Genomic DNA, 252,824 nt, shown 5'->3' with positions numbered 1-252,824 from the left:
GAGCTTGGTTCTACTTTAAATATTAAGATTTTTAGTACTGCGGATATTATAGGAATGGATGTTTGAAGTTAGTGTATCCCCCGACTGATAATTCATGGCCTTATCGGAGGTTTCCGAATAGCAGATGTTTTCAGCTGCAAAAAAAGCACTTTAAGGTGCTATTTATATCATTTCTAACGTTGCTGACGTGACAGGCTCTTCGTGACCGAATCAACTTCAGGGTGAGTCATTCAAGGTGTAACAACTATTAGGCCTATAATTCCGATAGTTTCCCGATAGCCTCGCGCCCACCTGACATGCCTGAAAAGCCAGGCTATTGCCGAGTTTGATTTAAAGCACATATATGGGGGCGTTGGAATGGAGGAAAGGTCGGCAGAGGGCTCTGAGGCAGGTACGAGCAAAAGGCATACTAGTGTATAGGGGTGCACACCTGTAAATAGGCCAAAAATCCGTCCGCCGAGCTCATGAATAAAAGTTATACCCTCAAAATATTCTATATTAGAGAGTTTTCAGAGCCATAAAATTGGGGAATTGAAGAGATATGGTAATGAACCTCTGGCCCGGACTTGGGGCTTCCAATTCTGAGCATTTTGGATGTTATTGGGCTCGAAAGTGGCGCTATTTTGCCATGTTGTGGAGGGATCGTTTTTCAAGGTGGCTACTTTTCCGCTTTGGGGAAAATAGGGGTCATCTTCTTTGGGTGAGAATATCTCGAAAAGTCAATGGTCAACCCACCCAAAAATGAAAAGAAAATGAAAGATGACACATTGATCATCATTTTTCTGTGCAGCTTGAATACCTGTGAGAGATCTGAGTATTTTAAAAGAATTTTGAAGTATGCGCATTTAGCACTAGTGTCTATGGGATTTTTTTTGCAGGGTTGCACCCATAGTGTAACAAGTAGCGCGGTAGTAGTTTTGTGATGTACATTATTACCAACAGAGGGCGCCGTTTAAACACAAGCAACATGGCGCTGTACATGAGAACGTGCGCTCTTTCTCTTTCTACATTCATATTGCGGCGAACATTGAGACCAAATCAGGCCAATATTTTATTTTCTGTGATTGGAGTCGCCATCCGAGGTAGGCAGTTGTATTTGTTGTCATTGTTTTTTTACTTTTCAATTAGGTAGTGTATATTTTGCCGGAGGTAATGACGGCAAACTAACGTTTACTAAAGGGGGAAAAGTTCCATACTCGGATGTCAATTTATCTGCTGCCAAACATATTTATTGTCACCTCACCTTGTCATTTGAACCAAAAGAAATCCAGGAAGCTGTGTAAAGGTGAAAAAAATGTACTCAAAATGTGTTTTTAGAGCACATTTTGGATGCATACGTCGTGCAGAACTAACTTGAAGCAGCCGGTCAAAACTGATTGTAGTGGCTGAAAAGACAGCGGTACGTTATACACGTGACATCAACAACCATGACGTCGCATGAGCCTGCCAATGATAGTTCAATACGTCTTATGAATATTTATTTTCTCATGAATATTTAGTTTATTTCAACGGATACTTCAAATACGTCCAAAGATTGATGATTGCAACAGCGATCGTGCGCGGCCTAGCGGCTAAGAGTCTCGTGTATCAAGCAAGCGTCAGAGGTTCGAATCCCGATGAAGTAACTGACTGATTAATAAATAGAAATTAAGGAAAGGAGAGGGTGAGAGTAGAGGAGGGAAAGTGGAGGAATAACCATAAAAGATGTAACTTTTGGCGCTAGAAAATTAATTGAAAAAAGTGACATCCGAGTATGGAATTTTTTCCCATTCCTATTAAAAGTTGTGTAGCACGTTTGGTGTAGTCAGGTAGTGGTTAAGCAAAGGCTCTAGTAAGCGGATGACTCGGGTTCGATTCCGACCGCAGCACAATTAAAGTTTTTTTGTTCTTATCCCAAAATAAATAAGAATATTCTTCTTTTATTATTTTAAAATGTCTCAAACATTTTTTTGCAGAGTATTACATTTTCTTTTTCAGATTTGTGGCTCTGGAGGATTTTTTTAAAAGGGAAATAAAGTCTGAAATTATAAAATGGTCTGAATCCCATCTTGTGAATACGAGGTTACAACGATAATATTGGCATGGAGCCAGACTAAAATTTGTCACCGGAAAATGTTTAAGTACAAAAAAACAGTAACTGCGCATGTTCAGTGCATATCCAGCAAACTAACATTTACTAAAGGTTTGCCGTCTCCGGCAAAATATCCACTGCCAAAAAATTATGGGAATCTTTCCCACAACCATGACAACAAGTTTAATTCCAGGAACACAGTGATCCTCTTTTTTTCATAAATGTAAAGTGATAAAACTAAAAGTAAATGATATTTATTGTTTCCAACTTGTACCTTCATGCATCAACTTTGTACCTTTATGCATCAGTTACTGGTGAATCTCACCATGTCATATGAGCCCTAGTCATGCTGGAAATTTCAAGCTAGCTTTTGAGTAATTTAAAGGAAATTTTGGGAATTGTTTTCCTCCGGAAATTTCTTTAACTACATTGTATAACTGTTAGCAAGTATTTGATTAGCCTTTAGTCAAGGTGCACGTGTCTACCCGGATGCATGGCGCCCCAGATTCTGGCACGAAAACCCCCCCAAACAAACAGTGTGAGTGGCGAAGCCACAAGCACTTTTACCATCTTGTGGAGGTAATCATTATTCATTTTTTCAAGTAATATGAATCATGCATGTATGCCAATATATATGAAGCAATCACCACGAACAAGCCATTTTCAAGGTGATGACACGAGGTGATGCGCTCGAGGGCACACGTTCTTAAAAACAAGACGTGCATGCATTCACAACATGTAAGCACTCTCCACGAGATGGTAAAGGCCCTTGGGCTTTGCCACTCGTGCTAGTCATTTTGCATCCGGGCAGTACTACGTTTGCGGGTAAGCCTGTGGGACTTGACTAAAGGCTAGTATTTGATCAGTTGCACCAGTTGACTTCAAAACCGTGGCATTCTGCATATTGGTCCATGTTATGTTAGTAGACATGTGTCAAAAGCAAATCGGCCCTGACTGAAGTTGAAATACACATGTATCTATTTCACACGGAAAATGATGACGAAAAAATTCAAAAGAAACTACTTTTCAATAATACAATAACAGGACAGAGAACGTTGCTAACCGATGCCTACAAAGGAACCAGTGCCTGGAGAACCAGAAAGATATTAGCTGTCAATATGGGTAAGTTCACCTAAGAATTGTCTTACCCATCTGCTGTCTGAACTGTCACAGACAGTCCAAAAATCAATCCTCTTCCCTGCTATGCCTTTACACAGGCTAGTCACCAACAGCTAGATCATATTTCAAGCAAGTGCTGTGGCTAGTCAAATTCAGTCAACCAACAAAAGCAGGCAAGTGGTAGGCACAGCTGGCTTATCAATCACCTACAGTCAAAGCATACATGTAGCTGTAAATGTAATCTAATTTTTTTTGTAATCTAAAATTAACATGACCTTTTTTTCCTGTTGAATTTTTTTGGTTAACTTGCTGGTGTCATGCACATTTCATGTCATGTTGTCCAGATGAACTGAAGATCAGCCTGGATGCAGATTTCTTTGACTTCAAGAAACCTGTGGCCTCTGTGGATCTCCATAAGGTGAGTCCGGGTGCCAGACCAACCGTCTGGTCTGCAGTGGGAATTATATAATGACAGGTTGGTCTGTAGTGGTGTGCATCTGCAGTTAATACGGGAACTGGGTCCCCAATCGAAGTAACACACAGGAACCCCGGAACCTGTAAAACAAACCCACCGCAAAATTCAAATCCCGGAAGTTGTCTGAAAGGCTTGATAGCTTTACAGTGTAAACTGCAACTTTTGCGAGTGTCATCTGTCACGCATAAAATGCACATAAACGTGAAATCTGTTTCTCCCTACTGTCATTTACTAAGTACTGGACCAAGTCCGCCAAAATCCATCAATCACACTGCTTCCAATCCATGCTTTGTTTTAGGCCTTCAGGACCAAGTCCATCATACTCCATCGATAATTAGTCAAACTAGGCCTGCATCAGGACCAAGTCCCCCCAAATCCACCACAATGGGGGGATGGATTTTGATGGAGTTGGGGAGGTTAGGGTGAATGTTCAATGTAACCTGGTTTTCATTTTGAAAACTCCCCACAAATGGCATTCAAAACCTTTCTTTTTCATTGTCTGGAAAGTTAACTAAGTAGTTTGTAAAGTTGGTTCTGGGTACCCGATCCCATAATCTGGAACCAGTTCCTGGAAGAAGGGTCGGTTCCGATTGCACACCCTAGTTTAACTTGTGAGCAATGTTAGTGATGATAAAACAAATTGTAATATAATTTACCAAGTCATATATGTACATGTACCCCGGTAGTCTGTTTATTATGATGTACATTGTATTTGTACAGCAGAGAGCTTGATGTTTCAAACCTGCTAGCAGAATCTTCCTCAAAGAATTACTGTTTACTTATAAATCCCGCAGAAATTATTTTTTTTATTGCAAGGACAATAGTTTTTTGCCTCACATCCTTGACAAGCTCTATAAAGGAGTGTGACAATTATTTCTTAAAAAAAAATTGCTAGTGTTTAACCAGTTCGCGCCGGGATTAATTTGACATTGACCGGACTCAGGCTCGGGATTGTTTTTCACGAACCTCGATGCCAGACGGGTTCAGGCCGTCATCTTCGGGTAGCACACCCTGATATTTCTGGCCTCGCTCCCTGCGAGCGGGTCGCTGACACATTTTTCCGGCCTCGCTCGTTGCGTGTTTTTCCGTCATCCATTCCGAATACCGCAAAACCTTTGCGTGAATACCATCGTCCGACGCAAACTGGTGAAAGAGTACTGTCTGTGCTCTTCATCAAGTTCCCGCATATTCAACTTGTATGTTTTAGTTTTTTATTTTGGCTCCTAAAAAAGACTTCCGATTTGAGTTGATTTTGCACACAGACAGATCCACCAAACAAATAGACTGGTTTGCGGTCCCTACATTATCCATTGTGATAGGGGTAGGAACCAGTCTACCCTCTTGGGCAGAATTATTGTTGGGTCGCAAATAATTCAGAATTTGTAAAGAAATTATAAAATTGCTTAACACGAACTGATTTTTTTGGGCACAATTTCTTATGCAAAAGTGAATAATGCTAGAAAAATATTTATTTCGAAAATAAATCTCGTTTTAATACGGGGTTGAACTAAAAAATAGCTGGGCCAGTACATCTTTAAAGAAAATCATAGTCCTATACTTCTTTATTGAGAAATGAACTTTTAACATCATTGGATTCTAGGGATGTAGATCTGGACACCACGGCTCCGTCAAGCCTATGCAAAAATTGCTTTTGGTGCCCAGTTATACTCATCTCCTTCATCCCAAATCCTAATATCCACTCATCCTCGAAGTCAGGAACCCTGCGAGACAGGAATCACTTCCAAGAACCAAGATTAACCGAGATCTTCAATTTTCTTCATTGGACCAGCTGTAAGATGGCCACGGGTGCCACTGTCGTCACCATTTTGGCCCTGCTAGCTACTCTAGACAGGACAGTGCTTTCAGAAGCAACCAACCATGGAACTCATCCCATTGTTAACCCATGGTCCTACTGTCATGGTGTATTGTCACGCATCATGCCACTCAGGTTTGTGACGCCAAACCTACCTCGCTCACAGTGGGAAACTTGGAACCAGGAACTGAAAACACAACTTGGCCCTCTCCATTTCGACCTATCGTCGGGTCATATAACTCCGTCACAAGCAGGTGAGGTGTTCACAGAGTCATTATTCAACTTTGTCAAAGGAAAACCGGAACTAGTTGAATCAGATAAGCACACGGGGTATGTTTCTCATGACCCCCGAGTACTCACCAATGCCAAAAAGGAAATGAACAAATTGAGGAAAAGAGCGTTTGGAAAAAACAGTACACATGAAAACCGCAAGAGATTCAACGAAGCGAACAGACACTATAGTGCTCTCAAAAAAGTCTTCAAGAAAACCAAAGATCTGAAAAATGTTGAACACGAAGAGAAACTATTTCACAGCAATTTCTACGAATTTGCAAAGCGCCTTACCAAAGGCGAACTGTACAAAGACGTTACCAAGCCATCCTTCACAAAATGTTGTGCAAATGAGTATTATACAAAGAAATACTCCTCCTCAGCCCACTTCATCCACAACGATCTCAACTGGTTCCCTTACATCCGAGTACCCGATGACGGCACGGACTTTGACCTCACACCGGTTCGGCCGAGGGACATCAAATCAGTTCTACAGCACAAGTCATCAAATAAATCCCCTGGCCCGGACAATATCACCTACGGAATTCTGAAAAAGCTACCAGCCACTCATCATTTCCTGGCCACCCTCTTCTCCCGGATCATGCAAGTTGGATCACCGCCAAGATCATGGTCGTGCTGCAAAGTCAGCCTCATCCACAAGAAAGGAGAAGCATCTCTGCCTGAGAACTTCCGTATGATCGCCCTCAACAGCTGCGTAGCCAAAATCTATCACCAGTTACTGTCGCAACGTTTTAATAGGTACCTCATAGACAATGAACTTATCGACACTACTATGCAAAAAGCTTTCATACAAGGTATCAACGGATGCATCGAGCACACACAAACCATGCATGAGCTCATATCTCATGCCAAAGCCAATCAAAAAACACTGCATGTTACATGGTTTGATCTTGCTGATGCATTTGGAAGTGTTCAACACGATCTTATTTATCATGAACTCGAAAGAAACAAGTTCCCTCCCATCATCCAGGCCTATATCAAGAACCTATACAGCAATCTGACAGGCTATGTTAGGGGACCTGGCTGGAATAGTGAAATCTTTCAATTCAAAAGGGAGTTTTCCAAGGAGATCCCCTGTCACCCATTATCTTTGTAATAGCATTTAACCCCCTGGTACAATACATCAAATCAGAGTTACGTTTTGGGTATACCATAGATGACACTAAATTCATCTGTACCCCATTTGCCGACGACTTTAATCTCATAACCACCAATGTTAAATCGCACCAACGTATAATCAACAACATTGTGTCTCGAGCTCAATCAATGAATCTTATTCTCAAACCCAGCAAGTGCAAATCCTTGTCTCTCTGCAGCGGCAAGCCTACAGAAAAAATCTTCAAAATCAACAATTTTCTGATCCCAACAATTAAAGATGAACCGCACTCATTTTTCGGGTCGATAATAACATTCAGTGGGAAAGCACGCGACACAATGTTCCACATTAAGCAGAAAATTATTTCGTATCTTAACAGAATAGATGAATCTAAAATCCGTGATGAGTACAAACTAAAGGTGTATTGTAACTACCTACTCTCTTCACTACGATTCTGCCTGACTGTTCACGACATAACTAAAACTGATCTAAACACACTCGATCAAAACATCGATAAGTACCTGAAAAAATGGGGAGGACTGCCCAAAAGTGCTACCAATTCCCTCCTCCATTCCAACTCTGGATTAGGGATCAAATCACTCACGTTCTTGTACAGAGAATGTCATGCCCTAGCTCATGCCTCCACAAGAATCAAAGGAGACAATATGGTTAACAAATGTCTAGACTCCAAACTACACCGCGAATCATCCTGGTCTAGAAAATGTTCCGTTACTGCCTATTCAGAAAACGTTCTCCAAAAAGCTCTGAAGGAAATACCGGCCAAAGACAATAGCCCGGGAAAACATTTGCACAAACTCAAAACAGTCATCAAGTCATCCGTAGCAAAGGACATTGCTAATACATGGGATCAAAAAATCAAATCCCTTGCTAAACAAGGCCGTCTCCTAGAACTTATGGAAACGGAAAAATCCAACATCACTTGGAAATCAATAATGTATAATTTACCTCGGAAAATTCTTCGCTTTGGACTCAATGCAATCATAGATACTCTACCAGTCAATACCAATCTCTGCCTCTGGGGTAAGTCAGTTGACCCCAAGTGCACACTTTGCACATCCAAGGAAACATTGTTACATGTCCTCAATTACTGCCCAGTAATGCTCAATCAAGGCCGCTACACCTATCGCCACAACAATGTTTTACTGGAAATCTGTAAATCCCTAGACAAAATGTACAACAGCTGCTCTAACCGCAAACTCTTTGCCGATCTCGATGGTAAACACGCTCCTGGCGGCAATACCATCCCGCCATCCATACTACCAACCACACTTAAGCCAGACATTGTCATAACAGACGAACATAACAAAGACATCACCATAGTTGAATTAACGGTACCATTCGAAACTAACATAACTAAAAGCCATGACTACAAAATGCAAAAATATGCCAACCTAACACGAGATTTGCATGAGATAGGCTTCAACTCCAAACTCATCGCCTTGGAAATAGGAAGTAGAGGCTTCATAGACGAAAACAATAAAACACAAATCCGCTCCCTATTCAATCTGATGACAAAAACCGAAATACGGCAACTCACCACTCACCTGTCAAAAAACAGCACTGGTCTCATCCTTCGTAATCTTCTACTCAAAATACAGCCCCGTTTGGATTGATTCTCAAGATTAAGGTATTCTTTCACATCGCCCATCCCACTCATCAATATTCCCTTGACCTAGCCAAGCAATCGTTATTCCCTGGTTTATGCTTTTCTTGTTATGCTTTTCTTGTTATGCTAAATTGTTAATTATTTAATTTGTCAATTTGTCTCTTACTTCTACATTAATTTCTAGTTCCTTGCTTCATTGACATTTAGACTGTTTCTTTTGATTCGTCTTTCATGTTCATGATGTTCTAGGTTTCCTCCACGTCTTTTGGTTGTTGTTGTTGATTTATGATTAATGAATAAAAGACATGAATTAATAAAATATGTTTGACATTTTCTTGTTTCTTTAATGCAGTTCATTGATAATATTTCTGATGAACATGACTTGAAGTCAGCTGAACAGTATCTATTTTGGTAAGTACTTGTAAATGTTGAGGAGATTTTGTGTTTTATCCGGTTCGTAAGTGAGTTTGTCGTTCACGCGCACGTACCACTGAGCACAAGCACCCATTGGCTAAACACTAAAGTTGTGTTAACTTCCGGTTCCATTGGTGCAATGCTACGCCTTGTGCAGTACGCGTGGTTAAGTTGAGATGATGTCAAACTTACGAACCAGATCGTTATCATTTTAAATATGTAGAATGAGCTGTTAGTATTCATTTACCCCTCATCAATGAGAATTGACTCGTGAAACATCAGTTTTCTGATGTTGTGGGCATATAAGGCCTGAATTAAACCTAACTCTTAGAGTGATTTACTAGGAACCTTCCTCAATCAGGCATATATTGAGTATAAACTCTACACCCAAACTGTTGGACTCTAATTATGGTGGTATGCCTGACCCCAGGTAAAGCAGAATCAGTTTACTAGTGCAGTACTCACTCCAACAGATTCCAACAAACCCTGGTGTTGGTCTTTGAGAAGATGGAGATTGTTGGGGTTAATCATCCTACGTATTACCTCTGCCAAGGAGGTTATTTTTTTCTTCGGATTTGATTAGTTTGTTGGTTGGTTTGTCTGTTAACAAGATAACTCCAAAAGTTGTGGACGGATTTGCATGAATTTTTTTTGAGGGGGTGGTCCTTGATATCGATTAGATTTGGGAAGTGATCCGGATCTGGGTCTGGATCCAGGATTTTTTTAAGGATTCTTCAAAATTAATGCGAGTATTTCTTTCCGGTGTACTGCCAATATGGCGGGGATTGTTTGGCCTTGGCAGAGGTTTGCGCTCTCTCAGTGCTTTTTAATTTTACCATGCAGTTATTGAGATCACAAGACAGTAAAATTGAGTCACTTTGTCAGGAATATGTTTGTTCAAGAAAGGATCATATTTGCACATTCATGTGTGCATTTTAGCTGACTTATCTTGGAATTGATGTCAAAAAGTACCTGCCGAAAATTGAATTATCATTTAGCTTGCAAGACCTTAATAGCATTTCATGATGATTGTTTTTTTTTTCACTGCCAGTGTTATTGTTGACTCAGAGGTCAGAAAGAAGCAATTCATACAAAAAGGAAGAGCTATGCTGAGTGACACCAGACCTGTGATCTCATCTTCGCCGGGATTTCAAGCTTAAATTACAAAGACTTTATCTTTTTTAAAGTCCTTTTTCACCTCGTCCACCTTGTCAGTCAGAGTATGATTCATTCATTGTATTATGCTTGTTTGTTTGCAGTCATCGTCATTCCCCTGTGGCCCATCATCTAAGAGCTTCCACCGCGCACTGTTTCATCAGAGCCTGCCTCGATCTAGGACAAGCCAACACAGCATTCAAAGTCCTTCAAGATAAGGTCAGTCACCCACAGATCCGTGCAATCTAACCCTCCTGCTGTTTAAACAGTCACAGACAGTCAAATTGTCCATCCACTTCGGCTATACTTTTAACACAGGCCAGTCACCAGCAGTCAGATCATAATGTTAAGCAAGCACCGTGACTAGTCAAACTGAGTCAACAGACCATGAACAGACAAAGCAGGCAAGTTGTGGGCACAGCTGGCTTATCAATTACCCACAGTCAAAGCAAAGCTGTATCAAGTTGCATAAACAGTCAAAGACAGTCAATCCTGCTTTATGTAGGCTGGGAATTCCTAACTGTTGAAAACAGTCACTTGATTGATTTTGACTGCAAGGAAAACCACGCAGAAAGTGTATATTTGCAAAGGAGGGTTAATAAAAGATATTGCAAAGCTTTTGAAACTATAGCCCCATACCTCTAGGGATTTTGTCATTTTGAACTTTCTCAAATCCGTTGAACTCACATGTATGCTGTGCATTAACTCAATGCGCATTGATTGTTCTTCAGACAAAATAAATTTGGATGTGACCCTGCAATACCTGATTTGCAATACCTCTTGTTGGATTTTAGAAGATCTTAGATATAATTAGTGTAATAAATATCAAATATCTTTGCTGGAACTAAGAAAGTATTGACTGGTTTCTTATTCTTCTGTCTAATATGTGGGCAAAATCTTCTCAGACAAAAGTTTGTTTTCATTTTGGAACTAAAAATAATCATCATTAACTTGAGAATCCCCTCTCCCACACGATGTTGCTTTTGACGCTGAAGCAATTCTGCAAGTATTTAGCGTACATTGCCGGGCATCAAACTTGGAACTCTCATCTGGGAGGGGGGAGTGGCGATGGGTAAGAACTCAAGGAGTTATCAATCATGTCCATGGTATCCACCCAATGCAGTACTCCCTTGTTTTGACAGACAAATTACGGGCTATTTCCCGATAACTTCACCTTCAACTTAGTCCTGGATGATTACCTAGAGAAGAGAAACATCAAGGGTGCGGCCATGGTTGCTATGGAGATGATGACACTGGAGGTATTGACCAATCAGGAGCCTCTATCCCAGCTGTTGGCCCTGTATGCTTGCCATCAATACTTGAAATCGGGGGACAGCACGGAGGTAAGAATGTTTGAGACTGTATGTTCTCCCTTGAGTCATTCCGGTATCTTCCGATGAATTAGTATTTTGAATTTATAATGCTTTTATAAATACATATTCTATACATCATAACTGAATAAATGGTACTTAGCACTTGACAAGTGGGCTAGTAAGGACAGGTGTGAATTTGTTGGGCTACTTTGCAGATAAGATTACTTTCTTGCCTCGCTAAAATCAGCTGAAACTGAAGGGAACCTGAAATAACGAAATAATTTTAACAGCATCGTGTGCTATGGAGTGGCAGCACAAAAATAAACAAACAAACAAGCAAGCCAGCAAGCGAGCAAGTCGGCAAGCCAGCAAGCAAGTACCCCAATAATCCTAACAAACACACAAACAAACAACATGAAACAAAAAAGCTACATTGCAAGTGGAATTTGATAGAAACATTGATGTTCTTGTATTGAACAGGAAGAAATGCATAACCTAGGCATGACCTTTGCTGATGCCACCAGGAGTCAGACTAGTCTTCTTTCCAGCAGTTACCATGCCCTGGGTCTTGTAATGGCAGGCAGGTTAAAGCAGGCCATTAGTTTCTTGCAAGCAACAACAGACTTGACAGGAGACAATGAGCCTTGTGTGGCCCAACAAGCGGTAAGTGAGCTGTGCCCAATATACCGAATATTCAAAACCTGGATCCTCGAACGGATATCCAAAAAATATTTTATTGGGATTCAAATATGTTATGGGGATTGTACGTATATAAACACCGCAAAAAAAAGAAGAAAAAAAGAAAGTCCTCATTCATTGGAGGGGTCACAATTTTGCATCTGATCGTCTTATGATATCGTCATATATATAGACCTTTGGGGAATGTTGTTAGCTACATTTTGATACCCCATTTGCTACCAAAGACTGTAAATCGTCCAAGATTGACAACAGTTTGTGAAAAATGATGTAGTTTGAAAAGTTGCCAATTCAAAGAGTACGTGAGTCATGCAGAAATTGCTGCATGACATGTTACTCTGCCCGAAACGAACAGCAGGGAATATGGATCGCACAATGCTTGCTTGCATGGGAGCACGTGAAATTGAATAACCCTTGCTCTGTTCAGGCACTGTGCAGTCGATAGTGTGTTTGCGCTTGGCAATTTTTAAATTTGCAACTTTTCACACTGCGTCATTTTTCATAAACCGTTGTCAATCTTGGACGATTTACAGTCTTTGGTAGCAAACGGGGTATCAAAATGTAGCTAACAACATTCCCCAAAGGTCTATATAAATGACATCATCATAAGATCGATCATATTCAAAATGATGACCCCTCCAATAAGTGTGAACTTTCTATTTTTTGCCGTGTTTAGTTATGAGGATTGTATGTATATATGTGCCGGTTTCGTGAAATAACCGCACCAAATGATGATATAGGCAGGTATGGTTTGTTTCCCAGCTGCATACCTATCCTGTGCGCGTACCATTTCTAATGGTGTCTATTATCATTGGTGCATTACAGGTTGAACAAATACAGACTGCGCTGGAAAGCCGATCAGATGTAAAGGAGGAACTCAGAAGCAAATTGCAGGTAAGTTAATTTGACAATTCAGTCAGTTGCAAACAAATAAAGACATTCAACATATTTCTTTGGCAAGTTTCAATAATAGGGACCTATGATGAACTATTGGCAGTTTGAAAAGCCCCCATAAGTGTCCAGTCTCTCCCCCCCCCCTTTGATTTTGTAGTGGCTGTAAACCGGAAAAAAAATCCTAGCTACCTTCTAGCATGGAGTGCCGTGGGCCTCGTGGTCTGGGGCATTGAATTCATGGTCTGCAGGTTGTGGGTTCGAGTCCAGCCTGGGGTTGTGGTGCGTGTGCCCTTTGGCAAGGCACTTTGTCACTCACTGCTTCGAGCATCGAGCTGTACACTCCCCAGGGAGCTGAGATGGTACTTGGAATGTTTCCTTGGCCCAATGATCAGGGGTAAAAATAATGTAAAGCGCTTTGATCTTAGTTAAAAGCGCCATATAAACTCGTTATTATTATTATTATTATTATAGCATGAAGTGGTCTGTCGGGAAATTGGCCGTCACAACTGGTCTTGACAAAATTGGTCTTGTGAGCCCGTAGTGTTGACTCATTTTCTTTTTCAATGACAGCTCCCTACGAACTTGATCGCAATTCCAGCGTTATGAAGGACGTGTAATGTCCATGACGGAGCCAATTAACCACGATATCTAATGAATGATTCAGAGAAATGATTCAAAACTCCTAGTCTGTAATCTCCTTGACCATTACTAGATGATGGACGTATAAGATTTGAAGAATATATTTTCAGGTTTATTCACTGAGCTCTCAACAGCTCTGTCACGGACATTGCATAATGCAGGAATTGCCCATATGAGCAGGATATTTTCTCTTTTCTGTCACCAGGAATGTTTGTCCAAGCTGCAAGCTGACAGCAAAATATCTGCGGAATCGTTGGACAGTCTAGTGGCAGCAGAAACCCTCCCAAAGGTCCAGGAGTTGCAACAGAACCACACCCATTCAGAGAAGTATCCAGAGATGCTGGCTGAGTGGCACCTGGAGCATGTGGAGGCTGTACGACGACAGATCAGGGCAGCTCAGGAGTATGAGACATCACTGAAGAGAACAAAGCTAGAGAAACTACTGGAGGCCACGGGAGGGCTCAAGTACTGGCTGGAGAAGGAGGAGAGACGGAAAAGGGAGAGAGAAGCTGAGACAGGGAGAGACAAGTCAGGGGAGACGGGAGAGGAACAAGACGTCAAACAGACTGCTTAAAGGGACAGGGACACCAGCAAGACTGACCCAGTATCTGGACGCAGTCAGAACCTCATCAGCATGGTCCACAAGTGTTGACAGGAGAATTACTCAAAGATGTGGCAACTAATCATTTTCCGCCCAGAGGATGACAAAGGTGTGCATCCTTTAATATTTTGAAAAGTTGAACAAAGAAATGGACTGGAGCGGGTTTGAGCCTGCGACCTCCGGAACTGTTCCAGTGCTGAACCGACTGAGCAATTCAGCCCTATGTTGGCGGTGCTCCAATTTGTCAATAGCTTTGTTCAAGGGGCGCTAGTCAGAAGCCATAAACCAGTATTCCATACAGCCAGGGATCACGCCCAAAGTCACGATACAGACCTGGGAAATAGCAAACGGGCATCACTCGGAGAGGTATATCAGTGTTTCTCAGTGTTTGGCTAACTACTGATAGGCACATGTGTGATGACAGTGATTGTTACTTTATCGTATGCAGACCTGTGCCCGTGTGCTAGCATGTTAGTGCCCACACATGGCTTGGTATCTGGCTACACTGCACTCAGCAGTTAGTTGCACGGAGCAGATACATAGCTGGCCACTTTGATGCAACACTGTGGCATCTGTAACCACTTGAGATCTCTACAGTGTGTGCTACATGTACTTTATCTGGTATATTGTTGTAAGTGGATGCAGTAAAAATACACACCGAGAGTTCCAAGCAACTTTATTCTTTGATAGTCAAGTTTAGCGTGCCATTTGTACTGTGTGTGGTCCAAGTGGTCTTTGCAATCAACATGTGAAGAACACATCAGGAACTTCTGCACATGTATGACATGTTATGCGATACGCCAAATTGGTACAGTTTTAAAGTTGTTTTCTAAATGAATGAATTTCAGTAAAATATGGAGCAGCCTTGAAAGAACTTTATGATGATAAGGAAGTGACATTTGAAGCGGCTCTAAAAACATTTCTTACAAAATGATTATACTTAGAGAGATTTATAGAAAAGGAGAATAAAATGTTTACACAGCTATACATTGAAAATCTTGCAGTTTCTTTGGATGATCACGTTGTGAGTGTGGGGTGCACAATGTTGGTCATCAATAATACAATTGTCAGAGCACTAACTTTGTCATTCACGTCACGTTTCTTGCTTCAAATGGATATGCACTATAAAGATAGCCGTGTGTTTTACGTCTGGAATTAGCATGGGACCTGATATTAAAAAAAAAAAAGTCTTCTGTTTCTGGTATGGAGCTTGCCCCATAATTGGTGTGGCGACGCAGCTTTTTTTCTGTTCTTTTTTTTCCTTTTTCTTCAAATGTCAGCTGATGACTGCATATGGTGCCCGACTAAATTTAGTGCAAAATATATGGGAGCCAAGAGAGGCCACATAAAGCTTATCCTCGATCGTAACCCCATCTGAAAACACGTTAAAATTGTGCAGCAGCAGGATTCCAGTCAAACCAGTGAGTTTGGCGGTTTTGAGACATCATCTTTCATTCAAAAAAAAATCTTTTTAATAAGGCTCTAGTGTGAAAAGGCCTAAGGGGTTTATTGCTTAATTATCAGTGAATAAATGCAATGTAATATGTGACCCGCTCTGCAAAAATGAGTCTGATGTCGCATAATTTGAATTTAAGCTTTTGCCATTTTGAAATGGAAACAGTAAAAATTTGCTCAAAATTTGGATTTTTTGTTTTATTTTGGTTGTTTGATGGTTTTAGTTCAAATATCTTACACAAAAATGTAAATATTGTAAGAAAAAGAAAAAAAATTATGAATCTTTGGTGCATTTCTTGGTTAGTTACAGTGTATTCGTCATTTTTCAAAGCCCTTTTTCTCCATTGAGACACTTCTAGCTTTGCAAAAACTTTACAGAATGAAACAAGCACAACAATGCAACCAAATGTCCTAGAGAGGTCCATGATATACCAAATGAAAGCTTATTTCATTCCCATTTTATTAATGTAGTTAACTCAAAATGTCAGTTTTGCCACAACAGACTCATTTTTGCGGAGCGGGTCACATATAATGTCATAGAGGTGCTAATGAACTAATTTGAAAACGGTTTGATGGGGCTTCAACTTGAAACAGTTTTGGAAGTGGGTTGAGTGTATTATTGGCTTATCTCAATGCCATTTTCCAACAGTCATTGCAACAAGTTTTTTTCATACTTATGAACAATTATTCACCCAATACACCCAACTCTATCAAATTTCAATGCCCGAGCTTTAGGACCATACATCGCTCAACTACCATGACTACATGTACTTTCCTTCAAGGGCGGATCAAGAACACAATTTTGGGGGGGGCCCAAAAAAATTTTGGTCCCCCCAAAAAGTGGGTCTAAAAACTTACGGCGTGGGGTTCGGGGCCCGCTAGGGCCCCAAAATTTTTTTTGATTCGAGATGCTCTGTGGTGCGATCTGAGGCAATTTCTGACCACTTTAACCAATTTTTTTTGAGGAAAAGATGGTGGTATACTCATTGCCTGCCTTTATTGCGATGTCACATTAAAAAAAAAAAAAATTGGTTTCGTTTTTTTTTTGGGGGGGGGGGCCATGGCCCCCTTTGGCCCCCCCCCCCCGGATCCGCCCTTGCTTTCCTCAAGGCTTGATGTCCTAGTTTCATAACGTGGTGAAACTCTAGCTGCCATGAGTTTCAACACTGAGATGGGTTTGGGTGGTGTCTCAGACTGAGGTTCCAACATCAAAACCAATGAGCTAGTAAGGTTGGTTCACATTTTTGAAAGATTTGTTGAGTAATTCAGTCCAAATTGGTAATTGTTGCAATTCATGAAAACAAAAGCAAAACACCAACATTTCAAAGTGGAACTACTGCGTATGCCGGATGTGCTTTATTCATGCATCTGGGTAAGATATATTCATATTCAACAAAATAACATAACTTTTCCCTTTTTACTACAATAGGCAGAGCAGAACGTAAGTTGTTAGAACTGTCTTATTTAATCACTTATCTTCAAACAAACTTGAATCCTTGATCCTGACTGGTCAATCCATGGCAACAACAGTGGATTTTATCCCTTATAACACCTCACCCACAGATTCTGTATCTTGATTGGCTGAGAACGATTCACATGGCGTATGCTATTTTCACTATCTTGATGTGCACGGCCAAAAAGAATATACATTTGTACAACGGCTGAAAAAAGTACTATACAACATGTACGTGTACGCATAGCAAGCAACGTATAAACTGGTATGCATGCATGCAAATGCATATGGGTGTTAGTGTTGTGTGTATGTTCCGAAGCGCTAGTACTACAGAGTTGGGTTCAAACATTCAAACATCATGAAGATTCGTGGAAATATTTGAAAAAGTGCAAGTAAATTTTCAACTAATTTCATATTGAAATACCGGTTCAAGTCTGTTTTAATTGGATGTACGCTAAATTAATCAGTCATCTCTTAAAATCAAGCAGAATCTGTGGGCGAGGGGTTGTAAAACAAATATTGACTGCTTTACCTCTTGGTGTAGTAAAGCTAGCCTCCCTCGGTGATCCATGGAGCATTCCACTCCAGGGGCTACCCCTTGGGAAACAGAATGCTCCATGGATCACCGAGGGAGGCTAGTTTTACTACACCACTCCAAGCAGTCGACATTTGTATACTATACATATAGCATGGTGCACTCTGCATTTCTTGTTATTCTAAGATGCACCCACTATTCTTGCTGGACGCATGTGTAACAATAGGTGAAAAGTTCCTATATTGGAACTATATTGGCTCCATCCAGCTCGGATTCAGGATTAATCTTGAAACAAGACCAGCATTTGTATTAGGACCCCAAAATACAATTGAAGAAAATTGAATTTTTGTGTGAATAAAATGGTTCAAAATATACAAATTAAGTTATTGATTTTTCTTGCTTTTTAAAAATGTAATATGCTTCCTATGTACATACTAAACTGAAAGATGGAAAAAGTCCAAAGTTTGTTGAATGTAGAACTTGTACATGTAATTAAAAAAACCAAACCTTTTCTAACTAACCATGTTGAAGGTTCTTGATCCTCAAGTAATTATATCATCAAACCATACTTATAATTTTTATTTATATCAGGCTTCCAGTGGTAAAAATAAATTGGCATATTTTATGCCGTCGTAAAAAATACCCGGATGACTGCAATATTAAGTCAATAAAGTACCTGAATTACTGCAGTAATATTGATAATGCAGACATCTGGGCATTTGGTTCCCTCACAATCTAGAGTGTAGAAAGTCACAGTCAACCAGTCAACAGAGCGTAGTGAGTGGGTCTACGCACACTGTTGTCAACAGCCACAATGGTAGCTTCGAGCGGCGCGATAATTCGACAAAATTTGAGACATAAAGGCAGCATCCTGAAATGTGTTTCTTGCGGATCAAGCTAGTCAGCCTAATATAAATAATAATGTTGGATGTTTTTTTTTCGGGGGATACAAGAATATATTGCACTCATATATTCTTCTTGTATCCACCCCAAAGCCATCCAATATTATATCATTTAAGACATTCCCACAGAGTTGTAACGAGTCACTGATTTTTGTGACTCGAGTCGAGTCGAGTCATTTTCAAGAAGTGACTCGAGTCGAGTCGAGTCATTTTCAAGAAGTGACTCGAGTCGGGTCATTAGGTCAAAAGGTCGAGTCAAGTCGAGTTGAGTCAAATATTTAGCTCGAGTCAATTCGAGTCACGAATATTTGAACACTATATACCAAAATTGATAAAAGGAGGCCATAAGTTTAGCCAGCGTTCGAATCCAAGAGCTTTATAAGAAATCGCCCAAAGCCAATGATGAAACAGCGAATTAGAAAATGTGTTTAACAATCTGGTTCCTGGATAGTATTCGCATGTACATTACAATCCTTCTTTTTCCCTAATGCAATAATATTTTTTACGGAATTTATTTTGGGGGGGCTAGACAAAATTTTGGGGGGGCTACAGCCCCCACCAGCCCCACCGTAGAACCGCGCCTGCATGAGGTGGGAGTCTGTGACACGTTGTATATTTATACATGACTGCTATTCGCAAAGCGAAGTGAGCATAACTTTGCACCGTAAGTCATTGCAAATACTTTTCACAAAGTTGTGCCTTTATTTTTTGGGACTCGAGTCTTATTAGATTTCGCTCGAGTCGAGTCGAGTCTTCTGATGAGGGACTCGAGTCGAGTCGAGTCATTTGCTCGCAGTGACTCGAGTCGAGTCGAGTCATTTACCCTTAGGGACTCGAGTCGAGTCACCAAAAATTGTGACTCGAGTCGGACTCGAGTCGAGTCATTGACTCGAGTCATTACAACTCTGCATTCCCATAGGTTTGTGCAAACAAACAAATTCAACTTTCATGATCCCTAATCCTTTTACCTTTGAATATCCAACCCAACAAATTTGGGTTTTTGTTTTGAACCCCGAGCAATCGATCTAGCCTATTTGCGACGGTAAAATGTTGCCTCTAAGTAGGAGTTGTGATGTTAGGGAGACATTGAACCTAATGTCCGGTGTCTCCCTAAGGCATAACTTCTGACGACAAAATGTCTTTCGGGTAATTTACAGGAATTGTTTACATTCTAAGCGAATAAAACAAATAATTTTAATACACAAACTTGTTGAAAGTTGATTATGTGTTACAAAAAACAATGCTATAATACGTCATGCATCTGTTATATACAAAATGTAAGAAAATACCATGAAATAATGGCATGGGTGGTGAACATGCTGGGGTGAGATAATGAACAATCTATTTAACGTTTAGCACATTGTTTCTTATCGTGATTATAAGCGAGCTTAACTATTAATGCAAGAAAGCGCACCCAATGGCCACACCTGTGCAAGGCTTGTGCTAAAAAGGTAAGATTTCCAAACGATTTTATTTTAAAAACAATCCTAAAATCAGAAAAAAAAAAAATCCCACCCCTGTTTTAAATGTATCAAACTTTTTCTTGATATCACAAATTTAAAAAAAAAGTACGTCAGATTCTCGGTCTACTTTGTGGTGTGGAAAACACTTCCCATAAAAGCGAAAAACTTTCAACGTCTGTTTTCATTCATTTTTTCTTATTCAGCCTCGAACACCATAAACACGCAGCTTAACTAACAATGCAAGAAAGCTCACCCAACGGCCACACCTGTGCAAGGCTTGTGCTAAAAAGGTAAGATTTCCAAACAATTTTATTTTAAAAACAATCCTAAAATCAGGAGGAAAAAAACAGGAAAAATCCCACACCTGTTTCAAATGTATCAAACTTTTCTTGATATCACAAATTTTAAAATAAAGTACATCAGATTCTCGGTCTACTGTGTGGTGTGGAAAACACTTCCCATAAAAGCGAAAAACATTCAACGTCTGTTTTCATTCATTTTTTTCTTATTCAGCCTCGAACACCATAAACACGCAAACACCACAACACAAACAATGTTGTTTTTCTATATATACACATGCAAAAATCATGGAGTCCTATGAGTGATTAGGAGTGTGCATTTACAGGTAGTACATGAACCCGCTACCCAATTATTAAAGAAAAACACGGGTACCCATCCCATCGGTGCGTCAGTACAGCTAGATACAAGTGTGCTGTGAGCTCTATAGCTTTATGGTGTAACTGCAACTTTCACGACTGTCATAAATGTGAATCTGTTTGTTTTCCCATGCAGCCTGGTTTTTTTTTTAAATTCCCCACAAATGCCATTCACAATCTTTCTGAGAAAGTTACTACACTAATTTGTAAAGGTGGTTACGGGTACCGATTCCGTAATCTGGAACCAATTTACCATATTTATTCAGTCTACTTTTTTTTGCAATTGGTTACATGTCTGTGAATGGGTGCAAGCCTGCTAGACTGGTTCCCTGACCCTACAATTTTCTGAGAAGTACATCAAATGCGAATGCTGTATTCCCTTCAAACTACATCAATTTAAAATATATTTAATCTTGGCAAAACTGCTTCTGTATATATACATGTAGGCCTACATGGCAATTACTTTACAAAAGCTGACACAAGAGCAGATCTGTTGGTGTTGCATGGTAAGCCTGGTAGCAACCTCGTCCCCAGTGCTTACTTTATTTCCAACTGCGTTTCCAATAGTAAGCCCTGGATAGGAAACTTTCTTCCTATATCCTGATTGGATAACGCAATTGGCTAGTAATGGATTTTTATCGTGTACTTGGTGCTATTATTCACAACATGCAGTACGTGTTTTCGCGATCATTCGTTCACGCCTTCTCAAAAATACTAAAATCCTTTCCAATTTGCTCATATTAATATGAAATATGATACTGCATGTTGTCTCGATAAGATCGTAACAGTTTGATTTCAAAAATCGTGTTTTCGTAACTCACGCCGTGCTCGCGCTGCTACGAATTGACTCTGTTTTTACCCCAGACACCGCATACAAAAACAATCGCTAATGTGTAATGCATATCCAGGCACCAGACTGTTCCTCATTTGCATACGTGTTCAAAAATCTTGCACATGCAAATGATCCAATACCAGGGTGAGAGAGCAGGTAGTGGTGGGCGCGTACTGCTCGACACCCTGGGGACGAGGTTGGCCTGGTAGCTGCTTTACAATACAAGCATGCCTACTTCTTAATTAAAGTCCGGTACACTGCTAAAACAACATCCTGACAATTTTTTCAAAAACAGCAATTGGAAAGGCGGTTCTTCATTGCTGGTAGATTGCATTTTTGTCCTGCTTCTACCACAACTGATCTGCCCTTGGATTTAATTTAATTATATATTATATGTACATTTATATCAAGTTACTTTCAGGTATTTTAATCACATAATAGATGTAAAAATTTCAGCTGTCGCGTGTCATAACTGGACATAAAATATAGTATCTCCCCCAGGAAAGGAAAAGAGAGAGATTGATGGCCATGCATGAAAGACATAGCAAAATCCAATCAAAAGTAGACCCCCCCCCCCCAAAAAAAATGAAACTATAGGTCTATGTCTGTATGATGGACAGAAAGAACATAGGGCTTTTCAGCATTTTACGTTTTTCAAAAGTTTATGCTTTGTTTGTCCATGAGCATTGATTCATGTTACCCCTTTTGTTTTGAAGGTTGTAGTTGATCGGATATAAGACACTGCCGAAATTGGCAATAAAAAAAAATGAAAACTTTAAAAATTGATTAAAATTAAGATCAATGAAAAAATACACTGTGACGTCACCATAACGTCAGTGTCATTTTCATTAATAACACATATGTGACTATGTATTTAGAAAGTTCCAACCAAGTTGTCACTCTAGAGCTATAGATATAGAAATTAAATTACACGTATTCACCTTTAACATGACGTCGCATGACCCATGATGACGTTATCATGATGGAACTTGTTAAGGACCAACTTGACCTTTATAGGGTCTTAGTCTGTGACTAGTTTAAGGTCAATCTGATTGCATTTCCTGTCAAAATTTAAAAATTAATAAGAAATCGGTTGATGATGTCATCATGACATCATTTCAGATTTGAATGTTATTCAATATCTACCTACCCACCAAGTTTCATAACGATTTAACATTCCCATATGTTTAAAAAAAAAAATCATATTTTTATGACTTAATGATGACGTCACACATTTTCCGAAATTTTGTGCATATATCTATGAAATAACAAACCTAACCCCAAAAGAATTTTGAATATAGAATGTTTTGTTTGTGAGATATAAAGATGAGGTGAAAAAAATTGAAAATAAATCAAAGGATGAAGTCATCATGACGTCGTCTCAATTTTATAATGTAAATATACAAAGTTTCAACCCAATCTGCTATGTTGTTCTCTAGACATAGGCTGTTGAAAAATACAACTGTACTGTCACATGACATGCGATGACGTCATCATGACGTCACTTGTCGATGAATGACTTTATTATGGGGTCTTAATGTATACCAACTTGCATCCAGATTGAAGTCTGTTATTGTCAACACTGACCCCTAAAATGAAACATGTACAAAGTCTATGGGATATATTTAGAAGAAAAAGGGAGAAGAAAAAGAAGAAGAAAAGAAAAAGAAGAAAAGAAAAAAAAATCAGTGCAAAAACAATGGCTTTTCCGCTGATGGCAGAAAAGCCAATTAATGAAAAATAAGAAAAACATGACTCTGTATAGGCATGCCATTACATTTGCATGTTGAATTATTCCATACTTCAATGTAGGATCCATCACGTAAATAAAAATTGACTAAATATTCTACAATCATCTTGATTGTATTAACTCCAGTTAAATCTAAAAAGCTCTTCAAATACAACTTGCCATACATCCTTTGATATAATGTACATGTAATCAGTAAAGATTCTGTGTAGTATGAAATCATAATACGCATTGTGCACAACTCTATTTCCTTTAGCAAAGAGCATTCTTGTTAAAAGTGAGGTTGTCATCTTCCTGATTCCATGGGAGTATTTCTCTTACTGCAAATAAACTAAGCTCACTCTTCGGTGGACAGGTTTTTCCCCTTTAAAACAAAAAGAATGTTAAAGTTTTTATTAAAAAGGATCAATATAAACTCCATTCGGTGAAAAAAGAATATAAAAAAGGACTGATTTTGAGATATTAGCACTGAGTTTCGTAGCTCAGCTGGTTGCCAGATTGAAGATCCGAACCTAATAGGACCTGATCTGACAGGGAATGTCCTCAAAGGTGTGGAGATTGCGTTGATTGCTGTGTGCTGTGATATGTCTCCATTATACTCTGACTCAAATTGAAGGACATGGGAAACAAATCATTGTGTTTATGCCACAGCCACAGACTGAAGAGTGTTTTATGCAGCCATTTGACTTTTTTCCCATTCAAATCAATGTAACCAAAGTGAGGCTGGAAGGACGAATAGTCTGGTTCATTTTTGCACAAAAAACATTATCATTCAGTACTGTTACTGGATACAGGGAACATGACTGGAATGGTGGCAGCATGATAAAGGTCTATTGCAGAGGTTAACCCTTTAGTACTGTAGTGACTGAAACCACCTGAGCACTCTATGGTTTTAGTGATTTTTCAGTGAATAAATACAGTGTAATACAATGACGCCCAGGTGCTGGGTTAAAAGCTCAAATCTCCAATCAGTCCATTTGACCTAGTCATCAGTTTCCTCTCATTGCCTTTTCGACAAATGGAACATACTGACAGATGTTAAAACACCATTCCTAAATTGGGTCGGTGTGTTGTTCAAGTGGACAATTATGGACATTATGAGCAACGGTGCTCATCATCCAGGCACAATTTTCGACGGACACATGATTTTTGCTGACAGGATGGTTTTGCCGACAAAATGTTTTCACCAGTTCGCGCTGTTTTTTTTTTACATCGATCGGACCCAGCACGATATTGTTTTTCACGAACGTTGATGCCAGACGGGTCCATGCTGTCATCTGCGGGTAGACCCCCTGATATTTCTGGCCTCGTTGTGAGCAGGTCGCTGACAGATATTTCTGGCCTCGCTCCTTTCGTGTTTATCCGTCATCTAGCTGTTCCGAATACCACAAAACCTTTGCGTGTATACACGGCATCCGACGTGAACTAGTTAATGGGGTGTCACCCCCTCCCCCTTCAAGCAATGCCTGTGCCGGGTGATTGAGAACCACTGATGCATCTCAATTTTCAAAGAATGAGATGTAGGAGCAAACCACATGAGTGACGTGCACCACAGATTAACATGGATTCAAATTGTTGAACAAAACATCATTGACACTTTGTCAATTTTTTTAAAGAATTTTTTTGAATTTGGCTCTGGCCATTATCGGAGACCAGGCCCTTAATCGGTTTTAAGTCAGATGTTTAAAACTGCTCTACCACTCTACCATTGCCTTATCTATATTTTTCTGAGCAAAAAGGCATGCTGAAGCCCACAGCAAGTGGTACATTCTACCTCCTGCTTAGTTTACCGTTTATTAACTGACCTTCAAGGACACTGTTCGTTGCAGTAAGCAGCATCAGAATTGTTCTCCAAACACTTTGCACTCTGTTTAAAGAACCAAAAACATGTAACATTAATTATTCCTTGTTCAAAAACAAACCAGCACATCCACATAAAGGCAGTGGCTCCAGCTTTTGATGTCGGGGGTGTGGGGTGGGGGGGGGGGGGGGGGGGTGTTATTTGCACTCGCACCGAAATGTAGACATGTTTTTTTTCCTCTGGACACTTGGCCTCCGTAAAATCAAAACGCAGGGGGGGGGGGGGGGGGCTCTTTAAAACTGACCACATTATTATGCATACTGCAAAATATATGCTGATTTTCACGGTGCATTGTAATGGTTTTGGTTTTCTTTTTTTTTCCAGGTAAGAACTCTCTAACCATTCATGGTTAGGTGCAAGGTACCCCCCCCCCCCCTCTGGATACGCCACTGCATAACAGGAACACATACACGTACTGATTTTGAAAATGTTATTTAATGCTTAGGACATACGTAAGTACATGTACCTGTAGAATTCCCTAAATATACTTTTCAAACAAATAAAAACATTAAAATATACCAAAATATGGGAATAAATGTATTACACAGCGGCTATTATGATATATGCAAATAGCCACCCTTCCCAAAAGAATTTCAGGTGCCACCCCTTCTAAACATCTTCTCTAGGGCCATAGGAATCTATTTGCCAAGTTGGGTGCTTTGGGCCAGTCGGTCATGATCTCATCAAAAATTGGATCCAAGCCACTTGACTACGAGTGGCTCGGTCAGTCAGTAAGATAGGTACATGTATATAATGGCACACTAGGCCGGCCTTCTTGGAACAGCAAAAAGTGCTGAATACTCTACAGTTATTGGAAACTCTCCAAGTTCCAAACTTTTTTATATGCAATGTAAATGGCCTACCCATTGCTGTTTCCAGTTGTTCAGTTCAAACTTGTAGACAATGATTTTCTTGTCATACTTGGTAACTTCTTGAACACACGGGTCCTCTGTAGAAAGATGAATATTTGAAACAGTTTTATTTCCATCATTACTGTCAAGAACAGATTATTTGCTTATTAGCTGTGCACACAAGACCACCAGAAGCAGTTCTAGGTGCATGTTATGGGGACTTTCTATTGTCCCCATAGCACCTTTGGTCCCAATAATAACTCATGGGGTGTGCAGTCCACACAATTACAGTACAAGATTGGGTGTTTTACACAAGTATTCAGAATTCATGTAAACAAGCTTACAATAGTTTCCAGTGCCATGACATCTCTGAATGTTGTGTAACAGTGATTCTTGCTGGAATGCACAGGTAATATTTCCATTCAAGAAATGACTTGACTTCTCATTAATAATAATTAACTTATAATAATAACCGTTAATGGGTAATTAGGGAGACTTTCCCATAGACTTGTGCACACATTTTTTTCCAACTTAAATGTGCCCTAACCCAATATTCCCTTGTCCTTTTTCCATGAATTTCGGTATTTTTTACTAATTAGACCACGAGCAACAAATATAACCTAATTGCGACTGTAAAATTCTGCCCCTAAAGGGGGGAGGGGGGGGGGGGGGGCTGTGCCATTAGGGAGACAGTTATGTGTCTCCCTAGAAGCCGGTGTCTCCCTATTATAAAATAAAATACGATAAGGTGTCTCCCTAATGGTACATTTAGTAATACAGTGTATAAGTGTAATCCCAAATGGTACCCTTAGGGTGACTTCCCATAGACTTGTGCACATAAAGTTTCTGACTTTCCTGACCCCTAACCCAAATTTTCCCTTATCCTACCCCGACAAATTTTGGTATTTGTACTAACTGGACCACGATCAATTGATCCTATTTGTGATGGTAAAATTTGACTCTAAATAGCAGCTGAGGCATTAGGGAGACATTGAAATGTCTCCCTAATTCCACATGTCTCTGAAAGGTATAACTTCTGTCACTAAGGTGTCTCCCAAATAGTACTATTTACTATAGTAAAATTAACAGGTAAATATGTAGCGCTTTACATTATTATTACCCCTGGGCCGAGGAAACATTCCAAATACCATCTCAGCTCCCTGGGGAGTATACATACATGTACAGCTCAATGTTGCCAGTTTGGCACAAGGCAGCTTCAATCAATCACAATAACCATCTCTGCCCTCACAGGTACCCATTTACTCCTGGGTGGGGAGAAGCAATGAGTGACAAAGTGCCTTACCAAAGGGCACACGCACCATTACCCCAGGCTGGACTCGAACCCACAACCTGCAGAATTACCCGCAGACCACAAGTTCAATGCTCCAGACCACGAGGCCACGGTACTCCACATTTCAGCTATTCATTGGTTGTTTTCAATGTCACCATATGCAGTATTTGTAATGACGCGTTCGAGTATGACACAGAGTAAGCAGTATTCCTTACGGTGTGTTCGAGTATGACACAGAGTAAGCAGTATTCCTAACGGTGTGTTCGAGTATGACACAGAGTAAGCAGTATTTATAACGATGTGTTGGAGTATGACACTGAGTAAGCAGTATTCCTAACGGTGTGTTCGAGTATGACACAGAGTAAGCAGTATTCATAACGATGTGTTCGAGTATGACACAGAGTAAGCAGTATTCCTAACGGTGTGTTCGAGTATGACACAGAGTAAGCAGTATTCATAACGATGTGTAAGAGTATGACACTGAGTAAGCAGTATTCCTAACGGTGTGTTCAAGTATGACACAGAGTAAGCAGTATTTATAACGATGTGTTGGAGTATGACACTGAGTAAGCAGTATTCCTAACGGTGTGTTCGAGTATGACACAGAGTAAGCAGTAATCCTAACGGTGTGTTCGAGTATGAAACAGAGTAAGCAGTATTCATAACGATGTGTTGGAGTATGACACAGAGTAAGCAGTATTCATAACGATGTGTTGGAGTATGACACTGAGTAAGCAGTATTCCTAACGGTGTGTTCGAGTATGACTCAGAGTAAGCAGTATTTATAACGATGTGTTGGAGTATGACACAGAGTAAGCAGTATTCATAATGATGTGTTGGAGTATGACACTGAGTAAGCAGTATTCCTAAAGGTGTGTTCGAGTATGACTCAGAGTAAGCAGTATTCGTAACGACGTGTTCGAGTATGACACAGAGTAAGCAGTATTCATAACGATGTGTTGGAGTATGACACAGAGTAAGCAGTATTCCTAACGGTGTGTTCGCGTATGACACAGAGTAAGCAGTATTCCTAACGGTGTGTTCGAGCATGACACAGAGTAAGCAGTATTCCTAACGGTGTGTTCGCGTATGACACAGAGTAAGCAGTATTCCTAACGGTGTGTTCGAGTATGACTCAGAGTAAGCAGTATTCATAACGATGTGTTGGAGTATGACACTGAGTAAGCAGTATTCCTAACGGTATGTTCGAATATGACACAGAGTAAGCAGTATTTATAACGATGTGTTGGAGTATGACACTGAGTAAGCAGTATTCCTAACGGTGTGTTCGAGTATGACACAGAGTAAGCAGTATTTATAACGGTGTGTTCGAGTATGACACAGAGTAAGCAGTAATCCTAACGGTGTGTTCGAGTATGAAACAGAGTAAGCAGTATTCATAACGATGTGTTGGAGTATGACACAGAGTAAGCAGTATTCATAACGATGTGTTGGAGTATGACACTGAGTCAGCAGTATTCCTAAAGGTGTGTTCGAGTATGACTCAGAGTAAGCAGTATTCGTAACGATGTGTTCGAGTATGACACAGAGTAAGCAGTATTGCTAACCGTGTGTTCGAGTATGACACAGAGTAAGCAGTATTTATAACGATGTGTTCGAGTATGACACAGAGTAAGCAGTATTCCTAACGGTGTGTTCGAGTATGACACAGAGTAAGCAGTATTCATAATGGTGTGTTCGAGTATGACACAGAGTAAGCAGTATTCATAACGATGTGTTGGAGTATGACACAGAGTAAGCAGTATTCATAACGATGTGTTGGAGTATGACACTGAGTAAGCAGTATTCCTAAAGGTGTGTTCGAGTATGACTCAGAGTAAGCAGTATTCGTAACGACGTGTTCGAGTATGACACAGAGTAAGCAGTATTTATAACGATGTGTTGGAGTATGACACAGAGTAAGCAGTATTCATAACGATGTGTTGGAGTATGACACTGAGTAAGCAGTATTCCTAAAGGTGTGTTCGAGTATGACTCAGAGTAAGCAGTATTCGTAACGACGTGTTCGAGTATGACACAGAGTAAGCAGTATTTATAACGATGTGTTGGAGTATGACACAGAGTAAGCAGTATTCATAACGATGTGTTGGAGTATGACACAGAGTAAGCAGTATTCCTAACGGTGTGTTCGAGTATGACACAGAGTAAGCAGTATTCCTAACGGTGTGTTCGAGTATGACTCAGAGTAAGCAGTATTCGTAACGACGTGTTCGAGTATGACACAGAGTAAGCAGTATTTATAACGATGTGTTGGAGTATGACACAGAGTAAGCAGTATTCATAACGATGTGTTGGAGTATGACACTGAGTAAGCAGTATTCCTAAAGGTGTGTTCGAGTATGACTCAGAGTAAGCAGTATTCGTAACGACGTGTTTGAGTATGACACAGAGTAAGCAGTATTCATAACGATGTGTTGGAGTATGACACAGAGTAAGCAGTATTCCTAACGGTGTGTTCGCGTATGACACTGAGTAAGCAGTATTCCTAACGGTGTGTTCGAGTATGACACAGAGTAAGCAGTATTCCTAACGGTGGTTGGAGTATGACACAGAGTAAGCAGTATTCCTAACGGTGTGTTCGCGTATGACACAGAGTAAGCAGTATTCCTAACGGTGTGTTCGAGCATGACACAGAGTAAGCAGTATTTATAACGATGTGTTCGAGTATGACACAGAGTAAGCAGTATTTATAACGATGTGTTGGAGTATGACACAGAGTAAGCAGTATTCCTAACGGTGTGTTCGAGTATGACACAGAGTAAGCAGTATTTATAACGATGTGTTGGAGTATGACACTGAGTAAGCAGTATTCCTAACGGTGTGTTCGAGTATGACACAGAGTAAGCAGTATTTATAACGGTGTGTTCGAGTATGACACTGAGTAAGCAGTAATCCTAACGGTGTGTTCGAGTATGAAACAGAGTAAGCAGTATTCATAACGATGTGTTCGAGTATGAAACAGAGTAAGCAGTATTCCTAACGGTGTGTTCGAGTATGACACAGAGTTAGCAGTATTTATAACGGTGTGTTCGAGTATGACACAGAGTAAGCAGTATTTATAACGATGTGTTCGAGTATGACACAGAGTAAGCAGTATTCCTAACCGTGTGTTCGAGTATGACACAGAGTAAGCAGTATTCATAACGGTGTGTTCGAGTATGACACGAGTAAGCAGTATTCATAACGGTGTGTTCGAGTATGACACAGAGTAAGCAGTATTCCTAACGGTGTGTTCAAGTAACTTTTCCCGAGTCAACTCGGTAAAGGTAGAAGGGCTGGCCATGATGATCTGGAACAGTGCCCCCATTTCTTCAAGTGAGTGAATGTTAAAGGTCGCCAGTCTTCCTATTGTGGGATATGCCCATGCAGTTTCTGGTTTTGACATTGAAAAGCTACAGGCACAGTGGAAACTGTAGTCATAGATAGCAACACCTGTAGTCACTGTGAGATCAAGAAATAACGATATTTATAGACCCAAGGTAAGCTATATATTGACATTTCTGAATATATGCACCAGTACATTGCTGCACTAGCAGGGTCTGTGGTGGACTGTGGCCGTCTAGGGCGAGTCATGAGCTTGTAGAACTGTACAATGCTTAACTGAGTTAACTGTTTGAATCCACCCTAAATGAGTTTGCATTGAGAATGCCATTCTCTATTCTATGATCAGTTCAAGCAACTGTGCAGTTTCACTATTCGGTTTTGTAGTGTGCAGCTTCAATAGTGGGTTTTGTAAATATTGAATTAACATCACCTGAAGCGAATTTCATCTTGTGAATAAATATGCCATTTATACTGAACATGGCTAATGAGCAAATAATGCTTACCAACAATCAAATCCCCACCATCAAAGACTATCTTTATAGTTGCCAACTTCTCATCCCCGTTGGTGGTGAAGTTCACGTTGCAGCTGCACTCGGATGTTACGTTACTGATGACTGCATTGACTGTCACATATTCCATCCCACTGCAGACACTTTTGGTGACTGTTGTCTCCATTGGAGATTCCTCTTTTCCACACTGTGCAGACTGCTCACCCGTGCAGACCACCTCACTCTCTTTCAGTCCGGCACCTTCCGAGGCACGTGCAGCAAAGTTCAAGTTGGCTGGCTTGCCTCTATGCACCGAGTCAACATTGTTAGGAGGCTCATCAGGCCTCACTTTGGTGATGCCAGGGGGTGGGGGTGGATCTGTCCATAAATCATGAGAAATTCATGTTAACTGGCGAATCAAGCTCTTGGAAAATTTTAGTATGAAACTTAAAAGGCAATACAGTGGCATAAACAGCGTAATGTTAATGTCAGAGTCCAATATAGTGGTAAAAAAAAATGAAACCAAAATGTCGGGACCATTGTTTTAGTGAAGTTCTGCATGTAGCACTTTCAAAATCTAGGATATGAAAGCCCAATTCATAAGCCTTCTTTTAGTACAGGAATCAGTCAAATCACTCATGTCATTTGAAAGTTACGGAATTGTGAACACAACCATTGTTTTAAAGTTCTGTCCCAGGATCACAAAAAGGTAAGTGTTCTTTCAGCAAACAAAAACAAATCACATAGGGATGTGTGTGAATTGTTTTCATTTGCTGAAAGAATGCACATTTTTTTTGGTGATCCGTGGACAGAACTTTTTAACAGTGGTTGTGTTTAAAATTCCGTAATTTGAAAAGTACAAGAGTGATTTGAATGATTCTTGTACTAAAAGAAAGCTTTTGAATTGGGCTTTCATACCCTAGATTTTGAAAGTGCTACATGCAGAACTTCACTAAAACAAGAATCACAAAAAAGGAAACCCAAAAGTTCTGCATGTAACACGTTCAAGATCTAGGATGTAAAAGCCCAATTAATAAGCTTTGTTTTAGAAAAAGAATCATTCATATTGCTCATGTAATTTTCACGTTATGGACATAACACAAGGACAGTTTTTATAATTTTGTCCACGGATCATAACAAAAGTAAGTTATATTTCAGCAAAACAAAAACAATTCACATATCAGAACACTCTCATAACCATAATAACTGGCACTTATCATAACCTTTATTTAAACACCTTCTGCTCCAAATGTTCAAACATCATGCTGTATAATGTCCAGAGTTTATAATCTTGCCCTGCCTTCTACTTGGCTACCCCAGAGACTTATGGGATTATTCTGATATTGTTTTCATGATACGACATGGTTTCATTTTACTGAAATATCACGTACCTTTAATGTGATCCGTGGACAAAACTGTGTTTTTGTTCAAAATTACATCATTGAAAAGTCCATGAGTGATTTGAATGATTATTGTACTAAAAAAAGCTTATTAATTTAATTGGGCTTTAACATCCTAGATCTTGAACGCGCTACATGCAGAACTTCTTTACAAAATAGGGGGTGCCATTTGGGTTTCCTTCTTTTTTTTGGCTCACCCTGTATAGCATGCAGACAGCGAAACTGTGCTATGTAAATAATGAACAATCCAATTCTCTTTGAGAGAGTTCTTAAAGCAACCTAGCTACAGGTGATTGTTATTTTTCATTGCCATACTAATATTCCAAAGATGTGGCTGTAAAGATTGTTAGATGACTTTGTACTATGGCCTTAAATGTAGGGGTGTGCATTTAAAGGTAGTACAGGAACCAGGTATCCGATTGAAAAAAACACCGGGTACCCAGGTACCCGTGAAAGAAACCCAACCCGAAATTCAAATCTCGGAAGTTGCTGTTTTGATTGTTCATAATAGTCCGCACGATAATACTGCCACATCGGTGCGGCAATACAGCAAGATACAAGTGTGAACAGTGAGCTTTACAGCTTTACGGTGTAACTTGCAACTTTCATGAGCGTCATAAATGTGAAATATGTTTTGTTTCCCAAGTAGCCTGGTGTTCATTTGTGAAATCCTCAATACCTTTCTTTTTTGTTGTCTGAGAAGTACTTAGTCAGTGGCGTAGCCACTGGGGGGGCGGGGGGGGGGGGGGGGGGGGGGGGGTGGGGGGGGGGGGGGGGGGGGGGGGGGGGGCGGGGGGGGGGGGGGGGCGACCGCCCCCCCATGAAACCTTCTTGCCCCCCCCAGTCGCCCCCCCCCACTGAGATTTTGAGTTTCTAAAAAAATTATCATTGATCTAAATCTAAATAGTCGCGAATGATCCACATGATGACCACTGAGAAACGACCCTTCGACCGCGGACCAGTAAGCTGACAACCGGCGTGACATAGCACATAATGATAATCTAAAATGCGTATTAACACCCACTGCACTGCTCGCTCACACCACGGAACACGTTTTATAGACAGGTGGTCCGTGAGTCACACAGTTTCAGTCAGCGATATCACGCGAATCGGCCACGCACAAACTTTTTCCTCCATTCATATAAGCTAAATAATAATAATAGACCAATTAAAATTCCTTGAAATCAGTGGCGTAGCCACGACGGGGCGTGGGGGGGGGGGGGCAACAGCCCCCCCCCCCATTGTCGCCCCCCCCATTGTTGCCCCCCCCCCCAATGAGATTTTGAGTTTCTAAAAAAATTATCATTGATCTACATGACGCCATGGGCGTCAATCCTGGGGGGACAGGGGGACTGGTCCCCCCCCCACACTTTTTGAAGGGTGGGGGACACGATATCAAATGTCCCCCCCCCCCAGATTTTTGAACTCGTGTCTCATTTACAGGGCCCTATTATGTACTACAATATATCTTTTGCTTAGAAAATATTGGTTAAAGTGGTCAGAAATTGCCTCGGATAGCACCACAGAGCATTTAGAATCCAAAATTTTTCGGGGCCCTTAAGTGGGCCCCGAACCCCATGCCTATAGCTCAGAATTCTGGTAGCTGATTCAATGACTCCAACCTCGAAAACAATGTTCAAATAATTATCTTTTGCTAAGAAAATATTAGTTAAAGCATGGAGGAAAGTGGTAAGAAATTGCTTCAGATCACACCACAGAACATCTAGAATCCAATTTTTTTCGGGGCCCTTAAGCGGGCCCCGAACCCCCACGCCGTAAGGGCTTCGTGTTTCGCGCTCGCATCACTTCTGATCAAGGTATGTCCCCCCCCCCCCACTTTTGAGAAGCGATTGACGCCCCTACATGACGCCCCCCCATGAAATGTTCCAGCCCCCCCAGCGCCCCTCCCCCCACTGAAAATTTCCTGGCTACGACACTGTACTTAGTAATTTGTAAAGTTGGTTACGGGTACCCGATTCCCTAATCTGGAACCGGTTCCTGACATAACTCGTAAAAAAAGTATGGTATAAGAATGCAAAACAGGTGCGGTATAAGAATGCAAAACAGGTGTGGTATAAGAATGCAAAACAGGTGCGGTATAAGAATCCAAAACAGGTGTGGTATAAGAATGCAAAATAGGTGTGGTATATGAATGCAAAACAGGTGTGGTATAAGAATGCAAGACAGGTGTGGTATAAGAATGCAAGACAGGTGTGGTATAAGAATGCAAAACAGGTGTGGTATAAGAATGCAAGACAGGTGTGGTATATGAATGCAAGACAGGTGCGGTATAAGAATGCAAAACAGGCATGGTATAAGAATGCAAGACAGGTGTGGTACAGTGTATATGAATGCGAAACAGGTGCGGTATAAGAATGCAAAATAGGTATGGTATAAGAATGCAAAACAGGTGTGGTATAAGAATGCAAAACAGGTGTGGTATAAGAATTCTGTAATTAATCCATGAAATTGGATTGTATGAGTAAACGATGGTCCAATACTAACGCCGTGAGAATAGAAGGTGATGATGATATCAACGGGATGAAAACAAATTTCATTCTCATTTCCAGGAATGACTGCTTTTCTTCCTTTGCCAACTTGTGTTTAAGGAGTTTAATGGTGCCAGGACACTTTCTTACCAGAAAGAATTTGTTATATTTTAAGATTGAAGAAAAACAGAAAATATGACCAAGAACGATTGTTGCCTTCCTTTGATGTACATACGTGTATGTTAACCTTTGGTATAAGTGTGTTTTGTGGAATTCTACTGCAGAATAGCAGAATGTCATGCTATTAAATGTAGTCAATAGCCTTAACTCCTTAGGGGATGTGCAATATTATATTGAAATTGGAGGATTCAGGACTGTTAGGGTTAAACACAAGCTTGTCATTGGCTGCGTTGCAGATAAATCCAGAATTCTAGTGTTGGCAAATAGGAGATAGCAATTCAATAAAGAGATTTGTTTAATGTGATAATATCCATGAATGAGTTTTAATGCAGTAAATCATACTTTGTGACAAAATGGCACACCATTATCATAGACATTTATAAGCAAATTCTGGAACCAACCTGGTACACAGTTGCACGTCCCTGGTGAGCCCACTCTGCAAAAGAAAACAATTTCAATGGGCAGTTGTTTAATCAAAATGCTATCTTTTTTTGGGGGGGGGAAATAGTTCAAAATCACAGCACTGCTCTTCTCAAACAGAATTCAAGTTCGGAGGTAAAAGAATTTTGTATACCTACTTTTAACAACTAAATTCCTTGTCTATGTCGAATATATATGTCTTATTCTATTCCAGTTTTTGAGTGAAGTCTCTGAAATGGTTTCCATGACAACACTGGAAAATCATGTGTAAAAAAGTGCTTGAATTAACGATACAAACTTTTTTTCCCAGTTGATGAGGCCAATGAAGTTACAACATGAGTGAAGAATATTCATTTTCCATTGGCCGAGGGCCAGATTTGCATATTATGCAAATCAGAGTTTGCAGTTTGGGTATGTGCACATTGCTTGATTTATGTTATAGATATATTCAATATATTTTTGTGTAGAAGTTTTCTTTCAGAGCATGAAGGGTATTGAAGATGAGTGCGTCTGGCATTCAAGATGCAGCAGTCAAGACAAAGAGCAGGACTAGAGATCAGTAGGGCGCAGGAACGGGCAAGTTACATAATTTTGACATCATTGGCAAGTTCACTCGATTTCGCTCGTGCTGGAAATTGCTGTTTGCGCGGCGCAGCACAAATAAAGCTGGGCGCCACCTAGAGTGTGCAGATCTCAGTGCTTGTGAAGAACGGTGCTCCTCAAGGTCAGTGTGTTTTGTTATATACGCTACGGCGCGAGTCAACTCGAAAATTTTTTTGTTGAGCGCTCGCAGGAATTAGAAAATGATTCTTGAAAATCACTCTGTGGGATCAGAAGCTAGGAATGTTAATAACATGAAAAGAAGTGTCTCTGGATAGGATAGAGATGATGAGATACGGATTCCAGTAATAGTAACATGTAAACAATGACATAGCATGCACACTCACTCATTTGTCCTTGCAATACAATTACCGTCATCACAGACACAGTAAGGGTCCTCTTCACATTCGCAGGCTGTTTTGTTTGAACAGGAGCGCGATGGCAGCATGTACCGGTACATACAGTTACCATTGCTGATGAATGGCTGGCTGTTGTCCCCTTTCACCATGTTCGTGATGGGAAGCTAGAAACAGTGGAAACAATATACTGTACATGTACATGTATGTCCCTTGTCTCAGACAACGTAATCAAGTCAAAAACAAACAAATCCCTGGTCAATTCACAAGACAGGTCCCATGGGAGATGAACAATGACATTGGAATGCATTTGTCACTAGAGAACTGCATGACCAAGAGAATAAAGCATTTGATTTTGAGGGCAAAATTGACAAGCCTTGCAACTTGAAATAAAGAGGCACGTTTAGTGCTGTAGCCGAACCACTGAACCAATTTAAAAATAGCCAAACATGGCCTCCGAACCAAACTGAACCGAACCGAAATGGTCGGTTCGGAGGTTAGGCAAGTTTTTTTGATAGTGCTAGAAATGGCTGTTTCTGCATCACCTCAGCCTGCCATTTTGAAAATTATTTCGTCCGACTTTCTTCGGAATTGTTGGGCAACTCTAAAAATTAGTTGCGAGTGTCTTGTATCGACCATGTTGTGCAATAACAGGCTCCACGACAGTCCCGATTTGATGGTAAAATACAATGTATGTTATTTTCAGTCGCTACGCCACAACTTATGCCACCTAAAATAATTGCGCAAGTTACGCCATAATTTATTGTGCAAGTCATGGACTTTTAATTTACAGCTAATGTAACTTTAAGATTTATGCACTATCCGACTTTTGTGAAATGTGACATAATTGAAATGTTGCCCAGCGTGAAATGTTGCGCAACTTATGCAATAAATTTTGGCGCAAGTAGAGTTGTGCCATTGAGTAAGGTTTCATGAAATCAGCTGCAGGGCGAGTAACCCGAGTACTCACGAGTACTGTTTGCTACTCGCTGTTCTACTCTCAGTTTTTATCTACTCGTGCACTCGTCCTGGCGTGAGTAGAAGTAGCTACTCACCGGCAGCAATTGATATTTTGGTTATAAAAGGAATTTGTATCTTCATGTTTTTATCTTCAACACTGTGATCAGAAAGTCTACTGTTTTTGAAGACAGCAAGAAGCCTCGAGTGAAATTCTATCTTTGATTCATTTGCAAAATTAAGGGTTGGTTGACGCTTAGTAATGTTTTTGCCATTTTGTTCCTGTTTTAATTAGTAAAGTACTTGTGAGTACTCGTCCACTCGCGTGTAATTTCTGTTAGTACTCGGGTAGGAAAATCCACTACTCGCCCAGGCCTAGTCATTTCTCTTAGCTGTTTACCTCCATGTTAAACTCTACCTCCTCAACCAGAAAAGCTCCAGAGTCATTAACATAGGCCTTGATGACTGTCCCACGCTCTGTCAACATCAACAGAAAGATTATTACCAATCGTAGGTTGGAGCTCATAAATAGGACTTGGCTACATGGTCAACCAATCTCATCATCCCATTTTGATACACGTGCAACTCTTTGAGGACAGTATTAAACTAAAGTACTACAGTAATTTTTGCAAATTAGCAATATTCCAAACATGCCGAACATTGTAAATTTGTACATGTAGGGATGTTTTTTGGATTGATTTGGATATTGAATAAAATATGGACATTCATTGTGCAAGCCTATGTGCATATCCAATGTCCAATATCCAAACAGCAACATAGACATTGCCTGTACTAACGAATGTGAATGTCCAATATCCAATATCAAACTAACTTTATTGTCATCCTACTCCTACATCTTGAGATCTGTCCAGCTGTTTGGCCTAAAACGTTACATATCTAGAGACAGTCCATACTTGTATTTATTTCTACAGTAATGTGATGATAAATTACGTATTACCTGGTAATGACATCATGAATATTTAATAGAAGCAATTTTGTGGCCATGAATATCTCCACAATGGATAAGGTATGATTCCAGTTTTTGCACACTGCATTCTATTGGCCTGAACAAATGTCTCCTGTAATGTCAAGTTCACGTGACCCTGTTAATTTTAGACTCCATTTATCATATCTCACTAATTATCAATCCCATGGGGTTGATAGTTACAGTTTCTGGACTAAATCATTAGATAATTTTGTACCCTCTAGTAGACAATCGAAGCATGTTAGAAATTTAAACTACACACAGTACAGCTCAACCCATCAAACCCAAACAGCATGTTTTGTTGGAATCTGCCAGGATGGGTACAGTACCCCTAAATGGACAGTCTTTTGCATTGGGGTGGCACACCTCTAGAATCAAAGTCAGAAATATGTGTGTGCAGTTTCCCATATGGTGTTGGAATTTGCCAGGATGGGTGTGGTTCATAGTAAATCATGCTAGGGAGCTAGGGTTATGAAGCAGGCCTTTTAAGAAGGAACGAAAGGAATTAGCTTCAAGGTCATGAGGCTTACCTGTACCAAGGAACATGACATCCATGTTGTTCACATTCTCATCAACAACAATCTGTGAGAAGCGTACATCATCCAGCACAAACAATGGCGCATCAGAGTCTCTCTTGTAGTCATTGGTAGATTCATCCATGTAGTTGCGTTTATTAGGGACTGGTAGGTTCATTAATGCCCAATCTTGAAGAAAAGTTACGTCAGGATCCAATAAAGGAACGAATAGTTCACTGCACTGAAAATTGATAATAATAGCAATAATAATAATCAATAAGAGATTTGAGGCAATGCCAAAGTTAGACGCCAAAATCTCATTTCGAACAGAAGTTATCATCCAGAAACCATTTACCTTTAACTCACCATGGTGACCTTGAACTTTGACCGTTTGACCTCAAAACCAATCCCAACTTGCCTCCTCCCAAGAGCAATCCCCTACCAAAGTTAGACACCAAAATCTCATTTCTAACTCGTTATCATCCGGAAACCATTTACCTTTAACTCACCAGGTTGACCTTGAACTTTGAACTTTTGACCTCAAAACCAATCCCAACTTGCCTACACCTAAGGGCAACCCCCTACCAACGTTACAATCTCAAACAACATTTCTAACTCAAGTTATCACCCGGAAACTAAGCTGCCTGGACATACGGACTTACGCCATAGGCGATGACAATACCCCTCGAACCTCTCTGTTGAGGGGTAAAAATGGGAAAAAAATGTTGCAACCTGACGACACTTCCACGATTGTGTACAAAGCAGTGTTGGAGCAAAGGCTTTGACCCTCAAGGCCAAGGCCAAGGCCAATGCTTTGACCCTCAAGGCCAAGGCCAAGGCTTTGACCCTCAAGCCTCGAGGCCAAGGCCAAGGCTTAACCCTCAAGGCCAAGGCCAAGGCCCAGGCCCTGTTTTATGAAAAGACCACTGATATAGAACTACATTTGTAATTATAGTCACATGAGTGACACATCATCACGCAAGGGCGGATCCAGAACACAATTTGGGGGGGGGGGGAAGAAATTTTGGTCCCCCCCCAAAAAAAGGGTCAAAAAATTACGGCTTGGGCTTCGGGGCCCGCTTAAGGGCCCCGAAAATTTTTTGGATTCGAAATGCTCTGTGGTGCGATTTGAGGCAATTTCTGACCATTTTAACCGATGTTTTCTGAGGAAAAGATGGTGGTGTACTCATTGCCTGCCTTTATTACGACGTCACATAAAAAAAAATGGTTTCGTTTTTTTTTGGGGGGGGGGATGGCCCCTTTTGGCCCCCCTGGATCCGCCCTAATCATCACGAATTGCTCGTTACGAAGAACAACATTTCTTTAATTGCAATCAACATGCTCGCATAGGCCTACACCGTTTTATGACTGCACTGTATCTATTAAAGTATAAGTTCAGGTCTTCAATATGGTTTAACTAAACAAAATAATGATATACTTCTACATTGACACACAATTCTCCCAAGTGTAACAAAAGGGGGATCCAAGAAACTGATTTGGGAAATTTTTATTTGCTGGCCCAACATGGTCAGAAATATCAGCATTATCTAAAACAGATACATGCAAATCTTTAGCACTTATCAGGGAGACATATACAACCAATCAGATCTATTCCATAGTTATATGCAATTAAAGTGATCATCTCATTAGCCCCACAAGTGTACGGAATATTTTTGCAGCAAATCTACTACAATGGTAACAAAATGTGATGCTACAAAAGTGAAAGTGTGCCCAACACACAAATCTACAGGGTGCTTCCCTCCTCCATGGTAATACGATTAAAATGGTAACAGCAAAATTTCGAACAGATTTATCTGGAAAATGCAAAAATCTATGGGCCTTGAGGAGCCTTGACTCAAAATTGCAAGGCCCTGAACCCTCAAAGCTAAGGCCAAGGCCAAGGCTTTTGCCCTCAAGCCTCGAGGCCAAGGCCAAGGCCCTAAAATCCAGCCTTAAGGCAGCCTTAAGGCCAAGGCCCATCATCAAGGCACTACATCACTGGTACAAAGTCTATGGAGAGTCAAGAAAATGTTTTAAGTATTTCCTAACAAAATTGGAAATGTTTCTCAGTCCCAGATTCATGTCTTATCATCATTTTTACATGACATTCATTGAGGTGATATATGAAGAAAAAAATGGTGTCAGGGTGCAACATTTCTTCCAAAAAGTGAGAGAACTATCCTATTTCCACTCAAGAACTGATACGTTTCAGAAAACTTGAATTGGAAAAATTGTCTTACATTGAATAGTTTGTCAAAGTTGGGAGATTTGTTAGCATCATCTAAAGCTGCCCACAACAATCCATTTCCTGGCTGTCCTTTGAGCTCTCCACGGTCAAAAAGCTCTTCGATCTCATCCACATTGTATACGCATACAGCTGAGCTGGCAACATCGGGCCTAAACAGAAAACAGTGCGTGCAAATATCATGACCGATCAGTTGGAATATTTCATTGGGAAAACAACTTTTTAAAATCAGCAATACTCAGATTGTCCTGTATGGGGCATGCTAGACCCACAGCATGCACTCTGGTTTGTGCTAAAAGATTCATCCAATTCAAAAACGATGTTTTGCAGTAGACAGTATGAGAGGATTACAGAAAACTCCAGAAATGACATTGGAACAATGCAAATGACAGATCTAATAACAAGGTACAGGGTATCCCAAACATGTGTAACAAAATTGACGCGTGTTTTCACGAAGTGACAAAAACCTCCAAATTGAGTTTGGCTGGCCAATTTATTGCACTTGACAAAGAGAAGAATTTGGCCGAGTTTCAAAGCAAAATATTGTTTACTTGTGTAGTTATCGTAAACAAACATTTGACAAAATGCCTGAAATTCGTATTTTTCTGTTTTCATGTAGTGACAGAAACTTACCTCGTTAGCAGGGCCAGAGGAACAATGCATTTCTCTACACACAAATTAGGATGGGATTGGACGCGCATGTCCTGAACGATGTTGATAAAGAACAGGCGCGCACGCGCTGCAGTGACGTCAGACGCGCAAATGTAACAATTTCTTAGAACGTTTTATGTTTTCACGAAGTGACGAAAAGTGTGTACAACTTTATGGGACAAAATAGTGAGGCCTCTGTGTTTTGCTGTTTTCACAAAGTGGACAAAATCTTTATTGATCTTTATTAATGAATTACAGTTTAATTGAGAGACTTCTAATAAACAACTTTGAATTAGCAAAGAACAAAGCATACGTTACTTGAAAATGCAAGAATTTCCTAAATCCATAACTAAAAACTAGTCAAAAAGGTGTTTTGAAAAAATGATTAACTTCAAAGGCGATTATCTCGGAATGACCTTTTTGCATGATGTTGAGGTTTTTGCCACTTTGAGAAAACACCGTCGAAATGGCTGAATTTTGATTTGCTTTTAATAAAGTGATTGTGCAAAAGCGTCTTCGCCACTGGAGTGCACAACAGCGCCCTCTTGTGACTGACTGTTATAATTGCCAAATCTTTGTCGAATCACGTTGTTTCCAGATAATTCTTAGTCCGTAAAATCCTTGTTAATGACTCCAAATCATCATTTGCCTTTATAATCCAATCACCAGGTTAATTATAAATACCCCCTTTGCGTGAATTACTGAAAGTGAGTATAATTTTGGTTAATCTTGATACGATATTTGGAGGGATTTCACTTCATGTTTATCATGTTTATTGTTAGATTTGGGTTGTAATGTTCATTGTACTGATTTATATTGGAATCACATGCCATGTCATACCTACACACATTTGCATGGGGTTAATTCTTCGCTGGGGATATTTAGGGACCCTTTTGTAAATCCAGTGTTAATTTATAAGTGTTTTGGCCCTTACCTCCATATATTTGGGTTTATGTAAACATGTTGTGTATATTGCTGGGCTGATTATAGTGACATACGTTTATGTTGTTAATGTTTATGATATGATTAGGATTTCCTAGGCATGTGCACGTATTTATTAGTTCCCTTTGTGTTTATTCCTCTTGAAGGACCACAGACTACACAGACCTCACATACTACACAGACCACACAGGCTTATACTAGGACCAGACCAGGCCAAGTACCCATTTAAAATAAAACCAATCTCAGCCCATCACCGGTGTGACCGCCTCCTTCTTTTCATGGTGCCGAAACCCGGGATCCTACAACCAGCGACCCTTGGATCACCATTTCAACCTCCAGAATGTCTCAACCACAAGATGACGTTCTCGGTCAACCGACCAATGGCCATACAGGTAATGTGGCTATGGCCAACAGCGAACACTCCTCCCATCGCAGCAACCGGTCTAATAGTTCCGTCGCTTCCCACCTATCTGGTCTGAGTGACAAATACACAGCAAAGATGCGGACTCTTCGAAAGAAGATTCGAGTTGAGGAGTTGCAGCACCAGTTAGTGGAAGAAGAGGCTGCAGACCAAGCACTCCATCGTATTGATGACCAAGCTCGACAAGCTCGACTCAAGGCTGAAGAAATAGAGCGTCAGGCTTTGAGAGAGCGTGAAGCCATATCTACAAATTTGTCACGTCAACGCAGATTGCGTCAGGCTCAACAGGAGCTAGTCGAAGCTGAAGCCATCAGCGCCATGATCAGTGATGATACAACGCTGACAGATGTCACCATTACTACGACAAGCCAGGGTACAATCCCCGTGTGTACTTCTGCACAACCTGTGCCCTCTACATCTCCCGTAGAGAACCGTACCGTACCAGATACATCTCTTCGAGCCATCCCAAGTCTTACAACCTTTGCAGTGTCACAGATTCCTTCGATGACAACACTAGTCAGTGGCCACCCCACACCATTTTGTGCTGATGGACATGCACCCATGACAACCAGTCACATGTCACCACACTCAGCACATCAAGCTTAACCTGTTCCCACCAGTTCCCCTCCGATGGTTCCCGGTGCAACAGCCATTGACCTCCTTGTAGCTTCGTCCTATGGAATTCCCAAGCCGGCTCTGCCAAGATTCTCCGATGGAAGAGAGAAGGAATTTGCCTTACTCCGCATGGCCTTGGACAACCTTATCAACGTCCATCCACACCTCACAGAACAATACAAGTTCCAGGTGATGCTCGACCGACTTGGTGGTAGAGCATTGAAACTTGCCAAGTACACTCGTCAGCCCTACACTGAGGCCCTAGCTGCTCTTACCGACAAGTACGGCCAACCCCGACAGCTCGTCCAGTGCGAGATCGCAGCCATAATGGCCACCCCTGCCATCAAGTATGGTGATACTGAAGCATTTGAGGAGTTCTCCCTGGATGTCCTCTCCCTTGTGGGGATGCTACAATCCCTGGAAGGTCCTGACGGCATTGAACTCCGTTGTGGCTCGCACGTCGACCGTCTTCTCAGCAAGGTTGCCCCCAGCCACAGGATGAGTTTCATGGAGCACTGCCTGAAGGAGGGCATCTTGAAGTCAAACTGTAGTCAAACCTACACCCTACCCCAGTTTGCAAGTTGGCTCCGTAGGAAATCTCAGTCACACAGCTTTGACAGTAGAGCAGTGTCCGGGCATACTTTGAGTAACCCAAGACCGCAGCGATACCAGGAGCAGCGAATATCCAGGAAGGATACCCCAACAGCAGTACTAATGACAGTACCAAAGCCGAAGTACAAACCCCAGCCTTATTGTCCCTTTTGTGATAATAAGGAACACTACCTGGGTGGATGTCCACAACTCAAGAAGCTGAACACTGATCAGATCGTCAGTTGGATCCAGGACAAGGGACGATGTTGGAAGTGCGGTCGTGCCCATAAGCCCGATGAGTGTACCCTCAAGAAGCAATGTCACACCTGCAAACAAGTACACTTAACTGTACTTCATGATGCCGCTCACAAGACTACCAGTCATGTCTTCAGAGTGCAGACATCAAGTCTGAATGTCTATGTTGACAGGCCAATCCGTCCGCATGGTGTGATGTTAAAGGTTGTGCCAGTTCTCCTTCATGGCCCCGCTGGCACCATTGAGACATATGCTATCCTGGACGACGGTTCTGAGAGAAGTATGCTAATCTAGACAGCAGCCGAGAAGTTACAGCTTAAAAGCCAGCCAGAGACGGTCCTCCTTAGAACTGTCCGTGATGACATAGTCGAATGCCAAGGTTCGGCTAGGTCTCTGCAGGTGTCACCCAAGGGAAAGCCCCACATCAAGTACACCATCAATGGAGCCTTCTCTGCCAGCAATCTGTGTCTCTCGGTGTACACATATCCAGTAAAGGCTCTCCAGCAGCGGTATAACCATCTCCGTCACCTGCCGCTACCAGTGATTAACCAGGCATCGCCGATGTTACTCCTTGGAGCTGACCAAACAGATCTTATCATCCCCCAATGCCCAATAAGATCTGGACCCCGTGGTGCAGCAGTTGCTATCTACACAAGGCTTGGCTGGACCCTCCAAGGACCCACTGGGAATCATGATCTACAGCTGGAGCAACGAGTCTTCAAGACATCCACATTCCCGGTTACAAATGACCTCCTGCAGCATGTGCAGATGTTATGGCAGGCAGATGTGCTCCCTTACGCCAATGATAAGGAAGTCACCCGATCCAAACAAGACCAGTATGCTCTTAAGATGCTGGGGTCTAAAACCACCCGTGTCAGCCTTGATGGTGTGCAACGTTATGCCACGCCCCTCCTGAGAACCAAGGATGGAGACAGATTCCAGGTAACGAAAGATGCAGTTTTTCCTACACTAAGGAGAGCAGAGAAGCGGCTACAGAAGCACCCACAACTGGCGAAAAAGCACAACGAGCTTATCACAAAGCTGGTCGACTCAGGTCATGTGCGAGTTCTAACCGATGATGAAGCCGCAATGTCTGATGAATCTTGGTTCATTCCTCACCACACTGTTCATCACAATGGGAAGTACCGACTGGTCTTCAATTGTTCTTTTCAGTACAATAACCAAGTGCTCAACGAGCATCTCCTTCCCGGACCACAACTGGGTGCTTCCCTCATCGGCGTGCTTCTACGTTTCCGGCAGCACGCCATAGCCATCTCCGGAGACATCAAAGCGATGTTCCACCAGGTGCGACTTCTACCAGAAGATAGGCACCTCTTTCGCTTTCTGTGGCGAAACCTGAAGGTGGAAGCAGAACCACAGATACACGAATGGCAGGTCCTCCCTTTCGGCTCCACATGTAGTCCGTGCTGTGCGACCTTCGCACTCAGGAAGCATGCCAGCGACCACAAGGAGCAGTATCCTGAAGTAGCAGAATCAGTCGACAAGTCCTTCTACGTCGACAACTGCTTGGACAGCTTACCCTCATCCAGAGAAGCCAAGCACCTGGTCCATCAGATGCGAAACCTACTGGCCGATGCCGGGTTCGAGATACGTCAGTGGGCCAGTAACGACCCTACGGTAGTTGAGGATCTCCCACCAGATGCTCGGTCCAATGGCTGTGAACTTTGGTTGACCTACGGTGACAATGACTCCCTTGAGGCCACCCTTGGACTGCAGTGGGATTGCAGCACAGACAACCTGCAGTACTGCCACCGAACAGTCGACTACGAGTCCCTTAACATGAGGAACATGTACAAAATATTGGCAAGCCAGTATGATCCCATCGGCTATCTCACTCCGTTCACTACCCGAGCCAGAGTGATCGTCCAAGACTTGTGGAAAACCAAGTGCAACTGGGACGACGTTCTAGAGCCTGGTGCCATCAGAGACCAATGGCAGGCCTGGGAAATGGAGCTACCAGCACTGGCCGACATCCAGTTGGATAGATGCTACACACCCCTAGCGGTAGATGTTAAGCCATCAAGCTACCAACTCCACATCTTCTGCGATGCATCAGAGAGAGCTTATGGTGCTGTAGCCTACCTTCGAGCAGAAGATAAACACCATCATATCCATGTCAGCTTCGTCATGGCCAGGTCCCGGGTTGCCCCCAAACGACAGCTATCCATGCCACGCTTGGAGCTATCGGCTGCCTTGGCTGGTGCTCAGCTGTGCCAGCTACTCAAGAGAGAGTTGAGTTTACCTGTAAAGTATGTTGTCCTTTGGAGCGACTCGACAACTGTCCTCACCTGGCTGAAGTCTGAATCCTGTCGCTATAAGGTCTTCGTCGGCACTCGAGTCGCGGAGATCCAGACCCTCACTGATGTCAAACAGTGGCGCTACGTCAATACCAAGAACAATCCGGCTGATGACCTCACCAGAGGCAAGACCCTGATGGAGCTTGCCCAAGAGTCCAGATGGCGAGACGGACCCCCATTCCTCTTGTCACCTCCTGACCAGTGGCCTGTCTACCCGGCCACACCACCAGAAGATGTTTCTGAGTACAAGAAGTCAACCTTCTGTGGTGCTGTGACTGTGGATCCTGAAGATCCTCCCGACCTTTCCAAATGTGACACGTGGGAGGACCTCATCATGGCTACCAAGGAGCATCGTGATGGGGCGGCCGACACTGGTGACCCACCTGAGTTGGGTGCTGAAGATCGAGCCAACATCGAGCTGCTACTGTACCGCCGTGCTCAGCAAGGAAGTTTTGCTGATGACTTAGCTGCTCTTAAGGCTGGAAGGGATCTTCCTCGAGATAGCAAGCTCCTCCAGTTAGCTCCAGAGTATGATGATTTCACTGGTCTCATCCATGTTGGTGGGCGTCTACGGCATGCGGAAGACATCCCCAAAGATTCCCGTCATCCCATCGTCATGGATCCAGCACATCCTATTACCAAACTTCTGATCCGAGAATATGATGAGAAACTACTTCACTACGGGCCTGAGCATGTGCTTGCAGAGATGCGACGCAAGTTTTGGGTTCTGCGAGGACGAGAGGCCATTCGCAAGCATCAGCGCAAATGCTTCGGATGTCAACGATGGCGAGCCAATCCTGATGTACCAAAGATGGGAGATTTGCCACCAGCACGCCTGCGACTGTACAAGCCGCCATTCTTTTCCACCGGCGTTGACTGTTTTGGGCCAATGACAATCAAGACAGGGAGATGCACCGAGAAGTGCTGGGGCATTATCTTTAAATGTATGACTACCAGAGCGGTGCACCTTGACCTGCTAGAAAGTCTCAGTGCTGACGCCTACCTGATGGCCTTTAGACGGTTTGTGTCCAGAAGAGGGAAGCCCTTCGAGATACTGTCCGACTGTGGTACCAACTTTAAGGGCGGAGCTTCAGAGTTACATGAGGCATTCTCTGCCATGGAACCCAGACTGAAAGAAGAGCTCTCCAAACAACAAGTCAAGTTTGTCTTCAACCCACCGAAGGCCCCACACTTTGGTGGCGTGTGGGAGAGGGAGATAAAGTCTGTCAAAGCTTGCCTGAGAGTCGTCCTCAGTCAGGCTGTACCCGAACCAGTCCTGCGCACCGTTCTGATAGAAATTGAGGGTATTCTTAATTCAAAACCGCTGGGTTATGTTTCTTCAGACATTGCCGACCTAGATCCAGCTACCCCGAACCTCCTCTTGATGGGACGACATGATGCAGCGCTGCCACAAGTTGTCTACCCAGCAAGGGACCTACTCAGCCGACGACACTGGAAACACAGCAAGGTGTTAGCAGATCACTTTTGGTCGCACTTCATCGGGCTGTACCTACCCTCTCTGCAGATACGACAGAAGTGGCAACGAGACGGTGCAGAGATGAAGCCTGATGATGTTGTCATGATCGTTGATCCTGCACTTAGCCGGGCTCAGTGGCCCATCGGACGAGTCGTCGACACCTTTCCTGGACCAGATGGTCGTGTGCGCACTGCCAGCGTGAGAGTGAGGAAGAACTACACTCGCCCTGTCGCCCGCCTGATACGACTCCCAGAAGTCACCGATGAAGGTGTCAAGGATGACCAGGAAAACGACAAAGATCCAGCCCTAATGGACTCTGAGTGAGAACTGTAGTGGCTCCGATGCTTTCTATTCCATAAATTTAGTGCCCAAATTTAGGGGCGGCTGTGCGAAAGCGTCTTCGCCACTGGAGTGCACAACAGCGCCCTCTTGTGACTGACTGTTATAATTGCCAAATCCTTGTCGAATCACGTTGTTTCCAGATAATTCTTAGTCCGTAAAATCCTTGTTAATGACTCCAAATCATCATTTGCCTTTATAATCCAATCACCAGGTTAATTATAAATACCCCCTTTGCGTGAATTACTGAAAGTGAGTATAATTTTGGTTAATCTTGATACGATATTTGGAGGGATTTCACTTCACGTTTATCATGTTTATTATTAGATTTGGGTTGTAATGTTCATTGTACTGATTTATATTGGAATCACATGCCATGTCATACCTACACACATTTGCATGGGGTTAATTCTTCGCTGGGGATATTTAGGGACCCTTTTGTAAATCCAGTGTTAATTTATAAGTGTTTTGGCCCTTACCTCCATATATTTGGGTTTATGTAAACATGTTGTGTATATTGCTGGGCTGATTATAGTGACATACGTTTATGTTGTTAATGTTTATGATATGATTAGGATTTCCTAGGCATGTGCACGTATTTATTAGTTCCCTTTGTGTTTATTCCTCTTGTAAGACCACAGACTACACAGACCTCACATACTACACAGACCACACAGGCTTATACTAGGACCAGACCAGGCCAAGTACCCATTTAAAATAAAACCAATCTCAGCCCATCACCGGTGTGACCGCCTCTTTCTTTTCAGTGATGGTTGAGATGTTCATATGTATTATTAAATTGGTCACATACTTACCTTGGTGTTGTAAACACAGCAAAAATGGTCTTGCCTGACTTGTAAGTCCCCTCTGCAAATTCAAACATTTAAAATTTGAAATTTTTAGGCAAATCTAAATGAAACCTGAAGCAAGTATCGTATTACTGTCATTTCAAACTTGACCTCTTGGTGTGTGTTTTACTTTTCGTGTATTGTTTTTTCTTCACTTTTTGTTCTCATTTCAAAGAAAACAGTAGCCATTAAGTTACACGTGTAAGTACTGCAACTGAGTACCACCCACCCTGCAAAAATGTGTCTGTTGTTGCACTTACATGTACTGATTCAAGGTTACTGGCCGTCATTAATCACTTGTTGTTTTGTTTCACATTAGTTGTTTGATTAAGTAAAAATCTGATACAAAAAAACCCAAACAATCTTTTTGGAACACTCTGATATTTGAGATTGTGGGGCTATCATTGATTTGACAAACGGTGTCATTATCAAAACAGAAAATTTGTTCTTGAATGAGAAATACCTTGAAAAGCATTTTCAATGGACAAATACCCAATGCCCAAACAAGCATAACTTTGCAGTGACAAAAGGAATCTCAGAGATGACCGTTATTTACCACATGAAAGCTATCATTCCTTGCTCATTCGTGTGTAAAGTTCAACGGTTAATTTTGCTACAAGAAACTCATAATCGCAGGATGTAGCAAGACTGCTAAAAAGACAAATCGCCCGAAACCACTCATATGCAGCTGGGCATAGTTAGACATGTTTCTGTTGATCACAGTATTCCAGGGCAACCTGCAGATTTCGTTGTAATCATGGCACTCTAGGACAACCAACAGACTTCATTGCAACACGATACTTTAGAGCAATCTACAGATGTCACTGTAATATTATTAGTGCAACGTTAACCTATGGATTTCGTAATAGCAGTAATCTAGGCATTTAACAGTACTCTAGGGCAACCTATGGAGCTTCAAATAGCGGTAATCTAGGACATTTTCCTATTGGTTTGTTCAAAGTCTTGGGCAACCTATGGAGTTTGGTGTAATAGCGGTAATCTAGGCATTTACCAATGGGTTGTTAACAGTACTCTAGGGCAACCTATGGAGTTTGGTGTAATAGCAGTAATCTAGGCATTTACCTATGGGTTGTTAACAGTACTCTAGGGTAACCTATGGAGTTTGGTGTAATAGCAGTAATCTAGGCATTTACCAATGGGTTGTTAACAGTACTCTAGGGCAACCTATGGAGTTTGGTGTAATAGCAGTAATCTAGACATTTACCAATGGGTTGTTAACAGTACTCTAGGGCAACCTATGGAGTTTGGTGTAATAGCAGTAATCTAGGCATTTACCTATGGGTTGTTAACAGTACTCTAGGGCAACCTATGGAGTTTGGTGTAATAGTGGTACTCTAGGACATTTAGCCAGCTACGGTCTTGTTCACAGTACTCTTGGGCAACCTACGTATTTCACTGTAATCACACTCCTCTATAGTGTAACCTTTGGATTTCATTGTAATCATGGTACTCTACGACCACCTAAAGACATCATTGTGATCATCGTCCTCTTAAGCAACCTCAGGATTTCGTATATAATCACAACACTCCAGCTAAAATTCCATGGATTTTGTTGTTATCACGATGCCCTGGCATGACCAATGGATTTTGATGTTATTGTGGTTTTCCAGGGCAACATACAGAGTTTGTTGTAATCACTGTACTCCAGGGCATTAACCTATGGATTTTGTTGTTATCACAATAATATAGGGCATGTAGGGCAGCCTAATGATTTTGTAGTAATCACAGTAGCCTGGGGCAACCTATGGATTTTGTTGTAATCACAGTACTACGGGACAACTGGATTTTGTTGTAATCACAGTACTCTAGAGCAACCTAAAGATTTCATTGTAATCCTAGTAGCCATGGGCAACCTATGGATTTGCTGTAATCACAGTACTCCGGGGCAACCTACATGTAAAGGTCATGGCACTCTATAGGGCTTTATAGCCTATGGATTTTGTATAAATTAAACCTATGGATTTTGTAATCAATATATTCCAGGGTAACCAACAGACAATGTAGTCATGCTACTCCAGGGCAACCTACAGATTTTATTGTAATCACAGTACCCTAGGACTTCTATGGATTTTGTTGTAATCACATTACTCCAGGAAAACCTATGGATTTTGTTGTAATCACAGTGCTCCATGGCAACACACATGCACAGATTTCATTGTAATCACGGTAGCCTAGGGCAACCTATTGATTTCTTTGCAATCACAGTACTCCAGGGGAAACCTATGGATTTTGTTGTATCACAGTGCTCCATGGCAACACACATGCACAGATTTTGTTGTGGTCACAGTATCCTAGGGCAACCAATTCATTTGGTTGCAATCACAGTACTTCAGGGGAAACCTATGGATTTTGTTGTTATCACAGACTCCATAGCAACGTATGGATTTTGTTGTAATTACAGTACTCTTGATTAACCTTTGGATTTTGTTGTAATCATAGTACTCCATTGGCAAGTTTGGCACCATATGGAAACACGATACTCTTGGTTAACCTTCAGATTTTGTTGTACTCCATATGGCAAGTTTGGCACCATTATAATCACAGTACTCTAGGGTAACCTTCACAATTTGTTGTAATTATAGTTCTCCCTATGGCAAGTTTGGCAACAAATGGAATCACAGCACTCTACGGTAACCTACGGATTTCGTTGTATTCAAACCGCAAATCGTCAGCCTGCTTCAAGGAACAATCCAACCGAGCTTTCTTGAAGGTAGTGAACTCCCCTTCCAATTGTGTAAACTGTGCCCCTCCAGTGTCATTCTGCATGGACAAGAAAATATGATGCAATGGACAGGATCTAAAGCAAGGCTAACATGTGACTAGTTGCATGTACCTTTAAATGTTATAAATATACAGTAAATTCCCATTAAAGCGATCCTCAAGGGAATGGATAAAAAAAAAGCATGATTTTGGTCAACAGTTTCACTTCATGTTTTCGAAACATCCCCCTCTAGCTACATAATGGAGTGTCCAGCTCGCCAATAAGTCTTAAACAACTCCTTTTATGGAGATTGGCGTGCACATCGCGCGTACTGTGCGATGTCGTGCAGAATGCAGCTGTGGCGGTGCATTGTGAAATACTGTCCTGCTGGAAGTATTGCGCATGTACATCAGGATTGTGAACGTTCAACCAATTAAATGGTAAAAGGCACTGGATTTCATAGAGTCCAAACTTCATGTGACACTGGAAAAGTGTTTTAAGACCAGCCAGTTGGTCTTTATCATCTGTTAAAGACCAGCCACGTGACGGGCTCTTGACCAATAGGAATGGGTAAATTGTCGTAGGCGTTTATGAATTTGGGATGAACTGCGTTTCCAGTTATCCCACTTTGACTTAACGAGAGTTTACTGTAGCAGGAAATTTCTTGGTTACAAACACAGGAAACATTTTGACTAATAAAGGGAAGGAGAGTGGTTGTGTTACTTAGCAAATAGAACTGACATTAATGGCTTAGATGTGCAGGTCTTCATTGGCATGGAAAAAATAATCCTTTTGCAGTCACTATCCTTCTAGAGCAATACTGTTTAAATAAAAATTGTTTATTATACGAAAGACTCATTTGAGTTTAGAAATTATCATTTGATTTCACATCCCGCAATAAATATGTTGATGCCTTGATTAGAATCCAAACTACTGCAACTGACCTGACAGACCCTAGCTATCCTGGAGTAAGTGATTCTTCCCGCTGCATTGATGTCTTCCGAGGAATACTCGCGATAGGTGAAATAGACGTAACCATTGTGCAAAAAGGGCTCACCAACATACTCTGCGTCTGGGAATAGAATTAGACATGGCAAACGCTCAGCATGGTTTGCAATGTAAATAGTCTGCTCCTGTCCAAAATTACATGCAAAGATAGGGTACAAATTTAGATTTTACTTGAGACATGGAGGACTGGCACGAAAGAAGACCATCTTGAAAGATGAGTACATTCTAAATTCCAGGGATGAGAATGCCAGTTAACAGAAAGGTCTGAAAATTGGATGAAAGGACTCAAAGATAATGCATCTGTGTTACTTTCTACGAGAAGTCTTACAATTTTTCTCAGATTCAAACGATCTGATTTCAGACCAAAGTCTGAAAAAATCTTTGACGTAAAAGTTGAGGGTATTTGACATAGACTCTTTTATAAAACATTGTCTGAGTCAAAGCCTATCAATTCTGTATTTGAGTCTGGTACAAGTACTGTTTTGGTCTTCTGTGAAAACTTCAGTATATACCTCGGAAAGAATGTTGCAACCTGACGCCACTATTTTCCTTCTTATGCCATCTAAATAAAGGTCAGTCATTGAAAAAATGTTGAAAAAAAACCCCATGAATCTGGGACTGAGAAACATTTCCAGTTTTGTTAGGATATACTTAGAAAATGCTCTTGACTCGCCATAGACTTTGTACACAACTGCTGAAGTTGCGTCTGGATACTACATTCTTTCCTATACCATCTGTTTTAAAGGTTGTCCAGGTTGAAGTCTGTCATGACCACACTTGGGCCTCTTTTTTTTCAATTTTGCACCAACATCAAAATGTCTACTATTTTCTTTTTGGTTCAAGAAATGCACAAGTTGCTGTTTCCACTCCTGTTTTTTTTCCTCCGAGGATAAAGACTTACTGTTCAACCAAGCCTCAGAACTGTCTGATTTAATGGGATTGTCAGAAGCTCCATTACTACAGCCATTCTGATTGGACAAACGGAAAGGAGATTCAGACTGGCCGGTCCGTCTACCAGTGGCGGTGAACAGTTTGGACTCTGAATAAAGAGACAGAAAACAAGGGAGACGATTAGTCACAGAACGAGCACATGAGGTCTCCTTGTTCATGTAAACAAAGATATTACACAAATGGCACAAATTATCACTGCATGCTCATCATGGAATGACATCACAGATGACATCTGCTGTACTGCCCAAGCACCCACCTACAAAGAGCTCAATGAACAACTCAACATGCTGAAATGCTGAGCACTTATTGTATTAAGAACTGTTGCTTGAAACAAATGTGTTTATTAAAGCCGGCCTCAGGTCGACCCATGATTTGCTTGCACCACAAAGAAACTGTGGTTTGCATTGATGGATTTTCTTGATATTTTCACCAATTATTAACAAGACCATAGGCTTTAAAATAATATAAAATTTGGTTAGCTAGTATGACCACCTTTTGAGCAAATCAGCGACTTCTTCATGCACAATGTTTATTGGGACATGCTGTAGTTTGAACTTAAAGTTTCATCCAGAGCTCTATACGTACAAACCCTCCATTAGACAGATGCTTACGATCATGGCAATTTAGATACTTTGACCAGAACAGCTTACCATCAGTCACATACATCCATGAAATATTCTGGTTGCTGTCTACGGGAGCTGCTTCACCGAAGTCAACATTGAAGTCTGAAGGAGCTTTAGACAGATTCTGGAAAAAAACCCCAAAAAGCTTTGTATAGAAATTGCATTGAGAAGTAAAGAAACACAGTAAAATTGTAGTATTACCTGTTGAATATGTTGGGTAACCACTCATTAAATATCAATCAATCCTCTGCAAAGAGTTGGGGGCGGAATCTGCCCCCCTCAACCTTTTCTGCGATACCCTTGCAAAAAAATATTTTCCCTGACCCGAGCTTTTTGACTGGTTAGCCTCGAGTCTTGCGCATCTTTTGATACCAAAAAGATAAAATGCCGACGACAGGTTGCCGCGCATCAAAAAAATTGCAGCGCTATGCACCGTGATAACTAAATTTCCCCATATACATGTATGTAGTGTACACAAAGCAAAACTACCATTGGTGCATATGAAGAACTAATTAGCCATAATTCTAAAGTCCTTTAACCTACAGTCATGAAATTTCTTGGGTATGTTCATATTAAGTTGTTCAATGCATGTACCGAATTTCATAATTTTTTGTCACTCGATGGCCGAGATCTGCAGGGGGGGGGGGGGGAAGCATTTTGGCCTCCTTTATCAACTCCCGCGCACATTATTTAGGAGAACCAACCAAGAACCAAGAACAACCATATCTAAATGATTGCTCCTTGGTCTAAAGAAAACAGTCATATAGACCCTACTCCTCGTATTTGACAATAGTCATCTTGACATGTTTTACTGAAACCTTTACAGACCTACCTCATCTGTTGTGTCAACAAAGTAGCACGCTGGCAGCGTCCCAGTTGTGCACACAAAGAGACAACTTGCATTCATTTGCTGAATAATTTTCACGTAGGGACACTGTTTAAAAACAAAGTTTGAAAAAAATCATTTTGTTGTTTATAAAATCAAAAATTTACTCGAACATTTCAAGTCACCACGCCAATGCAAATCAGTGGAGCAATACATGTAGTCATGACATTTAACCCTCCTGCTATTTAAACAGTGACAGACAGTCAAAGTTCACTTTCACTTCTCCTGCTATACTTTTAACAAAGGCTAGTCACCAGCAGTCAGATCATGTGTCAAGCAAGCAGGGTGACCAGTCAAACTGGGTCAACAGACAAAGCAGGCAAGTTGTGGTCACAGCCCTTTTATCACTTACCTGGAGTCAAAGCTTATTAGCTGTATCAAGTTACTTAAACAGTCCCAACCAGTCAATCCTGCTTTATGTAGGCTGGGAATTGTTGAACATTTAACTGTTGAAAAGAGTCACTTGTTTGATTTTGACTGAAAGGACTACTTGGCACAGAATGAACATGTACATGTATGCTTGCATAGGACGGTTAAAGTATGGTGCATTGCAATATTACAACAATCTTCATATATGCATGGAGCATTTCTTAGTACCTTTGTTATCATGGTTAACACTTAACCTCATTATTATTTCCTTAAAACTGATCTTTGGCATTACACAACATTAGAAAGTATTTCTTATCTAAAAACTGTGCAGGATAAGGTAAAATTGGGGTTAGGGGTCATTAAAGTTACGAATGTCTCCCTAATACCCCATTATTGGTAATTATTATTATTATTATTTTTTTTTGGGGGGGGGGGGGGGGTTCTGCATTAAACTATCACGTCAGATACAAGCTGATTTTGATTTTCTGAAATGGCTCTTATCCAGAAACATCAGATTCAAATGTCATCATCGGTGCAATACTATAAAGCGGAAGTGTGTATCTGTGCATATGTTCGCAGTTGATTGTACATAAAGCATGCAACAGGAGGCGAAGTCGCATTGCCTCGTTTTCTCATCTCTGAGAATTCACCATGTGACATGTTTCAACAGAAAACACAAAAATCAAATTGTGTATGAGGATTGGTTTTTCAGAAGTGTTACACTTTAGAAATCATTGTAACAATTGTTTCAATGATAATAATAAAGTACCTAATATAAAAGACATTTCTTTTTTGGCCAATTTGCCCATACAAACTTGTACATGTACAAAAACAGTGTATGTGTAAGTGCATAATAACGCTGATGGAATATAACGAAGATATGGTCTCACCGGATCATTCTCAGGTGGAGGGTTTGTACATGTACTGAAGTGAAGTTCTCTACCCTGCAATTAAAGAAAAAAATTATTAAAAGAATGTATTTCATCTTGTCCAGCAAGTCACTGTTTCGCCAACCACCTGATGTACTTGAGATGTACAGCATTTCTCTCTTTCATTTGTATGCATAGGAAATTATGTACAATATCAAAACTGGCTCAGAATCTACAAAAATGTATATCATTTGGGCAAAACATTAAAATTAGAATTCCCACAAACCACCATCTCACAGGTTTGTATCCAGAGCAACCCAGCAAGTGTTGTGCTCAAAGGACTGCTCAAAGGACCCATCCAAAGCAAGTACTGGTGTATGTATGTTAAAGCCCAAAAAAATGCCAGTTTTTGGTATGGAGCATGCCCAAAAAGTGGTGCGGCGACGCGCTTTTTTTTACCCTACTTTTTTTTCTTCAAATGTCAACTGATGTTGCAGAAGACGCTTCGATCCCCTTAAAACTCTCAACAATATATTTCAGAGTGGAGCTTGCTATGAGGTGACCTCAGTAAGGCCGTAAGGCTTGAGAAGTAGTCACGACAAAAATCAGGGAAAACAGTAACGTCAGACCATACAGCGACATCGACATCGTGCGTGTGCTGCCAGGCTGGTCATTAGTCTGCTCCCTTACATATTGCGCTATAAATTGAAAAGCGTTTAAAGGTTCCAGATACATGACCATCTGGCTGATTAAACATTGCAACACCGTGTGCAAATGGTGCCCGACTAAAATAATTTAGTACAAAATATTTGGGAGCCCAGATTAGCCACATAAAGCTTACACTCGTTCGTAACCCCCATCTAAACATGTTAAAATTTTGCAGCAGCGGGATTCCAGTCAAACCAGTGAGTTTGGTGGTTTTGAGACATCATCTTACATTGATAAACAATGTAATTTTGCCGATGCGCATGGCTACGGTGACGCTGCTCACACTACAATCCGGAGACTTATTATTGGCTTAATGGTTGAAACATTTAACTAAGACGTTTTAGAAACATTAACAAAACACAGCCATTCTGACCAATGTTACTTACCATGCTGAAGCTGGATGTGTCAACTATCTCCAAAACATTTCGGCCACCAACATAAAGCTCTGAAAAATCATCCTTGAAAACAAGTGGGGCACGGTAGGGCTGTGTTCCCGGTCCACTGCCACACATTTGGTCATCAGACGAACCTGTAAAAATGAAGACAGTGTAAATTATTGTTAGTTATTGAGTCATAAATGGAGTAAAAAGACAGATACTCAACCCACAAAGCTTGAGTAACGCCGTTGCACCATCTCCAGCTTTTGGATGTTGCTTGCTGTCAAGGGGTCCCATATTGATGCTAGAGTATTCAACTACATAATATGGCGTACTAAGGTCTTGTAGCACAGCTCCTTTGTTTTCCTAGCTCTAGGACACGTTGGAAGAAAGCCTGTTACGTTGTAATGTAAGAAATTTACTAGGAATCTTCCTTACCCAAGGTGGTATTAAACTGTACACATAAACAGTTGGACTCCACCAAACCCTTGTGCTGGAGTTCGGCTGGATGGGGATCATTAGGGTTAACAACTGTGCATACCTAACCAACTCTTTGAGGAATTTGTTTGTGTTGTACTGTTCCTTGGGTTTAGTACTGGTAGGGTTGCAGTAACGGAGGACAGATGAGTTGGCCATGCATCTGATGGGGTTTGGCATATGTGTTTGCCTAGTTCATGGCGCAGCACCATTTACCATGTTTACAGTCAGTCTTCAGGATGCCCATGGCAGCGGCCACCTCTTGCAGGTGGCATACATACATGTACATGTACTCTCTATTTTCATGAAAGTGGAGGTCTTGAAAGTAGAGGGGGCTCCTGATGTGGTTCAGCAGAAGTTTGAGACCTGTACGGTAGATCCACAGCCTTGTGTGAGTGTCCGCTGCATTTTATGGCCATTTGCTGCGGGTCAGCACTGGACAATGCCCCGCATATTGTCTTGCCATCAATTGCCTGTGTTGGCATGTCCTGTGTGTGCATGGGTGGTGTATTGCAGCGTGCAGTGTGTGTTGGCATGGACAGTCTGAACAACACTCATGTTTGTTTATGGTGTAAATCAAGGATTTTCTGTTGTTCCTCTTCCCTTTTCCCTTGTTTATACTCTGCAACAGCTCTCATTGGTTTTGTAAACATTTTCTAATCGAGGTTGTCCTCGATTTAGTTCCTGTCCTCAATTCATCGACATTGCACGTGTGTGTCCTCAATTTAGACCATAAACACGCACACAGCCTTGTTCTGTAGTTGTGTGGGCATATGTACACTCGTCGCTACGATCATTCGTGGGGACCGAAAATGCTCCCCATAACTCTAATTTACCTAACAATAAAAACTTCCCCACAATGTAGTGTAAGCCAGGGCACCCTTTCTTCTTTACAGTATAGCAGGGATATCATGCCAGTAATTAGTGAAAACGATCGACTTCTAAAAAACATGTATGTACTATGTAAACAATTTAATTGCAGTGTAACCTTTTGATAACTGCAAGCTTTGCTTTTAGACATTAGACTGAGCGGTTGTAGTTCTCAGTAGCAAGGCACGCAGGCTGACCCTACATGAACATATTATGCGCAACGCAGTGGTATGCAACACAGTGTATGTAACGCATATATGAATGAGGTAATTTATATGTTATGCAGACATATGAAGTGAACAGTTATTTTTATGGACACGTTGCTATTCTAGGCCAATAAAATCAGTATCAGTATCAAAGGCACAATTTTAGTTTCAGTCAGTACGCTTGTCCAAATTAGCCATTTTCAAGCGTGTTTTGGTGCTTTTTGGTTTTTATACTAATGCCAATTTATACTCAATTTTCAAAACTGTGGGGTCATATATTATATTAGAAAGAAACTTATTTTCTTTTCAGTTAGCAAAGTTTTGGGCTCACACTTTGAACAGAAAACCCTGAAGAATGTTGCCTTATTTATGTGACATGATGGCAACAGTGCCCTTATAATTAGTTAATTACACATGCATCAGGAAAAACTTGGAATGTGACAGCACATTATACAAAAGTTTTAAACAAAAAGGGATGTCTCATGGTTTCATGTATTTCAGAGGAATGGAATCTTGCACAAAATATGTTCCATTGTTAAATTCATGTCATGGTTCCTTTATGTTTGGGTTCATCATGGGTGTGCACTCGGCCAGTTGCCATGGTGAAGTCAATCTACATTTTTAATGTAAAAAATAAATGAATACGATTTGGCACAAGATCCGTTCCAAATTGTCTTACAATGGTGCTTTGGTTTTTGTCCATTTTTAGTGTCCCCTAAATAAGCTCTACTTTAAATTAGACCTACAGTATGGAGCTTCAAAAGTGGACATCGTATTTTCCCATTTTCTGCTGGTAGAATTTTAGGTTTTTAGAAATTGCATCACCGGTGTTTTAAAATGCTCAATTTTCTGCTAGCGGAAATTTGAATTTTATTTTGACCGGCGCCTCAAAAGTGGACAACTGAAAATCTCAAATTCTTACAAGCCAAACTTGATGCTCCGAATGTGGACAACCCCGTTTTCCCATTTCCTGCTTACACTGAGGAATTTACATTTTAGAAGTCACAACCCCCCCTTTTAAAAACGGTCAATTTCCTGCCAGCAGAAATTTGGGTTTTACTTTGACAACTTTTCTTGACGCCTCAAAAGTGGACAGCTAGAAATCCGTAATTTCTGGTCCACCTCACGGTACCCGAGTCAACTCATACCCGAGCCAACTTGAATCCAAGTAACAGTGTTGTTGACTTGAGTCGCTGACTCGGACTCGATTCAGACTCGAGTCGCTATTTTTTTGACTCGGGACTTGAGTTGACTTGGGAAAAAAATGACTTGAGACTTGACTTGAATTGAAATAATATGACTTGAGACTTGACTCGAATAAATTGACTTGCTGACATTAACACGTTTCTTAAAGTAAAAAAATCCCACAAACCTCTGGGCGTTTGTGCACACTAGTATCATTCGGTTGAAAAGAATGCAGATAAGCAGAATTAGCAACCAGCACTCGATAGTTGGGAATCCGGAGCCTGCCACACATCATGTACATGACTATCTACGTGCGTGTGTTATGGACAGCGTATCATACTCAACCTCATGCGAGGTGAAGTTTGTGCCGTGCGTAGTCTGAGTACCATCCGTTGTTATAGAGTGGTCATTTCATAGAGATCATAGGGTACACGTACACATTGAGTGGTTTACCGGTAAGCGTGATAAATGCAATTAGGTTGAAAAAAACTGGTAAAAATTGCTGCTACCCCCAATCCGCTATAAAGCAACAAGAATTTACATCATGTATTAATTAAAGGAAAACGTTCAGAATGACATTTGTCAGACGTCCTTCAAACATTCAACATGATAGAATGAGTTTGAAAATATTATTTCAAAATGCATTTTTAGACTCTTTAGATACAAATAAGGTGTTTGAGAGAGGATGTTTGAAAAGTATGATTTTTTTGTCTCCTTACATTCCCTACTCTGGCTCCATCGTCGAACACATAAACTGGTTCCTGTGAGCATGGTGAGTAGTATGTGCATCTAATATTTAAAAAAAAAATGACTCGAGACTTGACTTGACTTGAAAAAAAAATGACTTTGGACTTGACTTGACTTGTGAAAAATTGACTTGAGACTTGACTTGGAAAAAAGTGCCTTGGTTAGAACTCTGCCAAGTCAACACGCGTGCCTCGAGTACGATTTGACTTGGGTACGAGTTGACTCAAGAATGTTTACTTACAGAAATTACGGATTTTTAGTTGTCCTGTTTTGAGGTGTCAAGATAAAAAAAACCCAAAACACTAAACTTTCTGCTAGCAGAAACTTGACATTTTTAAACGAGGGTCTTGTGACTTCTAAAATCTAAATTTCTGCAAGCAGGAAATGGGAAAACTGCATTGTCCACATTTGGGGCATCATTATTTTGGTTGGTAAGAATTTGAGATTTTTAGTTGTCCACTTTTGAGGCACTGAGATAGTCATCAAAGTAAAATCCAAATTTCTGCTAGCGGGAAATTGTTTTTTTTTTAACCGGTGTTGCAATTTCTAAATACCTCAAATTCTACTAGCAGAAAATGGGAAAATACAGTGTCTACTTTTGATACTACATTACGTACCTTCAAACTTCACTGTTTCAGAGTACAGAACAGTTGGATATCTTGGAAACCTATCTTTCTCTGCTGAAGAGAAGTAGAGAGTTTGCAGGAGGAACCAGCCAATGAGGTGAGAATGAACCATGGTCATTGTGGCAGGGTTGCGATCTGCTTATCAATCCTCTGTAGTCCTTTCAATACACTAGTATTTCATGTACTAGTACATGCAGTTGCTACTCAGAAATGATCAAGTTTCCTGGAAGGAATTTCAAAAGTAAAGAAACAATTTAATCCTGCAATATCAACATGTAATCATAATTCAACCAGAAAATACAAAAACACACAGTACCTGCTTATACCATGTTACCCAGTAGACTGCCAATTGAAGAACATCGGTACAATTCTATATTCCATTAATTTTCATGCATGAGATAATATCTGCTGTCTAGGGCTGATTCACGTCGGATAATGATAACACAGAATTCTCTGTTTTTTAAACCAAAATCTCCTCTGACTGCTGTTGTTTATCATACGTTAGTGTGCACAAAGCTACATGTACATTGTACATAGATGTACATGTACAAAGGAAATAGAAATTACCTCAGTGTGTGGTGTGCAAAGTGCAATGTACATGTATAATGTATGTGCTCACACAAAGCATTTTCATTTTAAGCACTCAACCGCGGGTGTTTTAACAAAGGAAATAACATGTCGAAACGTACCATGTATACGTTGTATACCAAGTACATTTGTACACATACCCGATACATGTACCGCAAACGATTTGTTAATGCCTCATGTACCGTACATGACAAATAAAGGTCTAGTACATGAATTTCTTTGCATGGAAAAATTTCAAAAAAGGCAATGGCCCATGTACAATGTACATGTTCACTTTTACAGTGCGAGAGTTTTGGGTTGTAAACTTCATGTACACGTATACATTGTTAAAACAGGCTACAAACATGAGGGTATCTGGTATGCACACCCAGGTCTGTGATAACCTTGGGGTTGCATTAATTGAGATAAACTGAACTACATGTACATGTACATGTACTTGACATTTGAACCTCGGTGAACATGTGCATACAATGCCTGATATCATGTTTTGAGCAACGCCCAAAATGCCATAAACATGCACACCTGGATCATTACACACTATAGTATAGGATGACTGCATCACATCAGACGTTGCTTAGCAACGTCACTGCACTTGCCTTTCACTGGTTCCGATCGCATACCATTACCATGAATATTTGCATGTCAATCATTTCATCAATTTTAGGATTCAAAAATGCGACTTTTTTGGTGTCCCTGTTTAAGCACCATCGATACCAGAATTTCAATAACCGATACATTGGAAATCTAATATCAAGAATATTCGATATATGGGCAATTCTCCATGGGAGAGCAAAAAATGTCAAAAATAAATATTTACATATTAAACCTTTTTTGTACTTTTTCCAGACCTCAATTAAATGGGGAATTCAGTTCAAAAAACGAAATTGAAAAAAAATACATATTTCTGGTAAAAACAGTGATTTTTGCAATTTATGATTAAAAACGTTCAGATTTGGTAAAAAAACAAAATTTAGTGTATGTATTACTTTCTGAATTATAGGGAAAAGATTTGATTTATTTTATGATGTTACAAGTTACTAACATTACTCAGGGTCATTAAAAAAAATTCTAAAAATATAAATATATATATATATATAGTGTAGGCCTTCATTTAAAAATGTCAAAATTAGCACGTAATTCCGTTACCGAAAAAATGGCAAAAGTTACTTATTTCACAAATTTTCTTGTTTTTTTTCTTCAAATCATGTATGTTGAGAAAAGACCCTACTATAAATTTAAATTAAAAATAAAAACTTTAAAATAGTAATTTCTTGGCATTTTTCCAAGTGGTAACGGAATTACGAAACGGTAACGGAATTACGGTAACGGAATTACGCATGCACAAAGTATGCACATTTCCTCCAGATTATGTACATGACATATCATTAAATGGGAGATTTGCTTGTAACCTTGACAATAACTTTAAATACTAAATTACTTGTTAAATCATTTCCCTCTTTAATTTGCTATTATATAATTAAAAATAATCAGGTGTTCCATTGATATTTTTTACTTTTACGTTTTCTTTTTTACTATTTAAAAAATGCTAATAGTTGTTTGGATGCTTAAAGGGAATATACAACATTTTCAAACATCAGAAAATGAAACTACCAAGTTTTTACAAAATACCTTACTAGGATGTTGGTAAATGACAGTCTAAAGCATCCTGTAAAATTATGGCACCTGGTGTGAAGTAATTTTCAAGAAAATGATATTTTTGTATACATTTCCAACGGTGGTCGGCCGACCACCGTTGGAAAAACCTAACTATTTTTCAACTACTGCTCCAACTTTACACTCTTTCCAGTCCAAATTTTGTTTGCTATTTGTTACATGTTCATGAACGGGTGCAGGCCAGCTAGTCTGGTTCCCTTATCCTCCAATTTTCCGGCATCTATAAATTGATCCATTTTACCTTTAGTGGAGTCAGGGAACCAGACTACTTGAACAGTTTTGTTTTTCTTGGTTTTTCCAGCATTTTTGAACGCAAAACTTCAAACATGTCAGTGTAACAATATTTGATCTATTATACTAACCCCTCAAATAGTTCATTTCTTAAAATTACAGCAAAAGCCAATGATGTACATTCCCTTTAAATATGTGTTGCCAAAGCCGTTGTCTGGTACCCACAGAAAATATATTCCACAACAAGTATATATGAAAGTTGAGTACCAGACTGTACTTGTACTTCTACTTGGCATAACTTAACATCTTCCCTTGCTCGGAGATGCCAACCAGTGCAGTTTTATTGTATTTTCCACGATAAACTAGTGAAATACGATAATACAATTGTTTATAGTAAAATTAGATTTTCGGTAAAAAACAAATTACATATACATATTGCTTTCATTTGACCTTGACCTTTGACCTAAAAAATGAAGCCCAGACATGTTTAGGCCTACATTTACATTTTGATCTGCTAATTTTCACTTAGCTTTCCCCTTGTGGCATTTTATAAACTTCTAAAATTTGTATTGTGATGAGTTTATGTTGAATTCAATGTAAAAGTATTGCATTTACCTATTACATGTAAACCTATGGCGTAATTCCGTTACCGCCCAGGCGTAATTCCGTTACCGTGATTAAAATGCAAATTATGAAAAGAGTGATTATTTTTTCAATTTTGTTCTGCATCGTAGTTAACAACACCCCTGAACTCTACAAATAACAGGTAGTGTCCAATTTTAAAATTTCAAAACTTCAGAGAGTTTTATTAATTTATGCAAGAACTCAAATATGCTTGTCCTCCGTCCGTAATTCCGTTACCGATATTAAGCTCCGCCCCTTAAAGGGTAATCTTGTGGGATTTTTTTTTTTTAGGGGTCAATCAATTCTACTGGGTCTTGGCTCCCTTTCCATGTTTAGATTAGTTGCCTAGCATAGAACATATTTTCTTGGGAAAGAATAATCCTTGACAGAGTGACAAAATTCCGTAATTCCGTTACCAAAGAATTGCCCACATCGATTATCACCATTTGAAAGTTAAAGACAATAAAGACAACGCTTGATTTAAAAAAAAAAAAATCCTAAGACCCAATTTTCCACGGCTTTCTCATTAGCATATTGTTCAAATATTGCGCGGGGAGACTACGATCGAATTCCAGCGAATGCAAAGCACACAGCGTTGCTGCTTGGCATCTCGCAATGTTTTTATTTTCAGTCATGAGCACATGATAGCGCCGATTTAAATTTCATTACACAGCAAACGTTAAACACAAAGTAAAAGCACAAACGGGAGATTTTAGTTTGATAATAATTTGACGCATTTTCGATATAATTCCTCAATATCAAAATTGTTGATATTTCAATATGATTAAAAAATTGCTATCGGCGATATCGATATCAAAATAATATCGAATAATTGAGTAATATCGATATATCGACAGTGTTTATCCCTGTTACACTAGCTGACCTGTGTAATTTGCCATGCAAACTTGCATCACCTGAGAATTGAATTCAAACTATTTTTGTATTTGTTTACTATTGCTTTACATGATCACTCTTGCAGATAAAAGGCATTTAAAGAATGTGTTGAGAATTTGAACAAAATCTTATATCAGACGTAACAGGGACAGGGAAAAAAACCCAGACCCCAAATTAATAAAATTATATACCCAAATAACATGTATACATACCGGTACTAAAAGTACATTTTTATATTGTACATATATGTTAGGCCAACAAAAATATATATTCGGTCTCTGGTCAGACCAAAGTTCCGGAATTGACGCGGGGACGCCGCTTTTTTTTTTTTTTGCTTTTTTTTTTTCTTCAAGCTTGGATTGTACAGACAAGGTGGTTTACTATTTTGCTTTTTTGGTGTCCTCATGTACATTGGTGTCCTCCATAATTTGCCTTGGTGCTTTCGATCATTTGCCTTGGTGCAATTTCCCATTCCTTGGTGATCTTTGGTAAAAAAAATTGAGCAGGTGCGGCAATAGAGGGCGCTGTTGGAGCTACCGCGGAACATTTTGGAAAAAAAAAGATTGACGCGCATGATTAAAATCGACGCGTGCGCTGACCAGAGACCGACTTATTTTTTTTTGTTGCCTTATACAGTGTATGATAAAATTGACAATGTCACATTATAGTGCTGGACTTTTGTTGAACATATTTTAATATTTAAAGGGAAGATACAACATTTGCAAACATCAAATTATCACGAAATATCTTACTTGATTGTTAGGGAATGCAGTCTAAAGCATCCTGTAAAGTTGTGGCTCCTGGTGTGCTGACATTTTCAAGAAAAACTGTATTTGGAGAAAACTGGCTTTTTTTTCAAAAAGTGCTCCTAGGTTTTTCATATTTAGTTCGTCTGCATTTTCTTTGCAATGATTACACACCTGTGAAGACTACAAGCCTGCTAGACTGATTCTCTGATCGTACAATTTCCCAAAGTCTATAAATTGCTCCGTTTCATCTTAAGTGGGGTGTGGGAACCAGACTACAAGAATATGATTGGTTTTCTTGGTTTTTCCAGCATCTACAAACCCAAAATGTGAAACAAGTCAATGTAACAATATTTGCTATTACTAATCCTCCAAACCCATTTATTTCTGAAAATTGCAGCAAAAGCAAATGTTGTACATTCCCTTTTAAAACCCTCAAAATCTGTGTACAAATTTACAAAAAATACTACATGTACGTATATGTGAGCTGCCTTCTAATGTACAGGACTTCTTGATGTCTGTTTAATTTACAGAGCATTAGAAAAAGCACCACCTTACTGTATTTCTTGACAACAAATCCTGGGATGTTTACCTTAAAGTTAAACACTATGGCAGCGACCCTTGCAGAAGTTGTAAAGTTCTAAATTAAAAACTTTAAACATACATGTACACATAAGTATACATGTGGTTGTGTACACACATTGTGGATGTCCTATTTTCCCTCTTTTGTCTGTACTGTAACTTTTTAGGAAGACTCTCATGGATTTACACGACCCCAATCGCGGACGTATGCTGGGAATCGATATTGTTCTCTTTTGTTCTCTGGTATTTTTCGTCCACAGTTTGATGATGAATACGCCCATGCATGTATTCAATAGATGAATACGCCCATGTATGCATACAACAGTGCTTGCATGAACCTTTCAAGAAACATTTACAAAATGAAATGCAGATTTTTTGTACATTTAGGCGTATATGGTTTGATGTACATGTAGCAATTTACAGACTAAATCTGGTTAATTTTTTCATTGTGAACGTTTAATGAAAAAGGAATGTTCAAAATATTTATCTTTAAAATTTTGTTTGTGAATAAATTTATATGTAGGCCTATTTATAAGCATGATATGAAATAGAATTCTCGTGTACAGTTCTGTGCTGAAAATGTGCATAATCATGTTTGCATTCGTCATCGCCATATGTTCATTGTACTTTTGTTATAAAGGAGGAAGTATTCATAAAAAAGCTTTCGTAGACATGTACATCATTAATATGCATGACTCAGCTAAAGTGTTGCAATATTCATTCATAGCAAACAAATGTTTATAAATAAAACCTCTATCATTCTACATGTAGCCATTTTGTTCATTATCTAATAAAATTTTCATATTGTGTTTTACAATACTATATGAACCCTTTGTCTGGGATGATACGTAATTTCTGGGCTCCAAAATGTGTTTCCCGTTACAAAAATGTCAGAATTATCACTGAAAAACTTGTACAAATTTTCAGTGAGCCTGGCAGTTTTATGGGAAACACATTTTGGTTCCCTGAATGACAAAGACAGGACTCCTATAGCTTTAAGTTATAAATCCTACCAAGCTGTGGGCAATGTTGCTGCTTGTTGCACATGTACCTTACAAATGTACATATACATGTACAATTGTACATGTACCAGTACATGTACATGTATTGAATGTGTATTTCATGTACATTGCACACATTCAAGAACAGCCACATCCATGACATCTGTGAATCCCCCTAGCTGCACCTATTTCTGTTGGCACACAAAGGACGGGGTCAATAAGATAGCCCTAAATACTGGTAGCTTGCTGGGGAAAACCAAAACCACTCAACAGAACCATAAACAGAAAAATGCCAAATGTACGTGAAGGCTACTCCAGCTGTACACAATTAGAACAGTATTTTAGGCTTGGATGAAATTTCAGTATAATGCCGTTTAATACCAAAAACTGTGCACTCTCAAAATCCGGCCATACATGTAAGCTATATTTTTTTGACGCTGTACATGCATGTACAGAGTACATAATGCACCCCCTATCAGTCAGGGCTGCTTTTTGGAGAAAATCTACATGTAGATCTATCCAATTAATTTGTTTATCAACGCAGCATTTAAAATCCCTGCGCATATCGTCAACCGAAAAATTGATAGTGCTTGCATTGTACAAGTAACCCCTACAGTTGCCAATGTCACTTACATTGTCCCCTCTAATTTAAGTCACTTTCATCCCATAGGCTCAACAGGCCAGGCAGGGCCAGGTTGTTCAATATGCACACTAATGGCACTGTGCCTATTATGGGCCTTTGACAAATTTGAGGGCCTACAAAAATACCAGTGTGCAACATAACAAACACACCCACACATACTTCAGCACAAGTTACTGCGTCTCTCTGAGTTTTCGATTTTGGGAAAGCTTCAAACTATATACAATCAGTCATGTCAGTAGTACATTAATTACAGCAAACTGCGAACCTCAATATGTGTAATACATTGTACTCTGTCTTGAATACTGTATTTTCATTGGCCTAGAACTATCACGTGTTTAGTTAATAAAAAGTCGTAGCACACTCCCTATGGGATATCACGTATGTGGGATATCACTATGTGATATCCCACAGCGAGTGTGCTATGACTTTGTACATGAGGTACGTACGCGTTTCTCACGTAAACGCAGCGAAGTTCAGCTGTTTCGAGCACGCGACATGCATGTGAGTTGACGTCGTGTCATGATTGTTGTGTTTACTGCTGTTTGTTTTCGTGATTTTTACATCAAAATCTAAAAAATCCAAGACATACGTATAACAAAACAATTGTTGACTGGTGTGATATGGGATATGACGTTTTGAACACCCTTGTCAACAATTGTTTAACATTAAACGGGTGGAGAACCCAGTGATCCCAATACATCAAAAACATTGTTCAGGGTTTTAGAGCTACAGTTTGGCATGACTTGCTTAGTACAGCATACATGGCATAAAACTAGAGTAGCATCAACACTATTAAATGAAATGCAAGTCTCCAGTGCTTAGGCCTATCAGAGCTGTGATATTGGTGCCAGTGCCTAGGGTGTGGGACATAAGGGCCTACAGAACAGTAAGAAAAATCAAACGCATTTTACCAACCTTGTGTACACGGATGAAGGTAATATTGTAGTAACCACTATTCAAGGTATGATTCCGCAAAATGGTTCGACTGAGTTGTTAAATATCATGATGTTGTTTCCGCCTTCACTGCACTGGTTAGCGTATACTGGTAATGCAGGTGCGCAGTACCTCCACTGTTCAGGTTGAACGATCAATGTAACAATACGGGTGGATTTTATTATAAACAGCTACATGTAGCATACGTCATCGGTGTTTCCAGCACACTATTGTGCACTGTTGGCCACAAGTTCATGTACATGTATTGGGTGCATATGAGTGCTCATTATCTGAACAGTCTTTATTTGTAAATAAATCATGGTACCCATATGAAATGGTAGGAGCCGTGCTGGTACCCATATGAAATGATAGGAGCCGTCCTGGTACCCATGGTACCCATATGAAATGGTAGGAGCCGTGCTGGTACCCATATGAAATGATAGGAGCCGTACTGGTACCCATATGAAATGGTAGGAGCCGTCCTGGTACCCATGGTACCCATATGAAATGGTAGGAGCCGTCCTGGTACCCATGGTACCCATATGAAATGGTAGGAGCCGTCCTGGTACCCATATGAAATGATAGGAGCCGTCCTGGTACCCATATGAAATGATAGGAGCCGTCCTGGTACCCATGGTACCCATATGAAATGGTAGGAGCCGTCCTGGTACCCATGGTACCCATATGAAATGGTAGGAGCCGTGCTGGTACCCATATGAAATGATAGGAGCCGTCCTGGTACCCATGGTACCCATATGAAATGGTAGGAGCCGTGCTGGTACCCATATGAAATGATAGGAGCCGTCCTGGTACCCATGGTACCCATATGAAATGGTAGGAGCCGTCCTGGTACCCATGGTACCCATATGAAATGATAGGAGCCGTCCTGGTACCCATGGTACCCATATGAAATGGTAGGAGCCGTCCTGGTACCCATGGTACCCATATGAAATGGTAGGAGCCGTCCTGGTACCCATATGAAATGATAGGAGCCGTCCTGGTACCCATGGTACCCATATGAAATGGTAGGAGCCGTCCTGGTACCCATATGAAATGGTAGGAGCCGTGCTGGTACCCATATGAAATGATAGGAGCCGTCCTGGTACCCATGGTACCCATATGAAATGGTAGGAGCCGTGCTGGTACCCATATGAAATGATAGGAGCTGTCCTGGTACCCATGGTACCCATATGGAACATGTGGAATGGTAGGAGCCGTCCTGGTACCCATGGTACCCATATGAAATGGTAGGAGCCGTCCTGGTACCCATGGTACCCATATGAAATGGTAGGAGCCGTCCTGCATGGTACCCGTATGATTGCGTGCGGATATGTTGCAAGTGATTTTTTGCGACTCTGGAATGAGGCGTTGTTATTATCAACATCTTTCAGAAAGTGATCTTAAAATGCCACATTACTCAACTGTTGCATGTAATGTGAGGAATTTAACCAAAATACGCCATAAAAATCGCATTTAGATCTCACTTGTTTCATGCAATCAGTGGTGAAAATACTGAATCTGTGATTACGACGATCGCTGCCAAAGTGTAAACCCGTGTATTGGGAAGAATAAGACAAACTAGAGGTCAAGGCGTTTGTTGAGTTACATGTACAAACGCAATAGGCCTATAGAAAGTGCCCCCTGATTGGTCAAAATCTAGGAAGTCAAGAGGCAGGGTCTTGCCTAATTAATCAGCAACTCTATTTGCGCGTAATATTGCATAGACTACTGCTAGAGGGCGCCCTTTCAAATGATGACGTCATAATGCTGTTTTTTTTTCTTTATTCCGATCTAAACACATAATTTATTTGCTTATAAAGAGCTTCCGCTTTGGAGCTACCATATGTATTCAATTTTTATTGCACTTCCAGTAAAACTGGAAGTGAAGGTCAAGCAGTTTTGTGCCCGGGAATAACATGAATAAGAATTGTTGCCTGCGGCATCAGCACCTCACGTAAAAACGAACACAATACCCTATAGTCCTAAAGATATTGCTGAAACTATTTTCACAAATTTGGCCCTTAAATTGCTTGTAATTTGATACCAGATGACGTCGTGATGATGTCCTCGCGAGGGTATGTATGTGTGACGTGAGGTACCAAACGAGCTGAGATTTCGGTCATTCACCAACTTAGATTCCTATTACGACCATTTAGTTATTTCCTATCAGCTTAGATGTCAAGTGATTTTATTGTACATATGAGACAGACGTAAATTGAGCACGTAAGATTAATTACCAACTTTTATTTCTGTAGTAGAATTCACGATGTGCGATCGAAGGCCGCCATGTCTGTTGTGGAGCTGGCGGAGTAATTTGAGTAAATCCAGTTGGAACTGGCTGAGTTTTTCTACGGCCCGGGGCTGCGTATTTTCCAGCTTGGAGCTGGCGGAGTAAATCGAGTTACATCAGCTTGGTGCTAGCTGCGGCATTTCCAGCTAGGAGTTGATAGAGTTTAACTATTACAAGGAGCCGGAGTAATTTGAGTCATTGAGCTGACGCGTTGATTCAATAGATATTGCTGTTTCCTTCAGATGTCCCGAGGCTGAGGGAGAGAATCCTGGCAGTTTTAACAATAAATTATTTGTTCAATTTAAAGAAGAAGTGTCTTGTGTCTTTATTAGTTCTATTCTGGTACATGGGAAATAAGGCTGCCTGGTTGTATATTTCAACCAAACGAATCCGGGAAATATAAATTTATTGTGACTAATTGGCATCATTACATCAGCAAGGTGACGGCAGAAAGTCGTGGAGAGCGCCCTCTACCCCACCTCGCCCGGCCGCCGCGTTACATATGCACAAAATGCCCACCGTGTACATGTCACAAAGTATGCCAATTTCGGTGAAGCGTAGTACGGAGGGTATCGAAGTTCCAGCGCCCCACTCAGTAGAGCTAGGCTTACAACATGTACAACTTCTTAAACTTGTGCCAATGGCTTTAATGGAATGTACATCATTGGCTTTTGCTGTAATTTTCAGAAATGAACTATTTGAGGGTTTAGAAACTTAGTATAATACTTCAAATATTGTTTAACTGACATGTTTGAAGTTTTGTGTTCAAAAATGCTTGAAAAACCAAAAAACCCAAAAATGTTTAAGTAGTCTGGTTCCCTGACTCCACTAAAGATAAAATGGATCAATTTATAGCTGTCAGAAAATTGTATGAAACCTGAGTGTAAGGGAACCAGTCCAGCTGGCCTACACCTTTTGAACATGTAACCAATAGTAAAACAAATTTGGACTGAAAAAAAATTGTAAATTCGGAGCAATAGTTTAAAAATAGTTAATTTTTTTCCAACGGTGGTCGGCCGACCATCGTTGGAAATGTATACAAAAATACCATTTTCTTGAAAATGACTTGACACCAGGTGCCATAATTTTACAGGATGCTTTAGACTGTCATTTACCAACATCCTAGTAAGGTATTTCGTAAAAACTTGGTACATGTATAAGTTTTATTTTTCGATGTTTGTAAATGTTGTAAAGTCGTTTTCCTAGTTCCGGATAGCAAACATCATTCAGGCTGCTTTCAGCTCAACTACTCCACGAATTCAAGTGACATTGATTAAAAAGTTTACCTTGAGTGATGGAGAGACCATGGAGAGATTTAAGCTCTTTTTATTTTGATTTTACGACGTCAAAAGTACCGATGTCACTTTTCCTAGTTCCGGATCGGTTCAATCAGTTCCGAATTGATCAAAACTGTTCCACGTGAAAAAAAAAATCATGCGAGAAAATCTATTTTTTTCAGCCAGAACCAACCAAATCAAGCATATTTTCTGATTTTTATATTTCATTTTCCAAAAATAGTTCATTCAAAAGAATTCCAGCAAATTTCAAAAATAGGAGAACGTAAATGATTTTGAAACTTTTGTCAGCAGCGCAACGGCTCGAACTCACGCACGGACCGAAAATCTTTGCCCCAGCACAGAATACGTCACACAAAATGGATTAATGCCCGTGTAGTTGGGTCGTAAGTGCACGCGCTAAAGCATACGGTCATTCGTTGGAGAATTTTCAAAAATTAAACACTTTACAACTTATTTTGATTAAACAAGCATTCGCTGGAAGAGTTTATTTATGATAGTGGATATTTTGCCGGAGGTAATGCCGGCAAACTAACGTTTACTAAAGGTTTGCCGGCGGCAATCCATATCAACAGAGGGCGCTGTACTCTTTAAGATAGGGCTGAATTATAAGATGTATTAAATTCCCACCAAAAGTTGTGTAGCACGTTTGGTGTAATGGTTAAGCGAAAGCTCTAGTGAGCGGGATGACTCGAGTTCGAATCCGATCGCTGCCATATTTTTAATTTTTTTTGTTCCCATCCCCAAAAAATAAGAATATTCTTCTTTTATTATTTTAATATGTCTCAAACATTTTATTGCAGAGTATTACATTTTCTTTTTCAGATTTGTGGCTCTGGAGGTTTTTTTTTAAAAGGGAAATAAAGTCCGAAATTATAAAATGGTCTGAATCCCATCTTGTGAATACGAGGTTACAACGATAATATTGGCATGGAGCCAGACTAAAATTTGTCACCGGAAAATGTTTAAGTACAAAAAAACAGTAACTGCGCATGTTCAGTGCATATCCGGCAAACTAACGTTTAGGCCCCCTACTAAAGGTTTGCCGTCTCCGGCAAAATATCCACTGCCTTTATTTATATACGACTGTAGTGTATGAACAAAATGTTCAAACTCACACAGTACAAGTGATATACCGGGGGGGGGGGGGGGGGGGAATTTATCGTCGATTCGCAGCTCCTGTGATTTTCTACAAACATGTCGAAGTGCGAGTCGGAAATCTGGCCAAAATTCCTCTTTGTGTATCAAGGAGCTTACATTTTCCTTTTAAAAATGCACATCGTCAGAAAAAATTTATTGGAGACTAATCCAAAAGAGGTAGGCCTAGGTTTTTATTTGAAGCTATCCGGAACTAGGAAAAATCCGGAACTAGGAAAACGACCGTATATTCCCTTTAATACCGAAAACGTCAAAGGTCAGACCCTGGAGCTACAGAGTTGCGGGTGCCCAGACAGACATTTCAAAAACGTTGAAAACAAATAGTGGGACCGAGTGAGAGTGAGAAACATTTCCAATTTCATTATTAGGTAATACTTTGAAAATGTTCTTGACTCTCCATAGACTTTGTACACAACCGCTGAAGACTGATGTGGCGTCCGGATACATTCTTTGCGTATTAAGAATTGTTTTAATTTTATAAATTACATGACAACTTACGTTCTGCTTCTCATGCTTCATGCACCGCACCCGGAACTTACTCGCGTCAATCGCGCGCGACGCACTGCCTCGCCTAGCTACGTCTTCTACAGTTGATAGAGGGCGCTACTGCTTATATCCGTGAGGCGGGCGGGGACTGCATGGGGAAGTCCCTAGTATATATTGACTGGCAATGAGGTCACTAGTGCACGTCTATGTGCGCCCGAGGAACCCTCTTCTGGTCACTCACAGACCCGAGGGGGGCATAGAGGTGCACTAGTGACCGAATTATGCCAGTCCATATGTGTTTTATAACTCGCCTAGCTCTTGTCCAAGATATAAAATAAGAAAAGAAACCTTCCAGGGTTTTATTATTGAACTGTTTTAATTCAACAATTAACTCATAAGCAATTCAACTGTAAGCAATTCAACAATTAAAGGAGCGCTTTTAATTTCCCTAGATTAATATTTGAGTTTGAGTTTTGTCAGAGGGTGCTGTTACCAGTCAAAAATAGTGCCCGAGCAGGCACTTTACTCTGGAAATTACGCACGCGCGATGTCTCGATGCGCGTCTTGTTCATACACTAACTTTTATTAGTGAATCACACGTGACCACATTTCAGCCAACCAGGATAAAGAACAAGCAAGAGGTGTGTTATAATATACATATATAGACTGGCAATGATGCGGGCACTAGTGCACGTCGAGGGACTGTGACTGACCAGAAGAGGGTCCTATTTAGGGTCCCTCACAGGCCTGATGACAACCAGTAGCCTAATTCTCTGCCCCCCCCCCCCAAAAAATCTATACCACTGAGAATGTTTGTCTCAAAAATTATAAAAGTCTGTTATCAGAGTAAATGTACTGAAAAACATGCCTGACGAGTACAAATTGAGCCGACCATTTCATTGAAAAACTGGGAAATCGATTATGTTCTTCCACTTTCCGTAATGCTGAAAACCATTTTATTACCAGTATACATGATTTACGGCAGGAACAAACAGACAAATAAAAAAATAGTAGCTCCTTAATGCAGCCAACTGGCCCATGCCTTGATGGTCGTGGGTTCAAGTCCCAACTTAGTCAGCCTCACACTGCTGTAATAAATCACTAGAGCACTAAATCCTCATTCCCTTGCCTAGAATACTTTCTGACATGTCATGGGCGTGGTCATTATTATGTGTATGACCTTGCCTCCCACGACATAATGAAATTGAATGGAATTCCTGGAGCGAGTTCTAAATGCAAGAGCAGCCGCTGCAAAGGTGCGGTTTCATTTGAATTTTGGAACAAAAAAATCAGCTGGAAAATATATCACACGTGTGCATAGTTTGAGCAAAACGTAGTGAGATACTTCATTGTGTAAGGCAAGTTAGATCTATGGTAAGGCCAAAAACAAAAGTCTCCGGTTTCTGGTATGCGCGCGCGTCGCCGTAGCCATGCGCGTCGGCAAAATGAAAAAGTTTTTTTTTCAATACAGGATGATGTCTCAAAACCGCAAAACTCACTGGTTTGACTAGAATCCTGCTGCTGCACAATTTTAACGTGTTTTTAGATGGGGTTATGATCGAGAATAAGCTTTATGTGGCCTCTCTGGACTCCCATATATTTGCACTAAGTTTAGTTGGGCACCATTTGCAGTCATCAGCCGACATTTGAAGCCAAAAAAACAAAACAAAAAAAAACAGGTAAAAAAGAAAAGAAAAAAAGCCGCGTCGCCGCACCACTTTTGGGGCAAGCTCCATACCAGAAACCAGAGATTTTTTTTTTGGCCTAACAGAGCTTTAGCATTAAAAAGTATATCTACGTGTATGGTATGTCTTTTGACTCCAGTACAGGTACCCCTTCAACAGTTTCAAAGAGTTTTAAAAGACTCTGAGAGAGGCATTTGAACACCTTGACTGTTGCGCCTGATGCTCACGCTAATAAGACACCATGGGTTCCTGCACATTGAGAACAGTTGTGTATGTTTTGCACCATACACATAATATCCCCTGCTAACCGTCCCTTGCCCAACTGCTGCACTCATGAATAGTGACAAATAGTGTTGTCTACAGTTCATTCAAGCTCTTGGAATACACTAATTACACTTTTATTATGACATTGAGGGACATAACCCAATGTATAAAAAGAGCGGTTGGAATTGTTAAATCATTTCTTTACATTCTTGTGGAAGAACCTTGTTCAATCTTCGTTAAAAGAGTTGTTTATGATGGGAAGATGGAATGGCCTGTCTGCATGACTGTATTTTCATCAGGTAATGCAATACAGCAGTCACCACTTTGAAAAAAACATCTAGCATAATAGAAGAAAGAAAGAGCTGTGTGGATGTAAGTACAACTAATTTACCCAATTGAATAATAAACTGTTGAACTTTGACAGGTCCTTCCAGGACTTACATAACATCTAGATAAAAATAAATATGCCAAAGATAAATTTCTCTTTTTGAGAATCCTGTCACTCTGCTCATCTGAAGAAAATGGCTTTTGCAACCAACATGGTGTACTGCTCAATAAAATCCGACTGTTGAATCAAAAGTCACATTTTGCAAAGCTTCATAACTTCTTCCTTGGTCTCTCACAAATACTAATGTCTTACAGCAGAGTCTGCTTAGTTCTTGGAAGTGGATGGCTCATCTTGATGCAGTCCCATGAGGACATTTCAGTTCTTGAACCTTCCTTTGATGTCTCATCATCTCAGCACATTACTCCTGTACACTTTCTCCTTTTTTAACGTTTCCATCGCTATCCAAATACCAGTTTGAGAACGATGACGCTGGAGTTTACAAATATCAACGGCACTGCAAAGAAAGATCAGATAGAGACATAAGTTATGTGAGTACCAGCCAACAGGTTTATAACTCCGGTGTCCAAAATGTTAAAATTGTGTCCAAATTCACAATAAACCTGTAATACCTTCACATGGAAAAGTTTAAAAACTGTGTCCCCGGTCTGCAGCATTACTAATGTTGCTAGCATCGTGACTTTGGGGGTGTCAGGTTTATGGCTTTTGACTAGCACCCCTTGGACTAAGACACTGACAAAATGGGAAACCACCAACATTTGGCTGGATGGCTGAGTTGGTAGAGCACCGGAACGGCAATCTTGAGGTCAGAGTTTCAAACCCTAACCCAGTCACATTGTTTGTTCAACTTAAATTGTTATAATGCACCTGGTCAGTTTCCCTTAGCAGGTTATTACAAACCGAATATCAGGGCTGAATGATAATTTTCTTTACCAGAAAATTAGAAAGAAGCTAAGATGGAAATCAAATTGACATTTTGAAAGTGTGATTCGCACCAGTGCTGTTTCCGTGGATAACTGTTTGCAGGAAAGCTGAACTCAGCCGTTACTAGTTAAAATGCGTTGTTCACATCATGGAGCTATAGCTCCATGTTCACATACAAGTTTTATTATTGATAAAGTAAAAATGTAAAAATAAAATTTTAAAAGGAGCTGGACTCAAGTATCTGTGTCAGGCCTTTTGCACATCATTACTGCTGGGCGAGTATTCACGAGTAGTTTATTCTACTGCAGTACTCGTGATTCTAATTGTTGTTATTCATCTACTCAAGTACTCGTCCTGGCGCGAGTAGGAGCAGGTACTCGCGAGCAGCAATTTAGGGTTTAGGGTTCATGGCTTCATACGTCCCCTGCAAACAGGGAATCACCCCCTCCACCTCTCCCTAGGATTCGCTTCGTCAACAACCCCCCCCCCCCCCACCCCCCCCCCCAAAAAAAACCTAAATGACTCAAAACGTTGCACATTAAGGATAACTCAGTGCTGGGAAATGTGGTTTGACTTGCATGCTATTTGCTTGTAGTTACTTCCAGTCATACTAACGTATGTCATTTACTTGACTACTCACGAGTAATTTCTTTGTGAGTACTCGAGAAGAAAATCCACTACTCGCCCAGGCCTACACATCATATTTGCACAATTCTGGCACGTTTCAGACTGCCATTGTAAATGTTCTGAACACTCATGTTCTAGCCTGATTCCTGTTATTCCACCGAATATTTCAGCAGGCACGAAATGGATTCGAATGTTACACTGGGCATGTTCATGTATGTGATGGCTCTCACCTCTCATGACAATTCTGATGGACCTAATTAAGTTGATGAGTTGTGCCTTCATTCCTGGTTCCTCACCGAACCCACCAACACTCTGATCGCCTCCCCATCCCACTGCATGAAAAAGAAAGGAAAAATTGTGCTAAAAACATATGCAATAAACCATGCTAACCTCTGTTATTTTGTACTAGGAAGCATTCTAAATCCTGAAAATATGAAACACTGTGGGTAAATGGCATCACTCCATCACGTCAAAGAGTTCGACAAGGAAGTCTGAATTTCTCCTATGACATGTATGATGGTATGAAGCCAGGTCACACAATGAGTTGAAAACTAAAAAATATCTGCGTTAATTCGAACTTAAAGGGAATATACAACACTTGCTTTTGCTATAATTCTCAGAGATGGATGGATTTAGGAGTTCCCTGACCCTACTTCAGATGAGACAGATCAATTTATAGACATCGGGGAATTATCAGGTCAGGGAACCAGACTAGCTGGTTTGCACCCGTTCACAGATGTGTACCAGTTGCAAACAAAATGTGGACTAATTAGATTTAGTAATAAAATAGGGGGTTGTATTAGAAAAAAACCCACTTTTTCCAACAATGGTCAGCTGAGCATCGTTGGAAATTTATACAAAATTCCAATATTTAATCTTTAAAATGAAATTACACCAATGCCACGATTTCACAGGATGCTTGTGACTATTATTCACTTACAGTCAACAAAGGTATTTCATAATAATTTGATAGTTTTTTTGTTTGCAAATGATGTATATTGCCTTTAACGGAAAGAATTCCATACAAGGCCACCACTTAAATTTGACATCAAAAGGGAAAGAATTCCATATATGGACGTCACTTGACACCCTGTGTACAAACCCTATCCGGTTTGTTAGTGTGATGTCCAGCACTTTCTGCAAGTTTAAACCTGCGCGCACGCAAGTTTAAACTTGCGCGTGCATTAATTTCCTTGCTACAAATTGCGCACGCAAGTTTAAACTTGTGCACTGCATAGATTTTCCCCACGCATACAAAGCCGCTAAACTATATTTTTTTCCGGGTAAACTCATGCAGATATGTAATATTATTTTTAAAGCAGATTTTTTCTCCAATTAAAGGGAATGTACAGCATTTGCTTTTGCTGCAATTTTATGAAATAAACGGATTTGGAGGATTAGTATGTTATATAAAATATTGTTAAACTGACTTGTTTCATGTTTTGGGCTTGTAGATGCTGGAAAAACCAAGAAATCCTATCATGTTCTTGTAGTCTGGTTCCCTGACCCCACTTAAGATGAAACGAAGCAATTAATACACTTTGGGAAATGTAAGGTCAGAGAATCGGTCTAGCAGGCTTGTACCCCTTCACAGGTGTGTGATCATTTGCAAAGAAAAGTCAGAATAACTAAACATGAAAAATTAAGAACAGTTTTTGAAAAAAGCCAGTTTTATCCAACGCTGGTCGGCCGACCAACATTGGAAAAATACAGTTTTTCTTGAAAATGTCAGCACACCAGGAGCAACGATTTTAAAGGATGCTTTAGACCGTCATTCTCTAACAATTGAGTAAGCTATTTCGTGATATTTTGATCATCTCGTTTTTTGATGTTTGCAAATGTTGTAGTTTTCCTTTAATAGCATCACTGACCTTCGGGAGACAATGCTTTAATGCCTTTTTTTGAAACATTTTATAAACAGTATTATGCTAATGACGTTGACTGTGTAGAGGATCAGAGATACATGTAAGGGGTGGTAATGCGAACAGTTTATGCACTTTGCATCATGATGTGTATTATTGTTTATGGCTCATTAGGATTTTTGTTTAATAAACAACATTTTATTCATTAAGTCGAATTAATAAATTAAATTAATTAATTAAATCACTTATAAATTTATTTACTTTTTAAAATAATTACCATTTTATATGCATAGCATTTTTAAGTTAAAGCATGTTAACATTAAGTTGGGTCTGTTGTGCCCATTCTTGAAAATCACGCAATCTTAAGAATGTGCGCGCATTCTTAAGAATGAGCGCCCATTCTTAAGAACGAGCACGCGTTCTTAAGAATGAGTGCTCATTCTTAAGATTGGGTGGGAATATCACGTGCACAACTTATGAATTTTGGCCAATCTTAACAAACATTGCACGACATAATTATGTTAAATGAAATGTAGGGCCTATAGCGGTTAAAAGGGAAACAATTTATATAAAGAGGAAAGAAAATGTTCTATGCCTCTGTACTCTTATCACTACAATAATTTGAATCAAATTAAACCTGTTATTATTGCTTTTTTCTGCCCACTATGGGAAGTTTTGTAATAACGGAGGACTGGGAACTAGTCTGGGAAGTGCTTTGTTTAGGCTAGACAAGTTACAAGTCCCTGTATGTATCATATGCATGCCACGAAAAAAAAACGATGTCCAGAAGCTGCCAAAATTGCTCTTTTGACTAGATAGAATCCAGCTCTGCGACGTAATGGTGGGGTGTGAAATTGTGGCAATTTAAATGGGAAATAGCATTAGCACTATGGGATGTCGCATTATTCATTCTCATTCTTCACATTCTTCATTCTTACGTCCCCCCCCCCCCCCCCCGCTTTTATTATCCCAAAAATCAGAATTCTTTCCACTAGTATTATTATGTCTCTTATTTTTTCCCGGTTCCCCCCCCCCCCCCCATATCAATACGCCTATACTTATCATATCCACTTTACTTTTCAGCGCCTTGCGTTGCAACAGTATAATTATTGAGAATCAGTGAACGAGGATGCAGCTAGACTTGCCAAGCGTAGCCGGTGCTCGGCATCGACAAGACCGTTATCTACTCCTAGAGTCAGAAGCCCGCAAAATTGTTGTCAACACAAAACACTAATTAAGTACAAAAACGTCCATTCCAAATAAGCTATTTCCCACAGAACCGCTGCACAGTTTGCCCCTAAACTCCGTACAATACCTCATGACATACTCACGTTATGTGCACCCAACAAACATCGGTTGATTCTGTCTGTTTTTAGGCCAAAATGATGAAAAATATGCCCTTTCTGCACTGAGCCAACCTAACACTTGAAGCGAGCACGCGCGCTGATATATCGCAGTCATTTTCGGGTTCGATCGCTCGGAGCGCGCCGCGGGGGGTATGGTGTAGGAGCGGATTGATAGTATGCGCATGCGTACAAGTGCAAGTACGTACCCCCCGCGGCGCGCTCCGAGCGATCGAACCCGAAAATGACTGCGATATCAGCGCGCGTGCTCGCTTTAAGTGTTAGGTTGGCTCAGTGCGGAAAGGGCATATTTTTCATCATTTTGGCCTAAAACAGACAGAATCCACCGCTGTTTGTTGGGTGCACATAACGTGAGTATGTCATGAGGTATTGTACGGAGTTTAGGGGCAAACTGTGCAGCGGTTCTGTGGGAAATAGCTTATTTGGAATGGACGTTTTTGTACTTAATTAGTGTTTTGTGTTGACAACAATTTTGCGGGCTTCTGACTCTATGAGGCTCCACTACGTGGAGCCTCATAGTTCTAGGAGTAACCGTTATCTTGTCGCGCATTCTTAAGAATGTGCGCTCAATCTGGAAGAGTTAATTTTTTGCGAAGATTGTGCAAGGATCCAGTTGCACATTCTTAAGAATGTGCATGCACATTCTTAAGAATGCGTGATTTTCAAGAATGGGCACAACAGCTCCAAGTTACTCGGACTAGGCCATGCTGGCAATACTCGTAAAAATAGTATGACTATAGCTGGAGTTACCCAGCCCTGAGTTTTATCATTGGGTTGTCTATTAGGGCTGGAGCGCATTTTTCTCAAAACTTGTAGTATTTGCAAAAAAAATTTGAAAAATGTTCAATTTTGTCCCCATTACACACTAATTGCAACTGCAACTCACCCCAAACTTGCCTGGAATAACCATTACACAGGTCCTTGAAGTAAAAAACGATCCACGATGAAGATTCAGCCTCCAATTGCAGTGAAAACAGGAGGAATAACCGCTAACTTGACAACCTTGCTGGATTGGCCAGGACCGCTATTGGTTTGTGCACAAAAAAAATTGTGTACAATGAATGGCGGTCGATTACCATGCACGTACAGCTCGCTGGTACTAGGCGTTTTTGCGGTCGGTGCATGACGTGACGCGGAAGCGTAATACCCGATGACTGTTTCATGCATTAATAAGAGGTTCACTCGCATCACAGTGCGGTACTGGAACGGCAGTAACACTGCACTATGAATGCACGATAGCCGGCCAACTCGACGGTTGCCGTTCCAGTACCGCACTGTGATGCGAGTGAACCTCTTATTAATGCATGAAACAGTCATCGGGTATTACGCTTCCGCGTCACGTCATGCACCGACCGCAAAAACGCCTAGTACCAGCGAGCTGTACGTGCATGGTAATCGACCGCCATTCATTGTACACAATTTTTTTTGTGCACAAACCAATAGCGGTCCTGGCCAATCCAGCAAGGTTGTCAAGTTAGCGGTTATTCCTCCTGTTTTCACTGCAATTGGAGGCTGAATCTTCATCGTGGATCGTTTTTTACTTCAAGGACCTGTGTAATGGTTATTCCAGGCAAGTTTGGGGTGAGTTGCAGTTGCAATTAGTGTGTAATGGGGACAAAATTGAACATTTTTCAAATTTTTTTTGCAAATACTACAAGTTTTGAGAAAAATGCGCTCCAGCCCTAATAGACAACCCAATGATAAAACTCAGGGCTGGGTAACTCCAGCTAGTATGACTATGAGTATGACTCAATCACTCAGTACACTGCTCACCTTTGCTTAAAAACCTTTCCTCGTTAAGCACAGCTACTGCATTTATGCAAAGAAGAGCAGCTTCAATTAGGGAGTACAGTCCAAATGCCATTATAATGATTAAGAATGGTTTTGGAAAACAGCTACAAAACACCAAATACTAGTACAAATATACAAGGCCAAAAGAAAACGTACTCGTACGTACTGTACACCAGTCGAAGTATACGAGTAAAATAGTCAGATCCCTTACTTGTTTTTTTGTGTACTCATTATTTTACGTATACGAAGACTGGGTGCTTAGATTTTTTTGACGTGGCAGATTTTAACAGTAGAGGGCGCAGTATATATTGAAATACCTTTACATTGTATTGTTATTCACATCAGTGATACAATTAGAACATTAAGAAATTACATTTATTTATAAATGAAAACATCTACATTTTGTTCATTATCACACAGAAAACGTCAGACATGGACAAATTCACATATGTACATACACCAATGTAGCAGTAGTAAAAACGAAGAAGGGGGGGGGGGGGACCTAGGACTCAGGCGTAGGAAAAGGGGGAAACCCTGAACGGGCCTGGCAAGGTAAAAAGGGAAAATTCCACCATCTGGAGGGGCCGGGACAAAGCTATAAAAATGGCAATGTGGGAGGAACATGTATTACGACAGTGATTCAGGGATACATGTTCAGTGTATAGGGACCTCGAATGTGATTGTCATATTGAGTTCTTTTTTCCCCTTAAATTTAATGGTGGGCTCAAACAGCATTCGTGTGTGCCATTTTTGTCAGCAAATTATATTCTTTGATAGACTGGAGGCTCCCTAGGTTGGCTCGTATTTGAGCATCTCCGGGCAAGGTGTTGCTTGCAGTTGCAGGCAGTCGAAGGACTTTGCTGCCAAGTCATTAATGTCTTCAATTTACGAATTATGAATTTACGGTAAAGTATTGACGTCCAGGCGGACACTGTCAACAGGACTGGGAACTTTGCATTTTGTGTTTTGCAGAGCGCGGATGACATGATCTGCAGTTTGCCAAATGCTGCGGATGCTGCATGCACTGAGCTACCAATTAGCTCGTCAGCGCAGAATAAGTCGTGGGCATTATTATTGTTCTGGTTTTGGTTTACTGCTAGTCTTAATCTGCGGATAGGTTGAAGAGTTTTCCAGGCGGGTTTGTATATTTATATGAATTAAGATGCCCTCTGCAAACGCACAGATCTCATGTACTACTACTGTGAGGTAATTAAGTGTGACGAAAGGTGCACGTACGAACTCAGCCTTGTTCTTGTTCACTCCTACTAGGATAACTCTCAGAGCAGCTATCATTCATTTTTTCATGAAATTGTCTAATGCAAGTGATATGTTACTAGGCGGACATCCATATCAGAGAAGCAGACTCGCCAGAGACATTCGCGATTGCACCGTGTCGAATGTCTTGGTGAAATCGATGAACACAAATTATATGTTTTTTTTGGCATGTCTATCATGGTGCTACGGTTGCTGTTAACCCACTGTGACTCTGGTAATATTTCTTTCACCACCGAACGGTTGCACCTAAATTTCCGGCAACTTACAAAAGATAGAGAAATCCCGCACTTATGCCTGCATCCTTTTTCGTTTATAAACTGGAATGACGTATAGGCCTAGGCCTACTGTGGCATTTTTGAAATCCTGCGATATGACACTTTCTGTTACCTCCGCATTTCTGCAGGTATAAATGCCGTCATTGCCTTCAGCTTTAATACCATTGGCCAGGGTGTTTAGGTTTTTGTAAACCTATTCAGGGGTGATGTCATCCGAAGCTTAAGTTGGATTGGCCGTTACTCAGGAAGGAGTCGTTCAGGTCGGAAGTGAGGTTTGGTTCGGCAAGCCGCAACTGACCCTGCAATCTTTTTGTTTCATGATCTATGATTTTTATTTGTGAGCTTGTATCGTCTTTCCATCCTCAGCCAAGACAGGGCAGTTCTGGGAGCATGGACCGCCCATACACAGTTTTCAAGGCATGGAAAAAAGCCGAGTGTATCTCTTCGGCTTTGGCCGCCCACCTTCTATTTCTCACAATAATTGTTGAAGAAAAGTTTTAATAGTTCCGTGTGTAAAGATTCAGACTCTGGTATATTTAAGCATGCTTTTTTTCTGAATTAAAGCGTTTATCCCCATATCATTCCCCCTCCTGTAAAGTTGTCGTTGAGAAAGTCATCAGTGTCAATGACACTGATGCTTGGTTCTCCATCAGCGATCTCCTCAGGACAGACCGAGCACCACTCCTGGTCATGCATGGTCTAAACGTCACGCAGGAGAAGCACGCTTAGGTAGCTGATCCCCATGCCCAGCTTGTACTAAGAGTCGACAAGCTCCTTGCTGCATGTAAGTCATCCTGCGAAGGGTGACGATGGCAATGATGGCGGATGTGGCGGGTCGCTATTATGACGTACTGTGTGATGAGAGAGGTGAGAGAGTGTGCTTGGGGATAAATATTTACCCTTCTCTTCCCGCGCAAAACAGATATCTGCTGCACCATGACAAGCGAGAGTTCCTCCTCCTCTTCTAGCTCTGGGACGAGTTTGATTGAATTGATGACAACTCTGAGCAGCTCAGCCACATTGAGCACCCGCTCGCTGCTACGCAGACACCGATAGAGGACAATGCTGCTTCGACAAGAAACCCCCTCCCCCAGATGTGTCATAGATAAGATCACTCTGGTTCCTCCGAGGGTGGGAGTGGAAGCCGATCTTGCCCTCAAACTCCCGAGTCAGGATGTCTTTGATATATGACTTGACCCCGGATGTTGGGAAGACAACCGAGAAAGGATAGAGCTGTAGTCTCGGAGGAGGTATCTGCAGGGACCTTAGCTCATGTTCCTCAAAGATTACTTTTCCAATATAGCCAAAGAAGATGGTCTGAACCTTATAGAGAGTGACATTGAGCATGCTTGGGAGTTTGTCATCTTCACTTATTTTCTGATAGCTACACATTATGACATTTGAGGTGATGTCTGACCTCAAGCGCGTAGGGCTGATCAGCTGCAGGATCGATCAGACAGTTGATTCTGTCTCGCATGATCTGATCTTCCATGGCCACTCTGTCTCTTGAAAGCTAGCCATGCATGCATGATCGTGCGAAATCAGGATTTGCTTTGATTCTGCGTGCTTTGCTGAATCCGTCTTGCAGCACCATTAACATTTTGTTTCATGATGTATCGCCCCTAGACACAATTGCAGCAATTTGGCAACTGGAGCCGCAGCTGGGGAACAGAACTAGACAACATACATAGACGAAGACTGAGATTGGCATTCATCAACCTGTTGTTTTTCTTGTCTTTTGTTGGCCTGTTCAAGTTTCTTGGTATTTCATAAGGTCAACCTACATGCATCACATGCATCACGGACAATATTGAAATGGTCAGTTGCGTGGACATCTCCAAACTTGTCCAGACCTCTCCATTACAGGGCCTTTTTCTTGCAGGATTTTCCAACCTCTCATTTGAGGTCATGGAATCGGTGGCCTTGTCGCAAAGCCTACCACACTGGAGGACACATTGACAGTGGACATTTGTCATAAGGTACATGCAAGATATTCACATCACAAACCACCAAAACCACAGCATCATTACAGTGCGCGTACCAATCCCAGGAAACAATAACAGTAAGAAGAATCAGAGTTGTTTGTGATATAAAATATATGAAAAGAGAATAATTTGGTTCCAACATATTTATATGTAGTGATGATGATGATGATGATGACGACGATTATGATGATTGCCGTAGTCAGTGGGGACATAACCTATAGAACAAATCAGATCGTTGTGCTAAACAAGTCATACAAAATCCAGCCGATATGGCCCTTGATCCCAATAGGACCTCACTCCTTATGCTGGATGGGCCCAGGACCTTCTTAAATTGCATCAGCGCAACGATTTTGCCAAAATAATGTGTTCATTCATGATCCTAGGTGCTCCTGTTCAAAAGTTATGTTTTTGCTCTATCGAATGGCGGCCATCTTAGATTTCTGGGTCAAAATGATGTCACAGCGTCAAACTGATGCCGGAATCGGAATCCTCATTGTCGACTTACCTGCAAAAGTGTATTTTTTACATGATTCTAGGTGCTCTGGTTCAAAAGCTAATTTTTCAAGATGGCGCCGGCGGCCATCTTCGATTTGGCCCCCTAGCGAAAAATGCCGGGATTTTCGAGAGGTACCTGGGGGCTAATTTCTTTATAAATGGTCCACAGAAGTCAAATAAATCGTCAAACCATCCTAGCCAGAGAATGGTCACAGAACTTCTGTTTTGGACCTGTAAATCACATGGAGTTTTGGCTGGTAACCTGCTTTTATAAGCCAGACTATTTTTGTGCTTAGCAAATTTTTGTGCTCAGCAGCGCCGTGAAATTGGCCCCGGATTCGGCAGGGTGCGCTGTGATGATTTTCTCGATCCCGCAATGCATTGCGATCGACGCACGGGGCTCTCTGCACGCACGATCGATGCTATTAACCGACAGCTAGCATTAACGTGAAATTACTACTCTGTGAAACACGGACTCATTGGTAGTACATGTATTGCGCATTCCTATTATAATTAGACATGATGGGTGCGTTCGAGCGTGCTACTCGTGTTAACACGAGTATACTCCTGAGCGCCCGAACGGCAGGAGTACGACCCGCGGGTCAGCAAGAGTATACTCTCCATCATACCGGGAGTATACTCCTGCACCGAGAGTAATGCGCACGCAACATTTTCCTGCACTTGGGAGTAGGAAGAGTAACACGCTCGAACGTACCCGATAACTATTAGGAGAGGGAGGGATGGGTCACGTGAGAGGGTTTGACCACTAATATATAAAACACTTCAATTTCTTTTTTGAACGCATAACAGCCATTCCATGTAAGGGCCATCACCAAACTCAAAAATTGAAGTGAAAGGAATACATTTTTGTCAGTTATATTTGATAAGAGGTATATTGAAACCATCTAAATCTCAAAAGATTTTTTAAAATAAATCATTTCATTTAAAGTTTCAGCCTCCTGAACATGGATGAATTTTGTGGGCAAAACAGAGGGTCAGGGGTATAAATCACAAACTGAGGAAGTAATTGAAGCTCATTCATAAGATTGTGCTTTATCTGCATACATTTGGTAGCTATTCCAGTCTATTTGATAAAACATTGAGAATTTTTCTAAATGTCTTCAGTATTTTCCTACTATTTCATAGTGAAAACACCCTCAAAAATATGTCACGCGAGTCACAAAATAGGACTTTTTCAGATTACTTAATAACTAGAGAGGGATTCAGCTAGTGTTTGATATTTGTAAATGAAATAGTGGTGGTCTATCAATAAAAGTATGAATATTCTTATTTGCTCTACATTCCTTGTAGAAAAAACTATCTCAAGAATGTCACGCGAGTCACACATGATGTATGTCACGCGAGTCACAAGCCAGGAATGTTTCATTTACATGTAATACAAAGAAACAATGCCATATTAAATTATAGAATTGGAATTAAGTCTTCAAAAGCATTAGTTATGTAACAACAAATTGAATCAGTTTTTTACAAATGTATATACTGTATACATTCCTATACAACTGCATCATTAATTGCAGCTCTTACCTTTTAAGGAAACTGTGACTCTACATGACCAAGAAATACAACTGTTTTCCTGAAATAATCACCCGTGGATTGATGACATCACTTCGTAACTTAAATTCCGAAACATTTTTTTGTCTCCATGTCATTGTTAAAAAGGGAAAATACAACATTTGCAAACATCAAAAATAAAAATACCAAATCCTTTTGAAATACCTCGCTGGTATACTGTCAATTGCAAGAAAAGTGGTATTTTTGTATCAATTTCCAACGCTGGTCGGCCGACCAGCGTTGGAAAAAACTGGCTTTTTTCAAATGCTGGCCCCAATTGACCATCGCACTTGTTTGCAATCGATTACACACCTATGAACGGGTACAAGCCAGCTAGACTGGTTCCCTGACCTTACAATTCCCCAATGTATGTAAACTGCTCTGTTTCTTCTTATATGGAGTCAGGGAACCAGACTACAGGAAAATGATTGTTTTTCTTGGTTTTTATAGCATTTTCGAACCCAAAACCTCAAAGAAGTCAGTGTAACTATATTTGCTATATATTTCCAACCCCCCAATTCCATCCATTTCTGAAAATTACAGCAAAAGCAAATGATGTATATTCCCTTTAAGGATATTGTGTTTAAACCAGATTTCCACCCCCAACATTTGCCAAAGTAAAGGGATAAATAGCAGTTTTCACACTCTTTCATAAGGTATTCACAGGTAAATCATTTTTATTAATAAATTATGATTTGATTTGTTATACTAAAGTTACAGTTATAATGTGAAAGTGAAAAGCTACTGTGTCACGCGAGTCACGCATTTGTGTCACGCGAGTCACATTTTCTTCAAGCCATTTCTTACAACAAGGGATATTTGGCACAAAACAACTTATGCATGTATTGGGTGAGGGTTTAAGTTCTAAGTTCAGTAAGAATAATTTTTAGAACACGGGTAGATCCATAGGAAAAGCTATTTGAATCATCAAGGGATGTCAAAAATCCCTTTTTCTATCCTGTCACGCGAGTCACGTCAAAGAAACTGTGATACATGAAAAAATAGTTTTTTTAAAGTAATCATATAAAAACTAAACCATAAATTCACAATGTCCTGACTCAAATACATGCTAATTTGAGTTGAATAAATGCCAGGTTAACAACAGTAAGGCATTAAAACTTTACATTTTGTTCAAATGTCACGCGATTCACCATGGAATGGCTGATAATATTATTTATTTAAAATAATGAATGTTTACTCTGATGTCAAAAGGAGGGTATATTTATGTTAAATTCCATGTGAGTATCAAATCCTTCAATTTATTGTTTTTGGGAGTTCCTTTTAATCGAAACTGCTTTATACCGATAAAGTATTTGGACTCATAGGTTTCAAGTGTTATGTCTATACCTGCACTATTATTCTCCATTTCCGCTAGGCTAATCATTGATTCTATTTGCTATATTTCCTATTTACTAGTTGAGGAAACCTGCATTGGTGTTTATGCTTGTGATTTTCTTAAAAATTGGTTTAATTGGTCAACCTCGTCCTCGTGTTGTCGCCAGTACCCGACCACTACTACTGGCTTTGTTGCACAACGAAAGTATCGATCGGGATAACAAACGACTTGTGAAAGTTATAGAAAAGTGCAAAACAACCATCCAACCTGCACTATTACACTAAAACTGATGAAATTTGAAGCAAAATTAAAAAGAAAATGAAATCACCAAATAGATCTTCTAAATAAAAGCTTATTGCTTGTTATTACGGTGACCCTAACCATTCAGGATACTGGAGCAAGGTATCCTCCCATGCAGGCAGTGGCGCAACTGGGGGGGGGGGGGACTCGGGGCTTGAGCCTCCCAAGAGGTTGTCAATATCTTTTTGGGGGGTCAATTTTGTTTTTAGTCCCACGATTTGACCGTGGTGATATGTAGGCTATGTGGCTTATTTTCGAGTAGTATAATAGGGGTGTAAATGCTACCACCAACGTCAAAATAGTCCCCCACCCCATTTTTGTTTGCGGCCATAAATTTTGGCCAACATTTTTGGAAAAAATTCAAACTTCTAATAAGAAATTTGACAAACAAAGTGTGAGCCCTCCCCCCAGCCAAATCCTGGGTGCGCCACTGCATGCAGGGTTTACTATTGAGATCAGGTGGGTGAGACTGACCATGGGAAGGTGGGTAGATTTGGGTACGTTCCAAATGATTGATTACATATTCTGTACCTCACTTTCGGCTTCATGTTTCAGCTTTATTATTTAATGTCTACGACTCGATGTTTTCAGGCACAGAAAACATACACCACATTTTCAAGACTCAAAGGGAACTAATTAACCTACTGGAAACGTTCAGGCACACCTGTCATCTCGCCGGTACCTTCAAAAAAATCCTCACAATCTTTAAAAAAATTGCTCGTAAACCAGGTACACGTGCTTCATTGAGTTAAACGTGGATAATTATTGTTTAGCAATGATTAACCATTCGAGTGGATGGGTTACAGTTATAAATATGTCGTTGGGATTATGTGACCATTCAATCATTTAGCCACGCCCACACCTGAATTCTATAAGAACACGGCGATTTGTGCAAATTGAGCACATCGACTATCGATCTCCACAAGTCACACATTTCCTCCCGCCAATCGAGATTTAAAGATGAAGCTGCTTGCTCTCTTCACGTGTGTAGCTTTCCTGTACGGTTTCTCCGCGGAGACACCTGACTGGGATAACAGCGCTACCGACGATTCACAGGAAGAACCCGCCACGGCCATCGAATCCAATGACTTGGACATCGATGACGATGATAACTCACCTGCCATCATAGCTGTGGGTGAGTGGGACGAACAAGCCGCCCTGAACTGGGCAGGTCAGACAGACGATAACTGGGATGAGGCACACACCTTGGCTTGGTTGAGTGACGAACCGACACAAGTCAGCAATGGTAAGTGGGACCTTGAATAGGCGTTAAGGCGGAGTCGAAGGTCAATGGTTTTGTATCGCTGGCATAAGGTGTATGAACTTCTTATTGATTAAAAAAAATGGTAATTATAAAGCGCACGTATTCACTATTAATGGTGCTCAAGGCGCTACATTATCATTACCCTGCTCATTTATCCCAATGGGACATTCCAAGATACCATCTCAGCTCCCTGGGGGAGTATACATGCTGCAATTTCGGCGCAAAGCAGTTAAAATCAATCGCAATAACAATCTCTGCCCTCACAGGTACCCATTTACTCCTGGGTGAAGAGTAGCAATGAGTGACAAAGTGCCTTACCCAAGGGCACACGCACCATTACCCCAGGCTGGACTCGAACCCACAACCTGCAGAATTACCGGCAGACCAAAAACTCAATGCTCCAGACCATCAGGCCACGGCACCCCACAATATAACTGTGGCATGGCGTTTAACAGTGAAATTACACCCTTACGTATTATTTGACAAGTTCTGAAGCTTCCCAAAGCGGGGATGTTTGTCCATATTTCATACCACGGGATCGCCGCCACTGAAATTAAATCAATGGCGAGTACGATGAGTTCAAAACCACTGGAAACTCTCTCTTGCCTTGTCGGACAAAATAATGAATCTTTCTTTGTAACGGTCCAGAGCTCCGACGACTCATAGGTCCGACGCCTTGTTTGTCCGACGTCGGATTTATGAGGCGTTGGACTAATGAGGCGAAGGAGCTATGAGGCGGAATATATTCCGATGCCTCATAAATCCGACGCCTCATAATTCCGAAATTTCGGACTTAGGAAGCGTCGGAGCTATGAGGCGTCAGACTTACGATACAGTCCTCTTTAATTAGCCTAAAAGCCAACGTGGTTGCGTCTACACAAATTCATCTGGCTACTATTAGAGAATTCGCAGCTCGATTACTCTCGTAGTCGAAGGGTCCATGCGATGAATTTGTCTTAGGAACACATTTTGCGCAACTTTCTAAAACTAATTGACATTTCCTTTTGTAAACTGTATTGAAAAGTGTCTCATATGGCAACTTTTGGTGTTGAAATAGCTGTAACAATGAGGTTTCTGCCTGAAATGACATCACACATTAATGCAAGGGCCATTAAAGTATTCGTCCGCCTGAACCAGACGTCGTTGTGGTAAACCCAACTGGCACTCACCTTGTCAGGCCAAATGTTCTAAGGGCGCCAGATTGCTTGCGACCCGCATGCATTGGTTCACGAAAAGAAGCCGATTGGGGCTCCATTATTGCTGTCTGTTTCCATCACATGGTTTATTTTGCGTTTCAAAGGTTTTTTAATGGCAGGTCAGTCTCCCATATCAGCATTCTTGTTATGTAGTGGGATGTATAATATCGGCTTCATTTTCCCCGCAGCATTGGACTCAGGTGTGAATGCTGTGAAAAAGGGCTTACTCACCTGCTCTTGTTCCCGTGCCAGACGAGATTGCAGGTGCTGCTTTAGACTCAGAATCTCGAACAAAAGATTCAATGGTAATTATTCCCGCTCAATAACAGTAAACCTCGCAGTCAACAAGCTTAAGAACGTTAAAAGCCAACAAGCCTATTTGTAATTATGTTGTGCTGAGACAACTTGGCTGATCTGTCTGTGGTCCATGATCGGTTTGTGGCTTCGGTTTATTTTCTTCACATTTAATTGAACCGCTTGTTTAGAACACTACGGAAGACGGATAGTGCCACTCAATGAGTGTTAATATATTTTTTTTGGTGCGTGTGAAAATATTTTTTTTGTACAGCGTCCGCCACTTATTATCTGGCGGCCGCCAGATAATAAGTGGCAGCCGCTGTACCAAAAAATATTTTTACACGTACAAGGAAATATATTCACACTTTTTTTATGTGGCGGCCGCCACTTATTATAAGTGTGAATATTTTTTTTGTACGTGTGAAAATATTTTTTTTTGTACAGCGGCTGCCACTTATTATCTGGCGGCCGCCAGATAATAAGTAGCGGCCGCCAGATAATAAGTGGCGGCCGCTGTACAAAAAAATATTTTCACACGCACCAAAAAAGAAATATTCACACTCATTGAGTGGCACTATCCGTCTTACGTAGAACACTGCCTAACCTAGTTAAAATTATATCGGACATGCACTTAAATTGCCCTTTACTCACCAGGGCTCTCGCAACATTCATTTGGCCCAGACACAGGCCGGTAAATACCGTCATGTTTGACCTGCCTTTGAAGACGAGAAGAGAATGTATTTCGCGTTCCTACCAGTTGCTTTAAATTTAGATGTCGAATAACATTATTTTCTCCGTTGTAATCTCAGCCTGTTTGGTGGCGTATTACAGTGGTGGACACGTAGGAGTAAAGGCGACACTGAATTCCAGAACTATCATCAACAGATACTGTGCAGGTAAGAATGACACAAACCACATGGAGGTGCCAAAGCTATTTTCATTTCAGCTTTGTAACCAAAGGTTGTCACAGCTGAAATCTTTGTGACCAAATCCGTATTTTTTTTTCTGCAATCACGTACAATCAGGTACAATAGTCACTTAACTGGAAACGCACTTGTAAAACATATCACATGACTTTGGGGTAGTTTAAATTCAAAGATAAGTTTGCAAGAGCGGTTGGTTACATGCGATTTTAAAAAATTGGAGTGAGGATGACCACGCCCGATTCTTCATGAAAAGCTTTGGGGCTTTCCTTGTTAGTCTCTAGTTCCTGAAAACATGAACTTTCTATTCTTTCTAACATTGTGCTGGATGATATAGCTTTATATTGAGTTTTGCCCATCACTAAGTATACAGTGTTTTTCAAATACATCGGTGAAGGGCAAAACTTTCTACCCATTGTGTTCCAGTATAAAATTAAGTATTCAGAATTAAGTCACTCTTATATTAAATGAATCCCCGATGATCTATTTTTAGGGACATGTACGAAATTGAAGGCATGCCGACGATTCCTCGGGAAGAGGGTCTGCGTAGGTCTGACCGGCATCAGTCGCCAATCCCACGCCGTCTCTGCAAACGCCAGGTTCTGGGTGCGGGGCGTCGTTTGCATGAGGTCCCGAAGAATCACTATTCCCTTCTAGATCGACTATGTCAGGCCGCTGATGCTTTGCAACATACTACAAGAAGTAAATTAGCATGATTATAAAATGTATTAAAACAATTAAAAAGGTGTCAGAAATTTTACACGAAATTCACATGTGATTGCCACTCACTATGGTAAAGCCATGTCGCGACCTTGTTCCCAATCTTTTTTTTTTTTCTGAACGCTAGCGAAATTCCGAATGCATGGCACACATTGATTTTTTATAATACCTTGCAAAGACAAAACGCCCACCCCAAATCTTATAGGAAGTGAAATTCTGGCAAAGTGGATAAAGTCAATATCCTCTGAACAATGAAGTATGGCGTTTAATCTGACCAAGTACACACATACGAGGTCACTTTTGTGGATGGGATTTTCCAGATTTTTTTTTTATTTGCGGAGTGAACCCTTTTCTACTCAAAGAATAAAAAAATTATATTCTGAAAAAAAAATGATGTTCGATATGTCAGTTGATATGAAAATGACCTGCCGTTTATCAACAAAAAGCATTTACGTATTCTCTCAATCTCTCTTTACGTAATCTCAGTTGGTTCAAGTTAGTCAACCCTCGGTCTATTTTGTGTCGAATTTGTATCAAAATTGTTCGCAAGATTTCCGTGGCAAGTTTTATCCTGGTGATGATACAATATCCGAATGAATTGGAAGGTTTGATAGAATAAGTTTGGCATTGCAGGAAGAACGTTGGGGAAAATTAAAGTGCGCCACGATGCATGAATGAGAATATTAGACTTGGCCAGGGGCGGATCCAGGAATTTTAGCAGGGGGGGGGGGTTTCATGAGCAAAAAAATCTGAAAATGTACACAGGTTTTTTTCTCCGGACACTTGGCCTCCTTAAAATCAAAATTTGATTGTTTTTTAGTAGTATAGTCTCAATGCCGATATGTACTAGTGGATCATGTCACACAATTAGCATTTTCCAATCAGATTGTACTGAAGTAAATAATTGTGTTAGTTTTAATTTATCATCAGCGGTAATGTTAATTAAATATTGGAACATGAGTTTCATATGACAGCATTGAATAGTTTGGTGTCTTTTGTTTTGTTTATTTTGTCATTCATTTAGTTGGTCTGTATTTTAACTCTTTTGTATCAAAACGTTTAGTTTTCCAGTCGTCAATTTTAATTCTGGCTTGGCTGCATGCCGGCTGTAGTCTGGTAAAACATTTGAATAGCGCAACTAAACGGCTGAAAGCGATTTTAAGAAGCTTTGAAAAAAATGCTCAGGCAACCTTTTGGCAGTGTAGGATCACCACAGTTAGTTTATGGAACTTTTCAACTATCAAACAGTGAGAAAAAAACAACTAAATTTGAAAAATGCGAGCAAAACGTTCTACCCCTAATTTACTTTTAGCACTGCTTTATATGCTTTTTGCCTCGGATGATCGGTTAACTTTATTTTCAATTTTTGTTTTGCCATTTTCAAGGGTATTTTGGCGCCTCATGCTAATGCGATTTTCATATTCATGAGCAAAAGCGTGATGTCATTTCAGGCAAAAACCTCAATGTTACAGTAAATTCAGCACCAATAGTTGCCAGAATTTGTCATCGACTTTGCAAGGTTTGAAACGGCCGTTAAGACTGATTCATTATTCTTTTATTCCAGTTTAGAGATGTGTGCATGATGGGAAGTTTTCGGATAGCATTTGCGCACATTGTCTAACTGTGGTCTTGAACAGCTGCAGCCAGATGCAAAATACATAGGTCATAGGCCACTTCCTTCACAAGATTCTGTGAAGCTCATCAGTGTATACCAGCGTCCTGTTTGCAGGGCGGGGGGTACGAGCGAAGTGCTGGAACTCAACTAGCGCCATGGGGGCGCCCTACAGCCGGGAAGGGTGCATACAGGCTGCTCATGCATGTTCGGGCCTAATACCTACATGAGAGATGATTTTCTCCCCATTTTTTTTGGGTGGGGGATAAAAGTTAGGGATACTTCTCTTGCCGTAAAAATAGTTTAGGGAAAAATAGCAAAATCTCGGCTATATTAAAGGGTGCAGACCTGTAAATAGGCCCAAAATTGCCTACGCGGGCCAAATCAGGATTTGTATGCCCTCAATTGTTTTGCTATTAGAACTGTTGCAACTGGAAAGTTTGTAAAAAGAAGAGAGGAAGCCGTGCACTGGCCCGAGATCTCGTATTTCTGTGAAATTCGGATGAAATTAGGCCCTAAATTTGCTGTATTGGAGATTGGAGCGCAAGCATCATTTTTCAAAATGGCGATGGGCCTCAGGACTACTTTAAGGGTTGATTATCTTTGGATGGAAAATTCTCCCAAAAGTAATCCGTTACGCACTTAAAACTTGAACAGAACATGAAAGATGATGAAATAAGCTTTTATTTGATGTGTATCTCAAACATCTTGGGGAGTTGTGAGTATTTTTATATATTTTGGGAAGTGCGCGTAATTATCACTGAGGTATCTGGCAGTCTATATTGACCGGTCTTTAACCATATATAGCGCGGCTACTGTTTTTGTTAGCGGCAGACCATTGATCATCGGACACTATCGTCACGCCTTGACCAAGGCTATATTGTGAGAATGGCTCTATGGTTTCTCAAAGTGGTTGTACGGCTTTCAGCGCATCATCACTAGTACATTACATTTGTTTTACACATGTTGAGTGGAGAGGCACGCCAGATCAGTTTACATGGATCTGGGAGTAATGCTCAGCTCACATGCAGAGCAATCGCTTCGCTGCCATCGGCGTTGATCCCGGAACGGCCAACTGGGTGCTAGACTTATAGCAGGTCGGCAGCTGAGGCATGTACCTGGGTAGTGCCGGCCGGCCATGGGAGAAACGCGCCTCAGGGTCCCGTTTGGTGAGTGAAAGAAATCAGAGTCGTGGCCTTAGGTTGTGGTCACGAAGTGCAACCTTATACCTTTTTTTCATGAGCGTTTGGACGGCAATTTCAACAATGGTTAGCTTTTAAAGCCCGCTGTTTTAAAGAGGACTCTTCGTTTCGTTTTGGCAATGTCTTTTTGTCGTACTTTTGTGTATAACAACACTCATACGCGGGCTTCGCCAGACCGGTTTGTAAGGAGGAGGTAATAATAATAATAATAATAATAATAAGTATAATAATATATAGTGCTTATATAGCGCTTTATACCAAAGGTCTCAAAGCGCTTCACAATTTTTACCCCGCTTCATCAGGCCATGAGACCAGTTTCTGCAGCAGCTCAAGATCAGCGCAATCTGGTCTCTACCTTCACAGGTACCCATGATATTCTCCTGGGTGGAGAGGCAATTGTAGTAAAGTGTCTTGCCCAAGAACACAAGCACCATGCTCCCCGTCCGGGTTCGAACCCACGTACCGCGGCAAGTGAGTCGAACACCGTAACTATTGGACCACAGCGCTCCAAATTATTAGAGGGCGTTTAATATCAAAACGAAGCGCTGTCACCCGGTACCCACGGACTGCTATTACAACTTTAGCGTCTTGTGAGTTTGTGAGGTTCTGAAAATAAATGAAGAAAACTCAACGTTTGGGACAGTAGGCTATAGCTATACTCTGCCCGTCGTCAGTTTCCCTCAGTTCTTTTCAGAACTGCACAAACCCACACAAGAGATTTGGCACATGGTTCTACCGTAAACCTTTATCTTATTGCTATATGCCTTCACCATGCAAAATCTTACCTAACGTCTTGGCAATCTTGTAGTGGTCGTGTAAAGCGCGCACATGTTCTGCCGAATGTAGCCTATGCCGCGCGCATTATAACCAAACTCTTCAATTTCATCCAGTAGAATACAACATGCAGCAAGACTTTCTTTGTACAACTTCATGGTAGCTCCTTTGTCGTATGTTATATGCGTGCGACCGAAAGTTGACCGTATTCACCTTCAAAAGTAGCGCGTGCGCACTGGTTGTCCCCATTTACCACGGGGAAAATGTGCAAGTTTCTCAAGACGTTGTTGTGATAGATGCCTGTACGTGGAGGAAAGTGATCCCTTGTGATAGCGCCCCCTTGCGGCAGGTTATCGTGTATCCAATGTCTTGAGCCAAGACTAAGGGGAGGGACAAGAGGCGACAACAAATTGTGCTACAGACCTCCGTTCTTGAAGATACCCGGCTGTCGTGAAGTCAAAAGGTGGAAGGGGGGGGGGGGGTGGACTGGACACCACCGACAAATAGGGGCGCTATTCACAACAGAGTGTGGACACTATCATTGGCAATAGATGAGGATTTGGTTGCAAAGACTTTGCCGACTTGAAGATGATTTTTCGTGATGGCGAAAACAAATAAAAAAGGGCGGATGACACCCCGCCCCTGAAAAAAAAAGACAGTTTAACATCTTTGCGAGTTTTGTTTTCCAACCTAAGCTTCCCGTAGATTGTTAACCTCTGGTTAGCAAAAACCTCTGTTATTGTGACGCCGTCCAGTACCTGACGTCATGTCGTGAGTTAACAAGAAAACTAACCTAGACAAATACACAGATTTCTGAAGAAAAACAAATGAACACTGTGTCATAAACCAACTCTTAAAAACTTCCAATCGGAATTTACCCCAACGTCGAGATGTTGGCGGTGGAATTATCTTTCGAGTAATTGGATTTTCTCATATTCTACTTGAAATGTCTTTCGAATGTCTCCTATAGCCACCCCCAAACAAGTACAGTTCAGGTGTCACTGAAGGAAGAGGATACTGTGCACAACGGGTACAATTTTTAAGCCTGACATTTAAACTTGGATTTGGAAAGTGGAATACAATAAATCAGCATCTTTTGCAGAAAGTTAAAAATCTTCATCCTTTCGACGGACCCGGTTTCTTTAATTCTTTGGGCAGCACTTGACGTTTTGTACATCAAAATACTTTTCGGCGAAGGCCTGTAAGGAATACGTCACTTCAAAACTGTTCGCAAATTTTTGCGATTGTTTAAACTGGCATAGTGGACACAAAGTACAGTGTTCTCATTTTGCAACGCGGGCCGGATGAATTGGACGTCGGAAGCCGTGCCTGATGGTGCAGCGAAATCTGTCAACTGCCGGATAAAAGCCGGCAGTTGCTTTATGTGAATTTCATTTTTTTTGGGGATAGTTGATATATCAGTGTTTTGACTCTGACGAGGGATCATCCGTTCGCCATCACGCATGCGTCTATTTTCGACCAAGGAGCCTGCTGATCCGGCTAGTTCCGGCCAGATTTTGTGAAATGCGCTTGATGGTAAACATTCTTTACATCGTACTGCTTTTAGCTTACAATGACAGAAGGAAAAGATCAAGTTTTTGGACCAGAAAGAGAAGACAAGATGACCTTATGAGTCTTACAAAATAAAAGTAAAAAAACAAAAATATTCAATGCTGTCATGTGGAACTCAGGTTCCAGTATTTAATTAAACTAGCCGCTGATGATAATAATTTAAAACTAAAATAACTATGCAGTTGTCAAGATACATTTAAAGCGAATTGCTTCAATGATTGGCGATGAGATTGTATTATTAACTAATTGCATCTGTGTTTTTTTCCAATTGAGTGAGACGTTGCAAAATCTTTGACAAGGTGAACCAAGTTCGAGCGAGGATTATTTATAAAGCATATATAGCTGGACTAACTTCTTCACCCGACTGGACTTGTCTTGTCGATCCTTTTGTACCAGCAGCCTACCGAAGTTGAATGCTTATAGTGCCAATGATGAAGCGCGCATCATCATGCACAGCAAGCAGTGATCTAAGACAGACTTGATGACGTTTGGACCAGTTTTACTTTGGCCAGGCGACCTTCGCACATATTGCTATACGTGCGCATGCGTAAGCTTCGTTCTGTACAAACCACTAGTCGACCTCTGGTGTTTGATTGAACTTACTATAAACGGTTTCATTAGTGATGACGCCAATTTCACAAACCCAATGGATGCCTGCACGTTTGCGATGATGTGTGCTTTGTATACATGTAGTTCAATTATATGTTGTTTAATCCATTTTACTTTATTGATGTCTGTAAGTGATGTAAAAGTTCATCTGCAAGTATTTCAGTGAACCTATTCAAATTTGCATATTAACTAAATAAAGAATTCTGCCAAAGCCAGGAATAGAGAAAGATGGGTAACGAAGCGATCCCAAATAAAGTTCTACCACAGTTGAAACGTATCAATGCAAAACGATTTGACTTTCTGAGAGTGGATGACTGCAATCTATCAAATGAAATAAAGGAACAAAAACGTATACATCATATTATTCTAAAGCATCAGCGGCTTGGTGTTGTCGATCTAAATGCCGATAGTGATCCTTCCAATCTTCTTGCTGAAGATACCTTTCACCTCAAGTAAGCCGCGAGCGGTGACGGATCTGGAGCCCCAGGTGATGTCGGTCAGTCCCGCACAAACTTTCCTTCTCAATATTCTCTTACACGCCTTCACATGAGTACGGGACGCTGTAACGAGATAATCAAATTGATGAATAGTTAGAGAGAGTGGAAAACAAAAACTGATGTAAAGGGAGCCAGGTACACGGAGTCGAGAATGTGGAAACATTCCCCCACTATGATGACCCTCTTGGCCCGTACCCAATACGTACGCCCCCTCCAGAAAAGTTCGAAAAGGGGCCAATTTAAAGTCTCCCTCAAGATATTATCGATCACTGTTCGTCAACCTCTGGGACAGAGGTTGTCCCACTTTCTGTCCCACAATGGATTACCGGATCGTCATTGCTCTATCGTTAGTATCCATGGCAGGCGCGGATCAGTTTCCATATTATTAAATACCAAGCAGTCATATTGGTAATATTTCAACAACAGTGGTCATCTTGCCTTCATGCAGTACTCCTAAAATGGAGCGTAAAATATCTCTGGCGAAACATGAAAAACTATATGGAAAACACGCAATACCAATTTTTACACCATGCAGCAATAAGAATCTTACCGGAGACGCAGCGACTGGCAAGAGTTCTGGAATTCAACTTGGCTGCTGCGCATATCTCGCCACCTCTGTAAGACGCCACCAAACATGCTGAAGCGAAACGGGTCATAACAGAAGAAAATGTAATCAACTATAGATGTGACAGGTCTTGTTCAATAAATCATTTGCAACGCAATCTTACTGGAGGTGTGTGCATTAGTTCAACAGGGATACTCATGATAAGTGCAAAAAAAAAACACCTCCCAATAGGCCTAGATATATATTCGCTTCTGTTAATGTTTTAAAATTAGGGAGCTAATTGATTGGGAGGTGTGCATATTCTTATCTTCGAAACACGAAACAATTAAGTAGCGGATCCAGGGGATGCGGAATGGGCGTCCCCTCGGCAGTGACCGAAATGTTGTCAAATAAGTCCATTTGTTTCTTAAGAGAGCCTGTCCGCCCTGGCACAACCTCAACCCCGGCACTAACCTCTCTGGATCCGCTCTTGCAATCTACCTACGGTACATTTTATTTCCTTTATACTCACTGAAAATAGTCATATGATGTTACAAGCACCACGGATAGTAGGCGCGAGTGAACCCCTTCAACTTACGTGCATGTTAGTATCGCCCCATGCCTGTTTGTCTGACATTTTTACAACCAAAAGGCAAGAATTGTTCAATAAAGGCTGACTTGGTTCGCTTATAATAAAAGTATCATGTCTTCTCTTTCTGAATTTAAAATTCACTGCTTACATTGAAATATCAAAGAGAGGAGGAAGTGGCAGTCAATTAGGTGCTTAAGGTGACACGGACGACTGTTTGGAGGGTGGTTGCTCGTGATGCAGACAGATGATGTATATTCACTAGAATCGGGGTGACATTGACTTGAGATTGTCAACTGATAATAACATTATGAGAGGATAATTACCGTTGTATCTCTTGAAGAAGATTTTGAAACGCAAACAGCAATTGCATCGGCCACCGGAGCAACTGCAGCTGAATCTCTCGGTCTGAGCATCGCTCTCGGACTCCAAGGCTGTGGGAAAATATGAAGCCGACAATCAATCAATCCTCGGGTCAGAATTAACCCGGACTCTGGGTCATAATGATACCTTTCAGGGTCAGAAATACACTTTTCTGGGTAAAAGATGTACACCGTTGCCATGGTTTCTGGGTCAAATGACCCGGAAAATGATCCAGATAAGTGTCGTGTTGACTCACGAATGTGTCATTTTGCTCATAAGAGGTCTATTCATTTGAAGTTGCTTCAGCAAACCGCTTCCATAGAGGCAGTGTCATTTCAAGCCACAGCCTGGTAATTCAGACGCAACCTAAGAGTCTATCTTTCCTGTATATTTATCCATTACATTTTATTTGTGGATAACAGAGTCTGAAAGTTCAGCCCTAGTTGCGCACTTCTGGACCCCTTCATTAGGAAAATTAACGTGCAAAAATGAGAAGATTTGCAATTATTTTCGGTACATTCATCTGTTAAGAAAATGACCCCCCAAAAGGGCCTTTGTAAACTAGCATCTCAAATAATTGAAACTGAAAAATCGCCTGAAGTGTAAGAGAAATGTCGTGACAAAAATTGATCTTTCACTTCCGAAAGTCTAAAATACACTTGGACTCGTGGAACTCGGAGCACTCGTACACAGATGAAAATTTATGAAATAATTTTGTGGCGGTCATTGGGTGAAAACTGAAACTTAAATAGGACAATAAAATGTCTTTTAGGACATACATATTTTAAAAATAAACTGGAAGGACTAATCATTATTTACAAACAAATCTAAACGACCGTTGATAAGAACTGTGTTCAAGCAAGCCCGACTAAATCTAGAACCCATCGGATGTAGGTCGGTAAATCTTCTCGTCGTTATCATTTTCGTTCCCACGCAAGTATGCGATGTGAAAACAGACGTAACCGAACAAGGAGATTAAGGTACGAAAATGCTGGATGTAAAAAGTCGTATGTAAAATTTATTTTTATCCATTTCCAACTGATTTTTCAGAATTTTGTCTTTTGGAATGCCAAAATAAAATTCCCAACATGAGTATGTCTTGGAGTGATTACGGTTAATTCATTCTGTCCAAAATTATAGCAAGAGAAAGAGAAACCCCGTGTAAACTGCCCATGGGCGGTCCACGCGAGGGTTCCGGAATCTCAAATACAAAATGGCGCACTTTCAGGCTTTATTATCTAAATGAAGTTGACCTCATGTTAGAGTTCACGAGAGAAACGTTGAGCTTCTTGATCTTTGAGATTGTGAGAGATAGTAAAGCAGTGTTTGGACTGTAACGCAGATTGTAAATTTGAGCAATAAGAATATCTCGCAGACCAGAAGCAAACTTGACCGGAAATTATAATGATGATTGTTCATGGCCTTCATCCAACCTTTTTCAAACCAACATCATGATTTGACAAGTAAATTTGACTAAAATTCGGGTAAAAAACTTAGGGAGTTATAATTTTTGAGGTCATCGCATTATGTAGGCTAAGTAACACCCACACATTGAGGGTTTCGTTTTTACATTTCGACAGTCGAACGCTAGGGCTCGGTCGTACATTTCGAAGTATGAAGTAATCATTAATTAATAGCAAAAAAAAAACCATCGATGATGCACCGTACGAAGCCTGGCCTAGTAACAATTGTGAAACAATTAAGCCATATTTTCTGTAACAATATATAATATCAACCTCGTCCCCATTGTGTGGAGCAGTTTGCTATCAGTATCTGTTCTCTCGCCCTGATATTGGAGCAATCTGCATATTCAAAAATCTGGGCTAGTAGTTTAAGTTAGATCATAGTAAATACTGCAAATCAATGTTATGTTTTTAAATTATGATGTTTTAGTGGTGCGCTTCCGGAACCCTTAAATGGGAAAATTGAGGACTAGTGCAACTTACAGATGCATATCCCTAAATTGGTGTACATATAAACGTGAAGACCAAGAGTCTTTTAGAGGTTTTAGGACTACACCCACGAGCTGCTCAATCCATCCCACTAGATCTAGAACCCATCGGCTGTAGGTAGGTAAATCTTGGCAATGTTATACATTATCACGCAAGTACACGATATGAACACAAACGTGCACGGAGACCTAGGAACGACACTACCGGATGTGAAAGGTCGTAGGCATATATTCATTTTTACCCATCTCCAAGTGATTTTTCCTCAATTTTACTCGAGCAATACCAAGATAAAATGAATGTTTGTTGGGGTGGTGACAGTTACAAATCATTCTGTCAAAAACTTATAGCAAGAGAAAAGGCAACCCAATGTAAAATGCGCACCAGTTAATTCCAGGCTCTATCGCACTACTCCATCTACACTATCATACGCTAAGAATGATAATAAGCTCTTTTGAAAAGGGAATTGCTTTTTCAGGAGGATTGGCTACAAAATTATTACGCGTTGAAAAAACCCCAAGTATACGATATAAATCCATCACTTGTAGATCGAGTTAGAATTGGTAGTAAATCTTTCTTCACAACACCACTTTCTCTTTTCTTTGTATTTGGGTGTATGTTGTATTAAACTTAGCTAATGCAAATTCAAAATGATGCAAAGCGCTATTGTGATGTTTTGTATCACATCTCGCCAATTATACACATGATTACTTACGATAGCTGACTTGTTCTTGCGCCCCATACATCCAGGCCAACGAGTGCCCCTCGTCCCAACCTTCGTCTGTCTGGTCTTCATTCAAGGCCAAGACGGCTGTCTCGTCCCATTCGTCCGGGTCTCCTACTACCGAGAGTGCTTCAAACTCGGCATTGTTGTCGATGTCCGGTGTCTCCGAGGATACACCGTACAGGAAGGCGACACACGCCACGATAGCAAACAGCTTCATTTTCAAATCTCGATGTACGGGTGAAAATAAGCGACTTGTGGAGATTGTAAGTCGATGTGCTCGATTTCCACAAACCCCCGTGTTCTTATAGAATTCAGGTGAAGGCATGGCTAACTGAATGATCCTTACTCAACATTATTAATCGTCTTTCTTCCACTTAAAACCGGTAAATTAAAAAATGTAATTATCAAAATCTAACCGTAAAGGGAAGAATACATTGTGGGTAAAGGGGGAAAATTACTTGACGTAGGAAATTTTCCAAAGACTGTGAAGAAGTTCGTTTGACTGAGAACGTAAAGTTTCTTCAAGATACCTTGGTTAGAGCGATGGGTGTGGCTGGAAGGGGAAGGGGTGTCCCCCTTATCCCGCTAAGAAGGTCTACTGATCAAGGCAAGCTAGTAGTGACAACTCCCCTCCCCCGCTTTTAAAATTCAGAAACTGGTACTTGCGCTAAATATTGCAGGAATTGCTGAAAGTCTATTATAAGAGCATGTCATCATTAGCTTCGAGTTCCTGTTCGTGCAAAGGTAATATTCCCAACCACTCATCAGAGGTGGCAAAGTGGCTATATCCCGGAACTCACAAGTACACAATTTTAATAGAGGCTTTAGCTTTTTTTCAATTAAGACACGGACGTCACCAAACTTAAAAATGGACTCATTACCAATAAAAAAGCCAAAACTTCAAACGTTCAATCAAATATGAAACGGAAGCAGAGAATGATGCAGGTAGTTGAATCACTTATACTCGAACTTCCTAGCGTACAATGATTAGTGAGCAATGAACGCCCGTTAACATGTGAGGGATTTAGTGTTGTTCAGGGTGAGTAAACAAAATGTCCCTTTGGATAATTTGTTCTCTCCCACAAAAACGGGAAAGTTTACAAGTTTTTCTCTTCAGCCAACATTTGGTCTGGGTATTGACCACATTCAGTACAAATTTGACTGATTTTCATCCACGCATGCAAAGGATACAGGCCTTTCTTTGTAACTACCCAAAAACACTACCAACACGATGTTTCCTGATATTTGTAAAGGGATAGTTAACGTTCCTTAATTGATGGCGCAAACAAGAACCTGAACAAGAGGCCGGCGCCAAGATCTCCAATTCTGACCCCCCTTTGATTTTTCTTTTCTTTGGGGTATCTCAAGGTCTGGGTGTACCGCATGGTGCCAAACACCCTGCAGTGCAGGATTTCCGCCAGGCCCGGATTACCCAATAGGCACAGTAGGCACTGCGCCTAAGGCCTACGAAAACTTTGGGGCCTGCGAAAAATTCGGGGGCCTACGAAAATACTGCGGTGTGCCATAAAACACATATATGCCTATAATATACCAACATCGCAACCACGCGCACAAGGTTTTTAAAAAGTTCTATAGGGACTCTCTCAGAATTTTCGATTTCACCAACTGACGCTGTACAGCATGTAGACATACATTAAGTACATGCAGGCCTAATTTACGTGTAAAGGTTGTCGTTCTGAAGCATGGTGCGGTGCCAACCCTGGGCGTTGATCGGTGGGGGGCGGGGGGACATGTCATTCCCCCAACTGTTTTCGTCTCTGAATAAATAATTGCAGCCTACATTTAATTCTGTAGCTAAGAAAAGCATTTCAATGACTCCAAACTCGAAAATGATGTTTAAATGAGGATCTTTTGCTAAAGCCTTGCCAGTATAGTCATAAATTGCCTCAGATCGCACCGCAGAGCGTCTTTCGGGGCCCTTAAGCGGGCCCCGAACCTCACGCCGTTCAGGCTTCGCACTCGAATTAGTTCTCATCAGGATACACATGTTTGTAAACACCCCCACACTTTTCAGAAGCGATTGACGCCCTTGGTGCCAACAGGTTTTTATACCAGTTTGGTCTGGCTTGATTTGTACATTACTTTGTGCGCTGAATTTGGTGTCGGTGGCTATTTCCGCCAATATGACTGGTGAAATCAGACCTCAGAAGAACACGGATGGTCCGCAGAACTATTGCAGACTTGAGAACACGGGCCCAACTATGCATTGATTTGAATAACAGACAGATGGAGAATCGAGAGGCAGGACAGTGAAATGTGAACCTAATCTGTAATTCAGTTTCAAGTCAATACATCTAATTGCATTTCATTCATATCCTGCTCTGTTATTCCGTTTATTTCCTTCATTGTCCAGGGGCCGATTGTTGCTATTGTGTTCATAGCAACTAGCAAGAGGCCTATCCTGAACATGGTGTTGGTAATGTTTTGGGGGTAGTCACAAAGAAAGGCATGTATCCTTTTCATGCCTGGCTGAAAGCAGCGGCGGACAGAACGCTTTTCAAACTGGGGGGGGGGGGGGGGAGACTCAAAACTTTATCTGGAGAGGGGCACCGTAAAAATGGTAACCTTTCCCGATTTTTTGGGAGTGAACGAATTATCCAAAGGGAATTTTTTTTGTCCGAGGTCGCCAACGTTTAGTGTTTTTGAGTTTTATTTTACTTACCATATTTCAAATATGTGGGTCAGAGAAAATCAACCCGTTCGTTAACATCTGACGAGGTAACGATTTTCGGGGTGGGGGAATGTTTATACGTATTTATCCAGCAGTGAAAAAAGCCATTAATTTTTTAGCCTAAATTGTCAACCTGGCGCCGCATAAAATGCATATCAATGATTGAATATCACTTTTGACAGTGTGTGGCAGGAGGGCATTTGGAAAGCTCTAGCATTCTTTGGATTCACCAACAAAATCATACGACTTCTAGAAGCCCTCTGTATAGCAAATCACAAAGTAGCGTGAGGGTCAACGGAGAACTCACTAACTGTAAACAACCGTCAAAGCCATTAAAACCAAAAGTAGAAATGATATTATTTTGTACACATTAACTGCTAAAAAGAGGGGAAAAAAGGAGTGCGTGCGTTGAAATTACCAATCACTCATTAAAGATGGGAGAGTGTCTAGCTCCCGGAACTCACAAGTAAACAATTACAATAGAGGCTTCTCGACCGATATTTTAGCTTTTTAAAATTAATACATGAACGTCACCAAACTGACTTATTACCAATAAAAACTCAAAACATCAAATGTTCAATCAAATATGAAACGAAAGCATAGAATAATGCAGGTAGTTGAATCACTTGAACTTCCTAGCGTATAATGATTGATGAGCAATGAACGCCCGTTAACATGTCAAGGATTTGGTGTTGTATAATTGGTATTTTAAAGGTAACATAATGTGTCCGAGATCGCCAACATTCAGAACTTTGATTATTATTTTACTTAACGTATTTTAAATATCTGGGTTACAGAAAATCCACATTATGTCTCAACACCCCTCTTATCCTGAACGCTAGATTCGCCCCTGGGGAAGGGGGTGGGGGCAATGGTCATACGTATTTCCAACAATGAACAAAGCCATTCAATTTGGAGCCAAAACTGTCAACATAAGACTGGCGCTGCATACCATGCATATCAATGATTAAATATCACTGTGTGATATCAGGTCCCGCGTTAGCTTCATCTCCTTGCGCATACTCCATGCAACCCAGTTTAAAAAGCAACATATATGTGACTGGAATAACGACTAGCCCATCATTTTTGAGGAACAAGTGTGTACCCCGAAATTCATTGAGGTCCAATTATACGGAAACTGTACGTTTTCAAGGTACAGTTGTGTTAATGTTTTTTTTCTATTTTTCATCGATCGATCAAAAGTTCATCACGTAGACAAAAATGTTTTTGAGCCCGAAGGGGGCATTCCAGTAGACAGTACAGCCTTTAACAAATCGTTTAATCGTTAAAACCAAAGTAGAAACGACATTAAGCCAAACGCTTTGGCATGATTTAAATAATTATTACACAGACATGTTGCAGCAATATTGAACTAAGCTATTGGCGCCAAGCTACCAGCATTTTTTTCGCAAAAACAATTAAAACATTTTTATCGTATTCCCATCATTTTGAAATGATTGACGCATGTAATTAGTCCCGGATACGAAAGCAAATAGCAAAACATGTGGCAGCACCAGTCGTGAAAGCGAAAACGTCCAAAACCCCCACAAAAACCCAAGACATGTCAACAGACTTGTATATTCGAGTCACCAAACATCAAGTCAGAGCTCGAGTCACCTCTTCCGAGTCCAAGTCCGCGTCACAAGTCACAAAGGTCGAGTCCGAGTCCAAGTCACGATCGAGTCACGAGTCAACTTTAATACATGACTGCTAAAATCTCAAAGTGTAAATGTTTCTATTTTTCACAGCTTTTCTCTAATTTAATGAACTGGAAATACGTCATGTATTACTCACAAATAAGGCAAGGCATTAGTGTATGGAAAGGATAATCTGGTACCAAACACTATCAAGCTTGCACTTACGCAATATCAAGTGTGGACGCTGGAGTACTTGTTTTGACATTTCAATATATCGGAAACAAGCCAGCTGCAAGTGTGTATATACAGTACTTATATTAGTTGCGTTTCTTCTGCACTGCACAGACTGTATCGCTTGCTCAGTTGAGGATCGTCTTCAAACTAATGTGTAATTGAATTGTTGAAAAAAAGAAGTGATTTGTGGTAATTTTGATCGAGCCCCGAGTCATGCAGGTCGAGTCCGAGTCCAAGTCCGAGTCTTCAGGGTCGAGTCTGAGTCCGAATCCGAGTCATTTGTCATCATGACTCAAGTCCAAGTCCGGGACTCGAGTCGGACTCGGACTCAGAGTCATACAAGTCTGCATATCAACGACAAAGAAAGTTGGGCGACAGCAACGACGGTTGCTCCTTGCACGGAATCCCATTATTAGAATACAAGCAAAACATCCACCCATTCATGAAAAGTCACGTAGAAACATGTTTTATCATGAACTAGCTCTTGTTACATAAATGTATTTCCATGGTAGTCAGATTAATCACCGCAACCCCTGTTTTACAGCAGACGTGGAAGGGAACGAGGCGTAACTTATGTGAAAATAAGCCTTTCTAAATTATAAAGTCACATTCTTCCGGGGATTCTTTTGAATGTTTACTAACCATATTTCAAATGCATTGGTCGGGAGAAATTTAATCACCATCTTTTCCACTTACGGAGAATGTTTGAAGAATCTGTTTGCATCTGGAACGATATTTTTGTCCTTGCCAATTTTAGGCAGCGATTATAAACCCATCAAAGTTTGAGCTAAAATGCGTAATAGGCAAACTAGAACCGCGAATAATGCGCATAAGCTCCCACATGAAAGAACGGGTCTTGATGCAATGATTTTGAAAACAAACATTTGTGCGACTTGTTTCAAGAGTACAGCAACACGAGTGACTTGAATAAAGCCTACCCAAACACAATGGTACTTGGATCTGCCTACAGACTACTGCAATAAAAGCGGCTCGATTTTTGAGGACCACAATTTGGACACCGAAATTCATTTGCACGATATTTACACGAAAACCGCAATATTTTCAAGTTATACATGTAGTTGTTTGTATGTTTTTGGTATAGCCTTTTTATATTTTGTGGGAAACGCGTTTTATAGGGTACATTCCAGTCGAAAGTACTCCTTTAAACCCAACCCGCCACGAAAAGTGCCCTCCATAATAGTCCTGCTCATGGGCCAGGAAAACTATGCCCGATGGATCGCCATAATTTCATGACTTACGCCTGGAAATGCGTATACGTAAGCCACATATGCCTGCAGCATCAGATGTAAACAACTGCTTCCCCATCTGTTCTCAGGAACAGTTAGACATGAGGTTAGTTTTCTTTCAAGCAGACCTTTGAAATGTGATAAGTAAACAATCTAATTCGTAAACTTTTGGGAATTTCATGACGATGTCACCTTTAAAATGATGTATGATGACTTTTGTCTTAAATATACTAGTCTTGCTACTTTCGAGTTTCACTCCCGAAAGATACTTTTTTTCTAAGCTTTCCACCAATAAAAAAATTACCCACTGTGGTATGACACGTGGAATTCCAAATCACTCCCCTTTTACAAGTTTCAAATAGTCTGCAGCCCGGCAATAATTCAGGCTTTTCTTTGAATACATTAGAACCGCAAAGGCAACCCTCAATGGAAGCTTTATTTCATAATCAGGGGGTTGCAAACGCCTTATATATGATTTTTTTTCTTCATGAAATAAAAATACAATATAAAAATTCGTCATACTTGTGGGGTGATGTTCCTTTCAGAACACATCACCCCACTACTTTAACAATAGAAAAACATCACCCCAGAAGAGGACCTTTAGAAAAAGGGATACAAGGAACACAATGCTCTGGCTGGGATGTCCGCCCGGACTGTGTGGGGACTTAAATTGTCTAAACTGTCTGCGTAATTTACATCGTGTAACAATATAAATCTACCCCCCCCCACACCACCCAAACCTGCTGAATATTGCCATAACCAGTGATAAAAACGTGTCACGGACAGGAGTATGGCCTTGTAGTATGCCTTGCTGTTATGAACGAGGTCCGATCGGAAGGCATGAGACTGATCCCGGAAAAGCCTTCGTTAGTGCATGTACTTTTACCTTCAAACGCCTTCAACTTTTACTTTGTAAGGACAAATGGGAAGGGAACCATACAGTAATTGAAAGGGAGGCACCTAGACAACGGGCTTTCCTCCCCAGACACATTTGTATCTGGTTTGGTGCGGCATGTCACAATACAAACGTTAACAAAACACCTGGTTTCAAAGACCTGTTTGTGTCTCGTGGTCTCCGGTCTGGCTTTGTCAGGTTTTTTTGGTATAATTCTTCACCTATGCAACTTATTACAATCAACAATTAGTCTTGGCCTCGGACCTGGACAATTTCCAAAGTGTGCGCTCGATTGCATACATAGATTAATGGATTCTTTGTTGTCCTCGAACGTACATCGTCTGTTGAAAATGGTCCTGTAATTACGTCTATACCAGAGAGTGTAGTCACGCATACCATTTATTGTCGTGGTGTTTAGCAGTCACATGCATTTGGGTAGAAAAAACCCTTGCCTTGTGTAAGGACAGGAAACAGACGTTGGACGATGTAGAGGGCGGGGGGGGGGGGGGGGGGGGGGGGAAGGGGGAGTTTTCCTGGCCCCGGCGACATTTTGTCATTTTTTTATCGGGAACGAAAGTGCCAGCACCTCATGCCGCTACTTGTATAGTGCTCTCTCTTTTTTTATTACATAATGAATGAAACAAACATGGGACCACTTTTTCAGAAAAAAATAACCTATTTCCCCCGGCCCCAAACCTGGATACGCTGCTGATGAGCGTGTGTTAATTAAAAACGCGTGCAAATCCCAGATCGACGGTTAGCAAGGGTTTGGGGCATTGTAAACCATTGTGGTGTAGTAGATCTAATTGACTCGTCACTGATCTTTTCCCAGGGTAGTTCTTAATTACCAGCGGACTTGTGATAATATCGAGAATATTACCCTGAGCTGTTGCGTGTCCGGACGGGAAGTCTGTGTCGATGCATCATGATCCTCTCTGGCTGACCTCGTCAAGAAGGATCTAGAGTATCCATGGTACATACGAGGGTAAATCAGAGAAAAAAATTGTGGTCTGAGGTTAGGCAAAACACGTACAACAAAACACGGACAGGCAAACAAACAAACAACCCAACAATTTAACAAAAATGAAACAAAAACCAATACCATTTCCTCCACTTCAAAATAAAAGTTGTAATGCTTATATGGCGCGTTCCATCGCTATGCTTATATAGCGCTTTTCCGTCTCATCAACAATCTCAAAGTGCTTTACAATTATTATTACCCCGTTCATCAGGCCACGCGACCAGGTGGCAGCCGATATCAGGGCACATTCAGTCCTCTACCCTCACAGGTACCCATTCATATTGTGGAGAGAGTCATTGTAGTTAAGTGTCTTGTCTAAGGGATAAACACCATGTTCCTGGCAGGGTTCTACGGAAGCCCGTTAGGGCCAGGTACCTCTTTCTCTTCCACGGCGGTGCGTTTCTCTTTCACGGTGGTGCGTTTCTCTCTCATGGTAGCTGGCCTCGCTTTCATAATGTGCGACTTATCAACTCACGGCCGCGACTTCATTATGTCGCGGCCGCGAGTTATTATTTCGCGGCCGCGAATTAAGTCGCGGCCGCGAGTTAAACGTTATGAAAGCAAGGCCAGCTACCATTAAAGAGAAACGCACCGCCGTGAAAGAGAAAGAGGTACCTGGCCCTAACAGGCTTCCGTAGTGTTCAAACCCACGCACCATCGTACATGAGTCAAACACCGTAACCACTGGACCATGGCATTCACTTGCCCCCCCCCCCCCACCATGAGATGGCGGCGTGCCTGTCATGTCTTCTTTTGTTGTTTTTAAAATTGTATTGATGCTTGTAAAGTTTATTATTCAGAAAATAGTATATGTTTGAAAGGAAAGTCTTCGACGTACAAACGTTTGAACTTACAATGACTTCATTTTTCAGTAAAAGTCTAAATAAATTTTATGAAGTGAGAATCCAAAACACTCACCGAAATCGAAAATCGGGGAATGGGCGGAGGGGGGGGGGGGGGGGGGGGGAGGGGGGGGGTGTGGAGGGTGGAGATAGAGGATGGGGAATATACAGATTTGATACTTCTACGTATACATACCTACGTCTACATGGCTGCATTTAGACCCCTTTCCGGCAATTTCTATTGTTTGATAACAGTTAAATTACAGATTGACTCTTTCTTCTTTTTTTCTTTTCTTTTCCCTTTTTGGTGTGTTTCGCTGGCCCCCTCGCGAAGCCCCTGTGCCTGCCCATTGCATTACTAGGCAGTTTTAGCCCGAGGAAAAATTTCGCTTAACCGTGAGAGAAATTTGGCGAAGTGTTGGGGATTTGTGTCTCAACAATTATCTGCCTTTCCCAACTTTTCCTTTGACGGTGCATCTATCTATTTCTTAACTAACTGTTTAGCAGATGACATTTAAAACTTTATTTCACATGAAAAGTGATCATTGCGCATTCAACATCTTCTCACACAATCATAGTTTGTCCATGTTTTCAGCCACCCCTCTCTTAAAAGGAACCTGGATTCTTCCATGTTAGTGGAAATTAAAACGGAAACGCGTCAAGGTGAAGACATTTAACCAATCAGTGTTGCTCGTACGACAAGGAAACATCCGCTGCCCTTGTCGCGCGGGGTATAAAGCTAAAGCACAGGCCGGGAATCAGCGTACCTGGGCTGATGAGGTGTTTGTGTTGACCTAGGTTCTTGTGTTGAATTCATCGCATCATGAAGACACTTGCTCTCATCGCGTTGGCTGTAGTCCTGTTCACGGCTTTTGTGCAGGAGACAGCGGCTTGGGAGGATGGGGACAAAGCGCCTACATATAAAGGTGAGTTATTCTCAAGACTAGTAAAAAGCCATAGATGAAATATGGAATATAGGTTATTCTTTGCTCATGTAATACATTTGTAGGTCGTATTGTCTTGTCCCACCCCCCCGTCTCGTTTTGTCACGCGAGGCCTTGTCTTCTAAAGTTAGTTTTAAGATAATTATCGTTCTTAATTGTATTTTAGAGTGGAAGGAGGCGATGGACAAATATTCTGACTCCAACGGCTGCGATTGCTCTAATTCAGTGTGCAAGTGTTGTCTTGGATTCAAAATCGTCGGGAAAAAGATCAACGGTAGGTTTGCATCTATTTATACACCCCGAGTTTGTGTTGCATTCAATAGGGGACGGTGATCAATAGAGGATAACAGTATACGTTGAACAATAGAGGATAACAGGGTCCACAATCCCCGAAGGTCCACAATTGACGAACGTGTACAAAACATATGTAAAGTCTTCCTATTAGAAGAAAAAAAGAGGGACAATAGGGGTCCGCGATTGAAGGTAATTATACGCACTTGTGCGCGTTTTTCAAGAAGATTGAATGTCATGTATCGAGTAAAATAGCCCATAAATGGGTATTATCGCTACCAGAAAGCTTTGTATATAGAAAGCTTTAAGATTACATCACAAGGATTTTATTTGTGTCCTTAATCATGGTTTTCACCCCTTTTTGAAAAAAAAAATGAAATAGTCGAATGTGCAACTTTCTCTTACAAGTCAAGTTTGATTTGCGTGAATTTATAAACTTTCACAACTCAACTGGGATCCACCGGTTTTTGTGTATGCATCTCGAGTCTGAACTCACTTATTCCAGTGAAGTACAACTGCTGCTCCACAACTATTGTGTGCTCACTTGACCCAGTTTTGCTATACGATTTTGTTTTGTTTTGAACACTGCAGCTTGTGGTACGACTGAATACAGCAACAACTTCATCAAGGTGGCTCTGAAGTTCCTGGGTAGCACCGTCGCCAGTGCGTCATTCTTAGGTACGGTTTTAGTGCTTGTCTGGCAGCTATACTGTATACAGCTGGTTCCAAAAGGTTTACACTTTTGTCAGAGACAGATTTCTCCAATTTAAAGACTCATGTTGAAATTGTTTTCAGATATTCTTAAACTACAAGATATTGGTCGTTTATGGTAAAACAGCGTTGAAAATACAGCTCATGTTAAGAAATAACGGCCATTCACAAAAAAATTGTCCAAACTAGTTTGTCCACACAATGGCAGTTATGCACGTTCTTTGTGGTCTTTCTGCACACAGTGCTATTGTGTTGACAATATTTCACAGAAGCATGTGGTTTTGACCATCCGTCTTGAAGCCATCGCTATTTCTTAATTTAGGCTTCTCTTTCAGCACCATTTTTACCTTGTAAAACAATTAATATGTAGTTTAAAAGTATATTGAAATAATCCTCACGCCTCCCAAATTCCGAGAATTTCGCACCTACTCAAATCTGGACATAAATATTGCGACCTTAATTTAACTGAATTTCTGTTCAGAAGAATTCTGGACATTGGGCGATTTGTTAGGAAAATGTAACTAATTCTTGGGGAAATGTTATAAAATTTGGAACTCTGTTTATAGATTTGGGCATGCATAGCGTTTGCCGCCTTACAGGAAACTACACATTGACAAAATGAAAAGAAAAGGACAAACAGATACTCGAATCACACGCTTACTAAACTACCGAACTACTAATATCCCCGCGCTGCGAATTTGCCGACCATCTCCTTTAAAGCTACAGTCCATCATTTGCAGCTGTCCATAAAGTAACTGACGTAATTAGTGTTGAAAACGTACTTGGTTGAACGATAGTAAGGGGACTAAACTCCCAGTGAAATTATTCTTTCTGGCAAGCTGTCATTTTGAAGAAATCGACGAAAGAAGGCCTTTATTCGGCGAAATTTCCGGTTAGTAGTTCGTTTTATTTATTCGGCGCAGCGCGCGCAAGCGTTGACACGACGCACACACGCGCGTGCAGTTGCTTTAATTCGTCGTATCAGTGCGCGACATCGCGTAGCTGCAATCCGCTCAGTGAGAACGTGTCTCGGACACTGAATTCAGGCCCAATTCAAAACATGATTCAGCAACTTTTGATTTGAAATAGAGATCGTAGAATGTTGTTTTTCTCGAAATATACAGCTGAGGCTGAGCTGAAACTTCATCAGGTTAGTTGTTAGCACCCTTCTTTAGATTTTGAGCGCATTTGTTGCTTCAAACGAACAAAATGCACAACTAAAAAATGATGGACTATACCTTTAATGCACCTGGAAAAATTAAGTCTGTAGCAAACTCTAGGTAGCGCACGGAATATTGTTTATCGCCCGAATATGCCAGTTCGGTCAACCTCGTCCCAAGTGCTTTATTTCCAACGTCGTTTCCAATTGAAACCCTGGATAGGAAACTTTCTTCCTGTATCCCTGATTCGATACCGCAATTGGCTAGAAATTGATTTATATCGTATACTTGGTGTTGTTATTCACAACGTGCAGTACGTGTTTTCGCGATCATTCGTCCACACCTTGTCGAAAATATTCATTTCCTTCCAAATTGTTCTTATTAATATGAAATGTGATACTACATGTTGTCTCGTTAAGATCGCAACAGTTTAATCAAAATAAAATCGTATTTTCGTAACTCACGCCATGCTCGCGCTGCGACGAATACGGGCGATTCACAATAGTGCGCCTCCAAGAGTTTGCAACGCGTTGGCCAATCACAATGCGCGAAATCTGTCGACCTTTTCCAAACGCGCATTGGGTCGACAGATTTCGCACATTGTGATTGGCCAACGTGTTGCAAACTCTTGGAAGCGCACTATTGTGAATCGCCCGTATTGATTCTGTTTTTACCCCAGACACCGCATACAAAAACAAACGCAAATGTTATGCACAGACAGGCACCAGACAGTGACTATTCCTCATTTGCATACGTGTTCAAAAATCTTGCTCATGCAAATGATCCAATACCAGGGTGAGAGAGCAGGTAGTGGTGGGCGCGTACTGCTCGACACCCGGAGGTTGCAGTTCGGTATTTCAACTACGCATGCTCACAATTATAATGGGTCATGGGTCATTTGGGATAATCGAAGGCGTATTATGAACGCGCACAGAAACGGGCGCACGCACGACGCTCGTGCGCCAATTACAACCAGAATGGGCGTTCGCGTTATATCGCGTATCATTACGTCAGCGATTTTCCCCGAATGACCTTTGACCTGGACAACTTCATCGACATACCGAACTAGCTTATTGGCAAAATATTTATCATTTTATTTTTTCAGTGACAGACGATAAGTACGAAGCGTGTGGCAAGAAGAGTGGTATCAAGGTTTGTCTGTCACTGGTTGACGTCGTCAAGACCACCAGCTCCTTCTCAGCTAAAACCAAGATCAAGGTGAAGGGAGTCGGCAGCAAGAAGTCTGACAGATTCACCATACCTTTAATTTAGCTCGGAACCAGGCCTACTACCAACCATCCATCACGTGATGATGATGTCAATTTTGACTACTGGATGTTTTTGTATAACCGTAAACTTATCTGGATTTCATTATGAAAAGCCCATTTCCGTTGAAACTATCCTCACGGAATAGTCCTGATCCGAGACAACGCGGCATTATGACGTCAGTCTTTGTTTACACGTGCGCTTCATGGTTCTAGTCACCACCTGGCTCCCATAGGAAAATGCACATTTATACACAGTGTGACGTCATTATGTTTCAGGCACACTCATTACAATTCGGGCGATTCACAATGTAGTGCGCCACCAAGAGTTTGCCACAAATTCGCAGCGCGGGATATTTGAAATTGTAATAGTTTGTCCGGTCAGTAGTTTCGTAAGCGTATGATCTGAGTATCTGGTTGCCCTTTTTTCTTTTTATCAACATGGTGTTTTGGTAAGGCGGCAGGATGCTATGCCCGAATCTATAACAAATTAGCACAAGTTATTTACTGACACTCGTTGAAATGGGCCATGTTTCGTCGACCATAAACTTGAAAAAATTGACTGTCCGTGGCAAACTCTGCTTCAGTACTGCGTAAGGGGTTATAAACAAACTCTTGGTGGCGCACAACATTGTGAATCGCCCGAATATTAGCCAGACTCTTTCTGAAACACCGTACGCCGACAGAGAGGGCGCCACATTATAAAGACAATAGACATTAAACGTATCACGGCATCGCAACTTTGAAAACCTGGGAAGTGTCAAGTTCAAACTACCAAACAGTCAAATTTGAATATTCTAGACTTATATGGCAATCAACCTTGCTTTAGGATCAGTCTCAGTATTGTAACGAACGCGGAATGGATTATATTTTATCTTTTGGTAGTTATCAAAATTCGATGGAGCTGCTTGTATCTTTGACATTGTCAGAGATAACGTTCAGACTGTAATGCAGACTCTTCATTATTTTCAGCAGTAACATAACCTCGCAGAGCAGAAGCAAATCGATCTGCAATTATGATAAGTTCATAACCTTCATCGGACAATATTTTTCAAGCCAACATCATGATTTAGCTGGTCAACTTGACTAGAATTCGGGGGAAAAGTTATTGGAGTTTTGGGGTCATCGCATATATGTTATTAACAACCACACATTGATGGTATTGTTTTCACATTGCGACATTGACTGCTAGGGATTGGTCGTACATAATATGTTATAACATAATATGTAGTAACCATTTATTAATTAATTAATAAATGCATTAAAAAGATCGATGATGCACCGTACGAAGCCTAGCCTAGTAACAATTGAGAGACAAAGCCATATAATCTGTATTAATATCTAATATCAACCTCGTCCCCATTGTGTGGAGCAGTTAACCGTTAAGGATTTAGTGCTAAATAATTAGTTTTTTCAATGTAACATTTGTCCGAGGTCGCCTATATTTGGGGGGGGGGGGACAGATCTGGGGGGGGGGGGGATTAATGGGGAGGGTGTCGCAACCATTCAGTTCCGCTGCAAATGACCGCTGACTATTGTTATGAAACTCGTAAAATGGGGCCAAAATAATAAATGTTATACTAAAGTTCCTTCTTCCTAAGTCTTTTCTCAAATTGCCGTGGAATGCAGAAAGCACGCCTTCACTTACCCACCCACCCCCATTTTCGTGAAAGCTTGATCCGCCCCTTGTGGGCAACGGTAATGTCAGCTGTGAATACAGCCATTGAGTTTTGAGAATAAACTGTCAACGTAGGGGTCCCCAACCAAATAAAGGCCAATAAGTCCAACGCCTCATAGGTCTGACGCCTCATAGGTCCGACAATCGAATTTACTGTAGTTTGGTCCGTATTTGTCCGAGTACAATGAGTTAAGTTGACCGCAGTGCGCCCTCTCACGTTCGTAAAACGACCTCAGTCACATCGTCGTATAATTGGAAAACTCGTTCTTGCCTTGTCATCAATTGAACCTTTCTCTGTTACGGTCTACAGCTTCGACTGGTTTGACTGGAGTCCTGCTGCTGCTCAATTTTAATGTGTTTTTAATGAGTTACGATCGATTATAAGCTTTATGTGGCCTCTCTGGGCTCCTATAAATTTTGCACTAAATTTAGTCGGGCACCATTTGCAGTAATCAGCTGACATTTGAAGAAAAAAAAATGGAAATAAAATACAGCCGCATCGCCGCACCGCTATAGGGCAAACTCCGTACCAGAAACCGAAGACTTTTTTTGGCCTAACAGGGCATTATATTCCTTCGAAATTCGTAAACGGAAAAGTTTAAGGTAGAGGGACGAACCTGCGTTCACAGGAACGGAGTGCCCATCTCTTTTTCGTTTAGCGATTGGGCCAGACTCATATGCTGCGATGGGGGGATCGCCACACCTCCTCCACAGCGAGTCTGCTACCTTCCCAGCATTGAATAATAATGCTGGTAATTGAGGTAAAGCGCCTTTCAAGGGCACAACACGCATGGTCACGGTGGGGCTCGAACAAGGGCGGATCCAGGGGGGGGGGGGCCAAAGGGGGCCATGGCCCCCCCCCAAAACGAAACCAATTTTTTTTTTTTTTTAATGTGACATCGCAATAAAGGCAGGCAATGAGTACACCACCATCTTTTCCTCAAAAAAAATTGGTTAAAGTGGTCAGAAATTGCCTCAGATCGCACCACAGAGCATCTAGAATCCAAAATTTTTCGGGGCCCTCACGGGCCCCGAACCCCACGCCGTAATTTTTTAGACCCACTTTTTTTGGGGGGACCACATTTTTTTTTGGCCCCCCCAAAAATTGTGTTCTGGATCCGCCCTTGGGCTCGAACCCACAATCTTACGATCATGAATCCTGTGCTCCACCGCTGGACCACACGTGCCCACTATACGGAAAAGAAACGTGAAATATTTGAGAAAAAACAGGTATAATAACAAGATACATTAAGTATGCGTAATTTACATCGTGTGACGTTATAAACAAAAATACCTGCTGAATATTGCCATGAGCAGTGATTAATAAGAACGTGCCGCGGATAGTTGTATAAGCAAGGTCAAATCGGCAGGCTTGGGATTAACCCCGGAAAAGCCTTGTTTGTTAGTGCAGGTAGCTTTACCTCCAAATGCTTCAACTTTCAATTTGTAAGGAAATTAAACTAAGCTTTCGGTCCCATCAATTGAGAGCTAAACAGGAGCCTGACCTATATTTTCCACATGTTGTTTGGGTATTGACTTGAAGTGTTTGACTTTTCGATGGTTTCTAATTTTGTTCTAGATCTTATCTGAAATTGACCGGAATAGTGGCTTCAAGTTACCAGCAATTTTTCGCAAAAGCAATACAAACATTTGTTACATTTTTTCCTTCATATTTTGAATTGATTGTTGAGTGTAATTAGTTCCGTACGGGCGAGGTCGGATCCGAGGGCTTGACCCCGAACAATCCTTCTTGAGTGAAGATGCCTCCAAATGCATTCATCTTTTAACTAGTAAGGCAATAAAACTAAGTTGTTAGTCCAGTCAATTGGGACAAACAGGACCTGACCTAGAACAACTTACAATATATAATATATTTTGATGTTATCACTCAAAAGAGTGGAAAGGTTCTTTTATAAACTTTTCTCTAATATTTATTTCATCAGACGTTAACGTAAACATTAATATGGAGGGCGTCATGTTTTCGTTTGCGTCCGTTGACCGTCAGAAAATCCGTTCACATCACGTATGAGACTTCGCGAGACACGACTGATCACAGCAGACGACTTTTCTATATCAACCAATTATTAAAATAAATGGTTATTTACACTGCCGCGTAATGCTATAGCATATTTTCTTAAAAGAAAATCAAGCATTTGTGATTATTTTTGCTGCCCGAATTATTTATTGGTTAAAATAAATCACTTTGTGTTCAATAAACCTTTTTTTTCAGGGAAAATCTTTGCATAAACAGGTCTACTTGAAACAAGGGCAGGAAATGATATACACAAAGAGTTCCATTTAAAGTTAAATTTTTAGGTGTCTACGCCAATAGGTCGAAAGTCCAATTTTGAATATTAGGGAAAAATCCAAAATCCGAGATTGGAGTGTTCCTTTTGTGATAAATTCAGGTCATTGGTATCACCTATAGATACCATACAAATTCTCAAACATATTAATATTTATAATCAAAAACTTAATGAAGCAAATTCACGGGATTAAAATCTTGCAGTGAAAATTCAGCTGAATTGTGGGCTTTCGAGAAAAGAAATTAGGCAGTGTGACAAATGTATTACCTCGACAAATAATTAACGTGCCCCCAGATCGTAAGCCTTACGCTTACAACATTTTCTGTAAGCATTACAACCTGAGCCTAGTATTTCCTGAATCCAACACATAATTTTTAGGTGCTCAATTCATAATCCATGCGTGCACTCTCCAACCGTTTTCCATCTGTGTATTATCAAAATGATTTTTAGACATTCCTTTTTTGCAATTAATCGTATCTTGTCTGGGTACTTAATGCGTACTTTGGGCGGATGAAAAATGTAGAATATTGAGTCAAGTTAAAAATGTGTATTGCTCTTAATATAAAACTCACTGTAAAAAAGTATGTAAAAAGCAAAAGGAAATTGTACATGTACCCCCACCCAATTTTTAAATTTCCAACGCAATGTTGTTTGCTGCACTCGCATGTGGTCACGAATCCCAAACTTTAGCTTAAAATTCACATGTAAATCGATGCAGGTCACCAAACAAATTGTTCGAGGACAAAATGTCCGAAATTTTAAATCTAAAAAAATGCTTAAAAAAACCCACCCTTCCACTCAGTAGGAACAATTAATTTTTTTCACATGTCGTTTATGTATTTATATGAAGTTGTTTGACGCTTTAATTGTTTCTATCGAAATTTGTTCTGAGTCTCATCTTAAATTGACCTCCATTGGCTTCAAGTTACCAGCAATTTTCCGTAAAAACAATTAAAACATTTGTTATCGTTTGTTTTCATAATTTTGAAAATTGATTGTTGCATGTAATTAGTTCCGTACTCGGTATGCACAATGCCTTCAACTTTTAATTTGTAAGACACTGAAACTAAGCTATTGCCTTCAATTTACCAGCAGTTTTTTTGAAAAAAAAACCCAATTACATGTTTTTGTCTTCGTTAAGATTTTTTCTCCTCTCTTTTCAACCTTTTTCCACGACAGGTTTTGTTAACGTTTTTCTTCCACCGGTAAACTTTGCATTTTCCTTAATCTGATCGACTAGAGATTTGGCATTTACATAAACCACCACCACCACATATGGCCCTAAAAAGATTTTCGTCATCATGGCGTCATCAGGTGTCAATTTACGTCATATTAAAGGTACATTTTTGCTCCATATATGTATTTTTACACGTTTTTCTTTAAACAATCCACTTGGCACTTTCATATGTTTGATTGACTATAAACTTGGCAGACACTTAGACTCTCAGCTGGTGATTGTCGCTTATGATTTTCGTCACAATGAAGTCATCGTGTATCACGTGACGTAGCACATGGACAGGAATGTGTTACAAATGAAAATTGAACTTTTCTAAGGCCCATAGATGCGATTTAGTTGTAACATGATATAAGCCGGGACGCACTACAAATAAAAATTCAAGTGATGCCATTATGACGTCACCACAAGTCATGGAACATCACAGTAAAGTGGCATTTTTCTAAGGCCTATATCTACAAACCAAAAAGCTTGACATTATTCTCATATATACCGGGATGTGTTAAAGATGAAAATTCAAATGACCTCAACATGAAGTTATCAGATGTCACGTGACGTTACACTATCGGGACATTTTTTTCTGCAGATAACAATTCAAGAGTTTGTGCGTATGAAATTTGAACAGTCGTCGTCATGTCGTCATCACATATCATGTACGTCTGTTCACGACCATTATGTCCGTTTGGCCGATTACGCCCGACAACCGATTATGACGAGCGACGACCGTTTTAAGCAAGATATGGAGGATCCATGGTGCTTGCGAGGGTAGAAATCCCTGAAAAAATGTGTTTCAAGTTTTGGAAAGCCGCCCTTCCCGTCTTCTCCACCTATTTCTCAACTGACCATTTAGCAGATGACTTTCAAAACCTTATTGCACCATGACATTTGCGCATTGAACATCTTCTGTCACAATTATAGTTTGTCAATGTTTGCAGCCACCACTTTAAACGGAACGTGAATTCTCCGATATTTCGTGGGTGATTAAACCATCAAGGTGAAGACATCAACCAATCAGTGTTGCTCGTACGATAAGGAAACATCCACTGCCCGTGTCGCGAGGAGTATAAAGCTGAAGCACAGGCAGGGAATCAGCGTACTTGGACTGTGGTGTTTGTGTTGACCTAGGTTCTTGTGTTGAATTCATCGCATCATGAAGACACTTGCTCTCATCGCGTTGGCTGTAGTCTTGCTCACAGCTTTGGTGCTGGAGACAGCGGCTTGGGAAGATGAAGACAATGCGCTGACTGATGAAGGTGAGGTTTTCTCAAGACTTATCAACAGATACGTCAGGATGAAAAATGGAAAACAGTTTGTTATCCGTTTACAATTTCTTTTCGATTGTGTTGTCTTGTCCTTCTTTCCCCTCTTCTCGTCTATGTTTTTCTCATTTGGCCTGTTTTTTTTTCTCATTTGGCCTGATCATCTAAAGCTGGTGAAGGATAAATATTACTCTTAATTCTATTTCAGAGTGGATGGAGGCATTGGACGAAGTATCGGTCTCTGGCGCCGGTTGCGATTGCTCAAATTCAAAGTGCAAGTGTTGTATTGGATTCAAAGTCTTCGGGCAAAAGATCAACGGTAGGGTTACATCTTATTATACACTCCTGCTTTGTTCCAAAATAATGGAATCATGTAGCATATACCGAGCATAATTAAGCCCAGAAACTGGTTTTCACGCAAACAGAAGAGCTTTGTATCGAAAGCTGTAAGGCGATAGCACAATGATTTATTTGTAAACATAAAGGAAATAAAGGTTAATCACTTTTTGAAATAATTGAAATCATCGCATGTTGTACTCTCTCTCAAGTCCAGTCTGATTCCGGTAAATTCAGAGCTTAGCTTTGGTTCACCAGTCTTGTACAGGCATTTCATTCCAGCTGACTTATTCCAGTGAAGTACAACTGCTGCTAATCCACAACCATTATGTGCTCACTTGACACAGATTCGTTACATGATTTTGTTTTGTTTTCAACGCCACAGCTTGTGGTACGACTGAAATCACCACCAGCTTCGTCAAGGTTTCTCTGAAGTTCCTGGGTAGCACCGTCGCCAGTGTGTCATTCTCAAGTAGGTATTTTAGTCTTTGTCTGATTGCTATTATTGCAGGCCTTAAAAATATGTATTCAGAAGATGCAATTTGCGTCGAAGTGATGGAAATCATTATCAAGTTCTGCCCTTCACCGACGTATAAACACTGTATACCAAGCGTGTTACCTCCCGAGTGAAAGGTCGAGCTAAAAACACTCGGGTGAGACTCGAGCCCACGACCTCACGATCTCCGGCTTTCTAGTGCAGACGTCTTACCACTAGACCACCGAGCTTGCGGGATCGGTTGGCTGGTTCGAATCTGATACATATTAACATATATTATCAATATTAACATATAAACAGTCTTTGCTTTCTTCCAAACCAGTAAATACTGTAGGCCTGATTACAGGTTTACTTCGCACCTTTTTCGAAAGTTGACCATCTCACAGCCGGGGGCGAGTTCCGCCCCCCTCAGATCTTGGCCATCGAGTGACGAAAAATTATGAAACGCGGTACATGCATAGAACAGCTTAATATCAACATACCCAAAAAATGTCATGACTATAGGTCTAAGGGTTTTGGAATGATGGCTAATTAACTATTCATATGCACCAATGGTAATTCTGTTTTGTGTACACTACGTATATGGGGAAATTAAGTTTCTGCGCGGCAACCCGTGCCCCGAATTTTATGTTTTTGGTATCAAAAGATGCGCAAGGCTCGAGGCTAAAACGTCAGGACAGCTCGGGAAGCGAACACAAAAATTGCAAGGGTACTGCGGAAAAAGTTGAAGGGGGGGGGGGGGGCAGATTCCGCCCCTGCCCTTTCAGGGTTAAGCGACAGAAATGTATTTTAAGCCATCGTAAAAAGTTTCATGACATTGCAAAATTTGAAATTTAAAATTTAAAAGCAAATTAGCCATATCCTGTCTGAAGCTCACGTATGCGATGTTTTACATGGGCAATCGTAGTTATATTCCTTGGCAATAACGAACTGTTTTGCACCTAATCAAATATGGACGTGCCATAAATATTTTAGACCTGAATTCAAACCCCCCTTGTTTTGAAGATTTCTGGGAATTGGGGGATAAGTTGAAGAAATGTTACTAATTCCCGGGGGAATATTAAAAGGTGGAACTCGTATGATTCCTATAACCTACCCAAACCAATTGGCAAATTGTTCTCTATTTCTTTTCAGTCGATGACAACGATTACGAAGCGTGTGGCAAGAAGAGTGGTATCAAGGTTTGTCTGTCACTGGTTGACGTGGTCAAGACCTCCAGCTCCTTCTCAGCTAAAACCAAGATCAAGGTGAAAGGAATCGGCAGCAAGAAGTCTGATAGATTCACCATACCTTTAATTTAGCTCGGAACCAGGCCTACTACCAACAAGCCGTTACGTGATGACGATGTTAATTTTGCGTACATTTCACTTGTAGTTGATGTTTTAGTGTAGATGTAAACTTATCTGGATTACATTTTAAAAAAGCCTGCTTCCATCAAAACCATCCTCACGGAACAGACTGATACATAATAACGTCATTTTTGTTTGTTTACGCGTGCGTTTTCTCGTCTCCACCTGGTTGCCGTAGAAAAGCGCTAGTCTATACACAGGGTGATGTCATCATGTTTCATGCCTATTTATTACAATATTTGTTACAATCTTTCTGATTCAGAAACACTAACGCCGCTGTAGAGGGCACTACATCGTAAAAGCAGTTTATGTTTAACAATATGTTGATAGAAACGTATCACGGTATCAAAATTTTCAAAACATAGATAGTGTAAACTTCAATTTACCAAACAGTCAAATTTAAAATGTTAGAATAATACATAATATGGAAATCAAGCTTGTATTCAGATCACCCTCGTGGTTGTAACGAATGACGGTTGGAATAAATAATACATGCTTATATTAGAAGAAACACGATGGTGCTGTGGAATCATAAATTAAATACTGGCAATTATTTTAAGATTAGAAGACACTATAAGCTCGTGTAATCATACAGTTTAAGAATTCGGTAATTATCTGCCGGATAATGGCTCTCCACTGTTCCCTGTCCCCCATAGCAGCAGGTAGGTCTTCTTTTATGAAGCCTGTATCCTGACAAATGCTGTCCACAAAGGTAGTATTCGGTCTTCGTTTGAGTCGTCTGCCATGGGAGGAAGTCTAAGCTGCTAACAGCAAGCTCAGGATGCCTATGACAGTGCCCCGCAAATCTTAGTCTTTTTTCCCTGATCTTGTCACTGATCTTCGGTAAAACGAAAATTAGGAAGCTGTTGTGGCATAAAGTTTTACAATCTCAAAAAGTATATATGTCTAATACGTTTTTAGTGCTAAATATGAATTGGTTTAAAGGAAGCGGTGTCGGGGATGTCGCAAGACCGATATCATATTTCTGGCAGGAACAAGTTGTCCCAGTTTACAACCGTATCGGTGCAACCAAGTAAAATAGGCAAAACATCCGTCCGCCGAACTCAGGAATATTCATTGTTGAACATTCAAAAATTATATTAGAGAGTTCTGCTGAGAGCCAAGGAATTGGAAGATTGAAGACATATGGCACTGCACCTCGGGCTCGGACTTGGGGCTTCCAATTCTGAGCATTTTCGGATACAATTGGATCCGAAGGTGGCGCTTTTCAGCTTTGTTGTGGAGGGATCTTTTTTCACAATGGCTACACTTGTTCAGTTTTCGTTTCAGGGGTGGTATTCTTTGGGTGTGAAATTCTCCAAAAAGTCTTAAGTCACCCCACCAAAAATTGAAAGGAAATTGAAAGATGACATGCTGAACATTATTTTGTCTGTGCAGCCAGAACACCAATGAGAGTTCTGAATATTTTGAAAATAAGGCTGAAGTATGGTGATTTATCAGTGATGTCTATGGAAATATATTTACTTCGTTGCACCTGTATAACCGGGGATTAAATGGAACAACAGCAGAGGGCGCTATACAAGGACGCAATTTTCTTGCAGCTGAGGGCAAGTTCGCGCAAAAATTATTGTTGACCAATGGTTAACCATAGTTCGACTAAAGTTAGCCCGAACTCTGTCTAGCCGACGGTGGTTGAGTACGCTAGTCGACTATTTGGAATCAGACTACCGCGGCTGGTCGCGCAACGATTTATAGCTGGTTATCAATAGCAATTCCCCATAGGGTAGCAGACCAGTAAATAAACTTCCATAGACCACAATGGTAAATGCTCCCACTTCAAAAATTCGGGAAAAATACTCACAACTCTTCAAGGTGTTCGAGACACACATCAAATTAAACCTTATTTCATCATCTTTCATTTTTTGTTCAATTTACGGGGGGTCAACTGATGACTTTTAGGAGAAATTTCAATCTGAAGACGATCACCCCTGAAAATAGTCCTGAAGCCCATCGCCATTTTGAAAAACGATGCCTACACTCCATTGCAAAATAGAGCGCTTTTAGGGTCCAAATTACATCCAATTTACACAGAACTGCAAGCTCCCAGTCCTGTGCACGGCTTCCATCCATATTTTTTACAAACCTTCAAGTTCATGGCCCACAGCATGCTCAAATACCGAAGATTTTGAGGGCATGCAAATCGCGATTTGGCCGGCGCAGGCAATTTCGGACCGATTTACTGGTCTGCACCCTATAAGGTAGCAGACCAGTAAATAAACTTCCATAGACCCCAATGGTAAATGCTCCCACTTCAAAAATCCGGGAAAAATACTCACAACTCTTCAAGGTGTTCGAGACACACATCAAATTAAACCTTATTTCATCATCTTTCATTTTCTGTTCAATTTACGGGGGGTCAACTGATGACTTTTAGGAGAAATTTCAATCTGAAGACGATCACCCCTGAAAATAGTCCTGAAGCCCATCGCCATTTTGAAAAACGATTCCTACACTCCATTGCAAAATAGAGCGCTTTTAGGGTCCAAATCACATCCAATTTACACAGAACTGCAAGCTCCCAGTCCTGTGCACGGCTTCCATCCATATTTTTTACAAACCTTCAAGTTCATGGCCCACAGCATGCTCAAATACCGAAGATTTTGAGGGCATGCAAATCGCGATTTGGCCGGCGCAGGCAATTTCGGACCGATTTACTGGTCTGCACCCATAGTGCGGACGGGACCACCTATCAACAAAAATGGCGGAAAACAAAACTGTATGCGCTAAATTTCATTTTCATTGCACAGTTTTTCCATGTAGCTAGCTTAGCATCATGTCACTTTTGCCACCATTGTACAATAATATTTGCGATTATGTAACATGTCCTAAACTATACACAATCACTATTAGTTGTGTTAATACAGAGAAACAACAAGTGTTGAATAATTGTGCGACCGCCATTTTTTTTAACGGTCGTTGACGGTCGTTGACATGACAATAGACCATTATCATGTTGCAGCCACTTGATTTTTTCCCATTCAGATCAATGTAAAGAAAGCGAGGCTGGAAGGAAAAATAGTCTGTTTTTTTTGCAAAAAAACACTATCATTCAGTACTGTTATTGGATACAGGGAACACGAATAAAATGGTGGAAGCATGATAAAGGTCTATAGTTCGACTAGAGTCGTTCGCACTTCAACTTCAGTGAGCATGCGCTAAGTACGTCACGAATCAACCACTAGTTAACCACTGGTCCTTGCTCGAACTTGCCTTAGACTGAGGGTCTCGGCTGTGACCGTTCGAAATATAATTGGGCATGTCTTGATGGATCCTTCGGCTGGGCACTTCCCAAGGGGGCATTTGCCTTTAATTAAGAACATTTGGGCCTATACTGGTCATAAACATTTTGGTGACCCAGACGTGATATTTCAAGCATTCACCAAGACACATGTCCGTCAAGATATGTGTCAAGAGAAGCATGTCCGCCTCTGCTTCAGACAATTTCGGTCGTCATATTGCAACCCTGCAAGTCTCTCCTCAGTTAAGGGGGGGGGGGGGGGGATGACTATACGGCAACATCCTAAAATTGCCCCACCGTGGAATTGCGTGGAGGGGACATCATGTGACACTATAGGGGCGTTGTTCTATATACTTCATGATGTTGCGCGATTAACCTTACATACAAACAGTGCATTGTTTGCTTCCGTACTGTTTGTTTTCCATATTTCAAAATAATTGAATACATTGGATCGTTGGACAGTTACAAGATAACCTCAAATTCGGCAGTTTATATTTCTCATCACAAAAAAATGGGGGATAATACAATGGTGCGTTCCCTTTGTCAACCGTGGTATGGGGATATATCCTTCCCATCCCGGGATTTACGCTCATGGTTTGGTGGACAGCGTCACGTAAACAGCGCCACCTTCGTTGAAATGGTGTACAGCCCTCCTCAGGCTTTTCGTTTTATTTTGCAACTTCTAGTGCGGTGTTATGAGTTTGCATGCCTCACGCTAGTCTTGGCCCAAGACGTCCGTGACTAAGAGCAATAGTTGCATTGTTGTGTAACGTACTTGCATAATTGTTTGTTACTTTCTCGCACTATAGTCTTTGTCATTTCGCAGCAATGGGGGCGGGGCCATTTTATGTCGATAAGACCATCTGTATAAATTCGAACAAATCTGTTTATAGATCCGTGCTTGATCATCGCACGAATCTAGATCGTTGATTGGTTCCCTAGGAAAGCGCTGATATGATGCTCGATAACCTATCGCGGGACGTGTATGTTTAGAACCATCGGGCGAGCCATTAAACCTTCAAGTCTCGATCGCTGATTGGTTCCCTAGGAAAGCGCAGATGCTCGATCACGTGTCGCGTGACGTGTATGTTTACATCCGTCGGGCGAGCCATCGAACCTTTTCTCGATCACTAATTGGTTCCCTTGGAAAGCCTACGGAGAAAATGAGTGCGTTCGATTACCCCCCCCCCCCCCAGCTTACTCGCGCCTGGCTCCTCGCGTAATGACAGACATGCGCAGTGGAGCTAAATAAACGAACGGGATATTTGAAATTGTAATAGTTTGTCCGGTCAGTAGTTTCGTAAGCGTATGATCCGAATATTTTTGGTAAGGCGGCAGAATGCTATGCCCGAATCTATAACAAATTAGCTCAAGTTATTTACTGACACTCGATGAAATGGGCCATGTTTCGTCGACCATAAACTTGAAAAAATGGACTGTCCGTGGCAAACTCTGCTTCTGCTTCAGTACTGCGTAAAGGGTTATAATCAAACTCTTGGTGGCGCACTGCATTGTGAATTGCCCAAATATTTGCCAGACTCTTTCTGAAACACCGTACGCCGACAGAGAGGGCGCTACATTATTAAGACAATAGACATTAAACGTATCACGGCATCGCAACTTTGAAAACCTGGGAAGTGTCAAGTTCAAACTACCAAACAGTCAAATTTGAATATTCTAGACTTATATGGCAATCAACCTTGCTTTAGGATCAGTCTCAGTATTGTAACGAACGCGGAATGGATTATATTTTATCTTTTGGTAGTTATCAAAATTCGATGGAGCTGCTTGTATCTTTGACATTGTCAGAGATAACGTTCAGACTGTAATGCAGACTCTTCATTATTTTCAGCAGTAAAATAACCTCGCAGAACAGAAGCAAATCGATCTGCAATTATGATAAGTTCATAACCTTCATCGGACAATATTTTCAAGCCAACATTATGATTAAGCTAGTCAATTTGACTAGAATTCGGGGGAAAAGTTATTGGAGTTTTGGGGTCATCGCATATATGTTATTAACAACCACACATTGATGGTTTTGTTTTCACATTGCGACATTGACTGCTAGGGATTGGTCGTACATAATATGTAATAACATAATATGTAGTAACCATTTATTAATTAATTAATAAATTCATTAAAAAGATCGATGATGCACCGTACGAAGCCTAGCCTAGTAACAGTTTAGAGACAAAGCCACATAATCTGTATTAATATCTAATATCAACCTCGTCCCCATTGTGTGGAGCAGTTAACCGTTAAGGATTTAGTGCTAAATAATTAGTTTTTTCAATGTAACATTTGTCCGAGGTCGCCTATATTTGGGGGGGGGGGGGGGCAGATCTGGGGGGCGATTAATGGGGAGGGTGTCGCAACCGTTCAGTTCCGCTGCAAATGGCCGCTGACTATTGTTATGAAACTAGTAAAATGGGGCCAAAATAATAAATGTTATACTAAAGTTCCTTCTTCCTAAGTCTTTTCTCAAATTGCCGTGGAATGCAGAAAGCACGCCTTCACTTACCCCCCCCTTTTCGTGAAAGCTTGATCCGCCCCTTGTGGGCAACGGTAATGTCAGCTGTGAATACAGCCATTGAGTTTTGAGAAAACTGTCAACGTAGGGGTCCCCAACCAAATAAAGGCCAATAAGTCCAACGCCTCATAGGTCTGACGCCTCATGGGTCCGACAATCGAATTTACTGTAGTTTGGTCCGTTTTTGTCCGAGTACAATGAGTTAAGTTGACCGCAGTGCGCCCTCTCACGTTCGTAAAACAACCTCAGTCACATCGTCGTATAATTGGAAAACTCGTTCTTGCCTTGTCGGCAATTGAACCTTTCTCTGTTACGGTCCACAGCTTCGACTCCTCATTAAGTCCGACGCTTCGTTTGTTCGACGTCAAACAGACGAGGCGTCGGAGTTACGCGACCGAAATCAATAATAAATCAGACGCTCATAATTCCGAAATTTCGGACTTACGTTACGTTTCGGAGGCGTCAGACTTACGTTACGGCCCCAACAAATTAGACTCGCACCAAATGAAATGCACACCAATTATTGAATGTTACTGTGTGATATCAGATTCCGAGTTAGCTTCAGATCCTTGCGTGTACGCGATAGAAGCAACTTTTTTTGGGGGAAAACAACATATGTATAACTGGTATACAGGGTGAATAAAAAACCGAAAACCAAATGTCGTACCATTTATTTTAGTGAACTTCTGCAGGCAGCACTTTCAAAATCTAGGATATGAAAGCCCAATTTATAAGCTTTCTTTTAGTACAAGAATCGTTCAAATCACCCATGCACTTAGTTACGGATTTTTAAACACAAGCGCCGTTTTGAAGTTCTGTCAACTGATCACCAAAAGTAAGTGTTTTTTAGCAAAACGAAAACAAATCACGCAGGAATGAGTGTGAATTGTTTTCGTTTCGTCTGCCTTTACCGAATCGATCCCGATGGGCTAAACGAACGCACCCACCGTGTGGCGCAGCGCGGGTTCATTTCGGTGGCGCCAGCAAATACAAACAAGCACATTTTTTAGTAAGTCCTCCCCTCCCCCCAAAAGTGCTCCGGTTTCTGTTCGCTCGTACCTCCCGCCCTGCAAACAGGACGCTGGGATACTCTGATGAATTCACGCTCTGATTGGTTGGATTTTGCGTGACCAGTGACCTGTGCGTCATCAAGGTCATGATTCTGCATGGTTTGAAACGGCCGTTTAAGACTGATTCATTACTCTTTTATTCCAGTTTAAAGATGTTTTTTTCGTTGAAAAAGCGTAATAATGTGGGAAATTCTGTAAAACTTATCTGTGTTGTAAATTTACAATTCCCGTCACTCGCTCAGGTTCCGTTTCGAGTCACGAACGGTCGGAATGCATTATGCGACGCTCACAATTTTGTCCACAAGTCATTGTCCGCAATGAAACAGAAATCACATCCGGTATGGAATGTACGTTATTCTTTGGGAAGTTTCGGATAGCATTTGAGCGCATTGTCTAAATGCGGTCTTGAACAGCTGCAGTCAGATGCTTTATACATAGGTCATAGGCCATTTCCTTCACAAGATTCTGTAAAGCTGATTAGAGTATCCCAGCGTCCTGTTTGCAGGGCGGGGGTACGAGCGAACGGTTTCTGGTCATAGATATAGAATAAAAAGTGTTTCTGGTCTGTGCGCGCGTCGCCGTAGCCATGCGCGTCGACAAAATAAAAAAAAAATTCAATGTATAAGATGATGTCTCAAAACCGCCAAAATCACTGGTTTGACTGGAATCCTGCTGCTGCACAATTTTAATGTGTTTTTAGATGAGTTACGATCGATTATAAGCTTCATGTGGCCTCTCTGGGCTCCCATATATCTTGCACTAAATTTAGTCGGGCACCATTTGCAGTCATCGGCTGACATTTGAAGAAAAAAATAGAAATAAAATACAGCCGCATCGCCGCACCACTATGGGGCAAGCTCCGTACCAGAAACCGAAGACTTTTTTTGGCCTATAACAGGGCATTATATTCCTTCGAAATTCGTAAACGGAAAAGTTAAAGGTAAAGGGACGAACCTGCGTCCACAGGAACGGAGTGCCCATCTCTTTTCTCGTTTAGCGATTGGGCCAGACTCATATGCTGCTGTGGGGGGATCGCCACACCTCCTCCACAGCGAGTCTGCTACCTTCCCAGCATTGAATAATAATGCTGGTAATTGAGGTAAAGCGCCTTTCAAGGGCACAGCACGCATGGCCACGGCGAGGCTCGAACCCACAATCTCACGATCATGAATCCTGTGCTCCACCGCTGGACCACACGTGCCCACTATACGGACAAGAAATGTGAAATATTTGAAAAAAAACCCAGGTATAATAACAAGTTACTTTAAGTCTGCGTAATTTACAACGTGTGACATTATAAACAAAAAACCAACTGCTGTATATTGCCATGAGCAGTGATTAATAAGAACGTGCCGCGGATAGTTGTCGTATAAGCAAGGTCAAATCGGCAGGCTTGGGATTAACCCCGGAAAAGCCTTGTTTGTTAGTGCAGGTAGCTTTACCTCCAAATGCTTCAACTTTCAATTTGTAAGGAAATTAAACTAAGCTTCCGGTCCCATCAATTGAGAGCTAAACAGGAGCCTGACCTATATTTTCCACATGTTGTTTGGGTATTGACTTGAAGTGTTTGACTTTTTGATGGTTTCTAATTTTGTTCTAGATCTTATCTGAAAATGACCGGAATAGTGGCTTCAGGTTACCAGCAATTTCTACGCAAAAGCAATTCAAATATTTGTTACATTTCTTTCTTCATATTTTGAATTGATTGTTGAGTGTAATTAGTTCCGTACGGGCGAGGTCGGATCCGAGGGCTTGACCCCGAACAATCCTTCATGAGTGAAGATGCCTCCAAATGCATTCATCTTTTAACTTGTCAGGCAATTAAACTAAGTTGTTAGTCCAGTCAATTGGAACAAACAGGACCTGACCTAGAACAACTTACAATATATAATATAATTTTGATATTATCACTTGCAAGAGTGGAAAGGTTCTTTTATAAACTTTTTTTCTAATATTTGTTCATCAGACGTTAACGTAAACATTAATATGGAGGGCGTCATGTTTTCGTTTGCGTCCGTTGCCCGTCGGAAAATCCGTTCACATCACGCATGAGACTTCGCGAGACACGACTGATCACAGCAGACGACTTTTCTATGTCAACCAATTATTAAAATAAATGGTTATTTACACTGCCGCGCAATGCTATAGCATATTTTCTTAAAAGAAAATCAAGCATTTGTGATTATTTTTACTGCCCGAATTATTTATTGGTTAAAATAAATCACTTTGTGCTCAATAAACCTTTTCTTTCAGGAAAAATCTTTGCATAAACAGGTCTACTTGAAAGAAGGGCAGAAAATGATATACAAAGTTCCATTTAAAGTTAAATTTTTAGGTGTCTACGCCAATAGGTCGAAAGTCCAATTTTAAATATTATGGACAATATCCAAAATCCGAGATTGGAGTGTTCCTTTTGTGATAAATTCAGGTCATTGGTATCACCTATAGATACCATATAAATTCTCAAACATATTAATATTTATAATCAAAAACTTAATGAAGCAAATTCACGTGATTAAAATCTTGCAGTGAAAATTCAGCTGAATTGTGGGCTTTCGAGAAAAGAAATTAGGCAGTGTGACAAGTGTATTACCTCGACAAATAATTAACGTGCCCCCAGATCGTAAGCCTTAGGCTTACAACATTTTCTGTAAGCATTACAACCTGAGCCTAGTATTTCCTGAATCCAACACATAATTTTTAGGTGCTCAATTCATAATCCATGCATGCACTCTCCAACCGTTTTCCATCTGTGTATTATCAAAATGATTTTTAGACATTCCTTTTTTGCAACTAATCGTATCTTGTCTGGGTACTTACTTAATGCGTACTTTGGGCGGATGAAAAATGACTTGGAACAGACAATGTCCCCGTCAAATGTAGAATATTGAGTCAAGTTAAAAATGTGTATTGCTCTTAATATAAAACTCACTGTAAAAAAAAGTATGTAAAAATCAAAAAGAAATTGTACACGTACCCCCCCCCCATTTTTAAATTTCCGACGCAATGTCGTTTGCTGCACTCGCATGTGGTCATGAATCCTAAACTTTAACTTATATAAACTTGCAAATCGAAGCAAGTCACCAGACGAATTGTCCGAGTGCAAAATGTCCGAAATTTTTAATCTGAAAATGTTTGGGAAAAAAACAACGGCCTTCCACTCTGTAGAAACAATTAGATTTGTTCACATGTCGTTTGTGTATTTATTTGAAGTTGTTTGACGCTTTAATTGTTTCTATCGAAATTTGTTCTGAGTTTCATATTAAAATGACCTCCATTGGCTTCAAGTTACCAGCAATTTTCCGTCAAAACAATTAAAACATTTGTTATCGTTTGTTTTCATAATTTTGAGATTGTTGCATGTAATTAGTTTTGTACTCGGTATGCACAATGCCTTCAACTTTTAATTTGTAAGACACTGAAACTAAGCTATTGCCTTCAAATTACCATCAGTTTTTTTGAAATAAAAAACCTCAATTACATGTTTTTATCTTCGTTAAGATTTTTTCTCCTCTCTTTTCAAACTTTTTCCTCGACAGGTTTTGTTAACGTTTTTCTTCCACCGGTAAACTTTGCATTTTCCTAAATCTGATCAACTAGAGATTTGGCATTTACATAAACCACCACCACCACCACATTTGGTCCTATAAAGATTTTCGTCATCATGGCGTCATCAGGTGTCAATTTACGTCATAATAAAGGTGCATTTTTGCTCCATATATTTATTTTTACACGTTTTTCTTTAAACAATCCACTTGGCGCTTGTTTGATTGACTTTAAACTTGGCAGACACTTAGACTCTCAGGTGGTGATAGTCGCTGATGATTTTCGTCACAATGACGTCATCGTGTATCACGTGACGTCATATTAAAGGTGCATTTTTCGGATCGCTTTTACTTCAGAAGTACTATTCTGATTGGGTTGAAACTTGGTAGCACATAGACAGGAATGTGTTACAAATGAAAATTGAACTTTTCTAAGGCCCATAGATCCGATTTAGTTGTAACTTGATATAAGCCGGGACGCACTACAAATGTAAATTAAAGCGATGCCATTATGACGTCACCACGAGTCATGGAACATCACAGTAAAGTGGCATTTTCTAAGGCCTATATCTACAGAACCAAATGTCCGATTTGGCTGTATCTTGACATATTCTCATACCGGGATGTGTTAAAGATGAAAATTCAAATGACCTCAACATGAAGTTATCAAATGTCATGTGACGTTACACTATCGGGGCATTTTTTTTTCTGCAGATAACAATTCAAGAGTTTGTGCGTATGAAATTTAAACAGTCGTCGTCATGTCGTCATCACATATGTACGTCTGTTCACGCCCATTATGTCCGTTTGGCCGATTACGCCCGACAACCGATTATGACGAGCGACGGCCGATTATGTCCGACCAATTATGTCCAACGGCCAATTACGTCCGACCAATTACGTCTGATGGCCGAATATGTCCAACCCATTATGTCCGACGGCCGATTATATCCAACCTCATTATATTCGACGGCCGATTATGTCCGACCCATTTTGTCCGACGGGGATTATTTCAGCCTGTCGATTATGTCCGACCCATTGTGTCCGACGTTCGATTATATCCGACCCATTATATCCGACCCATTATATCCGACGGAGACAAACAATGGAAGGAGGATTAGGGACAATAAGGGCTCCACGATTGCCAGTGTTTACAAGATTTGTTCCTGCATTCTTTTATTGCGGAACGAAAATGCCAGTACCTCAAGGTCGCCACCATAGTAGCTCACCCCCTCCCTTTATTTAACGAACGAAAAAAAAACAGGCACCATTTTTTTCTAGAAAAAATACCCCTTTCCCCCTCGGCTGCTGCTGACGTGTGTTAACAAGCGCGTGCAATTCCCAGATCGAGGGTAAGCAAGGGTTTGGCGCACCAAAAATTGGTAGTAGATCTAATTGACTCGTCATTGAGTTTCTCCCACGGTGGTTCTTACCAGCAGATAATATGAATAATAATAATATCAAGTACCCCGACCTGTCACGTGTCCGGACGGTCAGTCTGCCCGTGCATCATGATCGTCCTTGGCTGACCTTATTAAGCAAGATATCGAGGATCCATGGTGCTTGCGAGGGTAGAAGTCCCTGAAAAAATATGTGTTACAAGTTTTGGAAAGTCGCCCTTCCCGTCTTCTCCACCTATTTCTCAACTGACCATTTAGCAAATGACTTTCAAAACCTCATTGCACCATGACATTTGCGCATTGAACATCTTCTGTCACAATCATTGGCGTACGCAGGATTTTTTCAAGGGGAGTGTTTCAAAATTGGAAGATGGTAAATTGTGTTCGCGCCAGAAATAAAAGATAGTATCAGTGGGCTAAACCTAACGCTAAAATAAAAGTCGGTTAAACGACGGGTTAAACTCGAAGGGCCGGGAACCCCCGACCATCAGTTATCTTTTTGAGCTAAAACATAGTAAATCAAAAAACAACAACATGTTCTGTGTCTTTAGAGTATACGATGAACATATGAGTAAAGGGGTCAATGTGGGCAGTCCCCTCCCTCAACAGCATTTTATCCAAAAAAAAGAAGAAATTCAAGAAAAAAAGTGAAACGGGCTGCGGAAGTGCTAGGATCTGTTCTTGCAATTGGCTAAAATTACTCAGCTTCGTCCCCTGGATCTCATGATTATCATCCGTTGGGAATCGTCGCGAAGCCCTTACGGCGTGGGGTCCGGGGCCCGCTTAAGGGCCCCGAAAAAAATTGCATTTCAGATGCTCTGTGGTGCAATCTGAGGCGATTCCTGGCCACTTCCACCGTTCAGAAAAAGTTTTAAACATCGAAAATTCCATTTAAATTTGTTATTTTTTTTGTTCTTTATAAAGTTTCTTATGTAATCAAAGTTGAGAACCATGTTCCGTCTCCGTATTTTTTCACAATTTTCTATTTTGAAAAAGGATTTAGGCCACTTGTAGTCCGCGCCTCAGCCATTCGTTGCTGAAGGTACAAATAAGGTGGGGGCACCGCTAGGGTGAAATTATAGCATAGAGGGAATTTGGCCGGAGGACTAATGCGGGCGCGGAGCGCGAAGCACCTACGGCGTGGGTTCCGGGGCCCGCTCAAGGGCCCCGTGAAATTTTGGATCGTAGATGCTCTGTGGTGCAATCTGAGGCGTTTCCTGGCCACTTTCCCCTGATTTTTTTTGGCAGAAGGTTTTAAAATTATGAGGGGATATTTTGTTTCATTTGTTTCAAATACATATAGGCCTATATACTCTTGCTCTTATAAAGCGTATTCTGTATTCAAAGCTTAAAGTTGAGAACATGCACATAATTAGTAATTGTTCCGCGCTCGGTCACATAAGTCTCTTTTCCCTTCATATTTTTACATGGCAAAGGGGGGTGTTTAACAGCCAAAACACCCCCCCCCCCTGCGTACGCGCCTGGTCACAATTATAGTTTGTCCATGTTTGCAGCCACCCTTCAAACGAAACGTGAATTCTCCGATATTTCGTGGGTGATTAAACCATCAAGGTGAAGACATCAACCAATCAGTGTTGCTCGTACGATAAGGAAACATCCACTGCCCGTGTCGCGAGGAGTATAAAGCTGAAGCACAGGCAGGGAATCAGCGTACTTGGACTGTGGTGTTTGTATTGACCTAGGTTCTTGTGTTGAATTCATCGCATCATGAAGACACTTGCTCTCATCGCGTTGGCTGTAGTCTTGCTCACAGCTTTGGTGCTGGAGACAGCGGCTTGGGAAGATGAAGACAAGGCGCTGACTGATGAAGGTGAGGTTTTCTCAAGACTTATCAACAGATACGTCAGGATGAAAAATGGAAAACAGTTTGTTATCCGTTTAAAATTTCTTTTCGATTGTGTTGTCTTGTCCTTCTTTCCCCTCTTCTCGTTTATGTTTTTCACATTTGGCCTGTTTTTTCCCTCTCATTTGGCCTGATCATCTAAAGCTGGTGAAGGACAAATATTACTCTTAATTCTATTTCAGAGTGGATGGAGGCAATGGACGAAGTATCGGTCTCTGGCGCCAGTTGCGATTGCTCAAATTCAAAGTGCAAGTGTTGTATTGGATTCACTGTCGTCGGGAAAAAGATCAACGGTAGGGTTACATCTTATCATACACTACTGCTTTGTTCCAAAATAATGGAATTATGTAACATATACCGAGCATAATTAAGCCCAGAAACTGGTTTTCACGCAAACAGAAGAGCTTTGTATCGAAAGCTTTAAGGCGATAGCACAAGGATTTATTCGTAAAAAAGAAAGGAAATAAAGGTTAATCACTTTTTGAAATAATCGAATGTTGTACTCTCTCTCTCAAGTCCAGTCTGATTCAAGTAAATTCAGAGCTTAGCTTTGGTTCACCAGTCTTGTACAGGCATTTCATTCCAGCTGACTTATTCCAGTGAAGTACGACTGCTGCTAATCCACAACCATTATGTGCTCACTTGACACAGATTCGTTACATGATTTTGTTTTGTTTTCAACGCCACAGCTTGTGGTACGACTGAATTCACCTCCAGCTTCGTCAAGGTTTCTCTGAAGTTCCTGGGTAGCACCGTCGCCAGTGTGTCATTCTCAAGTAGGTATTTTAGTCTTTGTCTGATTGCTATTATTGCAGGCCTTAAAAATATGTATTCAGAAGATGCAATTTACGTCGAAGTGATGGAAATCATTATCAGGTTCTGCCCTTCACCGACGTATAAACACTGTATACCCAGCGTGTTACCTCCCGAGTGAAAGGTCGAGCTAAAAACACTCGGGTGGGACTCGAACCCACGACCTCACGATCTCCGGCTTTCTAGTGTAGACGTCTTACCACTAGACCACCGAGCTTGCGGGATCGGTTGGCTGGTTTGAATCTGATACATATTAATATATATTATCAATATTAACATATAAACAGTCTTTGCTTTCTTCCAAACCAGTAAATACTGTAGGCCTGATTCCAGGTTTACTTCGCACCTTTTTCGAAAGTTGACCATCTCACAGCCGGGGGCGAGTTCCGCCCCCCCCCTCAGATCTTGGCCATCGAGTGACGAAAAATTATGAAACGCGGTACATGTATAGAACAGCTTAATATCAACATACCCCCCAAAATGTCATGACTATAGGTCAAAGGGTTTTGGAATGATGGCTAATTAACTATTCATATGCACCAATGGTAATTCTGCTTTGTGTACACTACGTATATGGGGAAATTAAGTTTCTGCGCGTCAACCCGTGCCCCGAATTCTATGTTTTTGGTATCAAAAGATGCGCAAGGCTCGAGGCTAAAACGTCAGGACAGCTCGGGAAGCGAACACAAAAATTGCAAGGGTACTGCGGAAAAAGTTGAAGGGGGGGGGGCAGATTCCGCCCCTGCCCTTTCAGGGTTAAGCGACAGAAATTTATTCTAAGCCATCGTAAAAAGTTTCATGACATTGCAAAATTTGAAATTTAAAATTTAAAAGCAAATTAGCCACATCCTGTCTGAAGCTCACGTATGCGATGTCTTACATGGGCCATCGTAGTTATATTCCTGGGCAATAACGAAATGTTTTTGCACCTAATCAAATATGGACGTGCCATAAATATTTTAGACCTGAATTCAAACCCCCCTTGTTTTGAAGATATCTGGGAGTTGTTGAAGAAGTTGAAGAAATGTTACTAATTCCCGGGGGAATATTAAAAGGTGGAACTCGTATGATGCCTACAACCTACCCAAACCAATTGGCAAATTGTTCTCTTTTTCTTTTCAGTCGATGACAACGATTACGAAGCGTGTGGCAAGAAGAGTGGTATCAAGGTTTGTATGTCACTGGTTGACGTGGTCAAGAACTCCAGCTCCTTCTCAGCTAAAACCAAGATCAAGGTGAATGGAATCGGCAGCAAGACGTCTAATAGATTCACCATACTTTTAATTTAGCTCGGAATCAGGCCTACTACCAACAAGCCGTTACGTGATGACGATGTCAAATTTCGCGTACATTTCACTTGTAGTTGATGTCTTAGTGTAGATGTAAACTTATCTGGATTACATTTTAAAAAAGCCTGCTTCCATCAAAACCATCCTCACGGAACAGACTGATACATAATAACGTCATTTTTTTGGATTACGCGTGCGTTTTCTCGTCTCCACCTGGTTGCCGTAGAAAAGCGCTAGTCTATACACAGGGTGATGTCATCATGTTTCATGCCTATTTATTAAAATATTTGTTACAATCTTTCTGATTCAGAAACACTAACGCCGCTGTAGAGGGCACTACATCGTAAAAGCAGTTTATGTTTAACAATATGTTGATGGAAACGTATCACGGCATCAAAACTTTCAAAACTTTGTGTAAACTTCAATTTACCAAACAGTCAAATTTAAAATGTTAGAATAATACATAATATGGAAATCAAGCTTGTATTCAGATCATCCTCGTGGTTGTAACGAATGACGGTTGGAATAAATAATACATGCTTATATTAGAAGAAACACGATGGTGCTGTGGAATCATAAATTAAATACTGGCAATTATTTTAAGATTAGAAGACACTATAAGCTCGTGTAATCATACAGTTTAAGAATTCGGTAATTATCTGCCGGATAATGGCTCTCCACTGTTCCCTGTCCCCCATAGCAGCAGGTAGGTCTTCTTTTATGAAGCCTGTATCCTGACAAATGCTGTCCACAAAGGTAGTATTCGGTCTTCGTTTGAGTCGTCTGCCATGGGAGGAAGTCTAGGCTGCTAACAGCAAGCTCAGGATGCCTATGACAGTGCCCCGCAAATCTTAGTCTTTTTGCCCTGATCTTGTCACTGATCTTCGGTAAAACGAAAATTAGGAAGCTGTTGTGGCATAAAGTTTTACAATCTCAAAAAGTATATATGTCTAATACGTTTTTAGTGCTAAATATGAATTGGTTTAAAGGAAGCGGTGTCGGGGATGTCGCAAGACCGATATCATATTTCTGGCAGGAACAAGTTGTCCCAGTTTACAACCGTATCGGTGCAACCAAGTAAAATAGGCAAAACATCCGTCCGCCGAACTCATGAATATTCATTGTTGAACATTCAAAAATTATATTAGAGAGTTCTGCTGAGAGCCAAGGAATTGGAAGATTGAAGACATATGGCACTGCACCTCGGGCTCGGACTTGGGGCTTCCAATCTGAGCATTTTCGGATACAATTGGATCCGAAGGTGGCGCTATTCAGCTTTGTTGTGGAGGGATCCTTTTTCACAATGGCTACACTTGTCCAGTTTTCGTTTCAGGGGTGGTATTCTTTGGGTGTGAAATTCTCCAAAAAGTCTTAAGTCAACCCACCAAAAATTGAAAGGAAATTGAACGATGACATGCTGAACATTATTTTTTCTGTGCAGCCTGAACACCAGTGAGAGTTCTGAATATTTTGAAAATAAGGCTGAAGTATGGTGATTTATCAGTGATGTCTATGGAAATATATTTACTTCGTTGCACCTGTATAACCGGGGATTAAATGGAACAACAGCAGAGGGCGCTATACAAGGACGCAATTTCTTGCAGCTGAGGGCAAGTTCGCGCAAAAATTATTGTTGACCAATGGTTAACCATAGTTCCACTAAAGTTAGCCCGATCTCTGTCTAGCCGACGGTGGTTGAGTACGCTAGTCGACTATTTGGAATCAGACTACCGCGGCTGGTCGCGCAACGATTTATAGCTGGTTATCAATAGCAATTTCCCATAGTGCGGACGGGACCAACTATCAACAAAAATGGCGGAAAACAAAACTGTATGCGCTAAATTTCATTTTCATTGCACAGTTTTTCCATGTAGCTAGCTTAGCAGTATGTCACTTTTGCCACCATTGTACAATAATATTGGCGATTAAGTAACATGTCCTAAACTATACACAAACACTTTTAGTTGTGTTAATACAGAGAAACAACAAGTGTTGAATAATTGTGCGACCGCCATTTTTTTTAACGGTCGTTGACGGTCGTTGACATGACAATATACCATTATCATGTTGCAGCCACTTGATTTTTTTCCATTCAGATCAATGTAACCAAAGCGAGGCTGGAAGGAAAAATAGTCTGGTTTTTTTTGCACAAAATCACTATCATTCAGTACCGTTATTGGATACAGGGAACACGAATAAAATGGTGGAAGCATGATAAAGGTCTATAGTTCGACTAGAGTCGTTCGCACTTCAACTTCAGTGCGCATGCGCTAAGTACGTCACGAATCAACCAACCACTAGTTAACCACTGGTCCTTGCTCGAACTTGCCTTCGGACTGAGGGTCTCGGCTGTGACCGTTCGAAATATAATTGGGCATGTCTTGCTGGATCCTTCGGCTGGGCACTTCTCAAGGGGGCATTTCCCTTTAATTAAGAACATTTGGGCCTATACTGGTCATAAACATTTTGGTGACCCAGACGTGATATTTCAAGCATTCACCAAGACACATGTCCGTCAAGATATGTGTCAAGAGACGCATGTCCGCCTCTGCTTCAGACAATTTCGGTCGTCATATTGCAACCCTGCAAGTCTCTCCTCAGTTGAGTACTAGTCCCACACAGACGAACTTCCTGACCTCGCCCCTACCTATATGCACCGGTGCCTGTCAGATCCCCGCCCAGTCCCCGCCCACCTCTGTGGCTTGCATTTCCAGTGGTCACGTCATGTTTTTATTGATGCTATGATGTTTGTGTTTGTAATCTTCCTTCATCCGTGTTTGTTTTAAGCTGTTTTCCGTCTTTTTATTGTTGTTCGACTGCTGGACTTTGTAACTTTTTTAAATTTGGAGTATTTTTTTTCAAAGTCAAAATGAAGTATTGGTTCATTTTAAAATTGTGGCTGGCTACTGGAACTGCTTCACATGTGTACAAGACTGACACACTACCTGCAGTATGGCTGTAATCATTGCATTGCTATTCCTGCGTTGCATCTGCATCAATCTTGGGACTTTGGGAGAACAATACTTCTCGAGGAACATACTGTTAACCCTGAAGTTTGCCAAACATGGAGATGAAATGCACGGTCTATTCGGCGGGGGGGGGGGGGGGGGGGGGGGATGACTATACGGCAACATCCTAAACACCGTGGAATTGCGTGGAGGGGACATCATGTGACACTATAGGGGGCGTTGTTCTATATACTTCATGATGTTGCGCGATTAACCTTACATACAAACAGTGCATTTTTTGCTTCTGTACTGTTTGTTTTCCGTTTTTCAAAAGTATTTAATACATTGGACCGTTGGACAGTTACAAGATAACCCCAAATTCGGCAGTGTATAATTCACATCACAAAAATGGGTGATGATACAATGGCGCGTTCCTTTTGTCAACCGTGGTATGGGGATATATCGTTCCCAAGCGCGGGGGAAGTAATCGAACGCACTGAAGAAAGAAAACGTTAAACCGCTAAAACGAAATGGCGAAGATGTTAGTGGGAGTAGGTCCACTGGTCTTATTGTTGTGCCATTAGAGGGCGCACTATTCACCGTCCACTATCGATCACTAGCGCCTTGGGCCAATACTAGCCTCACCCCGCCACTGCGCCCTCGTCATTGCATTTGTTTTTATACTATTGGGAATACCTGGGAAACGTAGACATTAAAACTCCCCTGAAATAATTTGCAGAAACAAACATGCTAAGAGTCACAGTATGGTTACCAGTCGCGAATCGTCAGTGCGGTTATCTCAACTTAATGTCCTTTTTCTCATTTTTTTGGGGGGTAAAACATGATATTTTTATTAGAATTCTGTCGTATTTTTAGTAGGGACCTACTTTTCTGGCGTTTTGAAATATTAATGAAAATGAAACATTTTAAACAAAAATCGTATCTTAGAAATATATAAAGTTACACGTACTATTATATATGCTTATTATTACCTTAACAAATAACGTTGTTATTTTGACACAAGTCATGGCAAAACTGATCAGAGTGGTGTGATATTTCAAGTGTATAACTTGGAGGTGTTGTCGGACTGATCGAGATAGACAACTGTACGATTGTGGTGCAACGCAAGCATGCTTTATTTGACCTTTCCAGTGACCTTATCTATGGAGCGCCTAGTAGCACAGAATAACACAAGTGATTTTGCATGTGATGGAATGCCTTGGATACAAAATGAATGGCTATGAATACTACAAGTGGTAATGATAACAAAAGTTTTTTTTCTTAAAGCCAAAAACGTTCGAGACAAGAACTTTCCTTTGAAAGTTGCTTTCTGCGTAAAATAAAGATTCATAGACGTTTCTGTGTGATTCGACCAAACGTGTGACACTGTGACATATGTTTGGATGCAGAATATTTTCTTTAACCTTTGCAGTATAAATGTGTGGGACTGGTTGATTTTAGTACTTTAAACATGTTTTTTTTCATTCTTGGAATTGATTTTCTTCTTACATGACGAAAAACATGGTTTCATGTGTAACATGACACCGTTCCTGGTACACGTGAAATTGGTGACTTATTTGTGCCATATTTCTGTTGGTTTTCATCGAAAATGTCTAAAATCCATATATTATTTAAATCAGTAAAGATACTTGTGTCTGCTATGAACATTTGCATTTTTAATGGCAGGCTTAAGAAATATAGCGCAAATTAGTTGCTAGTTCCACGTGTAACAGGGGAAACCATGGAGTCCCCCAAAGGTCCGTTACAGTGTGAAGCAAATATATTTTGTGCCATATATCTGTCAGCTTTTTTTGAAAATTTTTGAATTCTATGAATTCCATAAGCTACTAAATGACACTTATTTAGAGGTTGGTTTCCCCATTACACGTGAAACCAGTAACTTTTATGCACCATATAATTTTAAGTATTTCATTGGAAATGTCTCCATTTCTTTTAGTATGTAGTCATACCAAATAAATGAAGTTCCAACTTTTTTAGTGTAATCATGCAGAATATTTATGACAAAAAGATAGTGATTTCACGTGTAACGGGGATACCAACAATGTTTTTCATCATGTATGAAGAAGATAAATTTGAGTTTTACAATTCATGTTTTGAGTGACAAGGACAAACCATTACCACATACTGAAACTGCAAAGATTGCAGAAAATACTTTATGTACAAAGTTAAGCATATAAATTTCCATCGGTAGCCTTATTTATGGAAATATCCATATACACAAATCAGTCAGTTATTTGAGATGTTGCTTACAAAACTTGAATCGTTATCAAAATATTACAAAGATATAACGCACATCTCTACCTAGTTTAAATTTAGATACCGCCACTCATATTTGTCCCAGAAGGGAATATTTTTTAGAACATTTTAGAATTTTTTAAAGAATATTTTAAGAACTCCATAATTGAAAACACGATATTTTGGAGCATCTGTATCAGCTGCTTCCATTTGATAAAAAAACCGAAGTTAACCGGATGTCTAACTGAGACAAAACGCGGTTTGAAGTATAAAAAGTATTAAAACATATATATACAAAAGAAAGGTAAATCATGTAAAAAAAAGGGGGCGTGAGAAAACACGCGTTCGCCAATAATAATTTTAAACAGCTCATACACTCCGCAGTGCATGTCATTATAATTACCTTAGTCCTTTTTACTAATAAATTCATAATTATGCACGCATGCGCATAAACAGAATAATTCCCGGTGGGCACTGCTTTAACTTTTGTTTTCATCACTTACTACAGTGCTACGCAGTTCCGCTTCATTTTTTTTTGCGCATGAATATAGGCCTGGCAGCGAGAAACCAAAGCGGTCTATTGAAAATGTACAGGGGTCCAAACAGTCGGTTCATTTTCTCTTAATTTGACCAGGATTTTGTCGTTTTTTCTTTTTAGAAACCCCCTTAAATCGACGAAGGCATGTTACTTTCTGGCTTAAGTGTTTTTTTAGGGGGGGGGCACAGAATAAAAACGTTAAAACAAAAGTTTCGTCCCTTGCGCACGAGGGTGAAGGAAATAAGCCGGGCTCCTGTCCGCACGAGTGGGCAAACATTACGCTGTTCTTCAGGGTACCTGTCCACCAACTTTCGGGCTTGATTGCGGTTCTGAATCGCGGCCTGGCTTCACAGGGGTTGAATCAACCCGTGCTTGACAAAGCTACTGAGCAACGTGCTGAGTTAAAAAACATTAACTAACCAATGAAAACACATTGTTCTTGTTTGTGGGCAGAGTGATTAAAACAGTCTTTGGTAGCAAACGGGGTATCAAAACGTAGCTAACAAAATTCCCAAAGGTCTATATAAATGAAGTCATCATATTCGCGATCAGATTCAAAATCATGACACCCTCCATTCTTTTTGTTGTTGCGGTGTTTAGTTTGCACAAAATAAGTTTGTCACTGAAGGGGCCTCGTGTAAGTGCATTGATCACGTGTTCGGATTACGTAACGAGGGTCAAATATAGACGACCTTTTTTTGGTCTAAGCAATCTTGGTTTACCGGAGTGCGCACGCACCAGGAAGGACATGTATTTACACCTAAGTTAAGTTCTTAAAGACCTCATGAACGCAAGACAAACTGATTGTTTGGAAATTTGTACTAATTAGGGACCGTTAGAAATGATGTAAGTACGGACGGATCCGTACATATTACAAAGTGGCTTGTAAACACTATTTGGAATGGATATTTCATAGGACACATGTACAGTATGGGCAATGCGCATCTCGCAACAACATGTTGAGATGCAGATACGTAGACCTGTTGAAATATCGCGAAAATTCATAATATAAGTTTTCCCGGCCAATTTCCTAAAATGTTCATTCACTTCTGAAAATCGGTCATTCATTTTCGTCTGAATTTGAGAATCGCTCTGAACACGCGTTCCATTTTCGCTACCAGAGCATTCGATTCCATTTCAGTTCAACCATTTAAGTGATTGAGCAGCACCTTTCACAGATTCGTTTACAAGACTTCTTTTTCGCTTTTAGGGGTCGATTTCAAACATTCACCATTCTATTTCACTTTTAGTTTAATGCCATCGGCACCATATACAATTAGGTTTTTTTTTCATTAAACGTCAATCAAATTAGCAGTTCCTGAAATCAATTTAGAAAAGGTATGCTTGCGCAAATAAATGCACAGGTAACGTAATTGGCCGTCTGTTTCTCAAAACCGAATGCACGAACAATGAAAACGATTGAACTTTCGTTGAATTGAAATGGGATTAAAGACATGCATTCAAATTCAGACGAAAACGAATGACCGATTTTCAGAAGTGAATGAACATTTCATGAAATTGGCCAGGAAATCCTATATAACCTGTATGCGATTCATTTCTTATGGTTCTCTCTGGTCTCTAATCCGCAGAGGACGGAAACGCATTGAGCTCGGTGCCCGGCGGTGCGCTCTTGTGCTGCACCTCGTATTTCTCTTTAGGGTTGCTATGTTTAAGGCAGGAGCTCCCGGGGAGAGGAAGACGTCCGAGTCGTGCTAAGACGCCCTCTCGCACCTCACTGCGTCGAATGCAGAAAGCGATGAAGATGAACACACCCTGGAAAGATGGGAAAAGGACAGCTGTAAGCCAGTGAGAACGTGAATTACATACACCCGAGGACCGGCAGAACAAAAGATTCTTTGTTGACCTCGATCATTCATCTTTTGTTGAAAACGGTCTTCCATAGTGCGTTTATGTGCTTAGTCTATGGGAGAGTGTTATATTACAGGGACAAAGAAAAAGACAATGGCTTGTCCTCGGGTGTTAAGTAAAACAAGACTGTGTGGAAGTTAATGAGTATTGAAGTTCAAGTCTTTATGTGGTCAGACTACTCCTTTTGTTGTAATTTTGAACGGTAGACGATATGACTTTACATTTTCCTGAAGTCATCTTGGTTTTCAGACTTGTATGGGGGCTTGCTGCAACTCAGTCACTCGTGCTCATATCGAGGCCGTTTGTCGAAATGTATTCCAGAGTAAATGCAGTTACCTGAGAGGTGGCAGTGAGCAAGACCATTATGTGGTAAGCCATAGCCCCAGAAGTGATTGCCAGGATCCCGAACAGCCAAGTCAGCATGGTAAGGGCTGCGATCCCTACAACATTCTGCAGGCGTTGAGAGACCTGTCTGGAGTGAAACCTCTCCCAAACCTCCGGCAGGCTACGCGCCACCAAGAAACATAGGGTTATATTGTGGGCGAGGAAGAGGCCAATAGGTAGCAGAAGGCCGAGGTACATGGCAATGCCGGGCTTGAGGAAACAACTGATGGAAGAACCAGACGGAAAAAAAATAGTTTTATAAAAAATCATTGGCTTAATTTCGTCTTCCCAAGTGCCGTAACAGGAGCATGCCCCTTCCTCCCGCACGACATGCCTGAACCCCCTACCACCTTGTTCCTCCCCCTCTAAGAATTTGGGTTAAGACGAAAATTAGCTTTGTTTTCTTAAAACACATTTAGTGCCGCCTCCGGAAAAAAGACCCTAAGTGCGGCATGTAAATTGTACCACAGTTACGTAAATAGTCTTCCCCTCAAGAAAATGTCACGGTATACCATAAGAATGTCAAAGATTACCCCGCTTTTTTTTTTTATAATGAACAGCATATTTGATACAATGTCCTCATCCAATTGTGTTAGATATCATTTGTGACAGCAGAGTTCAAAATCTGTGACAAAATTTGCTAAAATACTTGAAAACTGTTCAGTTTAAAAATGTGATCACATCGTGTGGAACCATCGTTTTCACATGATAGTGCATACCCCGGCCTTTCTCAGTGTTATACTCAGGAAGCAAAATTTTCCAAAACTAGAACCTATTTTTTATTTAAATTGGAATATATTAACGTAACGCGGAGTTTACAAAGATATCATTTTCTTCAGTGAGGGGAAGGGAAGAGAGAGATAGCGAGATAGTGTTTAATTTTTACGGAAGCCTCCAGTGTATACTTACTACGTTGTGACGCTGTTCGTATCATCTTCGTTTATCCTGTAGTAGCTCAGTGCAGCCGACACAGTGATTGCCATAATGATCAAAGGACAGCCTGGTGCACAAACAACAAAGTTTTTAATCTGTGATATAAGTTCACTTTAATGTACAGGGTGAGTGAAAAGAAGGAAACTCGAATGGCGCCCCCTATAAATGTCCGATTAACAATCTTTCTGTTAGTACAAGAATCATTCAAATCATTATGTACTTTTTGAGTTAAGGAATTTTGAACGGAAACACAGTTTTAAAATGTTGTCCACGGATCACATTTAAGGTACGTGATATTTCAGTAAAATGAAACCATGTCGTATCTTAAAAAATACATCAGAAGAACCCCGTGTCTCATGGTAGCCAAGTAGAAGGCAGGGCAAGACTTTAAACTCTTGACATTATAAAGCATGTTGTTTAACATTGGAAGTAAAAGGTGTTTAAATAGTTATCATGTTTATGAGAGTGTTCTGTTGTGTTTTTTTGATATGTGAATTGTTTTCGTTTTGCTGAAATATCACTTTCCCTCATTGTGATCCGTGGACACAATTATAAAAAAGTGTTTGTGTTGAAAAGCCCATTACTTGAAAAGTTCAAAAGCGATTTCAATGATTCCTTTACTAAGAGAAAGTTGATGTAAAGATGTACTAAAAGAAAGCTTATCAATTAGACTTTTACATCCTCTTGAACGTGCTGCATGCAGATTGGGAAAGCGTTACATGCAGAACTTATTTACAAATAGGGGGCGCCATTTGGGTTTCCTTTTAATTGAAAACATCCCCATGCCGCCTTCATTTACTGTAATTTTTTTGTTTTTATTGAAAAAATATTTAATTTGTGACTACCTACCCCAGGCCAACACCACATCCCTCACAATGTGAAGACGTTTGTCTTGAACAGGTCCCTCCCGAACCGTAGCACTGTACAAGTCCCATGCGTCAACGGTCATCAACATCACCGACACCAAAGTCAAATAGTGGAGTAATGCAGCGACAAACACACAACCAGCCTCCGAACCCTGTAGATGGACAGAGAGGTAAAACAAATTCAGTCAAATCCTGTAGATAGAAGACATAAAACCCGATGCACACGAGATCTACGTTCTGAGCAAAAAGTCATTCGAGGCCGTTTGCTCAGCACATAGCTCACAAAATATACCGGGCCGTATGCGGTGAATTTTTGTTGAGTTTTCTACCTCGCGAGCTGTTGACCGCACACAGTGAGATTTTCGCCTCGCGAGACGAAAGAAATCAAACAGGCGAGGTATTTGCCTCAAGGCCTCGCGAGGCAGAAAAGTCAGCAAAAATTGACTGCACACAGGGATATATTGTGAGCTACGTGCTACGAGCAAACGGCCTCAATGACTTTTTGCTCAGCACGTAGCTCTCGTGTGCGGCGGGCTTTAGTCACAAACGATTTAAGGTGTTTTTTCCCCTACTGATCCTCGGATTACCACTGCTGCTCAAATACTATAGGCTGATTAAAATCTACACTTCACCAAGGTATAGATCGCAAGTACTTAAATCAATCGAGTCCATCAAAAGACACGTCAAAAAGGCAATCTGTTCACAAGTCTAGTCACAAGTATTGTTCATCACAGGTGATGAACAATAACAAAAGAATGCGTTTATAGTGTATTTGAATAGTTTGTAACTTGACTGGACTTGAGAGTGGGTGACTTATCAGGGTTGTGATGGTCTCGACCAAATCACTGCTAATTCGAATATTACTTGGAAGTTGTAATATAACCACAAACAATCAGATATAAAGAATACCTTAGCGCCATCAACGCCGGCTAGAAACACAACGTACAGGACAAGCAGTGAAACGCACAGTTGCATGTGTATTGGACGAGACATGTCCACATACGAGTCTCTGTTAAAGAATATATCAGAAAAAAAAATTGAATTAATGATCGCCGAAAATGTTTGCCGTAAACCTGTACACGGTGGTAAAAAAAACCCGGAACCTCATACTTCCACTACCCTGAGACTCAAACCACATATACCAATGCATGGAGAATCTTTTTGGAAGAAAATGAAACCAAAATCGCCCGATTCGGTCCAGTAGTTTTTGTTCTAGAGCCTATTTTGTGAAGCAAGGTGGGGGTCATTTTTGTCCCGATGAATTACTAAACCGCACCCGGGAATTTAAATTACATTGTTATTGATAGAGAGATTGTTATCTAATGATATCCAGATGAAAAAAGTATCCTTCACAAAATAGGCTCTGCAGCAAAAACTACTGGACCGAATCGGGATATTTTGGTATCATATTTCTTCAAAAAGGATTCTTTATTGGTACAGGTGGTTTGAGTCTCAAGGTAGTGGAAGTATGAGGTGCCGGTTTTTTTTACCACCCTGTATAGATGCAAAGGGCAATAAGTCAACTACAATGGCTAAATCATGCTTTTATCGTAAATGTTTACCGGGTATATTGAATTTTAGTTGCATGCGTTACTCAGATTTTATAATCGAATGCGTTGCTTAAAGGGCCATGCAATACAATGTTTTTAATAGAATCCTTGTAAATGCACCTTTGTGTCACATTTAACCTTGTTTTCAATTTTCGTTTTGCCATTTTCAAGGGTGTTTTCGTACCGTTTTTGTTTTTATGCTAATACAAATTTCCATATTCATGAGCAAAAGTGGGATATCATGTCAGGCAGAGACCTATATGTTACAGCTATTTTAAAACAAAAAGTTACCAGAGCTTTTGATATTTCGCTGTTGTCAGTTGTCTTTTCTTTGGTGATTCGTTGTTGTGTCAGTAAGCCTACGTGGTGGTAAGCCAATGCGCAAACCTTTTTTTCACAAATGTTTTTAATTAACAGATTTTTGGGTTCACATTTGAACAGAAAACCCCTAAACTGAAAAGTGTCTTCCTGAAATGACATCACAGCAACAGCTCTCTCAGTTGTCCGGAAAAGGATGGAAAATTTGAATGTTTAAGAAGCGCATTTTTGAATAAAATTGACCAAAACGGGATGTCAAATAGTTTTTATAGCCTACATTTAAGAGAAGTAGAAGGTTGCACAAAATGTGTTCCTAAGAATTATTTCATGGACCCTTTAAATGTTCTAAATTTAGTTTTGATATCCAACATATGTTTTATTCACTGACAAGGTTGAAGATAATATTACTCCTGTTTTGTTGTTATGCAGGAGACCAAATATGGATATTTTTGCAATCGAGCGTTTTTCAAATTGAAACTTTAAGAGCAGTTTATCGACATAATTATAGGTAAAATTAATACGATAAACTCCATCGTATAAATAAGTTCATGCAGTAGTCTGGGATTAAAATAGAACCATGTAAAACTTTTAATTTACTAAAGGTCTTACTCTCGATTGTCATCTTGCGGACGGACACAAATGCTGGCAATCAAAGTAATGCTCAGTAAGATGATGCAGAGGGCACAACCGATCTGACTAACGGCGTTCAATGCTTGTTGAAAATCTCTCCTGGCGTTCGTCCCAATATTCTGTCGAATTTTTACAATATAAGGCAAGAAAATAAAAAAAATAATCTGTGACTTGATACTTGATTATTTGTTTGAAAATTCTGGAATTTCACAACAAGTCTTTCAGCATGTTTGCATGCATCGTTTTGGCACAAATGTATTTTAAATGGGCTAGAAGCACATTAATCACCTGTTTTCTGTACATGAAAAGATTTTGTCAACAACATTAACTTATCTAATTAGGAAATGTCACTTATTGCTGCTAGGGTGGTTTTCAGCTGATTCACTCGTATTGTAAGCCTTGTTTGTGTGCCTAGCGGTTACAAGCAACATCATCTTTGTCCAAGAAGTGCAAGCTGCAAGATGTCACTTGCCCCTATTATTTTCTCTTAAAATACATTAACAAATTAACTCAGGATGCACTATTTCATTTTGTTAAAATCAGTTCGAAAATGGACGTACCACAAAACCAGAGCTCTTTTCAAAGTATTCTCTGAAATTCTGAGTATATTTCGAGCATCCTGTTGTGCCTGTTATTTGTTTTAGCTGAGTGCCGCTTTCGTTAAACTTCAAAATTCGACATACGGAAACGGACAAGCAAGCAGCACTTACAACCAAAACAGCAAAGTTGGTTAGGTGGTCGCAATGGCACGCTATCACGTCATTGGTCACTTCAGCAAGGACACACCCACTCTCTGACCAAGCACCAACGCCCTGCTCCAGACTGAAATCCCAGAAGACACACTTTGTCTCTTGCAGTGTGTTCTTGCTTAAACCAGCAGGTGTCTAGATTGAGGACAAAATGTGATTTTCTTTTATTTAAGTGCTTCCTAAAAATTGAGAGGTTTTCAAACATTAATCTCGTCAAACCAGAAAGGAAGTTTATCAATATGGGTCTTTGTTTGCTTTAATTCTATGAAAATTACAACCTTCGGTTTTTCTCATTTTGTGGAAACAGGCGGCTGCTGTTGTGCTTTACGATCAACAAAGACATAATTCTTGCAACTGTGTTAAATTCAGAGCATCTAATAAGCAAGTGAAACAGCCAATACTTCGTTGGTTTTCATGTTATCTTATTACTTTTACCTCACAGATAACCAAAGTATGACTGAGAATGACATATTATCTTCCCCTAAAGACCCACAGTAAAATGCAGTCATTTGGCGAAAGTCCGCGGTATGCATGTTTCCCAGCAAAAAATAATTTGTGTTTGTTTGGAATCCTCTTACTCAATCCGTAACTGGCTAGATGTTTTTGCAATTTTGATATCGTCATTCTAGCCGTATAATGAATGAGAACTGGATTGACCAGGTTCTGTAAGACCATGTCCCGACCTTGCATTGAATGAGAACTGGATTGATCAGGTTCTGTAAGACCATGTCCTGACCTTGCATTGAATGAGAACTGGATTGATCAGGTTCTGTAAGACCGTGTCCTGACCTTGTATTGAATGAGAACTGGATTGCTCAGGTTCTGTAATACCATGTCCTGACCTTGTATTGAATGAGAACTGGATTGATCAGGTTCTGTATTTTGCCCTGACCTTGTATTGAATGAGAGCTGGATTGACCAGGTTCTGTAATACCATGTCCTGACCTTGTACTGAATGAGAACTGGATTGATCAGGTTCTGTAAGACTGTGTCCTGACCTTGTATTGAATGAGAACTGGATTGCTCAGGTTCTGTAATACCATGTCCTGACCTTGTATTGAATGAGAACTGGATTGATCAGGTTCTGTATTTTGCCCTGACCTTGTATTGAATGAGAACTGGATTGACCAGGTTCTGTAATACCATGTCCTGACCTTTTACTGAATGAGAACTGGATTGATCAGGTTCTGTAAGACCGTGTCCTGACCTTGTATTGAATGAGAACTGGATTGCTCAGGTTCTGTAATACCATGTCCTGACCTTGTATTGAATGAGAACTGGATTGATCAGGTTCTGTATTTTGCCCTGACCTTGTATTGAATGAGAACTGGATTGACCAGGTTCTGTAATACCATGTCCTGACCTTGTATTGAATGAAAACTGGATTGACCAGGTTCTGTAAGACCATGTCCTGACCTTGTATTGAATGAGAACTGGATTGATCAGCTTCTGTAAGACATGTCCTGACCTTGTTGTGAATGACAACTGGATTGACCAGGTTCTGTAAGACCATGTCCTGACCTTATATTGAATGAGAACTGGATTGACCAGGTTCCGTAAGACCATGTCCTGCAGAGTCACTGCGACAACCACACCGCCAACAGAGACGCCTGGTTTCAGAGCCGACAGGAAAAGAGTATCATCCTTATATACGATGAAACTTGCCCGAAGTTTCGGCTGGGTGGAATTATCACCTGAACGAATGTAAAGAAATCAACAATTGTACACAAATCTTGAGTGACACAAATTGGAAATCTATCAGACTTGAATTCATTCCACAATTTGTACACTTTTTCAGGATGATAGGTGCACTGATCTTGTGTAAAGATTGTTAAGTGCTCAGCTCAGGCTTTACTTTCATCACAATTGAGACATTTCTATTTGTCTTGCCCTCTCATTCTTCTCAACCTCCTAACCTCGTACGTTCTAATTTCTAATAAATAAAATGTGATATGTTTTATGATATCTGCGAATGAAAACATCATCAAATCGTATTATGTTGCCGTTAACTACATTTGCCCTCAGTGGGTCTTGAATATTACTTTGCAGTTTCTTCTCAACAAAGGACTTATTGAAAAACGTTTCCTTCTATGTTTATGTTTACTTGCAAACAAGTAACTGAAAAAGTTGTCATTCCTATTTCAGGCGATTTGAAGGCTTACCATCGTCAGCCAGGTCTAGCTCACTACCCGGCAATCGGACAGATGCGACAACCTTGGACGGCTCACTGTGGCCAACAAATACCTGGATCCTAGTCTGGTTGAGTGAGACCTCTCTTGGTACGGAGGTGTCACCTGATGCACTGCGTTGTACGGATGCGAAGCCTAGCCCGTTCACCGCCTCCGAGCGGTTGACACTGACCGCCTCAACCTGGACCGAATCCTGCCGTAGACTGATGCTGCCCTCGCGGCGTAGAGTCTGAGCAACCTGAGCCTGGAATGACTTGACGATAGAGGAGCGACTGATGAGATCGGCTTTACCCGACACTTGTCCGGATGACAAGCCGATTATGATATTGTTTACTGTCTGCAACACGGCATCGGCTACCTGAAATAACAACAGAGGAATTTTCGATTTCAAGTTCACAAATGAAAGTACAGTTAAGCAACATTATTTTTAACCGCCAAAACGCTACTTTTCGCGGGCATTCATTATGCGGCCACAATCACTTTTACAAATTGCTATAAACTAAAACCACGGTGAGGTGACTTTCTCCTGTTCTGCTTTAAGTTCGTTCCGATTGTTGTTTTGTTTACCTCTGTTTCTCCCGACTCCGCGGCGACGATATTCTGCAAGACTTTGGATACGGCGCCCAGAGTTAGGTTGGGGTCCTGGAGGCCTTTTGGATCAATTGCGGTCAAATTGGCTAGAAACTGGCTCACTTCCACGACATTGCCAACACTGACCATCACCTGTGGGTTTATCAAAAATAAACCTGACTAAACTACTCAAGAATTTCCTCATACATAAACAACAAGCATTCTTTATATTATGCAGCTCTTTCTCTGTTGCAGTGCATGTACATGCTTGTATGTAAAACATGAAGTTATGAGGGTTTATTCGCGTATACAGCCCTTGACGTAATAGTCTTGGCTGAAGACGCTAGTGATCGATGGTGGACGGTGCATAGTGCGCCCTCTAATGGCTATAGCATCTTGGCCATTTCGTTTCAGCGGTTTAACTTTTTCTTTAATTTCTCCCCAGGCTTTCCTAGGGAGACAATCAGCGACCGAGAAAGGTTAAATGGCTCGCCAAATAGTTGTAAACATAAGCACTACGTGCAGTACGTGATCAAGCATTAGCACTTTCTTGGGAACCAATCAGCGATCAAGAAAAGGTTCAATGGCTCACCCAACGGTTGTAAACATACGCAAAAACGTAACAAAAATTACAATTATGCAAGGGCGCTACACAACATTGCAACTATCGCTCTTGATCACTGACGTCGTGGGCCAAGACTATTTACGTAACAACACTAAGCACAAATTTCACTTTGGCAAAGTTACAAAAAGTTAAAAGATACGGATTCATTGATTAGAGAAAAGAATCATTGACCGAGAAATCAAGCAAATACGTTAACTCCAATTTCTACAACCAACCTTTTGAAAAAGTACAGAGTAATCCAGCAAATGGAAACCTTTTCAAAACAAATCAAGAACCGTGGACCCCGCCTCAAAGCAAATATAATTTGGACAACTCAACCTCTTGACGAACCGGTAAGTTGACAAAAAATAAGTTTCAATAACCATGGGTGTTGAAAAAAAAAACTTAAATGTTTTTCCCCACCGTGCCACCGCCCACCATGCCAACTGCTATCACCACGAGCACTTCCAAAGTATCATCCATTTACGAATGGCAAATACAGGACGCAGTAATATGATACTTCAGTACCGAGAATAACCACTAGAGACAACGCTCTAATGTCACAGCAAACACGCACACATAATTATTCACCCACTCGTTGGAATTTGTATCCTTGTGGAGTCATTTTATTGTTCTCGTGTACTAACATTCTAGAGTTTGAAAGTGTAGTTCAAAATGCTCCTTTTTTTAACCAGAAGTATTTTCTTGGGCTGAAATTCGGGCTTAATATCCCTAACATAAAATACTTGCATTTGCGACGGATCAATACATCTTGGAAATTCCTATTTTTTGAGTAAATTCCACAATCGATTTCGTGATAGCATTGTGGAGACGTATTCACCTATAGAAATTGCTCTGTGGAGACGTATTCAATCTTGTGTTCCCTATTATACCCATGTCTCCACAGGGTACCGTGTCACAGATCATACCTACCTGTGCAAGATCCTGTATCGTGATGTCATTCCGGTCTCTAGATGATCCACAGTCACGAACTTCATACTCCATTTCCCACTCAAAGTAAACATGAGGTCCGTCTACAATGGAGCAGTTTCGCACAGCTCTCGGCAAACCCGCTACAGAATCAGGAAACAAGCCAGGTCATTAGCCCACACGTCCCCGGACGTTCAGTTGTTGTGCGCAGTAATGGCCAATGTCATCAAAAGGTTAAATAATACCTGAAGCTAATATGGAAACAATTGCATTTAAAGTATCCAGTCCCCCTATCGATCCCATGCGGCCTATGCCCGTTTATCTTCTTGATTCTAATACTTATTATGAATTAAGAACAAAAATGCGGTGATCTCTATACAATCATGTTAAAAACACGCCAAGACCAAGTTGTTTGATTTTGGCCATTAACCTCAGACATAGGCTAATGACGACATTTTATTTGATGCACTTTATCCGAGATCGTTTCATACATGATCACGATGTCTTTACTGACTGAATAGAAACATGGGGCAGAACGCCCTCATTGTGGACTGGTTTCTATTTAAATACAAGTGAAAATGAAAGTACAAAGTTAGACTGGTTCCCTCCTGCATAAAATGTGGGGGGTTAGTAGCTATTAGTTGCCATTTAAAGCCATTGATGGATCACCTCTCGCAACCACATTCGGCCGACTTCGCCAACGTGTTTGGATTAACAGAGACCTCTCCATCAAGTTGAAGATCCGCATCTACGTGGCTTGTGTACTAAGCATCCTGCTGTACTGCAGTGAGTCATGGACCACGTACCGCCGCCAAGAGCGTCGCCTCAACTCCTTCCACTTCCGATGCCTGCGTTTGATCCCTGGTTTCTCATGGTGTGACCACGTCCCAAATGCTTCCATCCTGCGGCTCACCGGAGCTACCGACATGTTTCCACTGCTGAGTCACCGCCGCCTTCGGTAGGCCGGTCACATGCACAGGCAGGTCGATGGCCGAATCCCCAACGATATCCTCTATGGCGAACTTGCCAATGCTCCTCGCCCTCGTGGCCGACCAAGACTGCGATACAAAGATGTCCTGAAACGTGATCTCGCGATACCAAACACTGCTTGGGAGTTAACTGCCAGCAACCGTTCCCATTGGCGCTCTGCTTTAATGGTTGCTCTACCTCAACACAGCTGTACATAGATGACTGTGAGAGTCGTCGTCTCCATCGTCGTTCACGACGGGACGGGCCATGATGATGATGGGATCACCTCTGCGCTTGCGCAGCATGATCTCAAATTTTGAAAACGATGTACATGCATACAGGTTTGAGCATGGATGACACTTGAATACATGCCTATCAAAAAGTGACTCTTACCACAACCAGCAAAATTACCAGTGTCTCCACAAGGCAACATTCAAGCATTTCAACTGCATAGGTTTCAACTACTGACAAGTAGTACCCCTCTCTTTATTGACAGTTGCCAGGCACACTTTCGAACTCAGCGGAAATCAAAGCTCATCAACCACACAAATTGCACATAGGTGGGGCCTTTTTACCATTTTGAAATAGGCTAGTTCCGCGCTAACATCATCATTGTGAGTTTGTATTCAGGGGGCGGGAATCAGACCTAGGCTAGTCCTGCAAAATTATAATGTGCATACATAATGTATTCAGGATTCATTGCCGGCTATACCTGTCCATACATTCAAAGTCCGAAAAACATAGGAGGGACCAGGAACCAGTCTAATACAAAGTATCTATACGGTTCATTCGTTTCACAGAGGAACAGAGACCTGCGACCTCCGATCTACTTTGTGCTTACCATATTGCGTTTCGAGAGGACACACCTCCATGGACTGACTCTGCAAGCCAGCGCCAGTCATCGGCCATGTTAGGCTGCCTACAGCCGCATCAACAATCGTAGTTTCTACGCAGAACTCTGGAAGATGCACTGAGAACAATAGAACAAAGGATGAAGAGCCCTTCACAAAGACAAAAAGCCTTATGGACTCTAACTAGTACTCACTGTTTTACCCTGGCAGATGTCTCGACTACTTGACCATCAACCTGTCTCGCTTATAGTTGATCTTAACCTAGTCACACCGGTTTATGCAATTAATTGCGGGGAAGTTATTTTGTTCCAGTTAATAGATAACAAGGGAACATGTTATGAGGTTTTACTGCACCGTGTTCACACCGTTCATATTTCCGAGGGTCTAAAATGTCTGCTTTGCTAATGTGATCATTACTTTTTCCCGAGTCATAAAACAGTCGCCTGTTGATATCACATATAACCACTTTCGGATAAAAACGGACTGTGTACATATGCACCAAATTTTCTATAAACTTCACATCAATATAAAAAAGTGACATTACCCGCAGTAGCTTCAGTTTGTCAACACGTTCAGGGAAAGACTAGGGTATTTACTCAATATTGATCACTACGAACTATACAAGGTTGTTGTAGGTATTAAAGCCTTACGCTACTTTAGGGCATGCTTCGGCACGGTAATGTAATCAATATGGAAAGAGTGTGTCAAAATTACCTTATTAAAAACCCCAATGGTTATTAAATAAACAGTAAAAAAGACTTGAAGAAAAAATGGAATTCTTGTATAAATGATCCCCTTAGAATCCACTCTGCATCGCAGCAAATGATCTGATAACGAAATTAGGTGTCGAGGAACTTCGTTTAGTGCCGCTGTCGAGCGCAATCTGGAATTTTGCCCAAGTTTATTGTACTCCCTCCTGAGCTCATTTTCATTTAAAAGAAATCCATTCATAGGGATATGACCTCAGGAGGCAGGACAATAAAGTTGCGCTGGCGTCCAGATTGCGCTCGACACCTGTTCGCCTGTTAATTTAACAAACTTACTGCCTTGAGTGGTGATTACGTCGGTGGTGGTACCCAGCGGTGTGGTGATCGTTGTGGTGACCTCAGTGGTGGAGGTCAGAGTGGTGATGGCGTCGGTGGTGGTACCCAGCGGTGTGGTGATCGTTGTGGTGACCTCAGTGGTGGGGGTCAGAGTGGTGATGGCGTCGGTGGTGGTACCCAGCGGTGTGGTGATCGTTGTGGGGACCTCAGTGGTGGAGGTCAGAGTGGTGATGGCGTCAGTAGTGGTACCCAGCGGTGTGGTGATCGTTGTGGCGGGAAGTTCACAGTCCATCCGAAGTACCTGATTCGCAGCTAGATCTATTATATGAATGAAAAACATACACAGCAATGACATACAAGCAAAAAGTGAACCAAGTTTTCCTTTAAAGATGTACCGTGCTCCTCGGGAAAAAAACTTTTCTTTGTACGGCAATTGTGTACGTGTGGCATGATACGCTGCTCTGTTTTTCTCAGCCATCAAAGTGTCATAATACTCACCCTGATTAGAGTTGCAACGGTCCACTACGGTATTCATGCAAGGGAAGACTTCCGTAATGAGATCGAACAGTCGTCTGTCGTAGCCCTTCAATGCGTCCCGAGTACAGATGTGATTGTGGACTGCATCGACGAAGCTCCTACATACCTGGACGTTAAAGAATCCCTGCACACCCTCAGCGAAGTACTCAATCTTTCTACTGATAGCGTAGGTCGAGGGCCACAGATTGTCCACAACGGCCATGTCGTAGGCGGTCTGCAGAGCCGAATCGAAGGCCGCGTCGACTCTATTCAAGGAGATGAGATGGATGGCGTGAGCGAACTCGTGTATTAAGATGTCCTCTTCGTACCAGCGGTCCTGGCGCCACGACCGACAGAGAATATTCTCCTCCCCGTCGGTTGTGACGGGTACCTGACGCGTGCCGCCCAACCCGCGTGCACGGTCATCCCAAACATCGCTATTCAGGTAGCTGTGTTCTGGTATCTGCGTTGTGCGCTCCGTCAGTGCTATGACCGCCACCCGGCCGTACTGGTCGTACATAGCGTCCCGTAGATCCTTACGGTCTGCCAATAGGAAACGTACCGTATAGCAGGCACGAGTCAGGGAGGCATCCAGTGAGACATTGGAGGACACGATAGGGATACCGTAGGCGTGGGTGTACTTCTGGTAGAAGGCGTCCAGGGGAAAGTCAGTGCGCACATCGTCGGGGACCTGGGTAATGTTACCGCAATCCCATGTATCTAAAGACTCTCCCCGCCCAGTCCTGCGCTGTTCACGATGGTGGGAACCCAGACTTGGGTTGTCAAAGTCAATATCAATATCTGCAACCAAAAATACGATTGATTTGAAAACGCTTTTGACGAAAAAAAAGCGAAACAATTGAGCATAAAAGGCTGGGCTAAAGGGGAACGCTGTTGAAAAAAACACACACAAAAACTTGAGATAATCACTTGGATGTTAATGAACAAACTAGTCAGTTACACGGCTATCCAGTACCATTGTTCCAGTTTAGGTAGTAAGTTTGGCATATTGTAATGCAAAAAACACTGCAGAGGCAAAAGAGCCTTGTTGGTAATGGAAACGTCAGGAAATTAAAAATTCTTGAATTTCGTAGTATAGGTTTTCCCGGCTATTAAAAAAATCGTTCGAATTCATCGATGCTTATATATATCAAAATTCATCAAGCAACATCGATGTAGTGCATTTCCAATGTTTAATTTCTTCTTTTGTCAGAAAATTTCAAATTAAATCCAAACAAATTCAAACAATGAGTACACGTTTTGGACCCGGAGTATTCGATTTCGTCTCGTCCACGCAGCATCGAGTTATTCAAAAATCAAATTCGTCTAATGCCACACAATTTAATTTAATTTTGTTAAATTTCGTAATGCTTCATAGCGATATCTATAAGGCATATAGGTCTCTATAATGCATAGGGGTCTCTATAATGCATATAGAATAAGTCTTTACTTTTTCTTTCCGTATTTCTTCATTTAGGTGTCATTTCTTTTGATTTTATTTTCTTAAAATATGTTAGACTCAGTATTTTAGGCATATTACTCTGGGATTTATGGGTTATCAATTCGAGGCTTTTGACATTTCCTGTTTTCATTGTACGACTGTTTAATTGTTTTTGTTGAATTAAAATTACATTGTATTGTTGATCTTGGTAATCTTTACGTTTTCGGTAACTCTTCATTGAGTTCAGTACTCTGCTTTGGTCCGAAAAATCATGCGTGCGAATGTGCCAAATTGTGCTTGAGGACACAAGGAGAATGCTTTAGAACACATCAGACTAATTGACTTCATACAAGTTTTAAATCGATTGATAAAAGACGAATTCGATCTCTGAATGCTGTCATTCTGCAACAGCCTAGACGAATTTGATCTGTAATGACGAATATTCTCGACCCTGTGACTAAAGAGGGTGACCAAACTTTGAAATTGAATGGTAAATTACTAATTTGGTTTTGGTAAAAGCGTGTGAATTGTTTTCTCTGACGAAATTGAATGTAAGAGTTGGTGAATTTGAATGTAAAATGTCTTAAAATGGCTGTGAAAACCTAAATTTTAAAAATAAATTACACTTGATCATTGGCATTTGTATCCGCAATTAATAAGTGATAAATAAGATATTTACAACACCTTTCCACTTGCGCAAATTCTTTATTCCGCTCTTTGTGCTCATGAACACAAAAAAAGGTTCTAGTTTTGAATGTTGTTAGGGTTTATTTTGTCCGTTTTATTTTGATTTCGGTAGCGATGTCAAGACAATTGTTTTGTATTGTTTTGTCAATGAGAATTTCAATGCCGTGGAGTAAAGGTTATGCAAATATTCCGATGTAGTGAAAATATAAGTGATGGCATAAAAATGAATTTACGGCTGTTTTATGTCCTTTCGGATATTCAGAGCCACGGTAAGCCACGATGTTTTCCCGGCTCTTTTAACACGTTTACTTTTCCAACTCACCGATTTTTGTTTTAAAATTCGTCCAGCAGAATCAATGTACTGCAATTACAATGTTTATTTTGTCCATTATCATACAATTTCAATGTTATTTGAAGCAAATTCAACCCATGAGCACACATTCGACGTCAAGGTGTATTCGATTGCGTCTCGTCTACGCCAACCGTGTTATTCAGAAAACAAATTCGTCTCATGCCTCCTAATTTAATATTAATTTAATTTTGTCCATTTATTTCATTACACGTCATTGTGACATCTGCAGTAGAAGGCATATAGGCCGCGGATAATAATAGCTTATTTGACATTTTTATTTGCTTGTTATTTCATAAAGTTATTGTTTGTTTCCTTGGATTTTTTTTTTTTTAAATCCGTCAGACTCAATTTCAGGCAGACACAAATGTTACACAGGGAACTGAGGGTCATCGTACTGTTTGATATTTCCTTCTTTCATAATAACCAGTGTTGGAGGTCTCGAGGCCGGCCTCGGTTTCGAGGCCGGCCTCGAGGCCGATTTTCATGGCCTTGGCCTCGGCCTTGGCCTCGGAGGTGCAAGGCCTCGGCCTTGGCCTTGGCCTCGGAGCCTTCCGGCCTCGGCGAATCGGTCGAGGCCGGCTCGAGGCCGCCCATTTTGATGTGTTTTCTATTCTAATTAATTTTAATTTTTTACCGTATCAAACCCTCGAGATTCTGCTGCAGTGGGTTCCGTGAAACAAACGCATATACAATGTACGCACGAATGAACTGGAAATGGTTGCATTGAACGTACTCGCGTACGTAGCATCTTCGCCTAGCCTGCGCTTCAGCTTTCCACGTGCGTGCAAGCGTTATAACTGTTACCGCGTGCCAGACTACATAAGTCTGGCACCAATCCCATCTGCGTACAATAACATGTGGTAGTAGACTAGTCTGGTTGCAGTGTTGTACAAAATTGTCTCGTTTTGCCTCTGTACCCCGACCTTTAAAAATGATTTGCGGCAAGGTGCAGCAAGCTTAATCATTTCTTTTTATAGGCCACTGTTTCAGTAAAAGTCTGAACTTTCTGGGTACAATCGAGTGTACCAGTCCGTACCATTTTTTTCATAAAGATATGATAAAAACAGTTACGATTTATCAATTTTATTTTTACACGGTGATTTAAATGAAAGTTCCGGCTCACACGGTAATGTTTGGTGCAAATGGTCGATATGGAAAGCGCGATTTCAGAATTCGTTTTTCCGTCCAAATGAATGCAAAGTTCTGCATGAATGTTTTAATAATAGGAGTCAGTATTCCTCGTGGTACCAGGATACTTTAAAAAAAAATATTTTTAGAGCCATGTTGATACTTATTACATGTATAAGCACGGTTTGAAATTGACTAATTTTGCGTGGTTACAGATATACGGCCAAAACCTCTGGACTCCCTACCTCTTGCCATGATCTTAAAATTCTTCGAAGCCATTGGATTCAAATCGGATGATCCGAGAATTCATGGTCATTTTGGCACCACGGTATTAACAGTGATAATGCGTGGACACTTATACCGTTGTGTGGAGCGGGATTGGAACTATGCTTTGCCGGTGCGTAACGGCGGGCCGTCTGGCATTGTCTGGTCGCATCGCGGTGTTTGCTCGGCGCGCGCCTGGACAGTGCGAAGGTGGGGGGGGGGGGGGGGGGGTCGTAACTTTTAGGTTATGTGTGGTAAAAACCGGATTGAAAAAATCAAGTTGTTGTTTATTTAATGGGGATTCCTATGATATTAAGCATTTTGATAGGTTTTGAAAATAAGATTTATAAAACATGCTAAAAGTAAATAATGTAAATCTTACAGAATAGAAACTCAAAATTTGGCCGTTTAAATTGTTGTATCTCCAAAGGGCAAACACCTATGAGCCTGATTAAAACGCCATTGATTTTGTTGTGTAATTTGCTTTCAGTGATACAAAACTCGAGATTTCTTTCTTTAAAAGAAAAAATTCGCCGGACTCCCTACAAGAGGAAACCCATTGCAAGCTGTAAGGCCAGGCACTCCAAAACTCAGTGAATTCAACTAAAAAGATGTTAAAACTGGTTTTATTGATTATATTTTATTACGTGTTTTGATAGCTGGCCTCGGCCTCGGCCTTGGCCTCGGAGGTGGTGGCCTCGGCCTTGGCCTTGGCCTCGGCGGTTGTGGCCTCGGCCTCGGCCTTGGCCTCGAAGGTTGTGGCCTCGGCCTTGGCCTCGGCCTCGGAGGTTGTGGCCTCGACTACAACACTGATAATAACACTTATATTGTTCGTTTCTAAATTTAAAAGTACTCGAGTCTCAAAAACAAGTGTCGAGCAAACGCGGAAATACCCAGAAATGTAACGGCCTTTATAGGCGAGGAAATCCAAAGCGCTAAAATAAATGACAAAAAGAGTTTGATTTTTCAGTTCAACGCCGATCGACACATGAGAGGAATTTTACCGAAATTAGGACGAATCAGAATGCTACAATTAGTATTAATTATTATTTTAAAAGATGTTTCATTCAAATGTACCAACTATTATTTAAATTCGTCCAGGAAAAAAATCACACGCTTTTAACAAAAACAATTTAGTCATTTACCATTAAATTATAAAGTCTGGTCACCCTCTTTAGTCACCGGGTCGAGAATATTCGTCATTACAGATCAAATTCGTGTAAGCTGTTGCAGAATGGCAGCATTCAGAGATCGAATGCGTCTTATATCAATTAATTAGATGAATTTGATTTCTGAATAACACGTTTCGGCGTAGACCAGACGAAATCGAATACTCCGGATCGAAAACTGTGCTCATTGCTGGAATTTGGTTGGACTAAATTTGAAATTGTCTGACAAAAGACGAAATTAAACATTGGAAGTGCACTAAATCGATGTTACCGGACGAATTTGAATATAAGAATCGGTGAATTCGAACGAAAAATGTTTTAAAATAGCCGGGAAAACCTTTACTTAAATGGCCCATGACATGAATTTTACTTGGGAACATATTTTGTGCAACATTTTCCTCCTCTTAAATGTATGAAAAGTATTTGTCATTCCTTTTTGGTTAATCTTATTGAAAAGTGCATTTCTTTTAAACATTTAAAATTGTCCATGCTTTTTCTGACTAATGAGGGCGTTGTTGCTGTAAAATCATTTCAGGAAGACACTGTTCAATTTATGGGTTTTCTGTTCAAATTCTGAACCCAAAATTTGCTCATTGAAAGCGTTTGTGAGAATTGTTTTGCTCATTTGCCCACTGTCTTGTTCTGAAACTTTTGGTTCCGAAATAGCTGTAACATTGAGGTTTCTGCCTGAAATGATATCACACTTTACTCGTAAATATGCAAATTTGAATTTGCATAAAAGTAAAAAAAGGCACCAAAATGCCCTTAAAAATGGCAATATGAAAATTGAAAAAAAGATTAAATAGGAGACAAAGGACTGCATTAAAATGCATGTGATATTATTCTTGGACGAATTGGAATAAGGTAATTGATGAATTGGAATGGAAAAGCTTTAACAACTTAGTCGGGAAAACCTTTAATTCTGCAATTTTGGTAGCACACGACTTAAGGAAGTAGGCCAGCATGACTTGCACATACATGTACTACAAAGCAATTGGTGGTGAAAAGGTTTCAGCCAGCATAATTTTGTATACATCGTTACCGATATACACAGCATGGGACTGAGTTTCTTTTCAGCTATGTTTTTTTTTTTACTTCTGGGGATAATGGCGGGTTGTGCATGATCGCTTTCGTTCTACGTGTACCAGCATAAGTATACTAAAAATACCCAGAGCTTTATCATTGGAGGGAAAGGAGCTGGTTGTTTACTCTATATAATGGGCCGATCTATAACCAGACATTAAATCTCACGGTTTTACATCCTGTAATGGTTTCAGCATAAATGGGCATAAAGGCCAATGCTAACGGGTATCGTTTGATTCGTTTCATTGCTAGATATTCTGAGACGAGCTTGTCTCAGTCACAACTAACAAATCATGGTGTGTTTCTAACTGCCATGCATCACAAATATTTCAACAGCTAATTATGGTACACTAGCTTGATCCGTGCACTGACGTAAGTTTGATTCAACCTCTTCTAGCTTGAAATTCAGAGATATAAGACTTTCTTGTTGCTTGTGGAATCAGTGTTCTCCAAATATCCCGCGAAGAGACCGTTCTATGACTTTCGTGTCATCACGTGATAATACCTGCATAGCTTGGAGTACCGAAACCTTGTTTTGTTAAAACAAATATTAAACTCATCCGATTTCTGTTACGTATACTCAATCGAATTAGCCATACTTTGACTCTGAAATAAAAATTTTAGAATTGTGTAACCAGTTGCTGTTATGATTATTAATGTCATTGGAAATCCCAGATTATAAAGTTATTTTTTGTTGTTAACAACATAAACAATTGTTTTTTACTGGTTGTGTTGTTGTTTGTTTTTCTTCTCCTATTCTCCATAACCTGAATCAGAGTCCAAATCGAACTGCACGAGAGCTCACTGAGACAACCATTAAGTATTAGACCAATATTTCATCTTGTGGGGTGCCCATATGCTTCACTTGCTGCTAACCTTAGTATAGATGACACAGGGTGCGATGGAACCCATATTTTAGCTTAGCCGCCCACATAGGACCCATACACATACGTACACATTGCCCACTTATGACCCGGTTAAAGTGTATACAAGGGACCCACATATATAGTGACCCACATTCATACGTACATGTTACTCACTTAGACCCAGTTAAAGTGTAGAAGAAACATGACCCACAAAGGACCAACAATCACATACGTACATTTTGCCCACTTATGACCCGGTCAAAGTGTAGACGCTGAAAAATTGCCTGGGTTAATTTTACCCAAGAAAGGGTGAAAACTGCAACTACCCAAAATTGGGTTGTTCTATATTGTTTGGGTTAGAATTTCTGTTAGATTCAACCAAAAGTTGTAGTCATACAAGACCAAATTAAATTAAAAATTAAATTAATTAAATTAAATTTGGTCTTGTATGATCACAAGTTTTGGTTGAATTTAACATAAATTATAACCCAAGCAATTGGGTAAAGAACAACCCAATTTTGGGTAGTTGCAGTTTTCACCCTTCCTTGGGTAAAATTAACCCAGGCAATTTTTCAGCTAGGGACCCACATCGGACCTACATTCATATGTAATTTTTGCCCACTTATGACCCAGTTAATTGTTTAAGGAACCCACACAGGACCCACATAGGACCCACATTCATACGTATACATTACCCACTTATGACCGGCTTAAAGTGTAGAAAGGACCCACATAGGACCCACATTCATACGTACATTTTGCCCACTTATGACCCGGTTAAAGTGTGGAAGGGACCCACATTAAATTAACTGGGCTTGCCCATTTTGGGACCCAAGTACCGCCGACGGACAAATCTCTGTGGGCCCCAACTGGGCGACCAACTGGGCCCATGAGGTAGCCCGAATGGGACCCATTTAGGACTCACTACTCACTCGGTAATAACCCCGTTACATTTTAAAATAAACCCCGTCTCTCAAATTTAACAATAGTGGGGTCCGTTGTGTATCGTGTGAATGGGTTGTCATATCATTAACTGTTTTCTGAAACAACGATCTATTTTTTTTATTGGCAAAACAACACATCACTTGCCGAGTGGACAACACCATGAGTTTTAAACTCTGCTCTGGACATCAGGACGCGCATGAAAGCTAGATGACCGTAACGTCACAGACTAGTTTTGGGGGCGGGGCACTTGGAAGGAGGTTTTCTGTCCCAAGTCTTAACAAATGCTGAAGCAAAAATCTCCTCCAAATACTTTCCGTTTACGAATTTATTTTCCGATTTCTATATCTGTATTGCAGTCTCATTCGGCAACTAATGTTTTTTTTTTATTTGATAGAATATCGTCGGTATATTACACTGACTTGATAATACAGAGCATGCTGGTGTGCGCTCGAAACTTCTATTGTTGCCATTTTAATATAGGTTTTCCCGGCTACTTTAAAACGTTTATCATTCGCATTCACCATTACTAATATTCAAATTCGTCCAGCAACATCGATTTAGTGCACTTCCAAAGTTTAATTTCGTCTTTTGTCAGACAATTTCAAATTCAGTTCAAGCTAATTCATATAATGAGCACAGGTTTTCGTAGCGGAGTATTCGATTTCGTCTCGTCTACTCCAAACTTGTTCTTCAGAAATCAAATTCGTCTAATTGATTTATATCAGACAAATATTCGATCTCTGAATGCTGCCGTTCGGCAACAGCTTAGACGAATTTGATCTGTAATGACGAATATTCTCATTCCGTCGACTAAAGAGTGTGACCAAACTATGAAATTGAATGGTAAATGACTAAATTGGTTTTGTTAAACGCGTGTGAAACTTTTTTCGGACGAAATTGAAAGTTAGAGTTGGTGAATTTGAATGAAAAATGTTTAAAATAGCCGGGAAAACCTATAACATGAATTCTCAGTTTCAATTCAATTTTTAAACACATTTATTTCCTCTTCATGACGGAAATGAAAAATAATATGCATATTGAATAAGATATATAAAGGCCACTAGAGGTGGCAAAAAGCTATATAAACCAATTATAATAATTGGCCACGAGTAGGATTGCCATATAAAGTCCAAGGGCAGGGACACATTACATATAAAATATATAACCTCACATAAGGTACAATTTAAGTTTGCGTTTAAAAATGTTATATGACCTTGAACATCTAAGAGAGAATGGTAGATTATTTCATAATTTATTGTATGGAATATGTTATTTAATCTATATTTTGTTTTCTTTTCTGTAAACGGAACTAATATGATTTTTTTAAGAACGACTTTGTGAAAGCACCGCAGCACCCAGACTGGTAGCTGACTATGGAGAAATGTGTAGAAATAGAGACTAGTTCCCTGGTTCTTACCACGTTTCTTTTGGCACAGTTGATTGATGCAATACTGAAGCGGTGTTTGACTGGTTGTTTCAAGTGCCAGTCTATTTTCTTGTATTGCATGTTTTCAATACCTTAAGTCTTGGGATCTCACACACAGTATTGAGAGTCCCAAATTTTCGGACTAAGCAGCACCATGAACATCTATCACAATGTAGACCTTCTTATGAAAGGAGCCACATTGCGGAACGGAAATAGTTACAACGTTAACCAGCCTTCGTTGAAACCTGTAAGCCGACTCGATATTAAATATGTCTTACCGTACATATAGTGGTGAGCACTCCTAGGCGAAGGCAAGCTAGTCACAACTGTGAACGCTAAAACTACCGCCAAAATGCAAATCCAGATGGGTTTACGGACCAAAATATCCATGGTACCTTGTCAAATTCAGGCCTGTCTGTACTGTGTTGTTCCCAAGCACTAGAGTGATCTAGTTTTATCCACAAGTGTAGTTAACGGTCATGGCCATTGTACTTCGGTGGTGTGTCACCGGTGTGAACGGTCAAAAGGAAAAACTTGTTTTTCCTGGAGACAATGACTTTGCTTCCTAGTTCCTGTTCGGCACCACGTGACGTGCTCCGTGCCTGAACGACTTCACATCGTGTACATGCAATCATTTACAGCGGTTTTTTTTGTCTGCTAAATTTCAATACACGGTTTCGAACGAGTGGTTCACTGAGACTAAAATCACCGAACTTCGCAGAAAATCTGCAATAAAAAAGCCGGATTTTTTTTTATCGCTGGTGCCAACAGGATTAATGCTCATTCAAAAAAGGGGCATTTGAGACACGAAATTTCGTGGGAAAATAGGCAAGCAGTTTAAAAGAAAAAAAAATTGTACAATGCTTAGGACGTATTCCACTCGCATTGTACTAAACCATTTTTTATTATACTGTTTACGATCGACAAGCCTGCTGGGTTTAAAGACATAATTGTATTATTTTGTGTTCATTCATTTTGTTCGTTTCAAATCATAAATCACTCAAAATCCAAAGATGAATGTTCAAAACCTAACATGTTGAAGTTTAAGCAGAATAGACACTGCACTTTTCGAGAAAACAGTGAACAAGCATGCACAACATTTTGATCACGAAGCACGATTACTTCATTATAACTCTTTAGTCCAAAAATCGGTCAATTGACTAAACGTTGGAAATCACCTACATTTCTTGATTTTTTTCCGAAATGACTGCAAGCCAAACGGAATAATTTCGGGGTGTTTATTACCAGTACGATCTTTAAAGGGGTACATAGTCCTTTAAAGGGGTACATCGTCCTAATATGTTTATTTTTCCAATTGTTTACTTATCCTATTTCAAATGTCTGGTTGAAAGGAAACTAAACCTTTAATGTCGCATTGTTCATGAGAAAAGATTTTTAAAAAAAGCCCGGTTGTTTAAAAGTGAACATGTGCATCGCCCGAATATAGCAGTAACTTTTTTTTTTCCTGGGAACAATCGAAATAAACATAGACAGTACATGCTTAAGGTCGACTGGATTTTAAAAAAATTTGAAACAAAACTGGAGGTTCAACAGAGTTTTTGTTTTCCTGCAGCAGTTTAGATCTCGTTTTTCAGTTACAGGTTAAACGACCAGATTCTCATCGCGATTCCTCATTCCTAACGCCCACAAAACTGCTTGCAATAAAAACAAATTTAGCATCACATACAGGGTTATCAGACTGGCAAAGCACGCCCTCTGCATACAAAAAACAACAACAACCGAACAATCCTACGCATAAACTTCAATATCATTCATCACCAATGGCCTATACATTCTCTTATGTGTCGTTCATGTTACAAACGAATTATCAGTTTAAAGAATATTAAATTAAATTCAAATGCAATTCGGCTTCACAGCCCAATAGCACGACACGTTAATTGAATGTGGCCTGGTATTCCAAACAATATCAATACATTTGAAATGAACTGCCTACTCAGCGAATTATTTTAAGAAGGCAATTTGGGACAAAATATCCAAGGTTATGATGCGCCAGTAAGTTCATGAGCTGCTTTATAACCAGCACTTTTTTTAAAATGCTATGGCAGTTCCGGAATGCAAAATGTGCTGGTGCCGCGATAAAACGAACGAATCGGGTTTGTATGTAAATTACAGACTCTCAATCACGGACGAGTTATTTTCAGGGTAGGAGTTGGTATTTATTTAGTAAACACAAAGCATTGACATTCAGTTTGCAAGAAGGTTCGGTCCAGAGTAGTCATTGTTAATCACGGACGGGAGTCACAACTGGACAGACTTAGATACACGATGTCGACTGCCAAGACCAAACCAGCCCGGGTCATGCTATGGACTTGCCCTCGTAGCCTCTCCACGGCTTTCACTAGGTCCGTGCTGGAGCTCGGTAACGTGGAAGTCTTCAATGAGGAATACACCACGGCTTTCTTCTTCGGTCCGGAGCGAAGCCGTTTGGCAGGATTCAGCATGGCCCCGAGTCACTCCTACAAGTGGGTGAAGGATCGATTAGAGGCGGACTACCCGGGCAAGGCGGCCGTCTTCGGTAAAGACTTCACCTATCCCCTAGTCGGCCGCTACCACATGCTCCCCGAGGGATTCTGTCATACATTCCTGGTGCGCAGCCCAACTAAGGTGTTTTCCTCGCTGAAACCTCGACTAGAAGCATCCAAGCTCAGCGTCTGGGTATCTGGCACTGAAATTAGATCATGCATCCCGTGTGAGGGCTACACCTACAAGGAGCTACGGGATCTCTACGATCACGTCAAGGGCCAGGGATTGCCCACATTTGTGATGGATGCCGATGATTTACTGGAGGACCCTGTGGAGATGATGAGGCAATACTGCCAGTTTACCGGAATGCCCTTCAAGGAGTCCATGGTGAGCTGGAAACCGGCTAAATGCGGCGATCTGCAGTGGCACTGCTCCAAAGCGCTCAGAGCAATGAACTGGTTCATGCAGTGGTACGAGGGAGCCCTCAAGAGCTCTGGATTCAAAAAGCCTGCCCCTCGCCATATTGATGTCGAGTCACTCTCGGCGGATGTGCGATTAGCCATTGAAGTCAGCCAGCCGCATTACGACTACATGTTCGCCCAACGGTTTATTATGAACTCTAATAAAGCTAGTTAAGAGATTTAATGTGCAGGGCGAGTCCAAAACCAAAAAAACCCGAAAACAATTCACATGAGAACTGTTTTCGTTGTGCTGAAAGAACACTTACTTTTTTGTGATCCGTGGATAAAACTTTAAAACGGTGTTTGTGTTTAAAATTCGGTAACTTGAAAAGTACGTTAGCTTCAAGGGTTTTCAAGAACGCTGTAGGCTACTTTTTTCAACAGAAGTTGATCATCGTACATGCCATCAGTTTTCAATCTAATGGTTCTATGTTTTTACTTCCTTTCAATACAAAATAATTTCCCGGATCCGTAAATCTACTCCTGACCAATAAAAAGTAGGATGTGATTTATCAGAACGAAAGAAAGACATTTTTTGGGGAATCTTGAAGCAATCTTAACGAGCGCCTATCTATATTTATAAATACCGCAAAATAAAAAAAAAATCCACAATCATTGGAGGGATCATAAATAATTTGGAATCTGATCGTCTTATGATAATGTCATTTATATAGACCGTTGGGGAATGTTGTTAGCTACATTTTGATACCCCATTTGCTACCAAAGACTGTTAATCGTCCACTTGAAACTATATACCCAAGTACTCATTGAAATGCGCAAATTGGAGCTCAACCGTTCATTTTAAAATAGTATAACAAGCGGTTTTGTTTACATTTTGTTTTTGTTTTCTCTTCTATTATTTAGCCTTTAGAGATCGTAGTGATTAAACATAATTAGGGCATATGAGTAAATTGAACAAAGATATAAAATGAGTTTGTGATATCAGTTTTCGTTTCGTGCACAAAATGCTTGATTTTCAGTCATGTTATTCACGAGATTATTTTAGCATGATCGTCATTGTATATACAGAGTATGCGATTGTAGTCAAGGTTTCTGCATTTCAAACGGGACGGAGCCAGAATTTTTCGAAAGATCTTTAAATGTTGTTATTCCACCCAAGAAACGTTTTAGTGTGTTTAAGACCTATATTTTACGAGGGGGAAAGGGGGGGGGGGGTACTGTATAGATTGCACATTATGCATATGTGTATGCATGGGCGTCGCCAGGATTTTTTCTAGAGGGGGGCAAAAAAAAAATTTGCCCCAAAATGCTTGTATTTCTCAACACATTCTCGATTTATCAGTTCTAGAGGGGGGCAGGGACATTTCCCCCCCCCCCAACTCATTAAATTTACACCACTTTGTCTTCGCGCCTCTTTTTCTTTTCTTTTTTTTTCTTTTCTTTTCGTCCTTTTTTTTTTTTTTTTTTTTTTTTTGCTTTTCCAGGGGGGGGGCAAGTGCCCCCCCTTGCCCCCCCCTCGCGACGCCCATGTGTGTATGCCAAAAGCTTCTTTTTGTTAAACAAAATCTTTTCGTGAACAAACACATGCCCCCTTGAAATTCAGGGAATCATTTATAGATATCACATATTCATGGTGTCAACAGATGTATACTCTGAGCAATTTATTAATTCCAAAATTTCAGACCTATAGAATAAAAACGTACAAAGTTGTGTACTGGGACAGAGAACAGTAAACCTATAAATTCGGCCTTGTCTCATCCCGACAGTTACTTTTGTCAAATACAATATGGGTATCATACAAGCAGAAAATAAACCTAAGTGTTACCGAATCCTGCTTATTAGAAGCGATCCGTCTTCCTTTATTCCAATTGGGGGAAATGTTCATCAAATCGGTACATTTTAACTGCAATAATGCATTCAGTTTGTTTGGAGTCATCCATTTCATTATGTGCGAAGAAAATACGTTAACGTTTCTTAACCAAAACATTAATGTCATTCACAGAATCAATACATGCGGGTATTATAATCCTCCTTCATTTTTCATGTCATATCACAAAAATGCGCTGCAACGACATTTACCATGGCATGTGTCATCAACGTTTTGAAGTCGGTTATTGATCATCGAATCTTTAGTCTACTTTTTGTAGAGCTTCTGTAGATCTTCATCAGTGGTTTTCTGGGCTTGCTGCTTGAGCATTGCATCACCTTGAGTCACTCCCCACTCGTCAGGCTTGGACATACTGGCGCAGTACGGCCGGCCGCTCGCTGGCTTGAGGTTCTCCCAGTAGTCACGACGAGCTCTGGTTCAAAACAATAGACAAGAAATATTCATTGATATGTTGTCTAAGTTCTGGACTCCCCTTCCGGTTTTGGGGGTCTTCCAATAACAAACCAAAGATGATATTCAAGTTATTTTATTGGAGGAAAAATAGTGTTATTCAAATTTTCTAAATCCCAACTTAAACACGAACAAATCTTGACTTCACAGGTTCTCTATAGTCATTGAGGTCACGTGTGGTCTAGCGGTGGAGTACAGGATTCATGATCGTGAGATTGTGGGTTCGAACCCCGCCGTGGCCATGCGTGTTGTGCCCTTGACTAAGGCGCTTTACCTCAATTACTCCTCTGAACCCAGGTGTTAAATGGGTACCGGCATTATTCAATGCTGATGGGAAGGTAACAGACTCGCTGTGGAGGAGGTACGCGATCGCCCACAGCAGCATATGAGTCTGACGCTAACGAAAGAGAGATGGGCACTCCGCTCTCTAACACAAGTTTGTCCCCTTTACCTTTTTGTTTTACTTTATAAAGTCCTTTGCAACTTTAGAAAATATGGGAGGTTTTGTTAACGTTGGGGGTAATCAGTTGGTACTATACAAACAATCTCCAATCTGCCAACGCATTTTATATACCTTGCCATCAAGCACTTACCTGGCGCGCACCCATGGCTTAGTATGCTGTCTCAACCCATCACCCCATTGACCGTGTTTCTCTGAGCCAGTCGGTAGGCAACCGCGCTCCTTCTGCAGCTCCTCAGCTATGGCCCGGACGTGGTAAGGCTCAAAGCCGCAGCAAGCTCCGATGTAACGCACTCCGAGATCGTAGGCCTCCCTGGCGTATCTATGGCAATCCCACCGGGTCAAAATACGCGGCTCGAGACCTACAAAAACAAATCACGAATTCGACAGATAAGTGGTTTGAAAGAAAAACATAAGCAGACGGGTTGTCTATTGCGAGGTGTTTTGTCTGACTTGTACAGAACTTTATTTGTGTGAACTTTTGAGTTGAAGCAGCTAGTCCTAATTAAACTTCGATTGTTGCTCTTGACATGGACACCTTTATCTTGGACCATCGACGTTTGTGACATGTCATCGCACTTGTAGCCATCATTCATCGATTTAGATTGTTCTCGCATTTTTTGGGGGTCATTTGTAAACCAACCCAAGTTTGATGCAAAGTTTTGCTTGTTAGGTTGACTCACTTGCTATTGCCTCTAGCTTCTTGTCGCACTCTGTAATACTGCTGTACGTTTAAAACCACTTTGAAGACGAAATTAATGTTTCAATTTGTATTCGTTCAGTTCACGAACAATGCGTAAACTATGCTTACTTCTTCAATAACAGAAAAATGCATGCTGGAAACATCTAGCATTTCAGGTCAGCATAGTAGCGAGAAAGACCGGCACGAACAAAGGAACAAAATACAGCCCGATTGCGAGGCAGAGATAGCAAAGATAAATCCAATCTGATCAAGAGAAAACAAAGAGGAGATTCACTGCCTACCAAATGGGAACTCCGGGAGGTCGATGAATCCCTGCTTGGAGGCATCTGGGGTTTTGAAGCCCAGAGGCTGTGCCATCAGATGCTTCTTGAAGCCCGCCTTGGTCAGGGCCTCTTTCATCAACCTGAGCGCAGCCAAGACAGTATCCGGGTCAAAATGACAGTTGATTCCGATCACGTCGGCACCTGTGGATGAAAGGAAATTTTGTTTCCATCCGATAATTCAAGACTACTTAATAGTTTGAGTGGCTTTAAACAATGTGATTTCACAGGATGTGATTTCACAGGATGCCTGAGACTGTTATCTACTTATAGTCATGTAAGGTATTTCATAATTATTTGGTAGCTTCGTTTTTTAAGTTTGCAAATGTTGGACATTACCCTTATAAAATGTTGACCAAATTGTCATTTTGCAGTTTCAAAGACTCTGAATTTCCTTATTGAAGGTCTATGGCGAACTTAAGTAAAGGGTAAAATAAATATCTCAAAATATCTAAATGTCTCAAATGCAGCACTTGCTTCGAGTGATTTCAGCCGGAATGTGTTGACAATCACCCACCTGCCTTGGCCATCCTGACCGCGCACTCGCCAGCAGACACGCCGTGCATATCACCCTCCGGCCCGATGCACATGTTGGCAGCGATCGGCATTCCTGGACACTTCTGCTTGATGGACTCCACTGCCCAAACTATCTCCTCAACATGCTCGAAATACTAGATGGTCAAAAAGACAAGTTCAAAAGTACAAGTACACTCTCATGAATACTAATTAAAAAAATTAGCCCGTGCGTCTAATATTTCAAGACGCACGTCACCATACATATACTTAGTGTAAATAGTCGGTCGTAATCACCATTCAGTTTCAAGATGTGGGTAAAATCCATTCTCTCCGTATATAACGATGGACAAATTATGCTGACAAGAAAGGAAACATGCCGTGATGTCGGAATTGCATAGGTAAATCTTATATTTTGATTAAAGACAAGACACAATTTTTTTTTTTTTACAATTAAACGTCGTTACAAAAGACAAAACAGTGCAGACCCATGTCCATATTACGGTGGGTAGTGTGGTGGGTAGTGTGGTCAGATTGTGAAGCTTTCTCTATAAATAAAACATAAGTGGAGGTTATGAACTGCAGCCAGTGGCGTAGCTACCGGGGGGGGGGGGGAGGGAAGGGGGGGGGCGTGTGGGACCTTATAAAATAAATCGTCCCCCCAGTCGCCGATCCATACTATGACTAGAAAAAGTAACTGGATTTGACTCCAATTTTAGTTATTTTCATTACTTTTTTCAATACTGACTGGAAAAATCTAGTCAGATTGACTGATTTTCAGTTGCACCCAGCTGACCCTGAATAGCTAGTCAAATTTAACTGGTTTCTCGTCAAATCTTACTAATGTTGTTTCTTTTTAGAGTGTATAAGTTACCATAAGCGCAGGTTTAACAGGAAGTGCCTTTTCATCGCGTTTTCTGTTGTTTATGAAAACCCTGTTTTACGCGAGTGGCTGTTTATCACACGTCCCGTGGAAAGCAGATGAGGTTTATGATTCAAGGCTCACTTTTCTTGCACTTCTTCTGAAAACGAAAACGCATCGCAGCCTTCCAACTCTCTCAATGGAAGCAACACTGCACGTGAACAGTCAAAACTAGCCGGGCTCCACTCCTCCTCATCACGGTATCTCATTGCTGCAGGTAGGCTATCGTCACTCACCTCGGCAATCATGAAGTCCACCTTGTTATCCACGAAGACTTTGAGTTGTTTCTCAAACTCCTTCTGTACGGCTTCCTTGCCCAGCCCGTTGAGATAGGTAGGCGTTTGGGATATTCCTCCAGCCACCAAGGCGTCTCCTTCGTTAGCCACTTCCCGGGCGATCTCGCAAGCCTGTTGGTTGATCATGGCTCCCTGAGAGATAAGATTCATCAAATGTGAGGTGAAGCTTTGCATGGTGGAACGTACAACATGGGAAATGTTTTGGATACATTTATGAAGAGACCAACTCTAAAAAGGTGTTGTGAATATGCGTTCATAATACCTAGCTCCTCGCAGAACCAAACGTTTCTTTTGGAGCTTATCACTTCATAATGGTGCACATACAGGGCGAGTCAAAAAGAAACTGACCGAATTAGATCTGTTAACAAAACATGTGGCTAGCTCAATTTCACAAAAATAACATACTAGGGATAAAGTATATATGTTATTGACTAGTAACTGTGAACAATTCACGTAATTGCATGCTCTATTCCCAATGTCTAGTGCATGAATGAATGGAAACTTGCAAAAGAAAACAGACAAAAACGCCATCAACATTTCAGAATAAAAAAGAGTTGACTTGCTCCTCATATAATCAAACCACAAAATCCGACAGTAAAAATAATGTTTCAGTTTTTATAATAATTTATATTTTTATAAAAATCCCATTTGAATCTGTAGTGAATGCATGTGTGTAATATCTTGTTCTCACTCAGCTCAGTAGCTCGGCATTCCATGGACAGCTATAAAAATAGGTCCTTATAGTAAAACGTGAATAACTTCTGATAGCATGAATCAATTTCTGTAATTGTTTTTCCAGATGCGTGGAAGAACATGCTTTTTTAAGACATACTTCATTGGTGTATCAAATCTGATTGCTTTTTAAGAAAAAAAATCATTAATCCAGGTCACGTGACTCGCCCTCTGTAGTAAAATTTCTAAATGCGAGTTGGCGTCTGGTGAGCCTGGCATTCGACGTCTGTAAACCAATGGATATCGGTGCGCGCGATGCATAAGTTGCATGATGACAACCTATTCAGCACGTATATAAAATGAAAGTATCAGGCACTATTCATTATTCATTGTTTAGACAACTTGCAATTTTGTTCGCGCAAAGAGTGCCCCAAAATATTTTGGGCATTGCACATGAGAAAATGCCACAAATCTTGTGGCCCGTGCCGTTATGGCAAACTAAACTAAAACACGACAAAACACTTTTGCTGGAGACTGGGAGGTCGTAAAATCTATTTTCAGAAAATAACCCTGCATGTGCGCTGGGTGTGTTTCTCACCGTGTATTTCTTTTGGGCCTCATTGCCGCGATTCTGCAGCTTGTCATCGCTGGCATAGAAGGTGAAGGTCTGCATGACATCAGAGCCAGCCCGTAGGAATTCACGATGGAGCTGACGAACTAAACAAAACAACACAGACACAAAGAGTTGAAATTAAACAGGGGTGCGGCAGGTAGAAAAATCATTGGAAATTTCAAAATTTACAATCTTACACGCTTTCTATAGTGCTACAACATCATCATTATCTGTAACAAGTGTAGGGCTATTCAAAGTTTACATTTGTTTTTGTCAAAGTCACCGATACTAAGCAGGCGCGTAACTAGGGCGTATGACAAGGTAATTTTTGATTCGTTGTAGACGAGAAAAGGGCATTTGCATTTTTTTTCACCGAGCACCCGGCCACCGTAAAATACAAAAGTTGGGGGGGGGGGGGGGGGGGCCCTGCAGATTTTCTAATAATAGGTGGCGCTCTTCGAGACAAACAACAGACAATCGCGCGACGTAAACTGCGCTCGTGAAACAAAGTGCGCTCATGAAACGTGGCACTCGAGAAAATGGCCATCAGAAAATATTGGATTACAAAATAAAATGTTCGTTTCGTTACCCATTTTTAACCGTCGCATAGTAGCGTCGTGCCATCGCATTGTCGCATTGTTGATTTCGGGTCCTCAGTCACTTGCGCCGTCGCGTCGTGCCGTCGCATAGTCGCCTCGTGCCGTCTCACTGTCGCATCGCTTCTTTCAGCCTCCCGATTTGGCTATTAAAATATCCATCACTTTGCAATCTTCCACTATCTGCACCGCCACCCACAAACGAGCTTAAATCAAAATGGCGCGCACAGCAGCTGAATCATTCCTGAAGACTAAACTCAGCACGCAGCGCTTCCATTTTCAAATCGACTCCTCTTTAGAGTCGGATCCGGCGCCTGTCCTCCAATAATGGTAGAAAGTTACAGGGACAAATTGTTTATCTTTTTGTGATTTTTTGATATTTCATATTTCTTTACAGAAATCCTTGGTATTAGGAGATTTCCTGCATGATTTTCTTTTCCCTCTTACGGTATTTTTATCAAGTAGAAATTACATAAACATGTCAAATTAAGTTAACGAAAATCCCTTATAAAGTGACATAAAAAGGACCCTTCCTTCAGAGTGGTTGTTGGTAGGCATGTTTTAGTGAGTGCTCAAGCCTGCAGTACCACATATTGAAACAAAAGCAGGCTGCATTTGCAAAACAACAATCCCGGCTTTATTGTAGGTTATTATTGAAATGCCTATAAATCGCTAAATTATAGGTTGCGTAAGCTATCACGCATTCGAACCAATTCTGAGAGAAAGTTTCAGCTTGTGCAAACAGACTTTGCAAAGCGCCCATACCTGCTTCTGGGTTTTCTACGGTGGCTTCTGGAGTCCATGGGCCTGCTTTGACGTAGCCACGCTTCTCCAAGGCAAACACGAACCCACCGTCGCCGATGACCACCCCACTGTCCAGTCTCTCAATAAGTCCCTGTCAACGGACAACAAACCCCGTCATATAACTTGGATATCTCGGTGTGGAAACGGGAGACAATCAGACGGAAATTGGGAGGGGAGTACCACGAGAAGAACTAAATTTACGAAGATTTGTCAATTTTAATTAAAATACCTGAATGTCAAGCTGTACGAAAGCAAAAGTTTTTAAGAGATTTGGGTAAATACAAAAAACTTTACCCAAATCAAAAAGCGCCCTCCTATTGTGTCTGCCATACCTCAAACATGGGCGTCGCGAGGGGGGGGGGGGGCAAGGGGGGGGCACTTGCCCCCCCCCCTGGAAAAGCAAAACAAAAAAAAAGGACGCAAAAAAAAAAAAAAAAAGAAAAGAAAAGAAAAAGAGGCGCGAAGACAAAGTGGTGTAAATTTAATGAGTTGGGGGGGGGGGGGCAAAATGTCCCTGCCCCCTCTAAAACTGATAAATCGAAAATGTGTTGAAAAATACAAGTATTTTTGGTCAAAATTTTTTTTTGCCCCCCTCTAGAAAAAATCCTGGCGACTCCCATGACCTCAAATAGACTAGTGTGGTTTCCTTGACGATAATTTGAACAGCAAATGAAAGAGGATTTATCAAGCTTTAATTTGTCTTGATCAATGTGAGCTGAGTATGTTTTACTCTTTGAAGCAGGGCTATATAAATATAATCAGTTGTCTTTGCACAGTAGGCCCCCACAAACTTGAGGACAAACTATATTGTAATAAACGGCAAGCGTCTATGATACGCGTATACGGATTATGCAAAACAAATACTGCGTCCTGACCTCCAGATCCTGATCATTCAGCGAGCGCCTTCTATCGTGTCTTTGGTAACCCGATGTTGGATGAGGAAAACATATTACAGCTATTGACCAATCAACAGCTTCGGCTGAATTTTGGTTCTAAATTACGTCACAGCTTCTAAGGCGGCTCCGATTGGCTGGAGCGCGGGTCACATACAAGTTGTATGCCTAGAGATCAGTGGCTCGGATATTATAATAGCCGCTGATTGTGGCTCTGCACACGTGACCATCTGATCCTCAGATGCAGAGTACGAATATAGTGCCGACCGGTTTGATCTAGTCGAGCCTGGATTGAATGGACTAAGCCACGCCCACAACATGTACAGTGGATTACCTGTTGCTCAAAATCTAAAGTTCTTGATAAACATGTTGATGTTTGCATTGCCCGGTAGGTCAACATTGGTATCAGATGCGCAAACAATAGTTACGCGATTCCACAGGTCAAAGTGCAACTGATGTATAACCATGCAGTAATGCAGTGCCATAATGCATATAATGAAGTACTAAGATAAAAATAAGGGCAATTCAAGTTATATTTTGTGCAGGCCACTCGTTCCCCAATTATACCCAGTTGGATATACCTCGATAATATCTAAAATGATTCAATTATTGTTAAGAGTTTATTAGTCACACTTTTCGATGAAATCCCTCTCGGGCACGAAATAATGGTTAAAGGCTATAGCAATACATTGTTTTAGTGATCGTTTTATCGTTCTAACGCAATTATAAATATACATGCAGAAAACGTGGATTGTATGTACATGTACGTTCAATATGTGAAGTCGAATGCTATCCTCTCCAGATGTTGCCAAATTATCATATTCGAGTTGCATTGCCTCAACAGCTGCAAACAGGTTTACAATCCGATTATAATCAAACACGTACGTAGCACGTACGGCTGGTCTCGATAATATCTTCAATTATCTCGATGATATGACATGGCTGCAAAAAAGCTGGACGACCCCTTGTAGATCTACACATCAGATTTAGCTGTATATATTTTATGTTTTTCTGTGTTTTTGACAATGTTTGAAAACGCACATTTTTTTTTTTTTTTTTACATGTCTCGTACATTCCTCTCTTGCAAGTTTGGAACACGAGAAATGTATCGATTTGTGTGGCACTATTATGTGGGAAACGTTCAGCCTCTCATCCCACCACTTAACAAAATTAATTTGCCATACAAGAATCATTTCCATTCAAAATTTAATTTTAACAAAGCAAAAAAATAAGAGTAACAAACATGCTAGGGGAGAGGGCGTGCCAAAATTGCTCAGATCATCCTGGCCCCATAAATGTGGCCTATTTACTGGACTGCCTCCGTAAACATAGGCCACACATCCACATGTACAAAAATCGTGTCGACGGAGCCAAATTTTGATTTTCACATTTAGGCTTAGTTTGTAGGGTTTTTTTGCTTTAGAAGCATACTCACCCTCTTTACAGGCTAATCAGAAAGTGCTGCCTTTTTCAGATGTCTAATTTTTGTGAAATTTCATGTTGAAATTTTGATACGCAAATGTGTAAAAATGAATCTGGAAATTTCACGAAAAATATACATCTGAAAAAGGCAGCACTTTCTGATTAGCCTATAAAGAGGGTGAGTATGCTTCTAAAGCAAAAAAACCCCTACAAACTAAGCCTAAATGTGAAAATCAAAATTTGGCTCCGTCGACACGATTTTTGTACATGTGGATGTGTGGCCTATGTTTACGGAGGCAGTCCAGTAAATAGGCCACATTTATGGGGCTAAGATCATCCAAGGTCAACTCTCTCCTCTTTGAATTCGAGACTACTGCAGGGAAATGTTAGTGTTTCCTGAATGTAATTTATATATAGAAGATAGCTTCAGAAACGACGAGGATTTTTGTTTTACCTTTTTCGGCATGTTGCACGAATTGGCAGGCTCGACAGCTGATGTACAAAGCGAGGATCGGCGTTGAAGCGATCTGTCCTGGGTGTGCTGCACAAGGCAAGTGGCCGAGTTGCTTGCTAGCGCCACATCATAATACTACATACTAGCGTAGCAGAAACTAATAATCGATACTACAAAATGAAGGTGTTTGGGTAGAACTGGTATCGATTATATCGGGTCATCTCAGAAATTTGCCAGTTTGGGGCAATCGATGAATTGTTGCTACACACACTTGTTGCTTGTCTTTATTTTAGGTGATTAATTCTCTATCGCTTCTGTAACAAAAATGATTCAGAATTAGGCAAACATTGGAAGCGATTATTTGATTCGAATACAACGGGTATCGGTTATCGAGGGTTTGCACTACGAAACAATCAATCAGAGAATCGGCATTTTATTAATCCTGCCTGCTTATCGTCTCTCTGTTTACATTTTGAACTGGAATGCACTGGACCACACCAGCTGACTCTGGCCTATCTTCTGCATACAAGAACTCGACGGGGCCTTGGCTTGTTCACAACGGGGTACACCAGGGATGTTTTGAAGCTGCATTCATTTTATACTGCAAGGCTTCAGTGGGCAAAGTTAAGGTAGGCATCAAACCTCATAATTACTCGGATAAATCTTGCCGTGGTTTTGCATTTAATTTCCCCATGCAGCTTTTCCCTTATTATTTACTTTCTGTACACACAGCAAAAATACCAGTACCTGGGCATGATCAACATTGTTAGTCAAACTGTCATGAAATCCGCCACATATCAACAGCTGTTGAGCGTGTGCATTTTTACAGAGCGGAGGGCCGGTAGGGGGTTTCCATGGGCGTCGCCAGGATTTTTTCTAGGGGGGGGGGGAAGCACTTTCTTACCCAAAATCCACATACTTTCTCTCTATATAGCATATTCCCTAGTTATCATTCTTCGAGGGTGGGCGGAGGGACATTTGCCCACCCCCTCCCCATTGACACCCGTACGCCCATATTGTTAAATGTGCATTAAACCCCTTTTAAGCTCCATGAATACATTAATAGCAATATGACTTCGTACCTCGTCTTCTCTTTGGTGGCTTTTCTGGTTGGGGGGGGGGGGGGGATTGAAGCGCCTCCTTGCCACCCCCGCCCCTCGCGACGCTTGGGAATTAATCCTCAAGCACACATGGGTACGGTGTCATATGAAAATCGGACTCATTGTGAAAATCAGACTCTTTTCCCCTTTTATTGGTTAAACCCTCTCACGTGACCGGTCCCTCTCCTAATTATCTATGCATGAGCATGCGCAAAACCTAAATTCTGCCGCTGCGTCGGTTGATAATGAGATTAATTTGTGACATGGAGGATGAACAATCACTTATCGCAGAAGAGGCTTATTATTCTCCGATATTAAAAGCAATGGCCGGCCGGGTTCTTCAACATTCAACAAAGTCAATAAGTTTTATAAGTTTTTTCTTCAAATGGAGTGTTTTTTTTACCGCCTCGCCTCGCCTCGTGAATTCTAAATCACAACGGAAAAAGCCACGAATGTGCAATTGTAAAGGTAACGAGCTTCGATTTGTTCGATCTCCTGCAAATATCAAGAAAGAGAGAAATATTACTTGATAATCGTGAGTTCAATCACCGGCGTCCATGCAAATGCAAGTTGAACAGCGATTCAAAAATATACAATCATGATGCGTGCGTGTAGCCTGAGGCGATCCAATCAAAGGCTTCAAATGGGAGCTAGTTAAAGGTCCCCATATCTTTTTTTAAAGGGCCGGGAAACGGAGCGTTTTCGAAACCTTTGCTTCGTTTCGGCTTTGGCTTCGTCTCCGACTTCTGAATCACTGAGACTGAGAGGCAAACTAAACAACAATATTCAAAATTTTGGCTTCATGTCAACCGATTGAATGTTCCTGACGCATAACATGCACCAAAATGTAGCTGGAATTTCAGAAGTTAAAGTAAGGGCCTAAAATGTCATTAAGCCAAAAACGAAGCCATAGCTAGTCGTTTCGAAAACACTCTGATCAGCGCATGAGCATGTTGTGTCAATTGAGGGCGCAATTCTGTTTTATCGTACGTGGACGCGACGTCCACTGTTGTGATTAGTTATCGACTTATCAGTCTCCCAATTGAAGGTGAAATTTCTCTTTTCTTCACAAAAGTATGTGAACCTAACCACCACCATTTGTATTTTCAATTCCCACTGAAGCTTACAAGGGCGCATAAGGCACTTTGAAGACTGTTTTGGGGTGAAATCTGAAGATTTTGTTCGGGGGTACGAATGAAAATGGTAAAAAAAAAAAATTAGGGCGTACATACATCATGTACATGGCCTAGGCTATTTTTACTAACTCAACTGCTAACCAGGGCACTGGAGTGCTCTGAAACGTGCAAAACTAAATCAGGTACACTTTACTCACAGCTTAGCCAGCAAATTTCTCCAAAAATATTCCACTGGAACTCAGTATTTCACCAACCAAGTTTGCAGACTGAATTCAATTTTTAAAGGAGACTTTTCTTCAACATATTTTGCACATGAGAAGGAAGTCAAGTGATTCCAAAATGGGGCTAAAGTCAGACTAGTATTGAGAGTCCCAAATTTTCGGACTAGCTATTTAGTAACCAAAGATCCTATAGCGCCGCTTGCAGCGCCTACGATGCTATAGGATCTTTGCTAATCACTGTTAATGTTAACACGCAGTATGGTTATTGATCCCAGACCCTACTTTCGCCCAACCATTATGTTAAAAAAAAAAAAGTACTCGGACTAAGTGTCACTCGTGTAACTCAGGCATGTCAGGCGAAATTATGATCATTACGAGAAAACGCTATCATTTCCCTAGCCCGACTGCATCTGGCCGTACAGTACTATCGCGAGCTCTGTAGTACGGCCAGACACCCAATGCTCCCCTAAACGCTGAACTCTGATGTAGCAATTTTGCTACCGATTTTGATCGAGATTCCTTCCTTCCTTCCATGGAGTGCAGTCCTCAAAAGATGAGTATAGTCGCTGCGACTGTGGTGTGTGTGTGAATGCGTGCAGGTGCAGTATGTACAGATGTGCAGAGTAAAAAAGTGATGTATGTGGTTTACATCACTGATTGATCCCTCAGCGCAGACTTGAAGGCGTCAAGGGATGGAGATGCTGCGGGGTCCTTCTTAAGTGTGTTCCAGTCACGCCGTGTGCGAGGAAAGAAGGAGTTGGTATACGCTTGTGAGCTTGAGTATGGGCACTGGAAGCGAGACTATCTTCTCATCCAGGGCAGACCTTTCCAAAGTTAAGATTCCTCTACAACTAGGAACCTATGATGCAGATGCTAACTTTTTTGAGTTCATGAATTTGCACATATGTACAATGTACATGTATGTATGTAGCGGCCTTGAGCAAGGAGTTTACTCCAGTGCGTGGTTTTAGAATGGGGCTATACATGTGTACAATCAATCATGGAGGTCTACCTGTGAGTCAAAAGAAACATCGAAAAGAATGTAGTAATAAACGCCACTTCAGCAGCTGTTTACAAAGTCTATGGAGAGTCAAGAAAATGTTTTCCTAACAAAATTGGGAATGTTTGTCAGTCCCAGATTTCTTTTGCAATGACTGACCTTCATAGGAAGAAAAAAAGTGGCGTCAGGTTGCAATATTTTTTTCCCAACATTCTTTCTGAAACGTCTGTGTACATGGTCTAGATTCTATGCATCTCTCCACGGTGACCGGTGATGGTCTGCCACTGGACGTCTTAAACTTATAGTTAGGTAGAATCATCAAATTTCAAAGTTGATTTGATAGTTGTAGAATTTACTTTATCTTAAAGGACTTTCAAAATGCAATTGTAACCACTGTGTGGCTCACAATATGGAGGAAGTCCAGTAGGCCTATTTGAGCTACATTATGGGGCTAGTTCATGATCAGAACTGAATTTGAGTTATTCATTCTTTAAGCGTATGTGTACATATGTATCTTTTCATTATAAATAATTTGTGTTTTGTCCATTTTGTTGGTATCATGCAGCTTTTGGGTGGCCAAGTATCAACACTAATTGTTGACCCAAGCACACCGAGTGGCTTGTCCATGTGATTTCCTGCTAGCTTTTGATTGGCTGCTGTGAGATGGCTAGTATGCTGCATCGACGAATCACGCAAGCTTTCCTGAGGTCACGTCAGGCCTGTGACCCAGGCCGCGCATGGCTGCCCTCATTAGCGTCATTCTCCACAGGAAACAATGCACATTATGCTAGGTATGTACTTGTCTGAAAAACTGTGCATCCCAAATTTAGTACTGGGTTTTGCTTTATCGACGAAGTTTCTTAAAGTATGTGCCCTCCAGCTAACTTTAGTGCAGACATCTTACCACACGACCCCTGAGCTAGGCTGGCTAGGGTCAGCTGGCCTGTAAGGCGAAAACCAAGATTAACATTTACATTTGCACAACACCGAATTCCTTCTTATAATAATGAATGTACATATCCTAAAACTTGGATAGCCTGTAGTAAAAATGTGCAATTTCAAGAAAGTACACTATAGGCCCTTGAAACAACGCTTCAATAGTATTGCAAGTAAAGTTTGTCAAAAGAAGCATATCATCACATTCAGGTTACCAGGTTCCAAAAAGAGCACATTTTTATATGCCAGTTAATGTTCTTAACTTGACTTTGAGCTCTATGCCATAGACTGACTCCCAATTGCTCAAAAATTGCCCGCAGACACTTTTTTTGATGTGAATTAGTAACAGAGTCAGTTACTAGACCCAAAAAATATTACATACATTTTCTCTATTTTAAAAAAATGTGTAGTATCGACTGAGCTGAAACTTGAACAGTTTAGTTGATGCACTGTATTTCAGATTTTTGAGCAATTTTGTTGCAACATAAAACTTGAGCCTGTGTAGCTTTTGTAAGTACTGTATTTTCTCTATGTAGCAATGGACAAGCAACGTCTGGCAAGCTGAACAAGAGACTGAAGGAGTCAGCTGAGGTGGTAGTGATTGGCGGAGGTTGTGTAGGGACGAGTATAGCCTACCATCTGGCCAAGGCTGGCATGAAAGATGTGGTCCTACTGGAGAAATCTGAGCTCACTGCTGGGTCCACCTGGCATGCTGTAAGTTCACCTTATCAGGCTACTTCTCTGTCCTCTAAGTACACTAAGTAAAGAGCAAGTTGAGTCAAGGACGACTGGTTAACTATGACCAGTGAAGTACATGTATAGGGCTGTGCATTTACGGGTAGTACAGGAACCGGGTACTTGATTGAAAAAAAACGGGTACTCAGGTACCCGTTATAAGAAACCCAATGCCAAACTTGCCAATAATCAAATCTCGGTGATTGTTTACAAAGGTCTGCAAGATAATACTACTGCATTAGAAATCAATACAGCAAGATAAAAGTGTGTACAGTGAGCTTTATTAGCTTAACGCTACCCCCTAGTACTTCCTTAGGACTACCCTGCTGAATCCAACAGAGTCCAATCGGACTTTCCTGCTCAATCCACTGCGCCTCGTTTTCAGTTGTCCACTGAATCCACCGGAGTCCAACAATGCGTTATAATGTGGTTCAGTTGCCTGCTGAATCCAACATTTTGCATCAGGAATGTACTCTAGGGGTTAACTGCTCAATCCAACAGGCACCATCGGGTATATGACATAGTTGGATCCTGTAAACTGCATATTTCGCGAGTGTCATAAAAGTGAAATATGTTTTGTTTTCCCATGTGGCCTGGTTTTCATTCTGAAAATTCCCCACAACTGACTTTAGAACCCTTCTTTTTCATTGTCTTAAAAGTAACAAGTAATTTGGAAAGTGGGTTGCGGGTACCCGATCTCATAATCTGGAACCGGTTCCTGACATTATCAGTCGGGCACTTGGGTACCCGGTTCCGATGCACAACCCCAGTGAAGTACAGTCCTTTTCCAAGGCTGACAAGTACATGTATGTATGTACATTATATTAATGGCGAGGCTTCGCCTTACCCGCTACATTGGGTAAGGCAGCTTGGCCTTTTAAGTTTAGCCTTTTAACCCTGTAGAACTTGCTTTGTGATGTTATGGAAAATTAGCACAATGAATTTTGTGGGATACAGTAGCTCATCAATATCCAGGAGTGTTTGTATCCTTCTTTTAAAGGTAACATTCATCATTTGTACAATTTGTGCATTTTATTCGTTTGAAGCAACAAAAGTGCTCAAAATCTAAAGAAGGGCACTGCATGAACAACTAACCTGATGAAGTTTCAGCTCAGTGAATGCTGTATGTTCCGAGAAAACAATATTCTAGGATCTCGATTTCAAATCAAAAGTTACTGAGGCATGTTTCGAATTGGGCCTGAATTCAGCATCCGAGACACGTTCTCACTGCGATGTAGCACACTGAACAAACAAATTACAGCAACCGTGCACGTGTGTGCATCGTGTCAATGCTTGCGCAGGCTTCGCCGATTGGAAATTGCAAAGGATGTGTCTTTAGAAATTTGGAAATGACCTTTTTTCATTGATTTCTTCAAAATGACAGCATGCCAGAAAGAAGAATTTTACAGGGAGTTTAGTCTCATTACTATCTTCTTTCAACCAAGTACACTTTTCAACAATAATTTTGTCAGTTACTTTTTGGATAACTGCAAATGATGGACTGTAGCTTTAACCAATTTAATCTTATTCTGTTCAAAGGCTGGATTGACAACGTATTTCCATCCAGGCATCAACTTGAGAAACATTCACTATTACAGTGTCAAACTGTTTGAGCAACTGGAGGCTGAGACTGGACAGGTAAGTGTACATATAAAGGCGCGTTACTGAAGTCCAACAATATTTGCTTACTAGCACCGTTAGAGATGTGAGCATTATGATCTACACCCTTTTAGGTTAGTTGGTGGCTTTCGACCTGAAACATTTGTCTGGACAACTCCACAGAAATGTTATTTTGAAGACTAGGAAATATATTGTTGCCTTCAGTGATTGCTTTCAAATTCCAAAGAAATGGATATTTACTATTGCAGGGTTCGACTTTAGCGGAAGCCGGCTAGCCAAATGCTAGTCAAAACAGCGGCGGGCTAGTCAAACTATTCCTTAAGTTGCCCAGCTGGCGAGTCAAAAATTATTAGGCTACGGCAAAGATGAAAGGACAGGAAGAATAGTGGAGCTGCTTACATGGCTTAGGTCCATTTTTGGCCCAAATCGTGCACTTTGTGGTAAAAGCATGAAATTTGGCAGGTGGGGTCCCAATGGGCTAGAATTCATTTTAAGATCGGGACCCATCCTGGATCTTGCCCATTTTGGGGGCGGAGCTTGATTTCTTTTAAAAGGGGGTGCAAACAATACAAACTCATGAAAACTGTATTTAACATCCATTTTCCTTGTTTTTCTATGGTTTGAAATAAACTTAAACATAAAATATAACATTCTAGCTTTCTAACACCAGTTAATTTCCACCCATTTTGTAGGCGTGGCCTAAATGTACAAAAGAGGCGGTATATATTAGCAGTTTGGTTCTAATATAGAAAACATTATTCGGTTTGGTAGTAAAATCCTGAAAATTGGCAGGTCTAGTTAAAATGGGCTAAAAATAATTTTAAGAGGTGAACACATCTTGGATCTTGCACAATTTTGGGGGGCGGAGCTTGATTTTTCAAAAAGGGGAGTGCAAAAAATAAAAAAACTCAGAAAAACTGTATTTAACATCCATTTTCCTTTGTTCTTCATGCTTGAAATAAACTTAGACATGAGAAATAACTTTATGAGAAATAACACGTTAAAATTGTGCAGCAGCAGGATTCCAGTCGAACCAGTGAGTTTGGTGGTTTGAGACATCATCTTACATTGAAAGACATCATCTTACATTGCCGACGCGCATGGCTATGGCGACGCGCGCGCATACCAGAAACCAGAGCCTTTTTTGGCCTAATAATCGTTTTCTTCGTTTTGTATGAATAAAAAGGAGTAAATGCTTCAGATTTCAAATATGCACTTGTCATTTACAAGGCTGGGTTGGGGCAACCTTGAAAATATAAAGCAAAATAATTCTGCGCAAAAACTACTGCATTTATTAAAGTTCATAAAGTACAAATGATACCATATGTTTGTATGAATAAAGCATGGCATTTGCTTTTTCTACCACTTTCGAAGCATTTACTCGCATCAGTATGAATGAAAATTAAGCAAACACTTTTACTAAACACCATTTGCTCTTGAGTAAATGGCCTGCAAAATGTAAAGCTTTACATGTTTATAAGTTTGCAGAAAATAAAACTATCATAACCGAAACGGAAAGCGGCACCGGGGAGGGTCACGTGCTGGAGGACAGATACAAAAAAAGCGCACCAAACGTGACGAACGCAATGCCGTTTACGTGCACAATGCGCTGTGCATCGGCACCTATGGTCTACATGTGGATTGGGTTTTCAGTCCCTACCTGATTCCGTGGGTTTTCCCCAGACTATTCTTCTGGGGTTTTCCTCCCACCTCTAAAACTGTAATTTCTTCTCATTGTCTTCTCTCTACGTTTTTTTTTGGGGGGTTTGCGAGCTACAGTGCCTGGGGCATGCACTTTTGAGGATCCTTGGTTTCATTACCAGAAAAAAATTATTTATCGTTTACTTCGTTTCGTATGAATATAAAGGAGTAAATGCTTCAGATTTCAAATATGCACTTGTCATTTACAAGGCTGGGTTGGGGCAACCTTGAAATTATAAAGTAAAATACTTCTGCTCAAAAATTACTGCATTTATTAAAGTTCATAAAGTACAAATGATACCATGTTCGTATGAATAAAACATGGCATTTGCTTTTGCTACCATTTTGAAGCATTTACTCGCATCTGTATGAATGAAAATTAAGCAAACACTTTTACTAAAAACCGTTTGCTAAATTCTGAAAATAATTACTTTTACCTTTAAGCTTTTGCTACACTATAAGCGTTTACTTCGTTTCTTATGAATAAAAAGGAGTAAATGCTACAAATTTTAAATATTTACTTGTCATATTTCAAGGTTGGGTTGGGGCTACCTTGAAAATATAAAAGCACAAAATTATGAGCAAAAATTATTGCATTTATTAATGTTAATCGCGAAAAAGTACAAATAATACCATATGGTAGTTTGTATGAATAAAAACTGGCATTTGCATTACTCCCATCTGTACGTTTCGTATGAATATAAAGGAGTAAATGCTTCAGATTTCAAATATGCACTTGTCATTCACAAGGCTGGGTTGGGGCAACCTTGAAATTATAAAGCAAATAATTCTGCGCAAAAGCTACAGCATTTATTTTGTGTTAATCGCGAAAAATTAATATTAACAAAGTTCATAAAGTACAAATGATACCATGTTCGTACGAATAAAACATGGCATTTGCTTTTACTGGTACTTCCAATTTTGAAGCATTTACTCGCATCTGTATGAATGAAAATTAAGCAAACATGTTCGTGTAGGTTTTATATAGAATTAATCCCTAAACCCTATGATCTCAGAATAAATACAAGATTTCTATTGTTTTAGCCACTGTGACCTTGACCCTTGACCTTTCGACCCCCAATGCGATAGGCCTATGACTAAGAACGATCCACAAACCAAATTTGAAGTTCACATGTAAAGTATTTCTTTAAGTTATCGCGCTGACAAAATTTCTTTTGTTTTAGCCACTGTGACCTTGACCCTTGACCTTTTGGCCCCAAATGCAAAAGGCTTCTTAGGATTGCCAAGGACAATCTACAAACCAAATTTGAAGTTCATATGTAAAGTATATCTCAAATTATCACGCTGACAAAATTTCTGTTGTTTTAGCCACTGTGACCTTGACCCTTGACCTTTTGGCCCCAAATGCAAAAGGCTTCTTAGGATTGCCAAGGACAATCTACAAACCAAATTTGAAGTTCACATGTAAAGTATTTCTCAAGTTATCGCGCTGACAAAATTTCTTTTGTTTTAGTCACTGTGACCTTGACCCTTGACCTTTCGGCCCCAAATGCAATAGGTTTTTTAGGATTACCAAGGACAATCCACAAACCAAATTTGAAGTTCACATGTAAAGTATATCTCAAGTTATCACGCTGACAACATTTCTTTAGTTTTAGCCACTGTGACCTTGACCCTTGACCTTTTGGCCCCAAATGCAAAAGGCTTCTTAGGATTGCCAAGGACAATCCACAAACCAAATTTGAAGTTCATATGTAAAGTAGGCCTATATCTCAAGTTATCACGCTGACAAAATTTCTTTTGTTTTAGCCACTTGTGTCCTTGACCCTTGACCTTTTGGCCCCAAATGCAAAAGGCTTCTTAGGATTGCCAAGGACAATCCACAAACCAAATTTGAAGTTCATATGTAAAGTATTTCTCAAGTTATCGCGCTGACAAAATTTCTATTGTTTCAGCCACTGTGACATCGACCCTTGACCTTTCGGTCCCAAATGCAATAGGCTTCTTAGGATTACCAAGAACAATACACGAACCAAATTTGAAGTTCATATGTTTAAGTATTTCTCAAGTTATCCCGCTGACAAGATTTGTCCGGACACACACACACACCCAGGTTTACGTTACATACCTTGTGTGGACATTCCTTTGTTTTCGTGTAGTTAAGAAAACTCGGTACAAAAAATAACTTTACTTAAACTGTGAAAACTCTTTCAACCCAATTTTTTTTCTATGATTCCCTATAGTGTTTCTCTTCATTCTGCTACGGATAAACCTAACCCAAAAATGCCTCTAAACCTATTTTCCAGAAAGGGCAAAACCTTATGTGGACACGGCTTAGTCCACATAACGTTAACACAACCTGCATTATGTAGACATCTTTTGTTCACAAGTCCACATAGGGAATGTAAGACAAACTCACACACCCACCCACCCACGGAAGGACAAGGCGGAAACAGTATGCCCCTTCGGCTTCGCCGCGGGGCATAAAAAAACCATTCATCCAAATTTTACCAAACTTACCCTTAGATATTATATAGAAAAACACAATGACTTTATGAGGTTTTAGGATCGTGACGTCAGCAAACTGGACATTGCTAACGCATTATTTAAGAAGTTACATAATTTCTTGAAAAAACCCAACATTATTCCCTCCTTTTCAGTCAGTAACACATTACTCCCCCAAGTCCCAACATCCATCTAATATAAATCCAACAGTACACACTGCAAGGAATGGACGCAGGCGCGGTTCTACCGGGGGGGGGGGGGGGGGGGGGCTAGGGGGCTGTAGCCCCCCAAAATTTTGTCTAGCCCCCCCAAAATAAATTCCGTAAAAAAAAAAATTGCATTAGCATAAAGAAGGATTGTGATGTACATGCGAACGGTCTCCCCCTAAAGAAGAAATAGCTGTGACAAGGGTACATTAGTTAATATAGCGTGAATGATTTTAGGATTTTATTGGCGCTCCCCATTGAAAATATGGCATGAACAGGGTGAGTAAACAAAAGGGCAACAATTAGTCTTGCAACCGTTTAAACTTATCTTTACAGTGTATGGTAAACATAGTTAACCGATAGAAAAGTTGTGTTTTTACCAGCAAAAATGATGATTTTCCCTCGTTTGAATCAAGCTGCTCTAATGTACCACCTCTTTACATATTTAGGCCACGCCCGCAAAAGGGTGAAAATAACACGTAAGAATGTTAGAATTTACAAAGTGAATGTAAAATACAGTTTTCTGAGTTTTCTTTTTTTGCACTCCCCTTTTTGAAAAATCAAGCTTTGCCCCCCAAATGGGCAAGATCCAAGATGCGTTCACCTCAAAAAATTATGTTCGCCCATTTCAATTGGACATGCCAATTTTCAGAATTTTACCACCAAACTGAATGACGTTTTCCATATTAGAACCAAACTGCTAATATATACCACCTCTTTTACCATTTAGACCATGCCCACAAAATGGGTGGAAAATTAACAGGTGTTAGAATGCTAGAATGTCTTATTTCATGTTTAAGTTTATTTCAAAGCGTAAAAAAAACAAGGAAATTTGATGTTAAATACAGTTTTCATGAGTTTGTATTGTTTGCACCCCCTTTTTTGAAAAATCAAGCTCCGCCCCCAAAATGGGCAAGATCCAGGATGGGTCCCGATCTTAAAATGATTTTTAGCCCATTTTGACCACACATGCCAAATTTCATGCTTTTACCACAAAGTGCACGTTTTTTCGCTTAGCAGCTCCACTAGAAATACATCATTAAATTCAGAAAGCAAACCTGTATCAATTTGCGTCTAATTTTATTAACTGTTTAGGGTTGAATTATTAGATCCGTTTATTAAAAACACTGACAAGATTGCCTCAGGATACACGTTTTACATGTATGCACATTGTTGTTTATGAGACACTCTATAAAAGAAAAAAACATGCGGACTGTTTCAGTAGCCTGGCTGGCTAGTAAAAACAAAAGTGAAACCAAAGTCTCTGTTTTTTTTTTAAAGCTATACTGAAAGATTGTTATGTTTAACAGTTGAATTAAATGCATTGCTAAGAAACATAACAATTTTAACAGGCAGATTGAAGTGTCATTAACCCCTATTTTTTTGTGGTGTGCCTAGCCTTCGTGGTCTGGAGCATTGAATTCGTGTTGTGGGTTGTAGGTTGTGGGTTCGAGGCCAGCCTGGGTTTGTTGTACGTGTGCCCTTGGGCAAGACACCTTGTCGCTCATTGCTTCTCCCCACCCAGGCGTAAATTGGGTACTATGGTTGTTATGGTTGATTTTAGCTGCTTGGTGCCAAAATGGCAGCATCGAGCTGTATACTCCCCAGGGAGCTGAGATTGTCTTTGGAATGTTCATTGGCCCAACGATCAGGGTAATAATGATGTAACGCCTTGAGCATCAATATTGGTGGATATGTGCTCTTTATAAATACAAATTGTTTTATTATTGTTCTTTTGTCATTAACATGTATAGCAAGTGGGCTTCCATCAGCCAGGTAGCCTGCGTCTCATCACTACACCAGACCGCATGGACGAGGCCAGGTACCAGATGGCTCGGGCCGGCTGGAATAAAGCAGTGCAGGAACTGATTGGGCCAGAGAAGGTGGCTGAAATCCATCCTCTGCTCAACATGGACGGGGTAAGACTGGTGGTGGGGGGGGGGGTGTGGCACTATGCATTGGGACGAATAATTCAATGACATGTGTTCAACGTATTTATTCAAATGAATATTGCAAAACATACATGCTACTTTACAGCTTATTCGTTTTGTGTTGGGAGGTCACATTTGTTTGATTACTTGTGATGAAACCAATAGTTTCCACAATTTTTAATAGGAGATTTTTGTTGAAGTTTAGTAGAAATTGACTTGTACCAAAAATATTTGACATTTTCATATCTAGATGATTTGGTGTACACGTGTGTTTATAATGAAAGGTGAGGATTACATGCAAACAAAACAAGCTACACCTGTTCTCAAATGTCACTAATCTTGGGATATTGCCCACCCTTTTGCCTGTAGATATTGGGTGGTCTGTATAACCCAGGCTGTGGCCACATTGACCCTTACTCTCTGACCCAAGCCTACGCCATTGGTGCACGCAAATACGGAGCCGAGATCTACATGCCGGTGAGTACGCAAGGCCTGAAGCAGCGCAGTGATGGGGGCTGGGATGTAGAAACAGAACACGGCACACTGCAAGCTAAACACGTCGTGAATGCTGCAGGTAAGTCCAATATGTGGAGTACATGTATGTCGCTATTAACCCTACCCCCCAGGCCCTTATGGCTAGGAACCATCCTTAATCCTGTAAAATCTTCCAACGGCCACATCCTGGAGCAGTGTGGAGGATTTCTAGTATAATATAGGCCTAAATTTACGCACGGATGAGCATTAACAACACAAGGTTTGGCCCAAGACTTTGACACACTGCGTCCTCCAAAATCAGTCACACAATTTTGCCATATAGCCTCAAAATACTTCATTTTGCAAAGAGGATTTGGGAAGGTAAGGGTTAGTGGAATCGGACTGGTAACAGTTTTTCATAACAGTGAAATCAGGGGATATAAATTACAGAGAAAATAAATGCATACTGAGAGTGCTGTCAGAACCAAATCAAAATGATCAGACACTTGTGACCCACTCTGCAAAAGTGAGTCGGATGTCGCATAATTTGAATTCAAGCTTTTGCCATTTTGAAATAAAAACAGTGAACATTTGATTGCAATTTAGATTTTTGGTTTTTGTTTTATTTTGGCTGTTTGATAATACACAGAAATTTAGATATTGACGAAAATGAGGATTTTTGGTGCTTTTCTTGGTTTAGTTACAGTATATCTGTCATGTTTCAAACCCTTCTTTTCTCCGTTGAGACGTTTCTAGCTTTGTAAGAATAGGACAGAATGAAACAAGCACAGCAGTGCAACCAAATATCCTAGAGAGATCCGTGATATACCAAATGAAAGCTGAGATCATGATTCCAAATTCACTAATGTAGTTAACTCAAAACGTCAGTTTTGCCCCAACCAGACTCCTTTGCGCAGAGCGGGTCACACTCAGACTTGACATCCCTGTTTGCCCCCCTTCTTTGTTGCACCAGGTTTCTGGGCTACCGACGTGGGTCGTATGGTCGGCCTGGAGCTGCCGATGATAGCCATCCAGCATCAGTATCTCATCACCTCGGCCATCCCGGAGGTCCAAGCCTTGAAGCAAGAACCACCAGTCATCAGGGATCTGGAGAATTCCTACTACTTGAGGCAGGAGCGGTCAGGCCTGCTGATGGGACCCTATGAGAAGAGCCATAAGATGAAACTTCAAGACAACTGGATAAAAGACGGTGTTCCCCCAGGTAGGGAATTAGTCTATGGGATGTCGCCTTGCACAGCGAGGGTTTATGATATGCGGGTAGATTTGGCGATTAATTATGCAAAACAAAACTGCATCTTGACCTGGAGATTTTGACCATTCAGCGGGCACCTTCTATCAGGTCTTCCGTAACCCATTGTTGTATTACAAAAACATGGCAGCCAAATTGACCAATCAACAGCTTTTTCACATTTCTGATCGAAATGACGTCACAATTTTGTACTTTTGAAGTTTTAAACACAACCACTGTTTTAAAGTTCTGTCCACGGATCACAAAAAGGTGTGCGTTCTTTCAGCAAAATGAAAACAATTCCCTATGTGATTTGTTTTCGTTTTGCTGAAAGAACTCTCACCTTTTTGTGATCTGATGGTTGTGTTTAAAATTCCGTAACTTTAAAATTGCATGTGTGATTGAAATGATTCTTGTACTAAAAGAAAGCATATGAATTGGGCTTTCATATCCTAGATTTTGAAAGTGGGACATGCAGAACTTCACTAAAACATTGGTCCCAACATTTGGGTTTCGTGTTTTTTTTACTCAGTGTAGATGGCTTGCATTTATTTATGCAGTGAAAGAAACCCCTTGTACCATTAATTGTAGGTTTTGGTAAGGAGTTATTTGAGAGTGATGTAGATCGACTGATGGAGCATGTGGAAGGGGCCATGCAACGCGTACCAGTCCTCCAGAATGCTGACATCCAGAGCGTCGTCTGTGGACCTATCACCTATAGCCCTGATGTCTTAGGCATGATAGGACCTTACCAAGGACTCAGGAACTTCTGGCTGGCCTGTGGCTCAGGGTAAACCATTCTTCTTGCCATTGCATACACATTTGCAGATATTGTTGCAGTCCCATGCCTTGGTTGACCCATTATCCACTTATGCTTATGTTGCAAAACATTTATGTAAGGCTGTTGTCTATAAATTTCATTGTTTTTTTTTTACTGTTACTGATTGTTATACCATTACGTGTTAATATGTGAGGCATTTTGGCAAAATGGGACAGAAATGGGCAGAGGTCAAAATAAGGGGTTGCGGGTATAACGCAATACTGTTTGTTCATGTGGATGAACTTCAGTTGAACATTCTGTTGACACGTAATATGGGCGGTTACAGTTCGTATGTATCGACTAGTAAGTGTAACTACTACGCCATGCAACATTGACTTTTTGGTTTTATTCATTGCCCGCCTTGATTTTCACTCTATTCCCGATGTTTTTTAATGTTTAAAATTTTTTTTCTCAAAGTGTATGTTTTTCTCCAAAATTTAATAATTGCATTTTCCAGACAAGTTTCTCACCGAATCCACATGCATGGTTGCACTGATTTGCAGGCAAACATTGTGCACGACATTCCAAGGTGTTACATTAATTTTGAGTGATGAAAACCTAAAAATCAATGTTGGCTATTGCAAACATTGATTGTTACAATGCCTATTGTAACAAAAGATGTTTAAAGTGTGCTTATCAACATGATGGAATCCAATAATAGTATACATACTGCTAACTTCAAAATTAAGTAATATTTTGAAATCAAAATGCACAATCTTATTCCAAATATTAACAAATTTCACGAGTGACACTTTTCCCTTCTGCAGTTTTATTTATTTAGAAATGGGATTATCTCGAAACATGTTTTGTACATGCCTTGGCAGCTAACGTCCTTTTCCTTGGCACGCAACGAGTTTAAAGTTAAAAAGTTTGGGGAGGGGAGTATTTACGAAGGAGTTAAAGGGAGATTTTTTTTGGTACTATTTTGTTATTTCAGATACGGCATAATTCATTCTGGGGGTATTGGCAAGTACCTTAGCGACTGGATGATTGATGGGGAGCCTCCCTATGATCTCGTGGAGATAGATGCCAATCGCTATGGCAACTGGACAACCAGGTGGGTTAGTTCAATATTTTACACTACAAGAAAGTTTCAAGAATTTGGATTTAGATTTATTTGTTTTTACACCAATTCTGGCCCTGAGGCCAAATTAAAAGTGTAGTACATGAAATAAACCGAAAAATGCAATGAACATTATAGTAAGGCAAGAAAGGTTTGCGGTAGCACCATGTGAATAAATCTCTTTGGTGAGTATGTGTGGTCTGTCAGGCAGGGACATTATAGTAAATACAAATATGAATATATTAAATAAAACTGTGGATATAAAACAACTTCTTGAAGTGAGAAAAGTACATTGCTAAGTAGATGGTTTGGCTTCAAATTTTAAGATTTTTTTTTACAACTCCTTGTACGTACCGTCTTAGCATTAATAAAAAGAGAATAAAAGGAGATATTTTTAGTATTGTTACTATTATATATTTCTGGTAATGAAACCAAGGATTCCTCAAAAGTGCCCTAGGCACTGTAGCTCGCAAGCCTGAAGAAACCTGTGGAGAGAAGACAATGAGAAGAAAGTACAGTTTTAGAGGTGGGAGGAAAAGCCCAGAGGAATATTCTGGGGAAATTCAGGCGGGATTCGAACCCGGGTCACAGCGGTGGAAGGCGAGGAAAGTACCGCTATGCCAACCTGACTCCATTTACTTGTATGCAATGCCATCATGTAATAACCATGATAGCAGTCGATTTCACAACACATTGCTCAACTTATGCCATGCCAAAACTTGTTAAACAGCTGAACAATAAACTCATGAATGATTTCACAAAACTTGACGTAGTTGTGCAACGTTTTAAATATTTGAAACATCTTGGACGAGGATAACCACAGTGTATATTTCCACTACCAGTCATAAAACAGTCATTAAATTACCCTAGCGCACCATGCATTTGAAAAAAAAAAATCAGGGTTTCTTTGAAATCAGTTGTCAACTCTCAAAATTCTGTCAAGGGTAAAATAGTATTTCATTCACCTCAGAAACAAAGCTGTAACTTCCTTATATTAACCCTAACAATCCTCGTCCAGTCAAACTCCAACACCAGGGTTTGTTAGAATGTGTTGGAGTGAGTACTGTAATAGTTAAACTAATTATGCTTTACAGCCGATCAGAGTTGACTTTAGAAATTGTGACGTCATTTCGATCCAAAATGTGGACTATGTTGATTGACCCGCTGAATCGTCAGAATCTGGAGATGGCCAAATTTGCTCGCATATCATAGGCCCTTTAATACTTTGCAAGGGGATATTCCATAGACTAACTGAAATGTTACGCAATGGAATATAAATGTGGTGCAAATAAAATGAGCTGCTGATGCCCACGCAAAGATACTAGATGCTATGGATAATAATACCATTTGGAACTAGAGAGATGTAGTTGTTGTATTTCATTGTTATTGAAAGGGAGTACACAAGTATCAAGGCACGTGAGTCATATGGGATGAACAATGCCATTGGATGGCCACGTGAAGAGCGATGGGCAGGCAGACCGACAAAGCGCATCAGTGGGATATATGACAAGCTGAAATCACGTGGGGCCGAGTTTGGATTCCACTCAGGTATGTACCCTACCCGTTACCCATTCAATTGAAAGGTGTGGTGAAATTTGCTGGAGTTGAAATGTGTCATGATTTGCAAATTCCTTTAATTAATGTCACGGTTTTGTTTTCAAGTTCGTGGTAAGATTTTTGCCAAGTATATGACCCAGCCCTGACTCCAATTATATAAAGTGTGCAAAATTCAACACCTAGATTTGAAGTTTTTTGATAGATTGAGCAGTGCGTTTAAAACATGGTGATTGATATCTCAATAAGTGAATAAATATTGAAAGTACGTTTAACCCTAACCCCCTAGGCCCTTGTTGCTTACAACCATCCTCAATCCTCCAAAATCCTCCAAAATTTTCCAAAATTTTGCAACTCCGCCTAAATTTTTCAAAATTGTCAGACAGTCCTGCCTCAAAATGCATTCATCCTCAATCCTCCAAAATCCTCCTCATCCCAAAACTTTGCACTCGTGTTTAAATGAAGGATAACCAACGCCAAATCCTTCAAAATCATCAGACAGTCCTGCCTCAAAATGCATTCATCCTCAATCCTCCAAAATCCTCTTGTGCTTCAATCACCATTCATCCTCAATCCTCCAAAATCCTCATGTGCTTCAATCACCATTCATCCTCAATCCTCATTTGATTCAATCACCATTCATCCTCAATCCTCCAGAATCCTCATGTGATTCAATCACCATTCATCCTCAATCCTCTAGAATCCTCCAAAACCGCCAGGAGGATTTTGGAGGAGTGAGGTGGGTTAGGGTTAATACCGGTTAGGGACCTAATTCATCAATACATTTTCGGTCAAAAAGTGAAAATAAGTCAAATATTGACAAAATTCTGATTTCGTTCAACAATTTTACTTCATGTTTGAAACACCCCTCTGGCTATGTCTGTGGTATGTGCCTCACGCGTAGCGCTAAAAATCTACTTTCATGGAGATTGGCACAGAACGCAGTGGTGTTTTAGTGGTGTTTTATCAACCGTTTAAAACCACTCGTGTGATGGGCTGTCGACCAATTGGATTATGGATTAATCTTTATTGCGATAAGCCTATTGTGTACCCTCGTTTTAAAATAAAGTAGTTTTGTTTAAGCTGTGTTTATCTTGCCATTTATTCCTATCAAGATATCTCTTGGACTTGTATTGGACTCTAATCAATAAGCCAAGGCTGAGTTATGTAACTGGATATTGTCATGATTGTCTGTGATACAAACAATGGATATTAGTAATCCAGCAAATCAAGCAATCAGGAAGATCTCAGAGCTTTACTATGATGATAGGAGATCTGGATGGTTGGTTTGATGGTAGATCCCTGTCTCGTTCTGTGATAGGGTTTTGAGCAGACATTTTGATCAGTCAATCCAGTATTCCTGATATTCAATCAGATAAACCTTACATAATAGGTCTGACTTTTAATGCTAAAACCCCATATCTTTATCTTGTTTTTTTTTTACCAAAGTTTTGTTTGAAGTTGGAATTTCATAGTGATTATACTTATGTGCTTTGTTGGTGCAGCCAGTTTCACTCAAAAGAATGTAGTTTTAGGTTTTTAAACTGCATTTTAGGCGGTAAAGAAAAAAGTGTGAAGTAAGGCCAAAAAAAAAGTCTCCGGTTTCTGGTATGGAGCTTGCCCAAAAAGTGGTGCGGTGACGCGGCTTTTTTTTTTTTTTTACCTGATTTTTTTGCTTCAAATGTTGGCTGATGACTGCAAATGGTGCCCGACTAAACTTAGAGCAAATATAATGGGAGTCCAGAGAGGCCACATAAAGCTTGTTCTCGATCATAACCCCATCTAAAAACACGTTCAAATTGTGCAGCAGCAGGATTCCAGTCAAACCAGTGAGTTTGGCGGTTTTGAGACATCATCTTTTATTGAAAAAAAACCTTTTTCATTTTGCCGACGCGCATGGCTACGGCGATGCGCGCGCATACCAGAAACCAGAGACTTTTTTTTTGGGCCTAATCATAATAAAAAACATGCTGTCTTGCCCATCATAATATACACCCAATGCAATATTGAGGGTGGGTGATATTTCAGAAATTGTCCTTTGTTAAGAAAATTGAAAAACATTTATGTTTGTTTGTCTGTTTTTTTTTTTAGGTTGGGAACAGCCTCACTGGTTTGCACTGGATGGCGATGAGGCCGGGTACCAGCACAGCTTCCGTCGGTCTAACTGGTTCAAACCAGTGGGCAGGGAGTATGAGATGGTCATGAATAGAGCTGGCATCATTGATATCACTCCGTTTGCCAAGTTTGAAGTGACAGGGAAGGATGTCTACAGATACCTGGACAATCTTCTGGCCAACAAACTACCAGCGGTATGTATAGCAAGGCAGTGGCATGCTTACATGAAGAATTGATCTGTAGTGAATAGCCCTACAATTACTCTTCGCAAATAGCCCTCTAGTGTTAGTGCACACATGTAGTACATGTACCATAGGTACTTACATCAGAGGTGCGATTCAGCTCAGAAAAAGCAGCGGATGGAAAAGAGAAAATAGAAAGTCTTGACGTTTCTCTGAAAAGCTACGCCTATTACACTAACACGGAAACTTCAGTGCAGCTACAGGTTTTGGGCTCTATATTTGTAAGATCTTTCTTCAAAATACAATGATACGTGGCCTTCCTAACAATCAACATTCTAGGAAGGCCACGCCTTTGTAGAATGTTGATTGTTAGGCACTTCCGTAAATTCCACCTCTTTCTGTACGTCGAACCACATGATTTTACAAGTCCGTAAAGATGGTAGTACATTTGTTTGGCCTGTAATGGTTTTTTCTTCATTAGATGTCATATATTAGTAATGTATCGCATTCACACTACTAACAGAAGCTCGTTAAGTTGTCTTACATGTACGTCCGAATGATCAAATATTTGGTAGATTTGGGACGGCCCTAACACATTTTGTTGTGCAGCCTTCTCATAATCACAATAGGCAAAAGTTTGGACAGTACACATTGTTTGTGACCAATTTTCATCTAAATCTGCATAAATTTGTAGCAATTTGTCATGAGGTAAAGGCGTGGGGCATGCATGGCTACCAGCAAAAAATGGATCCACCCTTACGGAAAAGTAAGCTTGCCGCAAGGTTAGCAAGCTTGTATTAACCCTAACTCCCCAGCCTAATTTACTAGGAACCATACCCATTCTGGCAAATTCCAATACCCACATGGGAAATTGTACACACACACTGTTTGACTTAGTTTCTGGAGGTATGCCAACCCCAGTGTAAAAGACCATCAGTTTAGGGGTACTGTACCTATCCCAACAGATTTAAACAAAACCTGCTGTTGAACTTTGATGGGTTGAGTTCGGTTAGGGTTAAGCTGGTAACTTGATTGCGAAGCTTGCTGCAAGCTTGCATGAGATTGCGTGTTTGCACGCAATCTAGCTGCAAGCACATTACAGAACAAAAACATGTTTGCTTAGGACATTCTAATCCATGGAGTGCATATTTGACTTTTCTAGGTTGGTCGATGCACTTTGTGTCACATGTTGTCGCCCAAGGGAAGAGTCTATGCTGAGGTGACAGTGAGTCGATTGGCAGATGACAAGTTCCTCATCATCACGGGTTCTGGTGTGGAGTTCCATGATCTCAGGTCAGCCAAGCATCCATTTAGTTTCATTTTTCAAAATTTCCCCAAAGCAAAAATACTGTGACAGTCACCATGGAACCATATTTAGTTGGCTCTTAAAAAGGATGTTTTTAAAAGTTAGAATTTAATACAATGGACACATTATCCAAAGTAAAACTAGACAATAATTCTTTCAGCTTCTAGTTTAGGCCATCAGCCTAGGGGTTTGGTCAGTATCAAATCAGTGCATAAATGATTATAGTGGGCATGCGCAAGGTATACCGCCCCTAGAGTGGTAACAAGCATTTTGATGGACATTTTGGAAAAAAGGCTGATAACACCCAAAAAGCTACCACTGCTGCAATGCTATCACATATTTTCCAACTCTGGAGGTGCATACATGTACCTTGCCAAAAATTGCTGTGATGATAATTCCCCTCATTTGATACCGGTGGCCAAAAGTTTGGACCAAGGCTGATGGCCTATTTGTCAATAGACCTAAGACGTAATGAAGTCACACTTTGTTTACATGTGTGCTTTCCTATGTAGTAGACGGACCCCACTTTATCTGGCGTCCCGACTTCGCTCCCATAGGAAAGCGCATATGTAAACAAAGCCATTACGTCATTACGTCTCAGGTCTATTTTTGGGATAGGGGTTAATGTTTTATTGGCATTTTGATGCTGTGATATGGCATCATGATACAAAAATCCTCAGCTGTCTCATCAGACAATGGACAGACTACATGGACTACATTTCTACATGTCAGAAATCCAATCTTGTCATAACTCCAACTTCTGAAGTTTTGAGGACAAATAAGCAGCAGTACAAGTTTCACAGTGTTGCAAAGTGTGAAAAAAACCAAGTAAACATACATGCAAAGCATTAAGGGAAATTTGTGAATAAAAACAAATGCCATATTGCTGCATATATTTTATGTGTTGTGCATACAGTCTTCCGACCTCCGAATTGTGAAATATATCATTTTATGAAAAGTCTTATTCTTACACAAATAGTTTTTATTACCAATCAATGCCAATTTCCTGAACATTAGTTTGTAATATTCATACCAGGTGGATGGAGGATTTTGCCTGGAAGGGTAATTACGACGTCACCCTGAACAACATTACTGAGAGCATTGCCTGCCTCAGTCTTGCCGGGCCATTGTCTCGTGATGTACTGTCTTCCATCACTGATGCAAACCTGGCCAATGATGCCTTTGCCTTCATGGATGTCAAGGATATCAGTGTGGGTGGTGTGCCTGTCACGGCGGTCAGAATCTCCTACACAGGTATATATACTGACATTATAACCCCTCCTTCGACCCACTGAACAGCAAAATGACCACACCCCAACCTCCAGCAGCACCCTTTTATACATGGTCTCGGCCCTAAATGAGTGAATATGAAAAGGAGCTATGTACAACCCAAAAGAAATTTGAACAAACTTGAAACAAGACAACTGGACTAAACTTACATGTACTAGATAGAGAACAATTTCGCAATCTATCCGGGTAACTTACTCAGCTCAAAATGTGCGGCGGGAGTGGACTGGTGTTGAAGAGGCATTTTGATCGTTCCTTCTATTGTTTTGTTGATGAGGCCAAAAAAAAAAATAGTTCTGCTTCCGATTACATGCCTTTCAAAAATAGGGTCGGTCGGTCGGAATTTTTTTTTTTTTGCCAATTTTTTTTATGCAGATTGAATGGGGTATTCAATTATATGCGAAGTTTTAGCCTGAACTATTTCTATTGCACTACGAAAGCTATACACGAAATGGCAACAAAAAGTGAGTAAAACCTCCCTTTAATTATTGTCAATATATTTACGTTCGATAATTTCCAAAAATAATGGAAAATTCAGGCCGTTCGCACCATATGCACAACGCTAGTCAAGACGCGGGGGGCTGGCCAAAACTCCGAGGTGTGTGATGCGTGCGTGTGTAGCGAGCGGCCCACCATGGGCAGACAGACCTGTTTTTACGGTCAACAATTTCGGGAAACACGCGGCATGTATCACTCCAAATACGAGTAGTGCGATCTCAAAATGAACTCTTGAACACAGAAAATACATACACAGACAAGCTAGATCAATTCTGTAAATTAACTTGCAAAAATGTTCTTTCTCCATCGGTGTTTTCTTGGCATTTTTACGATGTCGAATCCGACCAGTTGACAGTGGCCTGCACTGTACTGATAGCGCGCTATCGGTCGCATAGCTAGCTATGGACTGGTTACCGCATTTTCATTATGTCTTCTAAATTGGCCCCTGCGCGGCGCGGTGGCGCGGGAACCAGTCGTCGCCACGTGATTATAGTCATCGTGCGTGACATCGACTTGTGAAGTAGTTATATCGCGAAGCGAATTTGTAATAACGGAGGTTTCTTTTGAAAAAAAAAGCGAATGTAAGTAAGAAAACAAATAAATACAAGCATTTTTGGATGCAAAAGGGTTGTTGAGAGGTATTTTGTGAAGACAGAAAAGACAGATTTTATTTTTATTTATTCAATTTTTGTTTTTGTTTTTGTTTTTTTGAATTGCCGATAAATTTTTAGGGTCGCAGCCTAAAAATAGGGTCGGTCGGGTAACCGGAAGCAGAACTATTCTTTTTTTTGGCCTGAGTGGAGCGTGATCTTTAAGCACAATCTTCAAGCACAATCTTCAAGTACCTGACAGTTCCCGCCACCCATTTTGAGCCGAGGAAGCGACCTGCATGATAGTTTGTGAAACTGTTCTCTCTCTACATGTAATAAGTTTAGTCCAGTTGTTCTTGTTTTAATTAATTTTGATCTTAAAGGGAATGTACAACATTGCTTTTGTTGCAATTTTTGGAAAAAAATGGATTTGGAAGATTAGTATGTTATAGCAAATATTGTTGAAATGGCTTGTCTCACATTTTGGACTTGTAGATGCTGGAAAAACCAAGAAAACCATTCACGTTCTTGTAGTCTGGTTCCCTGACCCCACTTAAAATAAAACGAAGCAATCATGACTTTGGGAAATTCTGAGGTTATACAATCAGTCTAGCAGGCTTGTACCCTTCACAGATGTGTAAACAATTGCAAAGAAAACGCGAAATAAATAATTTTGAAATATTAGGAACATTTTTTTAAAAAGCCAGTTTTCTCCAACGCTGGTCGGCCGACCAGCGTTGGAAAAATACAATTTTTCTTGAAAATGACAGCAAACCAGGAGCCACAACTTTACAGGATGCTTTAGACTGTCATTTCCTAACAATCTAGTGAGGTTTTTTGTGATTATTTCATCATTTCGTTTTGTGATGTTTGCAAATGTTGTATCTTCCCTTTAATCTACCCGGATGTCTCAAAAACTCTATCAACCCAAAAGAAACTAGACATATAATGCTGGCTTATCTAGGGGCTTTTGTTGAACAGTTGAACTGGACTAAAAACTTTGGTAACACCTTGACCCTCAGTACATGATGGATGTAAATATACAGAACTTTAAAGCTCTGTCATGGACGTTACATAACATTGGAATTATCCATGGGCATATTAACCCCTGATATACATCAGGGCCTAATTTGATAGCTCTTCTTAACAGTTAGCAGAAAAGTTGTGCTTACTGTAGCAGAAAATCATGCTGCTGCATCAGCACTATTTCATGGCGTGGATGTGCTAACGGTTGCACGCGCATGGAGATTTCTACTGTTATGTCACTGATTTAAGCAACTTCTCCACTGGGGTTAAGCATGTTATTACTGTGCTTACTGCTTAACGGTCTCTATGAAATAGACGGAGGCTCTGTAAGCACAAAGTCAACTGTTAAACAGCGCTATGAATTTGGGCCCTGATTTTGAGGTCAGCTGACAGATTGCCATCTGAAACTTGCGTAAAATTGCCATGGTTTTTACTCGGAAAATACAATGAATTGTTTTCCTAGCAGTCAAATCTATTTAAATTAAAGCTCTTGAGCTTTGAAATTCTCCATTTGTAAGTAACTCAAACTTCTGAACCATTGAATTGATTACAAACAAGTACGATTCGTGTGATAAATTAAAAGGGCTGTTCCATCCGTAGGGGAGCTGGGCTGGGAGTTTTACCACAAGGCAGAGGACACTGCGAAGCTCTATGATGCTCTACTTGAAGCTGGAAAACCGCTTGGTGTTGGGGACTTTGGGACTTATGCTCTGAACGCCATGCGCATTGAGAAAGGATTCCGCATGTGGGGACAAGAGGTATATATTACATATAGCTGAATTTACAGTAGATATAAAAAATATTACTAAAAATGGTACAATTCCATATTATTTACAGGTCTGTCCTTTTATACTTTTTGATTTATAAATTAAATATTTTTTTTCAGGGTCCTTTACATCCCATAATAGTATATTATATTGGACATTCCAGGGTCTGTTTCATTGCTTACCGTTAGTTTAGTGAATGACGTCTGGGCTTATATCATTTTTACTGCCTGGACGCGCAGCGGAATCGGCCAATGACATGCTCCAATTTGATCATGAATAATTATGAGGTGTAGTAACAAAATATCCCAGCTTACTGAGGCAAAAAAATCCCTGCTTACTGTAGCAGAAAATTCCCTGCTTACAGTAAGCGTATTTCACAGGTTAGCGAAGAATTTTGGCTTATGCGCATGCGTACATCCTGTAACTAAGGATTCTATGCTTACAGGGTTGGCTCAGAATTTTTCTGCTTGTGGTTTTAGCGAAAAATGGTGATCATAGGCACGCAATTCTGTGGTTGTAATATTGGGCCAGGCGTGTCTGTGTAGTCCAGTCCATGAGCAATGAAGCAGTGGGCTTATCAACAAAATTATGAGGTGCATTTGATTGTTTTTTTCAATAATGTTTTTGCATATGTCTTTCTAGTAGCGGTGGGATTTTTTTTTTATCTGTTTTTGTATCCGTTTGTTGAATCATTATAAATGTGCATTGACAAAAAGGCTTACATGGAATGGGATTCCACGAGTCGGTGAGCTTTTGTTAAGAATGGTTTCAGTTTTAATTGTTTGACAATTCATCATCCACACTTGTTCTGTGTTCCTAGATGCTGATGGACAACGGCCCACTAGAAGCTGGACTGGGACCATTCATCAAACTGAAGAAGGTGGGTAGAAAGTAGAATCACAGTCGATACACATTCCAAGTTTTACGTCTGACAATTCATGTAACTCAGTCTATCGACATGAGTCACAAATGCTCGTGAAATGCTCACTGAGCTTGTCTTAGTACAGTGTTGCTATTCAGTCATTCTTGATCGAGATGAAGGGATAAGTAATGTATTAAATTATGTGACCGGCTCGGCAAAAAAAATGGGTATTATGTCGCAAAAACGTGAAATTGAGTTGTACACATGGTTGGAAAGCCCACAATGTAAGCTTTCATTTGGTATATAATAGAGCTGCATAGCCCCTCCCGTTCTGGAGATATGATGTATTTGCATATTAATTACTTCCTTGGACTTCAAGTTACACAGGCTTTGATAGCTGGCTTTGTTGTAGAACAACAGAACGATGCATACAAAATGGTTATTTTCCCTCTTTGTTCATCAGAATCAACATTTCTGTGAATGAAACCTGAAACTGTAGGTATTAAAGATGTCATGCTTGTCACTATGGTCACGAGAAATTGATAAGAATTGTCATATTTTATAAATGATTTTTTTCCCAGGAGGCTGATTTTGTGGGCAAAGCAGCGGTGCAGAAAGTGAAGGATGAGGGACTACAACGTAAGCTGGTGCTTCTTACTGTACCTGAAACTGACAATGTCGATCCTGAAGGCAATGAGACCATCTGGATGAACGGCAAGGTAAGGGATTATTTGCATAGCAACTGGGAACTCTCAAGTCTCCAAAAATTGATAGTTCTGAATCTCTGATTGTGGAAGCTCCACATACACTAGTTATACCATTGTATTAGAATGTGAAATTTCACAGGTTGAGAACTGTTACAGTGACCTATTTCAGAAGTTCATCTATGGCCTTCTACTGAAGGAATCTTTTAAGTTCATCACTCACATACGTTGACATGAATTTGAATATTATCATGCTTTATCCTGCCTGCTTCATACAATACAAACCAAAGACCCTGTATACAGGGGCCGTCATTTTTACGTCCAGAACTGCGCACAGGGACGTTAATGTTGATGAGTTCTGTCATTCTCAAAATGATTAATTTAATTACAATAAAGATTTTTTTTTAACAACCTGTGTCTTTTACAAAAGAAAACCTGGCATTTACAAAGAAAGAAAATGTCTATGATGATATGTTGCATGGCTTTGTACATCCTTGTTTTTTTTTCCATTGCTATAAGGATCACCTACAATAGCGTCAGACCTAAAGACGTCATATTTTCACTTTTTTTTGGACTTGATCGCAGGTCGTAGGAAACACCACATCAGGTTGTTTCAGCTACCACCTCGGCCAGAGTATCTGCTATGCTTACCTCCCTATGGAGCTAACGACAGCTGGGACAGAGGTTGAAGTAGAGCTGCTGGGAAGGAGGTATCTCTCAACGGTGACTCAAGAGCCTGTGCTGCTCACAGAGACGGTCCGCAGCAAACAGAAATCTTAGTCAGCAAAGTTGTGAACAAGTACAATGGACTCAGGAGGGCGCTATAGTGTGAACTGAAGAGGGCGTCCTAATCATAGCAATGATGGAAGGAGCTAGTGAATAGACTGGTTCCTGCTTCTATAATATGGGGACCGGTAGCTAGTTCCCATTTATAGCCATTGATTGGATCACCTCTGCGTAGCCTTTTTTTAATGTTTGAAAATGTTTATAACTCCGTGCAATGGCAGTTGAACACAATGCTATGTACAAATTGACTTTTACCATAACCAGTAGGCAAAATCGCCAGTGTCTGCACGAAGGCAACTTTCAAGCATTTCAACTCAATAGGTTTCACATAATGAAAAGCAGTGCCCCTCTTTTTATGGATAGTTGCCAGAGACACTGTTGAATTCAGAGAAAATAAAACCTCATTACCACACAAACTGCACATTAGTGGTAGCCTTGTTGCCATTTTGCAATAGGCTGGTTCCACGCTAACATTATCATCTTGATTTTGTATTCAGAGGGTGGGAATCAGACCGAGGCTTGTCCTGCATATGATTTGCATACATTAGGAGGAAATCCTCCTAATGTATTCCTATTACCCGCTACCGGTCCCTACATTTAAAGTCCAAAGGACAATTGGAGGACCGGCATTGACATTTTAAAAATCAGTGCATGTGTACAATATAAGGCAGGGTTAAACTTTGGACTGAGAAAGATACTGTGTAGGCTGGTTCCTGGTTCCATGTGATTCCAGACATGGGTGAACTGGATATTGGGAACCAGTCTAGAATTGGAAGTGACAGCTCTTTGATGCTGGCATGCGCAGTTGTTAATTGCTTACTGCAGAAGATGTTTTGCCTTTTATATTGTATTTTTTTCCTGGGAATGGGTGATTGGTCTATGAAAGAATAACATTTCCTTACTAATTAATGTATGCAGCAGACCATCAAATGGCCAATGTTATTTTTTAATAAGTAACTTGTTTGTCATCATGTGTAGAAATCATATTTGCCTTTCTGACAAACAAAAGTGTACTTATAATGATAAAGTACAGAAGAATGCTTCTATAACAAACACACTGCACTGAACATATGGATATAATGAACGTCTCCTGACTCCCAATTTTATGCACAACTTCACCAAGCATTGTCTTCTAAAATTCGGTATAAAAATGAATGACTACTACGCTCAACAATCTCTTTCGGTCCTCAGTCTGTAGCGAAAATTCTACAGTATGTGCTCTGACTACCAGTATTACCAATAATTTGTGATCTAGATAATGAGCCAGACATAGTGTAATCTGAATATCACCCATTCTCCGCGGAGCCCATATCTGGTTGAATGTCTACTATATCACAGCATGCAGATTTATACGATGTGCGTCAGCCAATCGGAGTTGACTTTACTAATTCCAGACTTCATTTCATTCTGAAATCTGGACTAAAGTGTTGATTGGTCAATTCGAATGAAGTGTTTTGTAATACAATGGCCTGGCATAAATCTAATACAAACCTAGACGAGCTTGGCGTGTATCGCGTAACATAGTACAGAGTGCGTGACCACAGCCTTTGTTTGCTCAATTCACAGCGTAAACAAGTAAATGACCGGTGACCCGATATAGAAAGCGTGATGAGAAAAGTGAGCAAAGTCACGTTTCACAATTTGAACACAACACACTAGTGTTTTCCTGAACTGTTTTCACAGTAACAGCGCCCTCAGTTGTCCGAAAAATCATGGACAATTTTTCGCTCGTATCTCCCCGCCCTGGCCCTGCAAACAGGACGCTGGGATACTCTGATGAATTCACACTCTGGTTGGTTGGACCTGTGTGACCTGTGACCTGCCCGTCATCACGGTCATGACTCTGCAAGGTTTGAAACGGCCGTTAAGACTGATTCATTACTCTTTAATTCCAGTTTAGAGATTTTTTTTTCGTTGAAAAGCGTAATAATGTAAGAAATTCTGTAAAACTTATCTGTGTTGTAAATTTACAATTCCCGTCACTTGCTCAAGGCTCCGTTTCGAATCACGAACGGTGGAATTGCGTTATGCGACACTCAAAATTTTGTCCACATGGTCCCCGATGAAACAGAAATCACATCCGGTATGGAACGTGTACATTTCTATGGGAAGTTTTCGGATAGCATTTTCGCACATTGTCTAACTGCGGTCTTGAACAGCTGCAGCCAGATTCTTTATACGTAGGTCATAGGCCACTTCCTTCACACAATTCTGTGAAGCTCATAAGCGTATCCCAGCGTCCTGTTTGCAGGGCGGGTACGAGCGAAGGACAACTCCAAATTGTCTAATAACAGAAGTGCACTTTTCAATAAATTAACCCCCCAAAATAGATGTCAGATAGTTTTCATACCTGTAAAAGAGGAGCAGAAAGTTGTACAAAATGTATTCGTAAGAAAAATTCAACTCATGCCCTTTAATATAAATTTGTCCTTATTTAAATTTGGGACTTTCGGGACATTGGGCACATCATGCAGCAAAATATTACATGTACATGTAGTTGGCTGGGACAAAGTTTTAATTGACAGATTGTATGGAGTATTTGGAATATTTAGTGCTACTTGATGTTTTTTTAGTTTTGAATAGGTTGGGTATTGTGTTTGGTGTTGGAATCTTTTGGTTGATAAAAATATGGTTAAGTAATCTTATTCCCCATATTATTAGACCTGATACATTTGTATTGAGGGAGAGGGATATAAAATATTCTGATGTTGAATCAGTAAAAAAGAAAGAAAGTTGTTTAAGATATGAACTTTATAACTCCCAAATGGACATTTATTTAAATCATTCTATGACAATATGGTTTCAAACATATGTGAATATTAAAAACATGTATTAGTAAAACAGGATTTCAATAGACCTAACATGTATTTTCTTGAAAATTATTTCCCGACTGTTGGTGTAAAGATAGGTCAAGATCTATAGAACAAAAGCAAAATGTATTCAAATGAATGTATTAATTGGTCTTCCAATACCATAGTGTGATTTATCAAAAGTCTTTACATACATTTTTCATGTGTATATTTTTATTGGTTTTAATGTTGGCTAAAAGGTTACGTCATTAACAGATGCATGTATCAATTTATGTCGGAAGTGTTTACATTGACAAATCAGGTAATACATGTATTAGGTCTTTCTTTTTGTTAAAAAACCCTATGTTAATGTTAAAACCAGTGGCGTCGCCAAGGGGGGGGGGGGGGGCCAGGGGGGGGGGGCACGTGCCCCCCCTGGAAAACCTAGTGCCCCCCCCCCCCCCCCGAGTGCCCCCCCATCAAATGCTGGTGCCCCCCTATCCTCTGCAAAATTCTGCGCGTTGTTAAAATCATTACCTCAAAAATAGCAATTTCTGGAGATATCTTCAGATCGAATTTAGCATCAAATGTGGCACCATTTTGCATCTAGCCCATCCTCCGTATGCGAACATTTTCCAAAGGGGAGGGGGTACCCCCTTAGACCCCTCCCCCAGGACGGCGATCCGTATCCACCTAAGTGCCCCCCCCCCCCATCAAATGCTGGTGCCCCCCTATCCTCTGCAAAATTCTGCGCGTTGTTAAAATCATTACCTCAAAAATAGCAATTTCTGGAGATATCTTCAGATCGAATTTAGCATCAAATGTGGCACCATTTTGCATCTAGCCCATCCTCCGTATGCGAACATTTTCCAAAGGGGAGGGGGGCACCCCCTCCTCTTAGACCCCTCCCACAGGACGGCGATCCGTATCCACCTAAGTGCCCCCCCCCCATCAAATGCTGGTGCCCCCCCCCTGTGCCCCCCCCCCCCCCCCCCCCCCCCCCAGACTGAAAAGTCTGGTGACGCCACTGGTTAAAACTCGTACCTCAAAATGCGTAAGTTGAATAAAATTTATATTAGAAAAATTGACACGAATCGTTGATGCGATATGATGTCAAAATTTAGACCAGTGCTTTAAAATGTTGTGCTAATGTACTTCACAAATCATGTACTGTGTGTGGTAATATTTTTTTATTGCGTACCTATGAAGAATAACGGTTTACAATCATTCCTTTATTTTGAAAACAGTATTGGTCTTTACTTGAAACAAATTAATGATATTAAATTGGCCAAGAAATTACATGTTTTCAGATTACTGTTTTATTTTAGAAAGAAAATAAAGAAATATTTTCATTCAAATGATTGTGTTTCAGCAATTGGTAGTATTAATTTGTTTGCTATGGACCGTTACACAAATGGTCCATTTGTCCCACAAGGCAAGAAAGAGATTTACCCAAATTTATACGACGATTTGAACGAGGTTGTCTTTGAATGTGAGAATCTGCCTGCGGGCAGTACACATGTATTTTGGGCGCGAGGGTAATGCCACGGGCGTACATCCCGGGGAAGGGGGGGGGGGTGTCTTGGTGCATCCCTAAATGTGAATGTGTAATCTCAAACTCGAACACTTGTTGGTGCCAACAACCAACATTCTGACATTTTATGCGATGTTTGCATGGCTGTCGGACAAACGAGGCGTCAGACTTATGAGGAGTCGGATTTATGAATCGTCGAATTTATGGACCGAAATAAAAGTAAAATTAAATTGTTGGACCTGCGAGGCGTCGGACCTATGAGGCGTCGTACCTATGGGGCGTCGGACCCATGGGGTGTCGGACCTATGAGGCGTCGGACTTCTGGGCATTTATTTTTGTTGGGGTGAGATTTACTAATGAGGCGTCGGACATATGAGGCGTCGGACTTACGAGCGGACCCTTTGTCCGACAATGAGAAAGATTACAAGGGTAGAGTTAACGTCCATGGACCGATAGTTAACTGTGCTGACTCACCTTTGAGAATCCATCTTCATACAAATAATGAATGTCAGTGAATGACAGTGTCACCTCACCCCATAACATTACTCTTACCATTGCACTCATATATATGAGTGCAATGGTAAGAGTAATGTTATGGGGTGAGGTGATAACATTACTCTTACCATTGCACTCATATATATGAGTGCAATGGTAAGAGTAATGTTATGGGGTGAGGTGACACTGTCACTGAATGAAATTATTCTTTCCATTGCACGAATGTGAAACATTCATTATTTGTTTTAAACAACACCTGAATAAATCCTTGTCATCTGATTGGTCAGAGCCAGCACAATGGCATTTTGTATTTTTGTGGTGCGACCGGACCGTTGGTTGTATAGGCCTACCCAGCACGAGATGGGACAGAGGTACACCTCCCCCCATCTCCCAATATGCATAAGTGCCTTGCAGCAAGAAGCGGAAGCGGTCCATTGACAACGTACTTACACGGGTCCAATTTGTGCAGGATTTGTCACTTCTTTTCGTTAAAAAAAACCGTTTAAATCACCATAGGCATTGTATTTCTGGACTAAGACTTGGGGGCATGGAAACAAACATTAAAACGTGCTTCAATAGCACCAGCGATGTCTAAATTAAAGAGAAAAAAACCTTTCCTTCGAGCCGGATTCGAACCAGCGACCTATGGATGAATGTCCGCAAGACTCATTCACGTGACTACGTGCCTACAGTCCACCGCTCTACCAACTGAGCTATCGAAGGATGCACGCTCAAAGCATCAAATTTGTAAGCTTTATCTCACACTGTGTTGAAACCGTGGAAACCTACTGGGCCTGCATGGTATAGGAGAAACCGGCGGCATTGCCAGGGTTCTCACCATACACTGACATGGGGGGGGGGGGGAGGGACAGCCCGGTCCGGATTAAGTGTTTCGTAGGCCCTACGTACTCCACACTATACTCCACCCTAGGCAACGGTGCCAAATTCATGTTGATGCTTTTAAAGTACAGGGCACTGTACAAATCTAGCCAGGATAAACTGGTACAGGTTCTAGCCAGCTCTAAAAGCCTGTTGGCACCAAGGGCTTCAATCGCTTCCCAAAAGTGGGGATGGAACGTATACATGTGTATTTTGATCAAAACTAAGCCCCGAAAAAAATCGATCATTATAGACTCTCTGTGGTTCGATCTGAGGCAATTTCTGACCACTTTTAACCAAATTTGTTTCATCGGTTAAGCATCATTTTCGAGTTTGGAGTCATTCAATAAGCTATTTGGAGCTATAGAATCAAATGTAGACCACATTTTTTACACGCGGACGAAAATAGTTGGGGGACAGCAATGCCCCCGTTCCCCAACGAATCGACACCCATGGTTGGCACCGTGCTTCAGAACGACTGACTTTAAAATTTTTTATGTAGGACTACATGAAAGAGACCCTCAACTTAAAAAAACCCACAAAAAACCACATGACATTTTGCCGGGGGGGGGGGGAAACATATTTTTAAGGATTATCTTTTCACCCCCCCCCCCCCAGTATTGAATCGTGTGCGTTCTGATTTTTTTTAAACAACATGACTCAAAATGGCCAGAATGCACAAACGCGTGCTGACAGAAGAGAACCTAATGATTCCACCGCAACAAAGTACTGCATTAGTATTACAAACAATTTTACCCATGCAGTGGAAGGAAACTACCTTTAGAATGTGAATAATTACTTGAGTATAATGGTGAATCCACAGTGCACTCGTTATGCAACAATGCAGGGGAAATTGTACATATATAATTACGTTTAAAGGAATGTTTTTTTTTCTTCAGGGGATGCGTCAATATTATACGCCCAATATTCACAACGCTGAAGAAAACTAATACATTTAAACGAATGATAATGATATACATACGAATAATTTTCCAACTTTAATATGTTTTCCCCTGTAATATCACCCCGCCCGAAATTACCCGTCCATTTAATTCAAATTGATAAAAGAATGCCTTGCATCAAGAATCACCTTTGAATACCGTATACTGATATGAATTAGAAAAGTGTTTTAGCCTAAATCATGTTAAAGAACTGAATGAATTTTTACAAGTTTTTCAAAAAAATGTACTTTTAACTCTCCATTTGTTCTTAAAGCTAAGACGTGCTTCTATAGGGTCATTAGGCAGTCTTGGGTTATGGGGATCGTTGGGATGACTAACTATCATTTTCCGTCTAAAAAATGTCAATGTTCACTTAGATTCGTGAAATAAATTCGTCATATAATCTCCAGTCATTGCTTTAGGTTTTTGATCCCATTTAATATTTGTCTTCCGCTAATCTCCTTTACAAATGCACGATCCGCCATGTAGGTTGTGCTTTTAAACACCATCTGTCATAAAATATGACGTGAAAATTTGCCTATAAGTAGGCCTAAAGTAGGCCGAAGTAGGTCTTTAGGTTCAATCATTTGGACTCAAGCATGCATTCCTTCATTCCTTCGCAAAAACTACTGCGTTATTTCGCAATAAGTATTGCGTTATTTCGCAAAACTATTGCGTCATTTCGCAATGCTATTGCGTTATTTCGCAATATTATTGCGGTATCTCGCAATATTTTTTATTTTTAGCTTAAAACCCTGGCACGCACGGGCTTCCGTACTATATAGCACAATAGTGTATTGTACCCTCTTACTCCCGCTGGCTACGCCTCCGTGTAAGACTGTTGCGGACAGGCGGGCACATATGTAGTTACAGGGCGTCCTGAAAAAAAAAATGGTGCATGTAAACCCCTCCAGTTTTTGCTAATTTACAACCAATTTTTTTTTGCGAATGCATCATCTTCAAGATTAATAGATTTAGCTCAAGAATACCGTTTGTTTCATTGAGATATATATTGTCGTGTGAATGGAATGTTTGTCCTACACCCATAGGGATAATCTTATCAAAAGAGCCTGTCTGATCTTGAAAGCACTCGCTTCCTAAAAGTGGCACAGAATGTTTTTTGGCTTTGCGGTTATTCAAACATATCTCTGGATTTACAAAAGCAATCTAATTAAACAAACGGTATTCTCAAGCTAAATATGTAACCTTAAAGATCTTGTAGATAAATGTTTGCAGTAAATTCTGGTTGTTGGCGAAATTGGCGGGGTTTACATGCACCATTATTTTCAGGACACCTTGTATTATTAGTATCAGCAGGCGCGGATCCGGGGGGGGGGGGGCAACCCCCCTGCTCTGATTAATTTTTTTCATAGAAATACATAAAAAGTAATGTGAAACCCCTGCTCTGACACCCCAAAATAATTATACTGGTAATAATGTCCGCCTGTGCAAAATTAGGACGGAGCCAGCTGGGTATGGTTACGGGGGTATTTGTACAAGGGCGGATGGGGGGGGGGGGGGCAAAGGGGGCAATGGCCCCCCAAAAAACGAACCCAATTTCTATTTTTTTTAGTGACTTTGCAATGAAGGCAGGCAATGAGTACACCACCATCTTTTCCTAAAAAAAACAAACATTGGTTAGAGTGGTCAGAAATTGCCTTAGATCGCACCGCAGGGCATCTAGAATCCAAAACAATTTCGGGGCCCTTAAGCAGGCACCGAACCGCGCCGTATTTATTTTGGACACACTTTTTGGGGACCAATTTTTTTTGGCCCCCCCCAATGTGTTTTCTGGATCCGCTCTTATATTTGTACTGTATCATAGTGTTAATGATGGCCGGATTTGAACAGCGCCCCCACTGAAACTATGGAATGAGCGCCCCCCCCCTCCACCTATTGATTTTGTGGGGCGGACAAGTGTCCGGAAATAAACCCTGTCTACATTTCAGCCAGTGTTGAAGCAAAGGCTTCGCCCCTCAAGGACAAAGCCAAGGCTTTGACACTCAAGGTCAAGGTCAAGGCTATGAATCTCAAGGTCAAGGCTTTGAGCCTCAAGCCTTAAGGCTAAGGCTAAGGCTTAACCCTCAAGGCCAAGGCCAATTATTTGCTGGGCCAATCTATTCCATAATTGTATGCAATTTAAGTGATTATCTCCTTAGCCCCACAAGTGTACAGAAAATTATTGCAGCAAATGTACTACAATGGTAACAAAATGTGATGCTATAAAAGTGAAAGTGTGCCCAACATACAAATCTATAGGTGTTTCCCTCCTCCATGGTAACACGATTAAAATCGTAACAGCAAAATTTCAAACAGATTTATCTTGAAAATGCAAAAATCTATGAGCCTTGAAGAGCCTTGACTCAAATTGCAAGGCACTGATCCCTCAAGGCCAAGGCCAAAGCTTTTGCCCTCAAGCCTCGAGGCCAAGGCCGAGGCCCTAAAGTCCAGCCATAAGGCCAAGACCCAGCATCAAGGCACTACATCACTGATTTCGATCAGCATTGATTTGCTGATTAAACGACCCCCCCCCCCTGCAAAAATTCCTGGATCCGCACCTGAATCGATTATTGTTATTATATTTTTATGTCAGAGTGGGGCCGGGGGGGGGGGGTTGATCCCCAAAACCACCCCTCGGTATCCACACCTGTTTATCGCAAATAAATATTTGCATTTGGGAAAATGCCTGAGCTCGTAGTTTTTTTGTTCTCACTGTGGCAAAAGTCAGCTCATTAGGCAAGAGGGATCATACCTTGGATCATACAATGGTCTACACAAATTAGATTGTATTAATTTCACACAGGGTGGAAAAAGGTGCGAACATAATATTCATTTATGTTCTCACGAAGTGTCAAAATTTCGTTAATGATTGTTTGATTAAGAAAAAAAGTAAACATGACCGTAAAATACCAAAGAGTAATAAAGCATGAGCTGTTAGCAAGTGCAAAAGGTTTCTGAACTCTGACAGCAAAGCGGTCAAACAGTTCGTAAATAAGGATAAACTTCAACAGCGATTTGTTTTCGAAATTAAATTTATTCTAAATTAGGATGCTATGGACACTTCGTGATCAGCGATGAAATGGGGTAGCTACGTTGGCGAACTGTGGAATCACATTTTGAAATGCTTACAAATCATATTTCCCAAAATTAATTTTCAATGTGATCAGTTTTTTGCTCATTACTGAAAACTAACACACGTGGGCCTACAGATCGCGCTCAACTTGCGTTTTGGGGAAACAATGAGATATGGTACTTAATCGCGGGTAAATTATATGCAAATTATATGCCAAGCAATAATATCTAACGTTCTGTGGTATTTGCTAATTTTAAAATACCTTTGTCCTATTCATAACCATACGTGCACGCTTGTCGCGGGAGTGACAATACATAACCATCACTGATTATTTCGTTCAAGAGTAATATATATTGGAAAGAAATTACTTGGTCATTCTTCAGCACAAATCGCTTGTACTTTGACACCTGATGACGCCATCATGTTGTCAGAGTATCATACACTACTCATGGTGACGGTTGATATGTGTTGAAGTTACAAATTCATACCATAAACCGTTTAGGAGAAAAAGTATTGTTCGAAAAAAGAAAGAAAGAAAGATTTATCGGAACAATTCTAAACAGTTGTCGGGTAATTGTGCCCGACCGTGCACTCAATTAATCTGTAACATATTTCCACCTTTTCCCATACTGATACATTAACGGTTGATTTTTGATACGTTATCGGTTGATACAGTATCCGTTTTGTGGTGATACATTATCGGATACATGTTTTTGGTAATTAAATTATCCGTCGACACGTGATAAATTATCGGATACAAATTTTACTACGCTATCGGTCAATTTTGCTACATTATCGGTTAGTGATACAATATCAGTCAATTTGTGATACATCATCGGTTGGTTACCGGTACTACATTATCAGTTGTAACACACACGCAATTGCACAAGTTCTGTCTCCCTCAGGAGGACCATGCTTGAGAATCATCACAAAACCAAGCAATCGCTTTCAAGAAAAAATCAGATTGCTAAGCTCCGAGGATGGATCCAAATGTATTAGCTGACATTCATTGAAATAAATCATACATTCTATATTTCGTTTTTGCTTTGAAGAAAAAAGGCAACGCGTTGTCTTGACATGTCCAAAATCAAAGAGCATACCGTAAAATCATCGGTTACAAAATGTCAATGATTTGTAAGAAGTAAATAAAATAATTGAATACATTATACGTTGCTTAAAAAACTAAGGCAATCCTGATAAATCGGGTCTACACTTTAAGATCGGACAACAAAGTTATACATAAAATCTAACTACTGAATACTAAGACTACCCTAACTATTCAAAAGGAAGTGTGGTACAAAATCATTTATTGAAACCAGATACAAATTATAACGCATCAGCACTATTTCTATTACATTAATTGGCACAAACCCACTGCCCTATCAAAGGGTGCTGAGGTCTACTGATCTTTAAAAAAAAAGCGCAGACTTCGTAAAACATTGTGGACAGCATGCCCTATAATCACTTCATGTGCACTTTTGCGACAGATTTAACATCTAATCAGGGCAAGTAGCTTATAGCGAGTCGGCAACGAAATACAATTGCGATCATTGTCCATTATTTCAAATAAAGCGCAAGGCGAGTCAAAGTGGAAACAAAAGCTGCCTTCTTTACGATAACTCGATTTCTACTTTATTAAAGAACATGTCTGCCTAGAGAAAAAAAGAGAGAAAAAGACTGCTTTTCCTCCACTTGCACATAAAATATTCACAGAAAGAAAGTGAAGAAAAGGGAAAAGAACGCCAACAAAGGCATGCCAAATATCCCCCTTGATGCCCTCCCACTTTTTGAATTTGCAACGACCGGTTGGCCAGGCCCTTCTTATTTAGCCAGCCCGAGAATTTGGTTCTGAATCAGGCCGTGTTTGTTCATCAAAATCTGTAGAAGTGATAACTGCATCGGTAGAGAACTCTCGAAAATATAGCAAACTTCCCTCTGTTTCAGATTTTTTTTGGTCAATTGTTCATATTGAATTATTGAACGTGCTTATAATTATTTAAAAATACACATAACTACCTGACAATACAATATCCAATGAAATGATATACGTTTAATGGACGAACAGAGAAAATGTGGTATAAAAAGCATATATATAATGAGAAATATTGATGATTTCCAATATACTGCTACAAAAAAAACCCAAGAAAGTAAAAGCCGTCGCATTCCTGCTTCAGATAAGGGGACAATGACAAAAAGCTGTTTGGTCAGCAAAGGCACAGCTGCAATACTCCCGCGCCCCTGGGTAGACCCGTCTCTCAAATACACAGAAATGTAAACCCCCACTCTAACAAGGTAGGAACCATTATGGGCTTTTGGGGTGGCATCATGGACGCTCTAGTAGCCGGCTGCATAGCCCTGTTTACGGGGGTCACTGTAGGCCATCCACCAATTGTCCAATCTCCTGATCGCTTGTGAGACTGACAAGGGGGTTTTCTTTTGTTCCGTTTTGTGCCCCATGCTATGCAATCCATTGATGACATCCTGCCCAAAACAGAGAAAGACAGAGGGCGAGTCAAAAAGAATGTGACCCGAATTAATGAATTTTTCCTTAAAAAGCAATTAAATTTGAAACACAAGTGAAGTATGTCTTAAAAGAGCACTTTCTTTCACTCATCTACTTCTCATCTAAAAAAAACCTGAAATCGATAAATGCTATCAGAAGTTATGCACGTTTGACTAAAAGAGCCCATTTTTTTTTTTATAGTTGTCCATAGAATGCCATTGGAAGCTATTGAGCCGAGTGAGAATTACACATTACAAACAGGCATTCAAATACAAATGAGATTTTAATCATTTAAATCAAGACAGAAACATTATACATATTTTAGTGTCAGATTTTGTGTTTTGATAATGAGGAACAAGTCATTTTTTTTTTCTAAAATATTAATTGCAATTTTGGTATGTTTTGCTTTGCACGTTTTCCTCCATTCATCGAGGTGGGAAAACGTCCATGGTTCATTGCATTTAATGGGTATTAAAAAAGAAGACATGTATTGCATAAAAGCACATGTTTATTTCCTACTGTCTCCAAGTAGTACTGAGATATTTAACAAAAACTTAAAAATCGGGCGTTTTTACCCCTGTTTACCCTATTATGCTATAGAGCTTGTGTACAGGTTCAGAGATAGGGGTTGTAATGTGAACAATAATATTTATACGCTTTGTATCACGTTTTTTTATGGTTCAACAGGTTTTTTTTCAAAGAAAGCAACATATTTATGTCTAGGTTTTCCCGGCTATTTTAAAACATTTTTCGTTCGAATTCACCGTTTCTTATAATAAATTTCGTCCAGCAACTTCGATTTAGTGCACTTCTAAATCAAAAAAATAACAAAGGCTTTTCTGCACATTGCAGAAAAGCCAAAAAAATCAGAATAAAAACAATGCTTTCCGCTTTTAAGAGGAAAAGCAAAAAACAGAACAAAAAACCCCAAAAACAATGCTTAAGCAGAAAGCAACAAAAACAATGCTTTAAAAGCAAGACGAAAAAAATCTGAACCAAAGCAAAGCAAAAAACAAATCAGAACAAAACCAACGCTTTTCCACTTTTAGGCAGAAGAGCAAAAAAAAAAAAAAAAAAAAAAAATCAGAACAAAAACAATCCTTATCCGCGGAAAAGCAATAAAAAGTCTTTAGATTAACTCACCTTTTGAAACCCCTTTTCGTAGACGGCAATATTCTCTGGTTGGAGCTGGTTGTGAATTCGCTTGTCGTCGATGATTTCTTTGAGCGATGCGTCGGTGAATACCGATCGCAGTGTGACCTAACAAATAACGAAAGTCATTACCAGCTGGTAAGCACACGAGATGAGCTCCGTGCAGTTTTGCCGAATGGAGAATACAGGTTACTAGCCAGCATATAGGCCTACGGCCTACCACTTGATACAGATTTTATGCAAATGGTTCTCGGCTATTTGAAGCAAATTCGAGCAATATCTTTTTTGGCTCTAAATGCCTGAACTTGACTCCATTAAAAAAATTTCGGGGGCACAATTGAATCGTGCTTAAGTCCAAATCATTATCAACAATTCCGACATTAGCTTATTGAGATTCAAGTAATGACTTCCCAATGCAGAATCTTCAATGAAAAAATAAAGAAGACATTTCAAAGGTACAGTTCAATGATGTCTGAATGGTTCAAAACTTTAAACGCCCAACATGACGGCAACGTTGGACAGCGTCTGATAAGCAGCGAGTTCATTGAGTTGTCTACAATTGTGACCTACTGTGGAAAAATGAGGAATGCCCCCCAAAACCTCGTTCTGAGTAATCAACGCTTGAAGTCGAAAATACAAGAACAATCTTGTCAAAATTAATGTGTTTTTTTTGAGTAGCCAAGGTATATAAGATTATGTTTTTTTGCTGGGGAAAAATACCCCAAACGTGGAAAAACTGAAGAACGTTTTTTACTGCCGTTGGCCGCACAATGCGTATCTTTTTTAACAAAGCCGTTTTCTCAAAATGAGGTCGGCGAAGTAAGTTCGGTGGAACACTGCTGCAGACTGTTTCCCGGCCCTCCGGGATATGGGCACCGGTAACTAGCTCCCATTGATTGGATCGCCTCTGCGCGTGCGCAGCACGATTGTTTAGTTTTGAATCACCATCCAGCTTTGTGTATGGACCATACTTGAACACATAGGCCTAGTTTAAAAAAAAAACTCACTCTTCTCTTACCACAAAAAAATACGCAAAATCGCCATTTTCTACATCAAGACAACTTTCAAGTACTCCAACCGCATTGGTTTCAAATACTGAAAAGTAATATTTCTCTCTTTATTGATATTTGCCAGAGATACTTTCAAATTCAGCAAAATTTGAAGCTCATTACCTCCAAAATTGCACATTCTTGGCCAGGCCCATTGCCATTATGCAATAGCCTGGTTGCGCGCAAACCTAACCGTTGTGATTTAGAATTCACAAGGTGAGGCGGGGTTCAGACCTAAGCACGTCTTGCATATAGTTACATTACATTACCCGGAATTCCAGGCAATGTATGCATGATTCACCTTTTTTTTAGTCCGAAGGACAATGGGGTCAGGGAACCAGACTGTGGGATACTGTTGAAGTTCTTCCGACATCAACCTCGTCCCCAGTACTTACTTTATTTCCAACCTCGTATCCAATAGTAAGCCCTGGAAAGGAATTTTGTTCCCCTGTATCCCGGTTCGATACCGCAATTTGCTAGTAATGAATTTATATCGTGTACTAGTTGGTGTTGTTATTCACCACGTGCAGTACGTGTTTTCGCGATCATTTGTCCAAGCCTTCTCGAAAATATTAATTTCTTTTCCAATTTGTTAATATTAATATGAAATGTGATGCTGCATGTTGTCTCGTTAAGATCGTTATAGTTTAGTTATAAAATAAAATAGTGTTTTCGTAACTCCGCCATGCTTGCGCTGCGACGAATTGGTTCTGTTTTTACCCCAGACACCGCATACAAACACAAACGCAGATGTAACGCACAGGCAGGCACCAGACTATTCCTCATTTGCATACGTGTTAAACAATCTTGCACATGATCCAATACCAGGGTGAGAGAGTAGGTAGTGGTCGGCGCGTACTGCTCAACACCCTGGGGACGAGGTTGCTTCGACATGTCTTTGGAATAAGTTAAGCTACAGCCTAACAGAAATAAATATCATTGGAAAGCCACTGAATTGTGTCAACCGACTGGTTCTTCTCAAACATGTCAAAACCACACAACTCACAAATAGATATCATTCACAAGGTGTTACCGCACACCTTCCATTCATTGATCATGTCCATCAAGCAAACCCTCAAGTATCATGGAATTATTAACATGCTGTATGCAACTGATGTAAAATTGAACAGATAAGGTCTTTGTTGCTACTCACCCAGGCATTGGTGGTAATGATAGCACGGCTGCCTGCACTACCAGCCACTAACTCAGCACCACCATTCTCGTTCAAGACGATGACAGGACTCATAGCTGACACGGGCATCTTACCGGGCGCTATGTAGTTGGCATCCGAGGCTGGCTGGCTGGCTGGCGAGTCGAAGTCTGCCATTTCGTTGTTCAGGATAAGACCCGTTGTGTTGGAAAATATGTGGCTGCCAAAACTGGTAAAACGCATAAAGTGTATAAGCGAAACCGGTTTTTATAGCTTGAACTTGCCTCATACTACGAGGCCGAAAATCCAATCATTATTAATCACACAATACTGTACAACGTGTACTTGACTGAGATCGAATTTTAACGAACAAATTACAGTGTATCTGTTTTCCCTACGAACTGTAAGTGAGCATACTGGTAGGGGCAACACCATCAAAGACGAAAACATGGTGTTTAACAATTGCCAATCATTAGTCCAGGAAGTTCGACACGTGTTCGTAAGTTATAATTAGACTAGCATGAAGTTATTGTAATTCAATGGTTGTCAAATGTCACATTTTTAATATAAACGAAAAGGTCAATAAAACTGATGCTCATTCGTTTACCTATAGCACAGGGGCGGATCCTAGCATTCAGAAAACGGGGGGGGGTGATATGAAGGGTGTAGGTTGAGAAAAGGCGTGCCAAATGCTGAGGAGGGGCGTCCGTGGCATGCGCCCCGAAAATTTTGAAATCTGCAATGTTTTCTCCTGCATTCTAATAGGCAATTTGAGCGTGAACTTTCATCAGGAACCTTAGCATTCCATTTCTTATTGCTCCATTTTACTAGCATCATAACATTTAAAGTCAGCAGCTGAACGTGTGAGGCTGTTGTTGTCGTCTTTGTTGCAGCCCCTCTCCACTAAATCCGTGACTGTAGCAATATAGTGTAACCTGAAGAACCTCGCAAAATGCTAAGATACGTACTAATTATTGATTGAACTTGTAGCTGATACCGCATTTCCGAACTGATCAACGACACTGATATGACTTGTGCCTCCGCTACGGACAGCCGTGTTGAGCAGTGCGTTGTACCCAGAGGCATTGGTGAAGGTGACTGCGTCCTCGCGTATCTGTGAGGAAATCGACTTGGCGAAGGCTTCCGACTGCATCTTGTTCAGAATCTGCAATGACAGGATAAACAAATGAAGGTACACATTAGAAAGCCAGCAAATCGAATGGCTTAAGCCTAGTTTCCATATCAACGTTAAGCCTATATGCATACTGGGCATGCAGACATTCAAAACAGTGCGGGGAACCGTCCACAAAGTTGAACCGTGTTCAGCTTTGCCGATCGTCTGCGAGATAGTCTCAGTGTTGTAGTCGAGTATTTTTTTCCGAGTACCGAGTACTGCCGAGTACTTAGGTAACCGAGTACGAGTACGAGTACGAGCACGAGTACTTGTATCTCCGAGTATAAGAACAGGTCTCTGAGTACGAGTACTTATACTTCCGAGTACGAGTACGAGTACAAGTACTTGTATTCCGAATACGGTCATACGGCAAATGGTTGATTATGCGTAATAATTGGCCCAGGCCCGGTCAGACCGATATGCAGACCCAATCACGGCTAGCTGTTGTGTTTGTCTGGATGTGCACAGAGGAAAATCAGGAAACTTCGATTTCTCCACAAGTCAATCAACCATTTCAAACTGAAAGTATCGATGAAATAAGGCCATGGTGTATGAAGTCAAGCTATACCATTTCCCCCGAGTACTGCTATTCGAGTACGAGTACTTTGCTGCCCGAGTACGAGTACAGTCATTTCGAGTACGAGTACTTTGACATTCGAGTACGAGAACGAGTACTCCAAAAAAGTACTGGAGTAGTGCTCGAGTACGAGTGCCGAGTACGAGTACTACAACACTGGATAGTCTGCGTCTGTCTTGGTTGTCGGTAACATTTGCGGATGAAATGTTTCCGTATGTCTGCGTTGCAGTTTGGGCCCTGTTTGCGTTGCTGTCTGCATTTCGTATGTGTAAAACTAGGCTTAATAGTCATTTTTCAAACCTGATTACCCGACAATGGACTCAGGTTCATCAGATCCGTGTAAGTTTACGTCTTGTGTAATAAAGGCTTGACATTTACACATCTTTTACGGCAATATACATGTACGTACAATCTACCGTGTTCAAAATCTCGACATCAGAGTTAGAAACAAATTTCTTTTAATAATAAAATGATGAGACAAATGTTTATAACAGTTTTTCCATATAGTTTGGCCACCTGAGACAAAGCAGGGACTTCAAAAACCCAGCTTCCAAATTTCTAAATGAGGGATCTATGAATGTTTACTAAAAAAAGAGGGCGCTATATGTAACTTATAGTTCGCACTATCGAAGGCGCTGATGGTGACCTTTATTCTCTTTTCTTTTCGTTTAGAAAATATTATTTACATCATAAAACTGGAACAATAAGGTTCTTCTTCCGGAGATTCATTACCTCCTGAACCTCTGGTGTCTCCACGTCACCTAGGTGACTCCGCAAGGCGAAGGCGAACTTTGACGCTTCAACAAAGTGATGATACGTCTTAATCTTGTTCCCAGTCGTCTTAAAATCAGCTGATGACATGTTGTAATCTGCAGGTATAGGCAAAAACGAGTCATAGGTGAAAATTAAAAGTGGGTGGGTGTTACTAAGTAAGACTACTTGTATTTATTTGTGAATTTCTTAAGAAGTAAGCTTTGATAACTGACACAGTAATATCAATTTACTTCTTTTTACAGACGAAAACAGGCGCCTAGCATTTTTCGGTTTCCCATGATTGGGCCCTGAATCGAAATAGGGGAAGCCTTTTTAGAACAGAAACAGTTTGAAGTTGTCAAATTAAATGGAAAGAGTCCGACATGAAGTGTAAAATTTCTCTGCTGTTTCAGACGGTCATTGAAAAACAATTAAACTGAAGCACAGAGTTAGTGGAAGGAGTTACTTTTTTTTTTACGAAAAGACTATTTTGCAGACATAGTATCATTTTCAAAGTTGGCATATATACGGTTAACCACGATCGGTCATTACTTCGTAATATATTGATAATGAATTGCACGACAGGTCCGCCTGACGGTGAGGGCGTTGTCAGGACTGTCATGCCTCGGCCGATGGGAACGGCTTGAGCTTCTCTCCACTCTGCAGTGTAACCCGCTAAATCGGCAGCAGTGATAAGCCCACCTGGATTGAAAAAAAATGACAGAATACAATCAACCAGTCTCATATCTCGCAACGGGTAAAATGCATTGCAAGTGAACCGCTAATTGCATTTCACTTAAATAACGAGTAAATTGGAGAGACGTCATTTACAACAGTAAAAGACCCAGCTTAAAGTTTGAGTCAGATTAATTATGCAGCCTTCTTTGTACCGAAACAAAACCTCAACCAGTCGGCTTATGTTTCCAAGCTGCTTGTAACTGAAATTTGCTTTTTCGGGGCAAACAAATATTTGGACATTCCTTTTTTCATTGTAAATGCCTCGTAAAGGGCGCCATTTAGGAGCACAACACATCTTGTTTATCTTATAAACCCTTCGTAAAGCCCCTGTCACACATTGCCGTTCTGGTATCCCGATGGCGTCAAGACCATAGAAATTGGCAAACTGGACGAGGACTTGACGGCAACTGTTCTGGGTCGTGATAGACACTAGTTGGTCCTGATCGAAAGAACGGCAAAGTGCCCAGACGGGAAGGCAGTCGGGAGAATTGTTGTAAGATCTGCATGCACGGAGTTGCATCAGAATTGTCTTTCTTTCACGAGTCTCTTACGTCCATGCTGTGCTTACACAGTGCCTACCCAGACCAGGACGGGGTGGAGATGGTATCGTTAGCGACATTTGTCTTGAATAGAACTGCCTGGGAACGGCTTGTACTGGACGAGGACGGGGCACACACGGATTATGGTCGGGGATCCAAGGCTGGAGCCATAATTTTGTTATTTGCCGAGTCTTAGCCACGTTTCAAAAATTTGTCATGGTCAGACTGGAGCTCAGAAGACGAAATTTGAATTTGGCCCTTTTTTTTTTGGTACGATTTTCAAGATATTTAGGTGTTGGGCCTGAGCCCACACCTATTGAAATTGTATGAATTTACTTTTGTTATTATTGTTCTCAGCAAATTCTTCTCCAGAAATGTTTGTCAAAATGAAAACATATATGAACTTCAATTGTCAATACCTGAATGCACAACCCACTGAAGATGTGCTTTTTTGCAATAACGTAATCATGACGTCATCACGGGTCACATGACGTCACTTGCAAAAATAATAAATCTAATCTTTGAACTTCAATATAAAATCAACCGTGAGAGACGGGAACTTGAATTTTGCGGGAATCGACATGATAATACATGCTCTTCAATTAATTTTGTGTGCGTAAAATCACATGACCCTTCCTTCCGGTCGAAACTGGAAGTGCCTAATAATTCATAGGTGGAAAAAGATATGAACTTGCTTTCAACGATGTTAGCCTGTGGGTGGGTTGATCTTTCCAAAACAGATCGGTGACGCCATCAAGTGTTCGAGCGCCCACTAGCGGCAGGTTAAAAAATGTCCAAAACGCATTTTCAGTTGATGTCTGTGGCGAAATTTTCGGTCATCGCTTCGAAATTAATATACATAATGACCTTAATGCAGACAAGACCTGTGCGCGAAAAAAAAAAGATTACGTCATCAGAACGGAAGTTACAATGAAAAGACATCTTTTCCTTTGAAAATTGCTAAAAAATCAACCGTCAAAGATACAATCCAATTTTGTGCTTTAAATGGCACTTTAATAATAGGTCTAAAACTTCCCAAGGTTTCGTTACAATAGATTTACTAGAAGATGTCCTGCAGCCCCCTTGAAGTTTGAAGTTGAACAGGCCTACGCACTGAAACGCTCATTTAATGCCACGTACATTGTGTGTACAGCAAATGGGGATAATTGCGTACAAAGGGAAAATCCCGAAAAACATATGATACTCAACAATTGGGCTGGCAAAAGCGCCCAATTGGGCTTTTTTTTAATTTGGCGCTTTAAAAAAAAAAAAAAATGCGCATTTGTGTAAAGAGGGTATGGCGAGAAATATCTTGTATTGCGTCAATGGTGTGCGACCTTTACTTTTAGAGATATGAGCTATTTGGTGGGTTTTTTGTAACTTGTACTAAATAAGTTTACAGTACAGCAGCATACGTGCGTGCAGATCCTCACCTGACTCTTTTTAACTATCCTCTGTATAATTACTCCACGCGCTATTTTTCAACCCTCAACCCTCACCATCAACATCAACAATCAACATCAACAATCAACATTCACATCAACAATCAACATCAACATCAACAATCAACATCAACATCAACAGCAACATCAACAATCAACATCAACAATCAACATTAACATCAACAGACAACATCAACAATCAACAATCAACATCAACAATCAACATCCACAATCCACATCAACATCAACAATCAACAGCAACATCAACAATCAACATCAACATCAACAATCAATATTAACATCAACAATCAACAATCAACATCAACAATCAACAATCAACAATCAACATCAACAATCAACATTAACATCAACAATCAATAGCAACCTCAACAATCAACATCAACAATCACCATCGCCAATCAACAATTAACATCAACAATCATGCATTAACAAAAAACATCAACATCAACAATCAACATCAACAATCTACATCAATAATTGTTAATCAATACCAACAATCAATTATCAACAATCAACAATCGACATCAACATGAACAACTACCATCAACTATAATCAACAATCAACATCAACATCAACAACCAACATCAACAATCAACAATCAACAACAATAATCAACAATGCGAAAAAGCCAAACCTCTAGCCCAACACCGTGTGTTTGTCCTCAAACTCTAGTTCATGATCTTGGCGGGGTCTTGGTCTTTGGTCTAGGATGTGTGACGGGGGCTTTAGACATAATCTGACTGTGTGCCACATTCCACGCTTGTATCACCAAAGGCACAATTTCCCCAAATAATTCTCCTATCTGCCCCACTATTTAGTCTTACCGTATTCTTGTATTTCTTGTACCAGCTGTTGTGCCGTTGTCCCATTGGAGAATTCGCTGATGCCATTCCTAGCAATAGCCCGTAATGTCCTTGCCATCTTGGGGGCGTACACGGTGTCACCTACCTCCTTCCAACTGCCATCTGCGTTGGCGTACCGTGTTCTGCAATGACACAACAACTACAACAACAGCAACAACAGCAACAGCAGCAGCAACGGCAACACCAATACCAACAGCAGCAACAGCAACAGCAGCAACAGCAGCAGCAGCAGCAGCAGCAACAGCAACTGCGAATTGAAATTATATTCGACACGTCAGTAGCACGACATTTGAAAGTGCGCCGTGCTACTGCCATGCTAAATTGATAAGCACGGCAGACCCTGTCGAGCTAAATCTTCTGCCGAGCCGAAATCAATAATTGGTTTAAACGTCGTGCTTGTGCCGTGTTGAATAAAGAACATTAAAGTTACAAGTTTATTTGTATTTGATACTGCATAAGCACGACGTCTGAAACAGGTCTGAGCCAATAATTTATAACCAACTGCTTTTAGATGAAAAAAATACTGTAATTCTCAATCCGTTCAAATTATATCACCATTTTAACAAAATGACCCTAAAATCTGTTTCGTCCAAAAATGCGATTTCAAGAATTGTCGTTAAAATTGTCTGCATTAAGAGTGACCAAAACCTCAGTTAGAAAGTTAAAAAATATTCAACAACGTCCTTTTGAAGGTCCGCATTAAAAAGAAAGAAAGTGGATTTTATCAATCATATTGTTAGCCAAAGCAGGGTTTTTAATAAAGATATTGTATACTACAGTAATAACTGTTGTTGAAACAGGTATTCTGTTTCAATTTCTTTGTTGCTCCAAACAACATATGATCAGTAATGTAAAGTCACACATATATCACACATCGCTATAAATCTAGGTCTAAATATAAAATATGGTGTTCCATATGTGTCATCGCCATCACATTTTTCGGTGTCGTAGTTTAATGCTCTGGCATTGATCATTTTAATATGCATTTCATGCAAAACTTTCATGTAAGACAATCTGAGCATATTGTACCCTCGCATTTTAAGAAAAAATACCAGAAAGACTGTCCGTATTGCCACGCCGAACGTCATCGACATTGATATTTAATGCACGCCCAGATTTTCGTTAAAAGAGCAGAAAAATACCTCTAGGAATGGCTGTGAATATTTACCGAAACCCAGCAAACTGAGGCTGTGACAAGTTGAGTCCTCTTACTACTTGTCTTCGCGCATTGGCGAGATGCACCGTGACGGGGAAGCCGTCCTCAGCCAGACGGATCACGGGCTCAAACAAGGCCGTCCAAGGTAGGTGGCCGTAGCGTTGATGGGCCTCCCACATACCGCTCAACTCACTCGGCACTGCTACTGATTTGATTCCTGTAGAGAGGAGAAATACATTAACAAATCAAAGGGATATCCCAACACAACTTGTGAAAAGCTGGATAATGTACAGCACTTCGCTCCATATACTGGCTTTCAGCATAAAACCCGTGCCAAAATGTACTATCAACCTTACAACTAAGAAGTGCGGAAGCGTATGACCATCCGCGTTACTGCGTTACTAAGATAAAATATCTTGGAAACATGGAATTCCCTGAAAGGCTATAGTGGAAACGTGGAATAGTGTGAAAGCCTTTCACAGAAACTTTGAATTTCCGCGATAGGCTGTCGTGGAAATGTGGAATACTGTGCTAGCTTATCACCGAAACGTGGAATATTGTTATAGCCTATCACAGCAACATAGAATTCGGTGATAAGCTATCGTAAAAGCATGTAATTTCGTAATGAACTATCGTGGAAACGTGGAATTTTCTGATAGGCTAACGATATCATGGCATTTTGCTTTGCCACGATCACAACATCACGGAATTCCATGTTGTTGAGATACTCTATCGCGGGATTTCACGATTTCGTGATAGGCTATCACAGTATTCCGCGTTTCCACGATAGCATGTCACGGAATTGCACTTATTCATGATAGCACATCACGGAATGCCACGTTTCCACGATAACCTACCACGGATATCCACGTTTCTATGATAGGCTTTCATGGAATTCAGCATTTTTATGATGGGCTATCGCTGCATTCCGAGTTGTAAAGATATTTTATGATGGAAAACTATGGTTCGAAGTTACTTTATCTCAGTAACGCAGTAACTCGGATGGTCATCGTAAAGAAGCTTATAGCTTTTTCTGAGAGTATCATGTACTCACCAGATTTTTCCGGAAACGTGTTTGCATTAGCGGCAGCGGGCGCCCTTTCCTTAGCTACCAGAGCTTCTGTTTTGCTGGTGTTCTTGTGGTACACGAGCATGAACATGCCTCCTCCCAAGCCGGAGCTCTGTGCATTGACCACGCCTATACACAGCAGGGTAGTTATGGATGCATCCACGGCTGTACCACCTTGTTTTAGGATATCACTGTGGTGGGATGAAAACCTCCAATGAAATCCCGCAATTAAACCCATACCACGAATCCAATGCCCTTATACCACGAGGCCACAACACTCCTCGTGATATTTAATGTTTTAATTTTTTTTTGTCTCGAAAAAATTATGAAAAATTAAAAAAATTCTCTAATAAAGAACAAAGTGGCTACCAAACATGGACTGACCGGCAACTACATGGTGAGACAATAGCTCTGAAATGTCATCATTGGTGACATGGAACGTCAATTCTCCGTTCATGAGCTTATATTCTAAAAACAAACTTTACCTGAATGTGGAACGAATGTCAAGCCGTGCCTGAAAATCATAATGTGTATGCATTTCTATTGTAAACACAATTTTGGTTTATAGTGTAGAGGTCAGGGTTGACACAATCACGAAAAGTGCGATGCACTTCAGCTGTTCCACACCATGTACGTCAAGGCTAATTTAGATTTTCTTCACAGTAAAATCCCTTCAATACTGTATACCAATGTTTTACATAGCATATGCGACCATGACGCCTACTGGAAGGATCGTCAGTACGTAGTATATGTGGAGCATTTGAACCCCGGTCGAGGCGGCATTTGGGTGTGAGGTGAGATGCCGGGATGAAAGTCGACCCCAGTTGACGTGATACTTTGGTATCCACCCATTGTGGTGGATTTTGGGGTGCAGGCGTGAAGCGGCTCGCGGGGCGAGTTATACAATATTTTGTTAGGGGATAAATTGGAAGGCAACAAAGATGCAGAAAATGAAGATACGACATGGGGCGCCCAAAAACCAACAGGAATTCACCAGAACTACTTATGTGGTCAATGGTCAATACACACATGTATACAGTGGATTAGTATTATATTGAACAGACCATCAGTCGATACAGTGTGAAAACCATACTAGTGGGGACTTATCATAGTAAAGGCACTTATTAGACTTTAATTAATTTGCAATATTTCCACCTTTTCCAAATATACTGATACATTATCGGTTGATTTTTGATACATTATCGGTTGATACAGTATCCGTTCCGTGGTGATACATTATCGGATACAGTTATGTTTCAGTTACATTATCCGTCGACACGTGATACATTATCGGATACAAATTTTACTACACTATCAGTCAATTGTTGCTACATTATCGGTTAGTGATACAAGATCGGTCAATTTGTAATACATTATCGGTTGGTGATACGTTATCCGTTGGTTACTACATTATCAGTTGTAACAAATCCACTTATTCCATAATGTTAGTAAAGTTATGCTGGTGTGCCTTTCCGAGAAGGAACTTAGATCACAAGCACCACACACATGATGCATCATAGGTGACAATTAGGCGGAAAAAAGTCTCCGGTTTCTGGTATGGAGCTTGCCCAAAAAGTGGTGCGGCGACGCGGCTTTTTTTTTTACCTGATTTTTGTGCTTCAAATGTCGCATGATGACTGCAAATGGTGCCCGACTAAACTTAGTGCAAATACATGGGAGTCTAGAGAGGCCACATGAAGCTAATTATCGATCATAATCCCATCTAAAGACACGTTAAAATTGTGCAGCAGCAGGATTCCAGTCAAACCAGTGAGTTTGGCGGTTTTGAGACATCATCTTTCATTGAAAAAAAAAAACCGTTATTCATTTTGCCGACGCGCATGGCTACGGCAACGCGCGCGCATACCAGAAACCAGAGACTTTTTTGGCCTTATGCACTGCTTTTTATCGTTGTTGTTTGACGGGAGATATCTGTGGTGCTAAATGTTGAATTTGGTTGTCAATTATACACATCTACATTCAGTATTATCAAGGCGTAGCGAGTACTTTCTTTATAATTTCACTGATGCACCACTTAATTCAAGTATGGTTTTAACAACGTGTCCACTGTTTATCTGTACGCAGTTGTGTTAAAATATAATACTAATAATCAACTGTATATTCCTCGTTAACAACTAAGGAATTCTGGTGAATTTCAGTTGGTTTTAGGGCGCCAAGTGTCGTATCTTCCTCTTCCTGCGTCTTTGTTGCCTCCTAATTCATCCCCCCACAAAAACTCTTACAAGTCGCACAACGATGTGCTTCATGCCTGCAGCCCAAAATCCACTTCAGCGGGTGGAATCCCTTACCACCTCAAATGGGGTCAAACCATAGACATGGTCGAACCTCTTCCCGGCCTCTTCTCGCGTTTTGTTGTACAGTGTACCTGATTTCTGGGTCATGGATGTGCCAAAAGATTTTTTCGTTAACACAAATAAAAGTGTTCAACCAATAAAAACGGTAAAAGGCACCGGATATCAAAGGAGTAAAAATTTCACGTGAAACTGTTTTGGAAAAGTGTTTTAAGAACAGCCAGTTATCAACTGTTTAAAACCACCCACATGACGGGTTATCGACCAATAGGAATAAGTAAACTGTCTTAGGTATTTATGAATATGAAATATAGACTTAATAGGCAGACGAGTCATAAATATCCCACTTTCTTCTCATAACTGGAGCCTTTCTGTACATACCGACCCATCTCCGAGCATAAGCCGACATCGGCTGCTACCGCTGCACTCTGATATCTCCCTGGTACTGCTGGTCGTGCCTCAGTGTGCGTCTTGCTTATTATCGTTTTGTTGTTGTTCGGTACTTTGTGTAAGGTTATTGGTAAAACGACAATAGCTGCGCCAATGAACAGCACAAAGAAAATTATTATCGCCAACCTGAAAAGAAGAATACATAACATACTTTATTAGGCAACAACCCACTTTTCGAAGGGTGTTTCTACAACGGAATTAATATCAAGTCCTCACTGCAGATCTATTTCGCCCCGGCGATGTTTTTTGCACTTCAAAATTTAACCTTCTTCCCAAATATACACTGCTGTCGTTCCGAAGAATTTGAAATTGCATTGACGGAGTGAATGGTGTGTGTTGGGTTACTAAATAAACTTCGATTTGATTTTTTTTAGTGGGGGAGGGGGGTTAGTTAATGATGCTTTTGTAAGACCTGGATTATTCTATCAATTCCCCCCAAAACCAAGTTCAGGTCTCTTATATACGGTCCATTTAATGTTATTTTCAAATATTATATCTATTAAAATTTAACGTGACGTCTCTCGACCCATGATGAGGTCATATTCAGTTTTCACGAAGAGTAACAGTTCTGGAAAAGCATTAGCATAGGAGAAAAGTCAACAAATACAAACATACACTAGAGGTTGTAGGAACAACCTTACAGTGTTTGGATATCATGGTTTGTGTTGTAGGCAAGAAAGTTAACAAAAGTTTGCTAAAAACACTGATTGTCTAGAATGACAGTTAGAGAATTGTCTAAAGCAAGTCGATGCCTGTAAAAAGCAAAATCAGATTTCTCACAGTCGACTTTATATTGATTTCGCAGATTAATCGAGTGGCTTAAACATATATGCACGCCCTTGCTGCTGTCCTATAATCTTATCAAGTACAATCGTAAAAAAAACCATGAAATAGCTCATATCTCTAAACAAATGAATTGCACACCATTGGCGCATTACAAAAGTTTGTTCGCCATCCCTCTTTACCCAAATTCGCATGCTTTAAGAAAAAGCGCTTTTGTTAGCTCAACTTTTGAGTCTCATACAACGTCATCGAAAGTCATAAAATCCGTTAACAAGTTGTCATATAAATGTGCACAAAACAAAGGTAAACACTTAAGAATATATTGCTCCATCAAACAGCCGATACTTGTGGCTCAATAGTTAATATAAAACAGTCGTAAAACCAGACACTCAAGAGGCGAGCACACTGTTTGGCAATGATCCCGATGATCCCAATTTGCTGTACACATCAATAAAATACAATACGATACATGTACAAGGTACATGTCGTTCAATGAACGTTTTAAGGTGTAGGCGTGCTCAACTTTAAATTTCAAGGTGGTGGCAGGGCATCTCCGATTTTACTTATTGTAACAAAATATGGGGAAGTTTTAAGACTTACTAAATTGGCAATTAAAGCACAGATCGAGACTAAATATCTCAGAATTGATTTTTCCAGGAATTTCACAGGAAAAACTTCCGCTGATGACGTTACCATTTTTTTCGCGCACAGGTTGATGACACACATCAACTAAAAATGCGTTTTTTGACATTTTTTTAACCTGTCGCTAGAGGGTGCTCCAACATTTTATGACGTCAATGATAATGTTTTTTTTTCAAGTTCAACATGTGCACACACTAACATCATTGAAAGCAAGTTCACATCTTTTTCCAATTTTAATTAAGCACCTCCGGTTTCGACCGGAAGGAAAGGTCACGTGATTTGACACGCACGATATAAAATGAAGATCATTTATTATCATATCAATTCAAGTTCCGGTCTCTCACGAGTGATTAATTGATTTTCAAAGATTAAACCCATTAATATTTCAAGTGACATTACGTGACCCATGATTACGTAATAGGACGTTATCACAAAAAACACATCTTCAGTGGGTTGTGCATTCATGTATTGACAATTAAAGTTCATATGTTTTCATTTTGACAAACAGTTCTGGAAACGAAATTGTCTTGGAGAAAAAAACAACAAGAATAGGGAATTCTTACAATAACAATAAGTGTTGGCTTATAATTAGTCCAACACCTAATAAAAAAGAGGAAAATCAGATTAGAAAATTATAGCTTTCCAATAATTGTGTTCTTAGTTTCGAAGTGTTTGATAACCAAGCTTGCGAATATTAAGTGCTTGCATTTCACCATAATTTTCCAGCAGATATTATTACGTTGTTTTCATCTATCACTTGTTTACGTAAACATCTACATGTTTTGGTCTTGGGTAATGTTTGTGTCTTGATATCATTTTGGACTCATTTCACTTTTCATACACAAGGTTTCACGTCGAAGTCAAATTTCATTCCAAAATGTAAAGGTTCAAATCTCAACTCAAGAGATGTGTATGTTATTTATTTATGCATGTATGTTACTCCATGTTATATGTCTGTCTATGTTAACATATCCAACAATTTCACAAGCGAATGCAGTACCATGTGGAGTCTGAACTCACCTTCCTTTTTTGTGAGCTGCTGATTGCTTGTCTCCCTGGACAAAAGGAATTTTTTCGTCTTCTCCCTGCCTCGGCCCACGAACAGCCTCGCCCTGCTCAGCGTCGCCCATGCTTGATGGGATGATAGATGAAAGTTGGTGTAAATGTTGCTCCTGATGCTTCCGTGCTCTCTGTATTTCTAACCCTGTAAGAATCATTAAGATAATTGGCTTAGGTTTAGGCGTGAAACAAAAGATATAGCGTAAACTATTTCGTCAAAATTTGCCCTTAAATCGCTTGTAATTTGATACATGATGACGTCATGATGACGTAACAAAATAAATAGTATCTTCGTAATCCTGGTACAAGTTCACACTAGATTTTATGATCATACCGTAAACCGTATGGAAGAAATTTTGCTTTGTTTTGATTTCAGGCTAAAGTCTTCATTTTGAATTCACCTAACTTTGACCTTCCGGTTGACCCGGAATTAAGGGTCAAGCGAGTTCAGATACACGAAGAGAAATGTTTATCGATTCATGGTCTATCCGACTAGAGAATATAAACATCACTGATTATTTTGTATAAGAGTTATGGGTGAATGTAATTGGACCGCTTTTCAGCTAAAATCACTTGTAATTTGACACCCGAGGATGTCATCATGACGTCAGAGTAATATGCACCACTTCGGATGAGGGTCGATATTTATTGAAAGTTACAAGTTCATATCATAAACCGTTTAGGAGAAAACCTGCGAGAAGTATTGTCCGGAAAAAAGAAAGAACCAAACAAAGAACATGTATGAGAACAATTCAATAGACAGTGGTTGGGTTGTACGTGCCCGACCACTCAAAGAAAGAAGATTAATCGCAACAATTCCAAAGAGTGGGCGGGTTGTGCCCGATCACTCAATAACAAGAACTAAAATGCTAGGGGAGAGGGCGTGCTAAAATTGCTCAGATCATTAATTATCCAAGGTCAGATCATCAATAACTGTCTCCTCCTGATCTTTTTTCAACTCGAATCACTAGAGATTTCATTTACTGCAGGGAAATGTTAATACAATGTATCTTTCCTAAATATTAATCAATATATGTTTAGAAGATAACTTCAGAAACAAGGATGATTTTTCTCTTACAGCTGATGTACAAAGCGAGTATCGGCGCACAGTTGAGGCGACCTGTACCGGGCGAGCTGCACAGAGCAAATGGCCGAGTTGCTTCTTGCCAGCGCCACATCATAATGCTAGCGTTGCAGAAACTAATAATCGATTCTGCAAATGCAGGTGTCTGGTAGAAATGGTATCGATTATGTAATCTTCTGTTTGGTATCGATTATCTGGATTATTCTGTTGCTACAGAAGCTTGTTGCAAGTCATTTTTTTCTCATGCGATTAATTCTCTATCAATTCTAAAACAAAAATGATGCCGAATCAGGCAAAAATTGAAAGCGATTATTCGATTCGAATACGACGGGCATTTTGATACCCGGACTCTATGTTCTGATGCAAACAGAACTAGAGATTCGCGTCTGCACTGAAGTTATGACAATGGTACATACTCGACGGAGCCTCTACCGTCGTTGGAGTTTATGTCATAAACGCTTATCATATCATAAATTGGTTTTTATGATGTTTTTTTTTGCATGGGCATTATACAATTCTGCACTGACTTTACGACAGAAAAGTTTGTCTACACGCTGTGGAAATATTAATTTTCAGCACTCAGATATGAGAGAAAAACTGGTGAAGCGCAATTTCAATCCGGCGGTAATAGAAAGAAATCTTGTTTTCCTTTTATTTGAGGCTAATTTCTTTATTTTGAATTCACCTAACTTTGACCTTCCATTTGACGCGGAATTAAAGGTCAAGCCAGTTTACATACACGACAAAAATGTTCAGCAATTAGTGGTCTATCTGATTACAGAATACAACCATCATTGGTAATTGAGTTCAAGAGTTAAAGGTGAAAGTAATTGGTCACTTTTTCAAAAGAAATCACTTGTAATTTAACACATAATGGCGTAATCATGACGTCAGAGTAATATGCACCACTTGGGATGAGGGTTGATATGTATTGAAAGTTACAAGTTCATATCATAAACCGTTTAGGAGAAAACCCGCGGAGACGTATTGTCCAGAAAAAAAGAAAGACAGATTAATCGTAACAACTCCAAAGAGTGGTCGGGTTGTGCCCAACCACTCAAATATAGATCTATTTTTTTTCATTTCTCATGCAGCTTTTCCGTTCAACCCTTTTTTTTAAGTACATACAGAAAAAATACCTGTGCATAATTCAACTTAGACAAAAGTTGTAGTTGTAATATTAAATGAATTAATCTTTCAAGTGACGTCACATGACCCATGATAGCGTCATCATGACGTATTTACAAAAAACACATCTTCAGTGGGTTGTGCATTCATGTATTAACAACTGAAATTCATATGTTTTCATTTTGAAAAACAAGAAATGAAGTATTCGCTGAGCAGACTGATTAAAAAGAAAAGTATGTGTTCAACACCTAATAAATGTAGGCCTAATTAGTATTTAGCCAAACAGTCATGAAATCCGCCACATTAACATCTGTAAACGGTTGAGTATTAAGTTGAGGGTTGGGGAGTTGCCGCAATCCCCAAATACACAGGCCCTCATAATGGTACGGCTGCTGCGTTGGCCCTTAAATGAAACAATATGTGACGTTAGTGGAGGCTGAACAATCACACATTGGAAGATGATATTAATTTTCTCATTATTAAAGACACTGTCCAGCCGGGTTCTTCAACAAAGTAGATTTCGTTTATTTTTGATCTTGGAGTTCTTTTTTTGTAACGTTATGTTAAAAAACTGACGTATCTCCTTCCCACATGCTTGCCTCTAGTGGAGCTGCTAAGCGAAAAATAGTTCACTTTGTGGTAAAAGCATGCAATTTGGCATGTGGGGTCAAAACGGGCTAAAAATCATTTTAAAATCGGGACCCATCCTGGATCTTGCCCATTTTTGGGGCGGAGCTTGATTTTCCAAAAAAGGGGGTGCAAACAATACAAACTCATGAAAACTGTATTTAACATCAAATTTCCTTGTTTTTTTACGCTTTGAAATAAACTTAAACATGAAATAAGACATTCTAGCATCCTAACACCTGTTAATTTTCCACCCATTTTGTGGGCGTGGTCTAAATGGTAACAGAGGCGGTATATATTAGCAGTTTGGTTCTAATATGGAAAACATCATTCAGTTTGGTAGTAAAATTCTGAAAACTGGCATGTCCAATTGAAATGGGCGAACATAATTTTTAGAGGTGAACGCATCTTGGATCTTGCCCATTTGGGGGGCGGAGCTTGATTTTTCAAAAAGGGGAGTGTTATTTTCACCCTTTTGCGGGCGTGGCCTAAATATGTAAAGAGGCGGTACATTAGAGCAGCTTGATTCAAACGAGGGAAAATCATCATTTTTGCTGGTAAAAACACAACTTTTCTATCGGTTAACAATGTTTACCATACACTGTAAAGATAAGTTTAAACGGTTGCAAGACTAATTGTTGCCCTTTAGGGGTGGAGCTACATTTTAAAGTAGGCGGCTATAAAAAAATCATATCTTAATTGTTATGATTGTCTACAAGTAACTTACACAGGGTGAGTCAAAAAAAGGAAACCAAATGGCAGGACAATTTTTTTAATGAAGTTCTGCATGTAGCACTATCAAAATCAAGATATGAAAGCCCAATTTATAAGCTTTGTTTTAGTACAAGAGTCATTTAAATCACTTATGTACTTTGCAAAGAATTTTAAACACAAACACCGTCTTAAAAAGTTCTGTCAGCTAAACGAAAACAATTCACATATAGGGGGATGCGCTGGAATTGTTTTCGTTTTGCTGAAAGAACACATACCATTTTTTTGTGATACGTGGACAGAACTTTAAAACAGTGGTTGTGTTTAAAATTCCGTAACTTGAAAAGTACATATGAGTGATTTGAATGATTCTTGTACTAAAAGAAAGCTTATGAATCGGCTTTCATATCCTAGATTTTGAAAGTACTACATGCAAAACGCTATTAGGAAAATGGTCCCGCCATTTGGGTTTCCTATTTTGTTCACTCACCCTGTATACTTACAATGGCGGCATTTCTTAATTGTGCATGTATTATAAACACTATGGGGATCACAAGGAGAGGGAGGGGAATTAGGGGCGGCCCAATGAAGGATTTCTTGAAAGTGCTCTTCTAATATGTTTAATATATATATATATATATAGGCATATTAACATGAAAATGTGCACAGAATATACGTCCATTCAGGCGCGGTTCTAGAACCAATATTTTTGGGGGGCTAGCACGGTGGATCCAAAATTTTTTCAGGGAGGCGTGCTGAAATGTTGACCGGTTATTTTTTCCAGACACTTAGGCCTCCGGAAATCAATAGGTGGGGAGGGGGGTTCATCCTAAGAAGCCTATTGCATTTGGGACCGAAAGGTCAAGGGTCAATGTCACAGTGGCTGAAACAATAGAAATTTTGTCAGCGCGATAACTTGAGAAATACTTTACATATGAACTTCAAATTTGGTTTGTGGATTGTCCTTGGCAATCCTAAAAAGCCTTTGGCATTTGAGGCCAAAAGGTCAAGGGTCAAGGTCACAGTGGCTAAAACAAGATAAATTTTGTCAGTGTGATAACTTTAGATATACTTTACATATGAACTTCTAATTTGGTTCGTGTATTTTTCTTGGTAATCCTAAGAAGCCTATTGCATTTGGGGCCGAAGGGTAAAGGGTAAAGGTCACAGTGGCTGAAACAATAGAAATTTTGTCAGCGCGATAACTTGAGAAATACTTTGCATATGAACTTCAAATTTGGTTTGTGGATTGTTCTTGGTCATAGGCCTATCGCATTGGGGGTCGAATGGTCAAGGGTCAAGGTCACAGTGGCTAAAACAATAGAAATCTTGTATTTAATCTGAGATCATAGGGTTAGGGATTAATTCATATAAAACCTACACGAACGTGTTTGCTTAATTTTCATTCATACACATGCGAGTAAATGCTTCAAAATTGGAAGTACCAGTAAAAGCAAATGCCATGTTTTATTCATACGAACATGGTATCATTTGTACTTTATGAACTTTGTTAATATTAATTTTTCGCGATTAATATATAATAAATGCTGTAGCTTTTGCGCAGAATTATTTGCTTTATAATTTCAAGGTTGCCCCAAACCCAGCCTTGTGAATGACAAGTGCATATTTGAAATCTGAAGCATTTACTCCTTTATATTCATACGAAACGTACAAATGGGAGTAATGCAAACGCCAGTTTTTATTCATACGAACTACCGTATGGTATTATTTGTACTTTTTCGCGATTAACATTAATAAATGCAGTAATTTTTGCGCATAATTATGTGCTTTTATATTTTCAAGGTAGCCCCAACCCAACCTTGAAATATGATAAGTAAATATTTTAAATTTTGTAGCATTTACTCCTTTTTATTCATAAGAAACGAAGTAAACGCTTACAGTGTAGCAAAAGCTTAAAGGTAAAAGTAATTATTTTCAGAATTTAGTTTCAGAACCGGTTTTTAGTAAAAGTGTTTGCTTAATTTTCATTCATACTGATGCTTCATACATGCTTCGAAAGTGGTAGAAAAAGCAAATGCCATGCTTTATTTATACAAACATATGGTATCATTTGTACTTTATGAACTTTAATAAATGCAGTAGTTTTTGCGCAGAATTATTTTGCTTTATAATTTCAAGGTTGCCCCAACCCAGCTTTGTAAATGACAAATGCATATTTGAAATCTGAAGCATTTACTCCTTTTTATTCATACAAAACGAAGAAAACGATTATTAGGCCAAAAAGGCTCTTGTTTCTGGTATGCGCGCGCGTCGCCATAGCCATGCGCGTCGGCAATGTAAGATGATGTCTTTCAATGTAAGATGATGTCTCAAACCACCAAACTCACTGGTTCGACTGGAATCCTGCTGCTGCACAATTTTAATGTGTTATTTCTCATAAAGTTATTTCTCATGTCTAAGTTTATTTCTCATGTCTGTTTATTTCAAGCATGAAGAACAAAGGAAAATGGATGTTAAATACAGTTTTTCTGAGTTTTTTTATTTTTTGCACTCCCCTTTTTGAAAAATCAAGCTCCGCCCCCAAAATTGTGCAACATCCAAGATTTGTTCACCTCTTAAAATTGTTTTCAGCCCATTTTAACTAGACCTGCCAATTTTCAGGATTTTACTACCTAACCGAATAATGTTTTTATTAGAACCAAACTGCTAATATATACCGCCTCTTTTGTACATTTAGACCACGCCCACAAAATGGGTGGAATTTAACTGGTGTTCGAAAGCTAGAATGTTATATTTTATGTTTAAGTTTATTTCAAACCATAGAAAAACAAGGAAAATGGATGTTAAATACAGTTTTCATGAGTTTGTATTGTTTGCACCCCCTTTAAAAAAAAATCAAGTTCCGCCCCAAAAATGGGCAAGATCCAGGATGGGTCCCGATCTTAATATGAATTCTAGCCCATTGGGACCCCACCTGCCAAATTTCATGCTTTTATCACAAAGTGCACGATTTGGGCCAAAAATGGACCTAAGCAGCTCCACTTAATGCTTAGAGATTTTACCAGAGTCAGCTTTGAACCTAAGTGTGGATAGTGCAAAAAGAAGCATCTTTTGTAAAATAAGTTTCGCCTTTAACTTATTATCCCTCTACATGTCACCTTCATCAATTTCTTTAACACAAATTAAAAGAAAAGTGCTTTTCAGACTGCATTAAGGTGTAGCCTGACTGAATTAAGATTTACAAACATAGAGCAAATTTTACAAGTTAACAACATTATGATAATACCTTTATGAAACGTCGAAATAATGTCATGAATGGAACAGCACAGCACCACACTGTAAATTCTAATCTACAACTGGAAACTAGTCTTTATTTACTACACATTACTCCATAGTCAGCCACCCGACTAATGACACCGAATGAAGATATTTTAGTCTAGTTTTCAAATAGGTGGACCGTTGTTGGACATGTGCATAAATACTGAAGAAATGCCTTTAAAAAAATTGAATTGAGTATGCAAACTTGGTAGGTGTTACTAATCGAGGACCTTTTCTTTGCCCTTTGGAATTTTTGAAGACATTTGCTGACTAAAGAGTGAGTAAAGTTGGCCCGATTTAGTTTCGCACGTTTCAGAGCACGGGTCCCAGTCTGAGTTATAGTATATCACTCTTAGACAATGGAAATGTTTGTCAGTCCCAGATTCATGTCTTTTCCGCATTTTTGCTATGACTTACCTTAATCATGTTCATTGAGCATGTTCAGATGATAATCTATGATGAAAAAAAGTGGCGTCAGGATGCAACGTACGTGAACCGTGCATGGACAACCATGGCGAGAAGGCCTAACGGGCGGTGAGCTACAACTGAATTGTGCAATTGTCCTGTTTCCTTGATCCTTTTTTTTGGTGTGCAAAATATCCAATGAAATTTCTTAAAATACTCGCTTTCTTTTCCTTGCTCTATGCCAAGATACATCATGCATTATATTCTACTGTCTTAAAAGGCACTAATACTGCAACTTAATTACATTTCTCTATTCTGCTGTGAGGAACTCAGCCGCGTTAGATAGTAGTATTTGTCCGT

General features: G+C 40.5%; 13 protein-coding genes and 1 non-coding gene across 19 annotated transcripts; 7 read left to right on the top strand and 7 right to left on the bottom strand.

Annotated features, from left to right (window-relative positions):
- Positions 1 to 945: 945 nt before the first annotated feature.
- Positions 946 to 15,200, top strand: LOC119738112 (28S ribosomal protein S27, mitochondrial-like). Its single transcript, XM_038212855.1, has 9 exons — positions 946 to 1,082; positions 3,116 to 3,193; positions 3,535 to 3,608; positions 8,845 to 8,903; positions 10,166 to 10,280; positions 11,204 to 11,404; positions 11,855 to 12,037; positions 12,896 to 12,964; positions 13,809 to 15,200. The coding sequence occupies exons 1-9, from the start codon at positions 968 to 970 to the stop codon at positions 14,175 to 14,177; spliced, it is 1,263 nt and encodes a 420-aa protein (XP_038068783.1). The 5' UTR covers positions 946 to 967; the 3' UTR covers positions 14,178 to 15,200.
- Positions 15,201 to 22,721: 7,521 nt separating this feature from the next.
- Positions 22,722 to 75,558, bottom strand: LOC119738093 (semaphorin-1A-like). Of its 3 annotated transcripts, none has more exons than XM_038212827.1 (19): positions 75,469 to 75,558; positions 62,303 to 62,534; positions 58,210 to 58,352; positions 57,137 to 57,190; positions 55,824 to 55,925; positions 55,019 to 55,115; positions 54,319 to 54,456; positions 53,354 to 53,481; positions 52,348 to 52,468; positions 49,655 to 49,706; positions 41,226 to 41,382; positions 39,001 to 39,226; positions 37,886 to 37,962; positions 36,520 to 36,695; positions 35,554 to 35,588; positions 31,099 to 31,461; positions 25,972 to 26,057; positions 25,053 to 25,114; positions 22,722 to 23,611 (listed from the first exon to the last, which is right to left on the bottom strand). In XM_038212827.1, the coding sequence occupies exons 2-18, from the start codon at positions 62,427 to 62,429 to the stop codon at positions 25,055 to 25,057; spliced, it is 2,142 nt and encodes a 713-aa protein (XP_038068755.1). In that variant the 5' UTR covers positions 62,430 to 62,534; positions 75,469 to 75,558; the 3' UTR covers positions 22,722 to 23,611; positions 25,053 to 25,054. The 3 variants fall into 3 exon arrangements, with proteins under 3 accessions (XP_038068755.1, XP_038068763.1, XP_038068772.1); XM_038212835.1 differs by having other exon boundaries at positions 25,053 to 25,118; positions 25,976 to 26,057; XM_038212844.1 differs by lacking the exon at positions 22,722 to 23,611 and having other exon boundaries at positions 25,051 to 25,118; positions 25,976 to 26,057.
- Positions 75,559 to 77,274: 1,716 nt separating this feature from the next.
- On the bottom strand, positions 77,275 to 84,516 carry LOC119738082 (immediate early response 3-interacting protein 1-like). Its single transcript, XM_038212820.1, has 3 exons — positions 84,302 to 84,516; positions 79,533 to 79,634; positions 77,275 to 78,247 (listed from the first exon to the last, which is right to left on the bottom strand). The coding sequence occupies exons 1-3, from the start codon at positions 84,390 to 84,392 to the stop codon at positions 78,192 to 78,194; spliced, it is 249 nt and encodes an 82-aa protein (XP_038068748.1). The 5' UTR covers positions 84,393 to 84,516; the 3' UTR covers positions 77,275 to 78,191.
- Positions 84,517 to 91,835: 7,319 nt separating this feature from the next.
- On the top strand, positions 91,836 to 96,937 carry LOC119738076. The gene is made up of 4 exons (XM_038212806.1): positions 91,836 to 92,803; positions 94,206 to 94,322; positions 95,124 to 95,210; positions 95,731 to 96,937. Exons 1-4 carry the CDS (start codon positions 92,518 to 92,520, stop codon positions 95,892 to 95,894), a joined length of 654 nt encoding a protein of 217 aa, XP_038068734.1. The 5' UTR covers positions 91,836 to 92,517; the 3' UTR covers positions 95,895 to 96,937.
- A 4,282-nt stretch (positions 96,938 to 101,219) lies between these two features.
- On the bottom strand, positions 101,220 to 106,744 carry LOC119738065. Its single transcript, XM_038212794.1, has 4 exons — positions 106,384 to 106,744; positions 103,683 to 103,790; positions 102,774 to 102,860; positions 101,220 to 102,286 (listed from the first exon to the last, which is right to left on the bottom strand). Exons 1-4 carry the CDS (start codon positions 106,718 to 106,720, stop codon positions 102,123 to 102,125), a joined length of 696 nt encoding a protein of 231 aa, XP_038068722.1. The 5' UTR covers positions 106,721 to 106,744; the 3' UTR covers positions 101,220 to 102,122.
- An 8,977-nt stretch (positions 106,745 to 115,721) lies between these two features.
- On the top strand, positions 115,722 to 119,618 carry LOC119738054. The gene is made up of 4 exons (XM_038212783.1): positions 115,722 to 115,889; positions 116,074 to 116,181; positions 116,790 to 116,876; positions 119,175 to 119,618. Exons 1-4 carry the CDS (start codon positions 115,787 to 115,789, stop codon positions 119,339 to 119,341), a joined length of 465 nt encoding a protein of 154 aa, XP_038068711.1. The 5' UTR covers positions 115,722 to 115,786; the 3' UTR covers positions 119,342 to 119,618.
- A 6,006-nt stretch (positions 119,619 to 125,624) lies between these two features.
- Positions 125,625 to 128,561, top strand: LOC119738047. The gene is made up of 4 exons (XM_038212770.1): positions 125,625 to 125,805; positions 126,020 to 126,130; positions 126,533 to 126,619; positions 127,778 to 128,561. Exons 1-4 carry the CDS (start codon positions 125,703 to 125,705, stop codon positions 127,942 to 127,944), a joined length of 468 nt encoding a protein of 155 aa, XP_038068698.1. The 5' UTR covers positions 125,625 to 125,702; the 3' UTR covers positions 127,945 to 128,561.
- A 12,924-nt stretch (positions 128,562 to 141,485) lies between these two features.
- On the top strand, positions 141,486 to 144,320 carry LOC119738036. Its single transcript, XM_038212758.1, has 4 exons — positions 141,486 to 141,630; positions 141,846 to 141,956; positions 142,353 to 142,439; positions 143,599 to 144,320. Exons 1-4 carry the CDS (start codon positions 141,528 to 141,530, stop codon positions 143,763 to 143,765), a joined length of 468 nt encoding a protein of 155 aa, XP_038068686.1. The 5' UTR covers positions 141,486 to 141,527; the 3' UTR covers positions 143,766 to 144,320.
- Positions 144,321 to 150,968: 6,648 nt separating this feature from the next.
- LOC119738021 (adhesion G-protein coupled receptor G7-like) lies at positions 150,969 to 174,483 on the bottom strand. Of its 2 annotated transcripts, none has more exons than XM_038212740.1 (15): positions 174,118 to 174,483; positions 164,461 to 165,279; positions 163,963 to 164,280; positions 162,910 to 163,038; positions 161,103 to 161,242; positions 159,563 to 159,718; positions 158,969 to 159,353; positions 158,328 to 158,500; positions 156,768 to 156,941; positions 156,037 to 156,176; positions 154,469 to 154,568; positions 153,543 to 153,711; positions 152,670 to 152,760; positions 151,713 to 151,983; positions 150,969 to 151,280 (listed from the first exon to the last, which is right to left on the bottom strand). In XM_038212740.1, exons 1-15 carry the CDS (start codon positions 174,227 to 174,229, stop codon positions 151,086 to 151,088), a joined length of 3,372 nt encoding a protein of 1,123 aa, XP_038068668.1. In that variant the 5' UTR covers positions 174,230 to 174,483; the 3' UTR covers positions 150,969 to 151,085. The 2 variants fall into 2 exon arrangements, with proteins under 2 accessions (XP_038068668.1, XP_038068676.1); XM_038212748.1 differs by having other exon boundaries at positions 162,910 to 163,026; positions 174,118 to 174,482.
- Positions 174,484 to 176,017: 1,534 nt separating this feature from the next.
- On the top strand, positions 176,018 to 177,729 carry LOC119738013 (branched-chain-amino-acid aminotransferase-like protein 2). The gene has a single exon (XM_038212727.1). The coding sequence runs from the start codon at positions 176,126 to 176,128 to the stop codon at positions 176,957 to 176,959; it is 834 nt and encodes a 277-aa protein (XP_038068655.1). The 5' UTR covers positions 176,018 to 176,125; the 3' UTR covers positions 176,960 to 177,729.
- Positions 177,730 to 178,372: 643 nt separating this feature from the next.
- On the bottom strand, positions 178,373 to 187,893 carry LOC119738007 (betaine--homocysteine S-methyltransferase 1-like). Its single transcript, XM_038212715.1, has 8 exons — positions 187,752 to 187,893; positions 184,944 to 185,073; positions 183,568 to 183,686; positions 182,238 to 182,429; positions 181,084 to 181,237; positions 180,528 to 180,710; positions 179,677 to 179,905; positions 178,373 to 179,045 (listed from the first exon to the last, which is right to left on the bottom strand). The coding sequence occupies exons 1-8, from the start codon at positions 187,761 to 187,763 to the stop codon at positions 178,880 to 178,882; spliced, it is 1,185 nt and encodes a 394-aa protein (XP_038068643.1). The 5' UTR covers positions 187,764 to 187,893; the 3' UTR covers positions 178,373 to 178,879.
- A 330-nt stretch (positions 187,894 to 188,223) lies between these two features.
- Positions 188,224 to 217,958, top strand: LOC119737987 (dimethylglycine dehydrogenase, mitochondrial-like). 3 transcript variants are annotated; one of them, XM_038212688.1, is made up of 17 exons: positions 188,224 to 188,380; positions 191,774 to 191,999; positions 192,681 to 192,858; positions 194,419 to 194,517; positions 200,627 to 200,791; positions 201,173 to 201,377; positions 202,251 to 202,499; positions 203,118 to 203,316; positions 204,284 to 204,403; positions 205,803 to 205,957; positions 208,055 to 208,272; positions 209,423 to 209,553; positions 210,603 to 210,820; positions 213,568 to 213,725; positions 214,555 to 214,614; positions 215,178 to 215,315; positions 215,886 to 217,958. In XM_038212688.1, the coding sequence occupies exons 2-17, from the start codon at positions 191,872 to 191,874 to the stop codon at positions 216,078 to 216,080; spliced, it is 2,616 nt and encodes an 871-aa protein (XP_038068616.1). In that variant the 5' UTR covers positions 188,224 to 188,380; positions 191,774 to 191,871; the 3' UTR covers positions 216,081 to 217,958. The 3 variants fall into 3 exon arrangements, with proteins under 3 accessions (XP_038068616.1, XP_038068623.1, XP_038068631.1); XM_038212695.1 differs by lacking the exon at positions 188,224 to 188,380 and adding an exon at positions 189,806 to 189,899; XM_038212703.1 differs by lacking the exon at positions 188,224 to 188,380 and adding an exon at positions 189,828 to 189,925.
- A 3,561-nt stretch (positions 217,959 to 221,519) lies between these two features.
- Trnay-gua lies at positions 221,520 to 221,627 on the bottom strand. The gene is made up of 2 exons: positions 221,591 to 221,627; positions 221,520 to 221,555 (listed from the first exon to the last, which is right to left on the bottom strand). It is a non-coding gene; the product is annotated as a tRNA-Tyr (tRNA).
- A 5,214-nt stretch (positions 221,628 to 226,841) lies between these two features.
- Positions 226,842 to 246,411, bottom strand: LOC119734206 (glutathione hydrolase 1 proenzyme-like). The gene is made up of 12 exons (XM_038207567.1): positions 246,309 to 246,411; positions 245,192 to 245,375; positions 242,678 to 242,872; positions 239,970 to 240,175; positions 238,928 to 239,132; positions 237,721 to 237,881; positions 234,708 to 234,857; positions 234,135 to 234,271; positions 232,620 to 232,816; positions 231,655 to 231,880; positions 229,444 to 229,560; positions 226,842 to 228,278 (listed from the first exon to the last, which is right to left on the bottom strand). The coding sequence occupies exons 1-12, from the start codon at positions 246,409 to 246,411 to the stop codon at positions 228,132 to 228,134; spliced, it is 2,028 nt and encodes a 675-aa protein (XP_038063495.1). The 3' UTR covers positions 226,842 to 228,131.
- Between the last annotated feature and the right edge of the window lie 6,413 nt (positions 246,412 to 252,824).

This window comes from Patiria miniata, unplaced genomic scaffold, assembly GCF_015706575.1.
Source record: "Patiria miniata isolate m_02_andy unplaced genomic scaffold, ASM1570657v1 HiC_scaffold_10, whole genome shotgun sequence".
Classification (NCBI taxonomy): domain Eukaryota; kingdom Metazoa; phylum Echinodermata; class Asteroidea; order Valvatida; family Asterinidae; genus Patiria; species Patiria miniata.
Note: the sequence above shows the minus strand (reverse complement) of the source record. Positions and strands in the feature narration are given on the sequence as shown.

Excerpts from the sequence above, each read along its gene's own strand:
- LOC119738082 (XM_038212820.1), bottom strand. The coding sequence starts at position 84,392 with ATGGCATTTGGACTGTACTCCCTAATTGAAGCTGCTCTTCTTTGCATA. Across the intron at positions 79,635-84,301 it reads GGAAAGGTTTTTAAGCAAAG|TGGGATGGGGAGGCGATCAG; the intron begins GTGAGCAGTGTA and ends TTTTTCATGCAG. Across the intron at positions 78,248-79,532 it reads CATCAGAATTGTCATGAGAG|TGCCGTTGATATTTGTAAAC; the intron begins GTGAGAGCCATC and ends CTTTCTTTGCAG.
- LOC119738021 (XM_038212740.1), bottom strand. The coding sequence starts at position 174,229 with ATGGATATTTTGGTCCGTAAACCCATCTGGATTTGCATTTTGGCGGTA. Across the intron at positions 156,177-156,767 it reads CCAACTTTGCTGTTTTGGTT|AATATTGGGACGAACGCCAG; the intron begins GTAAGTGCTGCT and ends AAAATTCGACAG. Across the intron at positions 151,281-151,712 it reads TGCTCACTGCCACCTCTCAG|GGTGTGTTCATCTTCATCGC; the intron begins GTAACTGCATTT and ends CCATCTTTCCAG.
- LOC119738036 (XM_038212758.1), top strand. The coding sequence starts at position 141,528 with ATGAAGACACTTGCTCTCATCGCGTTGGCTGTAGTCTTGCTCACAGCT. Across the intron at positions 141,631-141,845 it reads CAAGGCGCTGACTGATGAAG|AGTGGATGGAGGCAATGGAC; the intron begins GTGAGGTTTTCT and ends ATTCTATTTCAG. Across the intron at positions 142,440-143,598 it reads CGCCAGTGTGTCATTCTCAA|TCGATGACAACGATTACGAA; the intron begins GTAGGTATTTTA and ends TTTTCTTTTCAG.
- LOC119738076 (XM_038212806.1), top strand. The coding sequence starts at position 92,518 with ATGAAGCTGCTTGCTCTCTTCACGTGTGTAGCTTTCCTGTACGGTTTC. Across the intron at positions 92,804-94,205 it reads ACCGACACAAGTCAGCAATG|CATTGGACTCAGGTGTGAAT; the intron begins GTAAGTGGGACC and ends TTTTCCCCGCAG. Across the intron at positions 94,323-95,123 it reads CTCGAACAAAAGATTCAATG|CCTGTTTGGTGGCGTATTAC; the intron begins GTAATTATTCCC and ends TTGTAATCTCAG.
- LOC119734206 (XM_038207567.1), bottom strand. The coding sequence starts at position 246,411 with ATGATGTGGCGCTGGCAAGAAGCAACTCGGCCATTTGCTCTGTGCAGC. Across the intron at positions 245,376-246,308 it reads ACTCGCTTTGTACATCAGCT|GGTTAGAAATACAGAGAGCA; the intron begins GTAAGAGAAAAA and ends TGATTCTTACAG. Across the intron at positions 232,817-234,134 it reads AGACACCAGAGGTTCAGGAG|ATTCTGAACAAGATGCAGTC; the intron begins GTAATGAATCTC and ends CTGTCATTGCAG.
- LOC119738093 (XM_038212827.1), bottom strand. The coding sequence starts at position 62,429 with ATGACCATGGTTCATTCTCACCTCATTGGCTGGTTCCTCCTGCAAACT. Across the intron at positions 36,696-37,885 it reads AGGTAGAGTTTAACATGGAG|CTTCCCATCACGAACATGGT; the intron begins GTAAACAGCTAA and ends CACTGTTTCTAG. Across the intron at positions 35,589-36,519 it reads TGTATTGCAAGGACAAATGA|AGTGGGCTCACCAGGGACGT; the intron begins GTGAGTGTGCAT and ends TTTCTTTTGCAG.
- LOC119738047 (XM_038212770.1), top strand. The coding sequence starts at position 125,703 with ATGAAGACACTTGCTCTCATCGCGTTGGCTGTAGTCTTGCTCACAGCT. Across the intron at positions 126,131-126,532 it reads CTTCGGGCAAAAGATCAACG|CTTGTGGTACGACTGAAATC; the intron begins GTAGGGTTACAT and ends TCAACGCCACAG. Across the intron at positions 126,620-127,777 it reads CGCCAGTGTGTCATTCTCAA|TCGATGACAACGATTACGAA; the intron begins GTAGGTATTTTA and ends ATTTCTTTTCAG.
- LOC119738112 (XM_038212855.1), top strand. The coding sequence starts at position 968 with ATGGCGCTGTACATGAGAACGTGCGCTCTTTCTCTTTCTACATTCATA. Across the intron at positions 3,609-8,844 it reads CCTCTGTGGATCTCCATAAG|TTCATTGATAATATTTCTGA; the intron begins GTGAGTCCGGGT and ends TCTTTAATGCAG. Across the intron at positions 11,405-11,854 it reads AATCGGGGGACAGCACGGAG|GAAGAAATGCATAACCTAGG; the intron begins GTAAGAATGTTT and ends TGTATTGAACAG.
- LOC119738013 (XM_038212727.1), top strand. The coding sequence starts at position 176,126 with ATGTCGACTGCCAAGACCAAACCAGCCCGGGTCATGCTATGGACTTGC.
- LOC119738065 (XM_038212794.1), bottom strand. The coding sequence starts at position 106,720 with ATGCCTTCACCTGAATTCTATAAGAACACGGGGGTTTGTGGAAATCGA. Across the intron at positions 103,791-106,383 it reads GCAAGAACAAGTCAGCTATC|CCTTGGAGTCCGAGAGCGAT; the intron begins GTAAGTAATCAT and ends ATTTTCCCACAG. Across the intron at positions 102,861-103,682 it reads CTTCTTCAAGAGATACAACG|CATGTTTGGTGGCGTCTTAC; the intron begins GTAATTATCCTC and ends GTTTCGCTTCAG.
- LOC119737987 (XM_038212688.1), top strand. The coding sequence starts at position 191,872 with ATGGCTAGTATGCTGCATCGACGAATCACGCAAGCTTTCCTGAGGTCA. Across the intron at positions 192,859-194,418 it reads CTGGGTCCACCTGGCATGCT|GCTGGATTGACAACGTATTT; the intron begins GTAAGTTCACCT and ends TTCTGTTCAAAG. Across the intron at positions 200,792-201,172 it reads CTCTGCTCAACATGGACGGG|ATATTGGGTGGTCTGTATAA; the intron begins GTAAGACTGGTG and ends TTTTGCCTGTAG.
- LOC119738054 (XM_038212783.1), top strand. The coding sequence starts at position 115,787 with ATGAAGACACTTGCTCTCATCGCGTTGGCTGTAGTCCTGTTCACGGCT. Across the intron at positions 115,890-116,073 it reads CAAAGCGCCTACATATAAAG|AGTGGAAGGAGGCGATGGAC; the intron begins GTGAGTTATTCT and ends ATTGTATTTTAG. Across the intron at positions 116,182-116,789 it reads CGTCGGGAAAAAGATCAACG|CTTGTGGTACGACTGAATAC; the intron begins GTAGGTTTGCAT and ends TGAACACTGCAG.
- LOC119738007 (XM_038212715.1), bottom strand. Across the intron at positions 181,238-182,237 it reads TGGACTTCATGATTGCCGAG|TATTTCGAGCATGTTGAGGA; the intron begins GTGAGTGACGAT and ends TTGACCATCTAG. Across the intron at positions 179,046-179,676 it reads AAGCCATGGGTGCGCGCCAG|AGCTCGTCGTGACTACTGGG; the intron begins GTAAGTGCTTGA and ends GTTTTGAACCAG.